Source organism: Chelmon rostratus, chromosome 10 (assembly GCF_017976325.1).
Source record: "Chelmon rostratus isolate fCheRos1 chromosome 10, fCheRos1.pri, whole genome shotgun sequence".
In the NCBI taxonomy this organism is placed as follows: domain Eukaryota; kingdom Metazoa; phylum Chordata; class Actinopteri; order Chaetodontiformes; family Chaetodontidae; genus Chelmon; species Chelmon rostratus.
This window is the reverse complement of record NC_055667.1, coordinates 11812647-12101004: the sequence shown is the minus strand read 5'-3', so window position 1 is coordinate 12101004 and position 288358 is coordinate 11812647. Positions and strand designations below refer to the sequence as shown.

General features: G+C 43.3%; 6 protein-coding genes across 11 annotated transcripts in view; 2 read left to right on the top strand and 4 right to left on the bottom strand.

Moving 5' to 3' along the window:
• Positions 1 to 71700, bottom strand: part of prdm16 (PR domain containing 16) — a 178052-nt gene extending 106352 nt beyond the window's left edge. For all 4 annotated transcript variants that reach the window (XM_041945625.1, XM_041945626.1, XM_041945627.1 and 1 more), the window contains exons 1-2: positions 71611 to 71700; positions 12104 to 12573 (exon numbers count right to left, since the gene is read on the bottom strand). In XM_041945625.1, the coding sequence (XP_041801559.1) occupies positions 12104 to 12573; positions 71611 to 71647 (507 nt within the window). In that variant the 5' untranslated portion in view covers positions 71648 to 71700. The remainder of the gene's footprint in view (positions 1 to 12103; positions 12574 to 71610) is intronic.
• A 78197-nt stretch (positions 71701 to 149897) lies between these two features.
• Positions 149898 to 152568, bottom strand: LOC121612460 (chymotrypsin-like elastase family member 2A). 2 transcript variants are annotated; one of them, XM_041945351.1, is made up of 8 exons: positions 152523 to 152568; positions 152256 to 152344; positions 152066 to 152163; positions 151402 to 151524; positions 151140 to 151276; positions 150556 to 150701; positions 150297 to 150449; positions 149898 to 149915 (listed from the first exon to the last, which is right to left on the bottom strand). In XM_041945351.1, the coding sequence occupies exons 1-8, from the start codon at positions 152557 to 152559 to the stop codon at positions 149898 to 149900; spliced, it is 801 nt and encodes a 266-aa protein (XP_041801285.1). In that variant the 5' UTR covers positions 152560 to 152568. The 2 variants fall into 2 exon arrangements, with proteins under 2 accessions (XP_041801285.1, XP_041801284.1); XM_041945350.1 differs by having other exon boundaries at positions 151402 to 151527; positions 152523 to 152559.
• A 1288-nt stretch (positions 152569 to 153856) lies between these two features.
• On the top strand, positions 153857 to 157604 carry LOC121613417 (chymotrypsin-like elastase family member 2A). 2 transcript variants are annotated; one of them, XM_041946803.1, is made up of 8 exons: positions 153857 to 153893; positions 154016 to 154104; positions 154442 to 154539; positions 154844 to 154966; positions 155084 to 155220; positions 156289 to 156434; positions 157223 to 157375; positions 157587 to 157604. In XM_041946803.1, exons 1-8 carry the CDS (start codon positions 153857 to 153859, stop codon positions 157602 to 157604), a joined length of 801 nt encoding a protein of 266 aa, XP_041802737.1. The 2 variants fall into 2 exon arrangements, with proteins under 2 accessions (XP_041802737.1, XP_041802736.1); XM_041946802.1 differs by lacking the exon at positions 157587 to 157604 and having other exon boundaries at positions 154847 to 154966; positions 157223 to 157387.
• Positions 157605 to 158086: 482 nt separating this feature from the next.
• LOC121613421 (chymotrypsin-like elastase family member 2A) lies at positions 158087 to 162103 on the top strand. The gene is made up of 7 exons (XM_041946808.1): positions 158087 to 158116; positions 158889 to 159020; positions 159269 to 159366; positions 160087 to 160209; positions 160410 to 160546; positions 161611 to 161756; positions 161936 to 162103. The coding sequence occupies exons 1-7, from the start codon at positions 158087 to 158089 to the stop codon at positions 162101 to 162103; spliced, it is 834 nt and encodes a 277-aa protein (XP_041802742.1).
• Positions 162104 to 162573: 470 nt separating this feature from the next.
• tmem51a (transmembrane protein 51a) lies at positions 162574 to 167909 on the bottom strand. Its single transcript, XM_041946165.1, has 3 exons — positions 167761 to 167909; positions 165763 to 166224; positions 162574 to 165249 (listed from the first exon to the last, which is right to left on the bottom strand). The coding sequence occupies exons 2-3, from the start codon at positions 166173 to 166175 to the stop codon at positions 164844 to 164846; spliced, it is 819 nt and encodes a 272-aa protein (XP_041802099.1). The 5' UTR covers positions 166176 to 166224; positions 167761 to 167909; the 3' UTR covers positions 162574 to 164843.
• An 11053-nt stretch (positions 167910 to 178962) lies between these two features.
• kazna (kazrin, periplakin interacting protein a) lies at positions 178963 to 281133 on the bottom strand. Its single transcript, XM_041946121.1, has 8 exons — positions 280559 to 281133; positions 222663 to 222770; positions 194559 to 194750; positions 185965 to 186101; positions 185205 to 185375; positions 183608 to 183797; positions 181953 to 182089; positions 178963 to 181601 (listed from the first exon to the last, which is right to left on the bottom strand). The coding sequence occupies exons 1-8, from the start codon at positions 280728 to 280730 to the stop codon at positions 181431 to 181433; spliced, it is 1278 nt and encodes a 425-aa protein (XP_041802055.1). The 5' UTR covers positions 280731 to 281133; the 3' UTR covers positions 178963 to 181430.
• Between the last annotated feature and the right edge of the window lie 7225 nt (positions 281134 to 288358).

Genomic DNA, 288358 nt, shown 5'->3' with positions numbered 1-288358 from the left:
TGTTCTTTCAAACTAGAGGACATCTCTAGGTTTCCTGTGAGGAGTCAACAATGTGTGCCGGTGCCCACCCACATCTTTAGGCAGGGCAACACAGGGACTGCCGAGAGAACAGGAGGAACAATTTGCTCATTCTCAACCAAGACATGGGGGCTTTGGGTGAAGGGAAAAAAAGACACCCAATATCCAAAATCCTTCTCTCAGGGCCATCATGTGAAGAATTCCCCCTCTTCTCCTCCTCCTCTGCCCTCCCTCCCCCCACCTCCCTCCTTTCCTCTTCTCTTCTTTTCTTTTTTAATCAAGCCGTCTGGGGTTGTCAGGTCTTTTGAGATGAGGACTCCCAGCCATGTGAAAAGTTAATCCCTTGTGGGCCTTCTTCTCCGTGGCGCTCATCTCCCTGGGAACACTGGTGGTGGCTTGCAGGCAGGTGGTGGTGGGCGGGGGGGAGGTGGAAAGGAGGAGGGATGGATGGAGGGATGAACACAGGGCCACCCTGACCAACGGATCGAGTGGTGCAGATTCTCTCCAATCAATCACTAACTCTGAAGCCCACACCTGAACTTACGGCCTTGTTATGTGGCCCCCCACACCACACACACACACACACACACACACACACACACACAGCACCACCCCAACTCTGCAGCTAACAACACTCCTTTCCTCCCCTCTTCTCCACCATCCTGCCTCCCTCCACCCACGCTACCCCAATCCCCAACTCCAAGACCTTTTGATGAGGTTCCCTGCCTGACCGACAGACGGCTGGAATAGAGAGCCCGGAGGATTTGCGGCGTGGAGAGCCAGTCGAGTGGCTTCTGAAGGATGACAGTGGTTCACAATGGAGAGGGTACTCCTGTTGCATTGTGCCCCGAACCTCCCCGGCGCAGCATCGACCCCCAACCCATCCAATCCCCCAGCCACTTGGCTTCAACCGTTCCTCTCTAGCCGTTTCACTGTGTGTCAAAGCAACAATCCCGACAGACTCCTCTTGGGCCTTCTGCCAAGGAATGAAGGACATGATAGATAACAATGGAGGTAAGACGAGGGGTTCAACGGTGCTTTTGTCAGGTTTCTCTCAATGAGCCGTTTCAGGGACATCAACAGCAATTACGAGGAGTTAAGACACAAGGTGCCTTTACTTTTACAGCAAAGAAATCATATTTCTGGCTGAATGTTGAAGGCAACGTGGCTCACAAAAGCCTTCTTCAGCCATCTGAAGGAGACAGAAAAATGCACACTTGAATGCTTTGCTTGCAGTGCACTTTTTCCTCCTCGGCCTCCTTCTCAGAGCGAAGTGCCATTGGAAATATAGACAGGCTCAGTCAGCCATCTTAATCCCTCTCCCCTGTCCATCTCACGCTCACTCAATCCACCCTGACCCCACACACTCTCACTCTTTCACACACATGCACACACACTCATCCGCCTTCTCCCTCCCACTTGATGTGCCCCAAGCCCCCCCCCCCCCACCCCCCACCCCAAGAAAAGCGCTTGAGGCAGAGAGAATCTCTGTTGGAGGGGTGTACAGAGCGAGATTTGGGAGTTTGTAAAGGTCAGCACGGACTTTGTTCAATCTGAGGGTTTATCTCAGCAACAGCAGGGCAGGACAATGGGGCCGCTCGCCGCGCAACAGAAACCCAAGCTGTGGCAGCTAAATTACTTCACTGATAAGGCCGAATTAGAAGCACCGGGACCCTGGAGGCCAGGAAAAGAGGAGGAGGGAGCAAAATGAAAAAAGGAGAGTAGAAATAGAGAGAGAGGGCACATAGGATTGAGAAAGGAGGTTGAAAAATCAATGAATCAAAAAAGAAAAGATTTGAGTCTGTGATCTTGGTATAATTAAAGCACATGCCCCGTATTTTGTTGTGGAAGCACATCACAATGCACATGACAGTACACCGGCATGAGAAAAGAGATCAGAGTCTGCAAAAAATTGTAATGGAGCATGAATATGTTTGTATATAAGCATACAGCTAAACACAAGGTTTTGAGAGGGATCCGTCACAAGAACGCCAGAAAGGGGGCTGTTCTCTGTGTGTGTACCTGTGAGCATCTGTGCATGTGTGTGAGAACAGATGTGAAGTAGGAATGGAAAGCTGCGTAAAGGGAAAGCGATGGCGGCTCCTGTCACACATCCTCCACTGCACAGGAGAGGAGGAAGAAGAAGGGTCGGGAAGAAAGAGCCGACTTGCACTGCTTGAGTGGTTTGGTAGGCACCGTGCTTCAAGTGTGTGTGCGCTGTGTGTTTGCTGGTGTGCTCTTACACTGTACACTTTCTGCAGTTGTACTAAAATATCTGCCTTTCTCTCTCCCCCCTCCCTGAATAAACACGTCTGGCACACAACATTAAAAGCACTTAAAACTTGTTCGGGAAGTGGCATTGTGAGCTCTTGGCCAGCAGAGGGGAGCAGGCTTTGTCCCCAGAAACACTCAGGTCCAATAAAATAACAGCAGACAAAGTGACATATGAAGGCTTTTATTATAAACCAGTGTTTGATCTCAATTACTAAATAATGAGGAACGGCACATAAACGTACAGAAGCGGCAGGAAAAAACAGGACAGCTGTGATGATAACAACATGACAATAAGATTTTCACGTAATGCCAAACAACCATCGTATCACCCAGCTGATACAACTGCAACACAAACATAATCTAGGTAAGAGTGCACATACAGTCACACTCTCACACAATGTGACAGTGCTTTTGTTCTCCTGTTTGGCATAACTTTTGCATCACATGGCTCAAGCCTAAGAGTTTCAGAGAACTAGAATAGGTCTTTTTTTCTTTTACACCTTCCTGTGGTACCGGGTGGCATGCTGGGTACCGCTGTGTACCAGCTGCACCAGCATCAGCTCACCTCCTCTCCAGAAAAAGTGAGCAGAATCATATGACATTTACAGAGGACACAATGACTGAGAGGCCTGCAGTGCGCTGCCCTGACCATTAAGCAGATTTGCAGAAATCCAGGCTGCCTCACCTTCTCTTTCTCTCTGGAAACACAAACTAACAGGCAGGTTCTTGTTCTCCACAGTGAGAAAGCAGCACAGCAAATTGGATATTGTTATACAGCTATATGTCATGTATTAGCTCACAGCCCCTCTAAGGGTTCAGCTATGACGCAGAAGTATTCGAATAAACAGCCATTTTACTGGATTGTTTATTCATCTCCACTGCTGCAGGTCATCAGAGTCTCTTTTGCACATACTTGTCAATGGAAGTCTTGGTGGCAGATGCTTTGGCAAAGTAAAACAAGCTGTCGCTGTCAACTCTCGTCACATGTCACTTGCTTAATATGTTACAGAATTCTTGAAATACAATTAAAGAATTATTTAACATGGTGTCTGAGGTCTCATTATCTTTTAAAGATTTTCATGCGGTCATTTTTAGACTCCCTTACCACGATACATAACTATCCCTGTCAACATATCTTCATCAAGCAGTTAAAATGCATATTCTTATAGTAAGTGATGATGACAGTATTAGGAAACATCTAAATCAACTACATACCACTCCACTTATGCTTTACAAACAGCGATTAAACATCAAATATCCCTGTCACAGTGAGCAGCATGTAGAACAACGCAAACCAAATTGAATGAGGCAATGATATCTCACTTCTGAAATGTCTGGGAAACATCTGTTTAAACTGTTATTTGTCATCTTGACACAAGCACTTGTGCTAAATTAAGATATTACACCAAACTCCTGGTGAGATTCAGTTTTAGTTGAGGAAATCTGACAGATTTAGGATCATGTGGAGGGTGAACCGGTGCCCAAGATGATTAAAATACAGAGTGTGTATGTGCGTCTGTGTGCATGTAAATACACACGCAAGCACATGCGCACACACACTCTCTCTCACTCACACACACACAGACACACACAAACGTACCTCTACAAATCTTTCTTAACTCTGTCAAAACCTCCTTGTTGTCTCATGCAGACAAGACTCCCAATGACAGTGGTGGAGCAAATGAGCGAAAACCACTCAAGCGATTCCGGAGACTTTCCAAAGTAAAGACGTCCCGGTGTGTTTGACACTTCAACAATTCAACACTGTTTTTAGATCTAATGTCGTCATCGCGCTTCGCTTCTCACTCTACCCTGTTATTCTAAATGACCGAGTGGAGGAAAGAATAACACGGGAGAATGTCTTTTTCCTGCCTGCCCGTGTCTCTTTATGTTTGTGTGGACATGTGCGCGTGTGGTAATGTACATTTTATATGCCTGTACATGTCCGTGTTGAACCACATGGCAAAGATAAACTCGGAAAAAACAGAGAACAGGAGAGGTTATCTGAACTTTTATACTTATTATGCTGACAACAGGTTAATGACAGTCCTCGCTCTCTTTCTACGAGCATAAGCTCATGCGGGCGCTTTATACTCTCTGCATGTACCACGACTGTTTGACTCTGACAAAGACGCACGCTGTGCTGAAGCGTTAGTCCTTATACCTAATAAAAAGCGATTAAAAAGCACAGGCTTGTGCTCCAGCTTCCTCCACGGCTCACTGCTCATGGATTGAGTTCTACAATGCAGTACAAGAACTGCAAGGAGTTAACGAAAATAAGCATTTCTACAGCCAAGGCTTTTGGGCCATGTTGTGTATCTGATTATGGAAAATGGCAATCACAACAGCCACGGGGACCTGATTAATAGGTCACCACCTCCTGCTTGAGTCACAGAAATGTTAAGCAGCACAAGGGATTTAGATTTAAAGTGAGGGAGAAAGGGAAAATTGAGTGAAAATGGAAGAAAGGGTGAGTGATCTGTGACACAAAGGTCTTGCATTGGCACCCATACGATTCTAGACCCACACCAAAATATGACAGAAAAGTCAGAGCTGACATGAGATGAGCCTCATTTGTAAATATCAGCCTAGCAGCGAGAGCTGGGAAGGCGGAAAAGCACATGTCTACATAATAGCATAAATCTGATCACCAACATAAGCAGCGTTTGACAAATGTCATCATTTTCCACTGTGGCAAAGAGCAGCGTCATTGTCTGCTCCTGCCCTGAGGCCATAACCGATGAGACTATTCATCAGGACAATGATGACCGATGGGCTTTCACTCGCTACACAGCGAAAGGGACGGGATTCGACAGGAGTTACCTGCGCTTCATCACAGAGGACTGATGGGCCAATGTGAGGGTTTTTAAATCAATGTTTAAAGCACTTCTGCTAAGAGAAACCTCATGCAATAAAGGACAGCATTGTGGTGGAGATGCGTGAGGAGACTGTGAGGGGGGTTATTGAGGAAAACAAGAGGTTCCATTGAGAATGCTTGGCTGGAGTGGCTGAGGTCTGAAACCAATGACCAAGTAATAACAGCCCAAATCCCAGGGACAATATTTGTCGAGTTCCACTCTCTTCAAAGATGGATGACTTTGCCCCATGTACTTCCTTGGGAGCCTGGACACCTTTCATCTGAGCCCTGCAGATTAATTTATTAACTAATTAACAGATGTTGGTAACGAGTTATGAAGGAATGATAAGGTATCAGGCTTCTAATCAAACCTGACATTTAATTTGCTGCCCTGCTTCCTCGTTATCAATTACTGTGCACATTGAAGATAATTGACAATGGTTTGCACCGAGACACAGGAGGCTTGTCTTTAACAGCTTTCTTTATAAAAAAAAAAAAAAAAGAGCGCTGCTGTGGTGTTTCTAGGGGCAACGACGACCATATGTTTAATATTAGATGGAATCTGTTCCACTGGAGTGCTCCGAAAGCTGGGAAAATTGGATTAAATTGGCTAATGGCATGTTTAAAACCTACATAAAATGAACGTGAATGGAAGATATTACAGCACCCAGGCCCGGGACTTGTGGTGTTACGCTCTCTCTCTGGTGTTTTCCCTCCGTGTGTAAACTTGGGGTTTCTGTCAAAGTCAAATAATGATGACAGAAAACCGCACACTGTTGGTCAATACTGTTATTAGAAACCACAGGTTTGATATCCTTTTCATTACAATGTGGGACTAAACACAAATGTGCCAAAGCAACTCCTTACATTAACACATAACTTCATATAACCAATCATGAAAAATGTGCAGTTAGTTGTCAATATAGTGCAAATATTCATCATTTTCACCATCGAAAGATTCTAAAAGATTTTTTTCATCCCAGTGCTGATGTCGGTTAACACAGAATCAAAATAGCGAATATTTTGTGCAAAATGTTCAAGGGAGCAATCACCCAAATCACAAAAACATGTTTTTGTTCGAATCCCTGGTAGCTTATAGTCATTCAGTTTTATGAATCTAGGATTGGAAAAATTTGCTTTTTTCCAAACCTTTTAATGCTTTTGCACCAAAAAAGGAATCCTATCTCTGTTGTGTGGGTGTGGCAGCAGAAGTCTCAGAGTTGGATATCTCAAAAATCCATAACTGGAGCAAAGTGGATAAAACGTGCTTTTTTGGTGTTCGATTTAGGTAAAATGACCCTTTACTATATACGTTTATCCTCTACTTTCAAATAAAACTAGATCTGAGGAGGTAAAACTAAGATGGCCAGCTGTTTTCCCTGTTGGGGCTTTAAGGAGAAGTACTCTCAGCTCAAGGCCAGGCTCATCAGAGCATGGTCCTGATTTGATTACTAAAAGACATGATAATGAGCCCATTTATGTGAAGAGCTTCACTCCTGCTATACAATAGTCTACATGGTAGAGGTTCAGGTTAACAAGAGGTAATATTAGGGCTTAGTGTCTAAAAATGGATGACTAATAGATGCCTACATTATGGTTAGTGACTGCTTACTTTCTCTGACCTTAACCAAGTCATAATTGAAGCAGCAGGACATGACTGTCACAATGAGAACACCGGAAAGCACATTAATGAAATCAAGCAGGAAACTAATCTATCTCCCGTTATCTCGCTCCCTCTCTTTCCCACTCTGTCTCATACTATAAATTCAATTGGTGTGACTACTGTCTCCTGGCAGTCCCAGGGAGTTTCTGCCCTATCAGTTCAGTGCCAGTCACCTGAAGGACCAAACATCAAGATAAGGAACACCTTTCTGTGGAAGGCAAACAGATCAGACAAGTTCCAAGCTGCACCTTGAATGCCCTGTAGGAATATCTTGCAGCATAAGAACTTGGCCATCCGCCCTCCTCAGGCACAACACAAAAGGCGAGCAAACACTTCAGGAGGCGAGAGGTGGGTCAGGACAGATAAGTGTCAGGGTGCGCCAGGACTTCTTCTGCCTAAAGTTTGGAGACAAGGACGAGGGCTTAGCTCAACGATTAGGTCGAGAACAAAAGGATCATCGCGTCAGCATGAAAAGCAAGCGGTTACGCTGGAGATTAAGTGCCTGACACAGGGTGAGGGAGATGCATGGTGCCATGGCCGGATGGTAACTGTCACGTAGAACCTTGGCGACACAAGAGTACCCGCCAGATGTCTTAGCCAATCACTAAGTCAATAACAGGGTAAACAGAAGAGCTAGCATAGTTTTTGCCTCTTTCCACACATCACTGGATGAATGATACTGATATGGAAAATCACCCCACAAAAGGTAAACAGAAAAAGAATGAGGGACAGAGAAAAAGAAGTTTGCCTGGCAACAAAGTCATCCCAAGGTCCACTGCTGCAAAGAGACAAATATGGCTGCAGGGCTGACACGGAGTCTGTGATCCATGTTTTTGTGTGTGAAAGCATTTGTGTTGACCTTGTCCAAAGGGTCTACATAACTGCACATCCCTAAAATCAAAATGCACAATACGTCCTTCTTACATCCCTGGTATCGTGCCTCAGACCCTGAAGGTATCGTGCTGTGTACCATTTACATTCTATAAATTGACAACAGCAGAGCACCAAGATTGGTAATTACAAGTTTAGCAGCCAGTGAATCATCCAAAACTGACAAGCAAGTGACTCCATCTTCTCACAGTTGGTGAGATTGTGCCGCAACACCTGATGTGCGTTGACCTTCAAACAAGAACCCCGTGAGATAGCAAACATTCAAGCTGGAGAAACAAAAGATAGTGAGAACAGACAAAGCTAATAGGTGCTAGAGGAGTTTCAAAAGCAATGATTCAGCAAGGACACGCCCAATGAGCACAGGGTAAGCAGAGCAAACACCATTAATATCGCTTTGAGAGGGTTTGGCCATATCGCTTTGGTTTGCTTCACTAATGTTCCAAATGCAGACATGACTGAGAGATTTGATGTGCTCTTGTTTTTCCTCTAAAGATAAAAGTCAAAGTCGTTACTGTTGGAAGGATTTAACGTCGCTCACGGATCCCAGCTGCAAACTTGCAGTTTGTTCCTCTTAACAAGCTTCCTCCACAAATGTGTTGCACTCTCTCCTGCCATCTGAACACCCAAGGGAGTTAGATCAGTGAGTCCATTCAATGCCAGTCAGTGAAGAGCACAATACCCCCAGCCATTGTATGGTGACATGACTCTATCAATAGGCAAGTCGGGTCAATCTACCGGCCAGATAATAGCAGCAGTCACTCTGACAGTAGATCCCCACAGTGGACTCTCTGAGGGCCTCGCCTCTCTCTGCTTGCTCAGGCCTTCCTATCCTGAGGGGTTGGCAGCCCTATGCAAACACACACAACCAGAAAGGCACACACACATATGGTAGACCTGGGGCCCTGGCGCTCTATCATGTTGTGCTAAAGGGGGAGCATAATGGTTTTTAAATGGATGACTCGGTGCTGGCCCAGAGAGGGAGTCTGAGACAGAAGAGAATGGCCATGGCCTGCAGCGAAGCAGCTCTTAGATTGAGCTGTCCGTCTCGCTGAAATGAGTCTGAGTTAACACCTCTTCCAGTCCCCGGTGCCCCAGGACAGACAATAGTAGGCTTCCTCTCTGCCTTCCTCTTTCTTCTCTCTCTCACTCCTACTCCTTCGCTCTCTCTTTCTATTACTCCCTCTGTTTCTCTCCACCAATCTACACTTCCACTCAGATATCCAGAAAGCACTACAGCCTGCGCCATGTGATTGTTAGAGCTGTTTGGGCTTCGCTGGTAGACCGCGGTGCTCGCAAAGCCAGCATAATGAGTTATTGCCAGTCTTAGTAAAAAATCCACAAAAATGCAGCCAACGTAGTTAAGCTGTTTTGGCCTCGAGTGTACTACTGCAGATGGCATATATCATTGTTGATGAGTAAAAATCTTGTAACTGTAATTTTGGGGGATTTCATGTTTCCAAGGATTATAGGGATACATGTACAACATAGTCTGCAACCTTTGATTTTAAGATAATTTAATCAACGTAAAATGAAGTGGTCATCAGGAAGAAAACAAGGCTGTTTAACTCTTGGGAGTGTTTGGCAAATTGCAGCATATAGTAAGACTGCATACTGCAATTTATTATGAAGTGGAAGCACAGTTAAACTAATCACTCTGATAGCTAAATTCACCACTTAATCCAATTTCGTCTTCCTACCAAGAAGGGTCTGCGTGAGGCCCCGGCTAAATATGACCACATTTACACCCCGGAGATCTCAGATGACTTCACTTATTACCTCTCATAACATGTCCCCCTGTCTTGGCAGAGAACTGGTGTAACACATACACATTCACAGAATTTCCATGCAGAGTATCAGACTCCTCCAGTGTTTGTGATGCTGTGAGAAATGTGTTTTTTGCATCGTCTTTTCCTACTCTATGCATCACCATTAATCCTTGTTTCTCTCTGGTTTCTTTTAAGATCTTTCTTCACTCAGCCGTACCGCAGTTGCTCCCTCGTCTGTCTATTTGTCTAAGACCAGAGGCAGTAGATGAGTAGAGGGGTAGATGGTGAAAATGGGGGAGAAAGGGGGTGTATGGGACTCCTGGGGGAGTCTGTTGATGACTATCAACAGGCTGACTGTTATGACTATCTGTGATAAGAGTCTGTGAGAGGAGAGTCCCCGAAGGTTTCCAGCCCCAGACCAGACAGGATATCTTAAAAAAAAAAAAACAGAGCCAATCAGAGTGAGTCCTCCAATGACCACTCAGGAGGAGGAGGAAGACGAGACAGATCAATCGTTCCATTTTGACAGGCTGGGAGGTAAAGACTGAAGATTATACCTTGAGGGGATATAAAACTGACCTCAGGCTAGCTGCAACATGCAAATGAATGAAAAAAACGCATTGCTCACTGCATTTGTCACAAAGAAAATTTCTAAAATGTCACCAAAAGACCTAAAATGTGCCAAAGGCAGTGGCAGAATGTGGACTGTGTTCATGTATGTACTGGACTTTACTGGGTGGTTTAATAACTTCATCTCCACTTCAAACTCCCTCTGAGAGTGGCGAAAATCTAATCTCTACATTTCTAAACTCTTAAAAGCGCAACAATACCCTAAGTCTCCCTTTTAACGGAGGTGTGTGTGTGTGTGTGTGTGTGTGTGTGTGTGTGTACATACGTCAGGACATTTCTATGAGCGCATGTGTGAATGTATCTCTTTCGAGCTGAAGGTGGCCTTTTTCCTACAAGCCAGAGAGCTAAAGCTTAGCTGATGAATATGCATTAGTCGGGTGTCTGGGGAGAAAAAAGGAAGGAGGAGGAAAACTGAGAGAAAACATGAGAGCTACGGGGAGAGTGTAGCTTTTGGAGAGGTGCCCTATGCACCCCGAATGGCTAGCCATAATATGAACTTTAAAAAGGAAAATGTTCAGACTGGCACACTGCCACATAGCGTGTGCCTGTGTGCTCTAATCGCCTTCTCCTGCAACTGTTAAGAAGAAAACAGGGTGAAAAAAGAAATGAAGGCTTTAGTGGAAACCGCCAGGAGTTCATCAGACTGAACTTATTACAAGACCCTCAGAGATTCCTTTAAAATCTTGTCAATGAGAGATTCATGGACATTACTTTTATGAGCCAAGTTTTTCAGAGAGATGTTTACAATTTCTCTCTCAAGGGAAACTGTGAAATGACCAGATGCTTTGAGAATATAACTACTAATAACGATCGTTAATTCTAAACTTTCTAAACTACAACCCCGATTCCAAAAAACTGGAACGTTGTGTAAAACATAAACAGAATGTGATAACTTGCTAATCTTTTTTGACACATACTTAATTGAAAACAGGACAAAGACAATATATTTAATGTTTTACATCATCAACTTCATTGATTTTTGGAAATATATGTTGGAACAGCTGGGACAGGAGCTATAAAAGACTGGGAAAGTTGTGCAATGCTCCAAAAGCACCTGTTTAAAACAACAAATATGATATATGATAAATGTTATCTCATCAATTTATGTTGCCTAACATGGTAACATTCATTATACAATATCTGTGTAAAATGTTGGGATTTCTTATGCTCTTCTAAATGCATGTAGTAAAAACAGCAAAAAAAACATGTAAAAGTTCTCTCAAAATTATTGCATGGCCTGTTGGCCCACATTAAAAATCTGATAAACCTCTAACTGTGCACTGGTGATGTCTAATCCAAGTACATCCTGCCCTTTCCCACATGATGTTCCAATGATTAACCTCTACAGTCAAAGTCTCTATTCCTTATTACATACAAATGTAATATTAGACTATGTGAATGACCAGCCCCCTAAAAATGAAGAGTCAAGGAGTCAGTGAAATGAAAAGCAGGCCAGTATATTTCATCTCTGATTAGGCACATGAGAACGAGAGAGAGAGAGACACAGAGAGAGAGACAGAGATCAGGAGTTTTCCTTTTTTTCCTAATGAGCTTACTGAAGCAACTTCAATATCCTCTAATGTCATGTTGAAATGAAAATTAATAGTTCAATATGCCGCCACCGCATTGGGCCATGCTTCTTCCATTTCCATATCGGGTGGCGTGACCAAATGAGTGTGCTCGCTCGGACCGACGCCCAGAAAAGCTGATACCTCTACTAATCAGCCAGATTTTTCCATCTGACATCGCTGTGCTGCTGAAATTCTGGATGAGTGTGAGTTTTGTATGCATGTGTGTGTATGTTTCTGTGTGTATGTGCAGAATCAAAGATGGGGTCCAGTGACACGGGGGATGCAAATGGAGCGAGCATCTTTGCTGATGGCACCTCCATTCTGTTACCCGTTATGTAAGTAGTCAAACGTGATAGACGGCTGGAGTGAAATCAAGGGGAAAAAGCACTAAACAACCCAAAACAAAGCACAAAGAAGTAGGGCTGGTTCCTACCTCCCATCCAAAGGAGCTGTCTTTGCCTGTGGCCCCATGATGCAGCGTGCTGTGCAGACCGAACCTCTCGCCAGCACCGATGCGGGTCTTGGCCCAAACCCCCAGGCCGGCACCGGGCACAGAGGACTCCCGCAGCTCCAGGTCGCTGGGAATGGGAATGTCGTCTGGAATGTAGACAGGTGCCTCGTAGGGTGAGCCCTCCTTGGGTGTGGTGAAGTCCTGGTCATTGCTGCTGCTGTTGCTGTTGTTGTGAAGGTGGTGGTGGTGGTGGGTGGCGTAGATGTGGGGGTGCAGCAGGTGGTGGTGGTTGTTGTTTGGATGGGAAGGGGTGGGTGAGGGCAGGGGGGACATGTTGATGATGCCGTCGTCTGCGTCATCTTCTGGGCTGTCGGCACCACCTCCGCTGCCGGCCGCTAAACCGTGGAGGTCGGCCTCTGTGTCGTACATGCTGTCCACTGGCTCGCTGTCATCTGGTACACAAAACACATAAAGACTGTTGTTAATATGCAAGCAGAGGAGGCAGATATAGATACATAACACTGTTTAGCCAGAGCCCTCTGCTTCAAGGCACTGGCTCAAACGAATGAGCAGCCTGCGTTTCTTTTCATCCAGGGCTAAATAATATGGCCTAAATCATATCCCCATCCTCAGTAAGCACTGCACATCCAGTGACTTCTTAACCCTAAATTCCCCCCTAAAACTTCAATCAACTTCAAACTTCAACCCAACTTCAATCTCCAAACCTCTAAACTGCTAGAAAACCACACTGTGCAATGAGGGTCCTCAGAAAAGAATACCTATCCATGTGATGGCCTTCAGCTACAAGATGCTGAGCTTACAGATTTGTGACTCATGTGAGAAGAGCCAGAGAGACGAAGAGAAGAAGCTTTAGGTTAGCCAAGTTCTTGATGGGAAAAGTTCTCAATTCCATCGCCGTCGCTGTTTCCTGCCAGGACTCATCTTACAAATAATGGCTGTGTCTATCATTGACCTGGTTAGCCTCGTCACCTATCATTATTGTCACGTCCGGAGACTGACAATATGATTGTGCCTGTGCTCCACGATCCCACCACTCCAATATGAGTGAAAATGATGATGAGCACCGAGATTGTGTGTGTGTGTGTGGATGCACACAGCATTTGGCTTCACCCATTTTTTCTAAGTGTGTTATTAGGGATTTGGTGAGTGAAGGTTTGTAAATGTGCATGCGCAAATGCATCGTGGTGAGCTGCTCCACCAGCGCTGAGACATTTTTTTTCTACAAAAGTATGTCTTTTTTCAATTAAAAAAAGAAGCCAAAGTTCTCAAGCATTGAATACAAGCAGCCGTACAATAAACAAAAAAAAACAAACATACAAATGGTAAAATTAGGATTTAAATCAGGAACAATCTGATCAAAGAATAAGAAACCGGACCAGACATTTGATGCAAGTATGATGACGCACTTGACAGTTTTCAATAGGCAGTGCAACCAAAACACTTCAGTCAGTGCCAAAAAAAGCACAGAGGTTAAACGCCCAGCCCTTGTCTGTATGTATTTGTTTGTGTGTGTGTGTGTCTGCCTCAGCAAAATATGTGTGCCTCCTTCTTTTCCTCTCTGAACAGATCCTGGTGTCTTTCGTCAAAGCACCACTGCAGTTTTACTATCTAAACACAGGGACTGGCAATCAGCAGGCTAACTAGGCCCAAAATTACAGCAGGAGTGGTTCCAATCAAGCTCTCTCCCTCTGTTAGCCTCCGTCCAGGCTGCTGCCAAGCCTGCCACCACTTCCCAGGTTTTAGCCGGAGCTGCAACATGACATTTTGTAAAAAGTGCTTGTGAGTACATGGAAGTTTATTAGGTCACGATGAAAGTTTGTGGGTTGAATTTTAATAAAACTCGATGTAAGAGATATGCATCATTAATACGTTTAACTAAAACAACAACTAATACGTTTTCTTTCTGTTTAAAGGGTGTATTGATTTCCGAACTAATCTTTCTGTTTACACTTGATGAGGTGAGGAGGGAAACGCTGAGGCTTGTAAATTGTAGAAAGATTGACTGAGCTAATCAAGAAACCAAAGCAGAAAAAGTCATCGCTGAAGTTCCACAAGAGCACATTCATCGCGCAGGGCATAATTTTTTTGTTCTCTGATAAATATTTGGGTTCCTGCGCGGTGACAGATGTGGACCGTGAAGCTTGTGAAATTAACTGACATGTAAGTTTTAAATGGGAAATCTGAAACGATGAACGCATGCGACAAGGGCTTTTCAGCGCCTGGCAAACCTGCAGCCTGTCCACGCAGATCCGGGAAACTTATCATATAAAGCTGCAGCAGTAAAATCCAGCCTTTTATGACTGATTCTGCGTCATCCAGTGATTTTGACTGGAAAGCAACCCATTTTTTTTAATGATCACTGTTTCATAGGGGCTCAGACCAGGCGCGCAATTAAGCAGCGGAACATGTGAGCCAGCAGTAGCTTCCACTTTTCACAGATCAATTAAAGTTTTATAACTCAGCCCTATCTGCTGCTCCCTCTGCACAATCAAAAGTGTTTTCAGGCTGTTAAACACTTTTTTTTTTACTCACCCTCCCTCTTCACTCCCCCACTCTCACTGGCACTTGACCCATTGAGAGCAATTTTGACAAGCAGAAAGACAGCCTCGGAAAATCTATTAAATACTATTTGGCTTTAAGAGCCTCCGTGCACAAAAAAATGCACAGATCGCTACATCAAATAATTAAGCAACAAGGGGAAGGAGGGAAAAAACCCTCTTAATTTTAATGAACAAAACATCTTTTGTGAGACACATGAAGCAGTAACGTGAGGCAGAAATGGCAGACGCAGTGTTCAACTCTCAGTCGTAACTTAGTTAATTCATAAAAACGTTGCCTGGAGAGAAAACTGGGAAAATTTTACATTGCTCGCTGCTAGAGACAAGTTCGTTCTCTCTCTCTCTCTCCCTCTCCCTCTCCCTCCTGCCCTCTCTAAGACAAGTTGACCATGTTCGACCAGAGCCGAAAAAAGTCACAGATGAGAAAAGTAAGCAGGAAAATAATGAAAGGGGCCAGGAAGAGGACCAAGAGGAGGAGGCGAAGAGTCTAAAAACTGACGACTGGGCTGCTTTTAAACAGCTGTATGTTAGCTCTGGGTCTCAAAAGACCCAGAAAGAGATGTGAGGTTCGTCTCCCTGAGGGCTTCTTAAAAAACACCCGGGCCAGATAGTGCCTTCCTCTCCCTGGCTCCTTATGTTGTTCTTTCTCTCTCTGTTCCTCTCGCCATCTCTTTCTCTTTTACGGGGAGCTATTTATCCTGATTACATCAGGGGTCAATCATTAATTCGCACCTTGGGGGTCCCGGTGCTGGCTGTGGCTACAATGGGCTGCTTGTTCAGCAGCTGTTATTCCAGTGGAAAACTACGCTGCTCTGCCTGAGAGCCGGGCCCAGGCCACATGAAGGCATCCCATTTATTTGATAAATTGTAAATGCGTGCCATAAACGGAGCTCTTTGCTTTGTAGCATGGCTTGCAATAACAAAGATTTTAGGGCACGTACGAACACAGATGCAGGCTATCACACAAACACACATCTGTTTGCAACTGCAGGAGCTGTTACTGTACTCTAAACACATGTGCAAGGGATCAGATGGTGTTGTAGGTAAAGATGATATCTCGTAATTACTGCATGTCACAGTGGAATTACAAGCTATGACACAGATATGACATTTATAGACACTAACCTCTAAAATACACATTTAACAATGTCAAATATTTCAAAAGACAAGCACACAACACGAACAAGCCATTAAAGAAAAATCTGACTGTGCTCCCTTTTAGGAGTCAAGATCGAAAAACTAAAAATACTACAAAAATATGAAAAGCTGATAACATTGTAATCAGCGTTGCCATGGCAAAATAACTTGACACGGTGCTGAAAATCAGCGGTTTAATCGAAGGGCCTTACAACAGGCAAATTGTTCTGTGGTTGTGTTTAATCAGCGCACTCTAGACTTAAATGCAGAAAGATAGAGATCTGGAGTCATTTTCTGCCGTCTGCCTGGACGCACACAAACACATGTGCCTTGTGGCATATAGACTGAGCTGTATTATTGACATAGTCTGGGTAGAGAGAAACAACACTGCAGGAATTCTGGAAGGGGAACCTTTAAATACTGCATCAAATAAGACCCCACTAATTTCTTGAATAACCAGGCATCTCTTCATTGAGAAAAAATCACGACTCTTTGATTGAAATTGTAGTTGAAGATGCAGTTTTACTTGTATACAGGGATGCACATCTTGTAAAGTACTGCAGACCACAAGCTAATATGGATGCCAACAATAGCTCGAGCATTCAGAGCCAGGTGCATGCTTTGCTAGAGAGCAAGCAGCACAGTGGAGCCACGGCTGTGGCTATGATAACAATAAAAGAGAGCTGGAAAGAAGACGTGTGTGCCAACGATGGCCATCATAAAGCACACACGTCCCATTTCCCTCACTGCCTTCCCTCTCCAACGCACACAGAGACTGTATCTTTGTCTGGCCGTAAATTGATCTGGTTCAATTCAAAAGGAAAGCCAGCCACTGATGAAAAGACAGTATCCAGGGAAAAGGCAAAACTATGCAAAATCTGCACCGGCTCCAAATATGGGGGGAAAAGATCGCCTGGTGGAGGAAAAAAAATTGAAGGCGGAGGGAGAATGTGTGGACCATGACAGATATGAAAAATGGGTAGCTGGTTGAGCAATAAATGACCAAACATTCTGATGTGGGAGCTCCATGCGTACATGTGCACGTGTGTGCGTAAGTGTGTGAGGGGCGGCATTCAAAGCCCCACGCTTAATCTGCTGTTTGTGCCATTATATTGTGTCAATATGGTCCCACTTAGCCACCTTACTGGGCCACAGAGTGATACTGGTACCTGTCCCTCTGTAGTGAGCAGGCCTTTGATGGTTCTGTCTCCACACAAACACCGTGTGCTTTAAAGCAGGAGGGGCGGAGGAGAGAGGCAGCTGTAAAAATCAAACGAGTGCAAATCAAAGGTGGAGTGAGTGAGAGGTGAAAAACTGTACAATGGTGTATTTTTCCACGGTGGCACCATATATTCATAATGACGTCTAAATGGAAGCATGTGACGAGGCAGCCAAAGGAGGGCGTTCAGGGGAGAAGGTGTGCGCTTGGAAGCAAAGAGTGAGCGGTGGGGGCACGGTCAGCTACAACACCAGCAAGCCTCTCCGAAACGAGGACGGCACACTGTTTCCCCTTGTAAAAGCAACGGGGAACATTTCCAAGCAACGCTTTAAACTGCGACATGGCTTCTTTAGAGCGGGTAAAGGAGGAGCACAGCGGTGGAAAAAAACAAAAGCAACGCAAAAAAGAAGGAAGTGCGAATGGAAACGAAGGACACAGGGTTGCACATGTACCGCCGTGTTACATGTGTTATTGTGTTCTTGTTATTGTGTTAACTAGTTATTGCTAGATTTAAGTTGATGCTGTCGTGAGTCACAGTGTGTGCTGCTCATGCCCACAAAATATGTGGGGAAATGATGTTTGCTACCGTGACCAAAACTGGAAAGAAAATGTTTATGCACATGCACAGTGAACAAACATGAAATCCACATATACTGCACTATGCACACCTTGTTGCTTGCCAACATTCAGGGCAGATCTTTAGTCTGTGTGTGTGTGTGTGTGTGTGTGTGTGTGTGTGTGTGTGTGTGTGTGTGTGTGTGTGTCTATATGGGTGCTCTTCCCTCACTATCTTTGACTGGAATGGTTATCTGTCTATAAAACCTGCTAGGGGGAGCTGTCTCTAGCCTTTCTCTGTGCTTTAGTTTGTTCCTCCCGTACTTCCTTCCTCTTGCAGTGGTGAGCAGTAAAAAGGATGATCATAGCACTTGTAAACAATTCAGCATTTCCACATAAAAACAACAGACAACTGGACTGACTCTGGTCACTGCAACAATGAATAAGGAGCAGACCGGAGCCTTTGTGTGTTTTTATACATGTGTGTGCACACTTTTGTGTTTGCGTATTGCGCTGATACAACACTGCTGATGTATTGACGGGGTTATTTGTGCGGAGCGGCCTACAGGCATTCTGTCCTCCAATAGTGCGTGTGCTAAGATCAAGCCTCCAGGCAAATAGAAGACAGCAGGCAACCTCCTACAGCTGAGAGCAGGTGTGTGTGTGTGTGTGTGTGTGTGTGTGGTGGCCCTGTGGTCCCGAGGGGCTCCGGGGCCCAGGCTGCTGCAGACATTTATTAACAGGGCAGATTAATAGCGCCAGGAGAAAACATGTTCACAAACATGATAAATATTAATAATAATCAATATCGAGTTACATTTGCCAAATTGAGTTGCAAACATCACCCAGGGGAGAAGAGAGGGAGAGAGAGGGAGAGAGAGAGGAGGGAGAGGAGCAGAAGCTGAGAGGATGGAAAGAGGAGCTGGATAAAACAGGAGGAACAGAAGGGGAAAAGAATGGATTGGCTGGTGAGAAGGAGGAAACACATGAAACTAAGAGAAGAGAGTGAAAGAGAAAGAGATATAATTTATCTACATGAAAGAGACAATAAAGACAAGAAGCTCAGTTTCACATCTACTGTCTCATCTTTACAGTCAATAAACTATTTAAATGAGGGTCAGATTCAGCTTTACCTGTCCAAGAAAAACAAAGCATATCTAAAGAAGATCACTTAGCAGAGTTTCTTCGTAAATCAAGGCTCTGCTACTTAAGATGCCACAGCAGCTAGTGAGAGTAATGTTTTTCTAGATAAGCACAAGTATTCCATGTTTTATATATTTTGCTTCCTGCAAGGCATCATCAACCCTTTTCATTCACAACATTCAAAAACAAGGTGGTGCAACAAAGTTTGAATGTCCTCTGCCACAGTCAAATCTTCTCTACCATGTAAAACAATTCAGAAATCATATTTATAGATTATGTCCTATATCACAGGGGCAGCTTTTTGAACATCAGACTCGTGAGCACATCTGTCAGGATGAGGAACAGCGAGTGTGTCAATATCCAGAGAAGCGATAGAGATCAATAAAATCGTTTGAACGTAATTTAATTTTAAGACATTTTTTCAAAAATGAAAGGAAATCCAGTACATTTACACTACTACAAAAGTGAAATGATGCAGTTGTCCCAGATAACAGGAAAGAAGTCAGCGTGAACAGAGAACACCACCTCCTCAGTATCTCTTTCTTTTTCTCTCTTCAATTGATTGTGCATGTGTGTGTGCGTGTGTGTGTGTGTGTGTGTGTGTGTGTGTGGTGTGTGTCCCGACACCCACTTCTGGTGCAGCTTCATTTAGCAAACCACTCGGGAGGCCAGGCAGCTGGCTCAGGGAGCGCCAAGGCAGACAGCGTGCAGAACAAACCCATCCATTCTTATTAACCAGGGAGGAGAGAAGGTTAGCTTGCGTGTCTACTTGCGAGCACGTTTGTGTGCATACACATCTTTTGTTTTAGTTTTAGTCTTTGTTCTGAAGTGTGAAGCAGCGCTCACGCTTTTTGTTTGATCCAATGAAATCAATTTTTGATCAACTTCCTGTCACATGCGTCTGAGTTTTGTACTGCATGGCTTCACTTTTGCCCATCTTAAAAACAATAAAAAGTCAATGCATATCTAATGTGTGCAATATCTAATATGAGGCAATGTGAAGCAGAGAGAATGTTTTTTTTTTTAAATTCCAGCAACAATTTTACTGATCACTGCAGAAGTCCAACTAAAAATAATCCAACTAAGAACCACTTTTACGAGCCACAGTCCAATGAAAATCTGAAGAGCTTATGCATTGATGCCCGACAAATGTCTGTACCTAAAAACTTTCCAAAAGTCAGTTTTACTCTCACTGGCACTCACCTGTCCTTTCAAATGTAATGCAACCTATCTCAAAATAACAGAAAGCGTTTGAGATTTTTAAAGCAACGTTTTCAGAAAGTCACAAGACTCATTTTAAGAAATGCTGTGAGATTCTGGAGGACGTGATTGATTTCAATAAACAGAAGTCATGCCTCACCTGAGCGGCATGTGTCTGCATGTGTGCCTACACATGTGAGTGTGTGTGCAGTATGAAGCTTTTTCTGGTTACTATACAGTAGCTGTATGTCTAAGGTTGTACGAGGGGGTGGTGGTGGTGTGGATTGTTGGGGGAGGGAGGGTGATGATATTCACCTCTGCCACTGGAAGCAGCCTACACCCATACATCAGTCTATTACTCTCCAGCCCCGCTCCGCTCTGCTCCTCTCTTCTTCTCGCCCGCTCCCTCCAGTCATTAGCCAGTGAATTAACGACAATCCAGCGTGCTATTAATCACCCTGACAAAAGTGTTAGCATTGCCTGGCTAGGCCGGCACGAGAATGCGGAGGAGGAGGTGGGGGGTGGCAGTGGGGGAAGAGGAGGGTGAGAGAGCGTGAGTGAGGTGGCTATAAGGGTCACAGGAGCCCAGAGAGTCTGTGTGGTAGGAGAGGAGGAGAGAGAAAGGATGGAGAGGCAGCGAAGGAGAAGATGAGGTGTGAGACCAGCATAGGGATGAGATACGGAGGAGAAAGACAGGGGATTTCCGTGCGCGCAAATGGGTTTGACTTGGGATTTCTGTTACGGCCAGTTAAATATAGTCCCAGAAAGCAAACTGTACTCAAGGTGAGAGGCTATCAGCGAACAAAAATAATAAACCAGTTGACCAGCAGTGGTCTTGCGGAGCTCAGAGCTGCTGCAATTACGAGTTCCACATTTAAAATAATACAACTACCTATTTTGAGCATACCACTCAGCATACAATTACTTTTATTTTTAGCTCAAATTGAATGAAATTACCTCCAGTCAAGTAAAAAAACTCCAACAAAAACGTCTGAACCTTGTGTAAACATGTATTTAAATCTAATATGTTTGCAAATGTACTTCTTGTATGGCCATTGTTTGTGGTTTTGTGTTTTACATGATTTTTGCCCTTTCATATGGATTCCGTGAGGACACGCAAAACATCGTCTACATATACGCTCATCTTCTGGCATACTCAGAGCAAAAGGATAATCTTAGACAATCTACCCAAATACTGTGCGCTTGTATACTAGATACATATTTATTAGATTAATGAATTTATAATTCCAGTGTTTTTTCATGGGCCGAACATAACCAGTACTGTGCAGAGTGGAGGAACAAAAGTCAGCCACAGAAAAAAAAAAAAAAAAAAAGTGTAGTACTGCAAAAGAAAAGCATCCACTCCATCCATTCTCCACAATAGGCTCAGAGACAAAAAGGCATGTTTGCTGTTACTCAAGACTGCTGAGAGCATGACTTTGCCTTCCATAAGCCCATCTCTGACTCCCCCCACTTCTCTCTCTGTCTCTCCCTCTCTCAGAGTCAGACCACCTGCTGGGAGGCCTGAGCTGTGGACGTCAGGTGGGTCGCGGCCGTCACACAGTCCCATGTCATCAGGCTGTCACAGTGAATGGAGCTGACATGGGAGATATGCTAATCCACTTAGCTTCAAACTCAGCCAGGAGGCCGCTACGCAGCCCTGTCTCAGCCCGAAACGAGCAGAACCCACACACACATCTGAAGCAGACACATTAAGTTACCTAACACTGAACTTTCCAGAATATGTATATTAGATTAGACCAGATGAAGCTTAAATGATCCCTGTGGGGATATTAAGCTGGTTCTCAATAGGATATATATTGTATGAGAAGAATAGGCTATACGTGGGGTGGACACATTAACACACACCTGTAAATATAAGGCAAGTCGATACAATATGCCCTTCAGTTTTTATGTCTTTTTGTTTAATGTTCATCTTTTGTTAAGATTGTGTCAAAGCAAAGTTGATTCTCCTCAATGCTAGATTTAAAAAAATAACTCTGTAATTATGACATAAATAAAATTGACAATGAAAAATTCCAACAAGTTTTTTGATAATCAAGCATTTCACAGACAACATTTCATCTGGAAAGGTTCGGTGTCAGCTCTTCCCCATTCTCATATTAACATAGAGCAGACTAGGAATAAATATAAAGTGTGAAATTTGATTAGAAGACTGAAGTTCATTTTAAAGAATCAATGCAAAATTATTTTCTAATTGTTAATGAAAATAAATGTTCCTGCAATGAACAACTATTTTAATTACCCTTTAGGTAGTGCATCAGCAGCACAAGCTACACAGGTGCTATTATGTTCACCCCATGTAAATGTGCAAAAAGTGCAAAAGAAGCAGATTTAAACATTAACAAGACGAGTACAATGGCAGAAAGTGGAGAATTACAACAATACAGTATATTCAATCTTGCACGTACACTCACACACTCAAACAAAGTGATCAAAGTCAGCCAGCGAGCAGCTAGGTGTCAGAGTTCAAAACTATTGCGCCACTCAGCCAGATGATATCTCAAACCGATCCATCGTATTTCCCGACCATGACTTCCCCTATTAGGAGCCGTGGCGGAGCTATTGCTAATCTGTTCACTATCCCACAGAAACAGGAAGGAAGAGAGGGAAACAGATGGGAAGGCAGGAGAATGGCAAGCAAGGGACACAATGCTTACTGCTCCCTTCCTCCTCCTCCTCCTCATCCCCTCTCCCTCCGTCTCCCTCCTCTACTCTGCTTGCTCTCTAGCCGTCCACGGAGCGCGAGAGAGCGGAGGCTCACAATCAGTCTGACAATACTGTATACAAGTGGTGGCGAACAATGGAGGCCAACCACAAAGAATTCTGGGAACAGGGGCACAGCCTTCTTCTCCATCGGGTGGCTCCTGCATGCCGGACCCATCGATACACATCGGCCTGCTGAGACTGACCGGTGCCAGAGAGAGAGAGAGAGAGGCAGAGACAGAGAAAGAGAGAGAGAGAGAGAGAGAAAGACAGAGAGAGAGAGAGAGAGAGAGAGAGCGAGAGACAGAGAGAGAGAGAGGACAGAGAGACAGAGCGAGAGACAGACAGAGAGACAAAGAGACATAGAGCGAGAGACAGAGACAGAGAGAGACAGACAAAGAGAGAGAGCCAGAGGGAGAGAGAGTGAGAAACAGAGAGGGAGAGAGAGGGGTGAGAGAAAATATATCTACTATATACTATATGTCTGAGAATTACATCATAAGATTTCTGTGTATATGTGTGCGTGTGTGTGTGTGTGTGTGTGTGTGTGTGTGTGTGTGTGTGTGTGTGAAAATGGCAATAATCAAACTTTCTCCTGTTTCTTACAATCAAATACATGCACACACACAAGCACACCCACACCCACATACAGGCTCAGTGTCAAATCTTCCTATAATTAGGCCACTTAATTAACAACCAAAGAACCACAGAGTGAGCTGGGAATAAATATGAAGTGTGTGTGTGTGTGTGCGTGTGGTTGAGTGGGTGGTTGGCTGGACTGGCTGCAAAGCCTGCAACAATAAGTGCAAAATTATTTCTCTCTCAGTGGGTAAAAAATGCTGAAACAAGAGATGGAGAGAGGAAAAGAAAGACAGACCATTTGTTCAGGGGAACAAATGAGAGAGAGATAGAGAGAGAGAGAGAGAGAGAGAGAGAGAGGGAGAGACGCAATTTTGTCCCTCTCCTCTGTAAGTGTGCAGGGTGTGGGGTGAATGCAGTCCATTTGGAAATAATTGGCTGGTAATTAGGCGGGGGTCGACAGGTCGATTTGGGAACAAATGGCTGTCTTTAGCTCAGGTGGCCCTCCACACGAGATAATGGGACCTTTCCCTCCAACTCCCCCCTTTCTACTCTCTACTTCCCTCGCCTCGCCTCTCCTCTCCTCCTCTTTGACTTCCATATCTTTACGTGGAAAAAACATCATGCTGCCAGTGTCTAAACACCTAACACTAATGTGAAGACAACCTTTTTTTTCAATTAGCTACACCAGCAGCAAGTGAGATGATGCACAAAATGTTTCTAAAAGTGCAAAACAGCAGTTCTAAACTCAACTGTGTACTGATTGTATTTCTTTGTCTTCTACTGTAAACTTATGACAAATAAGTAATCCAGCCACCATGATCACTGCAAGATCACGTTTTCCTAAACAAAGCCTTCTGCTTCCTGTCACAAACAGGATGCTGCTTCTTACAACTTTACAGTGCTGAAAAAGCAGAGGTGATGAATGTGTCAGAAATGGTTTTCCACTTGGGAGACGCTCTGAAGGATTCAGCTCTGTTTGCACTTCCTCCTGTTTTGTGTCCTAACACAATACAGAAAATGGAAATCATACTAGAATACAATTTATGATCTAAGTTGCAGCTATCAATGTTTAAAAGCTCCATATTTGACCTTTAGAGTAAGCTGCAGGCCATTCCCTGTATCTCTTGGCAACAAAACGGCAGCGTGCACACTGTACTGCCTAATTGTGAAGTGGAAATGCCCCAGTTTATGGGCCCCTGAGTTTAACTTAACCTTTATTTAAATCACAGGGAACATGTTGAGGGTGGAGAGCTCTCATTAACAATGGTGCGGTGTTGTAACAGCATAATAAGAGAGCCAAGAAGGAATAAATGAAGGCAGCTGCCGTTCACACAAAACCAAACTGAGAATTAAATAATTGAAATGCTTCAATGTTATCACACTCAGTCAAGTTTAAACTGAGTCATACAGGGCAGCACAGGAAATACTGCATGTTTGGGGTTACTTAAGGACCAAAGTTTATTAATGCAGACATTCAAATATACACTGATATGAAAGGAAACAGAAATAGAATAGATCCAGCACACCAAACTGTGTGTGTGTGTGTGTGTCTGTGTGTGTGTGTGTGTGTGTGTGTGTGTGTGTGTGTGTGTGTTGGCCAATGTAAGCTTCCCCCCCAAACTACAGGCTCTCGCTTTCTGTCTCTCTCTCTCCCTCTCCCGTCCTCCCATTCAGCAGCGCCGGGGTCTTGTTTGGCTTCCTGCTGTTTGTGTCCAGACAAGGCCTTGATTTGAATACTGATTCCCCATTGATAGGCCCGCACTTCCGATCTAATTAACTTGTTTTGTCTTTGGCTAAATGGAAACGTCCGAGGGAGGGTGAGAGAGAGAGAAAAGAGGAGCGACACCGAACAATGTCACTGATCTTTGCAGGAGACGCGCCGTAAATAACAACAAGTAAATACAAACAGGATGGAGGTTAAGGAAGGACATGTCGAGAACGAATGAGCTCATTGTGTGCACATTAAAAGGATCATGATTGCTTAAAGGATACACGTTTATCATACAGCACCACTGAAAGTAAGCAGGGAGGTTCTGCAGGTCAGGTGCACAATCACTGACCTGAGTGCGAGCAATAAAAACAAAATATTTAATACAAATATCTTCAAATATGCCAAGCAAATAGTAAACTTCAATGTAATAATTATATTTAAAAAAACTCAAGGTGTTAAGGCTGAGCTGCAACTGTGTGGCCATTTTTGGCACATTTCCCCTTACAGTTGGGAAAGAGATTAAGGAGGATTTTCTTTTATAACCAATTTATTTAACCCAGATGTTTGCTGACTTAATAGCCAAAATACCAGCACACATCCAATCACCATCTCCTTCAACTGATGTCCAGTTGAATGCATGTGATGCATGTAATTCCACTCAGCACCAGAGTTGTATTCATTTGGTTTCGTTTATATCTAACTGCTGACTTTACGGTATCATTTACTGTCTGTATCACATAGTAGCGACAGTGCTACATCATGAGCCGCAGATGAGAAGGAGCAAAACAAGTGTGCATGTGGTTTCCCTGCTTCGTGTCGTCCTGCGGTCCCCAGCGTGCGTCTGCTTGTATGCGGCCCTTGCAGCTGTTTAGCTATGGAGGGAAACTTCGGCGGACGGGGCACCAGAGGACAATACCCGACACAGACGACACACATACAGCGAGGAGGAGAGGAGAAGCAGACAGAGACGCCACCGAGAGAAAGATGACAACAGCTAGAGAGGCTACTGACAAGAAAAAGGCAGGAAGGCGGAGGGGTGGAGGGGCAGATAATGACATACGACCCAAAAATAAACTGCATAAACAAAAGAAAGAGAGGCCGAGATGGGCTGACGGAAGAAGAGAGGGGGAAACGGAGGAAGGATCAAAGGGGATGTCCGCCGCTGATACATCACCTCAGATAATGTGTGGCTCAATTAGTGCGCTGTGACGATTTCCATTAGGGCTCATCAAATATTTATACTGCCTTCTGAGCATGTCACAATGCTGCCCTGGCCCTTCATATCAATGTGACAAATGCCTAATGAAAGAGCAGGCGTATAGACAGTGAGAGGAGGTGGAGAGACAGACCGAAAGAAAGGGAGGGAAAGAAAGAAAGTGGGGAGGTGGAGAGGTGTTAGATGTGGAGTTTGCGCTGTCTCCCATTTCCACATTTGGTTTGCAAATGCTCAGCCCTCTGTCATCAATTACAAGGCTGGTCTGGTGGCAATGAGTGGCGATGTGCGTGTTGTCAGTGGTTGCGTGTGTGTGAGATGAAACAAGGACGAGGCAGCGCTGATGCTACCTCACCCAGAGCCATTAATCAAACTGGGCCGGCTGCAGAACCAGTTCAAATTGGGCTCATCAGTCTGGGCATTAAGCAGGAATCAGGTACAAGGACGGCAGGGAGACAGGGAGAGAAGGAGAAAGAAGAGGGGGGTGAACGAAATGCATATCTACACTATTTTACTTCTATACCATTCCCCCCAACAGAATTATGTTCCTCAACGATAACGATGATCTCTTTCGTTTTAGGTTTTTTTGACTCATGACTGAAAGTTGCCTCAGATGTGGTGTAACTGACTGAGGATAAAATTCATGACTCAACACATACAAGGTAACAGTGTGATTAGCCTTAGGACCGGATTGTGGTAGAGGTCCTGCTGTTGTGTTCAAAAGGGGGAAAGTGGGATAACAATTTTATCTCATTACTTTTAATGAATGTTGAACCTCTGAATTAGTCATGTTTAAAATCATCTGAGAAAATGGCTTTACTCTGTGGTATTATTCTACCCCACTCTGCTGTGCAACCAAATGTAGGCAATTTATCTTAACATCTATTCAGGTTGCTGTATTTTAAAATATTACAAGAGCCTTAATTTAGTTTTCACCCTGAGTGTTTTTTTCTTTATGTCATTTTAAAGTTGGCTTTCAATCATTTTCTGTGAGCCGCGTTGCCTAAATTTTCTGTTTTCCGTTTGAGTGAAATAAGACACATTGCTGGTCAGTGACACAATCAGCTGAAGGTTAGGGGTAACAAGATGGGCGGGCCTGCAGAGGTGAGAGGTCAAGTCCTGGCCTGACAGACAGATGGAGGAGAGTGGTCAGGACTTGAAGGATGAGAAAGGAATGAAGGATGGACCTGGTTTGGTGCGGTGACAGTGGGATATGGATGACCCTCCTCACCAGTGTGACAGAGAAAGGGTCCCACGCTAACAAGGGATATATACCGTTTTTTTAATTCAGTGGTGCTTTCGAGGGCTGTGAAAAGAGGGATCTGTTTTAACTCAACAGACAGCATAGAAAAACCCACAGGAAAGAGACCAACAGTGCAACAGGATGTACTGATGGTATAAATACACTGTATACTAAGTGACACCATGCAGCACATTAAACATTTAGCCAAAACACAGGCACAATTATAGATGTGCGTGGTAATATGTCAAACAGTCCCATGTGCTTTAATAAACACAAAGACAGTGATAAAATAGTTCAGTATTCAAGTTTTGCTGCAAAATACAAACAGAATATGTACAAAAAAAATGCAAATTATTGTCATAAGTATCCTGAAACAACAAAAGGAAGTGCAAGAATTTCTTGATAAGCTATATACACTCCATTACAGCAAAAATCTAGATAAAAACTTGTAACACTGCAAATACGAAAACTAATATTTAAGGTTTCCTAATGATGACAATCTGCTGGACCTGCAACAAACCTGCTCTGAAAGGCTCTAAACACGATTTCGTCTGTATGAGGCCACTGGGCACGTAAAGCCTGGAGAGCACTGAGATAGACCTCTCCTTCTAACCTACATAACTCAGGATAACAGAAAACATCAGGATAAGATGCTACGGCGGGCTAATCTCCGGCACAAGCGATAACATTCAGTGGGCGAAACCATGACAGATGGGTATTGATCTCCTAGTTGTTGAAGGGGAGTCAAATAGATAACTAGACCACTTTATTGGTATTGATTGAAGAGTCAAAGGGGGGAAAAGCTTCCCTCAAAAAAAAAACAAAACCCTGTTGAATCATCACGTAATAAATGTGGATTAGGTTCGGTGGAGGGAAAAATCAAAGATTAATGTTGTATATACATGCTAACTGTAAATGTTAACAGAGACAACTGCTAGCACACACACACATGGTCACACACTGGGACAGAAACAAATATCTAGTGCTATCCAAAGCGGCCCGCGCTTTAACATAAGATGGTCGCTCCTCTCAACAAACAAAGCCATGAGACAAAAACGACACCGACGCGAGACGGGCTCAAATTCAAACCGCACATGCAGTGAGCTGAATCTCACACAGCGTCCTGCCTCAGACATCCCCAACACTCACACGTGTAGTCATAACTCACCAAAAGCCGACATATTATCTCATTCGTCTTCACGCTGCAGCCAAGTCGAACTATTAGTTCCCTGCCACCCCATAAACTCTAGTTACCAATTAACCGTGTGTGTGTGTGTGTGTGTGTGTGTGTGTGTGTGGCAGAGATACTAGGAGAGCACAGGGGGTGTCTGGCAGGCCTATCTGCGGCGCTGCGATGCGCTAACGTGAAAGAATGCCAGTGTCAATGTGACAGAGATAGGGGAAGTGCAGGGGGCCAGTGGGTTGGGCGAAGGTCGATGTCGAGGTCAAGTCCCAAAGTGGTGGACACTCCAGCAGCCGCCACGCATTTGGAAGGTGCAGAGAAACCTCACATTGTGATTTGTTTTGAAAAGCGTTTATCATTATTTAATGCTGCGGTGCTAATGCGTCTTCAGAGACTCTCAGCTGAGTGGCTTTGGCCGTGTGACAGCAGCACTTCCAGGTGAAATCCACCTTCTGTCGACACATTTTCTGAAGCCTTTTCAGCACTGTCTCCTGGATATTTTCTACTTCCCCTAATCCTTCCTTCCTCCTGCATTTTTCATTTTCGTCGTCCATCTTAACCTGGCGAAGTATCTGCTCCCTCCACCACAACGGCTGCACCCACCCGCTCATGGTGGTTTCTTCTGGTGACTCAGGAGACAGGGCTGTTTCGGGCAAGTCCAGATCAAGTCTCCGGTCACTGGAGGAACATCCAGGTCAAAACAAGTTATTTGAGTCGAGACTTAACTTTGTCAGAGTAGCTGTTAAGTCAACTCTCTGTCTTTCAAGACAGCCAAGTGACGTCTCGAGTCACAAGACTGAATAATAATTGTCCAGTGCAATTTCCCAGAGCCAAAGGTGCCACCATTGAATAGTTTATTTTGTTTGACCTACAACCCCAAACCAAAGATTTTATGAATCAAGTTACAATTATAAAAAAAAAGCAGAAGATCCTCACATTTAAGAAGCTGGAATCATAATTTTGCCCCATAAATGACATTTAACCAGTTTAAATTTATCTGAAACTTGAATGTTTTCGCTTTTAAACTCAAATCAAGTCTCACAGCACTCAAGTTCAAGTTACATGTGCTCATTTTTGTGACTTCAGTCCGACTTGACTCCAAGTCTCATGTGTCAGGTACAAGCTCTGGCAGGACATGCCCAGGAGGGGAGGCGGAGGGGGCGGGGGTGAGAGGGGTGAGTGGGTGCTTGGATGGGTAACGCCATGGGACACTGGAGCTGGAACAGACCAGCATTCCTTATGGAGGGATGATACTGGCCAGGACGGAGTGATGTGGGGTGGGGGTTGGAGGAATGGGTGGCAGAGGGTGGGCACAGAGCGGGGGGCAGGGGGGTCATTAGCACTAAATCTGTTCCATATGACACACACTCACATGGCCTCTGTCTGGACTCTCTTTTTCTGTCTGTCTGACTGTCTCCCCACCTCTCTCTCTCTCTCTCTGGGCTGTGTGATGAGGGAAGGAGGAGGTGGGGGGGTGAGGGAGGGACAGAGATGGATATTTCTCAGCCACAACAGGAGCTCTGTGATGACAGGGGCCAGGCCATGTCACACACCAGGGACTCTGGTGGCCCTCCTTATCACGCAGAGAGGGCTTCATTAAACATCCCTCTTCTTTCCCTCTTCTTTCCCTCCCTATCTCTCTTTGTCTCTGTCGCTGGACAAAAACAACAGACCACTGCTGAGGACAAACACGCTCACTGTGTGTCCAAAATACATGCAGTGTGGCCACACTGATAAGCATGTATGTGTCTACGCAGAGAGAGAGTGAGAGGAAAATTAATGCAAATTTGACAAACAATGAATAATCAGTCTCGTGGTCTTGGTATCTCAGTGTTATAGGTTCAGTAATTCAGATGGGAGGGTGATGTTTTCCTGTTTCAGAGCTGAACCTCCGCTGCATACCTTTCACCTCCATTGGAGATAGTTACAGTTGGCCTCGTGGGTGGCCGCTCACTTTGTTCCTTTTTTTGCCCCGAATTCACAAGCTATTGGCTATTTCATAAAAATGTAGCTCGAAATTTGGAGACATTTTTGCTGCTCAGGGCTACAAACAACCCATCATAATCAACAGTTGTTTAAATCACTCAATATACGTCATTCTGTTCAGAAAATCCATGTTTGTTTATCATCTGTTCTGCAGGTTTCATTTTTTGACACGAATAGCATCCTGTTCAGCATCTGTCCCGAAGGCCTTGAAAGACAGACTAGTGCATGATCGCCAGACTTATAAACACCACACTCTGACTATGTTAGTGCAGTTCTATTCTCAAAGTGCATTATTGGGGCTAACAGATATTAATTGCATAGCTTGTGTTTGGTGATAGACTTCACCTCTTCAAGCCTGTAAATACTGTAAATTGAATATAAACATGCATCACTCTTAAAACTGATGATTATTGTCAGCGATGTCACATAACGCAAACAGCTTAATTCATTCATACTTTGACTTTTCCCATCTCACACACACACACCGGCCTGGATCAGGTTTGTCCCCTCATCCTGCACCGCACAGGCCTGATGACAAACACAAGCACACACACACAGATAAAGTCGTGTTTCCATCCCTTTTGGAGACATTACATAGACTTATACTGATTTCCTGAAGACTTAACCTAAACATAACATAAACCTAAACTTAAGCCAAGTCTTCACACTAAAATTTAATGATTTACATTATGGGGACTTGCTTTTTGTCCCCATAAGGAAGGTGAGTCGGCACAATGTGACTGTGTAAACAGATTTATGTCCCTACAACGTGAGCAACACACACACATACAGACACACACACACAGATGCACGCACACGCGCGCACACACACACACACACACACACACTAATCACGCAGTGCTCCATGCCGCTGCCTGTGAAACAAAAGCATGCCTTGTCTGACCAGGTCCAGCGCTTGTACAAGAGGCTTAAGGACATTTTTCTCATTTTTGAACAGCTAATATCTTGCAAAAGTTGTCTAATCTCTTTGCGTTTAAGTTGAGATTTGTGCACCCCCACCCCGCAACACCCCCACCTTCTCCACATGCCTAACACCTACCCCTGCTAGGCCTTGGCGCATGGTGCTTAACCAGGCTGTTTTAATTAGGTTAGATATGTGTGTGTGTGTGTGTGTGTGTGTGTGTGTGTGTGTTTTGTGTCAGCGTCAGGGCCCCGTAGACTTACAAGCTGACATAATGAAACACAGCAGGTGATGAAAAGATCAGGACTGCTTTGAAATCAACCAACTCAATTTGTATAGAGAATGAATATGAATGAGTTCAGGACAAAAAACAATTTCCAATATGTTTTCTTGTATAGATCTTCTATATGAGAAGGACATCTACACTCTGCAAAACTTTAGGTTTCGCACTGAATGTTTCCAAAATAATCTTATACTTTATGCACTTCTTATTCAGCCAATTTTGTATTTACTTGATATTGTAATTCTACTACTGCTACATTTGTCTCATCTCTACAGCATCTGACTTGATTTCTATCCACATCTCACAAACATACAAATGCATGCATGCAAAATATTATAGCACAGACACACAGTGTTCAAATAAACTGACATACAGAAACAATAAACCTTTTAAATCACACTTTTAACTAAAGGTGAAGAAGAGAGAGACAGTTGCACTGAATTCAGTTTAGTCTCCCTCCCTGCCTACAGCATGAAAGGGAGCATAGACACCAAAGCCAGACAATGCGCTGGGAGCTGCAGTGCAACTACAAACCAATTCTCTCAGTGAAAGGAATAAAGGCTACCAGGGTTACAGGAAGTACAACTAAGTTGGACGGTGACAAAGAGACGCAGAAAGGAAAAAGCAAAGAGGGAGAGAGAAGGAGAAGAAGGGCTGCTTTTGAGAACTGAGAGACGGACGGGCTGTTTTCCGACAGTTTGCCATGCCAGCTCCAAGTGTGCTGACGGCTGTGATTTCTAACAGGCTTTAAAGAGGGTCATTTTCTGGGCTCTGCTTCTTTTTGTCTGTCTACCTCACAATCTATCCTCCTCTATTTGTCATTCTTAATGCCATTCTGTCTGCTACGCTATCTCGCTGTCTGTATGTGCACAAGATTGCATGAGCATGTGTCTACGTATATCTGTGCCAGCGCTGAGGCAAAGCCAGATAGAAAGGGCACGGATAGGGAAAAGGTATTCTTATAAATGTTCCATAAGTGTTTTTTTTTTCTTCCCCCCCTGGTGTGTATGTGCACACGTGTGCGTGTGTGTGTGTGTATGCATGTTGCCAGAGTGAGACATGTTCTGCCATTGGGGCACTGCGCTCTACAAAGGCAGCTGATTAGAAACAGTAGGTGAGCTTTGCTAAAAATTCCCAGTGAATATGCAAAAGAGGACAGGCGAAAGAAAGAGATGGAGATGAAAATAGTGAGGAGAGAAAATAAAGGAATCGCCAGGGAAAAAAATGGCAGGCACACGCGAAGATGTCAGCCAGATGAAAACGAGACAAGCTCAGCTCTGTTTCTCTTCCTCCCGACTCCTCTCAGTGAGTTCCACTGCAGCTTTTGAACTGAGACCTTATATGGCATCTTTTTACAAGACAACATACACACACAAACACACGCATGCACACATAGACGTGGGTCAGCTTACACTGCGTGCGTGCAAGGACCAGGTTTCGGCCTGACATTTAGCCATGGTTATCCTGACCCTTACAACAACATCCAAGCAACATACTACATGGTGAAAGACGGCTGCTTATGTTCTCTTTCCATCACCTTTTCACACACCTGAAAAGGAACACACTGTTTCTCAAGAGGAAGTTTGCTCACTAAGCATTGTGTTTTAACTTTTTATACTTCACCACTTAAACATGCAGTGTGCTCAAGTATTACAGTCCATCCATAATTGCATTAAATCAAATGCATATGGGAGAAGGCTGCGATTACTACTTGTTGTCTTGCCTTTGCCAAAAATGACATATTCTCCTGTAATATTCCCGAGAAGCGAGAGGGGTTGTGAGGCTGATCTAGAGTCCTTTCCAGGCCCTGCTGAGAGTCTGATCCAAAAGAAGTCAAACTGATTCCAGAACAGCACTTACACTCTCAAGAGCTTAACTTCCATCCCTATTACTAGCATCAAGCACTGTAGCTGGCAGCCATTCCTCTCCTTAGACAGCTGATGAAACACTGAAAGTGAAATCAGGCAAACTAGGCTCTCAGTCAAAATAGTGCTTTATGTTCAGGAAATCACGCTAATCACTGACCTCTTCGTTACTTCGACCTGTCTCCTCTCTCTTTACCCTCTAACAGAAATTAGCTTTTCTCTGAGCATGAGCCGTACAGTCAACGTCCTCTCTTCATAATAAAAATACCAATTTTTCCCTCAGCTTGGGAAGTTGGCAGACTGCTCCAGTAGACATTCTCTTCCTGTTGCTTCATGTTTTTGGATGGGGGCAGCATGTACCCTTGACTCGCTGCCTCAGAGATTCTAAATAAAAAATGTTCGGGCTATTTTGAGGCCAGATATGCTTTCAATCCTCTTTAGCTGGGTCAGACAGGTCTAGGGTCAACGATAAAAGAAGGAGAGCTGGAGATAAATAAGGAGGGAAGCTGGGTAAGGAAAGAGGGATTCTTGAAATGAACACACGTCCTCTCTCATAAAGCCTTTTTTTGTACTTCAGCATTCAGTGCGTGTGCATATGCTCGCATGCATCTGCATGTGTCAGCGGGGCGTTTGCATTCAGGGTTACAGGGGCTCTCGCCATCAGCTGCTCTGATTAGAGCCGTAATTAAAAGCGGTGTTAATTGGTGTTGAGGCCAACACTGGCCACCCAGTTCATTAAGGTCCTCCAGACAATTCTCCTTGTGCATTCCTCTGAATGGCGAGAGAACTCACATTATTAATCTCCTATACCCGGGGGACAAGTCGAGTGTGAAGGAGAGAGACAGAGAGAAACAGAGCCAAACAAAGGAGGGAATGAGAGAGCTCGTTTCATATCGATCAAGCTGATCCCTACTCGGTCAGTGTTTAAAGGCGAAGGGTTCACACTGACAGGTTAACGCAAGCTGAAGAAAGATCGCAGGAGAGGAGAGAAGTTCATTCACCGAATGTATCAAAAGTAAAAAGAAAATCTGAACATAACAGACTTAAATATTTTGGTTAATATTGATTATATATTCATATATATACATATATCTAATATATGAATTCTCGATCTCTCTCTCTCTCTCAAACACTCATATCCTTCTCCTTTCTGACCTTCCGCGTACAAAAGAGCAATATGCTACATCCAAATAGCTTAAGCCCATTGGCACAGTGTCAGCAGGCCTTTTTAACTGTAGGTGTGCTGCCTAATTGGTTTCAAATGTAAGATCACCAGTGTATTCAGCTACAGGAGGTATAGGAGCAGTCGGTCTATTCTATTGACAAACTGACCGAGCACCTTCTAATGTCCATACTAACCTCCATCTGATTTTGCTAATTGCACTCAAGTGCCAAGTTACCGGCAGTCTCATTATCACCCATTTCCCCAAATTACTAATCAAGATCCAAGAAACAATTACTTGTCACAGGTTCGCTGCAGCGACATTTTTTCTGGTGGGTCTTGCCCACACCTTTCTCATTCTGGTGTGTGTGTGTGTCATAGGTTGGGTGGGGTCTCTCTCTATACAGATGTCTATCTCACTGCCCTGCCTTCCAGGAGCAAGCTCAAGAAAAGCATTCATGCTTCAAGGAATGCCACTCTCTGCCAAACAGACCAACAATGTTTAGCAAATGTACCAGCGGAAGTCTGTGATACCTGAAAGGGCTTTAACTCTTCAATGCCAATATTCGCCGGGGCCAACATTAAGACCTTGTTTTCATTCATTTCCTGCCCTCCTAAACTCGTGGAGGAACAATGTGTTTTTTCATACCTGTCTCGCGAATGTGATACATCTGCACAGCGACATCACTGTAAGAGACCGAAGGGGAGAATCTTAGCACCCTTCCGTGACAAAAATGTTGCTTTTACTGATTAGTTAACCGGGTGCATGTAAAGGTGAACTGCACATGAAATAACTCCCTTGTACACCGCTCCCTTTGTCAGTAAATAGTCTAGACTGTGCCCCCTTTTCCCTTATGGAGCTCCCCAGCTAAGATGTTGACACAATGAATCCCTCGCAATAACACTTTTGTTTTTGCACCCTCTCTGGTTGTGCTTACATTCAGCGAGCTCACAGACAAGGAAGCTGTTCAGTGTCCAATGGCCAAAGGTTCTGCATGTGCATGCGGTGGAGGTGGGAGGAGAAGGGGGAGGAGACGCAGGAGGAGGGCCCTGGTAATTTCCCACAATTTTTTTTTCTTAACATCACGGAGGGGTGGAACGGCAGGTAGAGAGGAGAGAAAGAGCGAACAGCACAGGAGGTCGCAGAGAGGAGGAGCTTCAGACTTTTTCAGGTGCCCTACACTTAGACGTGGTGGAGGCAACTCGGGTTTCACCCACTCGTCCCAAGGTCAGACGCTGCTTTTCATGCAACCTGGCCTGGAACAAACACCTGGCACGCTCTACAGACAGGCCACTAGCCATGCCCAGCGTTCGTTAGTCATTACTGGCTGGGCAGCATGGCCCCGCCATTCTCATGTAAATATCCACACCAGTCGGCATTTTGCATGGAAGACTGTGATTAATGATCTAAATCAAAGAAAATAGTGCTCCAGCACATGCAATGTAAACGCATTGAAAATGACACAACAAGTGCAGTTCTAAGGTAAAGACAAACAAGTGGACTGCATTGTTGTGTGTAATGCATCCATGACATGTTTTGAGGAGTATGCAGCTGCAGCTACAGCCACAGCTCCATCATGTTTGAATCAAAAGTAAGCCGGAGCCCTTCCTCATACACTGAGCAAACACCAGCCAGCATTCCTCTGTGTCTGCCATTTTAGTTCCAGTCAAACCCCACGTCGACGCGAAGGGCATTAAAGCATTAGTGGCTAATGTTTTTAAAAGTGTACGGTATCTTGGAGGGATTCAGGAGGTGGGCGCCGTGTGCGTGTGTGTAATGGTGGATGAGATGGGCTCGCACATGGCAACCATTACACACACAGCCCCTCTAATCGCTGCCGACCTGCCTCCTCGCCTGCAGCCATCCCACCTCTGACTGGTGTGTGTGTGTGTGTGTGTGTGTGTGTGTGTGTGTGTGTGTCAGGGGGCATCCCAGGTTCAGGAGGGCAGAATGTTCACATAGATGCATATTTTGCCACATTAACACACACACACATAAACACACACATATGAGCTTTGAACATTTTAGACAAAACTTTCCTCATATAAATAAATATGTAATAAGATAGATAAATAAACATAACACTCCTCCTTTGCAGCTTTCTCCAGTCAATGAAGCACTGCCTGTGTGCAGCGGACTGTGTTTGCTTGTGTTGATGAAAAGTGGCGGAGCAACTTTGGCAGACGGAGAAGGGAGGAATGAAGATATGGAGAGACAGTCGAGGGGAAGAAATAAAAAAGAGCAATGTGGGAGAGTTTGAAAGACTGCAGCAACTCAACGGTTGTAACATAAAACAAAACTAAATCTGATGAATGAATGGCTTTATTGAATCAATGGATGCATAGGACTTGGTATTTTTCTATACTGGGGCTGACATGACACATAAACTACTGCATCAAAATAAAACCTTTTTTCAGGGCTTTACTTTGATGAATATAAACACTTTTTCTTACACAACTTTTATTTTATTCAATAAAAACAGCAAAAGTTGCCTAAACGCAAGCAGCTGTAGAAAACCTTAAATGAATAAACTACACTCTAAATGTGTTTGAATTCTGATTTTCATCAAAAATTGTCTGACAACACAAAACGAAGAGAACAAATCTGAGCAAGTACTCAATGCCAGCTTTCAAAACTCAATGCCATAAGCATGTAATCTGTACTGAAGCTCTACTGAGGTTCTACATAGCCTTATGGATGGATGGATGGATGGATGGAGGATTGGTTTTCTGACTGACGAAGCACTAAAGCTGCTGTATACTCGAACTCAGCGTGTGTGAGACTGAAACCAAAACAGATATGAAGCCAGACAGAAAGAAGCCAGAACAATGTGTCTTCATGTGTATATGCATGGGTGTGCACATGTCTGGAGTTCTGTGCATAGGGAAATATCTAAATATTATGGAAGATTTTGTTGTATGTTTATGTCTTGGATCTCTGTATGTGTGTGTGTGTGTGTATGTGTGTGCGCACATGTGTGTACCGGATATCGGTGGGAAGAGCAGTGTGCCCCAGAAATTCATAAAAATGCATCACATGTTGAACTTACACCTACTCGTCTCCATGAAGACATGCGCATGCGCATGCGCATGCGCATACACACACACACACACACACACACACACACGCACAACAAACATACATACATTGCCTCAGGTGAGCGTGTGTGTGATCTGGAGGGGGATAACTTTGTGGAGAGACCACACAGGAGACAGCTTTCAACTGAGTAAACACCACATCAAACACACACACACACACACACACACACACACACACACACACACACACACTAACGCATCCTCTCTCCTCTCTCTTTCTCGCACTCACTCACACACACACACACACACACACACACACACACACACGCACACACACACGCACACACACACACACGCACACACACACACGCACACAGCACTGGATACAGTTTGCCTGCCTCCCTCCTGCGTAATTGAGAAAAGCTGCCGTCCATTAAAACTTGCTGACATCACTTAGACAGCTAAATATGCAGGGAGCTAACGAGCTAGTGGGGCCTTTGATTGAGCTTCCAAACAGGTTCAAACCTTATCGCCAGCTACCCGCAGGACAGGACACAGGCCTGCCACACACTCGCAATTGAGCATCTCAAACAAACAATCCCAGACACCAGCAGTGGAGGTAAATATCTGCGGAGAGGAGAGCGCCATTAACAATCCTCGATACATGCAACCTTGTCAGTCATGCCGTGCCCACTCCAAACAGCAGGCGGCATCGCAAATTCAACTTTTGCGTGATTGTTTAATGTGTTTTTTTGGGTGTGTTTCAAGAGTGCGGCCAGTCAACATGTAAGAGGCCTCGCTGCAGCTCTCTGTTCCTCCCCCACATCCCTCCACCTCTCCCTCGCTGCATCACCTCAGAGAAAGATATAAGGTTGGCTGGAGCTTGAACAAGCCTAATTAAGTCTGGTTAACTTAGCTCTGAGACTTCTATTACACGCATGCACACACACACACACACACGAGAAACACACACACTCATGCACACACTCTTACTGTGGCTCTCTCCTCTCTCTATTAACACCTGCTTCTTTTCCAATTAGCCCTCCAAATAGAGACAAATGGGCCAGAGGGGTCTGATTAATTCACTTCTGTCAAGGACTCTGCTGCACAATGCCGTCAGGGCGCTCAGGCAGGCGTGGACTCGTGCATGTGCAGACACCCTCACACACAAATGCAGAATGAGAACACTGAGTGCACGGCACCAAAAAAACACAGTATTGATAATGCCCAAAAAGATTTGAAATTTGTAACACAAAAGACCAAACAGTCTCCGACTATACCGATGCATTTGACTTTTGAACAAAATATTTCCCCCTATTTGTCATCCAGAAGTGAATAAAGAGAGACGGGATGTGTTGCTGAAAAAATACAGACAGGGACTTCTCCTTCTTTTAATCCTCTTGTACGGATCGACGGTTTATCTCCACCACTCCTCTTCCGGGGACAAATTCCTCTCGTCTTTGCTCTGGCGAGTTTGTGAGTGTATATGTGCATCTGCTTACGCGTGTGCGTCCATGCATGTGTATGTAAGCTGCGTGGATCCCATCATTAGTCTTGCTCTCCTGTCCTCCCCTGTTTGTTTAAGCGGAGCTCTGTGTTTGCTTGGAGCTGCGTGTCCTCCAAAGAGACTGCTACAGCGCAACCACTTCAAAACCTAACCTGTTCCCTTTACACACACCTACACATAAACACAAGCAGGTAGCACGTAGACAGGCCACGGCTTGTTAATCTGTGACTCTGACTTTACAAGGCACCCATTTCATTGATAAACACCCACGGTTTTTGTCTGAGGATGTCTTTGTACGTTTTTAGGCAAGTATGTCAGGTTTAAATATATTTGCTGCAGCTTCAACGTGACCTGACGCTGTAATCAAATGCAAATACTGTCGATGTCCTAAAACGTAAAATCGTGTCAAAACACAAAATGTTAATTCCTCAAGCTCAACTTTTACACTTTAAGAGCTGAGCGGGAAGCGAAAATGTTATTTATTAAATGTTGAATTCAGTTTAGGTGTGAAGACATTTTGATCAAACTAGATAGATCGATAAAAAACGGATCTTGTGGGCTCAAAACAGCACTGGAAGGTTTGATAAATAGTCGCACAGGAGGATATGACAATCTCACCTTTGAACTATGAATGATGAAGACCGATCTTTTTATGAAGATTACTGCTGTTTACTCAGTGGGTGGAGGCTTGCATTTCTCTCAGAGAGACAGAGTGATGCAATGCCTTCCACTTTTCAAAAAGACAGGTGCCTATTTGTAAGTTTCCCCTGCCAACAATATGCTTACACCTAGCTAAAAACAGAAAGCCTAAGACCTGCTCTTAGCATTAGGGTTTTAGGTCCGGAGTAAAAAACGGCTCCAATCCTGAAGGAAGAGTATCCCTAATTGAAAAAAAAAAAAAAAAAAAGTTTGGGTTTGTCCTTTTGCCACAACTTCATTAGTTTTCTGACAGATGACAATTCAGTCAGTCCTTGTTGTCAGCGGTCTTGAAATGGTATTAGCAGCCAAGTCTGCTGACCACCAGCTTATCCAAGCACACAGCAACTCAAACACAATGCTAACATTGCTCCAAATCTCCGCACAATGGTACGGCCACACATTAGTTCCACACCAAATAAATAGCTGCTGCTTCGGTTCATAAACTCTGGGTTCAGAGGTTGCGCTATGTCAAGTACGGCGCTGAATGAGACGCCATGGGATAAAAGGAGGACAGAGAAAGGGATTTAGACGAGGAGGTGGGTGGGGGTGCTTATAGAATACCCGGCATCTCCCTTTCTCCGGTCCACCCGTTGAGTCTCAAATGCCACTCTACCGTTGGGCCTATTGTGCGTCCGTCTCAAAGAGCTTGTCTTCAATTAGCCTGATAAGAGGAGAGAGGATGAGGGTGGGGCAGATTTTGGGGGGGTTACCTGGGCAGCCAATAATCGCTTTGATGCCATTGGGCCCTCGGTTGCTTTTGTCTTTTTTGCCCCCTGCGTCGATGCTAAATTTGAGTGTGTGCTTTATCTCGTGGGCCAGGGCAAATGGCAGTTCTGGAGGCAGCCACCTTTACTTTTGTTGTTTTAATGACTTCTGTTCATGTAAGAGAGAAAACAGTCACACAGATTCCTGAATGCTGCACAGAATGTTTGTGATGATGTTGATCAATGTGCATTGTCTGTGTGAGACTAAATACATAATTAAATATATCAATTACATATATATATATATATATATATATATATATATATATATATATATATATATATATATATATATATATACGATAAAAGAAGGTGCAGGGAACCGAGAACAGCGTGTGGGTGAAGTCAATCTCATGTCTGTGTATGCATCACACCTCTTTCAGAGCTGAGTCGTAATTCCTCCTCTATATTCCGCATCTTTCATCAAGGCTCCCAGAAAACCTTGGAGAAGCAGGGGTCTCTTTCTCTATCCCCGCTTTCTCTCCTTTTACAATCTGTTTTCTGAATGAAAGTTAATTTTGAGCATGTATCATGCCAGGGCGACCAGCCATTCATTTTTGCACCTTTGTAGGTAGGCAGGTAGGCAGGATACAATCAGAGGAAAGAGAGGTAGGGGATGTAAAAAAAAAAAAAAAAAAGAGAGGGAAGCAAAGAGGGAAGATAGAGGAGGAAAAAGTGTATGAGTGAAAGTTATTACCAGCGGTGTCTGCTGATTGCATTCGGCAGGGGATAGGAAATGGGCAGCCAATGAACCATCTAAACTCTCTGCTCTGAGATCCTACTGATGCAGGAGGGGGTGGGTGGAGTTAGAAGAAAGAAGAAGACAGAGGGAAGGCATCAGAAAAACAGGTTTTATGAGAGCTTATAAGGCACCGTCATCCATTGCCAAATATCAGATAAATCCCTCAGCTGCTTCACTCTGTAATGAGACAAACATTAGCCTCTTTGGGTCTTCTGCATGAGGATGCATTCTTGTTTAAACCTTACTAAGATCCTTGTAACATGCCTTATAGTGGTTTACACAGGTTGAACTTTTCTTCTGTGACTGTCATTAAGGGCTCTACAAATGAAACGAATGAACTTCACATGTTCGGTCTCTTGTCACGGTCACTACATATTATGTGGTTGTCAGTCCTTCATAATATCATCCACCTTGCTCCCCCGCTGATTTTCACTGCCTCTGGTCTTCACCTGTTGATGGAATAAGCTGCTGTGACAATCCACCAACGCTGTCTGCCAGTATCTTGTCAATGTGTTATCACCATGAGGCCCACTTTGGCAAGGCCACAGGCTGTCACAGCTGTAAACTCTCACACAGACACACACACACACACACACACACACACACACACACACACACACCGCAACAGACTCACAAGCACTCCTGTATGCAAGCAAAGCCCGAGGTCCAAAACATCACCTTGCTCCAAAGATGCAACTCTCATGATCCAGAGTCTCAACATCAAAGTAGAGAAAACAGTGCATTAACGTGTTTTCATTATATTCAAGTGTAACTAAAAAAGAAAGTGTACGTTCATTTTTGGCACATACTATTATATCAAATGCACCTGATCTGTTACTCACACCCCACAATCAGTCCAACTGTGCTGCAATCCACCTTCTCTGCTAGTAAACAGCTAAAACACAAAGAAAGTGTACTGTACTACACACTAAGAGCGGAAAGCAATTAGCTTAGCTGTTTGCTAATACAGGTACGGAATGTGCTAAGCCAGGGAGTGCGGGGGCAGCATGGAGTGTGTGTGTGCATGTGTGTGTGTGTGTGTGTGTGTGTGTGCATGTGTGTGTTCGATGGTAGAGAAGGGATCTGCAAGCATTGTGTGCGTCCTGCCTAATCAATGTCATATGGAAGGGATTGAAGTGACCACTGCCACGCAATGGGTCAGACCACACCACATCTGTCACCAACTAGTTCCCCTGTGTGTCTGTGTGTGTGTGTGTGTGTGTGTGTGTGTGTGTGTGTGTGTGTGTGTGTGTCTATTGATAGGCATGAGTATAATTCATGCAATCCTCCAGTTGTGTGACCATTGCTGTAATGTGCATGATGACCCTGTGTGTGTGTGTGTGTGTGTGTGTGTATTGCATGTGTGTGTGCATGCTTGGCAGGGTTACCCAACTGCCCCCCGTTTTTAAAATACTGGCAAAAAGTTATTTTCAGTTCAACGCCTGAAATGACTTGATGACAGACACCAGGAAGATCCTCTATTTGATACATGCACGCAACTGGTCTTGTCAGTCATGTGATGACTTCAGCAGATGGATAAAAAAAACACCTTAGTTTGTCTGCGTACACCTGCAATTGTCCGCTTTTCTGTCTACAGACATAGAGAGGGAGTGCGGTATCTACCGAGCTGAAAGGAAACAAATCAAGTCCGTTAGCATGGCAGAGCTAGCAGCCCATCTGTAAGTGCTTATCGTGATGGATCCAGCCCTCTAACCACACATCTAGCTGCTGGAGAGGGACAGAGATAGAGGGACAGAGAGAAGACTGAGGTCATGAGAAATGAGACAGATGACAGAGGAAAGCCCAGCCCAAGGGGAAGAGGCTGGGCAGAGCCGAGGCCTGCACATTTTCAGAACCCCCTTTCTAAATAAAGAACCCATTATACAGTAGGACTCTGTATCAATCATAAGTGAAAATGTGGAATCATATAACAGACTGCAGAGTGGATGGATGATTGCTTAGTCAGATGTGAGTTTCTAGATCAGGATTTACAAAGCAATGTTTTCAACTTATTCTATATTTCAACAGTTTTGTTTTGCATTGTATTGTTTTTGCACCTTAACACACAGCTCGTCACATCTCGTCAAAGGTAACGTGTCTAAGGGTAGAGAGTGTTTGGAGTGATTTTTCTTGTTCATATCTTTTTAGAGGCTGGAAGAGGTAAAAACAACAACAACGACGCCATGAACCAGGAACAAGCGGCAGAGTAACTGTTGTGCAGACGTGTCCCCACAATGGCGGCTGTCACCTCTGACCCTGCACACCCAAACATTGTTCGGGGGACCATTTGCCCCCGCAACACACCAACCAACAGCCCAAGTCTCCCCATCCCTTTGGCCAACCCCATTTCCCCTACTGAAAACAAGTCATCACCCCCTCCTACACCCACCACCACCCCCTGCATCCGGCCCAGCACCAGCCACCGAGCGGCCCATTCTTTATTGTGCCTTCTTCCTGCTGTACTTTTCTCCTGACCCCCTGTTGTTGTATTTCCTCTGCCACCCCCCCACCACCACCACCACCACCTCTTCCTCTTCTTCACCCACCCCCTCCTTCCACCGATCCCTGTTTCGTGCTAATTAATTTAATCCTGTAAGCAGGTGTAAGCCCCGTCATTAAGTGGAGCCAAGTCACAGTAAATGGGGGGCGAAGGGAAGGAGGGGTGCATTGTGAAAGCGAGGACAGAGTGGGCATAAACAACAAACGGGGAAATTGGTGGCAAAGCGGAAAAATCCTGTTTTTTCATACAAGGGGCAACAGGAGGAGGGTACAGAGAGGCGAGGGAGTCCAGAGGAAGGGAAAGTCTTGTTTTCACTTCTTCTAAGGAGAGAGGTGGTAATGTGAAGCGGCATTCAGTGAATGTTATATCGATATCTCTCTCTCTCACCATCCATTTCTCTTGCTTTCTCCCCCCTCGCTTTTTGTGTCTCTTCCCGGAGATAGCTCCAATGGGGGTAGAGTGAAAGAGAAAGGGAGAAAGGGGTGAAAAATGGGGACGCGAGGCTTGTTTTTCTCCTCGGGCCAAACAGAGCAGGACTGTGGGCCGGAGTCTGCACAAGTTCTTTTTATTTGCCAACCATCCTTTCTCTGTGTCCGTCTATCCCTTTTCGTGGGACCAGGGGGGTCTGAATTGAATCTGTTGGGAGGGGGTGTGGGGCATCCAAGTGTTGTGAAGCAGTGGGTCTTAGCAACTGGTGATGCCCCCTGGACTGGAGTTACAGAGATGCTGCTGTAGCAATAGGGGGCAAAGCAAAGGGAAGAAAGGGAAGGAGGGGGGCGAGTTTGTTAGGTGGCATCCAGACCGCATGCCAGGAGTTCCCAAGTGGTTTCTTCCGCTGGGGCTCCTCTGTCTGTCCTCCAATGGGGCAGCAGTTTACCATGCTGCTCGCAGCCCCGGAGAAAGCAGACTGAGCGGGCTGCTATTCTTCTCTGCTGGCCTCAATCCCCCGGCAGCAGTCAATCAATCCCGCTCACCCGTCCCCTCTCCTTCTGTCAGCCTCTATCGGCACCTCAATCTGCCTCCCAGCGCACATCCTCTGGCAAAATAGAGGTCGCAATTCAGGCGCTCACTTTCTCTCACTCTCTCTTTCCCCCCCCTAATTCCTTTTTAACTCAGTGAGCGGGTGTCAGGGATACAACTTGGTGCATTCCTGCCTGGCTTGTAGCGCAACAAGCTATTGAGCAGGAGATAAGCCTCTCTTTTAGGAGGGGTTGAGGAGAATTGAATTCAGGCCCTGAGTGACGGGAGGAGGAAGATTTATCCCCGTCGGTGGACAATGCCGCCTTTTCGGGGACTTTAATCTCCCCGGGACAATGGGGCTGGTTTTTCTCCTACCACCAACTCCTCCACCACCGCCACCTCCATCCCCCTGTGCTTTTCCCACGATAGTCGCTGATTAGCACCACGGGCCGAATGGACATAAGCCATTATCTCTATCTTGTTGGGCTTTTTTTTTCAAGGGGACTCATCTACGTTTTTGTCAAGAGATGAACAAGGCAGCTTGGAGGAAAGTGATAAAAAGACAGTGAGAGGGTAGAGGATTTGTAAGGCAATGAACAGAAATGAGGAGACAGACAGACAGGGAAGAGAAAGTGAAAGGAGGCCGAGAGTGGTGAAAAAGGTGGCTTGAGTGCCAAGTTCATTGAGTGTGCCCAGGACAGAGGGTGATTCCACTCAGCTGGGTAGACACTCACACAAACACACACACACACACACACACGCACAGTCATTACTGTGAGGCATGCAACCCAGAGGAAAGGAGGAAGGGTTAGAGGAGGCTTGGGGTGGGGTAGGGTTCGGATAAGGTAGCCTGAACCAGATAACTAGGGTAATCTAACCCATAAACCCTTTAATAAATCCTACTTGCATGAAGGTTATAATTCACTGTATGTTACTGTTTAAGAGAGGTGTCGACTGAACTTTATGGTTGTTCTCTTGTGATTTTACTCACCAGATTGATTTTAGAGACACAGCCGTATGACACAAGGTGTGTGTTTTGACCCGTACTGCTTCCTCGACTGCAGTCTTGGAATACAATGGCTGATTATAAGAGGGGAGGCTTTTTTAAACCAGTCTGACCACCTGTGGACTTGTGTCATCACATCCACAAAAGACATAATATCCTTTGGGTATGAGTCAGTTAGTAAGGTCTGGATCAGGACTGCCCGAAGTGGGCCAATGTTGGCCTGCCAAAACTTTTAATTTGGCTCAGCAAATGTTTCTATGGAAAAAACAAAGTTAGATTGTAATATAAATTGCTGGTGATGTCGTTGTGTGAGGTAAAAAAGGCTCATTAAATGCCCCAATTATTAATTATTTTTCATAATCAGTCAATTAAGGGAAGTAGTACCATTTTTGCATCTTAACACAACAAAATACAACACGTGGCTTTTTTTGTGAAATAGTGAAAAATCCCACTGCAATTTCCGAGAGCCATCCATAGGTGAAACACCAACAGTTAAAAACCCAAAGATATTCCATTTACAATGATCAAGCAGACGCCGCAAAGCCATACGTTTGATGATCAGTTATCAAAAATGTTCTTGATTACTCAATTTATCAGTAAATTGACTGACCTGAAATTCATCACATTAACCAATGACAAGCTTTTCAAGTAATGTCTGGCGATTCTTCAGATGAACACCTTGTGTACGGCAACACGGTCTAAGTTTATAAATTCATCACACATGCAGAAGTTGTTTCAGAGTCAGTCAGGCAGTGTGTGCGGGTCACAAGTGTAATGTAATGCAGTGAGATGTTATAATATCACAGACTGCACTGCAGACTGAGTCGCGCCGGTGCCAAGAGAGTGAGACTCTCTTGGCACCGGCGCGACTCAGTCTGTCGAGCGTTTACTCCACTGTGAAAAGTTACGGCCTCGCTCCCTTTCTCCTGTACTCGCATTCACAGCTGTGCACAAACACTCATGCGCACACACATGCACACTTCCTCCACATTACATTAAATCCCTGAATTATGGGTTACTAATTTCTAGTCAATGTACTGTGCGCCCTTTTTTCTGCTAAGCTGGATGTCTCGAGCGGAGTGTGTTTCCACATCCAAAACCACACCATGGGACGCTCCTAACCCAGCGGGACGATCTGAAAAAATAAATACTGCCATAATTACAGAAGAGAGAGACATGGGCCATGTCTGACATGACAAACCCCAGATGGATATCTCGGGCTGACCCTGTGTGTGTGTGTGTGTGTGTGTGTGTGTGTGGTGGGTATGTTTGTGTATATGTTTGTGTATATGTTTGTACCCCCTTTTGTGTGAGTTGGTGTGTGTGCTTGAGTGGAAACATGACCTGGGTTCCACGTCTACAGGGGCCCCCGCTCTGCCGTGTGTGTTTGGTGGGGGACCACGACGGAGAGAATGCGAGTGAATGAAACAATGCGTAGAGAAAGGAGACAGAAGGACAGAATGAGGGGAAAGAAAGCAGAAGCGGGACAGGCTGACCGAAATATGGAGGGACAGACGCGGAGGACAGCGGGAGAAGAGACAGAAAGCGCAGACAGAAATCTCTGGATGTGATTTGGGGAAGCTTAGAGTAAATATTTATTTCCCATCGCTGGGCCTGTCAGTGGTAGCGTGATGGATTCACCGCCTGATGTCTTCCAACACACACCGCTGCTATTCAAAGACGCCTGTCCCCCCTCGTGTTTATGGTGGCATGACTTGCACTGCGGCAGACTGCTACACAATACAAACGAAAAATGAGATACTTATGCTGTGGGCGCACGAATACACAGTCACAGCCCCACACATTCACACACACATCCAGGCACACACAAACAGACAAACACACGTGTCTCGTAAATGCATTCCTTTGTTAAAGAGAAGATTACCAGCTCAGCTTAACCCCGCTTGTTTTGCATTGTTTCCCTTTCTGTGTGAATGTGTGTGTGTGTGTGTGTGTGTGTAATACCTGTCTTTGTGGCAACGCAATATGCTGAATCCAAGATATCGCTCTCCAACTGTTTCGCCCACACACACAGACACACACAGAGGCCCACATACATATAATTTGTGCTTGTGTGATGTCTCTATCTTCGCTGAACGCATGCACGTTTTAAAACGAAACAGAGAGTAGTCGTCTTTGACATGCTCTATCTGACTGGTTTTCAGCCGCCACATCCAGCCCTTCCATTTCTGTCACTGCTCAAAGTGCTTTCGCAGTGTTGCTCACTCTGTAAGAGTTGTGAAATCCTGTCCGGGAAGCCTGCGCGGACCTCACTCCCAGGAGGCCATTTTCCCAGCGAAAGCCAGATCTTTGGCTCATCTCTCGTTCAACACGTCGCAATTGGACGGGCCAGCCCGCTGTCCCTCTGCACACCCCCTTCTGGTCATCTTTCTCCCCTCAAGCCCTTCGCTTTTTTTTTTTTCCCTCCCATCTTCCGAAATAGTCTTCCTAACGAGTGTTGGCCCATCCCTGTTCCCAGCTATAAAAACAGGCCCCGGTGGCCGAAGATGCTTAGAGAATGTGGTTATTATTGCACATACACACACACATGCGCAGGGGCCCCTCTCCAGTAGTTTGGTAAATGATGCCCCAAACTTAGCTCGAAGCAGGAATGAGTCCAAGGTTTCTTCTCATCATCATCATCATCATCATTCCTCGGCAGGCCCATGACTCAGCCCGAGTCACATTATTTGTTCCAGAGAAAACATCATTTTTTTCTGTCGAGCCTCTCCCTCCCTCTGTTTTCTCTCTTGCTAACTTGCGCTGTTATTCTTTCCTTTCATATCTTCCCGTGTCTTTATCTCTTTTGCTCCCACTGTAAATTACCTCTCGTGTCCGTCTTTCTCCCTCTGTCTGTCTCTCGCTCTTCTTGCTCACTACGCGCTCTCTGCCCACTTTTTTCCACAGGCAGACTGTTCTTTAAGAAGCAGGCCGGAGTAATTCAAACAACATGGCTCTAATTTGCTATGACATGTTTCATTTCTGACCTCACTTCAGATAACCATCTTGCTCTCTCCTTTTCTTTCTGCAAGTCTCTTTCTCTCTCTCCCTCACATTCAGGGACATGCTTTGGATGAGCCTGGCCTATTTGTGGAAGACTCTTTTAACCATGCGCTCATGCTAACGGTTTTGCGGGTACTCAAAAAGACCAAAATGTTTGCTTTTGCTTTGTAGGTCATTTAAACAAATGTATTCCTCAAGAGCCAGAATTGCTGAAGGCTCCATGAGCCGTCAGTCAATTTCTTATCTGGATTCAAGAGGTTTTTAGTGACCCATGTTTTATAGAGGGCCACTTTTTTGACACATGCAGCGTGAGCGACTACTATGCAGAGGGAAAGATGCACTACAGGACATGATGCTTTGCCGCGTCGGACTCGACAATGAAATTTGACATTATTGGCAAATATAGGATAGGGAGGCGGTTGAGGGGGGATGACAGGAAATGACTGAACAGTTCAATTTGGGTGCTGGGGTAAGTCGAAATGAAAAAACTTGACAGGCGCAGCACACTCTGCTGCCAACCCCGAAAGCCACAAATATGAGCGTGTTCCCTGAGAAGTCGGCCATGTGAAAACAAAAGTGCCTGGCAGTGGGCAGCGGAGAGAGGTTGAGGGAGGAGAGGAGAGGGAGAGAACTGTGGAAGTTTAATTTGGGTGAGAGGTCAGCACGGAGCCAAAGCCTGAGGACGCTCACCGAAGATGACATGTCTTTTTTTCCTTCCCTTTGCCAACACACACGCGCGCGCACACACACACACACATACAAAACATGTTGATGCTTTCTGTCGCTCCCTCCTACACATACATACACCACCTCAGGGCCTTCGTCACAATTCTGCGTCTGATTCAAAGGAGGAGGAGCCAGAAAAGGGCAGGCAAGTTCGTACGCACTGCGGAGAGGTCAAAAAAGCTGCTTCTCACACACACACCACCATCACAACCACAGGGAGGAAGAACATCTGTCTTAAAACACCAATATGAACACAAATGTTATGACAAAAATTGTTAATTGAGTAATGTTGTCCTCTTTTCAGCTGCAACTGTCTGCCAGAAAAAAAAGTCTGGTGATTTGTGAGATGTGAATGGCCGGTTCAACAATATGCTGTAAAAATTATTACGCTCCGGCCTGTGAATGTTGCTTTTTTGGAGCTCTCCAAACTGCCCAACTTTTACGACCGAGCTGTGGAAGGGAACAATTCATGAATTTACAGCCATCACAACACACATCATAAATATGCCAATAGTTGTGTGTGTGAAGCAGCCTTTGTAGATGAGGCTGTTGACGGTTGCCACACAAAGACCCCATCCAGGACACTGATGTGGATCATGTCCATCTCCAACACAAGCCGCATTATTCAGGTATGGAAATGACACACAGTAGGCATCACTTTGTCAAAATGTGGCATCAGGGTGGCCTTGTGGTTGTGGAAAGTATCCCATATTAACTTAAAAGTCACCTTTGACGACTGCAAGAAGCAAAGCCCATTGACATCCTGCTGAGTTCAGCTTGCATCTGCTTATTTTTTGTCGGCAGCTCACAGTCGGTCACTCTGAATGGAAGTGTCAGCTAAATAGATCAAATTTATGTGAAACAACATCTGAGCAAGCTGCACATGGTAACTCATTTGTCATTTCACACAGATTTTTCCTGACAATGTCTAGCAAGAGCTCAGGCCAGGGATTTTTCCTCAGCATGTAATCTACCCAACAGCAATACGCATCCAACCTCCTTCTGACTAGTTTAAAAACTGTGTGATTCCCATCTGGTTGGTGAGCAAAAGGACAGATGCTTAGTATCTATCACAGACCCCGTATTCCCCGAGGAAATCCAAGAGCACTGCAAATGGCTAGTAACCCTAAAAACAAGCCCCCGCCTCCATCAAACCACAGTGGGCCAATGCAAAGAGCTGAACTGCACCAGCTAATGCCTTTGGCTGCTTCAACAGCTGCGCTGCCCTGCTTCGTCCCTTGTGTGCACTAACAGGTGATGTGTGCATAAATGCAAGTTGTGTGTTTTTTTTGTGTGTGTGCATGCACTTACTGCATGTGCGTGTATTGCTGCAGCCATTTGCATAGCGCAGGCCATAAGAAAGACTTCATTCACAGCTTCTGTGAAGTTAGCCAGAGGCTCACCTCAAGATGTTCACACTCCAGACCTGCCAATCGTAAACAGACTCAACTCTGTCTCTCTGCATTTAACCTCTACATCACTCGCTCTCCCTTCGGTGTTTTTGATCAGATGCCTCAGAGTTAGCTCAAAGAACCAGCAGTTTTCAGTTATTTTTGAAATTCCAGCTGAATAAAATGCAAGTATGTGTGTTTTCATCAACTAGATTTAAGTAAAAGAGGATGTGAGATGGCCAAAAAAGTTTTGACGCTGTGTAAAATGTAAATAAAACAGAATACAATCATGCAAACAAACTCCTCCTTTATACAATCATGTGTTCACAAAGTGAACCTCGCTCCATCCTCGCTTGTGAAGTACTGAGCCTTTCCAGGATGCTCCTTTCATACCCAATCATGATACTATCACCTGTTACCAATCAACCTTTTTTACCTGTGGAATGTTCCAAACAGGTGTTTTTGGAGCGTTCCACATCTTTCTCAGTCTTTAGTTGCTCCAGGGCCAAACTTGTTTGAAATTTGTTGCTGCCATCAAATTCAGAATAAGCATATTTACAAAAAACAATGCCGTTGATGAGGTAAAACACTATATATTTTGTCTCTGCACTGCTTTTAATTGAGTATATGTCAAAAAGGATTAACAAATGATCACATTTGGTTTTATTCATGTTTTACACAGCGTCCCAACTTTTTTGGAATCTGGTTCATATTTAATGAACTTGTCTTCTGTTACCCTGTGGCATTTTTAGCAGCTGCTGGGGTGACAGAGAGGGTGGTGGCATGCAACAAGGACTGCTGCCTGGATTTGAACTAGGGATGCTGCGGTTAATTACGTCCCAAAGAGACCTGCTTTTTTCACTGCGTATTTTGTATTTCATTTCTATTTTGGCTTTCTGGTGGAAGCACGTACTCAGTGCTATGTTTGGAAAATGGGTTTCTGTCAGCCTTTATCACATTTTCTGTGTCTCGATATGGCAACTTTTCCACCTCAGCCAAGTTTTAAAACTGTTTTGCAACATTTTTGGCTTCCTTTTAACCAGCATTTCTGCTCATAAAAACAGGTAGTTGGAAATGTACCTCGTGTCAGAAGGTGAATAGCATGTTATCTTTTTATCAATATGACATGTTGCCTGAACACCACTTGAAACTAACAGGCTACCGTTGTTTTTTCTGAAGATCATTTCAGAGAAGTTTTTTACACTTCATGACGTTTTCTGAAACCTAGCATTGAACCAATGACCCCTCAATGGCCAGCACTTCCTCTGATGGCAGAAAACCTGCAGAGACAATTTGATTAGCCGCCACTCTTTCTTCCAATACAGCCTCAGGTAATGAGGTATGTCTGGAAGAAGGTAAGGCAAGATAAAGCGGGGGTATTGGCGCTGGGGGGGTGGGTTGGCTGAGGAGAGCGTATGGAGGGGCAAGGGACCCTTCAAACTTCAAAGGCTTTAGATTGGACACGAAACACACATCTCGAAGAGGGGGAAGAGGAGGGACCACACAAATCTAATTTTCCTAAAAAGGGGAAATGCAGACAATGAGGAGTTGGAGGTAAACTACTTGTGACCCCGTTTTTACCTGGTTACCCCCACCTCTCATCCCTCCCACACTCCCTCCCTCCTTTCCAGATCTGATTAAGCCGCAGTGGAAGGGAGCCTCCACTCGTTAAGGAACCCTGTCATGACAAATAGAAACACAAAGCATGACCTGCCTTCAATTGGAAACGGATCCACAGTGGAGGGGCAAATAGGGAGGGAGCCAGAGGAAGAGAAAGAGGGAGAGAGATGGAGATAATTGAATCAAGGCTGTGGGGGAAGACAGATAAATCTTATTATTGATACTTCAGTTGAGCAGAGAGAGAGAGAGAGAGAGAGATCAGTCTCACTTCATTAAAAGACAGCTAATATATCTGGATCATTTAGCTGCCTGCTGAGGTTTAAAAAGCGTGTGTACTGTATGTGCATATGGGGCATGCCTGAATCTCTGCCTTTGTACTGCTGCATGCGCAAGCTTGTGGTTTCATTTCAGTTGAGCCCATGTTTTTTTTTTGCAGTGTCCAGATTGTAGACTGACACTGTCTTTAGGTCAACTCACAAAGTCACACAAAAATCCATCACAGCTTGCTTCTTCTCACGTCTCCCATGATGCATCTAAAAGATTTCCAATCACAGAAGATGGAAAATAAAGGTGGAAAGCACACTCTGATTTGTCTGTTCCCCAAACAAGCTATTCTGTCCAGAACAAATACAGAACAAATGTGTCATTTTTCCAGCTTTCCAAATGGCTAATTTGTTGAGGCCCCATGTTGTTTTTCTAATGTTCCTCTTCACAGAAATGCCAGCTAAAACAATTGTTGTCTTGGTAACCATGTTCAGATAGGTGGCTGAGCAGTTACTTTCCCCCCACTCACTGGCAGCTCCTGCACCTGAGTCTCAGGAAATAAACTCTGAATGTACAGTCTATGTATTTGTGTACAGTGTATTTCTAGGTGTGTGTGTGTGCATGGTAAGAGTGTCTTAATGTAGGACCCAGTGTTCAACTTTACAGCAATGGTGAGAAAACAACTTACAAATCTGTAAATTATCCCAAAGACAGTTTGTGCTCTGCAGTGGTCACCTCGGCCACATTGATAAGCTCATTCCCACACACACACGCACGCACACGCACGCACGCACGCACGCACGCACGCACACACACACACACACCCCACCAGAGGTCTGACCATATCACTCCTTGGAGAGAAGTTGGGAAAACAATTGCACTCTTCTCTCTTAGAAAGCCACACAGGAGTTGTAATGAGTTCTGGAGGCTGGTGTGAATGAATGTGGTCAATAATGGATGAGCAGGACAGCAAGGACTACTAGCTATGCGGAAACTCAAGAGGCAGGTGAGGATGAGGAAACTGTCTCGCTCTTGTCTGCTGTCTCTTTCTACCCGAGTCTTTATCTCTCACATGCACCACGCAGCTGGCGTACACATAAGTGAACAAACAGAGGACATATGCATCCAGACATGCACGCAGAGACACACAAACCCACATATAGAAAGAGAGCCAGCTGCCATTTGAAACGCTCTGAGGTGTAAATAAACACCTAAGAGCTTTCCAGCCAAACAAAACCAATTTTCAAAGCTCTACAAACAGCACTGCACCAATCGTGACACTGGCCTTTCTTTTCTTTAGAGGAACCGCTCAATTAATATGTCACCACAAGTCAAGACCACGAGACCCTGCTAAAATAAGCGAGCCACTTCAGCCCTCGCCTCTGGAGAGAGACGAGAGAGGGACATAAATTGCCCTCTTTAGAGTAAAAGAGTCATCCAAAAAACCAATAAGCTCTGAGCAGCCACCTGCGGCACGGAAAATAAATAAGTTGTCTTTTTTTTTCTGTCGTTCCCCCTCTGCTTATTCCCTCATCGCCTCATGAGCAACCTGTGAAAACAATTGTATTTATCCACTTTCATCAGGTATTCCCTCCGTCTCTGCAGCCACCTACATCAGACTTCCAGGTGCAGGTTCTGCTCTCAATGCCAGCCATTTAACCAAATCTGACATCCATCATATGCATGAACTACATTTACACACACACCCTCATGACTTTTTAGTCACACTCACGACTCTTTTTTAAGTTCTGAATTCCATTTAAAATATATTTCTGATCGTGGCAGCTGTCATCAGTCTAATTTAGTCATTTTATCACCTCAGGTTTTTTGTTTGAGACTTAATGAGCACCAACATGCTGGTTAGGTCAGGACTGCAGCAGCAAAACGGCTTAAAACCTCTTATTAAAATTCATCTGTACATACCTGTATACATGTAGGTGCACCTCAGAAAAACACTTACAGCCAGTTTATTAATAATAATTTCTTATGAGTTAACCGCATTTCAGTACAATAAACTTCGTCCCTTATTTCACACGGAAACAATAAATGTATCAGTTGACTTACTTGCAAATTTATTCAACATTTTATCTAAAGTAAATGACATCATTGGTCTAAAACTGCCACTTTTGTTCCGACATGGTCTATGTTGGTTTGGCCGGCAAAGTTCCTCGCACACGCTGTGACAGTAGGTGATGAAAGAGGAGAGGAGCAGCTCTGAGGAGCACCCTGCCGCCGTCACTGTCACAGACACCATGTTGGCTCGCTGCTACGCATCCCTGCATTGTCCCCCGCTTCACCTGACACTGCCCCTTCCACCTGTTTTCTGTCTGTCTGTCTGTCTGTCTGTGTGTGTGACCTGATGTTGAACACAATGCAGGTATGAAGAGCGGAGCAAGTGATCAAAGCGTCAAACAGAACCGCTGATACTGAAAACCGACAGTGCCCCCTGCTCAGAAACACTATCTGAAGAGATACGTAATTTAGATACCCTCATAGTACTGGGAAGATTTGATGCTACTTTAATGGATTTAAGACTACTACTTTTTTTTTTTTTAGAACTACTAATAAGTACTGTTGTTACTTTTGAAGACAATGTTATAAATACACATTTTAAGTAGAAATTTTACAATATTTCACTGATTTTGCCAGCTTAAGGCTATAAAGGACCTAATTATCTTCCGTGTCTTACAAAAGGATGTCAGGCTGGTCTCAGGCTTCTCATGAATCAATCAGATGCAATTTGGATGCTGAGCCACCTGAGCCTCAACAGCATGGAAATACACTGCAACATGTGCGCCGTCATAACTCTGCACTGCAAATTTCAGTTTTCAAACCTGTTTAAATAGAATTGTTTTTGGAAATTGCCCATTTTTTTTGTGAAATGTTCACCTCTGCTCTACTACAAAGAGAAAGGGTGCTTTGAGAGGAAATTAAAAGGGTTTTGATTCCGTATGTCAGAATAAAAGAAAAGGGAGCGAGAAGTTGAGAACATAGATGGCGCAGTCCATTTATCGCCTCTCGTCTGTGTGATATTGGTTTCAAAGGTACAGTTGTAAGTGAAAGACACAGGTTAGAGCATGAGGACCCCTGTCCCAACTATGTTGTGTGTGTGTGTCTTGGCAGACCCAGATGGCAAGCGGGCAATGGGGAAGGTGGGCCAAGCGGACAGGAAGCAGTAAAGGAGAGTTCTGGTTACGAGGATCAGACGGCAGGACGAACCGCGCTCAAAGCTACCGCCGCTACAGTACTCAAGGTGTGGGTTACACTCCTGGACACAAGGGACACACACACACACATTCTTGTATATATGCTCCCAAAAGGATACTGCGCTGGTGTGTGTGTGTATGCGTGTGCATGTGTGTCTGTTAGTATCCTAATTAACACGCAACAGCAAATGTGCACACACGAGTATATGCACGTGCATTCGGTCACACACACTCTCACACGCCCCACCCTACCCCCTCTTTAACCAAGCAGATCCACTTAAAAGGGCTCGTATCAATTGTCAACGGCCATGTTTAGTTGTTTAGGCCCCTTCTCTCCGCTGATGAGGACCAGACCGTGGAAAATGCAGCCACCCATTAGCCACATGTTGCTTCTAATACTGACCCAATAAAATGCCATTCCCCCCTGCCACGGAGAGTTCATCTGGCCCACCACACAGAGAGGTGAGGAAATGGGGGAAAAGGACGAGAAACAAAAAAATTAAAAAAGCAAGGGAGGGACGGACGGGGAAGAAGATGTAACGGTGTCAAAGGAAGCGGGAAGCGCGCGGCCTGCTGCTAATTTCCCGCCCTGAGTGCAGTAATCTGAGGGGAAGATTAAGGTGAAGGAGTTATTCTTGACTATTTTATTAAGAGGTGCTTTAGGCGCTGGAAGAAGGGGCTTTAGCGCTCCTCCAGCAGTGTGCCATACAATACAAGACAAACATTTGCTGTTATTGCACCAAAGTACTCTCAGATGTGCTGGGTCGGGGCCGTGCCTTTTGCCGCGCAGCAGCTTGGCATCAAAGTTCCCCGCAGTTCTCTGAAAACAAAAAATCTGCCCTTCTTTTCCGTGGGTCCTGCCCTGAGCCTGCGTCCGACAGATACATAGCGAGGTGTCAAAGGAAAGGAACGGCAAAAGCCCGCACCTCGTTTTAATTCAATTGGGAGAGAGCAGAGAGCAGCAGCAGAGAGACGCAAGAATCTGTTCCTTATATTAGAATAAATGCTATCAAAGGAAAAGCATAAATCTGAATAATGGGAGTAATACTTGTAACATTATCTTAATAATACACATTTTTTAAAGGTAGCTTGATCTTATTGTCTCACAGTTAAAGATTATTCTGTAGAAATGTATAAAATGTCTTGCATAATGTAAAAGAAAAATAAAAACAAGCCATTTCTGGCTGTAGGTTACACTTCAAAAGCCAGTCTCAGAACGGTTCTTTCTTAATGTCAGACAAAATAAAAAAGAAATTTGAGTATCTATATATAGATACAAAAAAAAAGCCAGATGGAGCCAAAGCCGGTGACAGGCCAGCAGCCACCTCACCCACCTGCCTCTTTTGTTAGCTGTCATTGCTTCACCGTGCCATTCTTAAACACTTACTGCTCTTCAGTGCTGTTGAAAAACAACATGTCTCTGTCAGTGCGTGTGTGTGTGTGTGTGTGTGTGCATGCGGTCATCCATGTGAGCTTTTTACTGCATTCAGGAAAACAGAAGAGAGACACATCTGCAAAGCCAACGTGGCGCTACAACAAATAACAGTCACACCAAGCTGCATGGCTTCAGCTCCCCCCACTTTGGACCAACATGCCAGGTCCTGCAGCGCAAACATTTGTTTGGAATAACATCCTCCCAATTAAAACTGCTTAATTGACATGTCTCGAAAACCTCAGGAACTCTGAGTCGAACGGTCAGCGCGGACAGACGAAAACCACAGAAGTGGCCGTTTCAACCACTCATAAAACACAATTCAGAAACCGGATCTTCCTCTTTCCTTTTCTGTACTCGAAAGAGAGGATGTGGCTAGACTTGATGAGGAGAGAGGTGGAGAGTGAGGGAGACATGAGCCTCGGGAAGCCTCTCCTTAAACCAAACTATAGAAATTCTAAATGTGCCACCTCAGGCTTTGGAGACAACTGATTAAACTTAAAAAAAGCATGAACAGTCTCATTTAGGTGGCAGCAAAGAGGTACTTTCATAAAGGCACCATTCTGTTCATCAACAATACAGTGAGGAATCCATCACAGTATGAAAAATACTATCAGACACAATCAGATACATGTTGAGCATCTGAAGATTAATGCTACGACTTATTTCAGTGGAACAAATTCATGCACATTCTCTGTTCAAAGGCATCCTGAGAAGAAAAAAAAAACATGGAAAGCATCCAATATCACACTGATATCTAACAGTGTAAAAGTATCCGAGTGTGGAATTTCACTCATGGCCCAACATAGATTTAACATCCAGTTGATGGCCATTATGGTTGAGACCGACGAGGAGGACGCAGCCCAGTTCATGACATCATCCAAGTCCTATAGGTGATGATGTGTGAACTGTACAGGGAAGGGCAGCTGCGGCTGGGAAAAGGCAGCAACAGCGAGGATGTCCGGACTGGATGGCAGGCCATGTTCAAGACGACATGTCAACTGTCACTGTCCGATCATTTACGCTTCCTAACACTAGCAATAACAGCCACAATAGCTGTGTGTCTGACACAGTGACCATCATAAGCTTGCTGGAACATTGTTTATCTAATTCAAAATCCTGGCGACATTAATGTTGTCTGTATACTAAACCAAGCTAGTCCCAGTCTTATGAACCAAAGCCAAGCTCTGCAACACTAGTGCAACTGGTCTGGGTGTGTGCTGCTCCCAGTACCACCACGCTTCTGCCTGCATGTGCTGTGTTGAGTTAATAGAGGACATGCAAAAACTGCTATGCTGAACAGGGTTTTGAGCAGTAAGTGTGTGTTTGCTGTTAGTGCAAACACTAAAAATAAAAACAGTACAGCAAAATTACTTCTTCTGTCCACCATGTATGGCGTCTTTTTAAAAAAGATCTCCGAAACATTAAGCTGTGTGTTGTTTTGTTGGTGTAACTTCCTCTCATCGCTGCTTTTTGCCCGTATTTGCGCAGCACTCTTCTCTTTGGACTCTGCCAGGTGAACTCATGTTATGCTGAAAACCTATCCGTTTCCTGTGCGGAGAACATACAATTAATACAGGCCGAGCACTTTGCCTTTGGGACACAGAGCATCACAGAGACGCGAGCTTGTAATAGAGCTATTTGTTTTCCTCAGAAAGCTGTCCAAATGCCCTCGCTGGGATCGCTAGACTGCACAAAGGTGAGCTATGAATTGGTCAAATCCACTGGGGCAGGCTATTGATTAGGCCTACGGCTAGTAGAACGCAAATATGCAACTAAATTAGATATTTATGTTTGTGTGCGTGTGCGTGTGTGTGTGTGTGTGTGCGCGCGTGCATTACTGTTGGGGTAAAATCAACTTAATCTGCAACTGCTCCAGTATTATAAAACACAGACCTCTACATGCAATATCAATTTCAAACCCCTTCTTTTGAGCAAAGCCCAACACAAACTGACTCTGCATCTTTATGAAAGCATCACTCCAGCAAAAGCGTGATTTAATAGCATTTGCATTTTGGGATTTTATTAGTTATTCTTTGATCAACAACAACGGAAAAAGTATAAATGAGCCATGAGCCAAACAACAATAACTCTGCAAGATGCACCAACCACATAAATTATTAACATTTTTAATATTTGATCCTGTTTAACAACATTTTAAACATTTTAGTTACAAGTCAAACTACTATATCCAGTCTCCTTAGGGGGTAATTGGGGTTAGTGACGGGTTGGGGGCTCCTTAGGCGAACTTGCAGAATCTGACAAAATACATAATGGACTAGAGTTAAAAGCATACATAACAACTTTCTACTGCCTCCATCATCTCACATCCGCTGCCCTCCCTCTTCAACATCTCCCTTTTCAACAAGAGCAGTTTGTCAGGGTCAGAAAGCAATTTAAAACCTCTAGTAATGAGAGTCAGTGAGAGAGAGAAGTGAGAGAGGGAGAAGTTAAAGGGAGGGAGCGAAAGAGAGATGAGGTAGTGGGGTGGAGAGAAGAAGAGGATGAGGAAGGAGGGAGGGGTAGGCTGGGGTGTCAGCCATCAAAGCAGGCCAGGAGAAAAGAAGGCCAGGTGCTGGTTGTGGGAATGTGCCGTCCATGGTTCCAGGGACCAGGGAGCTGGTGGGGGCTGTGAGGGCGGGGGAGCAGGGTGGTAATTAGCCAAGCCTGGAGGAGAGAGAGGGCCCTCCAGGGCCCGCGGGGATAGCCCCTCCGAGAGGATACCATTTGCACTTCTACAGGAGCCGCCAGCCCCAGGCCACAAAGAAGGGGAAAAGGGGAACTATGGCATCCTTTATCAGGCCGGACAAAGACGCCGCATCTTTTCAAAGGAGACCGGAGAGAGAGAGAAACTCCAGTGTTCCAGAGAAGGAGGGGAAAAAGAGAAAAAGAGAAGAGAAGAAAGAATCCGAGGACTGGTCAGGAGAGAGGACAGAGAGAGAGAGATGCCAGTGTGTGGGTTGCAAAGCGAGACAGGAGGTTACGGTCATACTGTGACCCAGTCAGTCCTCTGAGACATCAGAAATTCACTAGTGTCCCACACACACACACACACACACACACACACACACACACACACACACACACACACACACACACACACACGTAGATAACACATAGAGCTGAGTTACACAACCCTATTCCCAGTGCATAGCAACTAAAAACAATACCATGTTGTTTTTTCACATTTCTATCATTTTTCATCTCAGTTCCCATCAGTTTTGGAGGCATGAAAATGTGATATGTCTCTTTATCCAAAAGAACAGTTTTGCCATAAAAGAGGTTTGCTTTACACTTCATCTCATGGGAGTTAAGTAGAGGCAGTGGATAAGGAGCCAAAATGGCCACCCTCTACCTTTGACATTATCAGGGAATCTTAAGAGTTTTGCCCTCCTGCAGAGGGAAGGAAAGTGGAGGTCACTGACATTACTTTTACCTATTACCTTTGGAGTACGGCTGCACCGGGGGGTGAATGGTGGCCTTTGAGGCTGTGAGGCTTTGTGCTCCCCGTTGGAGAGCAGCCTGACAGCCTTAGCTGAGTGGGGGCCAAAGGTCAGACAGGTCATGTGATAAGGCATTTCAGACCTGCATATAGGGCCTCAAACTGAAGAGGCCTGAAAAACTTCAAGACCCCCGCTCCCTGCCTTCTCAGTGTTTCTCCTCTTCTTTTCTCTTTCCCCTCTCTGTCCCCTCTCTCTCTCTCTCTCTCCCTCTCTTTCTGGACACAAAATGCCATTTGTTGTCCGTCAGTCAGTAGCGCAGGGCCCGGGCCGGGCCCGGCGCTGAAAGCTCCATTCACACACCCTCTCACCCAGGGATGTTTTTGCAATTCAATATTTTCACACGCAGGCAGCTTCATCGTTACTTTGGAACCGTACACTTGGCAGGATGAGGCTGGGGGCCTCTGGGACAGAGGGGCTGAGAGGTGGAGGGGTGGAGTGGAGGGGGTCAGCACAGAGGAATCCTAGTGTCAGAAGGGGACGGGCCTGCGCTGGCTAATGGGCCATCTTGAAATATTTTAGCCAAGACCCCTCCAACACCAACACACACACACACACACACACACACACACAAACAAGTGCACACACTCATGAATGGTTACACATACACATTCTGCTCTACTCATCACCTCACAACCAATTTGACTCCAGGTTAATGAGGAGGGCTCTTACTTCCTTCATCAAAATTTCTGGGCTAATACAGTCACACTATGTCTCCAGGATGAGACTCTCTTCCCCTTCACTCACTCACACCACACAGCATCTCTGCAGCCCGCATCTCAAATCCACAGCCCATAGTTAGCAACAACCAAATTAGAATGACTGAACATGTGTTTGAGCAAAGTGCATACCTGTCAAAAGGCCCCTTTAAAAGTATTCTCTAAACACAACATGAAGTTCAGCAACATCAGCACTAGCAGATAAGTGAGAAATCCATTTTGAGAATGTGTATTTGTTTTCCAACAGGTACTGCACACAGACGACCAGAGCAAACAAGAAATCAGAGGTCAGGCAACGGCAAACATCCCAGAACAAAAGTCCCGACCTCATGGAAATGTGCCTCATTTTCACCAAACCATTTCAGGAGGTTCGTTCAATTCCACAACCGTAGCAGCGAGGATTTGCTGAGCATACAGAGTGGCTGAGAGGCAGCTTTTAATATATTTATCCTGTGCACCACACTCTACTTAATGAAATTAAACCACACCAATAGTGGCCCTTTGTCTCTGGGGAGTTCAGTAATCAACATGCCACCAGTTTTCATTTTGTATGAAAATAAATGGCAGCTGGTGATATGGGCCTAATTGTGTTGCACCAGGGAGGAGCTGGGTGAGAAAAGAAAGTTGCAGCGGTGATGTAGTGGAGCCCATTTTCATGTACAGCAGCGCTCAAGAGAGGTGGTCAAATAAGCAGAGGCATTCATCTTGGGAGCGGTACCCCGCTTCCACCCTCTCCCCCTCTCCCTCCTTCTCTTTCTATCCATCATACTCACAAAGAAAGTTAGCCAAGTATTAAACAAATAGAGAGCTGGTGAGCCCTATGCACTAGCGCCTGGCAGGGTCACTGGATAATAGCTCAATTACGGTGAATCTCCTTGTACCCTCCACCCCCACCCCCAGTACAATTCCCACAGCCGCCCCACCCAGCACGGCAAATTTGTCAAACTCACCAAAACGATGGGTCTGACAGTGTAATCGCTAACCGTCCCCACCGACATGAAAGAGGTCTTTATCTGGCCAAATCAAAGAACCTGATCTCTGAGAGAAAAGGGGGGGGGCGACTAGACAAGAGAACTGTCCCGCTCAGCCCCTGTGAGACGTGGAGATGTCTCTAATCCGCTTTAATGAGACATTACGTGCCCATCTTCGCGGCAATGTCGAGACACAGTGAGAGAGATGGTGGGGGTGGCTGGGGTGGGGAGGGAGGGAGGAGTGGGAGAGATAGAAGTGAAGACGGAGCCAAGGCTTTGAACTGGCGGCCTGATGAAAGGGGGAGCAGGCGGAGGGAGTTTAGAGCCACACTGCTGCTACACACCGCTGTCTGTTTCAGACACAGGCAGACAAACAGCCCAGGGGACAGAGCAGTTTGTCTGCTTATCATATCTGGACAGGATGAGCCATCATCAGCAGCGCCGGGCTGGGACTGGGACTGGAGGGTGTGTGTGTGTGTGTGTGTGTGTGTGTGTGTGTGTGTGTGCGTCTAGAGACCACGACAGAACAAGAATAAAACTTTTTGATGAAAACAAATAGCTTGCTCAATGCTTTTCACTGACAATTTCAAGATTATTGTGACTTTTTGTAAAAAGGTGGTTACTCATAGCACTCATGATACCTGAGTTGGCCTTGTGTCATCTGGCCATTAAACTGTTTAATAAGAGGTCCACCAGCTAGATGTTAGATCACTGCATTAGCTCATTTTAACACTGGACAGCATTCATAGGGAAATATTCCAAAATTGATATATACAACTGTATCATGACATAGCAAGTGTCTGCAAACTTCAAAGCACCAAACTCTCCACGTGTCAACCAAAAACTCACTTTGTACATTTATAATTCCAACTTTATTGTCCAAATTTAGACAAACAAAACGTGTAAAAAGGTAACATCATAAGATCAATCATATGAGCACAGTGCTTTTTAGAAGAAAAATACTGAAAATAACAATGTTAAATCATTGCCCCACTCTTGTTAATTCAAGCTGAAACTGTGTCTTCATGCCAAGACACACAGTGTTCCTGCACATAGAACAGAGAACATGGCGTTAAAAGAGAGAGGGGACAACATAAAGGAGACGGGAAGTTCGGGATTGGATAAAAGGAAAAGAGCAGGGTAAGGACAAACGAAGAAATAAAAGGAAAGAGGGAGAACGAGCGGGAGAGTGCGCGGGCTAATACCAAACAAATCGGGATTAGACCCAGATAAGACTAGTCACAATGCTGAGCAATCCCTGGGATATCACAATGCAAGGGGGAATCATGAGGGCTGCTAATTAGGGACTCGACACATTTGCCCCTTGTTTTGCAAACAACACACACTGTTTAACAGCGGGTGGTGCGCAATCACACCAGACACACAGAGAGATAATCATTTAGCGTTAATCAGCACACAAGAAGTAAGGATGAGGTATTTCCTATGGGATGACTCCTGCACTCGTGCTGTATTCTTAGCCCTGAGAAGCTGGATGGACTCTTCTAGACACGGCCCGGCAGTGGTGGGACGTAACTCGATAAGCAGCCACAGGTCAAGACAAAATGCATTTAACTGCAGCGTAATAGCTTTTCATTTTTTGAACCCCCTTTTCGCCAAGACATACCACTGTTCGAATGCTGCTCGGCTATTTTTAACAAGCCCCTGCCCCCATCTGCAGGCTGGAAACGAGGGGTATGAGGAGAGACGAAAAACAGGGGGGCCGCCAAAAAAGAAAACATCAGGGATATATCTTAAACTCTCCTGGGCATGCCACAGTCTCCACTGCCAAATGATTGGGAGATTGCTGTGTTTTTACAAACATGGCAGATGAGGTCATGGTGCAAAGAGGCATATTTGCCAACTGGATAATGTGAGGTCAATGTATCAATGGAATGAATGGGATTTAGAGCCATGTGCAAGAGCTTAATGCAATGGTATTTGTATGTCAACTCAAAATTTGACTTAGCCAGCATGAGACCAGGCAGGAAGCATTGGGCTGAAACGTGTGTGTGTGTGTGTGTGTGTGTGTGTGTCTATGTGTGTGTGCATGCATGCACGAGTGTGTGTGCCTTCGTGTGTCCAGGTGTAAGACGTGCCCACCCATCACTGTGCCAGACTTGGCCAAGGTCAAAGCTCAGCACAGTGACAGGACCTCCAACAACTGCACAAAATGGTGCGCACACCGATTCTCCATCCAAACACACACACACAGACACACAGACACACACACACAGACACACAGACACACGCACACACACACACACACACACACACACACACACACACACACACACACACACACACACACACACACACACACTTAGCCAGCCAACAGTACCAGCTCCTGCTGTTTGGATGACATTTTCCACTCAACCTTTCTAGTTTGTGATTGATTGGGGTTAAATCCTAACATTGCCCAAAAATCTGTCACCACTAAGGTGTGTGTGTGTGTGTGTGTGTGTGTGTGTGTGTGTGTGTGTGTGTGTGTGTGTGTGTGTCCAGGATCCATCTGCATTAGTGTGCATGGATGGTTTCTAAGAGCAAAGGAAAGCCAGTCAAATGTTTTCAGTCCTTCCGTGTTGACATTAAAGAGTCGCTGTGACTTCAACATTCAGCTTAACTGCACTTGAGTTGAACTTTCTGCTTGCTCCAAAAACCAAAATCAAAGCTTTGTCTTCATTTCTATCTATTCCACACAGAGTGAGACACTGTCACTGTACTCAATTTGAGAGTATTGACCATTTATTAAATCAAACAAAAACAACACTACATGTGGATTAACCAATGATATAAACCTTAAATTTGTAACCATCCAAGTTTCTTCTTCTCATCATTACATGTTCATTTTAAGTGATAAAATAAGAATATGACAATGCAACAAAGGGTGATGTGAGTCTTTTTGGGAGCACACAGGACAAAAAGATGGATACGACAGGCAAATATTATATCATATCAGAAAGAGTACATATTGAGGATACCTCAACAGCTAAATGATTCATTTGACCTTATAATTACAATAGTGTTAAGGAGTTTTCGGTCTTTTCTAAATTATTTGCACATTTTATGGAACCTGTACTTGACCAGAGTGAAGACATCTCTTTTCTAAGGGACACTTGGCCAAAACAGCAGCAGCAGCAGCAGCAGCACATTTACAGCAGCAACTGACTGAATAACAATAAAAGCTTTTCCCTGGAGATAAAAGACCTGTGTCCAGGGAGGAAGAGAAGGAGTCACTGATAGTGAAAGAAAACATTTAAAAAGTTGGCCGTGAAACAGCCATAAAACAGACTATTTAAACAAATTATTGCAATATTCCATTTTAACTCTAACTCACATGAATAAACCTCCCCTCTTTAAGCTTTAGAGCGCAGGTAATTCATAGAGTAACCAGTTCTTTACGTTGTAATTCTGTCTCCAGTTTATGCCCTGCACAGGTGGAAGAGATCATGAAAGTTTTCTTTATTGGCTGACTGTTTCAAAGATTTAGGACTAGTAAGCACAACTGAGACTTCAGACTACACTGTCTTGCACATTTCAGGGGAATATGAATAGTTTACTGGAAAGAACATTCTTCAAGAGTCTGCTTTCACAGCAAATTTGAAGATATGGTTACAAAAAGCAATGCATCTTTATTTGTATCATATTATGTGAATCAAATGTGGACCATATGTTACTGAAACAGACAGTGGCTTGACATTGAACCAACTGTAACCGTGACCAAAACCTTGCCCTAACCTTAACCAAAGTCACTTCCTCTACAACTAATTAATATGTTACAAATAGGAAGATTTATGGCTATGTTATGATTAAAAGAACTTTTTGAGAGTTACGACAGAAAAAGTTACTCCTTGGGATATCGTATAGTGTGCTCAGAGAATGCAGTTGTATTTCATGTACAGTGCAAAGGTATTTCACTGAACACACATGGACAAAGATGAGGAACCAAGCCTGGAAATAAATATGGAAAGACGAATATGAGCTTCCCAACACACACTAAGCTGTATCCTACATGCCCGCACTACGACGAGGAACTCACATCCAACAAACTTCCATAATCAAGTACTTATGCTGCCTATGTGGCCATGCCAAATGTGGACTGATGCAATTAGTTAGGCTACACAATTTTTCAATCCCTCAAAAATTGACACAAATGGTCCTAAAATCAGTCCAAATGCTCTGAAAAAACCCTCCCCAATAGCCTAAAACAGAGAGTAAACAACGTGTTTCTGTAACAAAAAACCTGGTTTTACAAAATCAATGCGAAGCATGTCGTCTTCAATATTTCTGTAAACTGAGGAAAAAAAGACTGATGCACAGAACCAAAGCACACAGTCTGACATCACTTGAAAGGCTTCAGGTTTTCTGGGTGCAAAGATTCACGAGACTGTGATTCTCATAGCGGTCACTGCAGTCATTTTAGACAAAGATGTAAAAGTGCAGAACTGGCGTTGCCTGATTCAGAGCGCTGCTAAGATCATTCACATCATCACACATGAATGCAAATGGGCTCTGTGGAACCACAAGAGTCTCAGGTTTCCCACTGTGTTTTATCTATGAAAGGTCTACGGCAATAAAAGAAAGATCTCACAGGTATTTTCATTTTGCATTATGTCCTGCACGGCTCACTTTCAAAATGAAATAAAATAAATGCACGACTTTGTCTAAATGCACAGGCTAATCATTAGCCTGCACCAATAAGCAGCAGTATTAAATAGAAAGAGTCAAAAATACACTGCACCATGAGGAAGTCTTCTAAACCTATCAAAGCAAGAGTCACCAAGATTTCTATCGATGCTGACTTCACTGGCTCAACGATCTTCACTTCAAAATAAAAACAACTAGAACAAAGAGATTTACAGTTTCACAAAAATACAGCAACAAAACAGTCAATGAACTGCAGTCGCCACATTGCACCAACATTACATCTCCTTTTCATTTGATGATCCTATCATTTTTATGTTCAGGCTCTAATCTGTGAACATGGCGGAGTGCTATCTGACAAACATTACAGCTGCACAGCAGTAATACATGGGAGCCTGCACGGCACCCTGAACGTTTAGCCAGAAGTTCAACATAGCTACCATTGTTGGTTTTAAAGTGTTATGGGTTGGGTTTTATTACTTCTGTCAAAACATCAGAAGCTGTTGAGCCAGGCCAAGTTCATGACTGGGAGCCCATCTAATAAGGGGCATTTAACACAAAGATCAATAGGATATCTGGCAATTACATAGGCCAGAAAGAGGGAGAGAGACAGAGAGTGTGTACATGAGAGGAAAACTGTCAAAACTTGCGTGTGAGTTTGTTCAGCGTGGTGGGCGAGGAGAGGGAGGTGGTGAGGGTCGTTTTGTGCAAAATCAGCAAAAAAACAAAAAGGAAAAAAATAATCAGGTGGTAAAAAAAATCTTTGATTTTACTGACTTGATAACGCAAACGGCCCCCAGGAACTAAAACAGATTTAGAAAATCAATAACGTGTGTAAGTTGCGGTGAGAATCGGTGTGGATTCAACACCTTCCTGTTTCTCCGGCTGTGCGAAAAGCTGCTACATGTTTCTCTTTTAATTATATTTCTTCAGCTTTCTGTGGAGACGATGTGTGCGCGGCTGTGCGCCTGCAGCAGAGCAAGAGAGCAGCGTCTGTTCAGTGCGTGTGTGTGTGTTTCTGTGTGTGCGGGTGTGTGTGTCTATTGGTCTCACCTGCACACTGAAAAATATGGATGGGAAAAAAAATCTACACTCACTCAACTGAAAGTCCTAATTGATCCAAACCCAATTTTAAAGCAGCGCATGAAGCCAGCAGAACACCGCCATTAAACAGCCGCAAGGTGCGAAAGTTTCCAGACACAAACAGACCTGAGCGGCGGACACACACACACACACACACACACACACACACACACACACACACACACACACACACACACACATTGACTTTGGCGCATCTCAAACTTCATGTAAGCAAAAATCTAATTGACTGTCCCTTTGCTGCTGTCTGCTGGAGCGCCTGAATTACTTTGTAGTTTTTAAGACAACAAGAGGCAAAGCCTCATGTCAAAGCCGTTATCCCCGATCACATGAGATGTGCTGTCCGCCGCAGGATTAACTCACTTATTGAGAATAAAAAAAATCAATGAAAATATGCAACATTTTAAATTCATAATAATCAATAAACGACTGTACAGCAGCGAGAGCACTGGTCAAAGTATAATTAGTTAGAATCAAAAACAATACGTGTAGCATTTGATTTCAAATCAAACTCTGCATAGGAAATCCAATAATAACCTAAATATTAACAGGGCAAGAAAAGTGGTATTTAAAAAAAAAAAAAAAAAAACTACGCAAAAAAAAGCCCACCTGTGAGGGCGATATCACGTTATTATCCAAACACTCACTTAATCCTGACCCCAAAGCATTATGTAAACAAACCAGAGCGACTGCACACTAATCAATGCGAGCCTCTATTAAAGCTCCCATATTCATATTCTCCATGTGAGACCGCGGGCTTTCTGCACGGTCGTGGCCTTTAGCGCGGCTGGTCTGTGTGTGTGCAATCTGCCGAGGGGAGAAAACACACACGGCGGTTAAAAATAAATGATAAAGCAGCTGGTGAGTGTTGCTGTGGGCCTTCTGCATGCAGCTTACAGGAGAGGAGGCTATTTCACCTAAGCGCCAGGAAAGAGAACAGGAGGGTGGCACGCACTCCCACGCGTCGCATTCAAAAGTTGTGGGCCTGCATGTTTTGAATGTTGAGAACAAGGTATTCTGTGCCTGCTCTGCTTTTCTCCGTCGCAGCGCTGCAACACAACAGATCTGAGGCCTCTGGGCTGCAGGGGCTTCCAGTGGTCCGATGTGAGAGTGCTACAAAGCCAGGTATTTGTGTTCATTAGCACCCGGATCAACAGACTATCAAGGCTGTTTAGAGATCAAGACCGAGTGCAATTACTGGGCCAGAGGCAGGATCCTCGACATGTTTAAGTATTTTCACAAAGTAGCCCAATTAGCCTTATGCTTTTCGTCCCTTTTCTTTTCTTCCCCCCACATCTTATTTTTTTCTGTCTTTGTTTTAAACTTATACGGGAATTCGATCCCCTGTGCACCAATCATGGAGAACATGCAAAAAAAATAAAAATAAAAATAAAAACGACTGAAAAAAAACTGCGGGTTATTCTTTTTATTCTTATTGTTATTAATCTGAATACAGTTGTGCTGGAACAGTTAGGCCTCCTCAGCGTTTAATACAAATCCTCACAGATGCAACATTGCAACAAAAAAAAGTACAGGCTCATTTAAAATACATACGTTTCAGGTTTGTTTTAAAAGCTGTGCACACATATTTATCGCACTTCAGGTCTGAGACGTGAAGAGCATTTTTGGAAAAGTCTGAATTGTGTCTAATATAAAGATTTAAGGTTCACGTTGAATTAAGGCCAGGGGCTTTGGCAAAGTTACAAAGCTTGTAAAGGCCTGTAAGCATGCAATCAAGCATGCCCACCATAAAAACAACAACTATATTTTTTAATTGTTCTTTTTTAAAATAAGCTTGTACTAAAAATATATATAAATATATATGTACATATCTATACGTGTCCTGTGTTTATCTCTGCGTTTTCACAAAACTACAAGTGGAAACTCACTATGGAACAAATACAACAAACACATTGAGACATAACAAATAGCAACAGGCGGACATAAATCTCTAACTTGTGAAGCAACCGTCTTTCAAATGAATTGTGCATTAAAAAAACACATTGACCCGCAAAATTGGCCGCAGAAAACAAAGCGCATTCATGCAGGAATTAAAAAAAAAAAGACGGTGCAAATAAACGCTGTTCATAAAAATCAACCCGACAACAATAAACAAAATTCAAGCAATAAACATGGTCCATTTCCAACAAGAAAGTGCTCATGTTCACAAAATTGAATACATGAAATTTCCGTGTGACGCGAGCAGCAGTCCCCTAAGTAGTAGTAGCATGGGCGCCTTCTTGCACAAGACGCATTATTGATTGGCATTCCCTGGAGGAGGAACCAGTCTGCAGCAGTCCGAGGGCCCTGGGACAGAAGAAAGCTGCCAGGGAGCGATATCTTCTCCGGTTCATGCAGGATCGACTAAAAAAATCCGCCTCAAAAATACTGCTCTTTTTGCCGAAATTCACATCTTGGCGTGTCCGCTTGCAGGCGAGTGAAACGAGTGCGCTCAGCCAGACGCGAGCTGTGCAGCAGCTCGCAGCGCACAGCAGTGCCACAGCGCCCACTATTTCAAAAGCCGGGAATATTATTTCACAAGACTTGCTACGGCTCTATAAAAAAGTTACTATCCATTTCGACAACTTTTCTTGGTAACTTTCGGGAAACGAGTCCGCGCCTCCGCCGAACCTCCGACAACCCGAAAAGAGCAAATTACAAAAGCGAGCTCAGATTTTTCTGGACGGTTATGTTTCTCTCTGCCTTCCTGGGAGCGAAATCAGCTAAAGCACCAGCGGGCTTCTCATCACACATGAAACTTTCTGACACCGGGAAGCAACGCGGCCAGGACGGCAGCGTGCAGGGGAACGGCACTGAGCAGCCGGAGCGGGACACATTTTCAGTAAGATAAGTTAACTCTGGACAAAGAGTCGCCCCCTCCTCTCCTAAGGCTATGACAAATGACAAGGACGCGTTGGACATGTAGAGACGCAGGAGTTTGGAGCCGGCGGCTGAAAGCGATAAGAAGGAGAAAAACAGAACACCTACTTTTGGCCAGTTTTCTCGCCCTCGCCTTGGATCTCATCTTGTCGGCTTGTAGATTCCTCTCGTCGTCCTCCGTGAGCCCAGAAGCAGCAACAACACTATCTTCATCTCACCAGCATTGTCAGTTTGGACACCTTCGCACATGCGCACAGGCCATTCAATCTGACACCCTCGCCGGGGCCAAAAAACTTTCCAATGTATTCATCATCATCACTTTTTTGTCCTATCGTCTCCCCTTTAGATCACTTATCTCTTCCCCTCCTCCTCTTCCTCCTCCTCCTCCTGCTCTCCCCTCACCATCTCACCTTCCCTCCCTCCCCCCTTACCATCCCCTTACCCTCGTCCCCCTCCTCACCCCGACACCCCCCTCCACCACCACCACCTACCCCATTCAGCTCCTGCCAGCACCTTCTTGGAGTTTTATCCCTTTAACAGCGACAACTTGGTTTTCTCCAACCAGCGGTGGACACAGTGAGGTATGGCGAGGTCAAGGTCGTATTATAATAATAGAAATGCACCTCAATTATAATTATTAATAAAATTAGTATTAGATACTTTTATTTGGTATTTGTTCTCAGAATAGTAAGATTTCTGCCATAAAATTTTCCGAAAATAATTTTCTTTCCAAATGTACAGACTGACAGAAACTTTGTATTGAAGCTGACGTTGTGCCAAAAAGCGCTCGAGTTGCAGAGGTTATTTTTAACTTCATTAATGCACATGCGGGCTTAAATAGATGCAAGACTCGATCGGAGTTGCACTTTGCAGGCTATGATTTGTTTGTGTGTGTTCGTGTGTGTGTGTGTGTCTGTGAGTGTGTGTGTATGTGTGTAAACCGTGTTGCCCTCAGGACAAGGCGGCCAGCAGCTGTTTGACGCATGCATGGAGCCTCCACCAGCAGAGTCCGTACCGGGGAGAAATCCAGGCTTTTTTTCCCTTTTCTTTCTTTCTTTCTTTTTTTTCCCCAGCGTTTGTAACAATCGTATTTGCAGCAGTTATTTCTTGGAGAAGTGTTTGTGTTCGCTGCTAGAGCCACTGCGCGGCGTAAAGTTAAGCGCAGATCACCTGGGCGAAGGTGGACGGACGCAGGCTTTGTGAGTCATGACTTCTGCCTTGCACCTGTTTGTTTGTTTGCTGCAGGCAGGAGGAGACCCGCTTTACGTTAGTCCGTGCATCCAGCCGTCCGATGTAGCCCGAAGGACTGCAAGGTAATTTTTTTTTTTTAGAGTTTCATTTTACGAGAAATGTATTTAATCAAACACGAATACATAAACAAATTCTGCAGCGTTATTTTTTACTAATTTGTATGTTTATATTGAAGACTCAATTTAGGCCGTTTACTGTATTCATATGAGGCAAAAAGGTAATACAATTGATCTTATTTCAACTATTTTGCATGATTTCAAATTTGTAATATATTAAATAATATTTACCAAAATTATTCTAATTATTATTGTTAAATTAAATCATATTGTATTGATAAATTAACGCTGTATATTTTTGTGATTGAGCAAAATACTTGCTTTAAAAAAAGAAACAAAAGGAGGCTTGATAGAAGCTGTGGATGTTCAAATTTATTTGTATTTTATGATTTATAAAAGCAATAAAGTCCAGTTTGACTGATGGTGGTAGGCTGGTCGTCATATTCATGTGGTGCCTGGGCCTTTAGCCGACATGTCATATGGGAATGGTTTCCGTCTAGTTTGGCTGAATAAAGGCGGCTCTATGTTGGAGCCTATTAAAGATCGGTGGTGATGGAGCGGCTGCAGTCTGCTGGGAGAGCGGCAGGGATCAATTCCCTGCACACTAATCACACCGCACTTTTATGGGACGCTTTCAAATCCATGCATGAAGACATATTATTAATATTATGATGATTATTGTTATTATTTTTATTTCTAGCCATATTTCTAGCGTTGTGCTGAACATTACACTGGCAGAAAACCACTGCAAATAAGTCGCGGTCTGCCTGACATTTCTTTGGTTTTCTTGCTTCGTGCTTGAACCGCAGCTTGTTGCTCATTATGATGCACATGAAACAACAATTGATTTGAATAAGGGCTCGAGTTCATCAAACACGTCTCCAGCCTATATTGGACAGAAATTGCCCGTGGGATGTTTTCCCATGAGTTGAGGCAAAATGAATCATTAATCAATACTAATCAGCAGTAATTAGCATATATTAGGCCTGTTTGTATATTAGGGGGTTTGTCTTGGCGTCATGAGGAGGTTAATTTTATTGGCTTTGCAGAATGCAAGGAGGCGCGTGAGGTATGGTTTCATACCTACACGAGGGTAAGTGTCAGGAGGTGACCACCGTATTACAGACCTGTAACATTTTCTTTGTGACCCATGTGGAGGGAAAAAAACCCTCAAAGCATTTGAATTCAAAAACAGAACCAACAGTTTAATTTTAAAGACACAGGCTCGCGGCCTGACAGGCAGCGCAGAGGGAAGAATGGCAAAAAGAGAGAGACAGGTCGATAAACTAATAATAAATGATGTGAATGCGGGCGGTGTACAAAGGTTTTGTTCATTAAGGGAAGCGAGAGCGTGGCGACAAACTATCAATAATCTATTGCCTTAATCGATCGGCGCTATCGATAACCGCGTCCTTCATACAGCTTCAGTCAGAGGAAATCTGAAAAAATAAGACATTCAGCAGAACTTTCCCCGGTTTGTGGAAATTATTTCAATCAGCCACCCGAGACAGCTGAGGCCAGGCCTCTGAATATCTCTCGCACATCAGTTTAGACAAATGATTTCACATGGCGCAACACCTATTTTACAGGAGCAATTAACCGTGATTACGCTCGCAAAGAAAAGTGTTGCTCCGATACTGCTCCGTCGGGGAATACTTTTCTGCGTCATTTAAACGTCGACCTTTCACGGCCTTGTGGAAAGGCAGAACGGCTGCACAGGAAAAGCTCGCGTTTTGTAGGGCTTGCTCTCCCCAAATGCGGCTTTTTTTTCCTCTTTTGTCCTGCGGCTGGAGGCAGCGCAGGAAAGCAGCACCGCTGGCTCCGGCCCCGGAAGAGAGGTGCGCTGCTGCACACGTGTTCAATCATCTGCACAGGACCCCTTTCTGTTTTATTAACCCGTTTAATTAGACTGAGGAGAGGCGCATTCATCAGCTGAAAGTGACAACAAACAAGCCAAAAATCCAGTTAAATAAAACGCGCAGAATTGGGCCTTTAGTTATGCTTTTATGATTATTTCATTATTTTGGCATTATTCTTTATCCTGGTAACGGCTTTCCTGCCCCGATGAAAGATCTGCGGCAGATAATCTGCATATATACACTTCTGTACGCCGCATTGTTTGTCTGTCAAGATACCGTCTCCATGGCTCCTGTATCACATAAGGCCCCTTACGCACGCACTCCTACTCCTGCAGTCCTACTTCTGTACGTGCAGGCTAATTGTCTGGCGCGGTGTTCAGTGTATAAAGGACAATTTGCGCCAAAATTGGTTCAGTTACCTTAGCCTCATTTTGATGAAGCGATGACGTCTTCATAACACCTGAACTGACAGTAGAGCATATGGGCCGAGCCTAACATCGAAAAACATGTCACACCGGCATCGTATACGTTTTCATTTTCCATGCAATGAGGCTTCACACTTTATTTACAACCAAAAGAAGACAGAGAATCAGTCGCAACAGCGTGCGCAGAGTTTGAAAATCGTTCTTCAGAAAATAATTAAATTGCAGGCGAGAGGATGAGATAACTGTTAACAGTGATCTGATTTACAGCAGTTTCTATATTAGGCTATAACACAGGTACCAGAACTGTGGGCTACTTATTCAAAAATGTAATGATAATGGTATAAAAACATAAATGGCAGAACCTTACACAAACAGGCTAAACATAATCTTTCTTACTGCCAGCATTATCGTGATCGTTCGGCGCGCGCTCTGATGACGACGATAAGTGTGTGTGTGTGTGTGTGTGTGTAGAGGTGGGGGACACTACAGAAGTTTATAACACAGTGGACTGGTGTGGTCAGACTGCGATGACTGTGAGACACACACACACACACACACACACACACACACACACACACACACACACAAACACACACACACACACACACACACACACACACACACACAGGCCGCTGAAACCCAATCTTTATCCACGGTGGAAAGGCTCCGGGTCTGTGGATTAGACGTTACGCGCAGATAACATCAGCGCACATTAGATATGTGAAATGGAGCACCTCGCGGTCCGGCCTGTGGATGAGGTGGGCCGAGGGGACATCAAAAGCCGCGGCGGGCCCTTTTGTGAGCGCTGTGAGCATTGTAAATTTGCTAACTGTAATTCTGCCACAGTCGATGTAATGGGAGAGTAAACATGGTAACTAGCTGCGGCAGGGCGCTGCCCTGCGCGGAGGCACGCGCTCGCGCACGCAGGTGCGCCGTATGACGTGCCGCCTGCACGAGGGGGGACGACGACCCACACTCGGCTTCGTCGTCTCAGACAAGAGTGAAACGATGAACACAAAAACATTCACCTCCACCAGCACTGATTTTTTCAGGGGTCGATAAATCCCAAATTCCAAGATTCCAGCAGTTAATCAATTAGAAAAGGGAGGTGGGCACTCCAAACTAAAGGAGGGGCACTGCGCAGCTCCCTCCTCCCCTCTAATGAAGTCCCCAGAAGCGGTCATAGTGAAGTTGCCTTTGTAATTATTAGCCATTAATTGGGTTCAGGACCTTGGGCGTCTATGGGAAATGGGAAATGTGACCGCTAATCTAGGACGTTTCTTTGGGGCCTTTTGCAGTTTGTTAACATGCTGTCAGAGACAGACGGCGCTGCGGCTGCGCCTCAGATACTGATAGCAGGAATATGACGAGGTTAGAGGGCAGCGGCTGTACAGAGAGGCTGCACAGAGAGGCTGCAGACACGCTGCAGGAGGCCTGCACCGCTGCACAGCTTCCAGCCGGCAGCACATCTGGAGAGCCTAAATACAACATGTTTCTAATGTGTGTGTGTGTGTGTGTGTGCCCACGCGCACGCGCGGGCGCGTGTGTTCAGACAGATTGCCGATTTTGAAATTTGTCGATGAAATTTGCAAAACACAGACGACGGCAAATCTGGATCTTCTGCTTCAAATATTTTGGCAACACATTCAGCCGCAACTTTGGTAAATCTTCCACATTAATCTTCATCATTTACCACCTCGAACCCACTGCAACATATAAATCGCTAAAATTCTCCTATTTGGTTGCTTAATTATGTGTCGGGTCGGCGGGGCCTGAAACACGCATCCAGCTGTCAGTCGCGTTAAAACACCGCTGACTCACTGCCTGCTATCGATCCGGCCAAAAAGCAAAAACACAAACCAAGGAACGCATTGGATCATTTTTGTTTTTCCTTTGAGTCTGAAAAAAGCAGCAATTATTTCATGCCTGCGTCTGATTTATTTTCAGTGACAACTGTTGGCTAATTCGGCATAAAATGAGAAATCATGTTTAACGGCAGCAGAGAAAATTACAGAGTGTCCGTTAGCACATTTTCTTGTGCCAAATGCCAACAAATATATATATATCCAAACATCATCATCATCATCATCATATGGCTGAATTCAAAGAAAACGAAATTATTATTCAACAAACAATATTCGCTGCAAAAAAGAAAGAAAATGAAACCACAACTGACGATCAGTAAAATGTAAAGAAGGAATGTGACCAGAATGAGGTGATCCACCGAAAAACGGCACAGCATCCCGTCCCATCATCATCCCCATCATCATCATCACTGTTGTTGTTTTTAATTAATCGCTCGTTAATGTCGCCATCCATTTCCCCGCAGATCAGAGGAGCGAGGAGCCGACAACCCCGCCAAACAAATGCACATTAAAATATCGCCGGGAGGCTTGAGTGAAAATTACCCCGATGTAGAAATGACCCTAATATGATGTGATCAATCAAGCTGTCTGCTGGGACACTCGGAATCACGATGTTAATCTTTTAGTTTGGAGCGGCGGGGGGAAAATAGCCTGTCATATTTTACAACTCAGCCAAGGAGCACACAGTCTCTACAGGTTCAGTGACATACACAGAGAAAGCCTACTGCGACAGTGGAGGCTATACAGCAGCACTCACTGGACAGGATGCATTTACAAGCAGTATTTACAGGAAGGTCCAAACATTTTGGCTCACAGGCCTGAAGGCCTTTGGTTGGGCCTGTGCTTGTTCCAGCCTTTTTTTTTTTTTTTTTTTTTAATATTTCACCTCGCTGACATTAAGGTGTTTGTACTTCAAATCAAAATTAATGAGAAAAAAATGCAGCATTTGGGTAGGCTACTTATTTTAATATTGTAAGATCAACAGTAAAATAAAATCATATAAAATCCATCCTACAATTTAGATGAAATATTGTGAAGCTAAAAGGGGAAACACACTAGTTTCATTCACACTGCAAACATGATTGTTTTTCACAAGATTCCTGATGGACCATAATCCACTTTGAATTCATTAAAATAAAGAAATGAATAAATAAAACCATAAATATTTCAAGGAAGCATATTTCAGTCTCTGCTCCGGTTTTGTTCTTTATTCAGCTTCCACAAAGTGTTAGTCTTGAATTAAAATACATTTTACTCACAAAGAAACTGTGGTGAAATTTGAAGTAGAATAAGACAGAATTAGGTTTCACAGGTCTTGTGTTAGATTCTAGGTGAAATACATGAATTGAACAATGGGGAAGAAACAGGTCAGCTGATGTGATAGGCTATTGGATAAGTGCATGACTCACAGTAATAAAGGCTGCTGTCGACAGCAGTTTCCCTTGCTTCGCTTGCTGAGAGCTGTTATGCAGAATGAGTCCAGTAGGTACCAAACGCGGCTGCAGAAGTATTAGCACTAAGAACATACACACAACTTGGCAGGCGACAAGAGGCTCATGCGGGCAGCATGAAGTGCTGAGGCCGGTGCATGTTATCAGTAACAACTGTGGACAGATAGAACAGGCCGAGCCCACAAGTGTCCATTTCACACCAGCCTGGCATGGCAGCGGGTTAGGACTCCAGAGAGCCGTCTGCCACCCCTCAGCAGCCCTTTGAAGCACACCAGCTTCTGGGATTTCTGGTTCTCATCTTTGAAACAAACCCTCTTGAAGGTTTCCAACCTGAGATCTGTGTTCTCACCTCCAGCAAAGATCTGATCCGGGATTTTGTTCTCATCACACCGGCTTCAGTGACCCCTTTTCCCTGCTACTGGGCTTTGATAACACGGTGAGGCTTAGGGAAATGCGTAGTTACGAGGTGCGACGGACAAACGGCGGTTGCTGTGCTACTATATCAATATACATTCATGTACAATAGATGTAACAGCAGGGCCAGGTGTGTTCATTATGATGAGATTGGAGGCTGAACTATATGACAGCATTAATGACTGATTAAAAACCACTACAGTACATTGTCCATTTAAAATCTGTACAACTTATTGGAAATCACAGGTAAAAAAAAATAAATAAATAAATACACAAACCCAACAAGCACAAGCACACTTTAATCCCAATGGCTAAAAAATGATTCACAGCTTTTCCAATGACCATGAATTTCCTTTTCAGGAATATGGAGGATATCTAGTCAGGTTTCCAAACAGCTCCAGATCCCACGGTCTCCATACGACCACTGAACCAGCCCTGATGTATTATAATACTGTATGTGGGGAGTGATGTCACTGCAGCAGGCTATAGTGGGGCCCCACAATACAACACACGTACCCATAGTGGTAAAAATGCTTAGCAGGAGGGATGGGAGAGGCTCAGTACTGGAGAGTTTTCTCCACCCAGACTCGAAGCAAAATCTATGCAGAAACGTGTGCAGTGTGGTCACGCTGGACATGTGGTGTAATTGCGTACTTTCATCTCTGCTTGAACAGAATAAATATTCAGAAGTGTGCGTCTCTCAGACATATTTAGGAAAAGAAGCTCTTTACTGTAGCGGAGTTATCATCTCTTACCCAAATCCACAAGCCTTGTTGACATTCTCAGGCTAAATGGATCTGCTTTTCAGTAATATGGTTCCACTGCCAAAATACGCAGACCCTCAGTCCAAGGGGCACTGTAAGGGATTTCAGAAAATCACAAAAATTACTACAACTCAACCTGATACACATCCAGACTGACGCACACCCTCACACCTATCCTGTGCTGTGCCACTGAGAGCTGTGGTGTACTGCGCTCAGAGCCAAACATTTTCAAGTTAGCCTCCTTTCCCCCACAGGAGCGGGTGACTTCCCAGCGCGGGGGGAAAAAAATAACTTAGGCCGAGCTGCACACTTACACTATAAGCCTGACATCATAGGAAACAAACCATAAAACACCAAACACTCTACAACCCAACAAAGACCAATAAAGGTTTCAACGACTGAAGCACAAACAGTGCAAGTCGCAAACAAACCTGGCACCTCCTGCACCGTTTCCATTTCCATAGAGATTATTTTCTCATTCTCTCTGCAGACTCCTGTAGCCTGGCAGTGACCAGCTACATTATTTATTTGTTTGTGTTGTTGCACGGCATATATGTGTGGTGGTGTGTCGGTGGCAACAAAGCATATGTGTGTTGCTGGACTGACAGGATGATTAATAGGAGCTCCGGGGGTGGGATGATGGTGATGGTGAGTGGAGGTGGAGGTGGGGGCTGGGTGGGACTTCGGCTACACATCAAAAACAACAGCACTTCCCAGGGTTTGCCGCCACTTCCTCTGTAGGACCACCCCACTCCCCGAAATCACCTCCACCCCGGCGCATAACCCTGGGGTGGTTGGATGAAATAAACAGAGAGGAGTTAATGAAGAATTTCTCTGCAACACACATGCACAGAAACAGGCTGGATGAAGTGCACGATTAGTCTGCTTACTGCAAGAAACTCACACAGAGGAATTCAAAGCTGCGTGTTGTTTGTTGAAGGGGCACAGCAAGTGCTGAAATGGCAGATAGCTTCACGCGCAACCTGGATAAATATTGACTCTGGACTCGTTTCACCTATGAGGGCGCAAGCAGGAGTCATACAAAGTTGGCCAAAAAGGGTGACGGAGGGACAGGTGATGTAGTGCTAATGAAAGGAGGAGGCTGCGGATGGAAGTGGCTGTTGAACTTGAGCAAAAGCCGGGAATTTATTGGCAAGAGCGAGAGCTAAGAGAAGTCAAAATCAGGTGAGGCAGAAGCAGAGAGACATTTTCTCTTTTCTTTTGCAGATGATGGAATGAAACCATGATCCAGTCAGCAAACCTAACACTTGACATCATTATTAGTGACCACTCAAGACTGCAGAGGCCCAGACCGGAGTGACGGTGCAGCTTAACACCGAGCTGCTCTCTTCCACAGCGGAAGCTTTGAAAGACTGCCCTCCTGTGTCAGACACACAAACACATGTTGCACAATAGACCCGTGCTCAGCCTCTCTCTGTCTCTCCACTCACTGAAAGTTGACCTGCTTTAAGAGACATAGCTGCGCATATTTGTGTTGGGAGACGGCAGCCAGTCAGAGCACAGGATACACCATCACTGAGGTTACTGGATCAGGATGTATGCTGAATATAAACAGGGTATGAAAGGAGAACTTTGGCTCAATCAGTGCATAATACATCTATTTATACAATGCCTGCATGTGAGTCAAGGAAGAAATTCCTTGTATTTGCTATATGCACCTAAAAGCACCTACATCATAAGAACCCTGCTTCATGCTTCATATTTGTGTGTGTTCCTTGCTCCACATAATCATGAGAGAGAAACAAACACTGGATTTTAACAGGTTGTCATCCGCCACTCCTGCTCTTTTCCAAAGGGAGCCGGCTGCCAAATCCCTGAGCATGCTTAACAATTCCATTACTGCCGTGAAGAACACCCACACTACTCTTTTGAAGCCAGGGCCTTTTAGAGGAGAAGAGTTTATTGACTTCAAATTGTTACCACTTGGGCCTTCTCCTCTCATTTCTGGAGAAAAAGAAACAACGAAAAAAAAAACCAATAAACCTGCATGTCAAAGTGCAGCCCGTGGAGCTCCGAGGTCAATTTTAAGTGATGTTTGTTCAGATGAGGTTGGGAAGAAGGACAGTTGCTCAGCGGGATGCCGGCGTGCAAATGTTAGCCTGCGCGCTAATGCTGATTGCTCATCATTGGAAGGATTTTATTCGGCAGTGTGGTTTCTGTTAACATCCAATGGCTTGTTTTACAACGGAGCTCATCTGTGGACCAAATGTGTCACACAGTAAGATGGGAAAGATTCGGTCTTTCTGGTTGTGCTAATAAAGTGTGACAGACGATTTGATTCGCGATCCGCCCTGTCCTCGCTTGCCATTTTCATAAGCCCATATATGTCACACGGTGACATTTGCTATGTGGTAAAACTGGACAACTTGCCACTCTATTTTGGGGATTTGCCCCCCCCCCCACACTGTCACGTCACACATATGCTGAAAATAATGTTTTCTTGTGACCCATGCAGCGTAACCTTTGAAGTTGTCAGTTGGAACAAGGCTACTGTGAGACACTTATAGCCTGTCAGCTGCTGGGACTTCAGTGAGTGGAAGACTGGGCTTACAGACACCTGTAGGCCTGGGGTCATGGTGGCACCTCTCAACTTTCCCAGTCCTGCGGGATGGTGTGTGTGTGTGTGTGTGTGTGTGTGTGTGTGTGTGTGTGTGTGTGTGTGTGCTCCTGTAATTCTAAACTATAACTACAGGGAATTACATGTACATGTAAGTAAACAAAACTCAAGACTAAATTTCCAGAATCCCTCCACAATAACATGGCTTTATTTTGAAATTTAATGGTCACTGTTACCATCTGGAACCTATTGCCATATGAGGTTCTACTTATCTAAAGGTTATTGCAATGTAAAACTGAGTTTTATCATTCTATCATGTGCTCTACCGTGTTCACACCATCAGTCACCACATGACTGTGTTGTGATTTCAGTGACTGATTTACAACAAGTGGTTGTTAGCGTTGTCCTCGTGTGTGATGTCATCTAACAGTTCAGCAACAGTCAACCTTTCAGTGCCAGCGAGGAGGAAATGAAGTGGCCACGGTTAACACCAGCTGACGTCTTTGTGGTACTTAAAAATAAATGGATTTCTGGTTTCTAGTTGCCTGCAACAACAATTCCTGATTGTCCTGAATCTGGCTGTTGTTTTAATGTTGTGTAGTGATTTTACAATCAAACCAAAAGCCCAATAACAATGGATTTTTTCATCTTTGCATCTTGGAAAACAAACTGCTGTGTCAACTGCTGCCACACAGAAAAAATACAATAATAAAGAATGATTTTGTTATGCAGATTGCCACTGGGAGCCAGACTTTGCCAGTGTTCGTGGGATGGAAGAGGAAGGGAAAAGTTTGTTTGCAGGATGCTTTAAGTCCATTTTGGAAAGAAGGATTAAGTGATTAACTGAGGTTTATCATTCAATATCTCCGGAATACAGATGATTTAGAGTCTAAGTTTTGCCTCACTTTGGAAGCTCAAATGGAAAATACTGAATCAAATACAAAGAAATCAAAGCAGATTGAAAAGAAAATGCATTTACTATGTGTTGCACACGACTATGTCCCACTCTGCCATGTGTGTACATGATGTCCAACTCACACACACATTTTAAGAGACGGGTGTCGATGCGGCAGCACCAGTCATCACTCACAAAGCAAAATATGGTGGTGCTTGTAGCCAGGCAGACTGATCTGTTTCCTCACAGTCACAATCGGCTGCTGTCTGCTCCCGGCAGCTCGGCCCTGCTCTGCGCTGCCTGGCTGCCTGCCGGCACTGGGAAACTCAGGGCCTTCATCTGCACTATACAAACTGCAAAGGCGCAATCAGAGCAAAAGAGGAAAATCACACTTGTCTTTGTTCCATTATGTGCTGAGCATTAGATCAAGACAGGAGCGATGGCGTGAAGGAAGGAGTGGAGGCATGCAATGTAGGAAAAATGTGCATATGTGTGTACGTATGGCGTGGGGGGTGTGTGCTGGGGGGGATCCTCTGCCACTTGGTGAGCTTATCCAGAGGATCTGTTCTGCTTCAAGAGAAGGGGAGAGAGGTCTGATAGGAACAGAGTGTGCCACACACTTGCACTGAGACACACTCACACACACAAGCCAGGACTTTGTCAGCCTTACCTACCGCTGAGTGTACGAGCAACCCGGTCCAAATCAGCGCTCCAATAACAAACTCTACCCGCTCTTCTGATTGGTCATGACAAATGCTCTCTTCTCACTGAACTCAGGTAATGTCTGCCACAAGAGGTTTGACGGCCTGTCACCTACATTTCCTGTGAGTCTGTGACTGTGTGTGCATTAAGAATATGCTTTTTTTCCATGTCGATACACATGCACATGTGGATATGCATGAGGTATAAGTAAAGACTGTTTGAAGCATCTAGGCTGAGCTAAAGGGAGTGAGAAAAAACACCCAAAAAAAAAAAAAAGGATAAAAAGTCAAAAGAATAAAAAATTCAGAAAATAAGGTCAGTCTATTTATTCATGCTGTTTTGCCTTGGCTTTAATTAAAAGGTACTTTGTCTTTTATCTGAGAGTGGGCAGGGGGGTGTGGTGCACTTGCCCTTTATTCTGTCCACCACCTTTTTCGGTAAGGAAAGCCAGTGGGTGCCAAACGGCAAAGCCTGCCGGATCATTATTTGAGTGCCAAAACGGCGGGAGAGGAAAAGGCAGCAGAAAGCCGGTCATTAAAATTCCTACCACCTTGTTGACTGCATCTCCCCAACCAGCTTTCATTTCCCTCTCAGGACTTGGATGCGAGGAGATGGTGAAGGAGTACAGCTTGGCTAAAGACAAGAGAGACAAACTTTAAATTGGATGTGGAAGGGATGGCCTGGAAAACAGCTCTAGACAGAGATGTATCTAAGAGTACAACAATGCTGACCTCAGATCTGTAGGAGTTTGTGAGTCAGAGGATGGAGAAAGCAACTCAGGGACACTAGATCAGCTCATGTCAACGCCACATTTGATGTTTAATACCAAAATGAAACAAAAACGTGTCAGATGACCTCGTCCACACAAAGCTTTGACAGTAGGAGGAGAAAAAAGAAGCAGCCAGGAAAGAAGCAAGTTTCTTATCTCAATTGCACCCCTGAGCCACAGATACAGGATAGGTGACTGCCAGGCGAAGGCAGAGCACCTCAGACAGAGATGTCAGCTCTCTTTACCGTTTCCTCTTTCTCTTTGCTGAAGCATGGAGGAGGACCACACAGAGAGCCGAGGGCAGATAGTCGGCGCATATTAACGGACTGGCTGGCACAGAGGGGGATTTGTGCAGTGAAGCTTGGGGGCTCTCGGGCGTCTGGTGGTGGCCCTTGGTATTGTTGACAGTGTCCAGGCCACTAGCCACAGAGGAGAAAGGAAAGAATTAATACATAATAATAATAATATGAGTATTTATTGTATGTGATGTCTCCATGGATCACTTAAGACTAGTAGGATTTACACATGGGCAACCGTGTACAAGAGGATAGATAGCTTCATTACCCGAGTAGCTCAAGTCAAAGATTTCTTAAAGTTAATTAGTTGTTATTAATTAGTAGTTAATGAGCATTAATTCAACTGTATTAACTATATTACAATGTGTAGTTAGGATCAAATCCAACTGAAATATACCAAAGCTGTTTAACTGTTTAACTACTTTTAACCTGCACATTACCAGATAAATGCTTACTGGGTACTCACTTTGTAACAACAGCAGCATTTCACTGTACTTTTTACAAACGAATCCTATTCTGTTGTCTCAAGGTGAATTTACGAACAGACGTGGCCAGGTCCATTCATTCACACATACGTGTATGTGCGTGTGTGTGTGTGCGCGCCTGCAGACCCCCCCCCCCCCCCGGTCTAAATTACCTGCTGACGGACAGGCCAACGGCTGTCAGCGAGGATGTGCTAATGGGCAAGCCGTGATGCACTCCTACTCCCCTGTTGCCACCAATCCTATCCCATCCTATCCATTCCTCCCTCTTCCTCCTCCTCCTCCACCACTCTTGCCTCAGCCTTCCTCTGTGCCCCGTGATGCGCTGCGGTAGGTCAGGTAGGTAGAGACATTGAGCAAAAAGAGAGAAAGAGAGAGAAAAGGAGAGGCACATGGGGTGAAAGGGGAGACTTTTATTATCACCATTGTTTCAAGCTCACTGATTCCCCCCCGCCATCGTTGACTGCTCAAATGTCCTGTCTTTTCAACACACCTGAGCTCTCCCCTCACTCTCCTCACCCCTCCATCCCCACCGCCACCCTCCTCTTTCTCTCTTGAATCTCAGTTCTGCAAATCCCTCCTTACCCCCACACAGCTCCTCCGCTCCCCATTTGCTCCTCTCCTGTTTCTACCTTCCCTCTCAATGGACTCACACTGCATTTGGAGGACTGAGGGGGAGAAAAAGCGGGGGAGAGAGGTAGAAAGAGGGACAGAGAGAGAAGGGAGGGAAAGCAGCAGGCCTCTGGCTGTAAGGGAGAGTGCACCTGGATGGGCAGGCTTCCTGGACACGCTGTGAGGGGCTATTGTCCTGCATGTCAGCAGCCCCTCTCTTTTAATGGGGCCCGTATATCATCGTTCTGATTATGGCAGATGACTGGGACTTGGGGGAGGAGGGGTTGAGATGGTAGATCTGGGAGAGACGTGTGTGTGTGTGTGTGTGTGTGTGTGTGAAAGAGCGAAAGAAAGAGAGTGTCTTGGGGAGGGAGGTGGGATGAAGGCTAGGTTTGGGGACAGAGGCTTAAAAACGCAGGGACCCCCAAATCCCCCATCGACTGAAATCCTAGCACTTAACCCCAGCTATGGCATTGTGTGCTGCCGTGGGGATTTTTTCCTCCTTTTTTTGTGGCCGTCATTCTTTTTAATGGACTCTCTTGCTCCATCTACCCCTCCCACTCCGTATTCACTCGGCGGATTCTTTAGCTGAGAAAGTTTTTTTTTTTTGGTTTATGACTTGTTTTCTTTTCAGAGGCAGGAGGAAGGGAGGTGACGGCCGGTCACCTGTCCGCTCCGACCCGTACAACCTCTCAGACCAGAAAACCTTAATAGATTTCACAAAGGAAAGAACCATGGAGACTGCTGCAATGAACCATCTTTTCAACGTACTCACATATATTTCTTGCAACCATGTAAATGTCAGACAGTGACGTGAAGCAGGAGTTCTACACATTGACCTTATAAAGTACAAGTTATTAACCTCATGAAAAATCTTACTGTGTTAATGAAAATCACCCTGATACATGACATGCTTAGTCCAGTAATTCTCTCCAATATTGAACTATTAGATTCAGAATTGACCCTGACATCCATGTATGTACCTACAGGGATTTACCTCCCTGGTGGACTCAGGGGAGATCGCCCTTCCTGGTGCCCCCATGTACACTCTCAGTGCCGTTCCTGTGGAGAAAACGTGACGTGGTGCCACATAGGCTGCCCTACAATGCCAGAAAAGGGTTTGGGAGTGTTTCACCATAAATGCATCTTTCTGCATGCTGGTGCCCTATTTATGCCCCTCAGACAACCTGAGTCCACCACTGACTTGCATACATGTATATTAAGAAACATCTGTTAACAGCCAGTCACTCTGGACTAGGAGCTGCTAGCTGTCCTACCTCCTTTCTGTAACGGCGGTGAGATTTCGATTTCAGATAACTTAAGTTTAATATATATCAAGTTCTATAAAAAATTTAGTTTACACAGACAGGCTTTTCATCAATTTTCATTAAATTAATTTTGTTGCTGTTTAAATAAAATGTCAAAAAAAATCACTGGTACAGGGCCTCTGTAATGAAGTGAAGCATTTCCTCTCACTCATATTTCAGTAAATTACAACTAGTCCATAAACAATTAGCCATGCAGCTATACTCATTAAGTCTATAAACAGCTTAATCTGTTTCAACATGTTTTTTGAATTTATATGTAGTAGAGTTTGCACAACTGAGCCATTTAAATAACATGTACACTCTGCTCCCACTGCAACAGCATCTGACTGTTAAGTGTTTCAGTGCTTCACTTGTGGAAGATCTGATCCAACTCAACAGCAGATCAAAGAGTGAAGTGTTCGTGTTTTGGGTGACCGAGGAGAGAGCGAGTCATTCATTTCACGGGGACAAATGGCAGCTAATTGAGTAGGTGTTGTAAGAGCTTGTCTGGATACCTTTCAAATGAGTAAAGGGTCATTTCCCCCATAATCAGCTACCTATGTTGGATTTTGTACCGTGTGTATGGCTGAGCGTGTCTGTGAGAGTGTGTGATGTATAGGTTTGGAAGCACAATGTGTGTTTGAAACAGAGGAGCGCTAACGCTAAGTTAAGCCAGCAACACTCCAGACACTAACAGCAAAACTCTAGAAAATCAGTGTACAAAGGTTGAACTTCTTGAAACAGGTATAATATTTACTGATCACAGATTAAAAAAAAAAAAAAAAAAAAAACTAAAAAGTTTGTTCACATTTGTTGGAACATTACAACTACTAGTTTGTGACTATATATGCTTGCCCGTGCATGTGTGCTCATTTCCCAGAGCTGATTAGGTGACAGCAGCCATACATCACACTGTGACCTGTGGTGCTGAATCTGGAACAAATATTTACACAATTAGACTAAAGCAACAGCCCCAGTGCTTCCATCCATTCCAAAAAAAAATCTTTTTAATTCTTGCATCACAGGATTAAACTATTAGAATGCCACATTCATTATAGCTTTACATTTGTTGAGAGCCTGAAATATTAACTTGAAAGTTCTGTACAAGCTGTGTGCTCCTTTGAAGTTGCTGACAGGATGACATTACAGAGGGTATGTTTCGTTAAAGAAGAGTTTGAAGTTCATTACTCATCTGCACAGATGGAGCTTTATTCAATTTCTGTACATGTCTTTAAATACAAATACTGTGGCTGACTGAAAAAAAAACTGATGAACACCTATAGTAGATCATACATTCCTTTTTATTTTTCCAACAAAAAACATGAGGTGGGAGATTTACAGAGTGTGAGTGCATGTCAGAGCACTTCCTATTTGGACGGAGGCAGCCATGTAGAGGGCAGAAAGAAACCTATAATCCTTCTATGCCGCTTGAATAGAGTCATTCTGAAAACAGTGAGGCAGTGTCCACTCGCTGCTCGGTGCGTCAGATGAGAAGCAGTTAATGTGTCAGTAATTGGACAAGCAGTATATTTAGGGAAAAGCCCTTTATAAAAATATCCACCCACCGACTCAGAGAGAGTGTGTGTGTGGTGCACAGGCAGCGCTCTTTACAGCTTGCAACATAAACAAACAAACAAACAGAAATGAAGAGGTGGAGAACGGTGAGGGAAAAGTAGGTGGAAATAGCGGCTGTATTCTTCTGGTGTGTCTGGCTGGCAGCTCTCTGGGGATTGGCGGGATTAAGTGAGAGCTGCGGATGACATCACGGGTAAGGACGGCCGCTTAACTCGTAAAGTGCCCCTCGGTTTGTGCATCTACGGGCCGGGTGCCAGAGCCAGGGTGTGGGCGAGGAGGGGGTGAGGGGGATCATTAGTGAGGTTTTATTGGAGCACTGGGGAGGAACCGCTGGTACATGGGTGCAGACTCACAGGAAAACAGGATTCAGACGGGCTCTGTACTGCAGCTATTTGATTGCTCCCAGATACTCACTGCAGTGTGTGTGCGTGTGTGTGTGTGTGAGACAGACAGAGAGAGAGACAGAGAGAGAGACAGAGAGAGAGACAGAGAGAGACAGAGAGAGAGAGGACTGTGTGTTTGATATGAGATTGATATGCATGTTGTGGAAGCCGGTGTGTGTGGGTGAGATTTCACTTCCACTTGTGTTTGAGGCACATAAGCAAGTCTGTGTGTGTTTGCAAGGATTTGTTGGCACGTGTATATAATTGTCCTTTTATATATGCTCGTGCACGTTTACGCATGTCTCTCCCCTTATGATGGAAACCAGAGGTATCCTATAGCCGTGGGGGCCCGATCTGCGAGTGGGCTGTCCAATGACGTTTGCTCCGAGTTTCTCATAAAATGCACGAGGCAAAAGCCAGAATTCCTTTTGGTTTTCAGAGCGACACGCCTCCCCTCCCCATTTGCTACTCCTCCTCCCATGCCTTTTATGCTTTCTCCTTACGAACGTATAAAAGACGACAGCAAGGATATCCAGTGCTGGCTGATACAAATCCCACTCAGTCACCTCCAGATGGGATGGCTGCCTTTTACATTGAGAGCTCAGCAGTAGCCCGTCCTGACTCATTGTTTCACTCCATATAAAATGAAATCAACCACATCTTCTGGGGGTGGCTAAATACTAGCTACCTTTTCCAGTTACGCGGGAGCAGATCCCTTTCGAGTGGTCTGCATCTTCTGCTGAGATCTGTTGCACTGACACAGCTCATAATGAGTCATGTGGTGTTGAGTACATGAAGCAGGTCTAGCAGACAGTGGTTTGACACACTCATTGAGATTTGCTCTGTCTGTGTGTCTCGTCACTGACAGCCTGGAGGAAATACTACAGGAACTGCGTCCTCTCCATCATGCCACGGCTCGGAAATGAGCCATTCATTCTGACCGCTGCTGTCGAGCCGCCTGACCTCTCAGGCCTGGAAGGCCCACTGTGGTCTCATAAAAAATGCCAGTCATGAAACAGCTGAGGGGGTAAGTCACTCTTGAGCTATTAGCCGGTGATACTGGATGAGATTTCAGTAGGTGTCAGGGTGTAAGATTGGACAAGGCTAGGAGGTAGACTTGTGCCTCAGAAATGATAGAGCATGCTGAGCATGGTGAAAGCGTCAGATCACGCAGAGGTGAGGTGAAGTTATTAACTTAATCATTACAGTGTCCCCACAAGCCTTTTATTTACAATATTAGTGGCACAGCCCACTCAACATGAATAGGCTGGTCACATCTGTCCAAAAACAACAGAGTTGGCTTTAAATTAAACTGCAACAGCATCATTAGTTCACTTTCTCAAAGTTTGCATTCAAACAAACGGCTACCCACACACAGTCTCAAAGCACTAAATGCACTTGTTATCAATTACCTATTAGCTGTTTTAATGGTGCAAGCAGGGGCGCACAAAGTAAATACTGGGGTTTACGACTTCCCGTACTCCTGAACAGCATATGCTTGATTGTGGTTGCTAATGTTAAACTAATTAGGGGGGTCTGAGCTGAAGTACTATGATACTCGATCATTTGTTTTCATTCATTTGTGACTGACTGTGAGCAGAGTGGGGATATCCATGCTTACTAATGGCCTAAAAAAAACACATAATAATACATTTTGCATTTATCTGTTACAGCTAAACACAAAAGAGATTTTCAGCATTGTGGATACATTTTTTGCAAAGAATTTCAAAGAAGATGTTGAAGAAACATACCCAATGCAAAAGATTAGACAGTAATTTCCCTGTGGAGACAAAGAAATAACATTGCATTTATAAAGCCAATAGTTGCAAACTGTTTTATTTCAAGTAGTTTTACTACTGAATGAATGATTTTACACTATTTTGGGAAAAAATACATACAAAAATTTGTCTCAGAAGATACAGGGAAATTGATTTCAAAATGCAAAAAAATTTACAAGGAATTTAACAAATTAAGTTCCTTGAATGTTAAACACTCAATTGATAAACAATGGGTCCTCATACAGAGGACTGTATGAATTGCTTTAATTAAAAATCCATTTTGTACACACACACAATATCCCTATTAGGGACTTTCACTGTATCACATATGTTTAGTCATAAAAGGCCTGCCCAGAATAATGTTTCCATATTCAGACAGCGTATTCTAACACAAACGAGTGTTCTTACTTGGGTCTCACATTATCAAAACACATGAACACATTCTTTTCAAACATGGCAATGCTCTTAGGTCAGGTCAAAAAAACTGGCGTTATCTTGAAAAGTTGTGGAGTGTCAATTGTTCAACTGGACTGGAGTGTCTCAAAGAGAGCGTATGCTGATGGAAGAGACGGGGCAACAGCAGTGAAGTCAAAACAGAGACGGTCAACAAACAAAATTACCTTCACACATCTCTTTATTTTAGTTTGGTCCTTTGACTCCTCATTGAAAATTACATACTCCCCTTGGATCCCACGGGAACATTTGGACTTTACTGCGGACATTTAACTGGGGGCAAGAGTGTATCTGTGTGTGTGTGTGTGTGTGTCTATACAGTGTACAGTATTAGCCTGGAGGAGTGACAGAGAAACAGTGCTGGCATTTTTTCATAGACTAGTTTCCTCCAACAAGGAAAGAAGATAAGGAAAAAAAGACTAAGCACCATTTCCAAAGCACTCCACTCAGCAGAAAAACTGCCTCGGTACTATATCTGCTGACCCCTATCAAACGCTCACACACACACACTTTCAATTCATTCCTGACCCCCCACCATCTTCTTAATCCCATAAATGTTTTTACAACTTGGTTTGTCACTGAGAGTGCTGGACACTGAGGTATTTACATTGGGCTAACCATGCTAGCTGGCGGCACTGAACACCGCATGGTCGTCTATCACAATGAGAGCACTCATAAACATACTAATTAGGCTGTGCTTTGTTGTTATTTAGCCCACAGATCGTTAAATTAGTTTAAACCAACACATTAACCTCTGATTAGGTTGGCCCTGCTGATATTGTATCATCACTGCACCACATTTATCATAGCACTTAACATTTATCACAGGGTCAGCCACCTGTAGCAGCAATGAACGGCTCATTAATCAGACTAATATCCCAAATTGCAATTGAGATGCATTATGGTGGCACAGCAGCTCTAAATGTTAGGTTTGTAATTTTTTAAACCTTCACATGAGGCTAATAACATTAAAAAACATGAATGTTGGTATGTATGTGTGAGCATGTTGCATGAATCCAGTTGTGAGTGACCTTCACAAATTTGTATTTTTATATTTTACGATATTTAAATAAGGAAAGGGCAAAGAAAGGCTTATTCATCAAATTTAGCCAAATGTGAACATGATTATGACACACAGGCTAAATGAATAGTGGACGGATCCTTCAGGTCTAAAAAGTGAAGCCAACGTGGAAGTACTTTAAACCTGCATTCTTTCTGATGGTCAGCAGGGGCCTCAACTGGCTGCAAAAAGAAGTCCAAATGTATGCAATCTTATGAGAAAATGACCCTACTTCTCACTTTATTGATGACCTCAATAAACATTTTTCCTAATGAGATTATGGTCTCAATCGCTAGTTTTAAGTCTTCTTCAACACAGCATGTTTATTTTGTGAATTATGTATTTAGAATAAAAATAGATGACAAAACAGGATATGCTTTAGGGCAGGCATGTCCAAACTATTCCATAAAGGGCCGTGTGGCTGCAGGTTTTCGTTCCAACCAAGGAGGAGCACACCAGGCCAGCCAATCAACATCAAGGGATCACTGAGTTATCAGCTGAAGACTGAGCTCAGCTAATTAAGCTGGTGTGCTCCTCCTTGGTTGGAACGAAAACCTGCAGCCACACGGCCCTTTATGGAATAGTTTGGACATGCCTGCTTTAGGGTGTAGCTACCTTGTCACTGACAAGTCACTACCAGGGCGTGTACTCGGCTTTTCAGTCAGATCCAATCAGAATATAGGCACAGCTACGCATGTCCTCCTCAGCTCCACTGTCTTGTCCAAATATGGTCACCTCCAAAAAAACAAGATGGCAATGGCTATAATGCCAAACTAGAAGCTTCAACACAGTGGTCCACAAGCTAATGAGTGAAGTTACGGTGGATTTACATATGGTGCTAAAACAAAAGCACAATGTTTTGGTGGGCTAACACCTGTTACTTCAGTAGCTCTTAAAATTTGCACTCACGTCGCTTTACACATCTTCTGGTTTTCAGTTACCTCTTGCTGCCTTTAGGAGCCACCAAAGTGCAATGTTGGCATTTATATCTTTAACTGTATTCACAATGCACAGGTGATGTGTTTCACAGAGCAAAAGAGAGAGCAACAGGAACTGGGACAAACTGTGCATCTGCAATATGAATATTTCTGCATCTGCATTGCACTTAACACTAGGTTTATTTCTGTGTTGCACTTATTGGGTGAGAGCATAAATTCAGGTCTACGTGATACAAGACCAGCAGACAGGCATACTGTAGCAGGAACTCAAGCAGCAGGAAAGAGGAAGAGGGAAGACAAGTGGGACGTGAAGGTAGATACGAGACTATATTAAATTAATGGACTTTAAGACTGGACCTAAAGAAAAGACAACGTCTATGAGATGGACAACAAGCTGGCGCTGCTGGAAGACTGCAGCTGCCTCCAGCTGAGGCATGACAAGCAGTCCTGAATCCGGTAATCTGACAGCACAGGTTTAAAGGGAGCTACTAAATCTGTAATGTATTACAGGTAAGATTATTTATCTCTATCAATGCTGGAAGTGCAGATTCTTACTCAACATGTTCCAGGTAAGAAGCCAATGAAAGCAAAAATGTGTCTATTTTATCTCAGAAGACACTGAATGCATTAATATGTAACACTACAAACAGTACATATACTTACCTAGAAAATAATGCATTTTAATGTAAGCCTAATCCTGAAACAAAAGGAAATACAGTATCTGCCTGAGCTGGGAATTATTCTAAAGGGAAAATTGTCAGGCCGGGACTCAGAACAGGACTCAGATGCAGAGAGTTTGAACACACAGATCTTTATTGAAATATTCCACTCGAGATCCACTTCAATGAGTGTCAAATGAATGGGCTATAAAATTACTCTAGGCCTAAGGCTATAACTATGGCTATCAAGAAAATAACAGAAAACGCTCACTATGAGGATAAACTAGAAAACACTAAGTAATGAAAATCACTAGAAACAGAAAACGCTCCAAAAGGGAGGAAAACACAATAGACTATGGCTACAAGGAAAACGAGACTGAATAAAGAAAACTATGAATTCACAAGATCTATCCTAAATATGAAACAACAGAAGTATCTATGCTAAAAAGAACACAACAGAAAATCGCTCAATCTAGAGGAAATAAATTCGGCTGAAGACAAATCTATGAAAATAAATCAACTATGATATCAAATCTACACACAAAAAACACTCACAAGGAGGAAACAAGAGCTCACTGAATCAAGGACTGTGGCTGTGGCAAGGACGAACGGGGAAGACAGGCTCGGGTGAATCGCCGACGGACAAAGACACACTGGCACAAGACAAGGGAGACGCAGACTATTTAACACATGGAGGGTAATCAGGAACAGGTGGAAACAATGGGTAATCAGGGAGGACGCACAGGACACACGAGGGAGGGCAGGTGCTCTGAAACGAGAGGAGAGTTAGACCTTCAAAATAAAACAGGAAAAGACAAAACCCCAATGACAAGACAGACCTCACCGCGGTGTGACAAAAATATGCTGTCTGGGACATTGCCCTTAAATGAAAGGCTGTGTGGACAGAGAAATCTGGATCTAATATAGCTCACAAAGACTTTTAAAAGTTTAATTTTAACCACATAAACAGTAAAATGTGAGACTGAGTGAGAGATAAAATACTTTTCGGTGTTACCATGACTATTCTTCTGCATTTAGGAGACTTTAATCAGGAAATCAAGCCTTTTTTTAGGAAAATAATCTATTATCTCCTCAATTTACACACAACTTGTGCAGGCAATATGAAATGTAGAACTCAACTCACTGGCTTATAACATTTTATCGATATGGGGAGAGCAGCCTGCTGTTAGACATTAAGCTACAGGAAACTCAAAATATTTAATTAGCAAATATTTGGAAGTAAGCTGTGTTGGCTGCATTGGTGTCATCTTCTGGAAACATCATCAACAAGCTCACAGGTTGCAAACATTTTCATTATCTGTTGTTCGTATTGCCAAAGGTTGATTGTGAACAACTGTCTTGTCCACCTCACATAAAATAAAGTTCACCATTTGGATTTTTAAGCTAAAAAAACCTTGAGTTTTCTGTAAGAACCAGTGATGTTTACATGCAGCTTGGATTCAAGCACAGCACTAAATGATTTTGTGCAGAATGTGGTTCTGCTGTCAGCACTGGGTGAGTTCTTCCACAGCAACTGCCATGTACAGATATTCCATATTGTTTAAATGTTAAATGAGTTAGACAACTACAACCTAACGCACATTTACAATTATAGCGCTGCTTTGGGTGGACATATGACTGTAAACAGGCTGCTGGAATCGTTTAATTGTCTCAGTCAGGCTTCTGTATCCCTCTTTCACTCCCTGCCTCAATACACATCACAAAATACACAATACACACACACAAACTGCAAATTTAAACTTAACTACAGTATTCATTCATGGTTTGTGTGTTAATTTGGTGCTCATAAGTTAAACCACTGTTCCTTCAGAGTTAAATACCCACTCTGTGAATCCTCACCATTTGTGAATGAACTTAAGCTACTTGTCAATAAACATGGTGAAGCCCTCACTATGCTATTTTAAGTATTAGTTTTAATTACATTTCAGATTGCTGAGGTGATCTGTTGAACATTTCTGGCTTGGAGAAAAAGTACTGTATATAGCACATTTGCATTATTTTGGTGGCTTGACATCATTTGCATATAGAAGGAATGCCCCTGCTAACCTAGCATCTGGGCTTCAATCAGAAAAGCTGGGCTACAAGACCAGGCTAAGATTTATTTTTAAATTCAAAAGCTTTGCACAACACATTTTGTTATTCCATGTACTGTCTTTTTCCGTAATGTGTTATTTTTTTCTACATTCATTGCTGTATCTCACAAAGTCTTAGTCAGGGTGCACACAGTGATATTATGAGATGAATATTTTGATCTCACTGTTATTCTTCACACATACGATCGTAAATACAATGATCAATAAAACACATCTTACTACATTTAGCAAAGACCATCTGTATAAACTTTGAAATGTACAAAACAAGTGTTTACTATGAGCCAGTATCAGTTGATGGTGGTCAGAGTTCTGTCGATTGCATGATCAGTGGCAGATATACGGTACTTTGTGAAGCAGCACATTGTCTGTCTGCTTTGTGTTGAGCTTCCCCCTCTCAGCGATGTGAAGCACTTTGGCTACACAACTGTGAAATCACTGTTTTTACTTGCTCTCTCTTATATGGCTCAGTGTTGAAGTACACAAGCCACAGTTGTGCATTTTACGCTGTTTGTTACAAAAAAATCTAACACGTGTATTCACATGCTATTTCAGAAGCACAGACATTTCAGAGATGCTTAACAGGAGCCTCTTTAATGCAGGTAGTTCCCACACTCACATTACCCCTTTACACCTATGCTTACGCTTTGTCTTCGGGTTTAATATCTGATGTCAGCGCTTGTGAATGCAGTGCTGTCTGCTTCTGCTATGCAGCGCTGCAGCACACAATACTGACAACACAAACATACAGAGCATGCTGTATACATTTTGTCTCATTCTCCACCCTGACGCAGACCGCAAACATGGCTACTCTGACTGGGCTCCCCGATGAATCGAATTGACCCCATCTTGACTCAGGGATTATCATCCCCGATATCTACGTATAAGGAAGGCATCACAACTGGACACTGCATTTTACTTTGCATACGCGTGCCTGATGAATTACACTAAAATCTGCAACCTTGCTGCCCAGTGCTGAATTTGTGAGTCAAGAGGTGTCAGAGCAGACAGTGCAGGAAACCACAAAACAGTTGCTGGTGTTAATGTGGAGGTTCTAGCCCAAACTAAGCCTGGTTGCTGTCCATTTCTGTGTCTTGTAAAGTCTAGGAGGGCTTTAGTCAGGGTCAATGTCTGTTTAGAGGAGTTCCAGGATCTGAAGAATCAGAACATAAATTCAAGATGTTCTGACTCAATGATTATGTTCACATACCGCACAATTCTGTTTAAAATCACATTTCAATCATGTTCTCATGATTTTAGTGACATTATCAAGTTCACATCTTTCCTCCTCTAAACAATGAAATGCAACAATCTAAAAACAGATTATTCTAAATCCAGAGGATGGTTTGGTGATTACAGTAACGACTTGAAAAAGCACATAATGACAGACGCAGTGGAACAACAAGCAGCAGGAAAAAAGCTTGAGGCTAAAAATCTTTTTGGGGGAATATTATTGCTGACATCACACTGCTAATACTTTATGGACATCTTCATTATCCATCACTGGCGTTCACCTCGAGAGACTAGCGGGAAATAATCCAGGTGGGTGAAAGACCTTCAATTTCATCTTTGACAGCAGATTACGGTTTCATCAAATTTAAGTGGGTGCGCAAGCAGGTGTGCATGCTTTGTGTGTAAATGCATGCACAGGTATGTATACTGTAGCTAAGTGTAAATGGTTGTGTTTGTGTGTGTGTGTGTGTGTGTGTGTGTATAAGGAGGAAAACTCTGGGACTGAGTAGATCTTTGCGTGAGTGTCTATAATTGGCGGCAGAGGGAGAATCTGTGAGCTGACATCTGCAGTTGATTTTTGGTGATAATAAATCAGGTTTCTTTCTCCGCTGGTGTGTTTCCACACAGCTCTCGCTCTCTGTCGTCTGTGTTTCTCTGCGTATTACACACGCTCTCTCTCTTCCTCTTCTCCTTCTCATTTCCTCAAGCCCGTGGAAACCCAAAGACTAGCTGTACAGAGTTCCTGCAAAACTTTGGACTCAGCTGCACTTTTTGGGTGGCCACACAAGCTGAGTTGTGAAAGCTCCTTCCTGGCCAAAGCTGTAGCGGGAGAAAAAGGAAAGGGGTGTAAAAAGGAGAGACCTGCTTTGTGATTATCAGCGAGTGGAGGTGGATGGAGACAACGAGGTGTGAACAGGCCGCAGCTGAGGGGAGCACAGTCTGGCAAGACCTAAAACTGCCTGTGTGGAGCCCAATTTTTGCTGACTGCACCTATCGCTGCCATACATGGCTGAGTTAATAGTAAAGCTTTGCCACTGAGCCATTTCTCTCCACACCAATTTCCTGTCTAGCCACAGCCTCGACACCAGATTTAGGGCTCAATGACTGCTGTTTTGATTATCCTTCTTCTTGTTACATTAAACATGATCTGAAGTCAGACAGAGTGAAAAAATAAGGGAAAATCCTTTTGGAGAGCAGCTGGAGATGACCTGGGTTATGTAGGTTACTTTCAGTACATATTCCACTGTTGATTGCAGAATTCATGCTCCAAGACATAATCCGTAATGCAAAAGATTACAGGAGGTAAATATTGTAAACATTTTTGATTACTGTGTTTTTCATTTAACAAAGTGACTAAATAAAACAATTCAAGATGTTTACTTAAAATGTTTGTCATATTCAACTGCATTTTGCAGATGCAGATGTGGGACAACTGAAAAAGGGAACACATCATGTTTGTTTTAAAAAAGCCTGCCTCATCCTGAATGTTGTGACCGCCATGGTTGATGTGGAACATGTGTGCCATTCAAAGCATTATGTCCAAAAAAATGTGTGTAACTTTTAGATTTTGTTTTTGTTTTGTAGTTTAGTGAGCACCTTCTTAAAAATATTCCAGCATATACTCCAGTAGATAGAATACTGGCATATAATTGCAAGATCACACAGGATGTGATGTTTTACATGGTGGAGCCCTGGTGGATGCTATCAATATAAATTTACAATATAGATAAACAAGAGGTCAACCCAGTTATTCTGCAGTATGAAATCCTAACACTGAAACTCCTTGGACAGGTAGGTTTAACTCTAACTTAAACAAGCAGCCCATTTTTTGCCAATTATGCAACCTCCAATTGCTTGTGGACATAGGTAATATCAAACGTGACAGTAGAAACTCTCTGCAGATGTAAATTCTGACCAGGGTGCCAAACAGACCTTTAATGTACAGGCCAGAGTTTTTAGCTAAGCTTCTATTCGCACGTAGGCTGTGTAGACTGATGCCTTAAAGCTAAAGCCAAGGGTTGTCTGTGTGATACACTCAGAAGAGTGATAAAACAGCTATTATAACAGACTAAAATGGTGTGTGTGTTTGCGTGTGACATGGTGTAAGATCCACTGATGATCAACCAAACACATCACGCATACCTCAATGCTGACGGTGGACCAAAATCTGCGTCTGTGTGCATGCACACATACAGGACTGAGGGACTGCAGTATGAATATGGATGTGTCTGTATGTGTTTATATGGAAGTGCCAAAACTAGACAGACAGGGCTTGAGGTGCTTTCTCAAGCCAGAGGGAAAATACAGAGCTGACACGATTGGAAAAAAGGGCCTTGATCGCTCACAACAACAACACAGCATTCCTTCAGCATGCTATGACTACGAAGTTTCCTGAATCATTTCCATTACAGCAGTTTTACACATGCAACTTCCTTCCTCAGGGTATCCAAAGTTAGACAGGTGAAATGATCAGGCTTTAAACCTGGCTGACCTCAAACTAGCAAGACAAAAAGTCAATGGTTAGATCAACACATGGCTGACAGAATGCAACTTCCTACCTCATCTGTCAAAACCTCAAACAGGAAGGGAAGAGCATTTCTTAATAGAAATATGTACTGCTGAAAAAAAGAATAATCAGCCAGTAGACCAGTAATAAAATCTGCTGCGAGATAATGTGTCTGCATTGGGAGTCAATTGTTACTACTTTAGTTATTTGATTAAGATTTTGAACAGAAAGTAAAATTAGAGGTTCATTACCTAATTGATCTGCAATCAGACTCAGATTGATCTTCAGGATGATCACTCATTAACTGAACACTAATTAACATAAAGGAGGCAAAGTCCCCACTCAGTGTCTTTAGTATGTTTAGAATTCATTTCCTCTGAGAGTCTATCTGTAGAGGGTGTTGTTGTATTTGTGCATCCAATCATCTTTGCTTCACAGCCAAAAAGCAGCATCCTTCCCTCAGGCAACTGTAAACATTGGGCCTTGGCCTGTCAACGCTGTTGTGTGTTTAGACATCTGTTTCAACCACAGCTCCACACTGATCGTCAGTATCATGTGGCTGTAGTCTGGAGTTACATCCGCACTGCAAAATACATGTTGTCTATTACCACATTTGGATCTAATTCGAAGGAGTGTTTAGCGGTTGCGGTGGTGAAAGACCTATCGTCTCTTGTTGTTATGAAATTTGTAAGAGAGGGTTAGCATCAGAGCATGCATGTGGTGCACTGTTACAGAATTAGTCATCTGTGCTCTGAATGATAAAAGGATGTAAGATGAACTGACGAGAATACATGTAATGTTTCGTCAAATATTTCACACTGAGGTTGTGAATTGTTCTGTCTCATGGAAAAGTTTCAGCAGTTTGTTTTGGGGTTAATGTCTTCTAGAAGCAGGCACGGTTTAGGCAGGCTGAAAGAAGTAGGGCCATGACTGATGTTATACCGAGAGTTTCACCTGTGGCAAAGAGATTTTAGGGTTCAGACACGCCATGAGAAAGACACCAAAGGCAAGACATTTTGAAGACAAAAAGAGGCTGAGAAAGCATTTGTCTCACACATCACCACCGTTTATACACCTTTTAAACTGAAAGTCCACACCCAAGCTGGCTAGCCTTAGACTTAAGCTTTATCAAGAACCTAGGTTAGCGTAGCAGCGTAACATTCTGTGACACAGCAGTGTCATTTTGCATTGAACAACATCATTTAAGTCTTTTAGCAAACAGAGCAATGACACAATCTCAGTATGTAAATCTATATGACCAGAGACAGAAAATGTCTTTTCCCTCCATTCCTGGAGATAGTACTCATTAACATACATACAGTATATCAAACTCACTAGCTGGACCACAAATTCGTCCCCCTACCATAGCTTTTTGGATCTCACATAAGAAGAGAAATATATGACCTGGTCCAGTGTACCATTAAAGTATATGGAGCATTACCCATACTGCACATAGGGGCCATGCCGCAGTTTTATTGCAGGTTTACAGCTCGCTGGTGGAATAACAGCAGCTTGTTTCCTTAGGTGGAAGATGGGAAAAGAGAAAGCAGTGGAGCATGTGTGTGTGTGCCTATTAGGACCAGGTGTACTGTAGGAGGCCAGGTAGCTCAAAGCAGCAGTCTGAAAGTCGGTCAGCCCATCATTAGTCAAGATGATGACACAAAAAAGTCACACTCTGTACACACAGTGTCAAGCCATGAATCCAAAACAGTATATTGATACATAATGCTATAGTTGGTGACAACAGAAGTCAAACATTGGGCTTCCTACCTTAATGGTAAACTCAAACCTCAGCCAATCCACACATGACAGCCTATATCCCACCAACTACAGCCTCCGCAAACTATTTGAATGTGAATGTACGCCTACACTTACAATCACTGACCTAATATCCACTAACAACCATGTCATCATTTGCTGGGAGCTGGAAGCAACAGCCACCTAAGACCTCAGAACCTCAAAAGCGTTGAACCTCTTGGTGAGCTACCAACTGTGGCACTAACAGGAGACACATAAATGAAGCCATGGTGCCAGTTATGCAACAAAACATGACTTTTGCACTAAACCATCATGGTAGTAGTAGTAATGGCAATACTATTAACAATAATGATAATAAGTTTAAGTTTACATTTACTGGAACATGTGATAACTGGTGCAAGATTTTCGCTACAAAATAACAAAAGACTTCAGCAACAGCATCACAACACTGCAAATTCAACTCCACAAGAAAGTGGTTTGACTGAAAAATAACCTTGAACCACTTTTCTATTTTGAGGTAATTGGTAATATGGGCATATGCATTCTCTGTGTGTGGAAAAAATGCTCCTTTAACACCAGAATAATTACTAATTACTCAGGTTTACTGTGTAGATGCTGTAATCACCAAAAGTGGGAAGGGAAGTTTTTATTGGATGCACTCTGGCAAAAAAAAGCAGCTGTTCAGAATAGTGCGACAACTGAACGTTAAGCAGACTTAGTGTTTTCATCCTGTTACTGTTAATGAGCATTTCTGTGGATTCTAAAGGATACGATGCTGTGTGCAACTGTAATATTACCAGTTACCACAATAATGGAAAATGTCAGACAGACAGATTCTAAGTTGACTCAGACATGTGAAAATGAACCTGTGTGAAGCTCTGTGTCTTGTTCAAGAGTGAATTTCACTGCTCATACAGTAAGTAACCACGTTAATCTCTCTAATGGCAATAGATCTCAAATAACCTGAGCGACTTGGAAAACAATATCTGCTAAAAGCCTTTTTATACCTATACAATGCAGGACTTATGGCTTAATCACACGATTGAGGTTGTTAATCTATACAGAACTAAATCAATACTGGACGGTAGTGTGGTGGGATCAATTCCCTGAGGGGGAGGTTTGCCATTGAACACGACACCAAGGGACGAGCGTGCCTAATCCATGTTTGAACTTTAAGTGTGCGTGGGCCTCTCTCTTCTTTACATGACCACTCCATTCCGACAGACCCCTCCAAAGCTGACATGGTTACTCAGTGATCATACACAAGAGTCCAGTGCCCATGTGCGACCAGCCTCTATTCTATATCCACTCATTTACCCGAACGTCTACCAGCTCCCTGAGAAAAGCAAATTTCCCTGTGCTCCCATAGTTCCAGGTGTTTTGGTCATTAGGGCCTCTGGCTATTAGAAGTGCTGCGGTGCTTGCTTAACGGTTATAAGGCCAACCGTCGTGCTCGGATCACACCTCCACAGCTGTAAAGAGCGGCGGGGAGGGGTGGCAGCCGGGGAGGCATGCGCAAGGGGGGACTGGGCCAAAACGCCCGCTTTGTTCTCTGGGGGCTCCGGTTACCCCAAGCTCTCCCCACAGCCCGCGTGACATTCAATACTGCAACTGTAAATTTTACATTAAGCGTGTGAAATCACAGATGCACATGTCACAGCAGTGTCATAAAGTGAATTTACTTAGCTCGACTTCAGCACGCACCTCAACTCTTTAAGTCTCCATAGGGGGGCGGTTGGGGGTGGGGATGGAGGACAAAATTACAGCAATTAATTCTTAAAAATGGCTCCAAAAAGTGCACTATATGTTGACATGTTCAGGGTACACACCTGGTCCTATTCACCTTATTAACAATAGCCCGCCATCATTATATTTTCTTTGGTACTGAACATTAAAGAATAATTGATATTCAGTCTTGGCTTACAGCTTGTTAAAGGTTTAATGGTCTGTGAATGTGAATAATAACTATGGGTGAAAACTAAGAGAGTGAGAATGACCTTTACAGTACACACAAATAGCACAGTAGAAGTGCAATGTGTACACTCACAAACAAACACACATGGAGTACACTTGGAGCAGGATATGAGACTGGACTATGCAATAGACTGTAAAGTTTATGTGCCACGGTAAAAATGTAGGACAATCACATCCATGAGTTACAACACTTTATTTCAGTCTAACAGCATTTTAAACATTCACAGACTAGGGAGCTGCAAATCTGTGTGCTTACTGGTGACAGAGCCCGAGTCCACCTGTTCTCTCTCAGATCATCCCTCCACTAAAAATACGAAGAGAGGAATCCAGACAAGTCTCAGTCGTAAACAGCAACCAAGGGAGACCCATACATAATGCGCCTCCATGCTTGTGTTAAGCAACCGTGACTGTGCAAGGGCAAGAATTATGCTTTGATTATGTCACCCATCACAGAATTTGGTCATTCACCACTCTTTGATATGTGGACACTTCTTGTACACTTTTTAAAATTCCAGTAATACAGTATTAAGTCAGAAGCAGCCAACATATGGTCCACTATAATGTGTGTGACTGTACATAGAAACTTGAGGGGAAAAAAAATATATGAGGGTCAATCCCATGTAACTTGCCCACTTCCTATGCATAAAATGCTGAATATGACTAATTCATGCATTCCCTTAACCCCTGCAGTTCATTTGGCAATGGCTCAATAAATTCTGCAGAGCACCCCATGCCGCCTACCCTGTAAGAGTATTCCCCTGCTCAAAGGGCGAGGGGGAGCCAACATTAAGACTGGTGGCTTGTAAAGTGAGCTGGGAAGTTTAATTGATCTAAAAGAATTTAATGTGGCGTAGTGAATCGCGGCAGACAGCATGGATTTATATCACAACCCTGCAGAAACGAACATAATATTGCCAGGGTTTTACAGCAGAAGGGGGATTTTTTTTAATTGTGGCCACAAAAATGATTGACTTTGTGTTGCGTAAAGCTGCAGTTCAATAACAGCCCTGAATGCCCATTTTAATTCCCACACTTGCATAAAAAGCTGTGGAAAGTGTAAGACAAAGTACTTTACCTTAGACCCAAACATAAGTTTATTAGAAAAAGAGGTTTAATTAATTAAAGCCATCCCACTTGAGGAAGACTATTTTTTGGCACTGACCCATTTCCCACATCACAAAGCAATATTCACGCCTGAGCTGTATCATTTTAAACTAAGCTCTTGCTCTCTCAAGTGTTAAGTCCATCCTGCACGGACCTCTGTGAAAGCACAGAGAACTCTGCAATGTGTTAGAGATTTTGAATGTAAAACCAAGATTACCACACAGCCACAGGGAAGGGGATTCAGCACAATCCCCACAGGATGTGTAGCGGCCAAGTCAAACAAGAGCTCACATATTTACTAATATGTTCTGGATACCATGGCCACACAGACACAGAGATGCACACAACAAATAACAGATGGATATTAAATGTAATTTCTCTAATTCTGATGTGACGTATACAAAATGCAGTGTAATGCATGGTGTTTTGTAGATATAAAGTGCTTTTTGGAGTAATGAATGCATACACAGTATGTGTGCAGAATACAGTGGACCAGCAGTCAACTACTTCATTGACTACTTTTATTACTACTTTGCCAACCTGTCCATGAGCACATGTTTTGTTGCAAAGACACTTAGTGACCGATGATCTTAAGTCTTAGCTAATAAATGAATAGAAAAAAAAACAACAACCACCAAAAAATCATGAACAACCAACACAAGCACGGCCTGTACTGCTGCCCTAAGCTCTCTATGCGTGATTTCAGGATGTTTTAGACACATAAGAACAAAAGCATGGATCCTACTGCATTGTGTTTTCTCTGACTTGAACAGCGACAAAGTATCACACTGAAGCACTCTGATTTTCTGAAAGATTTCACCTGGCTTGATATACAAGTGGGACTGGCTTTTTCTTATTCTTTTGCACAGTGTGTTTTAATTAAAAAGCATTAAAATCCTCAATAAATATATGTAAAAGACAGAATATAACACATTTCTGGCACAACTTGATAGGTGTATTTTTTAGGGAGTGAACAAATTTAAGCCAGTTTTTTGCATTGTTTTGCATGTTTGTTCTAGACTTGACTAATGCTGTAAGGTGAAACTTTGCCTTCTGAGGTTGTGAGTCTACATGCTACAGAAAAACACAATCTAACATCAAAAAGTTTGCTATACAAGTTTGAATAATTTCGATGGCTTATGTGTGTGTTTTTTTTCTCCCTTTTTCTTGCATGTGCTCTTGACAGTTACCTTTTGAAAGCACAGAAATGTTTTTGGTACCAATCCGCATCAAATATTGACTGAGGCGATCATTAGGCCAAACTACCAAATAGTTGGCGAAGTCGTTTTAACACAGGCTTGTGCAGGCTGAGCCGGGTTTAAAATCAAAAATGAATTAGACTGAGAAATGGCTGACGTGTAAAATTTTAGCATATAACCAAGCATAATCTGAAGCTCGACTACTACTCTTGTTGACTTAGCTGAGCCATCCTATCTGGGAAAAACCAGATAGACCACAGCTCAGCAAAACGTATTTACATTACGGTAGGGAGCACCGGATGAGGAAGATTGAGTCAGGGAAAATGTATGATGTATCATAAAAAATGTGATTCTTCTCCAAGGAAAAAAAATGTTCCACTGTGACTTCCCGTTGGAATGGTTTTCAGACAGACACAAGCTCATGGGAGGAAACCAAGCACTCGTTAAACCTACCAGACCTGGCTCAGACCACACCTAGACCTGGCCATCCATCAGACTGACTGGACAGAATTTACAGTGTGACCTGATCGGTCATCATTTATTACTTTTACTGGTCCTAAGTGGAGGCAATCACCGGCTGGTGTTTGTGTAAGAGGAGACCTCCACCTGCGGGGGTCTCCCATTAACACAAACCTAACTTGGGGGGAGATATGTCATCTGTTGGCGTTCCTTTGGACCGGACCTTACAGAATTCTATGGGGGATTTTTTTTTTTTTTTCGTGTAAATGAGCTGCTGTGTATCTTTAATCAAAAAAGATGACTGACTAATCTAGGAGAATAATACTGCCCTTAAACAACTCCTCAGAACCATGACTTTTCCCATGCAGGAACTGCTTTTCAACCAGTCATCTGGAACACAATCAAAGACAAAGATGTGCAACTGAATTACCATATCTTTGCATTTTAACAGCAAACAGAGAACAATGGGCAAGAACTGCAAAACAGAAATCGACCATGTGTGGAAGACACTAGCTCTCAACCAGATCATGCTGCAGTCTTATCTTCTTGATCAGTGAGAGATCTAAGGGAGAGGTTGAACCACAAGCTGGATGATGATATAACCACTGGAGCTAGTAACACAGCTCCCCTGAGGCTACAGTCACCTCAGGGGGTATAGGTAGCGTGTGGCTTTGAAGTGCCGCTGATATTGGCTTCTGTTCAAGCTCACGACACGTCCTTTGGACGGTCCATTGAACTTGATCAGTCACTCAGCAACTAAATGTACAACCAAAGAGAGGGACAAAGAGGGGCGGATAAAGAAACCTACAGGGAAGCAACTGTAAAATAATAATACATGGGTGAGACATACCATGACAAAGTTCCCAGAAGGTCATGACCTTCTGGATACTTCCTCACAGTTCATCTTGAACGCAGCTCATGTTTGGGTCGCTAACACTTCAAATAGGAGAAGGGAGCGAGAGACCCAGTGCCAGGGCATCTGATGAAAATATGTTTGGCCCCGCAACACATCCCTCTTCTGAATGCTCATCAATTAGCCAAATGTGATCAAATGCCACAGGTGAAGCGCTGCAGCATGTGCACCCCGACACCCTCGACTTCACAACATGGGGCTAATTCCACATAATGGGCCTCAAGGGGATGTGTGAGGGGCTGTGGAAGGTTAACAATTGGGGGAGAGAAACAGAGTAATAGAAAAAGAGAATAATGGACAGAGAGAGTCCACCTGAGGCTCACCTTCACTTCCTTCTAATTGCTACCACATGCTGATGAGAGGCACATGGGAAGTCCCTCCAAAAAATACACATTCTTTTGCATTCACTTCACTTCCCAGATTCTGAAAGGTTTAGGATTTCCTAAAAACATTTTACATCATCCAATTACTTAGTGTAAGTGCGCAAAATCCTCGTAGCTAACATCTAATTTCAATCGCTAATATTAACCCAAACAACTAATGAATGACAGAGTTCAGATCTGGGAATTGTAATGTTGAATTGCTCCTGCTAATTATTGTATGGGGAGTAAATTCATTTGACTATGTGGTGTCCCGGGCAGGTTTAAACCACTAAAAGGCAGAAAAGTATCTCTTCCTGGCTCAGGCATAAAAAAAGCAACCTTAAATGTCCCAGAGAAGGTGTGGGAACCCAAGCCACAACCTGGGATTACATAGCTGACAAATAAATAGCATGCCCTACCTCAACTCTCATCTAATTACAGGTATGGTTTACCAGCTACGGCTTATTAGTGTTTCCTTAGCAAACTATAAAAGCTAATGACACCATTTTGTAGTTGCCTTGGTTTTCTTGCACCTCCCTTTCTTTCCATGTTCTTGGACAGCGCAGCTTATTTTTAGCCCTGACTGGTGAGAGTTAAACACTCACAGCCAAAGCTAACGTCTGCTTTCTCCCTGGGTCAGCATTTAACATCCTGCAGAGTTTCGCTGTGAGTTGTAAGAAACTGCAGCTGCTTTGACTGAAACCAAGACGGACCATATTTGCAATAAAATAATACCTGCACGTCGGCTGCGGCAGTGCCTCTTACATTTTAGAAAAATAATCAACTGTATGTTTTGATAGTGAAATGGCGATGAATTTAAAGCGGATGATAAATTAGTCTTCAGTGAATTCACCACAGAAACCGCCACAAATTTACCAGTTTCTTCCACCCAATCCTCCTCTAACACCACAATGACACAGTAGTCCTCTGTAGTGAGTACTTCTAATAGACTTGCTCCCCCTAGTGCTAGGGGCTTTAACTTCAGTCAGAGCTGTTCTAAATCTGCACTGCTGTTTCTGCACTTTGCTTTTTTGTCACAAGCCTGACTCTTTCAAGCATCCGTGCTTGTCACAGATGACCCAGGTTAATAGATTTAAGGCAAAGCTCCCTTCTTGTTTTTTTTTGGTCATACAGCAGGCCTACTTCCTACATTTGAACTTTAGACCATTAAGCCATGGATGTACAATGATAAATATATTTAAATAATGTGACGCTTTGGCTAAACATAAAGCCAAGGCCACCATGTGAGTGATCAGAGACCACAGGTTTGTACTCAGTTTCACTGCCATAGGTCATACTGAACGTGTGTGTGAGTATCAGGGTGTCTGGACACTAAAACAGGCTTGAGTGACTTTAGTGTTGTCCTCAGGGCAGCCAGAGTGCTCTGACCTTCCTGAACACGCTTCACAGACAGTGCTACCGAATACTTTGCGGGCATGTTTATTAACGTTCGGTTCTGCTTGGGTAGGAATGGACACAACAAGATAGTAAATGAGACTAAAGGTCATCATAAGTTGAATGGAGTTACACCTGAAATATAAATGATTGTAAGGAATGTTCTTTCAAGTGGTTATTAAAAGTAAGAATGCATTTTAGTGTCATTTGTGTATACACCTGTGCCTGAAACACATGAATTTCTCATGCAATGTTCACAGATGAGCAAGCCTACCTGTGTGACTGAAAAGCGGGTTTCAAAAATACATTAAGATTAGTGAAACATCATCACAAAAAAGTACAAGCAAGCAAAACTGTCACAGTCCTTTTGTCTAGAAAACCATGTGCATGTAGTCTCGCATCCATTATCAAACATTCACCGCCATCCATTAAAAACATCTTGTTTGCTTGTTTGTTTACTTGTCTATGCAGAAGCCCGAGGGTTGTCACCACCTCGTATACATTCCACCCATTCAGCTATGTTTCTATATTCACAATGATGTAAAACATGCACATCTAATATATTATTTAGTCATATTCCCAGTAATAAAACACATTTTTGACTCTCTCTGGTGTGATCCCGACATTGTATTTCCATTATTTTCTCTTTAAACATTAACCATGGCTTTGTTGGGGATGCATTCCATCTTCCTCTTCTGCTTAAAGATTCAAATGGCTTGCTGGTCAGGACAGGCAGGGCATAATGTTTAAACGGAGCTGACGGAGGAAGCACAGGAAGGAATGTTTTGCCTAAAATCTGCTGAAAATCCACTTTTTCCAGGTCTCTCCCTCTCCCCCATTACAGCACAGAGCTATGACTGCAGTTTAAGGCTCACTAGGTGCTGAGTGGGGACTCCTTCCCCACTCAGGCTGATAGCAACCTCGCCTAACACACACACACACACACTAACACACACACATGCAGTATGTATTTTATGTTCACTTTAATGTATTATTAAATAAAATTAAGTAGTTTTTATTTAATTGGGGTTAAAGTAATAATATACAACACTGTATTTAAAAATGGGGGGCATCGCCTCTTTGCAAAAGTCTGGATATTACATAGTGCTGAAAAGCTAGTATTGGTAGATCTATATATTTGCCCTGACCACTTTAAGCTATATGCTGTACTTGATCTAATACTGAGAGACAAATAGAATTTCTGCGCTGTAACTACTTCAGTGAAGTCTGAGTGTTTCCTAAAGTACATTTTGTACATTTCATAGTGAGAAATGTTAAAAAGTCACAACCTGATGGAGATCGCTGCAACTGGGGCACAGAATAACAATGATTTACTCAGCCCGACCATGGCATACATGCCCATTAGTCAATCAGTTCTTTCAACTCTTAAAATTTTAATTGCACAGCATTGTCTTACTTTGCAGTTTAATCCCTTAATGAATCCAAAACTCATTAAACGATTAAACATCCCTTAATTTAGTCTGGCTAAATATTTTGAAACAGTTTGATTGAGAGTCATTTCAAACGATGTTTTGTTTAAATTAATACACTTAATCCACAATAGCCATTGCTATATATTTATTTATTTTAACTAATGAGGCATTCCAGGCTTTAAAATGAGGGACTAACTGGAGTATTTTTGAGGGAGAATGAAACATACAGTACAATTCAGCTCACTGAATTAAAAAAATGTATAACCATAAATAAATGTTTTGGTTTTGACACTGTACGGGCAAAGATATTGAAAAGTGATTTGAAGATATTTCTATCTTATATCACCATAAAGCGTAACCAAATTCAGAATTTTATTGCCAGAAATATCCCATGCACTGTTAAACAATGTTATTTCTTGAATCACTTAACCAACAGACCATACAAGTGTCAAGACCACCCTGCAGGTGGAAGAAAAGAGACTCGTTATCCCAAAAGTTCCCATTCAGTTTCAGTGATTATAGAAGCCATGGGTCCCCTCCAGAAGCAATGGATGTCTCTTCTTGCTGCTAGTCGGCTGATTGGCGAGCTGTTCGAAGCAGGCATGCCGTCCTAGCTGAATCTGAATCAGATCCTGATTAGATCAAATTGCAGAGAGAAACCTGTGTACCCCTGTGTGCCCACCTTCATATCGCCTCAGTGCCAGCAGTTAAATTGGATTTTTGGAGGTAGGAAGGCCCCATTTTTGATTATGTATTGACATCTATGGGATACTCAAATCCATGGGGTTTTGTATCTACCTGTCATGAACAGAGGAACTCAGGCTTTAGGTGTCTTGCCACCAATTTAATTCCAGCTGGCAGTAGAGAATAGCACAGAGGAATAGGATACAGCCACACAAACTAGAAACTAAAAATATTGCACAGTTACTTCTTAGTCTTTCTCTAGCCTCTGGCCTTTGCTCAATGATAGAGCAGTGGCTGCAGATTCTCTATTATGATGATCATCATCATCGTCGAAGGAACATACAAGCTTATTTTACAGGCACAGGGCCTCCCCCAGCACCCTGACAGCCTGGTTAACATTACTAATGAGCGACATGTGTCTCTGTCTCATCATTTATCTGTCAGGCACAGGATGGTAGCACTGGCTTTGACACAGCTCATGCAAAAGACTAGGGGGGCAAAAGTGAATTTGTCCGCTCTATATAATTGTTTTATGATTTGTGCAGCTCATTATTAGCAAAGGAGACAGGAGGGTAATGAATGACACAAATAGATGTCCTCTACGGCTGACAGCTGTGCCACGATGGAGCGTCACCTTGGTACAGAGAAAGAGAGCGGACGTGTGCACACGTGTGTGTGTGTGTCTGTGTCTTGTCCTCGCAAGCATGGTAAAAATACTGCATGTGCAGTTTACTGTGCACATATGTGCACATATGCATGCTGTACAAAATGTGTGTGCATGTAAAGGCAAAAGAAAGTGAGCCATGGGGAGAAACTGAAAAAAGAGACAGGAGTAGAGGAAAAAAGATGATGATCATTAGCTTTTGATGGATCTAATGACCGGGTGGATTTATGTAAAGCGGAGCTGGATAATGGGAAAGAGGCGAGAGGAAGGAGAAAATCATTTAGAAGAAGAGAGGAGGAGGGGGAGTATATCAATGGCATGCTGAGGGGCTAACGACAACAAGCTGAGAGGCATCATGACCAAAGATATAGATCAATAAGTCCTCCATTATGTTATGAAGAACAGGGAGATGAGAAGGGGGGGTGGTAATGGAGGAATAATTTGCTTGATAAGTACACAGGGGAGAAGAGCATTTATGTGTAGAGGGTTAGTGACAGGGTCAAATAAACAAGTGGCAACATCTCTCCCCAGAGGACCAGCAGTGATGATGAGGAGAGGAGGCGCAGCAGAGTCTAACGGGGTGAATGGCGGGACGCGCTCCAGCAGCATCCCTCTCTTGGCAGGTAAAAATAAAAGTCAACAGGAAAGGGCTGGCACATGGGTGCTGCCGTGATAGCTGCCATCCGTTACGGGTAAATTGAACTGTCAACCCCTCGGTGTCATTTCCATGGCTGGATGAGAGGGAGAAGCAGAGGCAGAGAGAATTATGGGGGTATTCACTAGGTGATCACAGTGTGCAGCGGGAATGTTCCGGCAAATTAACTCCCGGCGGAAAGGGGGAACGATGTTAGGGCTGTCAGGGAGATAGAAGGATGGGAGGATAAACAGGCAGAGGGGAGGAGAGAAAATGTGCGGCAGTATGTTTTGAAAAGGTATCTGCCCCATTTTTCTTTTGCTCAGTTATGGTTTTAAAACATATTTTTGTCAGTGGGTGCATTTGGTTCATGTTAGCACCTTGCATGCAGCTAAAACATGGCCTTTGTTTATATTCTGCCAGTAGGATTGCCAAAGCTGGTCTTGCTGTGTTTACAAAAAGGGGTGTAGCTCCAAAGCTGATTGCCTGTGATTTGACATACACTATGTGCACACATTAAAACATTTAATCAGTTTCACTTAAAGTTGCCCATACGCTCTCATTTTGACATGCATGTGTGCACATCTATTATGAATTAGACTACATGTGCACATACGCTTAGTGATCCGGGTGTTGAAAATCCAGGTGTGAAAAACAATTAAAGGGTTTTTTTGATATTCTTAAACCTGGGCCCTATTTGTACAGATTGAACAATATGTAAATAGGTGCAAAAAGTTGTTGAATTGGTCCAGTAGATCTCAGCCAGCAGCTGTGAAATGGGTTGCAATGCCTGCAACATGATCCTTGGGGGCAAATGCCTCCGTCAAAGCATATCCACTAAAAGTGCTTGTTTACTCCACTGATGGGCTTAGATTGTTATTCTAAGTGTCTGACAAATTACGGAAAGGATCCCTACAGAGATAGACCTTTTCATTAAAGAGTATGATTCTTTTTGTTAACCGGAAACAGCTGTTATATCGCTCTGTTCAAAGCCACCAGATTCCTTTGACAAAAACAGTAACTTTACCTCACAGAACATGGGCCAAGGGTTAGTTCAGATCCAGGCTAAAACACCAAAGTCACACAATAACACAAAATAACCTACTGAGGCAGTGGAAGACCAGCAACTTCCTTGTTCTGCAAGGTTAAAATTGCTGTTTTTGTCAAAGGAATTGGTGGCTTGGAAGAGAGCGATGTAACAGCTTTAGTTCCCCATTGGAAAGGGCTGTCTGTCAAGGTCTTTCTCTGTAGGGATCCTACAGTATGTTAGTCATTTAGACCCCAGTATACGTATATTACATTTTAATGCATAAAGCAGACAATAAAAAACATGGACTCACTTCTGCCTTTTCATTTTTTCACTGTTAATCTGCATGAGTGTGCATATGCACCACTGTTATGTTGTGCACTCAGTACAGCACACAGCTCCTCTGATGTTTTGCCCCCACCTCTCTTATCCTCTTAGTTAAATATTTATAAAGATTCCTATTATTGTATTAACTATTTATTGATTTGTCATTTAAAAGATTTATACTGGGCCTCTAGAACTGCAGGGGGAAAGTGTCTTTCCTTATAACTGGTAGACATCCATTGCCATTGTTTGTCTTTTAATGTTTAACCTGTGCCTGTTTGCCTCTTGGCATTCAAAGGAAACAATACGCTCAGAGAGACAGACACACAGAGAGAAAGACAGAGGCAGGGAAAATGAACAGGAAGGACAATCTGGCTCAATAATGGTCCTGGTTAGATGTCGCTGAGCTATGCTCCGTCTCCCTCTGGAGCTGGTCACGCGCTGGCAGTCCAGACAGAGCCTCGACAATGAAAACGTATTGCCTTGCTCCATCTCTTATTGATTTACATCTTAGCACTCTTTGGATGTAAAGTGCTCTTCTATGGGGCTTCAGCTCTCACCTCTGCTGTCAGTGGACCAAAATATAGACTGATCTCATCTAAAAATCACAGAAAAAGAATGAGGATATTAAATGCTTAATAAATGTCAGTTGTCAAGGTGAATTAGAATCTCTAAGATGAAGGTTCAACTCATAACTGCAGCTGTAACACAAGCAGTTTATGGCATTGTGTCATCATTTGACTGAAGGCTACTCTAACTTTAGATTTAATAAATGACAAGGTTTGAATCTGTTACTGTCAAATTACTTTTAACGCAGTTTGGGAGGCGTGAGGAGAGACAAATCCATGTTGTACCTGTGGCAGTACATGAGGAACAAAAAAACACTATTTTATATTTAGCACGAATGCAGCAAGTGAGTAATATGTTCTCTCATTAGGGAGGAGTGGGAGAACCTCCTAAAGCAGACAAGGGGCAGATTCATCATGATTCAAGGGCTCAATCAAAAGACAAGGGATGGAGGGAGAGCATAAAAGAAGAAGTCTGTGGTGGTCAGCAGGAGGAAGGATGCTTGGGCCTTGGAGTGGTGGGCTTGGGTAGGAGGGACGGGGCAGAAAGAAAGAAAGGTGTTGGGAGTGAAAAGCAGAGCGTGCTTTTATGCAGTGCCCGGTGAGTGACAAGGAAACCATTAACGGAGTAGCGCTGGCCAAAGGGATTAAGTCCACACATGCATGGCTATTATTCAAGCTAATTAAAGGCTCTTTTTTCTGAGAGGCCAGGTTTACCTCTATAACAAAGCCGGCAGAGAAAGAAGCAGGAAACAGCTCAGGCGATTTTGCTTAGCTGGCAAATCTTTAGCATACGTTGATCCAGGGGGGGACAATGAGTTGAACAATTCGGAGAACCTTGTCTGTACTATGCTAGAAATCTAATAAGTGACGAGCAGTTTAAAAGGCCTACTCCAAAGGACTGATCTTTCATTCAACCCATTCTCATACAATAACTCCAGAACACTGGATGTTTTTTTTTTTAATTTACTCCACCAAAGGGTACAGTAGGTAAAATGTACTCCTCCCTCACTCTGCTGCTGGGTTTAAACTACATAGAAAATAAGAAATGGATTTCTTGCAACAAGGCATAGTTATTTTGATGACCAAAGGTCTGCTGCATGTGAATATAATTAACTACATGTATCAGAAGAAATAGCTGTGATAACAGTATACTACTGTAAATGGTTGATAGTGTTTGACAATAATGACATAATTAAAGTTACAGCCTATGGGGTATAATTAACTGTAAGGCAATCCTTTAATTTTTAACGTTCTATATATTACAGGGAGCAGATTGTACCCTCAAACGATAAAAATTCCAGGTAGTCCATATACATAGATATTTTTACTTGAGCCAGACCAAAAAATCATCCAGGGCAATATATCATGCCAGTAATAATACATTTCAGATGTCTGCTGGTACTTAACAACAAACTATATCATAGAAATGCTTAACATGGCAGGACATAGTTTGTCCATCACACAGCAGTGACATTTTAAAGAATCCTTTCAAATAAGTTTAGTTATGTTAATGTATGCGTTTGTGTGTATGTGTAAGCGACAATTGTGGAGCCCTTGCGGCACATGCCAGACCATCCTCAGTCTCAAGCCTTGCCTTTGGGAATAAGAGCAAGAGCTAGTTTGCAGATCTGAGACTGATGGAGACCAATTCATATTCAGCAAAAGCAATGACATATCACTATCAGCTTCAAAAATCCAGCGAAGTTCAGACTCCAGTTCTCACTACAAGATGCTACAGTAGATTACATTACACTTGGTTGAGAGGCCGGGCCTTTTCTCACACACCTGTCTCGTATGAAACCCTATAATCAGACCTAACCCTTTACTTAAGTCATGATGACTCTTTTTCTGGACGGAAGATGGGGAAGATGTTGGCTTGTTGCTGGCATCAGCATTAGGAGCTGGAGGCAGCATGCTACAGATGCAGCTAATCGAGTTCTTACAGAGCACAATAATGAGCAACTGTCCTTTGTGTGGTTGAGGAGTAATAGTTTCAGGCTTATGTTTTAGGCTTGATTGGATAGTGTGATCCAGGAAATAGTTGCCTTTTACAATGTAAACTGATAGGAAAGTAGAGGATGTGGAAGATATACACTATCAATGTACAGTGTCCAGGTGAAACACAGAGTGAGTGATAAATGTAGAGTGAGCACAGGAGAAAAATTTGATTCACAGCACTTATATTACCACTTTACATCAAGGTTAAATTAGGTTTTAGTGCCATATAAAGTAGAGTAATCGTGTTACTAACTAAAGAAGCATTATTAAAGAGGCATTATATCAAAATTACAAGTTTACTACTTGTAATGAGAACTACTCTGTTAAAGCAGTTAAATAATGTTTTTGTAGATCTGGAGGAGCTCTGAGAAAATAGGAGTCATTGATCAGGGTTATCTTAGAGTGAGTTTTTTTTGATGGGATGTCCTTGGTTTTTGGAGCTTGACTCATACTAGGACATAATGTCAGGATACCTCTGCTTTAACTTAAGATGTTTTTAAATCAAGTTTATTTTTTATGTTATTTTAGTTGTTTTCCTTGATCATTTTTGTGTTATTGTCAGTCAAATAACACACTGGGTTTTGAAGGTAATCTTTCTGACATTTAACACTAGTAGCCACAAGCCCTGAATCAATCAGGTCAAAAAAATAAAAGAATAGTGCAACCAATGAATGGCCTGTGAAGACACAGCCTGCCATCACCAACAGTGGCAGTACAACAGTGGGATCAGCAGAGGTTCTGTCCCTGGTGGCTGTAAATGGCTGCCAAGTATCTTTGCTGGGGGATTTCACCTTAACAGCTCCTTGGAGACTGCTGAGGACCTGCTGGCCTCTCAACAAGCCAGAGCTTTACTAGTGCAGACAGCCCCGGGGACAGAGGGAGGGATGTGGGAGAAAGGGAGGGGAGCGAGTGGGGGACATCACTTTACTGGTTTTACACCCACGCACACGCCACAGCGGATCAGTCAGCTGGGATTGCACCTGACACTTGACATGCAGCCAACAAAGCAGACAAGCATGGAGGGATGAGAGCGAGGGAGAGGAGAAGGAGAACAGCAAAGAAAGAGGGAGTGGATGTTAGAGCTCCGTGAATGACAGACAACAAGCTGATGGGAAGAGGCGGGTGTAATGGGGTGTGAAGTGGAGGACCTCGGGAGACAGGGAGAGAGACCATCTGCCTGTCAGCACAGCACACACTCTGCTCTCTCTCTCCATCTTTTACTGTCTCGTTCAGTCTATCGTTCACATACACACAGACATGCAAACACACAACTTAGGTCAAGAGACATAAATTAATGAGACAATCCCTGTTCATCTCCATAACTAGACACTTGTTGCAACACCTGAACCGCAGTTGAGAGCATAATGCAAGATAGTTATATAAGTAGTGAAATTAGAAAAAAAAATCCTGCTAGAATTTGGATCTGACAAGTTTTATAGGAATTTTAAGATGATAAATTGTTACTCTACTGTATCCATGAAAGGAATGATAAATTTGCTGGAGACATCTGCAAGTGGTTTCCAGCATTACACAATGTGAACAGCTGGTCAGTCTTTTCTCACATACTCATGGCCTACATGACTTTCTTAGGTATTCATTTAACTCATTTCTCAGGGATATTAATTGATCGCCTTGACAAATATATTGCTGCATTGCAGAACATGAGGCACTGTAGGGCACATGCCCTTAGTTGCAACCTATGACTTAAGGGAAGGAAGACTGGTTTTATTTGTACTCTTCAAATAGTACTGATGGATTTTGCAGCAATATCTGTTAAGAGGTTTTACTTTAGTGGTGAAGCGTAGGCTTCATAGGAGTCAATTCTTCAACTCCAATGAGTTTGACAGAGTCAACCCTAACATAGTGAAATAATTCAACACTTAGTATCTGTCATATAATTTTTATTTTTTGTTTTGACTGTGTATATGCTGTATATAGCTAACTAATCCTTGTAAACAAAGGTTAAATGATGCCATGCTGACACAAAAACACATTTTTCCATTATGCAGTAAAACTCAGACACATAACTTTCAAACATTTTGAGCCTACTCTATAATTGGGAGTCTGTCTTTAAAGTATAAAACGTGTTTAATCAATATAAATAATCCACAAGAAAATAAACATGTGCACAAAAACAGGTTCACTTAGAGCTGTACTGGAAAAACTGCCTACTGCATGGCCACTGTGGCCAGCAGTTCAACCTCTTTTTTATAATTCTCTGCTATGATACTGTTTCAGAAATACTGAAATAATGACATGGATTTAACAATACGAAAGGCATACAAATGTTTACAACTTGACCAGAGTTTACTTAATGATTCTTTTCAATGAGCCGTCAGATTAGCAGGTGAGTACTGGTTTGACGAAAGGTGCGATGTCATGTGTTCAGATCAGACTAAAATAACATTAATAAAATTATAATATAGACAATCTCAATGACAATACTATAGATAGATTGCGAACAAATATGAAGAATATGAATCTGAGAGGACATCTGACAACTTCCAGGTGCAGCCAAACAGATCAGACCAAGTGACTGATTTTATGTCCTGATGGCTAATCCCAACATTAACCCTCACCAACATTTGATAAACTTGTATGTGACCTAAACTGTAGCAGTACCGTGATAAATATGAGTTCTGGCACAATGTCTGTGTTTTGGAAGATTTTCCCTCTGTAGAAAGTAATACATGTGCACAAGCAAACTGATTGAAGAACACGTCACAGTGATTTGAGCTGCCGTCGTTGACCAAGACCAGGAGTTGCAGGCAGGCAGAATGAGGGCCTCTTGCTACACTGATACAGCATCAAGTCATTCATTCATTCGTAATCACACACACACACACACACAGATACAATACATAAACATATAGCCAGCCCTAGACACACATACTAAAGCTTCAGTATTATTCATCCAATGTAAAGGGAATTCCACAGAAACACTGTAGTCATATTCAGAGTTAAAGATGTTACAATGATGAATAGTTCCAGGTCGTTCAAGTAAGAAATTGATATTGTATGATATTCATATATCATCTTGATTCGACTAAATACCATGATTGTGTTCGCATGATGCTGCATAGTGGTATAATGTGTGATTAAAATATAGAGAAAGTGGCAAGAGGTACAGCCCCAAATAGTGAGAGACCTTCATGAAAATCAACTGTGCAACAACCACTGTCTGATCTAAAATCAATAACTGGAGCCTCGTCATCAAGGCCGCCCTAATGACCAATAAATAAATATTAAATCAGTCTTCATGGTGATGCTACTTCTTGTATTGGTGTATAGAGTTGTTGTTTATAACCGGGACAGACACCCTCATACACAATAGAGGAGAGAGATGCAATAGTTCCCTCGTCTGCTCTGTTTAACCATCCATCCATCCATGGCTTCTTCTGAGGGGTCTGTTTTTGTTGCCTAATTACCTCTCTCTACCTTCTGTTTGGTCCCTTCATCTGTCTATCTGCTGACTCTCTCTCTCTCTAGCCGTGATAAAACACAGTTACACGGGAGGGGAACCAAACTGCTTCTTAATTTTCCCTGACAGCCTCCTTTAAACACACGGGCCCAAATCCACACTCTAATTGAAAGCACATTCCTATTCCAAACAAATTAAGCACAATTAAGGCCCCTGAGTTATGAGTATCTATCACTGTGCGATGTTTTTGTAAAAATCACTGCGCTCTAGATCAAAGTCTTTCGACCCCTCAGCTTAATTGCCTCATTAAGAGCTCCCTTCTTTGTGCTACGGGCTTCATAAATACAGGGTCTGCTCGTTTCATTTGGGAATTACACTAAAAGACGCCCCTTAAACTAATCGCTTCCACGTTTTCAATAAAAGTTCATCTGTTTTTAGGTAGAGAACAGAATGAGATTTTCCTGCATTTATAGAGCATAATTTGCAAGGGCCTTTTAGCTCAGAGTGTGATATATCATTTCATTGTGTCTGTGACAAGGCACAAACCTGTAACCATGTTTAGCTACTTTATAACACGTGTTAAAAAGGCTTCCATAACATTTCAAAAGTATGGTAAAACTAAAAAAAAAAGGCAGACGCTCATAACCCGGGATACATTAGCTTTAGGGTCTTAGGTGTGGCATTTGACACATCATAGCAGGTGACAGGAAGAAGGTGTCACCACCAGGAACCAGCAAATCACATGACAGGAAAATGATTGTGTGCAGCTGAAACGGCTCCCCCCTCCCATAACCTCCCCCCTCCTTCTCATCATCACAAAATGCCATCCGAGCATGGCTGGCTTTTAATTTAATCTTATAAATGAGGTGCGCACTCCTAGACAACATGCTGTTCCAATTTGAAATGGCTGCTTTATTGGGGGACAGCGACACAGGGGAGAGAGAGGGGAAAAGCGAGAGCGAGTGGGAGAGATAGAGTGGGAGAGGAGGGGGTTTGTGAAGAAAAAAAGAAAGCCAGGGGAAAGACGGTGGTATGGAACATTTGTTAGTAATCCAATTCCACATACCATATGGCTTCATTACCATTATGCGGGAGAGAAGACTTCAGTCAGTCTGAAAATAAAGACCTACTTAGCCCCATCCAAACTGACCCCAAATGAGACATGTTTGTCTCCGTGTGACAGTGTTAGTGTTATTGCCCTGCTCTTGCATTCTTTGTGGTCGGTTTAGATTGAGCCTGCAGCTGTGCATGGTTTCAGTGCGTGCGTGTTCATGCACGCACGTGGCCGCCTGTGTCTGGGTGTGTGTAAGATAGGGATCGGGCGGTTTCCCAGTGACTGATTATTACGGAAGACAGTCCTCCGTCATTACTACAGAGAGACAGAGAGAGAGAGAGAGAGAGAGAGAGAGAGAGAGAGAGAGAGAGAGAGAGAGAGAGAGAGAGAGAGAGAAGAGAAGACCCATAAGCCAGCTCCATTCACATGTGAAGATGACTGATAATGCAGGAGCAGCAGGACCCCTCGCTGGGTTCATTGGCCCCTAAGTGCTCCTTTGCTGAATGTGTCCCTTATCTTGCCCTGACAGCAGTAATAGAATATGCATAGCTCTATTAGCATACAAGGTAATGGCACCCTTGAGGGAGGGCACTGACATAAAACTTTAAGTAGAAATCAAAACATTGGTGAAGGCAGAAGCAGAATAAAAGGGGTTATTGTCACCCAGTGCAAACACGGCCCGAGGCCTTGACTGTGGCTGCGTGCAAGGTATGCTCCCTTTACGCTTCCATGCACATCTGTCTACACACATGCTCTCTCACATGCGGATACACAGAAAATTTAATAAGCTGGGTATACCCATACATACAAATACATGTCATTTTATCATACACAAAGAACACATTACATGTTATGAACACATTTGGTACGTAGGCATGCACGAACACTGAATCATCCTCCTCAGGGCATCTAAGCAAATTAAATGAAATGGGGTGCAAAAAATGGCACTGTACCATCTCACCTCAAAGTCTTCAAATAAAGGAGAATAACGGTGAATTTATGGCAAGAGAAAAACATTTGCCATTTTCATGAACATTTTCACACAGTGTAACAGACCTGAGAAACCTCAGAATCTTACCTGAAGTGCCAAAATGAGCTGTAATGAAAAGGCATTTAGAAGAAATAAAACAGTCCTCGAAGAGGTCTGTAGAGAAATTTGGCTGGCATGAGCAGCTGACAAGAAGAAAGGTGGGGAGGTGATGGGTAAGGTAAGGTGATGAGATGGGTTGCACACACATTATCTGACTGCAGTTTCCACCAAACCCCTGGCTGCAGCTATGAAAGTTCAAATCAAAGCAGGTCAGACAAACAACACAAGGCCGTCTGCAGAACGAACATTCAGCATAAGAAAGCAATTTACTACTCCTCACACGTCACCCAAAAAATGATACAGAGAGGCCGGGTCCAGTGAGAAGTCTAATTTAGTCTGGTGGGACAGACCCGGAGAGTGTTAGCTTTTCCACATATTAACTTTTATTAAAGATATTAACCTTGAGGAAGAGGCCAAGGAAGCCGTGTCAGTGGAGGTTAAGAATTAACGCCACCAGGGCAAGCAGTTAAAGAAGTATAATACTGCTCACGTAAAGCACAACCTCTTCCTTTTCTCTTTTCTTTGTTCAGCTTTGGTAAATGTGCAAAACAAAATCAACACTAATAAGGCAATAATATCCGTAATTGCATCCTCAATTGCAATTATGGTGATTATGCAGTCCTCTTTGATATGCAGTGCTGCTCCACTGTCGATACGAGCCATATGTGAACATGGGACAATTATGCTAATGACTCTACATCCAAGTGTGTAATTCTAAAGTGAAATAAAGTTCACCACCTTGAGTAGGAAAGCCCAGTGAAGAATGCCCCCTATGTTGAAACTTGGACCATTAAGAAATAAAAATTAGGGTCTGGTCAGTCATCAGTGTAGGTCTTTGAAGGAGGAAATTCGAGAATGACTGACCAGTTATTGACTGCTTTATGTTAATTACCATAAATACATTGGCTCAATATCAACTATAGAGCAATGTTGACGCATTCCAAAATACTTAATATTGTAAGACTGGCACATAATTAGACTTGGCCCAACTTTTATGGGCTATTTTGGCCCGTGCTAATGGCTCTGTGCTCGGACTCAAACAGACCAATAAAGCATAGTCTAGCATTGTAGACCGGGCATTATTAAAAAGAGGCAGACACTATTAGGAGCCATCAAATCCATCTCAAACTGGGCTGCACAAGTTCTTTGCTGTGAGACTGTTAAAACAAAAAGACAGCCTTTTCTAATCTGTGGTTTATTTAATATGTTTATTGCATGGGTGGCCAGTTTAATGAGCAGTCTCTGGGCTGCATCTCTTCAGGAATATAACAGAGATCCGTTCCAACAAGAATTCACAAAGCAAATACAGCACAACAACTGCGTAATGTCAAAAATATTTTGTCTCCATGGCAACCCCACAGCATTCATATATGCAGTGGATGTTCATTGAAAGTGGCTTTTTCATTGTTAAGGGTTTCAGCATTCAGTTCAGGCTGTGGGGTCCCGCTGGTAGGTTGCTCCCGCTGGTTGGTCGGTTTAGTTAAAGATGGATGGGAGTAGAGCAAATACCATTCTGACTTTCCCTCTGGTCTATACAGATGGTTTGGCAGGGTGACAAGACAAACTGGGCCTGGCATCAAACCCCAACCTCTATTTCATGGTGGCTTAGCACTTTCTCTCTCACTAGATTACACTTGCTGTGTTACGAGGGTCCAGCCCTCCTCACTGATTTACGAATCCATTGACCAATCCATTCTGCCAGATATTACTGTGGAGAGCTTGTGACGGGCGCAAATAAGAACTGATCATAGATGCCACAGTCCAAGTCAATCCACAACTTTCTTCATTCCGTGCAATCGCAATTCATTTTGAAGGTGTGGCGTTAATGTCAAGAATGATCTGTTGATTAGAACCATAACTGCTACATCAGTGTGAGCCCAACTCAGAGAGCGTAGGGCTGCGTAATGTGATATGCATTGTGCGAATGACTGTTTAAGACTGAGCTTCTCTCTATATGGCCTTTCCTCCAGGCTCAAGGCAGAAAGCCACTAACACATAGAGTGCACAGTACACACTAGACACACAGAAACGGGACCAGAGCCTAGGATTTCCTGGATTTCTCTGCGGGCCTCTTTCCCCACCATATATATACATGCATGAGCAGCCACACAAACCACATGCACACACACACACACGTGGACAGATTCAGTCAGCAGAGGGACAGGCAGAGGAATGAGGTGACTCATACTGGTCTATTAGCTGTAGTGGGAGAAATATGATGGTGCATCAGTTTGGCTTCACGTTGACCACAACCCAACAGTGGAGGCTATGAGGATTTAAAAATGATCACTAGCATTTTAAGAACCATACCTGAGGGCATGGGCGAGTCAACCTCCCAATGTGTGTCTACTGAGGTGGACACACAACTTTTATGAAAAATATTTCATTGCTGTCAGTATTCTACAGGAGGACAGATAATTTCCTCTTTAAGACAATCATAAGCGAGTCCTTAAAATTCCAGAAGGATTAGGCCTGGTGGCCATTTTGGCTACAGCTGAATGACCTAATCACTGGTCAGTGGTCAATGGATGTGTCATTGTATCATCACCATGTGTTTTTTAGCCATGGCAGTAGGGCTGCAACTAACGACTATTTTCATTGTCAATTAGTCTGTTGATTATTTTCTCGATTAATCTGTCAGTTTTTTTGGTCTATAAGATTTCAGAAAATGGTAAAAACTTTGTGTTTCCCAAATCCCAAATGTCTTGTTTTGTTTACAACCCCACTTAAGAAACTAGAAACTGAGAATTTAGATTTTAATTCTTAAAAAAAAATTCTCACACCAATTAATCGATTGTCAAAATAGTAGGTAAGTAATTTAACAGTTGACAACTAATCGATTAATCGTTGCAGCTCTATTTCTTTCCAGATCATGTTTCTTTTCAGGAGGCAGCAGCTACATGTTTAGTTAGACAGAAAAAAAAATTGTGTTGTAAAAGGCACCTAAAAAGAGAGTTTTGTCAAAGAAACAAGAAAGAGGAATAAAATCAATTTAGCTTGGTAAAACATTCTCCAGCACATACTGTACATCTTTCACAATCAGAGGGCTGATAATTTATTTAAACTAAGAGCTGATTTAAACTCTCAGAGCGCCCACAGTGCACCTAATCTTGTGTAATGTCTGTTTTGACGAGCTGAGGTTTTTATTAGTGTATAATAACAACATTTCATATCATGTATTTCATAAACTGGCATAACAGAAATAGGCTCTTTATTCAAACAAAAGTAGAGACTAACCCACTCTTTACTGCTACTGGATGAGTGAAGGTCATACCTCTTCTTATCGTTGTGCAGACACCACTGAGACGCAAAGAGATCAAAATATTATTTAATTTTCTGTCAAATGCTCTGGTCCTTTGTTGGCAAAAAAAATAAATCTGTGTTAAAATGCTTATTAGATGATTTTTTTCTGTATGTACTATATTTTCAAAAAGGTTGTACTGTATATTTTCAGCTTCTACAACAATGTATGAGTGCATGAGTTTATTTTAAAATCTGTATCACTGATTGCTTAAAGAAAATTCACAAGGAAAACTGAGAGAAGGCTGGCCATACTTTAAGATGGCAATCACATCAATAGAAGTGCCAGGCTGTGCAACAGTTACATCATCAGTGAAGCAAATATAATGCCTCCACTTGATACCATGATAAAACAAGCAAGGTACCAACCCTTGATGCCCCTTTACTTTGTCTGCCCCTCTCACTTTCTCTCTACCTCTTTGTTTATATATTCATCAAAACCACCAGGTGTCCAAAGGGGATTCTACCCAAGCACAGCTATGGCTCACTTAACCATGAGATTGAGTAGAGTATGCATACACACAGAAGGTACTATTTTGATTACTTATTACTTAACCTGTAATGTATTCTGCCCCTTTTCTGTCTGCATGTCCTGCTTCCCCCCCATTCCTCTCCTCCATCCTCCTCTAAATAAATGGAAAAATATTCACTGCCCTGGGCTACTGCTGAACTTCTCACTCTCTGCATCCAATTTGAAGCGGAGCTGCTGTGATGTCACCGGAGCGTCCAAACAGAGAGGAAAGAGGAAAGGGGAGGAGGCCAGGAGGGAGGGAATAAGAGAGAAGAGCTGGCAACCTTCAGACCTCCAAGGTCACACTTCTTAACCCCACTGCTAAAAATCCAATAACACTTTATGAATGTTTTAGTTAGAAGTCGTTAATGCAGCTGAGCATCTGTTTCGAAAAGAATACAAATGAGGTGCTGTCTTGCTCTGCACTTTCCCAGTTTCAAACACAACACACACACAACACACACACAACACACACACAACACACACACAACACACACACACACACACACACACACACACACACGGCCTCTGGGCACAACATCCTGATGTTCAGGGAAAACGTGGCCCCTAGGACCTGGACTTCACAGTGCTAAGCCAGAACCATCTCTTTGGATTTGACTGGCCGCATATTTAAAATCACTGGTCAGGTTAAACATCTGGCCCTTCAAATTCAAAGCTATGCAGCAACTCTGTTACAAACCAACTTGCAGGCTCGGATTACCTCTTACTGAAGTTGCAGCTCAAGAACAAAGGGCTCTTGCTATGTTCCGACTGTTTAACAACAAATGTTAAAATGACACAGGTTCAGAGTTTGCCATTGTGTATATGTATACCGTTATTTGTACCAAGTGTGAGCCAGGTAGCAGAGAGTGAAAGAAACTTGGCCTCAATGTCAAGGTCGGATGAAATATTCTGTGGTGAAATCATCCCAGAGGTTTCAGTGGCACAGGCTTCCAGCAGAGGTCTGAGTGCTGCAGACCTCAGAGTGGATTAAGTGGTAGACCTATATTTCCAGATAGAACAGTCTCTCAAGCATTACTCAATACCAAACACTCCCCGACACACTCTGCAAGCTACATGCTCAATCCAATTGGTAGAAATAAATTCAATACAACACTATAAGAAATCCCGCGTTAAAGGAGGGAGTGCGTGTTTGTGTGTCTTTGTGTGTAATGTGCACATGAGCGTCTCTGCGGCACAAAAGTGAGTAAGAAGGTTCAACGGTTTAAATAAGCCAACAGGGTTGTGTACCCTCCTATTTACCCATGTGGGAGCTTGTGGTCACAGGAGAAAAGGCCACGGGGAAGAAGGGAATAGAGGTGTCGCAGTGGCCATGATGATGATGGAGTGTCTACAAATATGACTCCAAACAGGGTCATTTTGATTTGGCGGCAATACGCAACGGCTGGCCCGTTAACTCCTGACCTTTTGAGTGTGACCTGTGGGGGAGGGGTCTATCCACCAGGAGAGGACAGAAAGAAGGGAGAAAGAGAGAGGGGCTGTGCAGTGTCAGGCCCATTATGACCCGCTAAAAACTCGGGCCGCTCTCCGGCGAGGAGCCATCCATCATTCGGGCCTCTCTAATCAGCATGTTTGTCACTGTAACTAAACAGTGGGCTGAGCCACATCGCCACGCTATTGGCCCTGACAGGGAGAAATAAATCTGCTGCCGGCCAATGGGCTGCAGGCAGCCGAGCGTGACAGGAAAGGTGACAGACTCTTGAGGTCTCAACTAGTGCGAGATTAAGGGGAACTAGCCCAGACTCTGGGGCGGAGGAAACATTTGAACAGTTTTACTGGTCTTTAGGCAGCAGTCGGGGTTGGGGGCTGCAGTGGCGTGGGTGTTGAAAGTGAGAATGCCTTTGTCCCCCTCTCGCACAAGACAGGTCCATTTGTTCAGTTAGGAGGAACTCTGGTTCCCTTTGTAAAAGGGAACAGATAGGTGTTCTGTTTGCTTTCCCCATGACATCCCAGGAGTGAAAATCCTTTCTGCTGTGGTCACACCGGATTAATCCTGGCACATTCTACAGAAGAAAATGTTTCTCTGAAAAATAAGGTGCATTGAGTGTAGTGGGTGTGATATTATGTTACCACAAATTCATAATCACCACACCTTTACCTCCAGAATTGTTTAATTTAATTTAAACTACTGTAAATCTTGGGAAAATGTGTCCAAAAATGTCCAATAAATACTGAGGGGGAAGGATCCCTCAGATTACCATCTCTCTTGCTACACTGAAAAAAGGCCTTCTGGTAAAATTACTTCAGGAAAAAAAAACATCATTATGCTTATTCTATCTTTGCAATGGCAATTCAGTCCGTTGAGCTTGCTTACTGTTGTTTTGTTTGGTTTTGTCTGGCCCCTTGCTTACATCTCAGCGGGCGGGCTGTACACAGAAGCTGAAAGAGCTGCAGTTATTCGACCACTTGGAGCAGGGATGTTTTTTCCACTCTCAGCAGCTAACAGCCCAAAAAGGGGGAAAACAAAATTTCCCTGACGATGCAATGCCGTTTACAACCAGCAGCTACAAACAAAAAAATTCTGGGAAATCTCAGGAAATCACAACTGGCACTGTTATTTTGAAGGTTTGATCGCTTACATCATAACATTGAAAATCTTGCTTTCTCCTCCTCAGAAAACTTGGCTGGTGGTTGTGCTGTACTGTACTCTATGGATCCTGGATTCCTCCCAAAAACATATTTTACTTCCAGCCTTCTGCTTACAGGCTAAGAACACAATTGCACATCAGTCCTTTCACTGGCTGTCACAGCCTTGTAGTTTGCAGTGTTTCTACTCCGAAAACCCTACATGGAGAAGGCTAAAAATTTAAGTTTCTAAAGGCTTGGCAATAGGGTACTATAGCTGCTTGTGTGATGTGAATGCAGAGTATAGTGAATATAATTTAAAAGGTTGGAGTAAAAAACAAACAAAACAACAAAACTCAAAGAACTGAGCCCAAGTCCAAGGTCTTATTAACGTCAGACAAAAAAAACTGTACATGTAGAGAATAGAACACAGACAGTGTCTGCTGCTGCTACTAAAGATACAGTATGATTTATGTGTGGAGGATTTATGCAAGGAGAAAAAAAGGGACAAATGATTGATTTACTGATCGCCACAGACCTAAATATTTAAGCCTCAAATTCCTTCAAATCTGTGAAATGACAGAACTGACAAAATATTGTAGTGGAAAGCCAGAAAATCCCTATGAAAAGATTTTAGATAATCTTGGTGAATGTTGGAATTTTTTTCCCCAGTACATTTATGAGGAACAAAGCCTAGGGAAAAATATGTTCTCCTACAGATTTACTTTTTACAAGCTTTATAAGACATACTGTACCTTGCCCTCTTATCAGGTATACAGTGACTGATTCTCAGGCAGAAAAATGTCTTCAAGCTCCAATGCATAATCTTCTTGTGTAAACAGACAATCATTTAATAAGAGGTGTGTTCCTTTTTTTTTTTTTTTAACAGCACTGGTGGTAACCCTGGATCACATTTCACACTCCGTGGGTTACAGTGGTGTTGGTGGCGGGTTGCAGAAAGGAGGAGAACATGCATATACTCATTTCTGCAAAGTAAAATGACACTATATCAAATCAAGCATTTCCATATGTGGACTTTTGCTGCTGTTGTGGGGCTGGCAGCATAGGGGCAGGGAAACAGACCAAAAGATGGGCCGTACTCAGGCTCAGGGAGAGACAAGGGCATTCTGTGATCTCTGGAGCCTCCTACTGAGAAAAAACAGGAACTGTCCCTCATCCCTACTGGGCCGTTCATAAACAAGTGTGTACCAGATAGAAGGCTACAAACTGTCCCTGGCCCCTTAGTCTACAGACTTAACACTTAAAATATTGACTGATACTGAAACACTACTGATGTATCATAAAGCACCATCAGCTACATGAAACTGCAGTTTTACAATTACTGGCCCAAATCCCCAGCCCTGTAGTGCAGCTGTAGCCATTGTTAATCAGGCAGTTAAACTAACCTTCGCAGACACAAAAATGAAGGGGGACATGGGTGCATGGGTATGAGAGACAGACTTACTTTGAAAAGTTAATAACTTCTGCTTTACCATTAGACGTGGGAATTCACGCCATAAATCTCAAGGGCACTCTAGACTTGTCTGGAGGCCAGCTAAGATAATTGGGCAGTGTTCTGCAGTGTTGGCCTTTCTACTATAAGAGGATGTGTTTGGTGGGAGCCACATGTTGTCAACTGCTGCAGATTTGCAGCAAAGGTCAGCATGACCCTCTTTACTCTCATCACAAATTGTCTGGATGGGGTAGAAAAAAAAACATCCAGGAGAACATCTGTGTAACCCCAAACTTTCCAAGATGGCAGATTTTTTTATTTTCGTGGTAATAGAGACATTACCGCTTCCTTCTCCCATCTAAAAGAAATTAAATTAGCCACTTTGCCGCAGTGTGGGTCAGTGGCTCAGGCAGTGGCCTTTTACTGGAAGCTCCCCTTTGCCAAACTTGTCTTTACAGACATAAATTAGGCCAGGAGTGCTTGGCTAAAACATGTCAGGGGCTAAACGAAGATTGAGTGATGAGGTCGAACAGGGGAGACTGAGGACCAGGAGGACTGGCGGAATGGAGAAACTCTTGTCCTTCACCCCTCCCTCGCTGATCCCCCTCCCCACACTAAATAAAGGAGGAGGGGACCTCCAGTTCCCCAGTGCACGAGTTGGCACAAGTTAGAGCTCAGGAAGTCCAGGAGACGCCTCTGCCTGCCCTGAGAGTGAAACCTAAAACCAGTGACATAGCCAATACATGTCATATTCTTTCACTCAAGAATGGTTTATTTTTCAAGGAATTTCAACCTAAAACCTGTTCTTCATAATTATCCTGATTTGTTTGAAAAACCAAGGTGGATAGGTCTGGCCAAATTGCCAACAAGAGACCACTGTTATGTTTGGTTGTTCAAAAAAAATGTATGATTTTCAGCAAGACATCATTTTTCACATTTCCAAAACAATGACAAAATGTCTTATTCTGCTTAGTGGAAGCAGTGCATATCTTCCCAGCAGTTGTGTTTACAGAGTCAAAAAATTCAGCAAATCTGTTCAAAATGACAGAATATTGGGGCATCATCATGCATTTTGTGAAGGCAGCCAGAGTCACATACATTCAAGTCTGAGTGCCTACGGGTGTTTGGAGCTACTCCAGGTGCTGTTCTCCATCTAAATAATCCAAGTCATTGAAAAAGGCCAGGGAAAGCCCGATCCAACTGCTCCCTGCTTTTGGCAGAATCTCACTACAGGTCTCAAGGAGACGTTTTTATGTAAAGGAACAACAAGAATTACTGGACATCCTCCCAGAGCTGTGTTGAAACAGATTGCAGGAAACATATTTAAACTTGTGCAACTGAAGGGTTTAAATTGTCTATAAAATCTGTTTTTTCTCGATTTCAACAACAAACACAAGCATCTTTTTCTGCCAATGAACTGCTAATGCTTTGTCATCCAACAAATAATTACTGACTTCCTGTGGTGTACATGGAATGTGTAAGTACAGTAATTCCAAAGCTTAATTTTCCTCACCATCTGAAATATTATGGATGGAAGAGCAGTATTTATGCCACAGCACGCATGCTTTTTCTGTTTCAAATTTTATCAGCAATAAATCTACTACACATTGGATTGTGCAATTACAATTAATATCTATACAGCAAGGCAGGAAATACAAGTATACTATTACGGCTTTCACATAATCCCATCCATTTTGATGTTATTCAGTGTCATGTGCAGGAGACTCAGTGGCTCAGGTTCAGGGTAACGTACTGTGTCTGTATCTTTTTTTTAATCCAATACTGTGTTTCACCATTTCAACCACCACTTTTATCAATATCTAAACAACATATTTGGAAATAAAAACAATGTGTGAATATTAATAATATCACCCAACCTGACTTTTGTGAGCATGTGTTATGTGTTATCACACTTGACTTGTTTACAATTTGCTTATGTAGCATGGCTCTTCATTAAGGTGTGATTAGCCATGTGGTCCCATGCCTCAATGTCATTAATTTGGTGATTAAAATGTTATCATAACCAATTGCAATCATGCACAAAGATATTAAAATATGCTTATTTATTTATGTTTTGGGTTTTTTTTTTTTCCACAACATTGAGGATGCAGCTCAACATTGAGGATACAGGATAGTTCAAACAGCCACACCAAGAAAATGGCTTTCATCTGGCCTGCACCTTAGACCCCAGGGTTGATAGGGCACCACAAGCTCAATATGATTAAAATCGAAGAATCAAAATTCACAAAAGAGTGTAAAAACAATAATACGATAATTATAAAAATGATGATAATTCTAGCCTATCGCTGTATAGTCTGCAGAAAAATTATGCCTGTGCCTTTAAAAGTTCTCGTTCCACTATTAACACCAAGTTGGTGAGGCTTGGCGTAGAATGGGTGGGGGCTAGAGGGGCTCCGCTCTTCTGTTTAAAAAACCCTGAGGTATTAGGGTGGACTAATCTTTAAAAGGTTAATTTATTCATAGAGATTTTGACAGAGATGTATGGCCGAACCAACATCTCAGGCACCTCTTCCCAGAGGGAGATGACTTGTGCAAAGAACAGAGAGGGAGAAAAGGGGAGGAGGAGGAGGAGGAGGTGGGGGAGTTAGGCAGAAAGATGGAGTGCAGAGGAGAGACAGAGTGGGAAGTCAACATGCTATAAACACAAATACATAATTACCTCATAGGGGCTGACAATGACTCTGGCCTTTAACCCAGTACACTTAGAGCTCTCCAGTCTGTCCTTTCAGCTCAGGAAGAGAAATGTAACCTCAGTGTAATCTCTACTCTGCTCTTAATGTTCAAATAATAAAAACAGACCACAAATGTTTGGATGGTGTGAAATTTTGGTTCTTTGTTTTGTTTTTTTTTCCATTTTCTGTTGTTGTAGTTTAATATTTACAGAACAAATTGATTTAGGTGTGGCTAAAAATTTTACAATGATGATTGACAATGATTCAACTCCTCCTCATCACTGTGTGTTGAGGGTCTGGGGGTGGACTGTGTCTTGTTTTCAAAGCAAGACACAGGCTTTCAGATTGAATGCATTCTTTTCTGCATGCACTGAACGAAACAACACCAAAGAGCATTCAAACCCCTGATCTTAACCACACTGTCACATAACAATAACCAAACATGAACAGATATGAAAGCTTGAAAATGGTCAATCACCTATCAATCTTGATATTAAATTTCAGTGACAGTTCCTCTGTGGGTCCAACTGCAGCCAGTGATCCAGCCACAAAGAGACTAAAATACAGTGGGATTTTCTCCCGGAGGTCACATATGCCGGGGCAAACCTATTATGCAAACTACAACTGACTCAAAGAATTTTTTGGTCTGGCAATACTTGTATGTTAAAAACAGCACCAATCTGGATCTCTTGCATCTCTCTTTTACACTACCAACTGTAGAAGCAATCCCGCCATCCTTTGAATGAAAAATACTGTAAACTGATCAGATGTGGCCACTGTTATGCTACAGTGAAACTGTGAATGGCCAGGACTATGAGTGAAAGCCAGCAGCGCTCGGCCATGCGACAAAACAATGAAACAAATGACCTGCTCTACCGAAATGAAACAACAATGAATTTAAGGTGATTAGCTGTTGTGCTTTTGTAAACTATTTAGCTAGTAGAGATAGAGTGTGGCAATCTGGAGTTTTGGGTGAAAACTAACTGTACAAATTTACCATTGCAACAACAAGTGCAGTGGAAAAATGATATGACGTGGTTATGAAAAACACAAGAATGAGCCTCTTGAAATGGGGCGACAGGGTTGGACACACACGTGCACAAACACATCTATTTGAGTTCTATTACATAAGCTTCTCTGTTTTTGCATATTCTCTGCACATGCACACACAATAAGCACCATGGACAGGGCCGATCAACACTTGAAATACATTTTGTATTTGCTGGTAGTCAAAGTCACGCACTCGGCCGTGTTTGAGTAATGAGTGGCAGAATGTCTGGTTAATTTATAGCTTCTTTTTATCCTTGCTTTGTGTTAAGATATAGATGTGTAATGAGTAATTAGCTTTAATAAGTAACATGTTAAAGACTACTGTGTCTTCTATGCCAGGTATATAGATAAGTGTGTGTGTTTCTAGACAAGGTAGACTTGGAAAACTGATTCTGGTTTTATTTGTGTATTATACTATGAAAATGATACAGAAGGAATTTCAAATATGGCTAACTAACTCTTCAACTGGGAAATTAGTGATTTATATTAGGGTTCTTAGGCTAATTTATATGATCAAATTTAAGAGGGCAGTTGTAATCTCTTAACAAAAACAACCAGCTCTATATTTAATAGCTAAAAAATCCAGCTGTAAGAAACATCTTTTAACACAGCAAAATTACTATTGGTGGTTAAATATCCAAGCCTCTTAGTGTAGAAACACTTGGTCAAGCGCAGTGACAGTTTATGACCTTTGGAATATTATATACAAATGCCCATAGGAGTCAGCTTTTAAAGAAGACAGGAGCAGATTGCAGGAATGAAACTGCATGCATATAAATTCTTCAGTTTGAGTTCAATGATGCTGAAAGCATAACACAGAGATTTCAGACTGTCAGTCTTTTATGGCGAGGGGTTTTCTTTAAAACATTTAGAGACTGTGAAAATAAACAGCAAATTCTAAACAATCAGGGCTTTTGCAAGGCTGTGCCAACAGAAATCTAAACACAGGAGTGGCTGATGTGGCATTTCATACAAAAGGCCAGCGCTCTGGATCAGCAAGACTGGGAACTGAAGTGATGCCTTGTTAGACTCCATTTACAACATCTGCCGGAGTTTCAGACTCATCAGCTAAATTGAGAGTGGCCATATTCTATGATTTCACATGAATTTCTTCTTATAAATGTCAGTATGTTTGTAACAACATTTTGCAACATTAGCTACGTCTCTAAGAAAAGTTTCAGCAGGGGTAGCCAGTTGAATAAAGCCTAAAGAAAACCAGTCTCCCTCATCAGATATCTCAGAGGAACACCTCATCAGAAAAACACCTGGTGTATTTCTGCAAGTCACTCACCACTCATTGAGACATAACTTAATTTGTACAGTGAGGGGTTTTTCCTGCAGCCACGCATCATAGCACATGGTCACATTTTTTGCTTTCCTATTTTCTACTTGTATTATCTGGTGCCACAAGCTGCTGAATTGTTCCAACTGCATTAAATATTTAATGTTTCAGACAGTTATCGTGACTAATTTCTTTCACATTTTCCATGTATGACCTTTTTAATTTGACCATCTCAGTTTGGTAATGTATTGTGAAACTACGTAAATACAGAAAACAGCATGTGTTCTGTTTGTAAGACAGTCAGCAGGGGAACTGGGCAAACCACAGACAGACAAGGCATGAAACGTTTGTACAGTCAATACAGATGTATGACAGCTACTGTATGATGTTAAAAGGGCGAGCTCCAGGTCATCAGGCAGACACATTATGGCTGCAGAACACGCTGGGGTTAAAACCTCTGTGTATGCAGATGGCAGCATGCCCAATGGTTGTCACATATACGAGTGTCACGACTGAAAAGTTCCAGTTCTTGAGATGAGTTACATCTGTGCTGTTCGAAGTATTCAGTGTGAATGTGCCATCTCTGATTACGGCTGATGACACCAGCCAACATATCCATGACTCCTTCTGAGGACATATAAAGAACTCTGAAAGCTGTTATGATTTAGCCTGCCAGTTCCTTATGCTTTACACTAGTCTCATCTAATTAATTCAAATTATACTATTTTGTTAGCAGCCACTTCTGTTTTACAAAAAAGTACATTTTGTAAAGTGAAACAAAAATGCAAATGAAAATAAATGAAAATACTGAAGTTACAAGTTGATATATGCACACAAAAAGCCTATTTCTCTCAAATGTTGAGCACAAAATCATCAAAATCCATGTTCTCCCTGGCCAAAATAATCCATCCACCTGACAGGTGTGGCATAGTCATCAATTTAACCTTTATTTTATTTAAAGGAAGACACTGAGGTAAAAACCGCCTTTACAATACAGCCACCGGAAAAAAAAAACATGGACAAAAGATCACGATAGTCACCAAGAAACACAAATAGCTTAATTAAAAATGGTGATGAAAATGAAAAATAATAAAAAGCCAAATCATTAAATAAATAAATCCTTCGTAATAAATGTTTAAAAAAATGTAAAAAAGGATAAAAATGAGGTAAGATCAGATTGTTCTGCATGTGGGTGTAGGTTGCAGGTGCACAATAAGAAAAACTGGATTTTCCAAGTTCAACAAAAGCAGCGGGCACCTGCAATGTAATCTATTTATTTCAGTGTGTTTGTTAAGAGCCCACTTTAAAGGACAGCAAAGAAGTAAAGTAAGGGAGAAAAAAAATTATATTATAAATAAATAAAACCCAGTGTCTATCAAGCCTTACATAGGGATAGCTAACCTGAGTATACAGCTCACAATGATGAGTATTGTACTTATCACCAGTAATAAACCTTAGTGATAAAGTGTGTGATAAAAAGCATCAAAGGGCTTCAGAATCACAGCTGAAGCATGCATATATAAAATGTCCCCATTATCCAAGACTGATATGATAGCTGCCTTAATAAGCACCTTTCTACAATACAGAGGAAAACATGTTTGATCCCAATTAATAAACATTTTTTTCTTAATATGCTCACCAGTTTTGTCACATGCTATTTAAAAGTTACCTTCTCAACTACCAAAATTTCACTTGTTGTCACCAACAATATTTCTACCATTCTTACTAGAGATAATGAGATTATTATCATAATCAATATTTTTTATCTCTTTATCTCTCTTATCTCATGACTTAAGTGTTATCTGCAATAAAAATTCCCAGCTATTGCATGGCCTGCACACTCACCAGACATTGAGCATGTTTGGGATGCACTTGACCCTTATGACACGGACACACTGTACTGTGACACACAGACACACATGATCCGGACAGCCAGACACACAACCCTAACTTCTCTTTCACCTTTCCTCCCTCCTTCGCCCAGACATTTTGGGCCATGCTGGTCTCTCACCCTCCCTGTCTCCCCAGTACCATTGCTCTGGGCGCATCTAATTGAAAGCGATCTTGAGGCTGAGAGAGTTCCGTTTCTTCTCTAATCCCTCCACTGGGGGAGGCTCACATGGTCTCAATTACCCCCACCCCCCCAAGAACACTGGGTCCCCTCTCTCTGCTCCCTCTCTATCCGTCTCACCGGCCTGCTCCTCTGCCAATGCACCGGCCCGGGCCCTTTTTCAGCAGTTTATGTTATTAAGCACACACTGCCGAGTTCCTGTCCTTCACAGGGGCCTGGAGATGTTATCTCCCCTGCCGCCGTATACAGTTACCTCCAAAATATTCCATAAATTAGATTGGGATTGGCAATTCAGAATATAGAGGTGGAGGCTGAGGTGGTCAGGGATTGGCTGGGAATGGGAGGGTGTGGGGGCGGCCATGGTGGTGAGGATCAGGGAAGCGCGGTTTAATAGCACAGGAGGATCTCCTTGTGTTTACACTGGACGGAGAACCACTGGGAGGTATGTCACTGGCAAAGTGAAGGTGAACAGAGGAGAAGTGGAGGGTGTTTAAGGGCTTTGGGATAAGGAGGAGAGGAGACCCAAATCCAGTTCCTATTTGGATAGAGATTCTTTAGAAGGTGGAGTTGAATATGTAGTCTGTAAAGAGTTAGAAGAGTTAGACTGGGCATTCATTTGGCTGGGGGGGTTGGCTTGGGGGGTGGGGGGGGGGGGTGATATGCATGCATCCCTCTCCTGTAATTAAACAAGGCTGTATTTGGACAAGTGACTTTTCCAGCCCTGAACAGCTCTGTCAATCCCCAGAGCATGGAGAAACGTCCCGAGCCAGGACATCCGTGGTCAATTAGATTAGGAGGAACCTGTGAGGTCTCCAAACAATGGGCTCTCAGAGGATCTGCAATAACACAAACATGGCCCCTGACACACAGCTCCAGCACTTCAAAAGAAACCATTATGGGTCTGAAGCAGTTAAGGACACATATTAACAATCACAAATAATTGCACTGGCCTCCTTAACTGCAAAAGGTCAAGGCCATTTGGACTCTAGAAATTAGTTGTAGTCCTGAATTCCTGGTTATTGATTGGTTATAACTCGGGCTAAACAATTAACTGAACAACTATCAAAACTGCAACACAGCATTGTGAAATAACAAATCCCAGGAGCTGCAAGTTTTTGATAAAGGTAAAAGGTCAAAACACAGCATTATAAATAAAGAACTGTGGTGCTACAGAGGTGCCTCGGCCTGCAATTCATGTTCTCCAGACAAAAAGAAACATGCTTTTTTACAGACCTCAGCAAAATTCACCTCATCACTTTTCTGTAAAAATAAAATGTAAAAACTACCACTCTTACTAAAAGCGTGACTCATATTGCACTCACAATATCTGCTATTATATACTAATTTGCACATTGCTATAGTTATTACCATTAAACTGCATTCACAGCTGCCTTTTAATTACTATATAACCTCATGGCCATCATAGAGACGAAATACTGAACCCAAAGCAATCCTAAAAAAACGACACAGACAAACATCATGTAGTAACTTCTACTGATTACAGCCAAGAAGCTCCCTAATCTGATCTGAGAAGTAGTGTAGGTTTGAGAGAGAGAGAGACAGAAACACACAGAGAGAGAGAGGGAGACAGAGGGAGACAGAGAGACAGAGAAAGAAAGAAGGAGCGAGAGCAACCACAAGAGACATTGTCTGGTCCTTGTTCAGGTATTAAGTGGGCAGGCATGCAGCTAAGCTTTAAGTAACAAAGCTATAAGCAAGCATTAGAAAGGAAGAGGGAAATGGGGACACTGGGTCTGGGTCAAGGGTTCACCCTTAACCTTGGGGGCTGACTGATCTAAATTCTGTTACCGGCTTGACTCCATGCATGGCTAATGTGGCACACTGTCCCTTTAATTAGGGCTGCTCTCCTACGGAGGCAGCAGTTCTTTAAAGCATTTCAAGATAGAGCACCTAATGATCTTAGTAGGGTGGGGAATAGAGTGAAAATGAACTGCGACCAACTATCTAATTACCACAGTACACATTTGCTAAGAGCTCTATGAGGGAATTGTAAAACTTTATTGGACTGGAAGAAGAATGGAAACACATCCCTGAACAACAGAAGTGAATCAGCAGTTCCAGCCCATATATCAGTTTTATGAAGGAAAACACCACAACTGACAACTTTTCCAATAATTTAGACAGCCACCATTGAGCGAACTCAGTAGATATGGTAACAGTTATCCACTTAAAGATGTAAAGAGGCTATGGTAAAGTGTTTTGGACAGATTTTTCCTTTTTTCTCCCATTTGCTTGAATCTACTATCAACAACTATTCTGTAGTTAAAATAGAAATGTTCAAAAGTGATACAACACCAAATCTAAATTCTCTAACTGCCACTTAGGATTTATATCTCCAATCCACAATTTGTATACAATTGTATACTACATTCTTGCATGAAAAGAGCTATATAATATTAATTTGATTTAGAATTAACCCCAGCGGCTTGAAGTGGTTGAAATATCAAAATTACTTCAGGAGACTTGATATGGCATGCTTTAAATTGAATAATTCTGTTGCATTGTACAATTCGGTATTGACCCCACCTCTTCACTGTACAGTGTTTCTGTCCATAAACTCTGATGAACTTTTGTCAATATTTTCTCTCACAGGTGGCATAATGGTGCCTTTGATGCAGTTATTCCATGGCTGATCGGCAGTTATGTTTGGCGTGTTCTGTAAGTGTCTGTGAGCTATTGGCAAGGAGACACAGCTTAACATCTACATGTGCAATATTATGTTGGTATCAAAGCAAGGTGTACATTTCTTTAAACATGTGTTAAAGAAATATTTAGAGATTATTCAGCAGCAAATGACATTGACGACGTACTTAAAATGTGTCAAACCAAATGTGTTCATCATACCACAGTATTTTTGTCAGGGACAATCTGTTCTTGATTTGAGTTTCCTGATACATATAAAATGCACCATGTTGAACGAGAGTGTTGCATTGGAGTCAAAAAGGAGCCCCTGAGCCCCTGATGATAGGGCACCAACTCCTGATGTGGAGCTGCAGAGGCTGCCTGTGTTTGTCTGTCCTCCACTCTGGAACATGTGGTTTTAGTTACAGAGTGTTTTACTGCTCAACAATGTTTCTGCCTTGGAGCTCGGCACACTGCATAAAGACTACTTTGTCCCCTGATGCCCACACGGGGAGAGTCTGCCTCATTGTACATACACACGCACACAGGGTGATGATGACATCAGCAAGGCCACTGAGCCCATGTCGATAAAGGTACTATTTTCCCCCTAGACAGTAATACTTAAATAGTGCATTGCCCCACTGTCCCCTCCTTAAACAGCTCAACTAAAAGTAAAAACTAATATTTTCAATACTGGCCATTTCCACTGTGCTGATATTAAAGTCTGCCAACCCGCATGTCTGGAACCCACTGCAGCACCAGTGCATGCTAAAATAGCACATGGCACCAAATCCCAGGCTTATGATAGACAGATCTTTGGATAAAAGTAAAAACACACATGCCACCATGCCATGTGCGCAGTGTTGAAGCTAATAAAGATCAGAAACACTGAGTAGTGTATTTAATAAAAAAATAACTACGAACCAAGAACTCAGAAAAATTGGACACGTGCAAATGAAAGCAAATAAAACTTCAACACTGAACCGTAAATTACTGAATTGTAACAATGGGATCTCATCAGCCAATAATCCTGTTTGGAAAAGTGTACAAAGTCAAGGGGTTGACAAGTGAACACATTTAATGTCACTAACGCGACATCACACCTGCAGCTCTTTCCATTCACAGTGGTCTTTACAACAAGAAAATGTGATTGTGATCTCATGGCCCTATTTGAAGAAGGTGATTAGCACACCCAGGAGTGCAAAGTGGAAGGCTATGGGCGAGTTGGAGGATGTCTGGCATGAAGTCATTGCGGTTGTCACTTGGCACACTTAAATCATGTTCTTCAGAGCTGAAGTGGTGCTAAACACTGGTCATATGCATTGACAGAGCTGGTGCAGCGGGGCCACTTAACAGCTTCTACCCTGTGCTATGTTTAAACTCCATTTCCCAGCGGCAAACCCACCCTGGACAGCAAGCCCTGACTAATACTGGGGTGGCATAGAGTAACACGTAATAAATTAAATATATATATATATTTTTTTTACAATGCTGAACTGAGACATCAGTGCTCACTTTATTTAGAAACTGTTATTAAACAGATTTATTCAAACATACAAGGAATTTTGAAATTGTAGTTGTAAAGAGTGCAGCTGACGCAAGATGAAACGGAAATCAGATACATTACATATACAGTTGGTTCAACTGTGCTTAAACTTGAAAGGCCCGCGCATAGGCCAAATGTCTACCCTCACAGTACATCACAGCATCCATCTCACACCCAAAACATTTGGCCAACACCCTCAGGCCAACAACATGTGTAGCATTCGGTAGCCTTCTAACCCTGGACATGGTAACAGATGGGCGAGGGTCAAAGCCGAGTCAGAGAGATCCATCCAGGAATTCTACAGAGTGCCAAAAACATCTCATCGCAGCACAGAAGAGGCTGAAAGGTTACATTTGTTCAACATTACTACTTTTTGGATTCAGTGCACTGACTGGAAACCTCACACCTGCTGGTGTCCGAGGCTCAGCCAGCCATTGCTGTGACACAGGCTGTTTCATGTCAAAGAAAACCTGCTCAACAACAATGCAGATTTTTGCATTTTGGTAAAACATAACTATTTTCTGACAAATCCAATTTCATGCATGCGCTGGCAACGTCACACGCTCACAAACACTGAATCTGACTAAATCACACATGAATGCCACGAAACAGGATCTGTGTACATTTAGATGTTTTGGTGGCCCTATATGTTATCCAACAATACAGATATAAAAGTATACCACAGTGACAAATGCAACAGTATGTCACAAGTCAAATTGGTGCAAATTAAGGATTCCTTTCTGTGTTTTTAAATCTAGCTGTAGTAAACGTGTGGTTACAAATTACACCACAGCTGATTACAACGAGTTACAACTCCAGTGGTAACAAAAAAAAGCATTTTACATTATACTACCCGAAATGAATCCCCAGTTTAAGAGAGCCAGTTTAGATATGAAACAAATATTCGCCACCATCCACCTGCTTCATACAAAAGCTAATGACCCACTGTAATAATTATTATTCTGTGTGTTCTTGACTGATGTTGGAGTTTTTAAAATGTTACATAGTCCTTATTACCACAAGGCCTAAGGGATTTCTTCATGAATGAAATAATTGTTGGGCAATGCATTTTTAAAAGGTGTTAATATAAACATGGGTATTATCATTTTAACTAACACGTGACAACTTACATGATTAATCACTGTTTTTGTGTGTGACTGTGGTCTAATTTCTTCCTAGTCTAACCCACAGATCGAATATATGAAGCAGCTCTGACTACAAAGGTAAAACAGTCTTTTCACTGTTATAGGGCTCCAAAACAGTAATCTGTCGCCATCTTGTGGCACAAGAAAACAACTTTCAGGTACACAATAGAAATGGACCTTGGGCCCCTGCCATTTTTCAGCAAAATGACTCACTTCAGGTGCCAGCCAAGGTGTCGCTATTCATTTTCATCCTTTTTTGGAAAGAGACACACAAATATTTACTGAGGAGTAATGCAATTTATCCACTGTTAAATGTCAACAACAAGCGAATCAAAGCTTTACCTGTCTTTCAAAACTCCACTGGCATCTGCCCTGCAAGGAGAAGGCATCCTTCATGAAATTCCACTCAGTGTAACCAACTGATGACCTTTAGTCTGAAGCTCATATTATCACAGTTTTATGATGAATAATATGCTTTCTGAGGTTGGTGATCACAGAAGGCATATAATTGTTATCAAAACAACAAAAATATGGCCAAAGCTTAAGTTTCAGGAGGTCAGTTGTCATATTGGATTGCATCATGTCTTTCATGCTTAACTTGTTTGTCTATGTTTGGCCTATGTTCTCATGATTTCATAAATAGTTTTCCTTGGCAAAATTTGACAATTTTTAAATTTGACCATACTATATACATACTATAAAAAAATAACACTGCAAAGTCTTGATCTCCAGACCGTAAATAGTTAAAAACTTATAATGGCTAACTGACGATCAACCGAATATGATCCATCTTTCTGGCAGTGTTTATAACTGCAAATAAATTATTTCAAGTCCTTTTACATTAAGCATTTAGACCATTTTCTCTACCACTTTAAAAACCAGTCACTTGTTTTTACAACAGTTCAGGAGGCTCATGTTTTTTTCTTACTGTTGATCTTGCACAAAAGCATTAAGCTACTTGATAAATTACAGAATCTAGTCTATTAAAGTACAGCAGGGGTGGGGGACATCTGTATTCAGATGTCAGAGCAGGCTTTTGCTCTTGCAGAGTATTCTTACTTTGCACAGTGCATGTACAGTGTTACCTCTTTCCAGCTGCACTTGCCACAGTTTTAATTTTGTTTCAAATGATTTCACATTTGAAAGCAGAGAGCTGAGAAGTTGGCTGGAGTTTGAGGCTCAGCTCTGAGAGGTACTTGGTCATGTCCACCATGAAGGCCAAATCACACACACACTTGCTATCACTGAGTTTCTGCGTCAGGTTTTCCTTCATCTCTATGAATTATTCCAGACAAACAGACACTCTGGAACAATTTTACTTTTTCCGGTGCTTGCAGCTCTGCAGCTGCAAAAACGCTCTCCTTCACAAATTCTCCTTCTGAATGAGGTCTTAGCTTCTTACCTATTAGCTCACTCACCATAAACTTGTCTGCATAACACTGTCAGAATGAAGTCTTCTGAAAGCTGCTTGTTAGGCCTTCAAACTCCAGGGGCCAAAGAGAATTAACTTTATCCAAGTGCATTCATCCTTGCAACTCATCCAGTTTAGCATGTTTCAAGCTGTAATGATGCTCACGTTTTGCCTTTTTCATCACTGCGACCGCATCCCCAGAAACTGACTTTGGTATACTGGCTTGTCTTACTCTTACTTAAACAAAATTAAGGATAATTTGCACATTTTTCTTGGAAAGCACATCTACTTACGTTTTGCAGACAAGTGCCATGATGCACTGACATCATATCAACGGCCCTGTATGTGTTGTGTCAGGGACCACTTGGAAGTACATGCTAGTCAGCTACTTTATATAATTTTCTTCATCGATGAAAAAAGTAATTGCTTTTTTTGTATTCATGAATTCCCTCGCAGGCCACAGGCCGAGGTTCCCCACCCCTGAAGTAGAGGTTGTGATCCAGTATTAACAACCAAGGTGAAAGCTTCTGATCTCAAGTAAAAATACAGTGGAAGTCATCTGAATATGTCAGAGGAATGGTAGAGCTGAAATGAAAGATAAGGTTGCTTGTTTAACTTTGCTGCCATGACTTGTTTTCCTGTGTTGCTAATGATAATTAACATGCAAATGAGCCCTGGGAGCAAAATAGGGGCACAGTGGTTCTCTGTTAATAATTACTGTGGAACATCGTGGTTATAAATGAGATCTTTCCAGGTACAAGACAGGATAGTAATTGGGGTTGTGACTAAAGAACCTGTAACACAGAAAAATAGTATTGGAAAGTGGGTGCAATAATAGTTTATGTTCATTTCATGTGTGTCTGTTCCCAGGGTAAGGAGGTCCATAGTGGGCAGGGAATATGATGCTAATCACAAATATTTTTTGGTCTGGAGTAGTACCCCTTTACAAAACACCCCCTGCGTTTTAAAAAGTCTTGCTCTCCTTTACTCTTTAGTCACTAGTATTCATTGTCTGCCCTCCTATTCCAAATACAATAAATTGCTATAAGATCCAGCTCAGGACAGTACTGTAGACCTACTTGTTTGTATACATCAATGACGAAGACATGCAAATTAAATACACCTAGTGGTGCATTTTACTCTGCACGTCCTGTTCACTACAATAGTGTAAGCAACATTGAATGTGCTACATTTGTACATAGAATGTATATCGTATTCTAGCTGTTTGTTTGTTTTTTAAAGGTGTTTCAAAGTTGCTTATCTATGCACCTCTTCCAACCTGCTGTGATACATGCATTTCCCTTTAAGGAAACAATACAGTGTCTTATCTTTATGCAATACGAACATGTAGATACAAGTTAGATATGGGAAATTATACTGGAAACAAACAGAAAAGAAGCTTGTTGCACTTAACACTTGCAAACTTCCAAGATTAATATTAAAGCAATAACGAAAGAAATAAAATAATATAATCCTTTATCAATCCCCCAGAGGAGAAGTAGAAGTGTTTGAGCAACACAAATTTAATCACCTAGACAAATGGATTTCAAGAGGTTTATCCAAAATTTATGAGGATAATGGTGGCATTCATCTTTTTAAAAAGTGTAGTACCAACATATTTTGTAAATGCTAAAACTGCATCAGAATATAAGCTTAAAACCCAGTTTTAAGGTGGAATAGAAAGCCCCTGAGGAAAAGATTTGCTGAAAGCAAGGCCTGGGATTCTGTACTATACTTATGACTACTTATGAAACTTGTTATCTTATGAATGTTTGAAAACAAATTCTTAATTCTGCTCTGATCAACAAATAATGTTTTCATACTTTGATAAGAAGTCACAGACTGTACAGAACTGGTTCAAAACCAATCACATTACCATGGACTTGTTACAGCAGTTCAGTTTTTTGAAGAAAAGCAAAGTACACTGCTCTAATTTTTATTTCTTACAAGCTGACTGCAAAGCTCACTCCAATGAGTCAGTTGTCTGTTGAGTGGAAGATAACCTCATCACATCATTTAAAATGTAGAGTATGGTCTGTACCTGCTCTACATGGAAAGTATCCTGAGACAACTTATTTTGTGATTTGGCGTTATATAAATAAATCTGAACTGAATTGAATTCAATTGCTCTGAATACACAAACTACCACAACGAGAAAATGAAAAAAACAACATTCACCAGTCACACACACTCAGTCAAAAGGTAATTCAGCTGTACAGCAGGACAATATGAAAGGAGATGCATGGACCCGTAGTGCTCATTTGAAACATATTTAAATGCCTCAAACCCCCAAATGCCACAAGTGATACCTTCTTTCTGAACACCTACACACAACCCTCTATTCCTTTTGTCCACGAGCTGCACCTGCATATAGTCTGAAGCTGCTCCTTATCATAATTTAGGTATGGGTACAGCAACAAACTTTCAGATTCTATCAATTGCAATGTTTATTTTACTTACCAAATAAAAGCAGTTTTGGGACCACAACTTGTCTGAAGGCGACAGTGGGAGCACACTGGCTCTGAAATACAGACGTAAGTGGACCAAGTCAAAATCAGACCGGGAAAGACGTTGATGATAACGTTATTCAAACTGTACTTCTAATGGCTTTAGCTCTATCTCTAGACATCTAACCTTACTACAACTGGATTCTCCGTTTGTCTTGTACATACTGCAGAATTGACAATAAAGCTGACTTTGACTTTGACTAAATTTGACAGAAATGTTGCATTTACAGACATCTATTCCACATATAACCGCTGTTTTAACGGTGTGTCAATTCGTAATTCGACTATAAGGATGCCGTTAAGCAAGTTAAATACTAAACGTCTTTATCGTGTTTCGAGCTGAGATGTCACTTCAGTGGCGAATGTTTACTTCCGCCTACTTTTCAAGATTAGTTTAGAGCCACTTCGCATATTAGACAATTAGACATTGAAAAAATAAAAGCACTATCATTTTGAAAACTAAGCTCAATTTAATGACAGGTAGCGTTAAACAGCCAGCTGAATTCGCACCCTTCTCAAGCTAGCTTACCTTTCGTTCCACTTGCCTTGGCCTAAAATGTATTTTTTTTCACAGAGGGTTGTATATCAGGAGTTTCAGAAAAGCTGAGATGGCGCCAGGGTTTTCCATCCATACTGTAAGCTGAACTAGTATCAACTTAACTATTAAACTTGGAGCAACTTCCAATTTTAAACACAAGACCGGGTATTTGTTAGCATTCCAAGTTCCATCAGTTCCCAGAGTGACGAGGTAATTCAAAATAAGCACTTAATAGTAACGTTTGGTGATAATGAAGTTGCACAACGGACGAACACTAAAGAAACAAACCTACGGCGGGGCAGAGAAACTTCTCAATGATAGTTCTGAAGATGTCGCCTCGACGACAGGTGAGCGCGAACGACAAAAATACAAATTACTCTGATGGACCGCAGCGGAACTACATACAACCATGGTTTAATCCAAGATGGCGACCAACTTCTTCCTCGCTATTCGTCGGACAGAAGAGTTACCCGTGAAACAGCGACAGGTTATGCTGCATTTTTTGTATAGTGGACAAAGTCGGGATTGCAAGTACTTAAGTTCCACAATCATGCTGCACCAAACATGCGCAAAGAGCAAGAGAAGCGAAAATCAAGAAGAAGACAGCTTCTTGAGAGCAGCACACATTCAGTGCTCAGTCTTCGTGTAAACACTATTTGAGTGATACAGAGTAGTGGTAGTATCTGCTGTATTTCTTTTAATACATACATGAACTGCTGTAACTAACCTCATCCACTGAGATTTTAAACTATTTTTTATTAGCTTCAGGCAACTCGAGTACTTTTAAATAAAGCTTTTGAATACAGCTAATATATAACGTTTTTAGGCCACGATAAAAGCAAAATTATATTATGACTTTCCAAATACGGGTTTGAAATACACAATGAATTTACTGACACATAAGTGTATATATAAAATGAAAAATAACAAAACACCCAAAAAGTCTTCTAGTTTTGAAGGCTATAACATTGTTCAAGTAGCATATTGACTTTTCTATGAAATGCAGATTATTTCTTGCCTTGGATCCTATTTGATACTTATATGTTGCATCTTACTCATGTAAACTAATTTCCAGCAAAGATGTCACAATTTCATGCTGGATATAAAACTCAAGATGGCAACATTGCAAGAGAATGTGCAACAAGCTCATCTAACAGGTGAGTTGTTCAGCCGGCAGCGGCTGATATCTACTTTTGTCAACATGATGAGTTTCCTGAGCCTCGTTTATGGCAGTGGCTGTTTATGTGTATAGTACAAGAACAGCTGCTCTAATCAAATAAAAGTTCCACCACATTTGAGGTCAACTGTTCACCACCTGCAGCTTTATGTAAGTCAGAGAAATCGATCCCTTTTTGTCGTTAATGGATATAAGATTGAAAATGCCATTCATATTCCAACAAAATCTTATTTGGCAAGTTTGGAATTCGGATTTTGTTAAAATTGGAACTAAGTGAGGGGATATTGCTCTTGTTGTGAGAACTCTTTGATATGACATCCTCGCGCTCTACAGGGACATCTACTGGCGATATGTTGTCAAAGCAATCCCGTTCATAGTAAATGCAAGAGTCTGAGATTGTAACGCAGTAATGCTTTGTTTGTGTTCATGTTTTTTGTGGCAACCTACACAAACATACATGCTACTATGTCAATATACAAACAAAAATACAAAAAGGGAAAAATCACTTCACAGTATGCAGTACGTTATAGAGCTGGTATATCTACAGACAATATAAGACATCAACTAACATGACTTGCTTGATGTGTTTAGTATGCCCTGTTTAATTTACAGTGACTTCGCTTTGTTAATTAACTCCAACACTTAGGGAGGCTTCATGGTCCCTGCTGTGACTGTGAGACTATCAGCAGGCTGCAGGCAGAGCCTTCGGTGCAACTGCCTGACTGTTTAAAGGACTGCTTTCAACCCTTTTTTTATAGTTAGTTGTTTCCCCTATCAATATTAGTGACTGATGAAGATTAACTTTTTCAGCTTCTGAACGGGGGCATGCCAGGAAAAGTTTGAGAGCCACTGAATTACAGCACAAATGCCTTTCCAGAAACAATTTCCCAGTTACTTTGGATAATCCACAGTGCCACTGTGAACAGTTTTCATAGGAACTACATCACATATTCCCTCAGACAACTGCTGACACTGAGGTTTCTAAATTAGCTGAAATATCCAGGTCATTGCGTGATTGTACCTGTGAGGAGATTGAAATTTTCACTTGCATTTTTCAGTGACAAGCACAACAAATGAATTTCAGCTCACCTTCATTGTACAGAGGTGAAGGCAAGAACCAGGAAAGACATCTATGGTAAGCAAGGTGGGTGCTCAGTTGGCATTTAATCAGTGGCCACATTCTTCTTACGCACCACAACCTTTTCTTTGTTTGTTTGGTGGATTCCACTTTGGCATTGTGCAGTGTTATCTGTCCTTTTTCCTGCATTACTGTGGTTCACAGGAAGAGAAAGTGTTCTAAAGCCATTCAGACCACATTGCTGGAGTTTTCTACATGCATGGAGGAGCGATATCATATTTATGTTTCTGCACATGCAAGTGGTTGTTTTCAGATTCTAAAAGTTCATGGCTTGTTTTCTCTTCAAGGTGCTGCAGTTGAATGCAACCTGGTGCCATGAAAACAAATGGATGCACTCATCTGCAACACGGGAAGATAACAAACAACTGAAGGAGGAACTAAGGAGATCAAACTTGATTCTAATGAGGGTAAAGACTCAGTTTTAAACAAGAGTGCTGTCACTTGAGTTGGGAAGACCACCTGCTTTTTACCAGTTCTCATGAAGGTCAAACATGGATTCACTAACAGATACAGTGTGGAGACTTTTGGACCATCTTTCTTCTATCATTTTCCACAGTAAGACCTTTTGAAAAACAACATTTGAAGGAGATGATCATGACTATGGTTGCAAATCATCCAACTTCGGGTGTTCAATTCATACAGAAACAGTACAAACTCAGATTTTGAATAAATGTAAAGCAAGTAAGAGTTCAGTGTAGGCTTTAGGTGGGGTATAGAGGGGTATTTTGTGGCAGTTGTTTATCCAACACATAAATACCATTTGATGCCTGATTAAGAAAAGACAGAAGACCCCGTACTTTTCAGCACATTCTTTATTTGATGTTAAAGTGCAACAGCAATGACACAAATCGATCCACAGCTTAGTTCGTGGCCATCACCTGGAGAAACAGAAAAGCACAGTGAGAGTATTTTAAAATGCACCACTAGTGGGCACCGGAGCATCTGCACGGATCACATTTCCACTCGACTCCTCCGAGCAGCTGAGGAGTTGAATTGGAAATTGAAATGGAGAAGACGATTGCTGTGGTGTTTCATAATTTGCACGATTTCATTTAATAATTTCTGGAAAGTTATTGAATTGAATTGGCGGAATTTTTTTTTCCTCTGTTGAATAAAACTATTTCTCAGATTTTTGTGTACTAGTAGGAGCCACATAATTTGTGAAGCAAGTCAACACTGAGTGGCTCTTTTACTAGAGAAAGAAAAAGTCATGAGAACTTTTGGCCAAGTGCTCTACTGTCCAGTGCTTAATCACTTACGTTGTTGATCCAGGAGATGTAGGCGCTGACCCTGGTGAAGACGGAGGGCTTCTTGGGGTAGTTGCAGCCCAAGCCTGAGCCAAAGCTCACCACACCATGGACGTCCCAGGAGCCATCAGGGTTCTGGCAGTTCAGGGGACCGCCGGAGTCTCCCTGAAGGGGAATGGAGACAAATGTGAGAGTAAGGCTGGGACTGACTTTTAGAGGAACGTTTATTGAAAAGTACACAAGTTTCAAAAACAAAATCAATCACACTCACGTTGCAGCTAGCCAGCTGTCCGTCTCCTCCGGCACAGACCATGCTTTCAGTGACCTGGCTACCCCACCAGTCGTACCTGCTGCAGGTGGCGTGGTCGACCACGGGAAGGAGGGCCTGCTGCAGGTTGTCGGCAATAGGGCCTCCAGCTTTAGAAGACAACAGTTCATTTAGATTCAGGGCTGCAGTCAAGACCACCTTATTCAAGTCTATTTCCAGACTGGGTCCAGTTTCCATTAAAAAGTTATAAAAACATTTAGAGGTTTCTTAAAAATGTAAAAGTTTTGTAAGGATCAACAGAGATAATACACATGGCCTGTCTGTGTTTAGGAGATTTTATAAAATTGTTCTATTGACTCAGCCCATTGAACTTCTACTTCTTCAGTGGCAAAATATAGGTGATAGACAAAACACGGCGTGGTTAAAAGACATCTTGAGCTGGACTCGACCACCTCTAATCAATCTATCTTAAAACTGAGTGGAGGACGTGGAAAAAAGTTGTGTTCACACTCACAACTTTGGCATAAAAATTGCTATAACATTGATTTACAAATTTAATATTGGTTTCTTTTTTTGGTAGAACTTACTCCAGAGGCGGCCCCAGCCGGTCACGTAGCAGGGAGCATGGTTCGGCAGGATGTCGCCAGAGTTGGGGAGACAGGCAGCCATGATGGTGTTGGAGAATGTGACAGGAGTCGAGAGCTTGATCAGGGCAATGTCGTTACTGGAGCACAAATGCAAATACCACATTTAGAAACAGAATGTTTATAGCACAGGTTAACTTGGAGCAGTAAAATCAGCATAAGACTATATATCATCTACAAGATGAAGGGAATTGACTGAGCCCACCGGATTCTGTAAGAGTCCCAGTTCTCATGGACGATGATTTTGGCGGGGCTGATGGCGATGGAACCAGCCTCATTGTTGGTATCCAGGCTGTGTTTTCCCAGGTAGACTCTGTAGGTGCGACTGCTGCTTGACCACAAATAACACAGAAACACGCGTCAGAGCTGCTTTGATCTGCGATCGATCCGAAAACACTTTATTAAAACACCTAACTTAATTATAACCAGTTCCAGCACAATACCTCAGCTACCACTGTGGTACTAGACCACTACTGCTGCCAAGACACAGTATTCATTGAACTGTGAAAGTGTTTGAAAAAGCAGTTTAAACAAAAGTCAGATTACAAATTATTAATATGCTGATATCTACAAAATAGCTTTTTCTTTAATTATTTCATTGAATAAAAGTAAGAACACTAATAATCAGTGGCACAGTTGATCAAGGCCTTCTTCAGTTTAAAGACAAAACCATATTGTCATGCCAACTCTGAGCATTTTACTTATCAGACTAAGTCGGTAAAATAAGTAAGTAAGCAAGTAAAATTGCTCAAGTTAGAAATCCAAACTTATTTTCCCCCTGCATACCGCCTCTATCGCAGGCTTGATAAGTGCCTTTTGTGCCTTGTATGCTGCCACAATTTCACATTTCTTTAACTTTTTAGCCACACCTGATGCAGTGAGCAGCGGTGAGGACCCACTGGTTGGAGATCAGGGTACCTCCGCAGGTGTGGTAGAAACTGTTGCCACTCTGGTACTGCAGAGACACCTGAGGAGGACAACCGACAACAGTGCATGGATGTTTTACGAGTTTAGCAAGTGGACAGGAGAATTTAAAGGAAGTATATTAAAGGGGCATACCTGCCAGGGCCAGCTGTTCTCACGGACGTCATGTCCACCAACCACCCTGGTGAGGATGGGGTTGTAGGTGGGCATGCCACACCCGTAGGCTAAGAAACAACAGGACAGTATATGGTGATTTATGAAGGTGTCGTAACATCAGAAGTAATATAAAATTTGATTGTTTAATTATTAAAAATGTTGCAACGCATTTTTTTAGTATAAAAATGGGACAGTTGTATGTTGTAACAAATTTAACAGTCCGGTCAGAATAGTATCAGAACTCACCGCCAGCGACAAACAAAGCCAAGATCAGGAGCTTCATTGTGACTATCATCAGCAGAGATTCAGGCAGACCTGTTCCTCCTTATATACGGTTTAGCTGTAACAGAACTGTTTAAAGACATGAAATGTGTTGCTTAACATTTCAGAGCAGCCAGGTGGGAAAAATACATCAACCTTGGAGATAAGTGACCACAAATATCCCCAAATACACCGTATCTCCCCAAAACCAACCTCTGTGTGAACCCCACAGGTGTCTCAGTGACCTGTGCCGGTCATGTCTTTCAACTTCATGCAAGTTGCCAGGATTTTAGCACAGTAGTCAGTTTTCTGCTCTGGGCAACAGAAATTTGCATATGGATATAAACGATCTGTGCAAAGACTGAAAATCTGCAAAACATTTAATAATGGGTGCACTTTTTTATGTTCTACAAACATTTGTGCAGAACCTAGAATATATACGACAAAGCAATCCATTTTATGAATTAATCCCACATCACTGTTTTAAAGTGATTACATGGGTTTACACACATAAAACAATGCAAATAATAGAACATGGTTATTTTGCAGACGTAATTATTATAGTATAATTAATATAATTGTATTTATGTTTAAATGCTGTTTTGGCAAGGTGGAAAATTCATGTACAAAAATCATGTAACAAAATCTCATGTGTAATGAAGTTGCATATTACCTAAACATCAAGAAACATTTGTTGCATCAGCTTTGGAGCATAAACAAGTTCTGCAGTTGCATTGCAGCGGTATTCCTCAGTGGTACTTGCTTATATTTAATCACTTGCATTTCTGTAAAATCACACATTTAGTGAACTATTGCAATATTTTTACTGTGATGCAAAAGTTAGAGGAGAGGAAACGTTTCATCCTATCTAAGAGCTGATGTTGCAATCAAACCGTACGAACAGACTTTGTTCAATGCTTTACTGCATTTAAGGACAGCACAGTCCCAGGAAACATTCGATGCTTTCACAAGCAGTGGAAACTGCAGACACATTTCTTGAATGAAATCAGAGGGAGGGCTATGTCTGATATGGAGCAAGGCTCTGTGTGTCAACTCCAGCTTTTCATGATAAAAGCTAAAAATGCTTCAGTCTATTGACCTGTTCAATAAACAAGTTCAAAATTATACTTCACACATGACTCCAGGACTCTTCGGCCTTGGCCTAGAATTGCTGTTCATTTGTGGCTGTTTTGATGTCCACTTAGCTCCACCTCAGAGGGGAAAATTTCCCAGATTTTGATCCAATTTTTGTAAGTTGCATAACATCAGGAAAGGTATAAATGTTTTACCTTGATACAGTTTACCCAGACACAGACACGATGAAGCTTCTGGTTTTGGCTCTGTTTATTGCTGGTGGTAAGGATCTTTCACACGCAACACCTTTACACTTCACATAAAGTATTTTATTTCTTTACAAAGTGCAGAGTTGTGTGCATCCGTTTACAATTTTAAAAGTCTGTCTCTGTCTGTCCCCTCAGCCTACGGGTGTGGCTTGCCCACCTTCCGCCCTGTGGTGACCAGGGTGGTTGGAGGAGAAGATGCCAGGCCCAACAGCTGGCCCTGGCAGGTAAAGCATGAGTTTCACTCAGAAAACAAGACATCAACTGTCTGAAAAAGACTTATTTCAGACTGGAATTATAGGCTTATAGTAGTGCAGTAAAGAAGTGGCTAATGTCAGGGTGCATTTAAATTGGAAAGAGACACTTAAGCAGGAGGCATACTCCCATCAGGACATGCACACTGCAAACAGCCCAAAAACAACATCATACATGACAAGGACACCAAAAAGAACAGGGAGCACCGGTGGAAACGCCGCATGGAAGCAGCAAGTCTTGGAGGGCAGACACAGAAAAGAAAAAAACAAAATTTAGAGAAGGTTGACTGTGTTCATGTGTATGCTTTAGATTTCCCTGCAGTACAACAACCAGGGCGAGTGGAGACACACCTGTGGAGGTACTCTGATCTCTAATCAGTGGGTCCTCACTGCTGCTCACTGCATCAGGTATGAAACAGGAGCCCAGAAGCAATTTATAATGTGTTATCACTGCAGCACTGACACAAATTTGTATATTAGCGAGCCATGAGTTACAGTTAATTGTATCTGAAAATGATTCAGCAGATTGTAAGATGATGGGTGAATTATTTCAACCCACAAGCACATTTCTCTATTTTTATTCACATTTAGGACTCCACGGTAGATCAAAATGCTTGTTAGAAGGATGATATATCCATTCAAAATCTTCAAAACATGGTTGATAATCGGCTAGTGATTGTTTCTTCATATTCTTCTCTCCGTCTTCGTGCAGTAGTGGCAGGGAGTACAGAGTGGTCATGGGAAAGCACAACCTGGTCGAGACAGAGGAGAGTGCTGTGTTCATGGGCACCGCTAACATCATCGTGCACGAGCAGTGGAACGCCTTCTTCATCCGGTAAAACACAACATGTCTGTGAGCTGCAAGAACAAGCTGAGATCACTTCCGTGAGCTTTGCAGGCAACAACAGCTGCAGGTCTGATGGATCTGCACGCGTGTGTGTTTCCTTTGCAGTAATGACATCGCCCTGATCAAGATGGCGTCCCCCGTCACCTTCGGCAACAGCATCAGTGCTGCTTGTGTCCCTGCTGCTGACTCCATCCTCGCTAACAACTACCCTTGTTACGTCACTGGGTGGGGTCGCCTCTACAGTGAGTGCACAGTTACCTCCCTCTCTCTGACATAAAATCAGCTCTCTGTCTGTATTCATGTAATTGTGACAGTTGCAGCTAAGAAAACATTCTTACTGACAGTTTCTCAGTGCTTGGGTTAGTATACAGTACTATCTTAGTATTTGAGCTGTACAGCTATTGAGGTATCTATACTGTACTACAAAGGTACATGTGAAGAAAGGAGAAAAGACAGTGACTCAGTGTGCAGCTGAAGTTAAAGGCTGAGTGTAGCGATGTGGATATGTCGCTTCATGTCAGAAGGATCTTTTTTCCTTTAACAACCAGTTTGTTGTTACTTGTTTACTTGTCTGTTCAAAAAAGACAATACTTACAGTATCTGACAAAAACACTGAGGATAGATTATCTAATTACAAGTGGAGCAATTAAAAGATTTTTTGTTCTTTGAAGTCGCCTCTAGCAAAGTTATACTGACTGATTTTTTTTACTGCACAGTGGTTTGTTATTCTGAAATAAAAAGCCATAGCAGTTTAACTTGTGATGTCACTTTTCCTTTACATTACCCTTACGTAATGTCTACTCCCTGTTTAGATCTCTGTATATATTAATTGCTACCTATTTATACCTGCACACATCCATCCATACTATACATATACAGTATACATACATATCCATACATACAGCATAAAAAGTGGGGTTGGTGCGGAGGTGGGTTTTAAATGGCCTGCAGAGGAAACAGTGAGGGTAAGCAGGCTGTGACAGTTTAAATAGAGCGCTCTGTTTGAGATGTGCCAATAGGGTGCCAAGCAGAGAATCAGCTGAGCTGTCAGCTGATGTGGGCTGGTTTGAGATCAGCTCAGCCAATGAAGCAAGATTTTGTGAATTGAGCTTGACCTCCGTGGCCTTCCTGAACTTGCCCTATGCTTCATTTTGATTGGCAACGACTGCTTCACTGTAATTGTTGTGCATGTGACAATAAAGAACTTGAAACTAAGCACTGTTTCCCTCAAACGTCTGATGGAAGTCTGATAGTGTTTCTCATCAGTCTTCTGCCTGAGCTGAGCATGTATTCGTCTCTCCTCCACACAGCTGGAGGTCCCATTGCTGACATCCTGCAGCAGGCTCTCCTGCCCGTGGTGGACCACGCCACCTGCACCAAGTCTGACTGGTGGGGCAGTCAGGTGAAGGACACCATGGTCTGTGCAGGTGGAGATGGAGTCGTGTCTGGTTGCAACGTGAGTCTAAAATAATGAATGACACAAAATGACACATCATAATGTAGCATCAATGCAGCACCATCACCCCTTTCTTAACTTTTAATTCTGCTGTGGAGAAAATGGCATGTGTATATTTTCCATTTCAATATTCATTTTTGAGCCCTTTCTTTGAACACCAACACAATATATCACATACAATATGAACAAAGTAAAGCAATGAGTCAATCATCAGAAAGACACATTTTGATAACTAATGAATTGTTTAAGTCATTTTCTTAAGTCAAAACTGCTGAAAATTCACTTTTTCCACTTCTGAAAAGAGAATATTGGCTGGATTTCTTAGTCTTCTATAATATTTGACTAAATAGCTTTTGGTTTTAGATGACTGGTCAGACAAACATTATTTCGACTGTGTGAAATTGTGATTGTCATTTAACTTTTTTCACGTTTCCTTACAAATTATAGACCACATGAAAAGTCAATTAATAGAGTCGAATCATCTACATATTGATTGATAATGAGAATAACGGTTTCACTTACAAACAGTAAGTGCTCTATTCTAATAGATTTTAGTCTTTTAACTGAGATTCTTCTTCTGATGCTGTTCAGTAAAGAAATCAGAAAACTGCATCCCCAAAATACAATTTTGTGGATAACATTCAGTATTTCAGAGGCTCGTCTATCAGGTATCATAATTACGTTAGATGCAAACACTAAGAACACTCACCGAGTGTCTTTAAAGGGCAACAAGTGATCACTACATGTGGAATTTGCACGCTGATCATGTTTTCTGTCACATGAATCAGGGAGACTCTGGCGGCCCCTTGAACTGCCAGAACTCTGCTGGTGCCTGGGAGGTTCACGGCATCGTCAGCTTTGGCTCCGGGCTCAGCTGCAATTTCCCCAAGAAGCCCACTGTGTTCACCAGAGTCAGCGCCTACATCGACTGGATCAACTCTGTAAGCTCCTGAAGCTCAAGCTCAATCACTTGATGAAAATTTTAGCTGTTAGAACTTGTATTTGTGTTATTTCTTTCAAGTTTCAAGCATTAGCATAGAATCTTGAATCTTAGAAGAATTTGGATCAATTAAAACAAACGATCCCATGTGTTACTGCTGAAAACACGTTGCTGAAATGAATCTAACCTGTCTCTGTCGTCTCTCTCCACAGAAAATGGTGTCCTATTGAGGCGACAGGCTTCCAGCATCTAAGCTACTATATGAACACATACAATAAATAAAATGTGGAGCAATAAATAATGGTCAAGGGTTGTTATTTTATGTTTTGTACAATGTCTGTCTTAATCACCGGGTTAGCAGTTTCCCAAAAATATTAAAATCAATAAAGCAGAACTGAATCTTAAGTCTGAGGGGTTAGTCTGAATATTCAGTTTATTTTATTTTAACAAATATTTGATCTTTTAAGGTTTATCAGTGATCCTTGAATGAGAGAAAAACACCAAATGTTCCCTAAAGGGAGCAGTGATGGGAAAATCCGACCACTAAGCACATGCTCTGTCCTCAGTCTCCAAACACTTGTTTGTCTTTCTTCACGTCAGCCAGGTTTCCCAGGACCAGGTTTATGCGCTGGTTAGAGGTTTCTAACATACAGTATAAATACAAGCCTCTTCTTTAGACCAGGTTTGGGCTTCGCCTACACACTCTACAGTCATGAGGAGCCTGGTGGTTTTCACTTTTTTGGTAGCTAGCGGTAAGTAGCCTGTTACAGTTATTACCTAGTTGCTGGACTACAATCATTTGAGGTGACTGCGGTCATTTTGCATTATTGTTAGAATCGTTTCCATTCATCTGTATAAAAAACAGTTGGATGAAATGGAAATGTCATATATTGATCACTAATGCCACGTCATTCTCCACAGCTTGAGGTTTGACTTGCCTTCTTTAAATGATTTCTTCTGCTGTGCTCCACCTGCGTGGAGAATCAGCGCCACCAACCGTTTATCTCCAGACATTCAACTTAATATTTCAATAATGGTAGCGGATGGAAACACACATTACTTTGCATTTTCTCTACCAATTTTCTATAAATTTGGTTAAAATTGGATGGATACCTTGCTAATGTTTGAAATGTGGCAAGAAATATGAAGTGAATTATTATGAATTAGTTTCCATGAGCTGGTTGAGGCACATAAACTGTCGACCTGAGCACAAGATTCCAGTGTCAGAAAAACACAGGAAAAAAAGAGCTTGTCTGTCTAGACCTTACTGCTTACAGCTTTAAGTCAACAGAAAAAGACAAATCGTTAATCACAATTATCACAACTTAAAGCCCAAGTGGTATGACACTTCCACTCTTCTCTTCTCCGGATGAACAGTCTTATATTTGCCTTGCAAGGACTATTAATAATGACTATTAAACTATAACTGTTAAAGCTTCACTGAACATAAATGTTCATTCTTGTCTATAATTAATCAACAACCGCAAAATAAGCACCTACTTTTTTACATCTAGTCTGGTGCAACAATCTCAACATGCATTGCTTACTTTGTCCCAGCCTCTGGATGTGGCCTTCCCTCTTTCCCTCCTGTGCTGAGCAGGGTGGTGGCAGGAGAGGATGTCAGGCCTCACAGCTGGCCCTGGCAGGTATGCTCTGCTCTAAATGTGCGAAACCACATTCACTCTGACAACCACAGAACAGCATCAGCACGACACTTTCATTTCCCCACAGACATATATTTTTACACATTTACTCTCTGAGTCGTCTGACAACTTCTGCTTGGGATTTCTCCTCCAGAGCAGACGTAGATGAGAGATGAAATGGATTTGCTGAGTGCTGGTGTGACATTTTAATGTGTAGTAATACACGCTGCCCTCTGCTCGGCTCTGCTCAGGTCTCGCTGCAGTCAGACAGCAGTGGGCGCTGGAGGCACGTCTGTGGAGGCACCCTCATCTCTTCTGACTGGGTCCTCACTGCTGCACACTGCATCAAGTATGCTTAGCTCAACCGCTGGGAGAAGAATGTCAATGTGATCAAATTTACAATGCAGCATGTTGTTTTAACAGGAACAGTTAAGTAGTTAGTTAGCAGTTAGTTATTGGTTATTAGTGGCTGGATTACGAATAAGTTGTTAAATTGATGATCCACAGCAGTTATATGTAATTTCACTAGTGTTCATCATCCATTCACACTCAGAAGTGATTCAAGTTTCTGAAAGCGGTCATATTTGCTTTGCTAAACTAAAGGTATGGTGGTGGGATTCATTTCCTACTGCAGCTACCAGTGATCACTCTATGACCATCTGTTGGCAAGAAATACTCTTCTGCCCAACAGGAAATGATGCCGTTTGTTTTTTCTGTGCCTGTAAGAGCTGCTGGTTCTGAGAGTGAACAGAGAAATAGGCTAGTTCTTCCAGAATCAGCAGAAATGTTCACCATGCCTGAAGAGGAAAAGAAAAGAGAGGCATGGAGAGAAGCTGGTTTCAAAAGATTATGTGGTTAGAAAGAAACATTGCTTACAAAGAGTAGGAGATCTCAAACAGCCAGTTAAAAATTGTCTGGTCAGCCAAACAACCATGCATTATCTCTACAGGACTGCTAAGCATTTGCATTCCACCATCAGCTTAATCATAGTGCTGTACACACAGGCAGGAAAGTCAATATGACTGTCCAATCCCCCTACGGAAACACCGTGTCATCTGCCATCCCACAGCGACCGCTACAACTACAGCGTGGAGCTGGGTAAACACAGCCTGAAGATGAGCGAGGAGGGCTCGAAAGCTCTGAGGGCGGCTACGATCATCACTCATGAGGACTACAACGTCCTGCTCAGCCGGTAACAGCAACAGTTCAATATGCCCAATGAGTCCAGGTGAAGAGCAGCAGGTCACCATGTGTAAGCAGAGCATCGGTCACCCATTAACTGGCATCTTTCTGAAATGAGGAAGTCGATGTAGGAAAGACATTAACACAGCATATACCCTGTTTTTATTTATCACAGTTTCTAAATGTGGATGGATTATTTCCTTTTTGCAGTAACGACATTGCCCTGATCAAGCTGTCTTCCCCCATCTCCTTCTCTGACACAATCATGCCCGCCTGTCTCCCAGACCGGGCCGTCGTCATGGCCCACGGCGCCCCCTGCTACGTCACCGGCTGGGGTCGACTCTCCAGTGAGTGAACACGCCTCTGCAGTATGACTCACTGAGAATCTGCACTACATATTTCCACAGTGTTTGTGCACCTGTTGGTCAATTTAGGTCAAATATCGAGGTCAGAGCGGAGAGTATTTCACAGCTGTTAATTGGTCAAAAAATGTGACCATGTTAACCATGAATGTTAACCATCAGCCTGCTAAATAAGCAGAGCTCAGACTGAACCACACCTTAGGCAGGGATTCATTTCCTACAGCAGCTACCAGTGACCTATCTATGACCATCTGTTGACATAAATGGTATGTAAAAAGAGTTTTTTGTCATGGTTCTACAAAGCAATTTGAATGAAACTTCCCCTCAAACACAATAGCAGAAGTGATTTCACAACATGATAAATAATGAAGTGAGTCCATAACTGGTTACCCATGTATACATTAGAGCTACTATTGTTTAACTCACATCCTATTAACACAATAGCTTTGGTTTCAAGGAACGTGCTGCTGCTGTCACAGTTCACTCAATTAGGCTTGATCTGTCCTATCAATAAAAAAGAAACACAAACCGGTTTAATATTAGGTTTAACCGACTTGATTTTGCTCTTCTTACTGCCTTTGGCACAGCAAGTCTGATAGAAGGCACGGTTTGCAACACTTTGAACATACAGACACATGTGACTGTCCTGCGAGCTTCCTGTATTTTACAGGGATTTAAGACACACACTCTTGCGCCACTGGACTGTGTTTAAGCTCAGACGTTGCGACAGAGGGGAAACACAACAGCTATCTGTGAGGTTGTGGGATGTACAATTATAAATGGTTGGATATAACATTTCAATCAGGTTGAAAAACAGTGAGCATAATCAATGTCACTTTCTTGCAGCTCAGTGGCTCAAGAGACATCCCATGCAGAGCACTAGTAACATTAGTTTTGGTACTGTATGTCATCCTCTAACTCTATACTCTGGACGCCATCTGTAACAGCAAAAATGATCTCCATCCAGCACCCTGCCTGTTCCCCAAGTGAACCTTCTTCAAAGCAAAATCTTGTTTCTTACCCGAGTTAAGCGTGTTTCTTCCCGACAGCCAGCGGTCCTCCGGCTGACATCCTGCAGCAGGCACTCCTGCCAGTGGTTGGCCACGATACCTGCTCACAACCCGACTGGTGGAGCGTCCTGGCTACAGACAAGATGGTGTGTGCTGGAGGTGACGGCATCACTGCTGGGTGCAAAGTGAGTTCATACAAGGAAGGGTCCTCTTAAGACGCTACTGTGATTTAATGGTTAATTGCAGCATCTGCAACATTTACATCCAGCATGGTGTAAAGGACGCTGGGAAGATTCAAGGAAAGGATACCCCCTGAATGTCTGCACATATGCCACTGGCTAACAGTGTGCTCACTTACCCACAGGGAGACTCTGGTGGGCCCCTGAATTGCCAGAACCCTGATGGCTCCTGGGACGTCCATGGCGTGGTGAGCTTCGCTTCTGGTCAGGGCTGCAACGTCCTCCAGAAGCCTACCGTCTTTACACAAGTCAGCTCCTACATCGACTGGATGAACGCAGTGAGGAATATTTGAGTGATTAACTTGCCAGCATAAACAATGCAGCCGGAAGCAAACAAAAGCCTCGGCTTTCAAAAACAGGAAGCGCTTTATAATGTTGTGTTTTCTCTCGTTTGCTCTGCAGGTTATGACCAACTACTGAAGAGGCTGTTCAAGTGCTTTGGTCAGCAGTTTCAAGTTATTTTTTTTTAATGCAAAGTAAAAAGTAAATGCTGTTTATCAGTGCAAACAAGTGGAGTACAGGGCCATTGTAGGTTAATGAAAAGTCCATATCCTGAACACTTTAAAACAAGAAGCCCTTTTTATTAACAAGGCCATGCTGGTAGCTTCTAGATGTTTCACTCACCGTTAGCTTTCAGTACTGTAGCTGCAAATTAATGAAGAGTTGGTGGTCAGTAACAAAGTTAGAAAATGTGTTAACATGGAATTATACTCACAATTATTCAGTAATGGCAGCAAAATACACTTCTTAAACATTGGGTTTATTAACAAATACTTCCTTTTATTTCTCATAAAACATTCATGAGATACATTTGTTTTCACTCTTCAGAAAAGTAGAAATAGAGTTAGAGCCATGATAGAAAAGCACATTTTCACAGTACATATAAAAGACATAAAGATCTGAGTAATTAAAAAAGCCATAATAAACGAAACAGCATGATGCAGGAACTCGCCTCAGTTAAACAAAAACTGACTGTCAAATCAAAACATTCAGCGTTTCATCAATGTAAAACATTTTGACTACGTAGTGATAAAATCCATCATGTGAGTTATCTGGCCCTTTACAAATGAGGTACAATGACTTTGTCTGCAGCACAAAAAATAAAGAATTAATACACTGTGTGGCAAGTTTCAACTTCAAAAACCAGTCAGAGAAATGCAGACATACTGCCTGAAGTGACTCCCTGTTGCTTTTGCTTAGTAATGACCAGCTGACAACCTTTGAGTTGGATCCACTACACTGAGTTTTACTAAAAGTGCACAGTGTAGAAATGGGTTATGAAGTCAAGTGCCTTTTGTCCCGCAAAACAAAAACAAAAGGAAAAAAACATAGTTGTGCAACTCCACAAACTGTGTAATGTCTGATTGAATGAATCAATAAATCTTTCCATTTAGTTCCAGCTGTTCGTATTTAAAGTCTGACCTGAAGAAGAAAGGAGAGTTTGTGGACAGGCAGGTAGTGTTAAATAATGTCTGGTGATGAAACTATTTCCCTGGAAAGAGCTTAGAGCTGTCGGGGCTGCAACTCAAGCTGTGGTTGCAGGAATGGTGATGAGCAAGCGAGTCAGCGATAGTCGCTGTTATTACGGCGCAGCTGCACAGTCAAAGAGTCTTTATGTCTGTCATCTCGAGTCAGAACAAAAACAAGCCCGGAGAGAGGCGCAGGCCACAAAACTGCCTTCACAGCTCGGCAGTGTTCACCATGGCTACAGGGCAAAGGCTTTCAGCCATTCACAGGCTCCTTCCATCATGCTTTCACAGAGAGCCAAACAACACTGCACTGGAAGAGCGACGCAGGGGCTCAGGTTCAGTCCCATGGTGCTGTTTGGAACGTCTGAGGCAGAACAGCCGCGTTGTTCTGAACACAAAGGCACGTAACTGTACTTTAGTGACAACAACTGCAGGGCAAACTCAGGGCTGCAGTCAGTTAGCATTACCACTCCTTAAAGAGGAACCCTCGTCTTCATGAAAAACAGTTTCTTCCCAGAGAGCCATTTCTCTTAAAAAGTAACCGAATGTTGACATAAATATGAATTTCAGCCATTAAATCCATCGCAACTTTTTTCCCCACAACAGCTCCTTCCCGTCCTCTCCCTAGACGGCTCATGAGACACGTCAACTAGCACGAAGCATCAAAGAGCCAAAGTACACAACTTCATAGAGGGGAGCATTTAGCATTTAGCAAGCTAAAGACCCAGCTATGTCTCAATCCAACTAAAAGGCAAGAGAAGTTTGGATTTATATTTGCCAGTTAGCCGGACACTCTTAGAATATTCAAGCCCGGAACCATGTTTCAGCTTTTCAAGGAGGCACATAAAGAGTTTTATCCACACGTTAGTGAAACGGAAGCTACCATGGAAATGTGGGGGTGGCATATTGTCTCCAATGTGCTGCAGAGCTCTAAAGGACCAGGAGGGTGAGTTTCTGCGTAGCATACCAGACCAGGTCAACCCAGCTGAGTACATACAACACTCTCCACGGCTGGCAAGTTGCTGGCTGGTAGTAGTAATCCACAGCCTCCCAGTGTGAAACAGCCTGATGAGTGCCCTGCACATATCTTTTTGAGTGTGCACACAAATCTTCACTATGACCTCTCAATGATGTCATATGATCTCGTGCATCTTCAACTAACGTGCACGGTCAGTGCACGGGGGAGGTAAAGATAACGCAGAAACGTTTTGCTGCATTTGGTGTGTGCTTTTAACCCAAAGTGCCACAGTGTTAGTGCCACAGTAAAATAGGATCCAGCAACTACGTCCATCACTACTTGTCAGAGATCCAGTGAGATCCAAAAATAATAACAATAATAAAATAAAAAGGTTTCTCTGTTCAGTGCTCTTGAGTGACGTGGTATGAATGATGAATCTGATCAAATACTTATAACAAAGTGCCACTGAGGATGCTCTGCAGGAAGAGCCACCTTTGAGTCTTGGCTTTACAAGGCAGATCCAGATTCACAAAAGGTAATAAGAGACACCTCAGAGACACTTCCAGGAATTTCAGTAGATTGTTTTAAAACACGATCATCTTGATCTTAAATTGGAGGCACTTTATCCTCATACTGTGGCGGCGGGGTAAGTGGTTCTATACTCATTCCACCTGCCGGCTGAGAGTTATCAACGTTTTTCATGTGCAGCTTCTCCGATTTAATCCTGCGGATCTTGATAGGGAGGAGTTTGCGGCTATTTTTCCCTGGTCTACGATTTGACGTGGAAGCAGCAGCAGTGGGGGCACTGGAAGCAGGAGCAGGCTGCGATGCAGTGGTCGTGACCTCTGACCCCTCAAATTCATACTGTACACCATCAACTTGGACCAGGTCATCGTAGGAAGGTAGCTGGGAGGTGCTTGGGTGGAGGTTGCTCTGACGGACAGGGTACTGGCCACTGCCTACAGCCTCTTCATAGGTGGGTACAGCGTAACGCTGGGCTTGTTCCTCAGCACTGCAGACATTTATAGAAACATTCAGATATGAATGACATGCATGAACCATTACGTGCACACAGCCAGGTCCTGCACTGGAGCTAATACATAGGGAATAACATATAATCAATATATTATTATTAACAAATGCTTCATGTAAAATGTACAGTGTCTTGAATGTTTACCACAAATCATTTTCTATGATTACTGGAAAGTTGGTGGGAAACAGAAACCTGAGAACCTGCACCTCAACAGCACAGTCTTGACTAGCAATCATCGCCAAAATCAAAAAGAAAAAAAAAACCTGGAAAACTTTTGAGGAGATGAAATAATGTTCAGAAAACAAACAAAATCCACCAGCAAATCTTTCTCACATGCACAAGACTGGTTATTTTCAGGGTCAAATCAAATCTGCTCACAGACAGAACAACAAAAAGCAGCCACCTTGTAAAACAAATGTATTTGTTCCTATGGTTTCCAAAGCTTATTTATTCCTACGTGTTGTTTAACTAGAAAGCCATGACTGGACTCACGTTTCTCTTTCCTCTTGCGCACTAGATGCCACTTCTCCACGGTTCTGGGCCTCCTGGAGCCTCAGCTGCTCCCGCTGCTTGTTCCTCATTCCCAGACACAAGGACAGCAGCAGCATGGCCACGCCAGAGCCCACCAACACGAACGCCACGGAAGACGCTTTATTCTTCCTGACAAAAGTATCCCCGTTTTCTCCTGAACTGCTGCTGCTGTTAGCGGCCGCATCCGCGGGTACCACGCTCCACACGATCATCACAATGCCGAGGGCGACGAGCCCAACCCCCAGAGCACACAGGGCATACTGGGAACCAGAGTTCCCGCTGTTTTCGCTGCCACTGCTGTTGTTGTTATTGTTGTTGTTGCCAGCGCCTCCTCTGCTGGGGGCGCTCAGTGGTCTGTCCACGCTGGAGTGCATCTTGTCAGTCCCTAAACGTCAGTCACACCAGCTCCAACGAGGTCAAAAACTGCAGAGAGGAAAGCACGTGAGGTCGGACACGAACTGAGGAACCAACAAACAGAACAAAAATCAAACATTCACAGCCAGAAAAACGTAAATGTTCAACACAGTCGTTCCTGGCCTTTCTGTGGAAGCAAGAGACGAACAGACACCACAATCCCCACCTTACACTTTCAGCTGGTCTTTCAAGTGTTCTCCGTTCAGAGATAAACGTTATCTATGACGGAATTACCCAAACTGCTGCCGCTCGGAGGCTTGTCCTTTATGAGAGTCCAAGCCCAGCCCGTAATGATAGGAGCGACTTCTCTGAATGGGTGTGCTGCATGGTAAAAATTTACAGCAGACCTTGCCTCTCAAAGTCACTCGTTACCCAATGTCAACACATTACGAGGGTAGATAAGGACAGCTTTGGCCTCTGTCAAACACCTCAAGAAATACCATGTCCTGGCTGTACAGTATACAAGCTTGCTATATTACCTTCTTCCTTTCGTTTTGCATCTTTTAAATCTGCTGTTTGGATCATCACTTAAGCAGTTAAACAGCTGGTTCTGCATTCATTTCGCTGATGTAGTCACGCGATTCTCTGCCATACAATGAGCCTAACCAATGAGCAGACTTTCACATCTCCTGCGTGCTTAAAACGTGCCGTTGATCACAAGGCCATCCTGCAGTCTAACTTTTTTTTTTTTTATCTTTGCTTGATCACAGACTGGAGGAGGGCTGCTGGGAACTATAAATAACCTCCAACAAAAGTCCAGGAATCTGTCTATATATAACAACCGTGATGGTTCAAGAATGTCTTCATGAAGTGCTCATACCACTTTTTTTTTCCCAAAGCACACACCGACAAACGTGCATACGTGCCTGGGCCTGCTGGGAGTGAGGGGGACAGTTTGAAGCAGATGAACCCAGCTCAAGTTTAGGAACAGGCCTGCCCTCTCACTAAGGAATGCATGGCATGAGGCTGATTTGGGCTCATCATGACAGCTGGACACACACACACACACACACACACACACACATACACACTCACACACAAGCATGCAATCCAGAGGTGCAGAGGTTCAATATTGTGAAGATGTCTCGTGTTACAGAAGTGTGTGTGGTTAGTGATGCAGTGCAGGTCATCTGTCGCCACAGGGCAGCTTTTTACTGTAAAGTAAGACATTAACATCGGCGCTCGTGAAAAACCTTGACTGCTCCTCAGAGCTGTGTGCAGCACGCTGAGTGCGCGCGGTCATGCGGCGGATATCGCTGCTCCTCTGCAGCCAGCTGTTTGCGCTCTCGCCTCGCTTGGCTCAAACGCTTCACACCCAGCAGATGATGAGCTCTGGGCGCTGACGTGTTTGGGTGGACCCCGTCTGAACAGAGTTTTCCGCCGACCCACGACATCGCGGCGTCCGTTTTGCTCCAACTCCGGCCGGGCTCGATGCGGCGCGGCAGAACTTTCCAGCGCCGACACCGCTACAAGCCGGCCATTGTGTAACTTTTAGTAACGTTTCGGCGACACGCGCATGATACCTCAGCGGACGGAGACACTCACCTCCGCATCGCGTCGCCTTCTTCCTCTCGGAGGTGGGAGGTGCGGAGTTTGTGATCAAACGCCGCCGACGCCAGCAGGAGTTTCTGCGGCGTAATTTGGCGACAAATCGCGATGAAGGGCCGGGAACTTTCCTCTGAGACGGATGGGCCCGGGCTGAGGCGCGGGGAGAAGCGGGAGGGAGGGAGGGAGGGGGCTCAGGACTCCACTTCCAGTTTCATTAACCCTTTCACTCCCGTCCGCATCGTCAAACAGAGGGAAAGTGTGTGAGGGAATACTTGTGGTGCTTTACCTCCTCGTTTGGTTATATTCCGCCTTTCTTCTGTCTGCAGAACCTGTAGGCGGAGACATAAACTAGTGCCAGTGTTTAAACACGCGGGGTGATTAATAAAGTTTAACTACACCGCCCTGCTCCCTTTATTTGTGCTGCTGTGTGAAAATGTGGAAAATTTGATATAATGTGATACTTCATTATGATCCAGACATTCAGTGGCGGACCCAGGCTGTCTGAGGGCCAGGGGCATAAAAAAGGGCACCCTAGAGGGCGCTGCATCACCTTTTCTTGCACAGTGACTCTCTCTAGAGTGCATTTCCGTCATGTTTTATCCTCCATCCACCTTCTTCTGCAGCACTTTTTCAGACATGGGTCACCCAGCAAGCACAACACTGTAACCCTGAAACCGAAGCGGCTAAATGGAATTCAGCCATCGTTAATTTTATCGTTTTAAGTTTAAATAAGCCAAAATGTGCTCTGTGGAAAGGGCTCAAAGGTTTTTCTCTGTTTTTTTCCGTCTGAATGCAGTTAACACTCAAAACGCTGGTAGATCTGGTGTATTGTGTGCATTTGGCGTCTAATCACTAGAAGACAAGATGCCCTGTGGTTTCGGTGTTGACACACAAGCTGGAGCAAGGCGGCACTGGCTGTATGAAGGGGAAATAACAGAGGTCACATACCTCAGTTCTGAATGAAACTCTGTGTGGAGCAGTTTTGTCACGCTCTAAACTATGGAAGGAACTGATCTGTGAAAATGTCTTCATAGTGTGGCAGCTATACACTCACACTGATTAATCCTTCTATTTGTGGCCAGGCTTCATTCTGAGGGACTCACTTACATTAAAATACTAAATAGGAATCTAACTGCAGTCCACTGGTGATCGGGGTCTCTTCAGTGTCTTCGTTGTCTTCACTGCGCTTAGACAGTTTGCAGCTTCTGAGTTAAATCTCACTACAAGACAGTGACAAAGTTTTTGATGTCCATGAAATGATACATGTGACCCTCAGTCTCACACCATGAATCACGGCAGTTATCAACGGCAGCACACACTGACAAGTCAACAGGTTTTATGTGACTCCTACGTGATCAGATTTTTTACTTCCTCTTTGTAAAATTACCAGCTACTCACCGTCTCTCAGCCCGATGCAGCTGCGAGGACTCACCACACAGTCCAGATATCTGGGTTTGAGCTTGTCTCCATGTCATTTACATGTTGAATGACACCCAGGACAGTGCAACTGGTCTCCATTTGGGTCCATGTCTTCGTCCCAGGGTCCTCCGCCGTATGGGCCCGCTAAAACGAGGACTGGGCTATTTTACAATAATGACAAAACCAGTCGCAACCTGGCCACTCACTGCATTGTTTCTCTTGAGTGAGGCCACCCTGTTGTTCTGGGCTCTGGGGAGGTTGTCTTCCTCCTAAGCTTTTGTCTGTTTCCTCTGTTTTACCACACACACACACACACACACACACACAAACACAGTGAAAGATAGACAGAGAACCACAGTGAACAGGCCTTGATTACATCTGGAAGTCTGGCTTGATCACTGTCAGCCTGTAATCAAATTAAGTGATATGTCCGCAGCTCCAGAGGACAAATGCTGCAGTAAAACATAGGAAACTTGATTAACATGGCCTCATAACTTGGTATGATATGCACCAGTTTTCTTTTCAGTTGCTAACACGCATTGTTCAGCACTGAAAAACGCTTCATACAGTCTGCATTACCAACATGCATCTTGGCCAAACAGTTAACCTGACCTCCAAAACTCGCTCAGACCACCGAAATCCTTCATACACGTCTCAAAATAACACCAACAACAGGGATCATTACATGAATGACCTGTTATCTTTGGAGTCTGAATGATTTTACATCAATCAGTCTTAAATTGTAGAATAATACTTATTGACTGGACTGAAGTACACGTAAGTAGAATAAGTCAGGAATGCAGCAGTTTACTTCAGTATCCTTTATTTGATCCATGCTTGCAAATAGCAACACAGAGTTGAATCTTTTATAGATGGATAAGGATTGATTGCTGATTGATTGAAAAAGAAAACCTGTAAATTCTCCAGTCACTGTTCTGTGCAGTGTGCTTTTCCCTGAAACGTGACTCAGATAAAAGAGCCACTGTCTTGATTTTGTTGTCACAATCCAACGTGCTAACTCATTCACATCCACTGACGTGTAATTATTGATCTTGGTTTTATGGCTGTTACATGAGCATGTAATTGCATTTCTCCACTGAATGACTTCCTAATAAGAAGTTTAGTTCATTTCTCAGGTGGAACTTCCCCTGACACACCTTCCCTCGTCACCCCACTGATATCCCAGAGTGCAAAGTGGCATCACATAATGAACTGCCTGCTCTATTTTTCCCAGCCATGGGCGGACCGCCAGACAGGATTACCAGAAAGGGTTTAAGTGAGGTAGCATTGCCAGCTGGAGGGTAGCTGTTTCATTTGGTGCTGTGTCATCCTTATCTTGCCACAGTGATCGAGCCTCTGTGAGTAAGAGGAGGAAGTTGCACCATGCTGTATTACGCAGAGGTTGAAACAGGCGCTTGAGTTGACATGCCCGACACAGAGCAAAGAACAGCGGAACTCGACTGACTCACCAAAATACTGTTGAGAAATCGCTCAAGTGTACAGAGTCAGCACTGGCACACAAAAGTAATCTGTGTTAGTGCGTTAGAGTGGAGGCAGGGAACCCACACATTTCCTCCAAATGAGTTCAGCGAGGTCGATTGTTTCTCCAATATTTACTCTTCAGTTTGTCTAATGGTTAATTTCGGCAATCTAATTCCCACCGATTGTTGTCATCCTTTATTCATAAATTTGCAGCCTCTGCATCATTTCCTCACACGGTCAAAGCTCCTCTCATTCAGAAATTTCATACGCTGCCACAAGTCTCACCAATCAGCTTCCTTCTCACTTTTTGCAAACTAATTAGCTGTTGAATTTTGATCTGTAAAGCAGCAATGATCATGTGGCGGGCGGGGGTCTTTGTTCTTTTAAGTTTGTGGGTTTTTTTACCACAAGGGGGCAGAAAAAGCCTAAAACAACCTGACGCATGCTGTTAACCTTGTCTTTTGGTGCTGGTCAGGTAGCCTGCAGTAGGTTTACTGAAAACAAGCTCGCTGAGAGCTGTAGCACTGAGCACTGTGGCACATGTGTGTCAGTAAAATCAAAACAATGAACTAAAAGAGGCTAAAAAGCTGCATCGAGCTGCAGAGTTGGCAAATAATTCTCTGTAAGTTTGTGGGCAATTCATTTATTCATCGCTGCTGCAAAGAAAATATTGAGAAGTGAAGCTTTGCATATTAGTGTGATTCTAATTGTGCTCTCTCTCTTCATTCTTCCAGCTCATCCTCCTTTTCGTCATCTTTTTTTCAGGTTGTCTTGGTACAGTCAGTTCAGGACCTGCAGCGTCTTCACTGCCACCAGCGTCTCAACGAGGAGACAGCAGGATTCAGCCTTTTCTGTTTGCTTTGCTTTAATGGGGATTGTAATCTAATCCCAAAACCTTCCTCTTATCTCAGAACATAATGAAGATGTGCATTCTTCCAAAATTGATTTTTACTGAACTTTCAGATGGAGATGGGTGCAACAGGACCACCAAAAATGAGATGCCATCTTTATTTCATTAAAAGGAACTCTTTCATTTTTACATATATGCAACACTTTGAGCCCTGAGGCTTTCATGGACATACAGCTCTGCAGTCATCTTTTGCTGGCTTTGTTCAAATATGTTTCCATGTATACTCACAGTATAAAATATCAGAAGAGGGTGCTACATTTTGTTTAGACACAACTGTGTAAATGTGCAAGATGAAAAATGACTATCAAACATAAACTCTAGATTTTAAGATTCAGTTCATCTTTTTTTTTTGTCATTTGTCCTCAGCTACATCAACAAGGCATCACAAACAGCAGAACTGAATGGAACAAGAACGACCTACACTGATATGAAACTTTTTTTTCATTTTACCCTGTATTTTACAAACAGTCTTCTTTTTTTTAATCTCATTTCGCTCAGAGGAACAGACTGTGTGTCAATAGCAACTAGTCCACAAAAACAGAAGAACCATTTACACACAAAAAATAGAAAAATAATCATTTAGCTTGAATCCTTCATCTCTTGATTCTGGCATTGGAGAAGGGAAATTACTGCCCTCAAAAACATCAAAATAGCACCTGCCCACAGTGAGTCTTATAAAGTTATTCTTAAACTGGAACAGAAACCTGTCCCGTTTAAAAAGTGCAATCTGTCCTGTAAAGGCTCATCTTTAGAAAGAAAGAAAAAAACAACCATCCCATGTTCACGTGTACATGGAAGACAAATGTCCATGATGTAGATTTAGCTGTGATGAAGCTGATGTTTGACGACCTCACACGTTGGTGACCTCGATGCTGGCGTAGCCGCGGATCGGGCTTCCCTCGGTTCTGGGTGGAGTCTGGTCTCGAGCCTCCCGGGGCAGGGAGCCGTAGCTGCTGTGGCAGCTCAAGTCCCGCCCACTGCGTGCTTTGGGACTGAACCCTGCTGGAGGCTGGAACAGAAACACAAATACACTCAAACGAGGCTTTTCCCCCCACACTCGCTGTCAGGCAGGAAATATCATTTAATCATCTTTTTCCATTTGTCAGCCTCCTTGTGTTTTTTTCTCTTGTATGTTGCTTTCAGCCTGCTGCCACACAGGATGTCTTTGTACACCTGCTGTGTCAAATCCATAATGTGTTAAACGGAAAGCAGTGAGTTTCATGTCTTCTGAGTATTTGCACAGGAAAAGTGGCCGAGCCTGTTTTTTAATCATCTACCAGAACTGAAGTGGAGAGAAACAATGAGTGTTTCTCTCCTCTCTCTCAGCAGAGGAACTTTTTCCCCACCTTTACAGCCCTCCTTCTCAGCGAGCCTTCGTCATCAGTGTGTCGGCCGGTAGAGCTGGGCGGTCTGCCAAGGGAGTTCTGGCGAAGGAGGGTTGGTGGCGTTCCCAGGCCTAGACGCTCGCAGTCCTGTTTGGCATCTGACCTGCAGGGATCATGAAAGGGGCAGAGAGTCCAGGATAGCCATACAGCATTTAAAAGACACCAGAACACACCTTTGTACAACGTGGAACCACATTTGTGTTTGTGTTGGTGCCTCCGTGTGGATGTCTCCTCTCACCTGGCTGAGCCAATCAGGGTTTTCATCTCCTCAACAAGGTGTCGGCGAACCATGTGCTTGTTGCTGGGGATCCCCAATGCTGTTGCCATGGCGTCGGTGTTAAAGGTGGGGTCAAGCACCATGACAGCACCGTGAACTCCGCTGTTCAGAAGATTTTCAGCGAACTCCTGGACAGGTGGACGGACAGAAGGCCAAAGAGTGACTTCTGAAATCCTCTGATGTAACACAGTGGCCATTACAGTTTAAAAGAAAAGGCACCGATATCTACACTCTCAAAAATCATGTCAAATTTGCTGCCAGACGAAGAACGAAGTGATTTATTTGTTGACGTGAACATAAATTCACGCTCGCTGAGAATATTAACAGGATGTCAGTCCAGACGGCCTTATCTCTGCACACCCTCAATATGGTCACGCCTCATAATGGAAACATGTGTTCCTATGCCAAGACAGTAGACAGTGACTGACTGAGTGTATTCATATTGCACCATAGAGGCTGTAATCTGGAAGGCTGTGTAATCAACTAGCAGTTTGTAGTACAATAGCAAAGGCCTTCTGTCACTCTGTGGAGATTACCCACAATGCCATGTGATAGTGTTATATAAAGCTCAACACATTAGTATCTTTTGATCATCACTATTCTATCAAATATTTGCATTTGACCATATGGCAACAGTTTGTCAGCTGCAGTTTTTGTTTCAGGATGTGAGTTTAAATAAGATAATATACAGTACTGTTTGTATAGTGAGTGTTTTAAATGTGTTCAGTCTCAAAGGTGCATTCTCCTTCCCTGTGCTCCCACCTTCAGGTCAATGTCTCTGATCCATTTGATGACCCGATGAGAGGTCCACACCAATGGATCCACGTTCTGGTGCTCACACTGTATCCGGCGAGCCTGCAGTGCCTGGAAGCCATTGTAATAAGTGCCTTTTATCAAACTGAGGGTCTGCTTTCATCTGCTGTTAGAGCAAAGCCAAGTATATTCACTGCTGCCCTCTGTTTGTGGATTCCTACTCACCTCCTTGTCGAAATTTAGTAGGTGCAGCAGTTCGATGCCCAGAAGCAAGCTGACCTGGTGGAACTTCTTGGTGATGTTGAGGTGGCGCTCGAGGTCACGTCGTGTCAGGGAGTTCAGCAGGCGCCCGTCCACCAAGTGGTTGTGAAAGGCCTGGGAGTACTGAGGCAAGCCCATGTCGCTTAACCAGGCCTTGGCCACCCAGTGGTGGTCCATGTCTGCAGCCTTGGACAACCTGCAGGCAAATAGAGCAACTACTTCTTCAACTGCCACTTCACCTCAATCACATATTCTCACTAGTATCTATTCATGAAGATCTACCAGCGGTGTGGCTTTATGGATGCTAATATCTGTTATTGGATTAGCTTGCCATGAATTTTGTACATATATTTATGGTCCTCAGAGGATTAATTCTAGTGCCTTTGGTGATCCTCTGACCTTTGTTTGAACACCACCATGAGGTGTTTTTCTGTGGTTTTGAATGAAATGTCTTGACAACTGTTGGATGTATGCTATCAAATGTGATTCAGTTGGATGACAATAATCCAACATTTCAACAGCCCAGCAGCACAATATGATCATGAAAGTCATTTTTAAATAAAAAATGGTTCAAGCTTATCAAACAAGAGTTCAGCTGGTTTTGTTGTCTTCTGTGACAGTTTAGTGGATTTCTATGAGTTTTGGATGGTTTGTATATTTCAGCCTGGGGCCTTTATGACAATTATAATAGTCAAATATTACACAATTAATCAAGATAACTGCTAGTTGCAGCACTAAAAAACGGAAAACTGTATCTGTGCTACATAGAGCAGTGACCAGAACTCACTGTCAACAGTTTCCAAAGGGAATTTTCTTGGTATGAAGAAGGTCCAGACAATCCTGTTTACTGTGAGGTCTGCTGATTATCCAGAATCACAGGAAAACTGACTTTTTCCAAGATATTTCCAAATCTGGGCACATGAAACCCAAACTACAGAGACTTTATGGGTAAATACCACAAGGGACAAGTGAGAAAATCAGATTTTTCTTGCGGTTTGGGTGAACTGACCTTTGAACTTATTCAATATTGTTGTTCATAGAGGCAGGAACACAGCAGCTTATTGCTGGGTTGGAAGAGCTTTCAATTTAACTGACTGCTGGTCCCTAATCTGCTAGAGTATTATCTCCATTTAAAGTCAATATCATGACTTCAGGGAGTTATAAGGAAAGATGATCCATAACATTTTGTAAATGTTGTTACTATAAATCACCAGCAGATGGCCCTCTTGCACTACTACATCATGTCCGGTATAAACAAGGATGCTCTGTTTCCCTTCCTCACCCTCTACCGTTCTCAGCATCTCTGTAATCCTCAATGGCCAGGCGGAGTTTCCGGCGATGCATTAAGCTGGTCACACCTAAACCCAGCTCCAGGTCTTCATCTGTGAGGCCCAGTAAAACCTGCAAAATGTCAAAGCAGCTTGGTACAGTTCACTGCAGCTGGAGGGTCCTATGAACACACAGGCAGGTGGCGTCAAGATAGTGTACTGAACAATGACAGGTGCATCGTGTCAGTGACTTGCCTACCTTTCCACTCTTGACATTTTCAGAGCAGGTGCGGATGTACATGGGCATCGCCATGACAACCTCCAGCCAGGCCTGCACAGTGCCGGCCCTCCACTGGGACATGGGCGTCGTCCTGGCCAGCTCCACCTGCTGGAGGCGGTCCAGCTGATCCTCCGACCCGTCTGACAGGCTAAGGCTGAGGCGGGTGGGGCTGGAGAGGCTGTCCGAGTCTGAGTGGGTGGGTGAGGAGGGGGTGGGGGTGGGGGGGACATGTGGGTGATGTAGTTGAGGGTGTGAGTGAAAGCAGAGGTGGCAGTGTAATAGAGTAATTCCACTATACAGCAGCAAATCAAAATGAGTGGAGCATAAAATGAGCCCAGTGGGTGACTGAAAGATTGTGAGTAATTTCTTTTCAAAACAAACACGCTTTTAACAACATCCTCAGCTTTGGCTGCATGACAACGAGCCAAGTGTTTGCCAGTGGTGCTGGAAACAAAGCAGCAGCGAACCAAGTTCCTCACTCAGAAGTCCATTAAACGGACAGCTGCTGACTCATCTGTCAGAATTAGCCTCCAGCCACGGCTGGATGAACACAATAAGCCGTATTTGTTGATGATCCCATGAAATCTGCCTCAGGTCGTCATGATTTACTGCAGGTAAGTGTCCTTTAAATGCACCTTAAATGATTCCCTGCAGTCTTGTGTTGCTTACCTGTTATGTCGCTATGTTGCACCAAATATTTTGCAAATATTGTTTTCTCAAGATTTCAATGTCTGGAGGAATCAGGCCAGAAAATACTGGTCACAGTAACTGGGAGCCATTTCTGTCTTTACCAGCAGGTGGCAACCTTGCACCAGTTTTGGGCTGAGCAGTAGCTCAAGCATCAAGTATTGCTTTTAATATTGAACACATCATAATTGTTCAGCCTGCTCACAGAATGTGCATGTGTGAATTATCTACTTGAGGTGTAGCAACACTTATTTTTCTCTCTTTGACACCAACGGCGACAGCTCAAAGCGGAGGAGGAGGAAAACCTTTACATCGGCACTAGTACTGGCCTGCTGTCGGTGCAGACATCAGAATATAGCGGTACTCCATGGCTCACGTGAACTGCCTGTACATGGGCTTTAGTCATCAAAGCTAAAACTGGAAGCTAATGAGCCTTGAACAAAAAGCTTCCACCTGAGAGTTCAGTCATAAAGGAAAGCCACAGAATCTTTGTCCAATGTGTTGGACTCTATATCCATTTTGTTACTCTTTCAATGGGTGAAATACGCTCTCTATCTGACTCATTCAGTTTGAAACAGAGCAAAAGTAAACCAACAGGTTCTCTGTGTGTCCTTGTAGTTCTGTCTCTTTATTCCCAGTGCAAGGGAAACCCTGCTTTCCGGCAGGCTCTACTGTGCCGCTGTGTGCCTTCTCAGAAAGAGATTCATGAATGAATGATTGTAGGGAGCAAATAAACACTTATTAAACTCAACTTCAGCAATTCATCTCAAGCTGTATACATTTATGTGCCCTTCTAAGAGCAACACATAAACTGAAGGTGCACTTCCAAGTGCCCCGCTGAGAGCAATTCATATTAAGCTGAATAAATCTGCTCTTTGGAGAGCGGTGCGCTCCTGCCCGGATACAAGGTCTGTTTTTCATTCTTGACAGAGTCCGCACAAAAACATGTCACATTAAGAACTGCAGAATGGACTTTCCGACATCCAGTTTAAGGCCAAACTGTGGAGACCGGACTCTTTTGTGATCTGAGTTAGGTCCTCCGGTGGGTATGACCCTTTTATGCCTTTTTAAAGCCCACTGAAAGCAGAGTGGGTCAGAAAAGCATCCACCAGCTATGTGGTCCTATTACTGTAAAGAGTAGTGTGTCCTTTGTAAACCCTGCGAAGGAGCGTTAATCTGTTTGTATGTAGAGATAAGCAGTATGTACCCTTCACACAAAACACAGGAGCCTGTTTTCTTTAAGCAATGAGAGGTTAAACGTGCTCCTGAGCAGCCGGTGGAATGGAAGTCATCGCTACAGTATAGCAGCGGTCCTGATGGAGCAGGTAGTGTTGTGTACCAAGAATCACGATACGTTTGGCAGAAATTGCACATTTTTCCCCTTTGCAATGAAAATGTTTTACGGTAGAATGGCTCAAGAGTCCAGATGGACATGGTTCACAATTTCCCATAAATTATTCAACCCAAAGTGGCTGGACACTGCAGCAGCTAGTGTCTGTCTAGCTAGAGAGTAAGGTGCCCTAAAGGAGCAGATCCATACGGTGGGAAATCTGCTTATTCCCGTTGTTGGAGAGAGATGAGAAGATTGACACCGCTCTCATGTGTGCATGATACATACAAATTTCCAGCCAGTCTGTTTCTAGCATTTGCGCTAAGCTAATCATCTCCTGGCTGTAGCTTGGTACAGCTTCCTTGGTACAAGGAAGTCAAAAGAATAGTTTTATGTGTTGACTAAATATTAGTGTGCCATAGAAAGTTCCAGGACTTCAGTTCAATGTTGTTAGATCTGATATTAAGGAACAAGAAAAAAAACCAAACTTGCTTTTGCCCCTGAAAAGCATTTCCATTTGCATGTATGTATATATAGACATGCGATAACTCAACTGTTCTGGTTTTCATTCAACTTGAAGAAGTGCGTAATTCCAAGGTTGTTTTGCGTTAGAAGGCATCTGCAAACACAGCTTGCAACCCAGCACAGCTCATTTTTAAAGCACTTGTGTACCTTGGCCTCACTCGAGTCTGATTGATTGCTTCTTGGGTCACCTCACTGTGTTGAGAGTCCGGTTGAGGTCAGACAGGAGGGGTCAGTGTTAGAGGTCAGGGGTCAAATCAAAGCAGAACATCATTGACACCATGTGCTGACACATATGAGTTCTGTTCCAACAGTCTGACATGGCGTCCTTTCCCCTCGCCTCTAGATTTTCTGATTGTGGGTTTCGCTATCGCAGGAGGCAGAGGAATAAGGAGGTGAAATTGAGAAAGAGAGGAAAGGAGGCCATTTGGAAGCTTTTGGGATGCAGTCCTCTCACAGATGGCCTTGCCGGGCTGAGGGAGGCTAACGCATGTGTTAAAAATGGCAGCCCCCCCAGCAGAAAGGGACCAATCAGGATTAGAGCCATACCACAACAAATGAACACACACACACACACAAACATTAACACAGGGAAAGAGAGGACAGCCACATGGAAACTCGGTGTTATTTATTTTATTTTAAAATAATCTTGCTTTTCTCATTTAGTTCTTTTGAGCGTAATTTTTGTTGCCATGCCTTAAAAGTTCGCTACTATCCACTTCTAAACATCTCAGGACCTCACAGCAGAAGTCCTCCGCCGAGGCCTACAGCTTCGACTTTAAATAAAACTCTTTTATAATAATATTAATTTTATTTCTGTAATGTTATCTCATTTACAAAAAGGAAAATATTTGTGGAGAATTAAAAAACAAAAAACAAGGAGACCGTGGCTCAAAACATAAAAATCATACAGTTGATATGTTTTATTCCCCATCAGCAGAGGAGCATAACGGCTGGTTAAAAGAAAAAAAAAAAAAAGCCTACATTTTCATACATTTCATTAAACGTTTAATGAAATAAACCGGTTGAGCTGTTGTTCTTATACATACAATTTAATACATGATGACTTATCTCTGAATTACCTTAATGATTCACCTGGAAATTCAAAATCGGCGAGCCCAAATGTAGGCTGAGCTAAGGGTTAAATGATAATCCTCTCACCGCCTGCATGGCTCTTTTGACAAGCCCTGCGGTTAAACACAGCTCCAATGTAATCTGCGGCTCCGCAGTGTTTCAGACGAGAGCGACAAATACCCAGTGTTAGTTAAATATCAGGGGGAGAAAAGATTTCCTGCGGGTGGCAGTGCAGACTCCGGCTCAATCCAGCGAAAGGATGAAAATAATCCAACGTCTGTAGTCATTCTTTTGCTTGAAGAAATGCTATTAACCTTTGGCACAAAGTTAATTGCTTTTTTCAGCAGTGGCCTGAACTCTGCGTCGGAATTCTTCGGCGAGTTCACGGGGTCACGGGGGAAGGTATGCATTTGCTTCGGTTTGATTAGCCCGCTTAAATCTGATTTTCAACCTCCAGCGTTGGCACTCGTTATTGTTATAACAGTTCATTTAACGTCTACTCCGTGCTCGGGCCTCTAAATTGAAGCTCTGATTTTATGGTAAAATGACCATCAGCCTGATATCTACTACGTTAGTATAATTGATGTTTAAGCTATCTCTTATTTTGGGATAATGGCTTTCTTTTTTAGCTGAACTTTTCCCAGAATAACTCTAGTCCCAGCAGCCTTTTAAAGTATTAATAAAACGATAGCTACAAGCTACTGTAAGATCCTACAGGAGTAAAATGGCACAAAGCCTCATGAATAAGTGGAATAATTATTTAATCATTAAAGTGAAGCGCTTGGTTTTCTTTGTGTCTGTTGTCTTTGCTGACCTTTAATATTTCAAATGTAATTTTGCATAAAAAGCCTTGCAGGTGCGGATTAAAATGCTCTATGTTTAGTTTGGACGCTAAGCTCTCGAACATTAATCATAATGTTTTCTGAGTAGCAAATAGAATAATTTCATTTGAAATGAAGGAAATCATGAATAAACATCATGAAATCAGTAACTGACCTCTCTCTTTTTTTCTTTTTTCTTTTTTAAACAGACAGATAATCACCTCCTCGACAACATTCCCAGAGAAAGACATTTCTGTTTAGTAGGGTTTTGTTCAACATGCATTTGGGGACTGGGTCTATGTGCATGCACGTCACACATGTACCTATGGCATGTACCTTCTATCTGAACAGATAGAAAACACATTTCTCACATTTCCTGTTCGGCCTCATGTCGCCGTGGAACAAACTGTTCTGCGTAGAAAGTTCATTCCTCGCTCAGCAGCGTCTTTGAAGTCACATTTGAGCGAACATCAAGGGGTGCACAGTTTTCTTGGCGGCTTGAGGGATGTGTTGTACAACCGAATTAGAGGTGGATTTGAGGAGTCTGCATGTTGCCTACAGGAAACTGTTCTCGTCATGGCAGCGTGGGAGGAGGGGGATGGACCAAGCAGGACAATAAACAGGGAGGAGTTGAAGTTAAAAGGTAGTGAGAGGAAGGGGAGTACATGTCAAAAATAACAAAAGGCATTCAGGACAAGGAGACATTTACACGCACAAAGTGCACATCAACTGTTGTTATTTACAAGTACAGCAGTCCTTCAAGTTTCCAGTTGAGTGAAAACAAAAAGTCAAAATGTAAAGAACAATTAAAAGATCCAATAACACAGCTGTTTTTGGAGGGCAGATACAATAGAACATATCCACATGGTCGCTGTGTCACACTGTCCACTCTATTTACAGGACTGTACATACATACAGGTGCAATTTGCTCGTTAAGGTTTACACTTCAGCGAAGCAAGACACGCCTCCTGACGGCTTCTGACATGGCCTCTGACCATGGTTGACGCTTGCATGCACGCACTCTCACACCCCCACACGCAAGTATGCACGCATGTGAGACCGCACGGGCACACACGCTATCTGTACACGCTGACATCAAACACACACCCATCCTCCCACACACGCGCTTCAACACAATGCTGTCTTCTGATAATTGCCACAAGGGCTCTCCAGGTGGTTCGCTCGGACATGTGTGCTTTTACCAGTCTGCATCTTCCTCTATGTAATAATCAGGCGTTGAAGTACCATCAAACAAACCGGGGTCGAGGGATTTGCGCTGCTTTCCCCGGGCGAAGACACGTGACAGAGAGCCCAGCCCCATCTTCTCTTTCTTCTTCTTACGCTTCGCCTCCTCCAGATCTTCTAGGGACTGGAGGAAGAAAGAGAAAGGGAGAGCAGAGGGAAGAAGAAGAAGATGAAGAGATGGGCGAAGGAACAGAGAGACGGATGCACAGCGGGCGATAAAGACCAGTGCAGACAAAGATCACAACACAGAAGGGAAGTGACACTTGACATGCTGCCAGACATGCACTTATTCAACAAGCACAACTAGGTTTCACATAAATTCAAGTCACAGCTGCTGAGTGAGTGCACGACAGGCTGCGTGGGGCAAACATGAATTCAGCCAGGACGGAGGCGGAGGGAAAACAGCAGCGGCCAGGGAGCAGGTACAACAAGGCAGGTGATTACGTGGCAGGGTGCGGTGGCGGGCAGCTCTTACATTGCAGAGGGAGTGAGTCCGATGGCGCGGCGAGTTGATGTCGCTTGGTGTGGACGACCGGTCCCCCTCCACTGCCGAGGCGTCGGAGATGATGGAGGGCTGACGCGAGTGGCACGGGCTCACCCGCACGGCAGCCACTAAAACGGGACAAGAGGGAAAAAAGAAAAGGCTTGTTTTCTTTGGGGTGTGTGTGTGTCTGTGTGTGTGTGTGTGTGTGTGTGTGTGTCCGGGCACCCAAAGCAGTGAACAGGGACAATCTGATTCCTCTCAACAATGACACAACAGCCTTAAATAAAAATGTATTTCAAAAGCCTGAAATTATTTGCAATCATCTGCAGTTGCTAAGCAACAGTGAAAACAGCTTCACAGAGGTTGGGCGAGCGAGTTTGTGTGTGTGTGCGTGTGTGTGTTTACCGGTGAGACCGATAAATACAGTACAACCAATTGCATAGCAATTTGGAGGTTCGTGACTGTTCACACGCTCCTCTTGTTTTTTTTTGTCTTTGTGTGCTTCTTTCTCCCGATGTCCCCAATTAGTCAGCAGCCCATCTGAACCCGCGGCTGCCCTTCAAAACAAGCTCTAGGAGGACTGAGATGGACTCCTACTCTGGTAGAAATAAGGCTAATTTGTGTAGAACTTTCTTCTTAGGCTGGGAGGGGCCAGTAATTCAGCTTCTGTTCTTACGTTTACATGTTTAGTCTGATGGTTAGACACGATGTCTTCTGGTTTTTGAAGTTTTGGATGAATCTCTCAGGCTTGGTGCACACACTAAGATGACACTTAATTATTCATGTGCAGACTCTGAAGGAGGGTTATGGGCCTATAATGTTACCTCAAGATAATAGTTATTTCATAATAATTGTTTTAATAACAACAACATTATCAAAAGTAATGCTTTTGGATGCTCTTTGACTTCTGTATGTTGCTAATCTGATTTTCCACATCCTGACCCCTGCAGATACATTTTTTAAAATTTCACTTGAATGTCGAAAACATCCCCATTTCACATCAGGATGAGTGACGATTGGCGAGCTGCATCGCTGCAATGCAACAAAGGGGAGAAAAAAGGACTCTGTTCCATTTTCCAGCCACGAGGAGTCAAAGCGGCTGAGCTTTGGGAAAGCTGTGTATTAATTGTGCTCTGAATTTCAAATGGGAGTCAATGGCAGCTCGTGTTCTAGCTCGCAGTCTGCAAGGCATTTCACCTGCAAGCGCGAGAACATGTTGCCCCCCCCCACCCATACACACACACAAAAAGAAAAACAAATTACAAAAGCAGATAAAAAATGCTGACTCCCTCAGAATCTGGGTCACATTACTGCAACATCACAAACAAAATGTATCCATTTACTTGTCATTTAGCATGAAAATGCATTTAACCAGACAGACAAAGTGCTCAACGCCCAACCCTGTGCGGCAAAGACAAGGAGGAGCCGTAAAGCCAGAAATATGTTCACTGTAACGGCTACATAAAGCAAATGAAATGTCACGACCGGAGCATCACCAGTGGCCAACAATGTGGTCGTACTGAGCAGATGGCGGGAGTGAATGTGTGTGAAGCAGGTTCACATGAGCATGCAGAGGGTCAACGGTGGCAAAAGCACCCGGTGTGAGTCAGCTCATGTACGGGATGGGGGTGTTCATGTTGGCCTACCTTGTCTGTCCGCGGGATGCCCCGTGTGGACGTGGAGGGTCTGCTGACTCTGCCTGATGGCAGCAGTCAGGGGAAGGTCAGCCTGCATCACCCACTCCTGGTTGTTGCCGTTGACAACCGTTTCCGTGGGCATGGCCAGGGAGTGGCGCTTGGGCACGTCCTTGGTCAGGGTGGCTAGTGACTGTTTGGCCTTAAGAAGGTGGACAGGCAGATGCAGTCAGTCAGAAAGCTAACAACATGCGGCAATCCTGGAGAGCTGCCTTTCACTTACATGCAGTTTCTGGGTTGTTTTCGAGAGCTGGTGTTAATTTCGTTTTTATTTGTGCATATATCACATGTGTGTGTACAAGTGCATGTTGAGCTGTGTACCAAGAATCCTGCGACAAGTCTCTGAGTGCATGCGGACATGTGAGTTCTCTCCCCTGGGCTCCTCGTGGTTGTCGTCTCATGAAAAATGCAGCTGTATTCATGTTCGTCTTTTGTTGTGTGAAATCTCTTGGTGCCGCTCCTGAGAGCGCCCAGGGGGGAGGTAAAAAAAAAAAGAAGGACGGAAAATCTGCAGGAGGTGTTTGCTGTTTGCTTCCTTTCTTGGGTGGAAGTTAGGGGCTGTCGGGGTGTAGAACTGGAGAAACTGGAGATAACGAAGCTTTTCCATAAGTTTAATGAGAACGTTTGCTCTGTAGAGCCTCATCAAGAAGCCCCACATTTTAGCGGGAACAAAAATGAGCCGCTGGAGCAGCGGGAAATGTTTGTGCTTTTTTTTCTTTCTTTGTGTGAATGTTTTTGATTAGCCTTGACATGTCGGTGTTTTACAAATGCTTGGAATCTTGTTATTGTGCAAATCTTATCATCATGCCAAGCGACGGCAGGCTGCAAATCAACACAATCAGCCTCACTGCAATCATCTCTACCAACCAGCGGTCAAACGATTATCAATCATAGTCTTTGACATGCAAAACAGAATACGACCACACACCTTCGGAGTAATTATTAGTTGTCAGAATATTGATGTATTTTTCCCCAAGCATATCTTGGCTCAATTAGACCGAAAACACATTCAGATCAATCACAGCGGGAATCCGTGGGTTCACTGATGTTAGGATCACTGGGATCAGTCGGGGTCGGCTGAGGGGTTAGTCAACAACGTGCAGCTGAGGAGGGGCTTTTCAAAACGACAACAACGTCACAGGTAGGAGAATATTCCAGGGAGCGGGAGGGTCAAGAGAGGTCAGTAATTAAAGCTGGGGGCCCATCTTACCGCCATGACCCTGGGAGAGTAGTCCCTGTCCGCAACCCGCTCAAACACCCGGAACTCCATTCTCTGATTGACAGAGTTACTCATCTGGGGGGTTGGAGACATGAGGGATGGCTATGTTGTACAATCAAAGGCTTTCTGTGTTTGATCATATGCAGTATACACACAGCAGTGCACAGTGACAGACAGCTGGATGAAACTTGAATGTACTGCTATTGTTTGTCCAAAACATCTCCTTTTCCCTGCGATGCAGATGTGTTTGACTGTTCAGTGTTCAGTGTACGTTTAGCATCCTCACTTCTTTCTCATATTCTGGCTTTTTTTAATGCGTGACTGTCTCACCATGGCCAGCTCAGCCTCCAGCTCCTTGATGCGGTTCTCCTTGAGGTCGAGCTGGGAGCGCAGCATCCCCGTGTGCTCCGTGGCTTCCTTGGTCTGCCGCCGCAGGTCCCACTTCTCCCTCTCCAGCAGGTCCTTCTCTTTGGCCAGCGCCTTCACCGCATCCTCGCTCTCCTAGGAGACACAGAGATCCTGATGGATTGGTTCACGTATCAAGCACACGTTTGAAAAATGAGCCGAGTGAGGCAAACCTGCTAAGCAACAGCACTGAAGCCAATTTCAAATCAGTCGGGGTGATCATTTTTTCCCAGAAGGAGAAAAGAGTCTGATTTGTTCATGACTGAGATGATGTTAAAGCTGGAACAGTGGCTTTTCCTGGCCGACGGGTACCACAGCCGCGTTAAACCTGCCGTATGGGCAACATCACAGATGATCCCTGAAGATCTCATCGTAATGCCAAGAGTTCACACTCATTAAATCCATGTGTGAAACAATTTGGTTATTTGTCTTTACACTTGAGTAGATCAGTGCTGTGCATGTACGCTGCACACATCCATAAAATAGCCCTATCCACACCACGCACACACATGTTGCTTTAAAGACTAATCACTCATTGTTTGGTTGCGTTGTTGCCTGGACACACGCTACGTGCATCCGACCAACACAGCAACAACAGGGCAGATTCTTCTTCCTTTTCGCGGATCTCTCCGTGCGCGCACTTTTGTGTGTGTGCCTGTTCATGCTCACGACACGGGCGCCGTACTTTTCTGTGCTGCTCATAGTTGCGTATGAAGTCGCGGAGCTGCTCCTCCCGGCTCTCCAGTGTGGCATAAAGCTGCTGCATCTGGTTCACCAGGTCTGCTTTCTCAGCCTTCAGACGCTTGCGGTCCGACTTCATGGCTGCAAAGAAAGACGAGAGAGCGAGAGAAAGGATGTTAGTGAGCATCAGCCCTCAGCCCCTTTGGTTGTGTGGTGAAGCTTGTATGTTTCAGCATTAACCGCAGAAATACGCTTTGAGGTGTTTTATATACAGTATGTCTTCTTCTTAAGTCAATATGTGTTTTAGCAGTTTCCTAATGAAGAAATTATTAAGCTATAGAAGTTATTAAGCACCGTCAGGTAAGAAGCGTTGAAGTAAAAGCATTAAATGCCTCTGCTCTTGCTGGTATAATGTGGTGTGACTGCGTGTCGATAACAGGGTGAATCACACATGAACCCTCCTGTCAGTCTCATCTCTGCTGCTGGATTCGTTAGAGGCCGGGTCTCTCTTTTCATCTATCTCTCTGCCACACACTCTCTCTAATCCCCTGGCACCTCGCCCACGCATCATGATAAAGAATGTGGCTCAGTGTGGTTATTCACAGAAGCTCTAATTTTCTCAAAGACAACATATCCTTCTTTCTCTCCTCTGCGTCTGCCTCTTCTCCTGCTTCCTCTTGATTTTCATGCAAGGCTGTTTTCCAGACATCTGCTTGCTTAAAGCCGAGCACCCCTCCAGCTATCCTCCCCGACTGACACTATACACTTTATTTACATTTTCTGTATTCTTGCTGTGTCTGTCCACCTTTGTCTCCTTCATTCTGGCATCCTTCCTCACAGCACAGATTTCAGAACATCACACGGTTCTCTGTTTTCCTCTTGATGCTTGTTATCACGTGCTCACCTTTCTTTTTCCTCGCTCTTTTTTTCCCCCCCTCCGAGCCAGCTGTGTGTCATTAATTAACTTATATCACAGCCTAGTTAATTGCTTGACATTCACAAGTTGCGTCTGGGGAGCATGCTCAGGCAAGTGGAATGGAAGTGCACTTTTACAAGGACAGATTCACCCTCTCGTTTCCTCGACTAGATTTTTCTCCTGTCACCCTTTCATATGACTCTCTTTCACCCGTTCTTCGGCGATGGAGCCCCCGAGCGAAAGGGATACTCATGCCAAAGTAGCTGGCGAACGGATAGACAAGAAATATCCCTCGCTGGCCAAGAGGAACAGGAAACCTCCCAGCACCTGCCTCAGGAAGCGTAATCAAAGCCGTCTTTGAGACGAGCCAAAAATGCTGCCGCTGCCTCACATCCTGCACCTGTGACCGTTTGGCAACATTAACCCTCCTGGTGTCGGGTACAAGAAAGCACTCACTGTGACTCTGTAAAAGGATCTATTCACACTCACAAATCATGTTAGCACTGTTGCTTCCCATTTATAACCTATGTGTGAAGACTTTTAATGAACAAAGATGGTCCTGGGGCTCATTGCTGGTTACCTTCCACTAAACAATGCAGAGGAGAAGAGGAAGCACCAGCATGTCTCCTCCTGCTAACAGCCATATACCTGACTGATGCACCCGGCGGCTCGGTTCAAGCCTCCAAGAGTTATTACCAGATAAAACAAGAGGGAACCACCTGGGAACCATACAGAGCTGGAGCTAATGTGTGTTGAGCTGGAGAAGGAGGAAAACATTGAGAGGAAGCTACTGGGGAGGCTTCAATTTAATAGCCTTTTCATGGAGGAATGATACCCATGCAAGCACCTATCTTCTTTCTCACCACACGCTGCATTAATGTATTTTGTGTAGTTTGAGTATTAATCTTCTCTTTAAATCTAGCTTTCTTTTACGGATAAAATGTGCATCGGTGGTCGTGCATGCACTGACACCAAAAGCTGCACAGAAGAGGAGATCAGGACTCGTGCATACAATCAATCATCATCAAAAGCCCACGCCACTGTTCCCACTGGCCAATGCCAAAAACACCTGCCAGTATCACGCTCTCCCGACACATTCTCTGAATGTGCATAAGTGTTTTTTATAGCTCAGCATGCAAAAGCTCTTTTGCCACCAAAGCTATTGTGCTCTAAAGTAGTTTACTGTGAGAATCTACCACTGTAGTGGGCTAAAAGGCTTCATCTTCTCGGCTCTTCCATGATGATTTGCCGTGCTGGAGGCCTTAGATTGGCTGCAATGAGCGGGCAGCTCATTAGTTACCGAACAGGAATGCTGGACTCCTCGGGGGATTCCTGCTGGCTGAACGCACTCCTATATCAAGAGCAACTTAAAGGAATAAAAGGAAATATTCACTTTCTTTTTGAGAGTAAGATGAGAGGAATGATACCACTCTCATGTCTGAACAATAACAGGACGAGGACTGGAAACACTGGAGTGTCCGCTGATGGGAAGTTACTGTGGTCGGCCAAGAAATAATCCTGAACATAATCCAGATTCTGTTAGCAGTCAGGTAAGGTTTTCCCCTGCTGCAAACAAACACGATATAGTGCAATATAGACAAATAATTAACGAGTGCATGTATGGTGGTCAGGATGGCAAAGGATAGGCAACAAGGGAATATGGCAAGCTGTTGACAAGTTGTTTTTTATTCGTCGTCCTGTGTCCTCTCAGTAGCTGCAGCTGGGTTGGGGTATGTACAGTTTGTGCAGCAGAAGCGTGGACGATGCTGCAGGAGGAGACATTTCTTGAATGTGGACCACTCACTGCTTCTCTCTGTTTAAATAACAGCCCTCATTATCTGGTGTGCTCCATCCATCACATACCAACAAAACAAGATCCAGATAAATTACATGGATTTCTACATGCGGAAATAAATGAGGAGAGTATGGCAACAATGGAGGGGTCTTAATGTCTGTAGCATGTGCAATTTTCATGTTCAGTTTACCTGCCACAACAGACATCAGCATCATAAAGGGAGACCCACTTACCAACACCCCCTCAGAAAATGATGTTCTTCACATTAATGAATGAAAGCACTCCACACTGACACTACTCCATATAACTTGGGTCCTAAAGAGAAGGGACAGGCTTTTAGTCGGCTCTTAACATAATTATTTGGGGAGAGAACAAAAGAGACATCAGCTCATTGGAGGGAGTCCAGTGTTCACGGTTTGGGATTTTAAATGTGCCAGCTGAATAATGAAGTAGCAGCCTCAGAGCTGCACAGTGTGCTCACCTCCTCGCTTCCTCAGGGAGAACAAACTCATGGGTTTTATGAGATTGATATCATGGTGCTGCTGCACCAGACCTCTTTGAAGTCATGGTGATATTCCAGCACAATAATTAAAAGTTAATTAATCTTTCATCATGAATCTACAAATCTAAGCAACGACATTTGACCCGTTTTATAGGTTTACGCACAACCTATGAGCTAGCCATTAAAAATAGATCAAACATCGCTCACTAATAGGTGATCCGGAGGGTTTGTGTGTGTGTGTGCGCACGTGTGCATGTGTTTTTGCGCAAATGAGTGTGTGTACAAGCTATTTAAACAGCAGCACTGACACATCGGGGAATCAGCAGGGAGAATCGTGCTTTGATCCCATAACAGCGCCTCATTACTCACCTCTCTGTCTGCCCTGGATCCAAAACAAATCAGCCGCCGCTGTAAAAGGCTGAATCTGAGCTGTGACACACTGCAGCAACAGGTGAGCGCAAGGAGCAAGTCAGCTGCGCCGTGTTCTGATACCACAGCGCTGACTGAGGTACACCTGGTTACCACCAGGGGCCACTGTGATCCAAACACACGCTCTCAATCCTGAACGCCCAAAGTGAATAGCAAATTTAATAGCACAACCGTCCTCATTACCTGTTCTGATGAAGCTGCTGCCAGCGTCTAGGAAGTAAATCACAAAAGATTTGCACAGCAGTCCACAATGACTTTGCTTGATTTCAAAATTCAATTAGAGTCTAAAATAAAAAGCCTTATTTTTTTTAAATTGAAAGACATCATTACAACAGTTGCAAATATTATCAGGTTAAATAGCCTGATGAGTTTTGGTGGCACTGAGTGCGTGTGTGTGTGTGTGTGTGTGTGTGTGTGTGTGTGTTGTGGTGATCATGCACCTGGTGGAGGAAGAGGCCTTGTAGTGAAGGACAGAGCTGCTCTCTGAGTACAGTGTAGCGTGAAATGACACTAAACAGAGCAGGCAGACTGTGCTTTGATGATACATAGCTGTCTGCTGCTTTCTTTTGAGCTGTGGATTGACTGGGAGTCCCTCAGTGATAGTAATTAGCCAAAGCAGAAATGGCTAATTATAAAAAGCAGAGAAGGCCAGCTTTACTTTGAAAATTCATTAAACACAACTTTGTTGAGCAAGTGCAGAAAAAGAGCTGGGTAAACCAATAAACACCTTTTGCAAACACTTCATCTGCATTAGCCAAACCGCTTTATTTTCTCAGAGTTGCTTCACTTTGGGCTTTGGAGATTGTGAGGACAGTTTCAGTTCATTGCCGTTTGTGTACTTTATGGTGGGGGGGTGAAATGAAGCAAACAGCAGCTCTTGGGCTGGATCGAGCGCCCACGGGCATCATAACAAAACCTGCAATTGCGCGAGGTTGGCAATTACCCACGATTACAATTATAGTGCTCACAGGCTAATGTCTGGCACACAGCGGGAGTGAACTCAGGCCTTAACATCGAAGCGGTGCGGGCATCAGACCAAACAAAGGCAGAGGGGCAGGCACGGGAAGAGACAGCGAGGGAGAAAAGTGGCGTTCATCTTCGTGTCCCCCATTCTCTATTCATAGGCACCAGAAAATCTGCATGCAATTTAGCCACAAACCGTCTGAACCGAAGGTAGGAGTGGCAACACGGTTTCTGTGAACCATCTCCCAAAGAAAACAGGTATTATCCCAAGTGACAGAGAGCAAAGGAGGGGATGATGCATTTGGTTCACGCTACTTCATCAATCCAGGCTTTCGCGTTTTCATCCAGAGCACAACAATGGGAAAATAAATAAATATAAACAGAAAGAAACTCAAAGCTACTCTGCTTCACAATAATTGTTGGTAGCACTTCAATAAAAATCCCCCAGGGTGCTTCAGTTCTCCAAACATTGCTCTCATTCTTCGAGAAAAAACACCTTGCCAGAGCATCTGGCGGGATGTTCGCAATATGCCAGCGTTGTGAAAACTGTGGGAAATCAAATAGAGCCGACATCTTGCCTCCAATCAATTGGCAGCATACGGAAATTGCTGTAGTTAATGAGGTATTCTCAAAAACAGTTGGCCTCTGTACTTTTTCTTTTCAGAAGCCACTTTAAAACCCTAAAAACTATGACCAACTCCAACAACTAATGAGTCTTTTCTCACTTTAAAACACAAAAAGTGATCAGGCGAAGAATGCTGAGGAGCTTTAGAAATAAGCAGGTATCTGTGTCTGGAGGAGTGAGACAGTATAAACAAGACCTGGATTTGAGCTGGGCCAGCGACCACAGCCGAGGTGGTCCTGTGAACAGACGTCGACCTCCAAATTCACCGACAATCCAACCCTGCATTCAACCTAAGGCTAACCAATACAATAATGCTATGAAAAGGCTGTGTAATTTATGAAAACACAGTAAATTTTGTCTTTTAGGTTGTTAAAAATGTCTTGAAATCTAATTTCATGAAGGAAGAAATGTTCTCTTCCTCGTAAGTCAACATATGTGTGAATGAGCTCAGAATGCTTCAGATGAAGTGCTTGTCGGACTGTTGAACACCATCTGACTCAATCAAAACCGCTTTTCTGTATATACCTGTATAATGGAAAAAAAAAGAATTGCTAGTATTTGCTGATATTTTCCTGCTTCCTCACTTTCGCCCTGAGTGTCTTTGTTGCCTCACTACCTTTTTATTCTCTCCTCACTGTCCCTCCTGGCTGTGAGAGTCATTAACATATCAATTTACGCAAAATAAACCTGTCTTTTCTTGACTTCCAGAGTTTCCCTCCGCATTCTGTCTTCATCAATTTAAACCCACACGCCACAATTATCAACAGCGCTGTCAGCACCATGGCCAAGTATCTGCAGCACAGAACATGAATGCATTTGGTGGAAGCAGCTGGAAAAGCAACACAAACATGAAAATGAGGCAAAATGGGATGACAGATGTGTTTCCACTTTCTGCTTGGAAACAGCTGTAAATATTGCTGGGGACAAAGCCAGAATTCGCTGGCAGCTTCCCACAACATGCAAACGCTACAGCTAATGCCGCTGCTGGCCTTTCATCGCTGTCTTATAAAATAGTACCCTTGGAGTCTGAGCAAGCCACAGTGTCAGTGTATGAAGATGGAGTGTGACAACCGTGGACTAACAAAAGAGCTGCGAACCAGCTACTGCTGTACAGGCCAGGCCATGTGGAAAATAACAATAAAAACTATAAATAATTCAGAAATCACGCTGCCTTCACCTCTGACGGTGAATTCATTTTCTCTCCAGGGTCACTCTCTGGCCACGGGCCGTGCTCGAACCTCAACTTCTGCTCACTTGCTTACATGAAATAGCTTTGAGAGCAAAAACAATTACAAAACAGCAACGGGAACGTCGTCTCACTCGAGTTCACAGTTGCTTCAATTTGCCTCTCTGAATCCTCTCCAACAGAACCAAACACCAATAATATGACAACCAATTTCCTGTCGTCCTCCCACATACCCCATCTTAATTGCAGACCAGATCCACCCTGCTTAACGTTTCTGGACCTTGTAAGCCAACCAAAATCCCTCTTTATAAAGCTTTCATTAGCTGCTGATAGCTGTCAGTGCCTGCTGGGCTCGGTAGGCTTTGGCCTTCATTAACAGGACTGAGTCATACAAATGAGTGTACGAGCCTGCGTGCAGTCTGTTCAGACAGCCGAACATCCAGCTGAAGAAGAGGGAAGCAGCATCTGTGTGACGTGCGCTCCATTGTGCTCTGTCCGTTTTGTTTTTGTTCAATTCTTCCAAAAAGCGTAGGCTGTAAGTGTCAAGTGAAATGTCGCAGCAACAGAATTCCCTGACAGCGCGTCACGCGTCTGTCTGACGCCGAACGGTGGTTTTTGTGCTCTACATCGTTTCACGGGTGATAATTCTTTGAAAAGAACGATTCGCTGCCACGCTGATGACATCTCTGCTTGATGCCCTGCAATCCACAGCGCGCTGCCTCGCAGAACTTGCTCATTACTTTACCCTGTGCAAAGACTCCATGAAGGCAATGTTTAAGCGTACTCCCAGTCTGCATTCACTCATACATAAAACAGACACAGAGCTCCAAACACTACTGGCTGGTTAGAAACAGAGAGGAATCTGTACAATAGAAACTTTAGACGCTCTCAAGTGGTGATTATTGAGGGCTAAGGCACTTTCCAACGTGCTCTCTTTTGCTAATGAAATTTCTGTGGTAACCTGTAGTCAGAAGCTTAGTGTATTAAGAATGATATTTAACCCATATTTAAACATTAAAACAGATCTTTCACAGCAGCTTACTCCTTTTTCACTAAGCTATTGCATCATACTTGGCCTATCGGCGGCAAATAAATCATCCGTGTAAACACAAAAAGAATACGGGAAGGAGCTGCTACAGTGCGTGGCGCTGCAGGTACATCGAGTTAAGTGGGCGATGCACAGCGGGAACGGAGTGGCGTGGTTTTCCTTCAGCGTGGAGCAGCTTTTTTTTTTTTTCAGTCAAAAGCATCAGCGTCCTCTCTCAATCCAGAGATACCGCTCCATCTCTCCAGCAGAACACATGCTAATGGGCTCTAATGACGCATTAACCACACTGATACAGAAACCCACGTTTGCTACGTTTGTTGTGTTTTGTTGTCTTGTAGCAAACTATTACGTGATTTACGGCTGAATAATTGGTGTGTGCATACTCAGCTGACTTGTGTGTGTTTGTTAATAACCTCTTTTTCACAAGCTGACGTTATAAGAACTGTTGTTGTACTCTGCTTTCAGGGCGCCGTTTTGACATCTCACCAGGGACGACAGATGAAAACGAATTTTCCCGGCTCATTTACAGATTTTTGTGCAGATCAACAAGAACTGTCTCTGACAAGTAAAATAATACAAACATTTACTGCTTTGGATAACTTGACTCGACTTGATTTTACTTAAAAAAGCAGTGAAAGTTTCTTTTCCAGCTGAATGAAAGCAAATGGCTTCCGGATGTAGCACGTAAACAAACAAACAGCATGCAGAAATTAACAGGAATATTAAGGAGAAAGGTGACATGAGAAACTTGGCTTATCGTTCACTGTGGTCACCATCAACTCTTCCTTTTTTCGAAAGATGTTTGGGACGATTTTGCCTTGTTTGACCGTTGAATGTAAAGACAGACATCAAATGTGGAGAGAGAGATATGAAAAAGAAAGAATGAAGTGCAGCAAAGGTCCCTGAATCAAACCGATTCAGATTCAGATCAGTAGACCATCAACACCATAGAACTGTTTATTGCTTCAAATATATCAATGAAATAAATTCTAATTGAAACTTTTGAAAATAATCCACTAATACTCACCCCGCCTTTCTATCTCTTGCAGAATCATCGTCCACATTTCTGAATAATAATTGTGCTCGTGTTTTTAAAGACACACACAGCCTCTTGTGTGCTGGCGAGGTCTTTACCTTGCAGAGCCTCCTTGGCTCGGTCCAGCTCCTGCTCCTTCTGGGCCAGCTGCACGCGGAGCTCGGTGGCAGAGAGCACGTCGGCCGAGCAGCCTCCCTGGGTCTCCTCCAGGTCCTTACTCAACATGTCCTTCATCTGCCTCAGCAGGTGCACCTCCTCCTGGAGCTGGGCCACCTCCTCACGCAGCAGGACTACAACACACGGGATGAAAAGAGAGCTTTAGCAAGCTGACACCAAAACATGGCCCACTATATTCTTACTTATATCCTTAACAGTGAGCCTGTGTTAAACCAAAGTAAAAATGTTAATTCTGGTAGCTAGAGAAGGGTCATATGCATATTGGGGTTCACTCTCAAAGAGGTGCGTTAGCTTTGAAAAGCTACACGACTGCAGAAATGGTTAGGTCTGAAATGCAAAATCGATTTAATATCACCATAGGAGGTTATGGTTCCATTTGTAATTGAGATAACTGCAGAGCCCAATTACTGCTGGTAATAAGCATCACAGGGGTAGGTGGGGTCCAGAAGATGAGCAGAGACAAGACATTGATATTATAATGAAATCTGTCTTTGTAGCTGCCTGTTGAACCTGCTCTTTGTTGGCAGGAATTATGAGAAAAGGAGGGAAGCGTATCCATCTAATATTCAGTGACTGGTGTTTTAAAGAGCTCCTCCCTGCCGGTGTCACAAAGAAGCAAAGATGCAAACAAGAAAATAGAAACAGCAGCAGAAGAGAAGTAGAGTTTTCCTCACAATTTGACTTCCTGAAACATTTCAAAGTGCTTTCAAAGAGTCCCCTGCACAGAGGACTTCACTCGCTTTTAAAACAAGCCACAACAGACAAATGTCACACTTCAATTTCTCACATCAAGCCTCAAAAGAGAAATGTTTAATCTAAAAATACGTCTTTTTAGGCACACTGAATGCGCTTGTCTAGGTGGAGCATATGGAGAGTAATTTATACAGTATAAGGATGAGTAGAGTCATTCTGCTCAATTTCATGCATCCTCAGGGCGGGGGGGTGGAGGGTGGAGGGTGAGGGAAAACGCTCAGCCCCATCTCGCATGGCTCCACTATCAAGTGCCTCGCATAAATCACACTTCATACTCTCACACCCCAGCTCCAATATTACTGTCTGAAGAAGTCAAATCAATCAGAGATGAATGGGAGAACTGCGAGAAGGAGACTGAATATGACAAACTGCAGTGAGAGGAACGGACAAACTCGAGACAGAGCAGAACACAGGCAGCACTTTGTGAGAAATAGGTAGGATGATTATTTTGAATGTGATAGTAAAGATCTACACGCGGGGCTAGAAGCGGATTTCCAGCAATGTTTGCCAGTTCAGCAAAAACGGCGAATGCTGTGCAGTGTGCAGACCGTCAGTGGAAATAATCCTCTCATACACATAAGTTTGACTGTATTGCCATTTAATACTGCGTGGTGTCTTTCACCATAATTACACCACAGCATCAGCGAGATTAAGAAATCTGTAAACGATCATTTAGAAAGCTTTAGAAACTCACCAAACAATGTCTGAGAATGTCCACTCACAGTGAGCCTCTTGTTGTAAAGTTTTGTTACGTCAGAGTGGACAGTAGGCGAACAACCTCTTTGTGTAGCGCCGCTACTTCTTTGTGCATCTGACAAAGCTTAAGCTTTGAGTGCAGACTGAAGTGTTAAACCTGTGACCTGATCAAGAATTTCATCTACATTGCTGCTGAAAACGTTCCTGCCATCGTCACAGTGCCACTCTGCTTTGTCGATTTTACGAAAGCATCAGTGACAACAGAAACTGGTTGCCGGTGGTGGGTAGAACTTTGAACAGTAATGCAGAAAAAATGATCTTGTTTGGAAAATAATGAATCGTTTGTGCAAGACTTTGAGCAGAAAGAAGAATGGGCACTCAGCTGTGATTTGTAGTTGCTCTTTAAGAGCTATTCGGCTATTCAGTCAGCAGGATGATCGTACATCCCTGGACTTGAAAGTAAGTGAAACAGAAAACATCTAAATACAAAATACCTTACATTATAATGCTCCCCATGGCAACAACACCACAAAGAAGAGCCTTTAGTATTACCATGGCTTTGAACCAGCACCTGAAGTGAATAACAAGCTTCACAAAGGCAGCATCTATCGCAGGGATTTTGCTCTGACTACGCTATATTGTACATGTGTCCATGTTTTCCTGTCTATCCCCTGAATGTGTCACCGGCGACACGTTCATTGTTGTCGTGTGTTGCTGACAGATACGTGAATGACATGTCATCATCTTTAATCCCCTGCTTCTGCGATGACACTAACAGTTCACTCCTCACTCCTCCTCAGCAGACCTGGTGTTATGCTCCCATCTTCGCCTCCCGCAGCCACAGTTGTGATTGATATGTTACTCCAGGAAACGAGTGGGTTCAACACTGCGACAGACTGCTTCTGCAAGCCGCAGTGGAGGACATGCGGTATATGCGGCGTCTCTGTGGTGCATTTGAGCACCGCGTGGACACTTTCAGCTCTCACCTTTCCTCCCCTGAAACTGAAACGAACCTTTACGACCGGGTCGCTGCTCGTACAAGGTGCACCTGCTTCCCAGGGCTTTTGAGGCCTTTAATTTGCGTTCGCTGGCTAAATGTAAGTGGCTGAAGATAAGGGCTGCCCGCTAAATAACGAAAATGAAATGTAAAAGAGGTTATTAGGAGAAGGGTCGAGAGAAAAACGTCGGCGAGTAGAGTGTCATTACACAGAGGTATACTTAATGGACCCGATAATAGAACCACATTTTACGGAGCAACTCAAGCAGCAATGGCCTTATTGGCAAACCAAAGAGCTGGCCCGCTCTGGAAACAACCGACCGCAAGACACAGTTCATTGGTGTTTAAAAATCCTATAATAGTCACAGACACGATTACTTATTCATTAGGTTTGCGTGTATTGATTGTGCAAAATACGGAGTCATAAATAAGGGACAAGGACACTGAAAATACGGGTTTTATCTTTAATAGCCAAGCCATAAATACTGGCCAACAATTGTAGTGTATATGACACCCACTCCCTTATAGAAATAAACTGTGTCTTTGGTAACTGGGGCCTCATGTGTTTAAAGTTTGCAGATAGAATCTCTGAACGTAAGATATAGATTTCACCGAAGCAGCAAAGACATTGAAAACTGCTGTAAATAAATACCATCAAGGTAACAGATAGGGAACATGGTAAAGTGGCCGCCTGGTGGTGTTTACCATTCACCGTCCAGACTAAATGCAGAAAAATGCCATGTAGGTATTCTGCAGCATAGAGTTCAACAAACGTCCAGATAATATAAGACTCTCGGAACAAGAAACTTTTCTGTTCTCTACTGCCTTTGACTGAAACTTTCATCATTATCCACCTCCATCCTGAACTATCTATCTATACATTCATCTTTAATGAATTTCTTTTTTATCCTTTAAATTTGTGTTTTAATGTTTTATGGTGTTAATTTTTAAAGCCTGATGTAAAGTACTTTGAATTACCTTTGCGAATGAAATGTGGCATATTCATAAACTTGCTTTGCCTTCGTGAATTCCACGAATGTCGTGGAAAATGTACTTTTACATTTCATTACATTGGTTCGCAGACTTCTATCCAAAGCGACTGCATTCAACCTCCAGAGGAGAGCATGACAGAGCTACAGCAGACGTCCCCAAACTGCATGTTCAGTCCTGCAGCACTGAGACTTTCTGAGACGCTACACCAGGGTATCAATGTGTACTTAACATAATGACATACATGGTGACCCAGGAAGTGTTACAGCACCACAGAAACTATCATGAAAAGGTTATATTTGACAATATTTGAAGATGTTCGACTGGCTGTGTGAAGTTAGGCTGAATATACAATGTACATATACGTTAAGGAAAAGAGACCCGTGCTCAGTCAAATCCCTGCCTTCACACTGTACTGCGGAGAACATGCTGCAGACAAACATACAAATTCTCAAAGAGTCATGGGGACACAGATGCTTCAAGATAAAAATAAACCTACAAGAAATATGGAGAAAATGTAGATTGTACATCCTCATTCTGTTGTCTCCTGATTTAAATCCACTCTGTGACTCGGCTGCGGGTCATAACACTGCAGTCTACATTGAAAATTGTTTGCAGCGATGAATTTTTACCAGCAAGAGGACCCTCAAAACCATGATAGGAAATGTGAGATTAACTGTCAAAGTATGCCACAGTAGTTATTAGAGTGTGTGAGGTAGGAACAGATATGTTATTGTCTCCTCCAGCTTTCTGCAGGCGGGCACAGTGCTGGAGCACTCTAGATAAGGACTGGGGGTTTGGGGGGGGGTTAGTGAAGACAGCCCCCTATTTTTCAAAGTCTGCATCGTCTCTAGGTTGGCAAGAAGCATGCGCCGTAGCTCTGCATTACAAATGACAGTCAGAGTGGGAGCTTCCTGATAAGTGCAATCTCTCCTGCTCTCCCCTCCAGGATGTGCAGCTCATTCCCATGGAGGGTCCTCTCCTCCCTGCAACGTTTGCCAACTTTTGTGTCACGGAGAGCGTGCGGCTCATAATCAAGCACGCTTATTTATATGCAAATTAACAGAATCATTTTGTTGCGTGTTTCAGGTGTTACATTGTGCCTTCCATTTGCTCAATGTTTGTTCCTATTTTAATATTTGGCAAATAAACAAACATATTCTGGCTGAGCTCAGAATCAGAATCCATTGGCTACGATTGACGATGATTAAGCCACTGGGGGCCATGGGCAGTAGCCACTAGACATCCAATCCAGATATTGGATGGCATCGGCATACATTAAGTGCCTCTCATTTTTGTCCATAAAATGACTCAAAATGCACATGAATAAAAACTGTGAAAATGTGTTGTAATTGATGGTGAGGTCTGGAAGAATTCACTGCAAAAGCCCTGTGAAAAGCATAAAATATGACAGATACAGGAAGTAATTGCAAAATAAATGGCTAGTATTCATATTAAATGTGGACCTTGGGGATTTTTTAAAGTGAATTGTAAAAAAGAATGTCACTTGAGAGGAAAGAATATGAATATGTTTCCAAGTTTGCGCTCATGAGACCATTTCACCACAGCAACCGCAGTTAAATGGTACACATCTCAACCAAGGCTGCTGTTTTTAGCTCCGCTCCTGCTCGACTGTCAACAAAAACCTTCTGGCCTTAATTACTTCTCTACCCAAACAGGGAAAAAGAGATGACAAATATAAAGAACGAGATGTTTTCGTGAGTGTGTGGGACTGTGAGCACACAGGCGGTTTGACAACACAGGGCTGCGTTTCAGTTTGCAGTGGCGAGTCTGTTGCCATCCCAACCTCTGTACTGCGGGGATGAGAGGATGTATCAGGGTCAGATGTTTGCTGCCTCTCTGCTGTTAGCTCAGCCTTCGACACCACCTGCTCTCCACGGGATGACAGGGGCAGCAGAGTTTTTGCTCCTAAATGACAGCCACCGCACAAGTCTGCCGTACAGCATAATCACAATTATAACTAGAAAGATACATCCAGTATTACAGTTTGGCTTATATTTCTATTGGCATTTTTGTAGTTTTAGTCATTATTTCCAGTGATTATCACTAAAACAAACTCATTCAAGGCAAGAAACACAAGTAGTCAAACGATCAGAGAGTTTATCAGGATTATCTAAACCATTTTAACACTTATTCTAACCAATATGTCTGTAATAACTCCCTGTTTCACAGGAAAACTGTGAGCACACAGCTATGGAACAGCAGGTGAAGGCTGAAGTCTGCTACCTGTGATCAATGTTTAAACCTGCAATAATAGTTGCGAACATATCACCACCTTCTAATTGGATGTGGCTAACTTGTCGGCAAGCAGTTATATATTTACACATTTACTGAGCGACATCAACTTTCATTTGGAGTCATGTCTCTGAGCACTTGACGAACGTGAGAAGAGCTGCAACATTTAGTCAATTGATCAATTAGTTGATCGAAAGAAAATTAATGGCGGACTAGTTTTTATTTTTCAAGCAAAAATGTCAACTTGCTGGTTTCAGATTCTTGAATGTAAGAATTTGCTGCTATTTTTTTGTCATTTCTGATAGTTAATGAAGAGCCTTTGGGTTTTTGACTGCTGGCTGGATAAAATAAGCAATCATTCTATAAACTAAACCATTAATCGATGCATTGTGAAAATAATCTGCAGATTGATTGATAATGAAAATCATCTTTAGTTGCTGCCCTAAATGTAACTCCATTAGTCACTCTCTTTTAGCTCTGGTTTTGGTCTCTACCAACTCCTGAGGGAGATATCTTTCTCTTTAGCTGCTAAGTTTGTCACTATGTTCACCAGGTAGTCTACAGTTGGTGTTTGGAGCTTTTACCATAGAAAACAGCTGCCTGATGTGACTGACGACGACGCTATGAGAGCAAGTGAGCTAAAACAGTTAAAGGAAACTCCATAAATCTGAAAGGAGCTGCAGGTTCAGGTGATGATTCTCTGTGGGTCCTCTTTCACACAGTTTTCACATTGTGCTTTGATCCATTGTTATTCTACAAATAGCTCGGAACAGGAGCGACAGCCAAACCATGAAAAATAAGACCCAAGCTGTGATAAACCAGAATCACCAAAACTCACCAGATTCACACGCTGACATACAGTAACCTGATCTGGCGTCAGTGGAAGTGAAAAGTAGTCACCTGTCTTGAGCTAATTTTAACTCTGCAGACAAATGTAAAGCTAACATGTAGCACTTTCTTCAATGAATGGTCTTCACAGTAGATACACAAGGTCTTATTGCAGCGTTCACTAAACATTAACAGAGCAAGCAATTGTCTAAGGCTGGATTTTAAGATGCATTAGCAGCACTGCTAGTAAAAGCATTAGCTCTGTGTTTGCATTTTCTGTTTCTGACAGCCAGAAATACACAAAACTGTGGACAGGGAGTTTCTTTAAATAGTAGAGGCTTAATGCGTTTCTCTGACTGAAGCCTTATGCAACTGTGAAGCACCACAGGGATTAAACTGAGGCTAATGACGACTGATCTTTGTCTCAGACTCGATCAGCAAAGAAATATGTGCATTCATTGACCCTCCCTCCATTTCTGCCTCCATTCCATTTGAATTCCCTGAACGGGCTCGCCTCCAGTTATTATGATTCATCGAAACAGTAAATAAAATCTCCATCCTCGGCCGCTGCTTAAATGACTGCTTAAATGTGTGCATTTGCATAATAGCGTCCATGCATCAGCTGACATGCAGTTGGTACCAGTGAATTATGAATCTGATCAGTGTCGTTTCCTATTTATATGATTTAAGCAAAATGGCTGAAACTATCCTCCTAAATAATCCTGCAGCCTTTGTGTAACAGCTTCGGTATGGTGGAGACCCGCCATAAAATTGTTCCAAAATATCAGCTCCTCTGTCTCTGGGGGCACAAAATCTGTCATATTTTCTCCTGGATTCAATGATGCGAAAAAGAGATTAAATGTTTGAGGAGAGAATAGACATTTTTTTAAATTGCAAAGGCTTCTTCGGACTGTGTGTGAACACTTTTTAGACCTTTTAAGATTTCACCATTTCTCTTAAAATCTGCTGGGTTTCTGGACCAGGAGCTCTCAGGTCACATCATGCTTCTCTGGGACGTCCTTTTGATGATTATCTGTCAATACGAGGGCATCTCTCCGTCTCTGTGTCACTCTGCAGTGTCTCCCGCAAACTCTCTTGTCCTGTCCTGTTCCTCCCTTCTCTAGTTCCTCCCCTCTCTGCCGCTTCTACAAAAACAGCAGGACTCAGAAACCAAAGTCGCAAAAGGTCTAGCAATCTGTCAGAGAGTCCAGTGGCCACGAGGCAGCTGAAATTGGACTTGGCTGGAACGGGATTGGAGGTCGAAAATTGATAGGGAATGACAGTAAGTGTCTAGAGGGGGGAAATTTTTTAGATTGGTTCTCCCTCTTCAGAGTGAGTGGGAGGGAAAGACGGGGTGGGGTTCAACTTTTGCCTGTTATCGGAGACAAAAATCAATTAACGGGCCTATTGTTCCCACAGAATTCTCAGTTAGCCAGCTGGCAGAGTGGGGACATACTGCACAGGCCAGCAGTATAGAGCTGAAGATGGCTGCTGCGGTGACAGGCAGTCCTACTCCACCATACATACTATATAATGGGTGCACATATTGTGTGCAGTCTGCTTAACCATGCATAAATAATGGAGCAGGCACACTAGCTTCAGAAAATCGTGGAAAAAATGATTTGGACACATAATTTGTGTGCACTGCTTCGAGTACTGCAATACAAGATCTCATCGGACAAAATCAACATGAGGCGGCACCAGTGCATAATCGTTCCAAGCAAACATCCTTGTGAAGAATGTCATATTTAATGATGGGACAACACTGTAAAGAAGTGCAGCCTTCACCATCGTTTCTGCGGGTCTCTGTACAGTAAAACCTCATCCGCAGTCTGAATGCAGAGCGCACTGTACTACAGGACAAAGGAACAGCCCAAAGCAGGAATGTGTGAAATCAAAAAGGGACTGAAAGAGCAGTCAGGGTCAAGAATGTGAGCAGCAAGTGCTTTCATGATGGGAGGCAACAGCCCACATCCTCTTATTTGTTTTGGACTTGGCAACTCAGCCGTGGCCCTGCTTGAATAATTACATTCAAACAGATTCTCTCTAAAAAACCCATTCACAGATGCCACGCTGGGTTAAAAGCTTAACCCTTCACACTTCTCATCTGAATACACTTCAAATAAATGACAGACTTGAGAATACTCAGCAGATTTTCTCAGGCCATTCCTCTGTAACCAAATAATGTGCATAAACAGACTATGACAAAAACTTCCTTGTAAGCTCCAGTGATGAGTGCAGCAGTGAAGCTCGTCGAACATCTCCTAGATAAAGCCACCCATATATCCTTGCTCAAGATAACAACAATTACTGACAATGCATCTGTAAAGGAATATTCTGTTCTCACTCCCTACATGCAGATGCTTATCTATGACGCATCTGAAGCCGGGGTCCTTGGGCTCAGTCTGTATTTTGACTCTACACTTCCTGTTGCCTCGACAATCTTTGCAACAGAGCGAAGAGCAAGCGAGCCGGCACTTTACCGGCTCTGCTCTGATAAAATCCGCGGGAATCTGCAGTCTTATTCCTGCATGCAGGAGAGCCCTCAGGCTAACGCACCCCCTCCGACATGGCTCCGTTTGCCTGTAGTGATTATATCCAAGGAAGCAAATAAATTTCATGGATTTTTTCCACAATCCACAGGGTTACAGAATTGACAGAGATGTTGAAAATTCCATGCACTCAATGGTGTCATGGATGACTTTCTAGACATACAGTGTATTTCAAGTGCATGCACTTTCAATTTTTCTCTTATTTAAACGCAACATAAAATACTCATAATGGGGGGAAATTTTTATCCATGTGAAACATTCTCCTGCACACACACACACACACACAGATGGGTATGTGCACACTCCCACACTTTACTGAATGCATGATGGGATACTGATTAATGTTTGCCCTTTGCAGGCACATATACAAACAACAGCCATTATCTGACCTTTCCTTCCCAAGGGAATCTGTGTCCTCAGGACAAAAAAGCAGTTAAGCAAATGATGTTGTGCTTAAAACTTGGCTGCTTTGCCCTTCTTGAACCACCATACGGATGAATTAAGGACATTTACAAGAATAATGCATACTTTCCATCATAACTTACCATTTTGCAAATGATGCTGTTGTCTTTTAAATATTCCACTGCGTTTTTTGAGTTGCACTTATTTCCATTCATCGTGGCTCTAGTCTGAAAATCTTTCCAAAAGACTTTTGTAATCCATCACGGCGAACATCAAGACTGCTTTCATTTTTGTCAAAATTGCTTAAGGTAATGCAGTGAGGTAATGCAGTGCTGACATTTTCAAATCGATCTGCACTTGAACTGCATTACAGTTCCACATTGCTGTCACACTGGCAAAGATAAGTGCAGACTTAATGCTTAATGCTGTGATGAATTGCACAAATCAAGCAACATATAAAATACTTTTGAAGATGGTCAGCCTAAACAGATACACACTGCAGACAAGGAACTAAAACATGTAAGACACGCTGATATGGTCAGCCACCCCGTGATTTGAGCTATTTAATATTACCCTAGTGTTAAACATAGAGAGGGAGTGATCATCAAGGGTACAAATGAGGTGCTAAAAATCTGCCAGAAGGACGGCAAAGGTGAAATGCATCACTTTCACATGCAGATCCTCATGAAAGTGAACGGACATGTGCACACTCTCACATCAGATCCTGCACACGCTATTCAGGGCAGGTTGGAAAAAAAACATATTTCACAGAGCCTTTCATCTCCAATGAAATGCTGGAGTCATTAATAAAAGTCAGTCTGTCTCGCAAACTCTAACACACACACACACACACACACACACACACACAGACTCATCTTTATGGACCATTGATAGCAAATTCATCAGTGGCTCATGACGGTAGCAACGCCTAAGCTCTGACTGATGAAGGCAGCCTGCAGTGTCTGTTCTGTCTGGGAGTGCTTTGCTCTGGATTAGCCAGTCAATTCTCATGAGCAGAACAATCTCCCTGCGTCGCCTGAGGAGATGACAGGGTCACGCCTGATGAAAACGGGAAAAAAAGGAAAAAAAACACACCTTGCCTTGGGGCACTCCATCATAGAAATCAGGCTCTAATACTCCATATTAACGGAGACAGTGATGAAGAGAGATTGGTATTCAGGAGAACACATACAGGCTTGAATTGCTATTTATTGATGAGCCCACCGGCGTGGTCCCCATGGTCTTTAGCCTCGTATAAACTCTGATGATTGCTCTGAAGTTGGGGGATCATAAAAAGGAGACTGTAAAGATGGTGATGGCCACAACTCTAAAATTTAAAATCAACTATTCATATTTGAAACAAAACTAGCGAAGGTTATTTTCTTGATCATTTTAAACCTGAAGATGTGTCACCTCACATGACCTGACGCTTCCACCACACACAAGTAAAACCTGAACTGCACAGAATATGAGGCCGTCACCGTTAATTCACATCAAAGGGTTTTTAAATGGCGATGTCACTCACTGCATGACTCCCTCGCTTCTCGTCAGCCAGTGTCGATCAAGCGGTCCATGCTTTAACATCACAGAATCTGACATCCACATGCTGGCAAGCCTATTTCATGCTTCAGGTCCTTGGAGTAATGGGGGCTGAACTTGTGCGAGAGCGGGGTTAGAACAGAGCTCGACAGTGAGCAAAAAAACTGATCAAAGAGAAAGATAGCCAGTAATCTCAGCCGCATTCCACCACGATCTGCGTCCATTGGATTAAAACCCTCTCGTGAGTCTGTGGATGGTATCAGTCACACTTGCAAGAACTTGCATTGCTGCTCTCAGAAAGACACAAACGTTCAAGCAGAGCTCGCTTACATATGTAGCTAGCACGTGTAACTAAAAAGAAAAAAAAAAACCCTGGATGCATAGATTTGCATTTTTACTTCAAAGAGTCTCATTTTCCTTTGGTGGACTGCACAGGAGAGATTTACAACACTCTTCAATTTGGGTGGAGTTAGATAAGCAGCCCCCTCTCTCAGTTTCATCGTCTCCACTTGTGCCAAATTGACAGTAATCCATCAAAACAATGTGTTTGTTTTAAGTCTGTCTCCCATCTATGACGTGAAAAACCACAAACAGTGAGATTACTGTCGCTCTCAGGCTGCAGATGGACAGATACACTCAGCAGCTTTTTCCAATTCCGTCGTCACAGAGATTAGCAGCAGTATTTCCATGGAACCGGGAGAGGTGCTGCTCGGGTCATGAGGGGCGGGCGGTTGGATGGAAGGCAAGATGGCTGATAGATACAAGAATGGATGGATGGAGCCATTAAAGTACAACTAGAGGAGTCAGAGACTGCAAATGAGCCACAATGGCAACCCTTGCACAGAGGTGATAATGAAGGCGCAGGCTGGCAACTATCCTTCTTCGTGATCTTCTTATTAGCTCCGTGCTATTTATCATCTTCAGTATTTTGTGTAAGTAGGCATTCATGTGGCAAATAATGCTGTGAGAATACACACAGAGCCAATTCTAGAATACTGTAATTGAAGAAATATGCAGTATTTGCTTATTTTGCAGGTTAACTACTTCCATGTACCTTCCTGCCTGAGCTGGTGCACTAATGAATTGGTGCTGCCTCCACAAAGAAGCTACTGTTTGTGGTTTTATTCTGGACAGCTAATACCAAACATGATGAGAATGTTAATTGGCTGCATCAGGCCAGGCTATAATTGCTGCCATAGTTACGCTTGATGAGCTGTGCAGAACATGTCACTCATTTGGCTATGATATGAAATAGCATCTACTGGAAATTAAACCACAGGCTATCAACATTTAGCTTGTTTTATAACATCTATTTTCACCGGCTTTTCCATCCGGTTCCATTTTATTGCTGTTAACATTGTGCTATTATGTTTACCTCATTTTCCCCGGGTGTTGCTGTTGAGCATATTGCAAAGAAATAAACAGTTATTTTCAGAGACTGGTCTTGTTGTGCGTGAGTGGGAGTCAAGTAGATAACAATGCAACAACTTCTGATGCAACAGGAACTACAAACGAATTGTGTTTTTGGAGAGAGATTTCTGTGAAAACTTATTCAAATTCAGCTGGCCCATCTGATTAGGTGGGTGAACAGATTACCTGAGACAGGTAGCCAAGAGGTGTTTGGATGTGTGTCCGTGCTCGCGCGACAGAGCAGGTGTGTATGCATGGCTGTGGTTGTGTGCGTGCATGTAGTTGAGAAGTGACCTTTAGTGCCGAAGGCTAATGGTGCTGTTATTTATAGTCTAGGCCAAATGGAAGGGCAGACGCAGTGTCACCTCAGATATTTCACCAAACAGTGGATGAGTCTACACACACACACACACAAACACACACACACACTCAGCGTACCTGGTTGAGGTTGCTCCTACCACTGTGACAAAACCCTGCCCTCCTTCGAGTCGACCAACATCAACAAACATGCAGCTGTTGCCAAAAACAAATACGAACACCCAGAAAAGCCCAGACGAGATGACAGTAATGATTTGACAGACAAATTATAGTGCGGAGGTGCAAAAACAAATATGGTTGCCTCCTGAGATATTCAATAAGGTCTCAGAACTGAAAAACATAGCTAATGGTTGTGGAGTTACATTTGTTCCTGGTTTTCAAAATGAGCATGGCGTCTGCCGGCAGCTTCAGTAAATAAAGCTGCAAGCCTGAGACGTCTGTCACTGCGATGCGAGTGCCGCTCGCCGACCCGTGGACCGTGATCGACTGGCATAATAGAAAAATAAATACACAAATACATTACATCTGATTAATGTTATTTTTGCAAGCACCCCTGTCTCTCCGTCTCTCTCTCTCTTGATCCAGCTGTTGTGTTTTTTTAAGCCTGGCAGGTTCTGTGTTAAAGTGACCAATGAGATAGGAGTATTGTACGTTAACCGTCGCAAGCAGCAATGCAGCCTGCGAAGTAGCTAGCCTGCATGACAGAGGCTCCACGACAAAAGGCAAAAAGGTACAATTTCCATGCAGAATGGGGAGCGGACTTGATTTTTACCTCGTGAAAGACGAGTGTGTATGTGCCACCAAACACAAGCACTGTCGAAAAAGAGAAAATGTGGAGCAGCACGAAAACACCAACCATCAGAAACTCAAAGACAGCTAAGCCCCAAAGAGCACAATCCCTGCCAGGTAAATTGATGAGCAGAGATCTTCGCAACAATCGCTTGTCATAAAATCTGCTGCTTCAAATAAGGCTGCTACTGAAACATTAATTCTTTTGGCTAAACACAACAAGTCTTTTAAAGATATCGATTCATTCGAGGAAGCAATGCAAAGGAGTGAATGCAACAGTGACAAGGAGGGTCGAGTCACTGTCAGAGGATGCGGATCGACAGGCGTTAAAGGATGCAGATCGATGAATCCCCAGATCTACTGGGCACAGATCAGCTCGTTGCATTTGTCAGAATGGCTTTCCAGGATTCTACAACAAGGGAGGACTTCCTCACATTTTTTCACTTAAAGGAGAGAACAGAGAGAACTGAGTTTAAAAAGCATGTCAGAAAAATGACATCCTCTTTCACAAACTGGTGGCAATTACTACTGTTGGGGCCCCGGCAATGCGTGCTGCTTTCATAGAACTGTGCCGTAGTCATCCTGAATTCCCGCCTTTGTGAATTATCACTGGCACAGGCTTTGGCTGGGAAGGTCGTGGACTCCTCTTGTGTAATGACACTGGTGGTCAAACTGATAAACTCGATTCAAGCAAAAGTGCTTCAGCTGTTGTTCAGCCGCTGTTTCAAAGCGTTATTAGATGAGCTTGATGCCGCTTGTGGAGACCTGCTTCTCCATGCTGATGAAGGGCTGCAGCGATTTGTTGATTTGCCGCCCGAGATAAAGACTTTTCTGTCGACGAGGAACGAAGAGCACAGGAAATATCAGGTGACGTGGCTACCTGTGGTTTCTGACAGACCTAACGGCACAACTGAACGCCTCGAACAATGAGCTCCAGGGCAAAGACCGACACCTGCCCCACATGATAAGCTCAGTGAATGCACTGATGGCCAAGCTTAGTGTTTGAACACATCTACAGATCAGTAGGCTGACACACTTTCCCAAACTGGAGAAAATGTTACAGGCCTGCCTCCAGTACTGCACCTGTAGCAGTCAGTTTCCAGCAACTATTTGCTTTGCAGAGCGGAGCTGACATGGAGATGGTTGATTGGTGAAATGACATAAAGCTGAAAGGCAGATGAAGGGACGGTGACCTCTGGGGTCTTGTCAGCAGTAAGTACTAAGAGCTACTGCCTAGTAAGGATCCACTTACATCTAAGAGATGGCGTTTTCACAGAGGAAAATAATGAAAAATCACTACAGGAGCCCCTTTACTGACAGACACCTCGCACACTGTCTCAGACTGGCTTTCTTAAATTATGAGCTAAACTACAAAGCACTCACAGACAGCATTCAGTCAGCCATCACACTGACTTGAGTGAGCAGCATTGCTGTTTGCCTTCCGTTGGCTTTGAGAAAAGCGATGCTGCATACGATGGCACAGAACTGAGAATTTTGTTAGCACTGTGAAGTGCTAAGGTAAATGCACTAAGCTGCATGACGCTTCAGTGGATAAACACAACAGTCAACAAAGGTCTTCTTATGATCTTTTCTTTGTTGTCTATTATGAACAAAATGATTTTCTCATACAGATGGAAAATAAGCCAACTTAGAACTGAAGGAATGAATTGGAAAATGCTTAAAGCAAGACAGCTATGGCCTGTTTTATATACTAACTACGCTGTTTTCTTGGTTGCATCAATTTGAAAGTTGGATCAAAGCATTTCATGCAGCCCAAATACGATTAGCCTGAATACAAGTCCTCAAGCTGGAAGCGCAATCTTGTCTTCAGCGGGTAAAAGGGTCAGGGATCCTGGGCATAAAGAAGGCTGGTGACCACCTACTTACAGAGAGACAGCTATGTTATCCATCCATGTATATTTGATGAGCAGCGGAGGAACGGACAGTGCCTAGAAACAGCAGCCACCAATGGGATGAATTTGATTTGTGATAGTGGCAGTGAGTGAGCAGTCAAATGAACCTGTCATTTTTCTTTAAAAGAGTAAATGTGATTAGACACCGAGGTGTTCAAATAGAGAAAGATAGATGGATGGAACATAATAAGGGCTCCAATCAGTCCATCCTCATTGAAATACAAAATTACTTCATGCTCTAAGAAAATCTGACTTGGCTTGTGATTATTAAAGACGCTTTACCACTGCCCCTGAGTCGAGTCTGACAGGCAGCTGATTGTCTTTAACTTGTTCCAAATTGTCTTCTGTGTCTGCACAAAACAGAGAAGAAACGAGCTAGCACCCGCGGGAGCCGCTTGCTGCATTCACCTGCAGCTCCGTCAGTGAACGACGGCAATTACACGCCGAGCAGCACACACGTTACCATGCCTAGAATGACATATATCCACAGATGGACGTATTGGGATGCGTTTCAATGCAGGTATACACCCGCAGTCCTGGCCTGGTCCTGAGTGAGCGGCAGGTCAGTCAGTGACAGCAGCTTCTGCTTTACGGCCTGCTTCACAGAAGGTGTTAATCCACAGGGTTAAGCCTGCTCCAACATCATGTCACTCATCTGAAAACTCTGCTCTCTCTCTGAGTGACAGCCGCGAGACATAAAGGAGCAAAGGAATCTGTAATGATTGGGGGTGTTGTTGCTTGACAGGCAGAGCGGAGGATTTTTGAAGTTTGATCTGAATTTAACACAGAAGAAAACCAAAAACCTCATCATTTCTCCATTATTCTGCTCGTATATTAAACAGCATACATACCCTTACAAAAAAGAATGGCCACACGTCTCATGTTGTCCAGCGTGCAAAGACAGACCATAAATTACCTAAGTGGCAGTCACAGAGGGTGTCACAGTAATATGAGACGGAAAGGTGAGTAACTGAGCACCATTACAAATACATAACCACACCTGGAATAGTAAGGGTTAGGCAAAGACAGCCATCCATAGCCCCCAGGTGTTTGTTTTTCTTTGAAAGCACTAATTGTGTCACAACCACACCTCCTGCTTAAGCTCGAAGGATGTGCATAACATCATACAAATCAGTTAGACCAGTTTCATGTCACATTTCTGGATAGCTCACTGAATTTCTACAAAACCTAACCGGCAGAGAACACAGAGTTTATCTGTCTTGCTATGTGAACTTTTACCTTTGCGTTTGGGCTATTTTTAGGCCTAGGTTGAAGGGCAGGTGAGCGACCAGTATATAGATAAAAATGTAGGTATTTGGAGGCTAAAACAGCAGATAAGAAAACCGCTGTTGCACCATTTCCCAACTGTTGTAATTTAATGCTTTTGAGTTAAAATAGCGTGAAACCAGACTGGCTGATGCAGCAAGAATTCCTGTGTGAATGTAAAATGTGCATTCAGGTTAAAAAGTGCAGCCATCAACCCCCAGACCACAGTGTTTACAATAGAAACAGAACACAATGCCTTCTTTACACGACCGTAAGAGCACTGTTGTTTGGGGACAAACTTCAGCTACAAATCCCTAAAGGATGCCAAAGGTTGGATCCCCATATCAACAGCCATATGTCTGCACATGCAAGAGAGCACAAATCTCTACCAGCTCACTCTTTGCAAGCCGGTAGGAAAAAAAAGTCTCTAACTAATATTAAAGACAACTGATGGCAGAATAATCAATTAATGGTGGAGTCCCCGCCCCCATGTTCAGACAATAACAACTTCCCTGAGGTCAGTGCAGGTTAAAGTCTCCCAACGGCTCAGCACCAAAACAGGTGACTGAGCGGGTTACTCACTATCAGACATGACACCTGCCAGCACGTGAACATGTCGCTCCTCGAGCTAAAAAGCAGACGTGCACTTTCTCCCCTCCTGGGATCTTTAGTCCAAAACAAGCCACTGTCTCCTTTTCACTGCAAAACCTTCCAAAGTGACTCGCATCACACTGCTGTCTAATAGGGCGCAGAGTGGCACCCGCACTTGTCATTTCCACTCACTCACCAGACTTTCCTTGCTCCACGTCTGACTTCATCCCCTCCTCTGAGGGGAGTTTTCCAGAGGATTCCAGGATATGTCAGGTGCGTGCCGGAGACTTTCAGGACAGATACAAAGGCAAAATCCAAAAATCCAAAAATCCTCCTCTCTCAAGCGGTCCTCACTCAAACTACGACCATCTTTGATTTTTTTAACCCCCGCTAAAATCAGGCTCAGCTGACACGAGGAAATACATCCAGGGGCTGTCGCGGCGTCTCTCCCTCTCTGAGTGTACCTGTTCAAAGCGGCTCTCACAGGTTCAATGATACAGTACATTCGGCCCCTCCCCCTCAGCTTTTACTTTACTTGGGAAGGAGAAGGAGGAGGAGCTCAGCGGGGCTATCAGCAGGATTTTCCCACATTACTCAAACACACACACATACACACATGCACCGAAGAGGGGAGGAGCCCGGTGTAGGTGTGGGCTTACAGGCAGGTGAGCGCTGATGTGTGTGCAGTCTGAAAACCGGCAGGCAGCGCAGCAACAGGTCTGCCAGCTGCTGACTTGCCTGAGGGTCCCAGCAACCTAATACTTTTAAAATAACACCTTTGGTGTCATGAAGACCATTAAAATGACCATTGCAGTGGGAAACACTTGGAAGGGAAAAACACTGAGATGTCTGCTCATGTTTTTGCATTTATGATCAGTTTCCTTTCAAGGCCAGCGGTCCACATTTTTGAGTAAGTTGAACAAACTGCAAAGGGGTCATACAGAGCAAAGTAGGCCAAAGCATCACAATAATCGGTGTATTTAGCACTACAATAATGGGATACACGGTGCTGTCATCATCAAGTAGATTAGAATACAGCTCCCTTTTATATTGTAACTAAATGGATATGTTTACAATGCAATGTTCTACATTTGAGATTAATTGCTTCTTTTAGATTTCTCTGGTTGGCATGGAAAGTAGGTAAACAGATGTTCACCGTCACAGGCAGAGGGGCACACTATTTGTTCACACAATCTCTGCATGCTTGTTTTATTCAACCATCCTTGTAGTAGCATGTAGTTCGAGCAGTCAGACTGAAGAAGCTCTGATTTTAAAGAAAGGTGATAAGCCCATGCATTAATGAAGCGTTATTCTTCTGCCTGCGAGGACAGAAGATAAAACTTCTTAAAACAAGCAGAATGATGAGTCAGACCATAAATGGAGGCCCTACAACTAAAGTGCACATAGAGATTTAGTCATAAAAGAAGCGAAGCCGCAGACTGATTGAATGCTGTCTTCAAGTTATTTCCTTTTCATCCTTGTAAAAATGTATAATAAAGCAGCGTTCTCTGCAGAGCCTTTGTGTGCCAACCTGATTATTATCAGTGACTGCTATTATAAATAATTCATATTTGATCACGTGATTAAGTCACATTCAAATGGAACAATTTTTTTAATTTTTTTTTTTAGTTCCCACCTCACACCTCCATATGTGAGCTCTTCTAGATTTACATTCAATATGTGGGCTACGCAGCCGGTGTGCTGCTGCAAAAACAAAACGAGTCCACACTTTGCCTTCACTGGTCTCCTGGTGGCCTGTGCTGAGTCCAGATTCTCTCAAGCTCCATTTATCAACAAGGCCACTTCAGACTCAGCCTTGTACAAATATACTTTCAGGACCTGCTTCTGTAACAGTGTGGCAAAACAATGCAGGTGGTGAAACATGAATTTAATTAAACTCTAAAATTTGTGTCAGTGTATCTATTAATTAATCAACAGTAATTAACTGCTGAACTAGGCTTAATTACAAGGCTCATCTGAGCCTCCAGGACTCCCCAGTGACCAGAAAAGCATGTTGTAGGTTCAAGAATGACAAATCACAGAACTGTGGACACGTACTGCATATTGTTCAGTATATAATTCACACTGATGGAGTTCTTATTGTTTTATAGCTGAAGTTGGTATAACAAGGTCATGTTTACATTTCAGTACAATGTACCAACATCACAGAAGTGTATGGGATGTCTGTTGTTTCAAAGTCAATCAACAGCTATACCAACAAGCCCAACATTTGATAATCATTAATGTATCGTCCCTCTCTCTGAGACAATACAGCACCTCAGGAAAACAGTTCCTCATCTATTGTGTCCATGCATAATGGACATAGTGAGGAAATTGAATACTGCCTTCTCAAAGGGGTGTTTGTGGCCCTCGGAGGCCTGCAGCTCAGCTGCCTCCTCCTCTATACTCATCTGATACCCAGCAGATTAAAAGCTGAAGGTACAGGCACAATCTTCTGCGAGCTACATTTTTGTGGGGCCAGATGACAGCGTGAGGCTTTGTGTTGTGAACATGTGCGTGCGTGTCAGTATATGATGATTTCACTTCATGATAGCCCCCCAAGGACGCTCAGCAAATAACAGCGAGAGAGCTGCTGAGCTGCTTTGTACGACAGAATTGGAATCCAGTCATTGATTTTTGCTGGACTTTATTTTCCTCTTACAGTCAGAGGGCCATTTCATGAAATGGTAACAAACTCCCTTTAATGCCAGTGGAGAGGAAGGCTGCAATACTTACACTGGCGATAAAGAACATCATGTGCCTCTGCCTACTACACATAAATGGCTTAAGATTACAAATCCAAAGATGAGAGATGATTCAGCAACTTTCCCCATCCCGGAGAAAAAAGCTCAGATGGAGAATCTGAGAAAAAAACATAATCATGTCATTTATCCTGTGAAGCTTTGGGTTGTAAAATCATCTAAAGAATTGTGCTGTTAAAATTGTGGGCTGGAGTGTATCAGAAATGATTGCAGGGCAGTTCTCTAAATGCCGAATGACCTGGAAGAAGGTAATTTTACGACATAGGGGGGCTTTGCCATCTGAAATGAGGTCATGCTAACAGGATACCACCGTAATTATCATTCTGGGCTACCGAGCTTCCAGCTGTGCAAAAGAGAACAAGCTTGGATATTTAACTAAAACAGCAACTTCCAAGCAATGTACATGGACTCCATTAACAAAACAATCTCTGCGATCTTAGCAGATTAGACTACAACATATTAATTACACTGTTGTTGTTACAGACCTGTTGGGACATGCTAGCTAGAGTGTAAGGTAACTAGGAAGTGGTCCAGCTGCAGCTCAGGCCCAGACACTTATGAAGATAAAGTGCTAATCAGCAGGCCTGTTGGGTTTCCTAATTAAAAGAATGTACTTGGCACGCGCTTGCTATTTACACTGCATTAAGACAGCATCAAATCACACTAAAGGGGCTGGCGCACAACAGGAAATGAGCTTTCTGTGACACGTGTGGCATTACATTGAAAAAAGAACAAACAAAAACAACTAAGCACTTATGTGTAAAAAGCAGTTAATGTGAAATTGCTGTATGATGCAGCATCACACACAAACTGAGAATCAATGAAAGCAGCCACGCCTCTCTCTCTCGCTTCCCCTCTCAGTCTGCAGAGAGTTTAGAGAATACCTGAAGGACAGCAGCACCACCTCACACTGCCAAGAAGACGTCAATCTGTCCTTGTTTATATGGGATGAAGAGATGAAAGTAAGACAAAGACGACGAGAGAAGGACTAGAAATTAATTCAACTTGTGTGCCCATGGGCCTGGATGCAGGTGGTCAACCTTTTATCACTGCAGCTCTTCTCTTCTCTCTTGTGAACAAGGCGGTGTCCATTTTTTTCAATGCCAGTCTTCAGCATTGCCTAGCTGCCCTCTGTCACAACACACAACGCACGCGTTAACGGACGCCCGCTCCTCATAAATTCACACTTTGCATTTCTCTGTTCATGTGGGTTTTCCCTAACACTGCAGCTTATACTGCAAAACCTTGAACCAACCCCGTACAAAAGATCAGTCAGCCAGTCGGTGTGAACTAGCTGAGCAAAAATAGTCAGTGAACTGTGAAGATGACACAGTAGAAATGAAGAATGGTCTGAACAGAGTTTTATTATTAAATAGACTATAAAAATTATTGAGTTAAATGTCACTTTCTGAGTTTGACTCATTATAAAACTGTGAAGGTTAAACCATCTCTGGATCACACACAACAGGAGACTGCTGTAATGTTCTCTGTTGCAGGAATTTTCAAGCGCGTTGCACTTCAGTGAGGTCGAAGCATGTGTTTCTTCAACTATTCTGCTCGACATGATTCAGAGCTGATTTACATTTGGACGCACGGACGTAACGTCAATTTGGATGTTCATAATGTGTGTGTTGTGGAATCAGGCCCTTTAAAAAAAAGGGGGGGGGGGGTGCATTACTAATAAAAAGATAAAGATGAAAAATGTGAGATACATCTCCATCGACTACAATATAAACGCTGCGGTTCACACTAGTATTAATTAAAGAGCAATAGAAAATGGAGAGGGCCAGTCTACATCGTGAATACTTTTACTTTTGAGCACATGAAGCTGGTAATGCTTCTGTTTGGAGCGTTGTCGTTCTGAACGCGCCGTCAGACGAGTAATAAAACCACAGAGACTGCTGACGACTGTGTTTTTGAAGTTATGACATGTCAGTGCACACTTTACCTAAGAGGCTAAACATCAGGGGTTTAATGAGGAATGTTAAAGTCCAAGGCTTGCTATGACCTTTAAGAGGATGTCATGTGCTCTCCCACAGCCGTCTTCACACCACCCCCTCTCAGCCTTTGCACTGTTTTACCTCAGGCAAAGTGCACATATATGTGGAGGGTGGGTCAACGTTGAAATGTCAGCTTGAAGTCTTTTGTTTGAAATGACACCTGAGGGTGAGCAACCTTATATTGTTGATGTGGCTCTAAACAGTTGCAGCTCTTTATCTCCTCTAACTTGCTCACTTACTCGTCTGGAGTTGTCAGTCTACTCACTGCTATGCTACACGACTGGAGTGCTACTGTGCATCCTATATTCATACCTTTCAACGTACTCAACTGGACCAGCTCCTCAGACCTTTGTCTCCATCAGCTCTGTTATCTGCATCTCTATTCTCCCACCTCCCAACCTTCATGTTCATTAACCTGTGAGAAGGAACCTCTAGCCACAAGGTGCCACTCAGCTCTCGTCCGGATCAGCCAGCTCCAACAACCACCGACCCTTCTCCATCACTACCTCCGCTGCCAATTCACCACAGCCAGACGCCAGCTAAGACGGGCCGCCCGTTGGACTTTTGAAGAGGGCATTTGGACATTTGAAGGACAGGCAGAGGGTATTCCAACCTTCGATGGGTTGTACCAGTTGGCTGTTTGCCTTGTGTCGAGGCTCCCAAGGTGGAATTCAGAAATAGAAAATACACCTCTAGTAGCACCTCTGCACAGTGCTGCAGCAGGGTGTAAGTCCAAAATGTAATGAGGTGTAGGTGTTAAGTGAAAAATCTGGGATGGTGTCTTAGGCTGCAAAACAAACACAACCCAAACACCATATATACAGTGCCAGACAGTATACACAGAGAAGGGTTTCATCCAGACGTTGTGTTCTGGAAAAGTATGATACTGCAAAACATGTAGCAGTTCATGGAGGCTGGATGACCACAGATGAGGATTGTAATGAAGACAAACTGCTAAATTGAGATCAACTTTAGGCTCAGCCTCTTATTCACCACATCGGTGTGGTACAACACCCACGCATTTCAATCTCATGCTCCATCTATGCACCGTAGCCTTAGATTTGGAAGTGCTGACTCCAGACCGACCCGGTGCGTAGCAAAGGTCACGGGCCGGTGAAGCCAGCACAACTACTTCATTTACAACAAGCAGAAATGCAAACCCTGCTAGAGCCCAACAGCCACAGCTCTCACTCTGGGTATACAAGGACAGGATTTGTCAGATTAATGGTCCGAGTACAACCACAGACACCCGATGGGACGTACTTAAAAAGCCTTGTCCAAATCTTCAAAACACATGTACTGGATGAGCAAGCTCCTTCCAGTGTCCCTGCGAGACTAAAAGCTGGTCCACACTTCACCACCAGGACGGAGCTGGTATGGAACCAGGATATGAGCTTCTTTAACCACCGGTGTCCAACAGGAAGTTCTTGGGGTCAGGTTTGTCTGGTTTGGAAATGTTTAAATACATAAACTAAGAAGACAGTGTAGTTTAAACAGTGCATACTTTTGTACTCTTTGAGCAACACTGAATATACAAAAGAATGGAGATACTTGAAGCCTATTTTAAATAATATTGTACTATTCATGTACTATTAATACATGACATGCAAAACATGCATTGAAGCATATCTTAAGGTTAATACACTAAACACAGCCTAAGGGGTGTCAATTTAAATACATACATACATACACTAATTTTTTACTTAAGCATTATTTTGTTTGTGTGTGTGTGGGGGGGGGGATGTCATTTGTGTGCTTCACAAGACATTTGGTGTGACTTGGTGATACTTCTACCAGCAGATTAAAGGCTTGCTGTACTATCAGATGAAGGTCACTGAAGGCATGTTTGCTGTTTCTGGTCCACTGGCTCAAGGAAAAGTGATGCGCTTACAACAAAAAATTCAGACAGTCTGAGACCTGCAAGTTTGGATGCACTGATACTACGCAGCGGGCACAGCGCTTAGCAACCGTCGCTGCAATAAAATGAATGAAAACACTTGCTGTGCTCAGACATATTTTTAGACCCGCAGTTCTAGTATGAAAGCCGCAAGAGCATATAAATGATTGATTGATTAATTCAATGACACAGCTCCAGATCCAAATTTAGACCATAATGCTTTAAATGTAACCTGGAAGGCCACTTTATGTACTGTATATCCGCCTTAGTGGCGTATCCAGCCTCAGAGAGAAGAAGAAAACAACTCATTGAGTGCTCAGATTAAGTCTTGAAATTTAACTTTTCAACCCGATGACCTTCGAGCTCCACTTGTCAGCAGCCCTCTCTCATGAATCCATTAGAAAGACTGCAGATAATCAGACCCTTTGTCAGTTTCAGCCTCTCGGTGACCTTTAGCGAAAAGGCCAGAGGAAACACATGCAAACCGAAAACACCCTTTTTTCTTTTTTTTTTTTCATATAATCACGTGTCTGTGGATCCACAACGTGAAACTCTCTCTGCATGTCTGTGATCATTACGTCCCCTGCGATCTCAAAACCGCATTACCTTTTCTCCATCTTCTTTGGCCGTATAAGTCTGCCTGTGTTCTGCCAATACTCTGCAGGATTTTGATCACAACGTAAGACTGATTGCTTCCAAATACGATTGTAAAGACGAGCATACAAACAATATCCAGTTATTGCATTCCGGTGTAATTAAATGAGTCACATTCCTAACGGGTCTAACTACCACCACTGTGTCTGAGTAGCTCTTTTCTAATGTGTGTAAATTAAAGTGGAGAGGCCTGGATATTGTTGCTGGAGGCAATTTAAGTGCCACTCTCCCAATGGCTATAAGAGGGCTTGGGTGGGGGCAGGTGTTTTGGAAAGTGTCAGCACATGAGAAAAATGAAAGTGCTCAGCAGCGACCACTCCACACATGCACCCACACCCACACACACACTCTCACAGTCTCCCCTTCTTTATTGTTCTTTTGTTCGCTTCTGTCTCTCTCCACTCCCCCCTCTGCCGTATGATTTTCTCTTGTTAATCAGAATACATTTGCGAGCGACACTGTGTCCTCATGCATTCTTTCACCTTGTCCTCCTCCTCCTCACGGCGCTCGCCACAGTTTTTTCCACTTATTTTCCCTCTCCTCTCTGTCTTTGTCTCTCCCTCCCTCCAAAGCCCATCTTTTCCTGGACGCCCTGTCTGACCTCTCTGCACTGCCCTTCCTATTTAAACAAGCCCATGAGCCAAGCTTCACCCTGCTAGTGACATCACTGTTAATGTGCAGAAGCAGCACCTGTCTCCATAATGATACAGTGTCTGCTGCTTACGTTTGTTTCCCCTCTCCTTCCCTGTCTCCCCGTCTCTCTCTTCCTGCAGACCTGAGATGAATTTGCTGATAACACAGCTCCTGAGTTCCCTGTTCTCATTCTGATGAAACTTGTGGTGATATACGTGGCCTCGGCCGCTGCAGGGGCTGCTGGTGTGTGCGTACGTGTTCTTCCTGAGTCTGCACATTTACGGCACCCAGGAAATGACCACAGACTTAGTGCACCAGCTAGTTTCTGCTGAGGGAGAGCGTGCACATGTGCTCGTACAACCATGCTGACTTAAATGTGTGTGAATTAGAACAGCATTTGCTCTCCTGACTTGCAAATGACGGCCAACAAAATGTAATTAAATCTTTTAAACATGGCGTTCTCTCTGGAGGAGGACCCGCCCCCTCTGTACATATCAAAGAGCTCTTTTTAAGACAACGAAAGCACAATGATTCATCTTTTCAGGTGATTATACACTGATGAAAACATGTGTTTGAATATTATATTCCATTTCTGCCAATACGATGCCCCTAAATCCCACACACTGGTCCTTTATGTGGACGAACCTGATTTGCAGCAAAATGTATTTAAAATATCAAAAGTAAAATTAATCAGTATGTAAAAAAGTCCCATTCAGAGTGTTTTATTTATCATATACTGATTCAGTGACATGTACTCTTACAACTCTGATTGCCAAAAAGTTGGGACCCTGTGGAAAACATAAATACAAACTGAACTAATCATGTGCAAATTTGCAAACTATGTTTACTGACAACAGTCAGTGTGTAAATAATCATAAAATTGAAACACTCAAGTCCAAGTACTTAAGTGCTGTACTTGAGTAAATGTACTTATTTATATTCCAATACCAAAGAGCATCACCACATATGGTGATAGCTTTGTGCTAACACACCACAGTAATCAAAAGACAAGCAACACTGTTCCCTTTCTTTCAAACAGTGACTTGTGAACCCTCTCAGTATCATCCCGACATCGACCGACGCTAATAGGAGAGAAGAGACAACTGGCAGCAAAACAGACCCCTAAGCAGGACATCTAATGAGGAAAGAGCCCCTGGGGGCTCTCTGGATAACAGTAGCGATCCATACTGGAGCTGGCAGCTACACCGGATCCACAATCCATGAGATGCGTTTGTACCGGTGCCATGATTAGCTACTTTGATTCTCTCTGCAAGACCCCAACTTCTTGAAAGAAGCTAGGGCTAGAACATGAAAACAGACTATAGACAAACTACTGTACCCGTGTTTGTCTGGAGAGCCGATGACACCAACATGAGACCCATCCGACCACCCACTAAGATAAGACTCTGGGAACAAATAAAGGCTTTGAAGTGTATAGGCTGCTTTTTGGGACGGTTCATGGTGACTGAGCGCGAACAGCAGAATTGTAAAAACAGGCGAGCATGGAGCATGATTGTATTCAGTGTAGATGGAGCCATATTGTGCCATCATTTTACAGGAGGACCAGAGGGTATGAATGCATTAAACGTAAAAGCAATAACAATTCAGACTGTCCTCACAAGAACCATAAGAATGTCTCCACCAGCTGAAAGCCATGAAATATGTACAGAGGCAACTTGTGACTCAGCTCACTGAGCTGAAGCCGAAACATTCTGATGAATTTGCATCAGTTTAGAATTCACAAAGGGTAAACAACTGGAGACTTGGAGCTACTTACGGAAAGTTTTAATAGCTGTGGTAAAGTCAACTGAAAACCACAATAAAATGTGGGCGTTCTAACACATTTGCAGTTAATAAAGATAAAGACTGAACCTTAAATGACCCCATCATTTAACAGCATTGTATTGTGGTTAATTCTAACATAATGTACCTTCAACAAGAATTTAACAAAATGTCAACACATCTTAGTAAAATGCAAAGTAATTGCTTATAAATGCAATCAATATATTAGATTTAACAGCATTTAGTAACTTTTCAACATGTTTCACCAATTACATAAAACTCACACTTCACAACACCATGCTGAGTTCTTACAAATGCAGTTTATGGATTTAAATATGTGCTTGGGGCATTTTCAGCCAGCACTATTATTTACTCACTGTATTATCACTGCGCATACTGCAGCGAGAGTTATAATTTCTGCCCTGCTGCTCTGTCCGAGCATGCAACAAGAGGCCACACTGCACGAATACAAACTGCACACATACATAAACAAGCAGTGGTCAGTTATTGTTCTGCTCCTGGTTCAACAGCAAGGTGCACACAGAGGAAATGAAAAAGCTGCCTTTGTTGTAGTGAGATTTCAAAATGCTGTTTGTGATGTTTTTCAAACACAGGACTGGTTGGGTTCATTAGCAGCCGTTAGATGGAATAATGTTCAATGGATGCCCATTGCTCCAATGACTGGTGCATGTAAGAGAGGGGAGAGGATGGGATGGCTGCAGAGGAGCTACTATTAGCTACTCCTGTTCTCATCATGAAATCCTGGTTTACCCTTGCTAAAGGCACTTTATCTCAAACTCAAGCTCTTGTGGATTTTCTCAGGGCAAAATGTATTTGCAGGTCCAAATGTCTCTGTGTATGTTCTGTATATGTGCATTCTTGGATGCATATGTATGCCCTGCCAGGCCAAATCATCCTCCCATTGTGACACTGCAGGGAAAAAACAACTACTTTGAAGTCAAACAGCTCTGGTTTAACAGAACCGATCAGGTCTTACCTTTGTCCAGGGAAGCATCTGGAGAGTTGAAGTCCATTAGACTGCTGATTTCAGTCTTGTAGCAGAGGTCAGTGGCCGGCGGCTTCTGCCTCGGCTGGGAAGAGGGGTCTGTGAGAAAAGACAAACAGGGTTAACTTACCAGGCAAGAAACAAAGGGACTCAGAAAGATAAGAGAGATAGGCAGATAGTGGAATTAATCCGTGCCCTTGGAAATGAGCTCGTGTAGCAAGATCATGTAAAAAATAAAAAATAATAACCGTCCTGGAATTTTCATATATATCTATTTCTGATTTCTATGAGCTGAACTTTTGCCTCTGTGCCTGGATGATGTTTGTTGAAGCATGTAGCACAGCCTTAGAACTAGAGCAGTAAAATGCATTTGCCACATTTATAATGATTGTGGAGACAGCAAAACAAGAAAGAGAGAAAAAGCCTGTGAACACCCAAACTGCACGAATGAATGATACATTAAAGTCCTCATCAGCGTGAGTTTTCCTCTCTGCACAGAACGCATGAAGACATTTGGGAAACAAAATGATTAATGCGGCACACCGCACCATCCCTCTCAATATGCACGTAATGAACTTTTACTCCTCACTCCTTACACTGTACCAACTCCACAGTAGCTTGCCATTCATCAACATGGCTACTGTCTCTGGGGGGAGCGCGAGCACGCCGCCGCAGCGAGAGCATACAAGCTTAAACACATGCAGGCGCACAAACAAAGTTGCTACTTTGAGAGACTGCTGCATATATAAATATTAGCATTTTTATGACCGGAGTGTGATTTGATTTCTGGTGAGGTTCAGTGGTTTCTAATATAGTTTTGGCCGGCCTCACCAGTGGCACACAGTGAATGCATATTGAATGCATCGCTCCGGGTCAGCTCGCATGAAAGTGTTTGCTAAAATGACTTTAGTCACTTCAACATCCACGTCTGCCGTCCTCCCAGTTCAGCACGCAGATGTGTGGAGAGTTTGATTCCACAGTAAAACTCGCAAAAGGTCACCTCAAGTGTTGCTGTTGCTTTTTTGAAGAAACGTAGTCTTTGGTTGGTGAAAAATGAAACATTTCTATGGGATTTAAGATTCTGCTTCGCTCACACACACACACACACACACACAGTGAAATTCACATTTCAGCGAACTGCATCTCTTCCACATCACTCTTCAACCTCTGCTCCTTTCCGGCCTCCTCATCCTCCTCCTCTTCCTGCTCCTTCTGCCATCAGTCCACCACCCACCTACTAAGTTGCTGTCCCTGGTTGAATTATTTAGACTAATTGAGCACAGATGTGTCTGGGTGAAGAGCTCGAGGTCTGGGTGTGTGTGTGTGTGCTGTCATTACAGCGAGATTAGTCATCACACTGGACTGTACAGGGCTACAAATAACGACCTAGCTGCCTATCCCCACCTAAAGTGATTGGTAATAGTGCATGAGGGCTGTTTTTTAAAACCACCCAACGCCTTGCAAATGTATAATTTTTCAAACCTGCCCACGGTGCAGCCTTTGGCACCAAGAGCTGTCACTTCTTTGAATAATGTAAAAATTCACAGCGCATACTTATCTGCCAGCTTCAAGCCGCTGCTGCCCAGTAGCCTCATGAAAATGTTTTATCTTCCCTGCATCGTGCCCTTGACAGGCTCTCGCCAACATTTAGAAACTTACCAAGGGAGAGAGGGGAAGAGTCTGGTGGAGTAAATGCAAAGGGACAAGCAAACTATAATGGTTGCCTCGTGGGGCTGGAGAGGAAGAGCTGATACGGAGGAGAGCTCGAGTGTGACTTGACATTTTATTTACTGTATATGCAATAAAGTAAGGTTGAAGCTAAAATATTAGGTGAAAAACTTTCAAATGACAGCAGACAACTTGAGTTATTATTAAACTCTGCATTGTCCTGACTCACTAAATTCTGGCTTTCACTCTTAAGTCTTTAAGTCTCGAAGCTTCCTTGCAGAATGCCACGCTGTTGCATCAGAATTCGAAATGAAAGTGACCTATTAAACCTAAAATAAACGAAAATTGCACACATATTTCAACATTTTCGCATCATCCTCATCAATGTGATGTTACATCTGATAGGATAACTCATCTGTAAGCAATCATTGCTCAATATGAAGATGATGGCTGGTTGAAAAAAAACAATTTCGCATTCTTTACTGCGAAGGAGATTTCCCACTAATGATCATACCAAACGGAAAAAACAATCCAAATGACAACTTGGATACATATGGCCCATTTACTGAGTCACAGTTATATAGAGATGGATGTTCATTCTATGCTGCAGCTGTACTTTGTATTATCGGCTGTTCAATTCACTGACATCTTGCAGCTTTGAGATACAAGAAGCAACAAACCATTATCACTTGCTTGGCTGCAAACATTTTTTAATGATTTCTATTCCCGGGTAGACAAATTGGATGTTCGAGGTAAGGAGAGGGAATGGTCAGGCTGCTGTTCTTATATTTGCTTCAGCTTTCAGACCTTAGTAGTGATGTGTGCAGTGGTGTGCATTTGCGTGTATGTGCAAGGGCACAGCAATGAAAATGGCTACATTGAGTTATCAAGCAGGTTACTGTATTCTCAAATGTTTTCTGGGTCACTGTCCATGCCTCCGAATCAATGTCCTTTTCAACACACTGAATATTTGGGTCTGATAAGGTCCAAGTGCCTCATATTGATCTTTTAGTCTTTATCTTAGATGCTCTACAGTGAGAGTGACAAGCAGAGTAGATAGAAAGGCAGCAGCTGGGAGAAAAAGACTGGATGAGATACATAAGAGGAGTAGAAACAATCAAAAACATAATCTCTCTTGTTGCTCTGGCTCCCTGAATACCTGCTCCGCTGCACCTTGAATGAGAGTGAAGCTTTCTGCAAACCTTTACTTACGCATGTCGAATAAATCATGTTTGGGGTGATCTATTAAGGATTTGAGATAAGAGCATCATTTCCTCTCGCTGCTTCTATCTCCTCTCATTTCCTCACACGCCAGAAGGAATATTATCTGACAAAGACACAAGCTCACCTATCATGTCACCACGAGGGTGACTGTCTGCCACAGCCTTCTTTTTCCGTGGCATAAAACGAGAGAATAAGCGTCTGCAGAGGTAAAACAGCGCATACATTATAGATTGGAATCAAAAGAAGGGAAGTTTGGATAGTTTGGATTGGTGCATCTTTTCACACATTTAAGTGGAGTTGCTGATCAGACTGACTTAATCAGAGTAAATAACGTCAAATTAAAGCGATCCGACACCCCTCTTTTAAGCCACAAGGAAAACAGACAGCTTGTGGGGTATAATCGGCTCTGTCTTGACTGCTTCCTCACATTAACGCTGCATTTGTTACTGATTTCTGTGTAAGGGTTTATGCGCACACAATTGCAGTGAAAGGCTCGGGTTGTAAAAATCTCGCCAGATCTATAGCTTTGACGAGAAAGCAATGAACTGCACTGCAGCAGAGACTTTTTTTTTTATTGTCCCCCTTTTTTAAAACGCTGATGAGAATGTATGGCTCGGCTCCATTTTCCTCACCATCAAACTGCCTCAATATACTTTATCAATAACAGGCGGTCTAACCAGCCGAGCACAGAACTGAGGGAAAAGGTAATTCCACTGTGATGAAATAAATAATCATTTGGCCCAGAGACTAAAACAACTGTTGTACACCATGTGGCTTTGTAATGATGTAATTATCCAAATCACTGTGTCCTTGCCAAACAGGATCTACTCGCTTTGAAAGAACTGTCAGACTTAAAACAGCTCCCTCCCGGAGTGTTAACCACTTACGGAGAGATTCACTTACATTCAACTTTCATAAAGAGACAATCTGACTCTCGAGCCTACTTGACGCTGCGAGGGAGAGTCTGAAGCTCTGCTGCAGCCTTGTCCGTCTCACCTGGTATCAGTTCTTTCAAAAACAAATCTAAGGGATCTAGATCATGTTTATGTTCTGCAAATTAGTGATAAAATGTGATAAAAGACTCACTCAATTGACAAAACAGTTTGTGTGGTGCAGTTTTCTTTTATATTGCTGAACTGTGAGTATTATGATTGAATATTATCACTGTACTATCATACAATTGCCTCTCTTTGGGTTTTGAGGTGTTGGCTGGACAAAGACAAGCAATGCAAAGATGTCACACTGCACTGTGAGCAATAGTCTCAACGTTTTTCAGACAATTCATCAGTTAATTAAAAATAATAAACAGATTAATTGATACTGAAGTCACACTCCTACTTTAAACCCTTTTATTTACTCCAGCCTGTTATGCTTTGATGATGCAGGGTTGTTGAGTGCTTTTCTGCCTGGACAGAGAAAACCGATGTGTGTTTTCTCCGTCCATGAAAACGGTTCTAATCTCCTTTGAACGACAGAGACAACAGAAGTGTGTCTTCAGTGACCCCGCCTCGCTGTTCATTCCTGAGAGAGTCTGATGCTAACCTTTCCGATGCTGCAGTAAAACTTAAATGGAGGACTCAGCCTTTGTCAACAAGAGCCCCCTGTTGTTCCTCTTCTCAGCGGGGATGAAACACAAAATCCCTGTCAGAGAGGGATGCAGCTCCCAAAATAAACTATTCCCTCAAAAAAGAGACAGCCGAGCCTGCTTTGCCTCGCAGAGTGGGAAGGAAAATTTAGTTCAAACTGCTTTTTTTTTTTTTGGTTTTGTTTTTTAACAGAACTCAGACGTTTGCTTGTGGGGATCCAAATATTTAGCAGTCGATCAAGAGATAATCTGTTAAGCTGAGGGAAATATTCAGGCACTAGTTTGACGCATTAGTTTGATTGTTGTTGTCGCTGCTGTTGCTGTGAGTGCCACTGAAAATAGGTCTCATTTGATATTTCTATTTCCAAATGCATATTATCAGTAACTGTGGATTCATTTTATTTCCATTTGAGCTGTGAAGTATGACCATATTTACATATAGGCCCATGTGTTCATGTCTGCAGCATGAACTGACAGCAGCGGTGTATTTCTCTGTTATCGGCCCATGAACGCGGTCTGGCCATTATTTCAGATCTACTTATGGCTCTCAGCTGTTAACACAAACACCCCTCTTCTCTTTTTCTCTCTGCGAGGCTCTGACAGATCCAAGAACTCAGGGCAACTTTTCTCTCAATGGAACACATTAACCAGGCATAATGATAGCAGACTTTATCTCATGGAAGACCTTGGCACCTTTACATAGCAGGAAGAGGGCTCCCATGCTCTATTAATAAGCAGATTGATTGAATAAAACCTCCGATTTACATCCAGTTACTGCACTCAAAGAAGGTATTCTACATTCACACAGTGTTCAAGTTCACAGGTTTGTGGAGATTATTGTCGACGTAATTCAAGTGGTCACAGCTGTAATGAGCTAAACTCTATACGGTTATGGAATAAAACTTCCCACATGCTCTTCTAGTTGAGTGTTCCAACAGTCCTAAAGGGAAGATGGCGAGGAATTACCAGCCTTCACGGTCAGACTGCTCTCGCCGCGTCTCACACTCCTGTCACCACCCCTCTCCCTCGAGTCCTCTCTTCTTCCTTAGCTGACTGACTCCACCGCTCCAACATCACCTCTCCCGTCTCCCCTCTTCATTTTCTGTCCTTTCTCTGTCACCATTTAATGGGGTTCCCCGAGCTCTTCTCTCGTCTGAGCCTGCCATATTTTATCTGCTGGCACAGAGCAGGGGAAGACGACGGATGGAACAAAAGAAGGCCCTAATGAGTAGTGGAGGTGATTAAGGAATGAATAGACGCTGTTGCTGGAACCTTCACAGAGCCGCCCATGTTCCACGGCTCGGTCTGCAATCGGCAGATAGGCGCTGCCTCTCTTTTCTTATGTCTGCCACCCGCCTTTAATTGCGCGGACATTCTCCGGTCCCGAGGCTGACCGACTTGTGATAAAGCTTGCGTATTCATGCATTAATCACCACCGGCCAGGACAGGCGCCCCCCGCATCACCTGCCTCAAGACCCCAATTCAAGGCGCCCTATTAATATCCCACAGACAAATGGAGCTAATGGACCAAGGGCGCGATTGTGAGGAGCTGGCGCTTAACGTTCAGCCGCCCGCGTTAACCATCTCCGATCTCGAGACAACTCGCTGTCAATTCATATTGTAATGAAAGGCTGCTGAATGGACTAGGCGGGCCGATCAAAGGAAGTGTGTAGGCTGGGGATGTTATTAGTTGGTGTAAGGAGAACTTGAGAGAAAATGAGCTGCTTCCTGAGAGACCAAGCCGAGGAGAAGCGGCCTTTTGTTAGCTCGTGAATGACATTTTTACAGTGGCCATCAGAGGAATGAACACATCACCACTGTGTGCGGAGTGAAAGAGAAATGGCCCATTTGCTGAGCTCTATGACAGACCAGAGACAGGTGCCCACAAGCACTGCAGCCTTAAGATGGCCTGAGCACGGCCACTTCAGCACCAGATTTGTCACTCTGGGAGATGGAGAGCGGCGTGATGGCTCCTGTCAGGAAACTGAATGTTGATGAAAAACTGCGTGTCGCCATGCTGCATTTTGATCTCATTTGATAGCTTTTAAATAATAGCCGAATTGCACCACCTCCAGTATGTTCTCATCTTTACTGGCGCCCTTCAACAGCCTGCTGCAGCTGTAAGGACGTTTACTTTGTGTACACAGAGATAATGAGATATTATAAGTTGATGACATGTAACTCTTTACGGTAAAAGCTGAGACAGCTGTTGTTAATTGACCTGCCAGTCTTCGTGTGTGAGGGTCAACAGTGCACTAAGATGCTGTGGAGTTGTCATGGGGATGAATCAAAGAAAGCAGCAGGCCTACTTTACGCAGTTTGTCAATTTCACAGATCAAACATTATCACAGAACAGCTTGTTGTTGGGAACTCGAAAGTCACGTTTTCGGGATGATGACGAGAAAAGCACGCTACTAAAATGTTTTAAAGGAATAATTCAACATTTTAGGAAATATGCTTTCTCGCTTTATTGCCGAGACTTAGAAGAGAAGGTTGATACAGTCTTCATATCTGTCCGTTAACACAATGAAGCATATTTCCCAAAACTATTCCCTTAAATCTACAATATTAATTTAGCCAAACCATAATACTGCATTAATGATGTTCTTACAGAGCATAGTCTTACAATATTAGCAAAATGCACCCTGGGACTTGGCATTACACCACATTACTTTAACCAACCGCGTTATAATAGAAAACAGAGAAACTGTGGATACTTAATAAACTAATTCGAAAATTTGCCTCAAGAATGAATATGAAGACATTTGAATAATTATCCCACTGCAATTATGCAAAAAACCTAGAAGGTAAAATTGAAAATAAATCCTCTGCAACACCCCTCAATTTGTTCAGAATCAATTTAATAAATAGCATCTATACCAAATGTGTTTCATGAGCAGCTTTTAACAGCAATTATGACTCAAAGGCAGCGCAAAATTATTCAAGTGTAGTATTCTCCAAAGGACACTGCTATTCTTTCATATCCCCTCGCCTTGGCAAAGCACATTTAACAACGCTTTTATGTGCATTGTTTGCAGCTTATCTTTTAGTGCTGCTAAGTGTAATACTGTATAATAAGATAATCTACTAGCATTTCATAACATTTCATCTGAAAAGCCACTTAAATACCAAAGCGTTTGGGGTGGATATTTTATATTCTACTTTTGTAACGTTAATGGGTTTCTAAACGAGTCTCCTGCATTGGGAGGCAGGTCTGACAGCAAAGGTTCAGACAAAAAGAACAACATCATTAATGTGTTATGAGCTACTGTTTGCTCAAAGCCCTGACATGATCAAGTCCAGCTGAAATAGAAGGTGTTCGTCTTGATTAAGACTTAAAAGATGTGGATGTCCACTGGGGCTGGACGTTGGCCTCCTACATCATAGGATCATCGACCTTGATGGACAAGTCTTCCTCATGCTGAAGAGGATTTAATGTCGGCATATTGGTCTTGTCTTATTTCTACTTCAAGTCTGGTCTGGTCTTTACTCACATGGGGCAGCGTGCATTAACATAAATTTATATGTTTTTTTAAATGCTGCTCAACAGCTAACGTGCATCCAAAGCTCTAAAACAGCTAAAGCCAGACAGAATAGGTGAAAACATTACTCATAATAAAGTCAAAATAAATGCACACAGATAAAGGTGCACAGGCGGGCTTATACCCATAGTGCATCACTTTACTCAGAATTTGATTGACAGTCAATCCTCTATCTTCACAGCTAACTGGCATATTTCTCCACATATCCTTCGATGGCCTCATCATGTTTTGGCTGCATGCATAAATATATCATATGAAATGGAAACGCTAGAATGAAGATTTCTGTTAGAGCTATATAATCTATTGGATGATTACAAATTCTAAGATCAAAGATCTTTGCTTACATATGATGTCCGCATGATTAAAGATTGTTGATTGTTTTCCTTCCAAGGAAATCATCCATGACGACTACCGGGATGACTCGAAATACTAAATCCTCGGTTGATAAGCATAAGCATATTATTCTACAGGGAAGACAGGCGTGCACATCTCTGCTCATTGTCAAGGCGGTCCAGACAGCGAGGTGGGGCTTTGAAGCATGGCAGCAATTCACAAAACTGAAACATGGCTGGAACATTGTGTCCAATGTCAGCGCCACATGCTCCAACTTAGCAGAACACAGGAATCGACTTTAATAGGCAGCTTCAGCACAGAGAGTGCAGAATTTCACCGCTCCTGCTGGTTAAGTTTGTTTTACAAAAGCGATTGTGAAAGTGAAGGATTTCTGCTTATTTACACCAAAGAAAGCTACTGTAGGTGTGTTTGGCAGCAAACACTTCAATAAATGAAATCAATCTGACCTCATTCCATGCTGAGGCCAAACAAAGGAATACAGGAGGAACTGCAGCTGATCGGGAGCTTTTTGTGGCTCATTTTGCGACGTCGACACACAAAGATTTGCACGTGCAATTGAATTGAAGGTCACATCATTTCTCTTATACAAGCGTCCGTCCTCGAATCCCCAGCCAGCCGTTATTAATGCCACTATGTCACAAAACGTGGTCCTACGCCAGCCTCTGCTTGCGTATGATGAAGAGCGTGGCCCGTGGAGAAGGGCAGCAGGGAATCTGCTCTGAGGCTTAGCACGCCAGCAAACGCAAGCGGACAGACAGAAGGACAGGAGCGGGAGAAAGAGATTAAACTCGAGCAGATATGTCAAGTGTGAGCGTGAGAGATGAGGGAGGAGGGGGAGAGGGAGAAAATGAGAGGACCGCAGAGAGACACAGGGACTAATGACCAAGTAGGAGGAAGGTTAAGAGGGAGACATGGCAGGAAATGAAGACAAGATATGAAGATTTATTTGCAAAAAGTGCATATCAATGGCCATTATTTCTGTATTTCAGCATATTTCAATAAGTGTTTTCAAAGATATTTACCTGCTGTCTTGGTCAACATCAGCACAACAACACAAGCCCAGCATCTGAATTTCTTTTTTATCAGACATACTCCATCATCTATCAATCATTTCCGATTGATTCCATTTTACCGCGATCGTCAGTCGAATCCAGCACTTTCTGCTGTTTCACATTCAAAGCCTTCGAGCGGCTCAAACAGCATCATCCTTCCTCTTTTTCGGATTTCTTTTTCCCTTAAACTGTGAAAAGTCTGGAGGAGGTGTTGGGTTTCACTGAGGCTTAGCACTGAATGACATCATGTCACAGCACAGCTGATTGGAATGTGTTTGTGAGAAGAGTACTTATTGAAAAAAAAGAGGAAGTCAGAGAAGAACCGGGTTGAGAACAACATGAGTGTCCTTTAATTTAAGAATTTACAGGATACAGACAGTGTGTCCATATATGCGTGAGATGCATTGATACAAGCATAGCAAAGACACATATTCTGCTACTCGATACAGAGTATCAGAATGCTGCTTAAACATATTGTCTTTGGACTGCTTCCAATTGAGTGTATGTCAAAGATAATTAGCAAATTATCACATTTTGTTTTATTTATGTTTTAAACGGCATCCCAACTTTTTGGGAATCACACACACACACACACACACACACACACACACACACGTACCTTTAAAGGACCCTTCTCATCTTACCCTAACTTTAACCATCACAACTTAATCCTGAACTTTAACCCTAGCCTAAACCTAATTCTAACCTAACCATTAAAACCAAGTCTGAACCTTCAAACAGCCTTTTGAAGGTCTATCTGAAAGTGAGGACCTGCCAAAATGTACTCACTTCCCAAAAGTCAGCTCACTCCCAAAGTCTAAAGCTCAAATTGGTTCTCAGAAAGTAGACGTACAAGTACACACACACACACTTCCCATTACGATATAAAGCACCCACTCCTCTCCAACTCATCCCAGGCAGTAACAACTCTTCTATTCCTCTCTGTTGAGAGACTATCAGCCGAGGCTCTTCTTCGTTCCACCTTCTCCCTTCACTCTCAAACTCACTAACACCTGACAAAATACCCATCTCTGTTTCCTCACTTTCTCTTTCATCCACTGACTGTCGATCATTTCTCTCACAGCCTCCTCCTCTCCAAAGAAGCCCTGCTCCTGCCTCCACATCTCAGCTGCCTGTCTCTGCTCCCTCTCAACCTCTGCACATTCAGCCTTTTCCGACTTCCTCCTCCTCTCTCATCCATTTTTATCCCCCTCACTCTCGCTTTGTCTCCATGTCTGTTCCCTCTCTTGTCTCTCTTCCCCTCACTTGCTCTCTGCATTGGTCTTTTTAAAATGTTTAAAGTGAGATAGCATAATGGGAACATTTGGAGCACACTGAACCACGGAGGCTTTTAGGAGGCCATTTCCCTTCTGTATTTTCTTCTTCCTTTGCCTCTCTAACACACAAACACACACACAAACTGTGTTTCACTCTGTTTATCTCCAACCTTTAACACTCCCTCTGTCTCAGGCAGTTTTTGGGGAATGAGAAGAGCAGCAGAGGCCAATATCGAGTGATGACCGTTAACTTCCATCCAAGCACAATAACAACACCGACCCAATATGTGAGCACTACAAGAACAGAGGAGCTGGCAAATTGATGGATTCTGTAACGTGTGTGGCTTTTGTTCATGATGCAGTTATCTGCAGAGGGACGGCGCTCTGTGGAAAATATGAACCAATGCGGAGCTTGTGGACGCTGCAGAATCCTCGGCGGTTTGTGACATTGTTGCTACTGACAACCACATCTGTGTTTCCGCATGTTCTTCTACATCAAGCAACACAGTGTCCATTAACTGGCCCTAATCTCTGCACTGTGTCTGTAGAAATACATTTTGGGCGATGTAAATGGAAGCAAAGTAGGTCAGAACTTTCAGAAATTGTTAAGTGACATCAAAAAGCAACAAATTCACAGTTCTTAAATCCAAAACTGTTCCGTTTCAAAACCTGTTCTCCATACCTAACCCTAGTTTGCACGATGCTGGCATTCTGTCTAATCGAAATGACTAAAATTCAAAGATTTAATTTATTTAGACTAGTCCAGAAAATTAATTTCAGTCAGATTTATGTACGAAGTATTAAATCTACAGTACTCGACCACAGAATCAAGAATTATTCTGCCCCACAATGAAATTCTGCTGTGGTCATTTTAGAAGGAAACTGTTTCCTCAGATGTGACGCTTACTTCTTTGCACTCTTTCTGCTTCATGTTGGTTTACATGTTCACCAGCAAGAGCGAACACAACAGCTGTGCAAATGCGTTTTAGTCCTCAGTCCCGGACTGGACTGTAGGTGACGAACACCAGGAGAGGGCAGTGAAAACTGGGGAACTCACAGGAAAACTGGGCTGGTGATGTCTTCTTCTCCCCACTGATGTGGCTGACTCCTTGGCAGGAGGATATGATGCCATATTGAAGACATTAAACCGCCTGCTGTGTAATTTCTCTCAAAGTGGGGAGTCTGCACTCGTCCAGGCAAAGCATGTAGCTCGACATTCAACTGGTATTGCCCATCTGGGAGTTTTAAACCGGGCTAACCACTGCATTTGTATGATTGATGATTCTACATTTATGCACACTTGGAAATCATGCACTTCTGTTCAGCCAAACCATTAATTTGGTTGTTAGTCAAAGGGGGTTATTGTTGTCTGAATGTAGCTCTTTTCCTGTAGTATTATTTGTGTTTAATCTTCATAATGTTTGAGCAGTGCATAAAGATATTTCGGTTATTAGTGTCATCCTCAGGCCTGGTGCAGTGCTGATCCTCAATGCTCACAGGTCAGACGTCACAGAGCAGTGTCCCTGGAGCTGGTAGGGTTTATTGTTTTTGTGAACTCATTCAGTTTGATAATAGCTATGTGCTCATGGTCCTGCACCAGAAAAAAAGGCATAAAGCTACAATCAGAAACTGAGGCATCAAACAGCCTGAACAAGAACAAGGCTTGGCTCCGAATGAGAAAAGACCAAGAGGGATTCTGGGTGAATTCATCCTTGCTGTGAGCAATGCATTTCGTCAATATGCAGAACAGCGGTGTGCGCCCATGAATTGGATCTTTCATCCCAATTAAGGCTGTTGAAGGCAACAAGGGAGTCTGTCCATTCATGGATTATCAGGCGTATGTGTGTGTCTGCGCTGATGTGCGTGTGTGGCACATGCGTTGTGTGATAGTTGAACCACAGCTTTGCCCGGAAGCGCCAGCAAATGTTCCCAATTATAAGACAACATGTGAAAACTGACAAGAAGGGGATGAAAAGGAGATAGAGAGAGCAAAGCCAGAGGGGAGTATGTAAGGAAAGACATGTGTGTGTGTGTGGACTGCATATGCTTTCATGATGGTTTTACTTTGATGAGTGTGTATTTTGAGGTGTTATTCTAAATTATTCATACTGTTCTGTTCTCCTGAGAAAGCACGCTGCACAACAGCGATGATTCTGTGCTTATGCTGCATGTTGTATTATGCAGCGATGAGTGATGGGCTTAATGAGAGGGACATGGCTGCGTCGGTTTCAACAGCTCGAAATGGGCCAAAGCTAACAAAATGTTTACACACGCTTGTCTGCTTCTGAAAAGCTGAAAATGACAGAAACCCTAAAATGTAATTAACATGTGCTCGTCTCTTATCTGTACCAGAGCTCTCGGAGGAGAGAGCGGTTGTCTAAGAAAAGTCTCGGCTGCCCCATGTGCCTGAGTGCTACGACAAGTTTAGAACCACTTTCAAGTCTTAGAACTGAGTGGGAAAGCTCGATGGGAGTGTAGCAATGTAAAGATTATCACAGATGTTTGTCAGTGCTCCACTCACTCTGCACGGACAAAATCAATTAGAGAAAGTGTGTCACACTGCATAAACACAGCAGCAAGGCGGAACCACAGCAATGGCCTGCTTAAAAGGATTAACTGGACTTGGCTCTTTTGTTGGTTTTAATTCAAAAAATAAATAAAGATAGTTTTACTCTTTTTCTTCAATAAGATCTGAGTTAATTTTTGCCTCAAGCTTCTTTTCTACAAACAATGGCAAACATGCAGCAACTTCTAAGTGTTTACACAATCAAATTCCAGTATTATAACGCTCCGCATTGCACAGCACCGACAAGAAAGAAAGTTATCTCGGGTACATAGATGGACTGTGTGCCAAGATGCACATGAAATTGGTTTGAGAACGAAGGAGGCACACTCTTCCTCCAGAGGGAGCAAAGCTGTGCAGATACAACAAATCAAACAGGTTACCAAAGTACCATGAAGCCCACGGAGCATGACGGTGCCCGGCGCTACACTACTTATTCAGTATCTCAGACTGCAAAACAAATTGCCAGTAAAGCATCACTTACCCCGACTTCAAGGCCAAGCTACTGTCAGACATAAACTTTGGTGGGCTCTGAGGCATGTTACACATCGGGCAAAATCTTTCCACGACTCAGCACTTCAGTCATCGACCGGGGAAAATCCTGCATCATGAATACCAAATGATGATAGCGGTATTCCCTCGGAGTTCTGGAGGACATGAGATATGGAAAGTGGAACAGATTTGCGGTCTCTCGGTAGCCATGCTGTAAATTTCTCATAGCGTACTGCATGTGTAAAAAAAACTGCAAAGTGGTTTAGATTGTTATCGTAATTGTTGTGGTCTGTTAAAGGCAAACTGAACGGTAAACCACAACAAACGAGGCACTCAAGGTGACCGGATGAATAAGCTGAACACTGATTTTTACATGTACGGTTCATGAATACAGTATACCCTTGTTTTTCGCGGGGGTTACGTTCCAAAAAGAACCCGTGATAGGCAAAATCCGTGAAGTAGAAACCTTTATTTTTTTTTTTACAATTATTATACAATTAAATACTCTATTATACATTGAAAAGAAAGAACAAACCATTTTACAGGCTCAAGCATTTGTTTCACAAATAAAAGTACTTTAGAAACGTTTTTTTAAGAAATAACTTCTGTACTGCACTGTCAAATAATAATTTTAATCATCGATGTGAACAGAAGGATTCAAATTGCGGAGATTAGCCCCGCCCCCCGCGACCCGAGCAACTGGATTAAACGGGAGAAAATTAAAAATGATTATGAAAAAAATACAAAGTACAGTAGGACAAATAGTGACTCAGGTGTATTTCACTGCTCTTCAGACTGAGCTGCTGCATCCTGACTAATGCACCTACTAAACACCTAATGCAAATTTGGCAAGCTGTTTTGCGTACGTGTACATATTAAACTGCAACGTTATTGACGCACAGGTAGAGAAGAAGCGGAGTGACTTTTTAGCCAATCAGAATGCAGAACACAATGTACGATGCAAATCTGTGAAGTAGCGAAACCGTGAAAAGTAAACCGCGTTATAGCGAGGGATCACTGTAATACCCTAGAATCACATCTCACTATACGTGAGGTCTATAAATACTGTATAACCAAAGAAAAACTGGCTCATGTTGACAACGTTTCCTTTGTTTGCTACAATATTTATTGGTGTGGAAATGAACTTTTGAACTACTACTGTCACACTACTGTATGCTATATCTTATTCAGTATTTCTGACAGGTGCATAGGAGGAGCCCAGGTTGTGCTGAAAAATGCACGTCACATGGCCCAACACGTCCCTGTGACCTTGCTCAGACGCAAGATTCCATGAAGTGAGATGAAATTCCTGGAAATACGGAAAAAACTGCCGCCCGGCCCGCATGGTGGCAGCTCAGACGAGAGCGGGTCGAGGGGTTCAGATCCCAGACCGGTTTGGGAAATGTGGGTGGGGAGAGTGAACAAGTTCCTCCTCCATCAACAGATACAGCGGAGGTTTGTGCTCGACAAACCACTTAACCCCCCGCTGCTCCGCTGGAGTGGTTTCAGCAGCCAGCAGCAGATAGCTGAGGAAGCACTGGAGGAAGCAACTCCCAAATGCTCATAGAGGTGGGTCAGCGTGTGAGTGGGAAGCAGGGAAAGAACAAGAGTGCTTCTCAACTTTATTTGGACGAGAAAAGCTTAATACGAAAGGCATTTTATGTCAGCTGGAGTTGCAGGGGGAGGATACATGAGGATAGTCTTTCCACTGAAACCTTTTATTTCCATCAACAAGCCCCAAAGACTCAGAAGGTTAATATGTCCCATAGGCCTGTGCACATTATTTATGTGCACCGACTTGACGTAAAACATTAAAGAAAGATGAATATTATGAATGATTCGGGTCATGGTTATAAAACTGTCATGTTGGATTTAAACAATGACTAACTGGGCTGCCTCATTCTGCTTTTTATCTTCTGACTCACTTTCTCACACAATCAAAGAAATAACAGTTCCAACGGCCTGCTTAAAAGTTTGGCCATAACCACACAGCATCTCCAGATGCTCGTGTGACGGCTGTTGGGCTCCATAAAGCCTGAAAAACCCTCTTCATCACTCCACCAAAGCACTCAGCAGCGGCGGCAGCAGCGTTGAGGCGGCAACCGTTCAGGTGTGCCTTAGAGCTTTATTGATTGGCTAATGTGGAAGGAGGGTACCGGGGAGGACTTAGCAGGGGGCAGTGGGCAACAGTCAGCATCAATCAGCTTCCTAGCTTCAGCAGCGTTCTCGTGCATGATGGATCAATCCGCACACACTGTGCTCACCTTACCATGGCTGCCTACGTGCTGTTTTCATGGATCTGCATCCTGTATTTATATGTGGAAGCACAATAACAAGAACTGTTCTGTTCCTTACTAACTGCAGAGTTTTTACTCAGACAAAGAGTATGAAAAAGTCATGTCTGACTATTCATTATTCCAGACATCATTTTCAGTCACTAACTGCAGAACCGTCACAACAAATACTCCCTCTTCATCTCCATCAATTGCCAAATTATTAATTTGCGTATGTTTGGAAGCAACCAAGAGGCCAACAGGTTGTTGTATTAAGTTTAGTTCTCCAATCTAGACAAGGCAGTTAGGAGGGGGGAAAAAAGAAAGTCAGTAACTTTTTCAGCTTTCAGGGAACAGGCGAGGGCGTCTGGGTCACTGCAGGTCCGTGGCTAACAAGCTCCTAAGAGACATATTGGTTGGGGGGTTGGCACTGGAGCGGTCACATTCGTCAGTGTGCCAGGAGAGAACGGAGTGGAAAACTCAGTGGCTGTTAAACCTTCGCTCCTAGCAAGACGAAATGTACAACAAGACCAGGCATTAACCCTAAACTGCGGAACATCCCCTGCCCCATATAACCCTTAAACAGCACCGTGCTTATAGCTTTGTACTAGTGTTGACAGAGTAATGGCATCCAGAGGGGAAATATATACATTTATACTGTCCTGACTTATCTTTATAAGAGCCGACGAAGGCTGTAGGGCTCAGGCCTTTTTCTCGAAAACATCTCCATCACAGAGGGATGGAAATATCTGACATTTTCAACTCAAATCAAGCACGCTTCTTATCCGCAGTTTTAAAAGGCAAACAATGATTCATGCCACAATCCACAGAAGAGATCCTCTTGTTCAGAGGCCGCGCAACATGTGGGGGTGACATCATCATCACCGCTTTAAATGGCAAATGTAGGCTAACAGTCAGAACAACTTAAAGGGCTTGGCATGAACGTTTGATCAGAGTGCAAACACTTGATATTCGCTGTCACTGCAGTCGGGAGCTGTGGGATCATTAGGACGGCTCAAATCGCTTTCAGGGTGTCGTCACAGATAAGAGCGAAAATTCACACATAGAGTTGTAACAGATACCAGGGGATGATTCAGTATTATCACTTACCAACATTCATTGGAATCATGTTGTGCTGATATAGCCGTGTTGTTTTATAGCACTTTGCTGTCCAAATTAGTCATTTTAAGCAAGTTGCAATTTAAGCATTTACATATGTTTGAGAGTCTTATCTGATTTCTTGCAAAACATTGCACTGAACATCAAGGTGATAACTTAATATGATAGATTTACACCTTTTACCACATGCAGACCATCTCAACGAGAGGCTACAAAAGGTTACATTAACTTGTGCTCTCATGCGTTGACATACAAAACAAGGCCTACGTACAGCAGCAGCCACTGAACCCCATAGAAATCCCCACAACCAAATGTGATGTACCATGTGTCACCGAATACCTGCAGGTTTACGGCATGCATGGGCGTCTGTGTGCCTACAACTGTGTGACTGTTAAATTGCCGTACCTAATGTAGTCAAATTTACATCATTCATGCCATCCAGGATTCATGTGAAGGGTAGGAAATGAAAACAGGAGGCTTGCTCTGCAATCTAACCACTCTCGAAGATGCACAAAGGCAAACGAAACCAGGAGAAATGAGACGATTGAGAACGACTGAAAATACAAAACATATTCAGCACTAGATTCATATTCTCATACCTTGTGATAGTTGAATTTATAATGAAAAGCACATTCAGGGTCCTTTTGGGGGATAATTTGGCTCCCTGTCGCCCCACTAATAAAATAAATGACACAAAGCTCCATTCCTATAATAAGTGCATGTCTCTAAAGACATGCGTTACCAATGGAGAAGCCATTAACAACGAGAGATGTCATTTACCAGAGACAGAGAGCATGAAATTCATGACCACTGCCTGGAAGGGAAGAAATTAGATTGTAGGCTGAATGGCATGAAGGCATCACTTACCAGCACGCCCAGGTAAATAACGACACTCTGGCCTGCTTGGCTTGAACACGTTTGCTGCACTTGTGCAAGTGTACGTGTCACCATCAGAGACACGGAAGAAGACAGACATGACATCAGACAAAACCACCATTCACTTCCAAGAAAGTCATGTCTGGTTTCCCGCTCACAAATAACATCACAAAATGAGGCCTAATTGTTGTCAGCTGGAGGCCTGCTAAGCATTTCTTGTCACTTTTGTTGTTTTTTTTTTGTCACCACGCTTTGCCTTTTCCCATTTACAGAAAGCCTCCGAGGGGATTGCAGCAGAGCGCTCTGCCAGCATGCTTGGTGATGTAAGCTGTCACTGCAATGTGTTGCTAGGCAAGGAAGTGGAGGGAGTTTCTAAGTGCAGCGGTAACTGGGTGTTGACGTTTTCTGTCTGCCTGCCACCAACAAGAAGTGCTGTTTTGAGTAAACACTGCCAACAACAGCAGGAGATAGACGGGCAGAGCTCGGTGCTCTTTAAACCATGGCGCTGCCGGGTTTTTGACCCTGCCAAGTAGATCTACTGCTATATTTGCCCCCATGCTATTCTACAATCGTCCTTGTCAAGCTGCTGCCTTGTCCTGCCAATTATTTGTCTCATTTCCACCACAGCTGACATGCAACTGACAGAGAGGCCCACGGCTGCCTCACCAACAACCACTCGTGCCCTCTGCTTCCGAATCAAACAGTGTAATACAAGTCAAGAATGAGAGGGATAAATCCTTAATAGTCACTGAAGCTACACTCAGTGGTTGCAGCTTCTCCACAGTGAGGAATTTGTATCAGTGTCTTTGGCTTTTGGACTGTTGGTCGGACAAAACAAGCAACCAGAAGACATCTTCCTGGACTGTAGGACAACGTGATGACCGTTTTCCACTATTTCCTGACATTTTATGGCCTACATAATAAATCAATGAATAAAAATGAATATGTTTTTTAACTAATTGGCTTAAGACCTTAGTTTTGACAAGTAATCTGTGGGAATAAGAGAAGAAAACCTCCACAGAAAAAAAGATTCATCCTTTGAAAATTAAATATGCACAAACAGACACAAAGCAGAGGCTGAGGCAGCTTGTGTTTTTCCTGACAAACAAAAGAGTTCACTCTCGCTACAACCTCAACACGCTGAGTGGAACAAGTCTGGTCAAGGTTACACGACAGGCAAATCACCCTCTCGCTGCTCTCGGGCTCCGTGGCCCTCATTTCGTAACACAAGTCTGTTCCTACACTCGCTACACCTGTGTCCTAGTTGGTAGCCCTAAATACGTCCAGTGAAGAAGCCCACAGGACCTAACGCAGAGCCAGCTTGCTTCAAGGGCCTCAGGAGACCCCGCCTCAGCTCCCTGCAGTCCTCCACTCTCCTCCTCCTCTCCATCCTTCACACATTCATATGTATACATAAAACGCTCCCTCTGCTCCTCAGGTCCTCCTCTTTGTAGTTGCATTTTGGGTAGTGTAGTTGTAGAGTTTAGTTTTTGCCCTCCAGCGCAGCAAAGGAAGCCAGCAATAGTGAAAACAGCAGTGTGTGTCTTTGTAAACAAGCTTAGGGTCTGACCTGGCATCATTAATCCCTCTGCAGTTGGTTTGCAGGCCCTGAGGCTTGCCTGCCCCACAAGCTCTCTCTTTTTCAGTCGTACTCTCCGTTGCTGTGTCACTTTGCCTCTCTCCCTCTTCAGATCCCTCGCTCTCTTTCACCGCGACTCCGGCTGTCTCTGCACCTCTCCGGCTTTAGATCTCCCCCGTGAATCGCTCTCTTGTCACTCTAGGCTCTCCTTTACTTCAAGGATACTCATTCAACAAGTCAGCATTTTGTGGCAGTCGAGGGTTACTTGTCTGTTTTTTTTTTGTTGTCTTTGTTTTTTTCTCCGTCAGCGTACCTTGCCAGTGGAGAAGTTGTCATTTCCTGTTCTTTGTAACCTTCCTTGCATGTTCAGCAGGAACAAACGTTGATGGAGTTCAGATCAATTTCCACTCATGTTTCTGTTCATTTGTAGATACAAAACGATGTTTTCATATCTCTCCAACATGCTCTATGTTTTGTACTATGATTGCTTTTGTCTATTCAGTTTTCTGCGTGACATATCTCTTCATTTATCCTGACTGATAGGGGATTGTTTGGATCTACAGCAGATACACACGTCTGTCTCATCTGAAAAGTAATTTGAGGCGCATTTCTAATGTAGAGCTATTTAAATAAATGAACTGGAAATTAGGCGGCAAACAATCATATATTGTTATCTACAATAATGATAATGTTCAATAAGTACTGTTCCTTAGAGGCAAGACATTTTCACTTTCACTTCAGAGTGGTGGATTAATGACGGGTTTGATATCAGTTCTATAGGTGATTCAGAGCGGGCGAGGCCCTTTTCATCAGTTCATCTTCTTCCCACATAAAAATAATACCTTGTCAGCAGAGCTATTGTGCTTCCTTCATGCTGTAGAGTTTTCCCCGCGGGGATAATTTTACACTGTTATATTTTATCATCCCAATATCATCAGAGCATTCAACAGGTATATTGTGATTAATCTTTTGTAATTAACTTTTTTTTGTGGACCCACTAATAATATAACACCAAATGTTATATAGCTTTGCAATAACTACAATCATCATAAAGCTTATTATATTTCCAATTTTAGCTCAGACTGTGTCACAGAAGGGGTGAAGTCATAATTTGTACTGTTATCATGGTGTATTAGTATATCATATTATATGGTGTTTTTCAATGGACTATGACAACACACATAATCTAGACCCCCAAAAATGAGAACTGAGCTGGATCAAAAACTCTCACTTTTGTTAACACAGTGTCAACACAAAGTGAGATTATGCGCCTCACAGAGACAGATTCATTGCAGACTTACTGTATCTGATGGCACTGGCTTTTGTTTTACAGCAAGAATAACAGTGATAGTACGGGCCAAGAGAACACAGAGTGAGTTTGTCCAGACAAACATAAATGACCCACAACACACACACACCGGCTGCTGTCAGTGGACACTTTGCATCACAAGGTGCATCACAGCTACGCACTCATGTAGTTATCATAATGTCAACATGTTGTTGCAGGGGTGTATTACACATTTAAATAGCTTCCATTTACAGCAATCGTTTCTTCTTTTTTTGTCCCTCCATCTGACTTGCATCTCGAGTTCTCCTCATGTGTCTCCTCCTTCTGCAGTTTCAATTGATCGTTCTCTGTCCCCTCTGTCCACGTGTCTCTTATTACCGCTATGTCCTCACTCTTTAATCGAGAATAGGCCGCTCTCGTCCCGCCTGTGCACGTTCTGTCGGACAGGTTAGCATGCAAATTAGAGAATGATGGCTTCTCCTCTCATCCTCTCAACTATTTCCCCTGAAGCCGCACAAAAACTGCAATTAGCTCAAATTAAATGATGGAAGCCAAATGGAAAATCTCAGCAGACTACTTCCACAGTTACACTGCCAAGGGATGACACTGTGCATAACAACACCTCAATCACTGATCTACACTGACACAATTCTGCAGTCACGAGTGATTCCCCTTCCAACTCTGACAATAACACAGACCTTTCATCAGGTGTGATATAGGTGGCCTGATATTAAATTCATAGGTGAGGACTTTGGGAGACTTACAGACAAAACTGACTTAGTACCTGCTTAGCTTCGCCATCTTTCACCGTTTAGACAAATGTATGTCACATTACTCCATTTGTGAGGATGTAAGGGCTTACAATGAAAGCCTGAGTGAGCCTGTCGAAAGTCAATTTGATGGCTTGTGTGTAGATTCTAATTACGCTGGTGCCAGCTGACACCTTTTCAGAAAAAGACGGAGAGAGAGAGGGCGTCTGCAGACAGATGATTTGATATATGAAGCTCCATACACTGTATAGGGGCAAATCATCAAGAGCCAACATCACAAACCAGATGACTAATTTTGTCTCCATCCTAAATTGGGGCAGAGCATTTACAATAAGGACTAATAAAAAAAAATCATACTGTTTAGCAAATAAAACTGTAAGACTTTGACAACAGCCAGTCAGACTACAGTTTTTTGCTGTCACTACTTCACATGTATTTGTAGGATTTGGGATGGAAAAGCTGTTCAAAGAGATACTACTGTACTGAGTACTGGCAAGAATAAAGGAGCACAAAGACATTTTGTTATGTAACAAGAGCTAGGACATAAAGTTGAAAGGTGTTCACATAGACACAAACACTGCCAGTCGACAGCCATGCTAGCGGCTCTGTGAGGGTGTAGTTTGGTACTGCAGTGCTTTGAGATAAATACTTACTTCTGCATGCTAATACGTGCACAGATACAAAGCAAAAATACTGATGTTTGCTGGGATCATCAAAGTCATTAGGATTCATCCTCAGGAGAGCATGAATGTCTGTACAAGAAATTGCTCTAATCATAGATGTTGAAATATTTCACTGGATAAACGCAAATTTGACGTGCTGTTTGGCACTAATAAAGAAGTCTGGGTATCACCACAGTCGTGGGGCTTAATTGTCTGGGCACGCAGAGTATCTGCATCAAATTCAATGATGGTCTATCCAGTAGCTAAGAGATTGAATTTGGGGTTAAGGTGGGGGACGGGCAGACTGACTGATGGATACTGCCCTAGATCTACAGGGCCAGCATGGCTATAAATCAGCACAGGTATCCATGTAGTACAGAATAATTTGAAGTGACATATACCAGTTAGGACTAAAATGCATGGAATAACTTTTGAGCTATGTGAAGAACGAATGTAGCTTCTCAGTTTAAAAGAATACATTATACAGAAAAAGTACAGGAAAAAATTACTTATGGCTGAGCAGCCGGATGGGGAAGAAGCAGCTAGTCGCCCTATATCCATATAGATGACTCTTTTTTTAACCTTAAAAGACACGTTCACACGCTGCGTTCACAATCCTAGATTTACTAATGAATTGACTTTGCCAGCCAAGCATCAGCAGATATCTGGAGTCAGCGAGTTTAGTGGCCAGCTTTGGTGTGACATGCCATTTTAGTCAGTCACTTATCAGGGTGTGACTAAAGGCTAAGGCTCTGAGGTGAAATCAAGCTGGCTTAGCCAAGCGAGTGTGCCATTTTCTGGATAAGAGGCAAAGAGGAGTGGAGGTCAAAGCCCCATGGCTGACCTGGAACAATCCTGTCATTGCCTCAGCGGCTACCACAAATTGCAGAGTTGGGGTGAGGGCAAGTTTGGGCAGGGCAGAGTCCTTTGAGTGCAGAGTGAGAGGAAGAAAGTGTCAACTGATAAGCCACGGCATGACTCCAAATCGTGCTAAATTCTGCTGCCACGTTATGGACGAGAAAGGCTCAGGATCTTGTTAGATGCACCAAAGCTCAGCTAATTTTTATGCATATCGCACGGAAGCATGTGTTTGAGACGGAGGGGAGAAGATGACAAATACAGCAGTCCACCCACGCCGGCTAACCTTTAAACAAATCACAGACTAGAGAGCTGGAACAGAGAGGACGAAAAACAAGCCGAGGAGTGAGGAGCAACCACACAAACAGGAATCTTAATTACGAGAATGCAGAAAACACAGCAGCACGAGCAGAAGAGACACAGCTGAAGCTGACATTTGGAGAGAAGGAACAAAAGAACGAAAACTACATTTCTATCGGACAGAAATCCCCAAGGGGGGAGAGAGAGGAAGATGAGATGAAGACGGAGAGAACAGAAAAAGTCACTCCAAACGATCTTTTTTAAAAAAGATGAACAAGTGACGGTTAGCCTAGACAAACACTTAGCAGAGGAGGAGAGACAATTATATTAGATTATATTCATACCGCATATAACACCATCAAGTGTTAAACTTTACCTGACAGAGGGGAAGTGTCCTCAAACGGTGGAGCTGCTTAACATTTCTGAAAAACACATTAGGCTGAGGGGGTTTCATAAAAGGAAACAAACATCAAAACACTGCAATCGAAGAGAAAGCCATAATGCCCGACTTTGCCAAAGCAGCTCAATAACAGGAAATTTCCAACATCAAATAAAAACCTCCTCCGCGCACCCAAAACCTCCTCTGTGCAGCAAGGTTAGAATGACTTACAGAGCCTGGCTGTTATACTGGTTTTTCGGTATTAATCGCATTATGAAACTTTATGTTCCAGAACAAACAGAGTTTATTTTCCTCGGTAATCCGGGAACAAAAAATTGATTTAGTAGAACCCAAAGCTCGCTGTTAACTACATATTTGATTTGCTGTATATCAGCGATTTGTTCGTCCCGGAGAGATAGCATTCTGGTAATCAAACAGTCATTTGTAACATTACTCTGCCTGTTTGTATTTCATTTCCAAATTCATTAGGCAGCAAATATGTTCAACAAATTGCTTTTGGCAATATCAACAAAAGATTGTCACTCTGAATTACACCTTCAATGCTGACTGACAGAGAAGAAACACACTTTCAGTCTTGGTGCCTTTGTATTATTTGCAGATCTCTGGTATGTCTGGTGGCACTGGCATTAGCATTGGCACCACAGCAGGCTGTTCCGGGCAGATCGCCTTCGCTTGCTGTAATTTGCTTGTTTAAAGGATGATGGTGTGAAACAAGGTCAGGTAGACCATGGCCATATACATTCATGGTAAGCCAGCCGGTTCTACACTAGCTGTCTATTAAATGGGGTTGTCATGTAATTTTGCATTCACTGCCACCACTGTGGTGGAGCGATGTAACGCATAAGTGATCGATACCAATGCAGGTAAGCCAAGCACCAAAGATACACAGGTCTGATTTGTCTGCTATGTCTGAGCAGTGGGAATTGCACATGACAGCTTCAGCAGGCTGGAGAGGTTAGCCATCAGTATCTAAATGATCACCATGGCCACACATATGTTGTGTGGTGTACTGTAAACGACAGTGAATTGTACCTGTGACAAATTCAGCCCCTTGGCTCGCTCCTTGGCAACACATAATAGAGGCCACTACTGGAGCCATTTTAGCCGATAACAATGACGGGATGGGTCGCGCTGAGTAAGAGAGCAGCAAGGCTTTATGGGATACATTATGCGTTTAAACAACATAAAAACAAACTGAACTTGCTTTCTTTTACTCAGAGAGTGTTTGGAGGGCAAAACGTGGGATTAAAGTGAAGTTATTCTTCATCAGGACAAGTATGAGTGGCTAAAAACTGTTAATAGCCCATGTACTGCACTATATGTACTGTGTACTGTATGTCACGTGGAACAGAGGTCACAAATAATTAATCATCATGACTATCATGTATGATTTCTTATGCCTCCTTATGTCTTCCAGATGATGTCTACTAGCACTCACATGAGAAATGATATGATAAAAAGACAAAGAGGATGAGAGAAAAGACGCTGCTTATCAAAACAGTTCAAACTGCTAAACTTTACATCATGGATCATCATCAAATGGCAAATGACAGCTAACGCTATTCACTTCGTGTCCATGTCACAGTTAGATGCATGGCTTTCCTCTCTCATGTGCACCTTACAGCTGTTAATACGAGCAGTCATCTATTTCAATAAGGCAGCCGGCATTGCCCGTGGTGGGGGAGATAATGTTTGTAGAGAAGACCCAGCTGCAGTCCAAATCAGAGCCATTGATTTGGCCCTCAGCTCCGCGGGACAGTTAGGCTCCCAGAGGAGACAGCACAAGGGCAACGGCAGGACATTAATAATCATTCCAATTAGAAAGAAAACGTCCAGATGCTCATCTGGTTACACAAGGGTTCTTCCCTCCTGTTAGTGCCTCCAAGTGCAACTTGGCTGACGGGCACCTGGATTTTCAGACGACGCATATTTTGAGGATGCCATTTGGGGTGGTTTCACTCTAATGGTCTATTTCATTCTTACGGCTTGTTTCAGTCCATTTGAGGATAAATAATCAGGTTGCCTGCTGCTTCCCGACCATTTTCTGACAGTGGAGCAGAGAGACAAAACTCCCTTCAAGTTGAACTCTTTCAGATGTCTTTTTTACTATAAAGCAGCTCCAAAATTTTAAAAATGCTGTCTACCATTATGTCAAGAAGTACCAGATCTTAGAGAATGTAAAATAGAGATGTTTATCACTGAGCCTGAAGAGGCTAAGGCCCCCTTCTCACTTCAGATGCATTTTTTTGAAGTAGGAATCCTCTTGTCTTGTGAGGCCTTTTCGTTATCCCGCAAATGTTGACAGCGTATTATACATTTTCCATACATCCTTCTTTGTGCCTTCTCCTCACAGCACATCAAAAGCACTTCACAGCCAAAGCAACAGCTTTCATGTGACAGAGGACCAGGAAAAATACTTGTCTCATATTGCACAGCACTGCCAAGTGCCAGAACAACAGCAAGATTTTGTACTAGCAGCATGTTCAGTTAGGGAATTTTATGCAAAAGCATCGGTGGATTCAGGCCTGTTTTCTCTTTCCATGCATTTCTCAGGTTAATATCTGCGTTGCTAGTCCAGAGGGAGGGCCTGAGATCATTGTGTACATGTCAAAGCGTAATCTTCATCTGCTCACTATCGAGCACCCTACTGGTACATCCGCTTAAGAATGCCTCCAAGCTGTTTAGCTTCAGCTCTTAGGCCTTGTTCAGACTGACAGCCAAAATCCGTTTTTTGGTATGTCCATATCTACGTTTGTATCCAGGCTGATGACAGCAAAAACCACATGAAATGCGATTTCAAAATGTGCTTTGTGCCACTCCCAACGTGACACAAGAATCAATGCACACCAGCATCCTTCGTCACTGAGTTTGTGTGGTGCGACGGAGGAGTTTGGCACGCGGCCCAGCAGCATGACCGTGTGGAGGGCAAGACGACGGATCTCCATTTCTCATGCCTTCACGTCAGAAGGCCGCATCAGCAGCGTGCGTAGTTACTGACAACTGCGCCGTTGCCACAGAAACCCATGCAATCTGATCACCTGCAAATAACAGTACGGACGGCCGGTCTTCAAGATCTGATCTGAGAAACAAATGTGACTCACCTCCAGTCTGAACAAAGGATTATCAGCCTCCACACAACAAAGCATCAGTGTGCCATGACCCATCTATAACACAGATCTTTGCCTATAGTCACCCAGTGCATGACAATTGTACTCCTGACAGACAACCTTAAGTTTCACAAGCACATTTTGATGCTATTACATATTAGTGTTGACATGGTTACCTTACCAATCAAAACAATCATTTACTTTAAGACACTCTATAGACTAAAAGATTAATCAAGTTATCAAAAAACTCAAAAACATGTTATTTGCAGCCCTATTATGATTGATATGCATATGTAAATCACATTTTGTTGTATTCTGCAGCTTGCGACTGCACGCCTGAGCCAGTTTCAGCTGCCCCCTGTTTTGTGGCACTTTGGTTAACATGATTTGGGTTCTGATAGCGATGAATGTGCGGCTGAATTTCTCCAGCCTTGTTCCAGTGTTAGCCCTGCAATCGTCTGATGTGTGCAGCCTTCTCCACGTAATCTCTGATTAAGCCATTCGTTACACCCGAGCCCTAATTTGCACAGCACTTCCCTCAAGTACAATTAGCACCTACTTTTAAAAACTGAAACATGAAGGATAGATCAAAAACAAAACACTTGTTTAGTGGAGGGAAAGATGCAGCCATAAATATCTGTGTTTATCTTTGATGTGAGGTGTTTATTCCTTTTCCCAGTGAAAACATGGGAAACTGCACTTCGGGCCAAGTTTATACTTTATAAATGTCGGCCTCTCTATTTTCACTCCAAGACTGAGGAGTGATGAAAGGCCTGTTTTCATTAGCGGCAGCTGATCCTCTCACGGCCTTTCGGGTGATGTTTGTTATCTTATAGAAGACAGGCAGCTGGAGGATCAGATAGGCCGTCTGTCAACTGATGTGCAGAATGTCCGCTTTCTGTCGGATTACAAATGGCTTGTCTGACTTCCTAACTAGTCATCAAGCGTCTGCCTGACTACCACGATAATAAAAAGGATATTTTCACCCAAAATCGATCAAAAGTGTCAACAGTTTTAAGAGCCAAATAGCACTATGAGGCCTCTTAAAAACTTTATACACAGCTCATACGACCAATACAATCTAGTGCTGGTACTTCAAGGGTAGCCTCCGAGCTAGCAACCTACATGCTGAAAATGGCAAGTCACCCTAACCCAAGCTAGCAGCTGCTACCTTATCTTTTTTGGGAGATCTAGCTATTTTAATTGCAGGGCTCATGTCCCCATCTGCAAATGTTTCTCCAAAACAAGTGCCCCTTGTCGCAGCATTGTGGGTTTGGCGCCACCCAAGACGACTGTGATTGGTTAAAAGAAATACAAACAAGGCAGAGTGTTACTCCCCCCTATAACAGAACGATGATGAGTTCAGGCACACCTTTCTCCAGCTCTGGCACAGCATTAAACCAAATGTAAAGGCAATGTGAGACTATTTTTAGGGCAATTTGAATTAACCCAGTCTGGTCCTGTTCTGATCAGACTGTAATATCAGAGAGTCGCTGTACATATTCCTCCCCTGAAAAATAGCTATGATATTACTCCTCCACTTCACTCATGCAATGTTTCAGATTGGTTTGTGTTCAAAATTGAATGTGATCTGACTTGACTCCACACTTCTATCGCTTTGAAAAAACTCCCTCAGCTCAAAACCAACATCAAGGCCAATAACAATTTACAGTTTGTTTGAAAACACCATCAAATGCAAGAAATGTTTTCTTTTCTACTCCGCTTTCCAGAGAAACTGTAAAAAAAAAAAAAAAAAAAAAGGAAGAAGAAAAAGAAAAAAAGGCCTATTCAGATATATTTGGCTTCATTACCATCTCACCACCTCTCATCCTTCATGTGTGGCAGCAATTCATGTGAAGCATCTTTTGACAGCTGGTGCATAAAATCCAAGCACTTGGCTGTATGCAAAGTGTTATGAAAAACAGCCTCTTTCCAGTATTTAACATATTTTAATGGAAGTTACCACAGGGACCCCAAAAGAGTTAAGACTGGCAGCCCCATTGCACATCCCTGGTGAATGGCATCATTAATGCTTGGCTGGCGCATTGGCAGCTGGGTATTGATGGTCCATTTCAGGATGTGACTGGGGAGTTAGGGTGAGGGGACAGGGAGGTGGGGGTGGCTGTTGCTGTGCTAGTGTAATTCAAACACACCCCTTTTATAACAGCGCTTGTCCCGGTGCCAGGGGAAGCGGGTGGCATAAACTAGTGGGTGATTACGTTAAACAAATGACTGCCTCATTAGCCAGACCCCCAGAGTGTCGCATGCATATATACAAACAGAGACACACGCAGCCACACTGTCCTATGACTTCTCTCTTCCTCACACACACACACATTCAGACATTTACACAGACATAAGCATTAGGTTGGCTTTGCACACAGAAAAGGGCAGCGCACAAAGGCAATACTCAGGAGGGTACAAGCTCCATCCAATAGACTAATTAACATCTCCCAATTACACCAGCCAGCACTCTATGGTGCTCCAGTTAGCTTTGGATGATACTACACAATACAGCAGAATGTGTCGCTATGAACATCCATGTCCAAACAACATCTCAGCCGCTCCCCTAAAGCCAGGCTAATGACTGCAATTAGCATCATTAGATAGCGAGCTCGGGCCTCAGCTGGTGTGAAGTTGGACAAGCATTGCACGGTTATTGCCACACGGCTCAATGTATGAAAATAGGGACAAATGATTTAGCTTGTTGTTTATGCAACATTCTAATGAGAGAGAGTAGATTGATATCTCGGGACCTTAATTACTTGACCTGATTTGCCCTGCGCCGTCTCCCCCACGCTGCCTCGGAAGAAAGTAGAGTCTGGCGTGATCACGGCACAGTGCTCAGAGGTACAAGGCAAAACAATGCACAAACAAGTCAGGCTCCAACCGGCAGCTGTTTTCATTATTGATCACTTGTGGCATTAATTCAATAGTTTATTCGGTAAAGATCAAAGCCCAGAGAGAATTTTTTTTTTTTGGAATGATATGAAATGGACAAAATCAGCAAAAAAAAAAAGCTGGGACCAGCAAATGTTTGACTTGACTTAAACGTCACTAAAATTTGACCGTACATGACAGGAATATTTCAACAACACCCTCATCTTTGTAAATATATGGGGTTTATGATGAGAGCACCGCTGCCAAAGATAGATGCAGTTTCTCTGTCACTATTAACAGCAGCATGTATTAACTGTATTCATTAACCCTACTTTTAATTTACCTATTTAAAGTAATGCTTAAATATGGAGCCAACATGAAGCCAGCTGCACACAGCTGGCTTCATCTCAGAATGAAAAGTACATCTCTGAGCTGCGCTGGCCTCCTGGTGAGGCTGGTCTGATTTGGTTTTTTGATCATGTAAATGTAATGGGTATTTCTGCTCTCAGGCTCAGATATTAGCCCTTAAAACTGTGGGTGGCTGCAAGCTTTCAAACATAAGCCCCTGGGAGGCCACATTAACTACTGGGAGGATACCCAGAAAAACCACAGTGAGCTCAATGACCGCTGGAGAGGAACATCGCTGATCTTATTCAGAAAAAAAAAGAGGTGATTGGAGAGGCGAGGAGGGTAGCCTCTGCCCAGTGGGACGCTGGACTCAGTGCAAGCACTCCAGCATCTGCCACCTGACTATTAGCTAAATAATGCATGGAGCTTGTGTGAGGCCTGTCACAACCAGCCTCATACTCATTACTGCAGCTGAGTGGTGTGAAAAGTCAAGTCAGCAAACGGGCTGGAGCAGGAGAGACATGGCAACGCATGCAAACATGCACAAAACCAAACATGCACACACAAACACATGTGCAAAGTGTGGCTTCCAGTGAACGCCTGCAGACATCTGCGGATTAGAGAAGGTTCTTGAGATTATGTGGAAAAGCTAAATGTGGGCAGATTAAGACCACTACCAAGAAAGAGACCAAAGTTTAGGACACGAGCAGTTCATCTGCCAACCTCCATCGCGGGGACGAGATTAAAATAAGAGACTGAGTGCGTATGTTTGTCTGTTTGAGCCTCCCAGCTAACTCAGGCAGCAGGAGGGACTGCAGGCCGAGAAGTCACAGTGACCCAGGGCTCCCTCTCCCTTCAGGAGCATTTCCCATCAGAAGCCTGTTACACCGCAAAGGCCATTTTCCTCCCAGAATAGCAAATCTGGGGAAATGTAATCTTTGAAGCCTCTGCTAAAATAGCCTGACAAAGCCATTTTCTGGCAGAGCAACAGAAGGAAAGCTCAGACACCGGAGCTAAATTTCAAATGACTCACTTTTAGGCCAAATGGGGGGGGGGGGGGGGGGGAGAGAGGGGGAGGGGGGTTCTTTACATTATTGGCTCTTGGTCTGACATAACTCTTATATTAGTTGACCTAAAATACAGTGCTTGTTCAGTACAATACATGAAAGTCTGAAAGCAGTTGGTTTGGTAAAACAGGGACACCAGGCACAGCTGTGTTAATGGCTCGTTGCCAGGCCAGTGCCATTGGTCAAATCTCTCTATTGATTACTTTGGCCATTAATGCATTCATAGTTTAATCTGCACAGTGTTGAATGAATGGTGAATGGTGAAAATGATCATTGCAAGGTATTTAACTTACACTGATATAACAGAGAAAAGCAGCAGATCCTCCCACTTGAGAAGCTGAGGCGAAAGAATGTACATGACCACAACTGTATATGCTCCAGCGCAGGACTCTATCAAAGTGCCTCTATCCCCCTGCCACTCACCCCACTGCCATCAACTCCCCCATGCTCAGGATAATTAACAATTGGGTAAGGCCTAATCATCTGGACATGGGAATTGATTTGATTTAACCTTGGTTTAACGGGGAAAACCTCCTGAGACACTGGCGGGGGGTTCGCACGTCGGACACCAACGGTAAAAGAGGTTGACAGAGAAGCAGTGGGAATTTGATAACCGCCATCAGCTGCTCCACCAATCTGGCGTGGTGACGGCGCGAGACAACAAGACCACTGCTGCCACAGGGAGAGGACAAGGGGTTGTTCGCTGTTACCACATATATGCGTGAAAACACACACATGCATACACACACAGTAGTGGACCAGATACAAAGACGCAGGCACATGTGCAAACAGGTATGGGCAGCCATCTGTCCCCACACACACACACACACCAGCTCAGGAGCAAACCATTTGCACAAGACTTTTGTACAGTCTATATGTCGTGGTACTCAGGTTGCATGATATCCAGTGACGTCACTGTAAAAAAATCTGATTTTATTTGAATTGTTTCCCTCAAACTACAGAGAAAGATGTGATGCTGTCAGGCAGCAATTCGGTCAGACCACCAACACAATAAAGGACCTTACCACTTGCAAGGTTTACATGCTGTAGAGGTACAGTGCATGGGTTATAAGGTTGAGGGCTCTTTTATTAAACAAGATGGAAGAATGTTGCTACTCTTTGACTGAAAAAAAGCAGGAATTTGATTTTAGTTGTGGTTTTTAGGAGGCAGGAGATCTGCCTTGCCATTTTATAAATAAATACATCACTAAACCCTGAACTAAACTCTAAAATCCCTCTGCAGAAATAGCTCACAACACAATACACCTGACCCTCTAAACGCAGCGAGTGAGGTGCGCTGCGCAGGTATGCAGCAAAAAAAAGTGGACGAAAACATAAAAAACACCTACTCACAAGAAAACATCTTACATCTTGCTCAGAACGCAGTTCAAAAGGTTGCCTAGACTTCCCAAGCGTCTTGCCTAACAGACTGTGTACACGCACCGTGTGCTCACACACCAGGAGGAGCAGTTGACAAAGGCCTGTTCTCAAACCCGAACGACTGTGTTTGGACGTCAAATCTTTTTCAACATGAAAGGGAACAATTGTAGAGAGCCAAACAAAACAAACCCTTTACATGTCAAAAGTTAAGTACAGAAAAGCGAACATGATGTCTCTAGACGTTAAAGTCGATATTCCCTTTGAGGCTTTTTTTTTTTTTTTTTTTTTGGAGCAAATATTCTTTTGACAAAGTTCTTTTTTTTTTTTTGCCCATGCCGTTTTTGCACAGCACGCTCAGCGACAACAAGTCCGTCCTAGAAATGTCAATGTGCCAAAATAAGACTATGGGATCACAGTTAATTTTTCGCTTGGTAATTCCTAAAGCCTGTAGTGACACTGAAAAGGTTTCAGTGTGAGTAAATTGAGTTGGGCAACAAAATGGGCCCAGAAGATGACAACCTCTGAAAGCCTTGAGAGGAAAGTGGATTTTAAGTGTCACAATTCAATTTGCAACCTAAATTGCACTGAGCCTTACCTATTAGTTTTGACTTCTCTGGGCGGATAGATGAGGGACAGGCTAATGCGTTTGACACTACGGTGGTGTTGAATAAAGTGTAACTGATACAATTAGGCCTCCCTACCTGTCATGCACTTCTTTCCATACAGATTCATTGTTTTCTCTGTCAAAAGAACAAAAAAAAAAAAAAAAAAAATCAAGATTAACACTCAAGCATTCAAGTACTCACTACCCCAGAATCTAACCCCACAAGTCAAGACCAAGCAACAACCCAGCCAATTAGGTTATGATCTGAACAAAGTAGTGGAGGATTAATGTGGCAGATCACTGTTATCTATCCTAATGACACCGGTTTCATTGGTTCATAACTGACTATCAGCGTCAGGCCATCTGGCCTCATAATGTACTGTGGCGAGGGTGCATGTCCCAACATAATACCTCTGCTCCTGTTTCATCTAAAACATGACTCACTTAACCATCGTGCCACATCTGGAGCCCTGCAGATCATGTCATTTCAAACAGGAGTTCAATTATGGCATTAAACTGTATTATTTTCTCATATAAAAAGCAAAATCTTACTCTTAATTTTTCTGATTCTAGCAGCATTTATCTTCTGCAGTGTCACTTGTTTTAGTTTAAAGTTTAAAGTCTAAGCACTGCCAGACTCTTGAGGGAAAAATGATTAAGACTGGTGCACACAGAACAGACCTGCAGTGGTCCCTGCCCTTGATTGGTCACTATAAAAAAGACATGGGATTTCCCATGCACCCCAGTCATGTCTTTGTTCTGGGGCACTGTGAACTAGTTTGCCCTTACTGTTCTCATTCACACTGCAGTTATCCTAGGGGAAAAAAAAAAAACGCGCTGGCAGCTGAGTATAGAATATGTGTGTGTCTGCTGTTAGCCATTACCTCCACTGGTCCCCATTCTCCCAGGTCCGGGGCTGATGCATATCCATCGTGGCAGCCGGTCGCCAGCAGTGTGGCGGGATGAATAGTTCGTCATCCCCGCTTCCCTCACTCCCTCTCCACTCTGCTCTCCGCCTCTTGCCAGAGCTGTTTGCTCAGCTGTTCCCCTCTCTGACCGCATTTATCCCAGATGAGCGGCGCAGCTTACCCCGTTAATCTGTGTGTGAGTGCGTCTGTGCGCCTGAGTGTGTGTGTGTGTGTGTGTATATGTGCGTCTCCATTGGCCCCCTGATGACCATCTGAAGACACGCCCTGATCAACGGGGGTGCACACACACACACACACACACACACCATCAGACAGAAGACAAGGCGGCACTCACAGGACAGACAGTGTGCTTAAAGCGGAGGTCATTTGGAGCATATCTGAGGTCCATAAAAATGTCTATGGAGACGTAACAGCACATAAAGGTCTTATGAATCCTCTAGTCAACGATGTCGACTCCACCCCTACCCCCCATTAATTCAGCAAGGCTACAATAATACTCCCTCAACAGTGGTGAAAGCAGGGGATGTGTACGTGTGTGTCCATGCTTGATGAAAGGGTTGGCGCCCACCTGAAATCAGCGCAATATTACTGCCACAATGTATTTCCCAACCCGTCCCTCTTCCTACAGCCGAAGCCGTAAAACAACTCAGGGAACGCAAGACAGTCTCAGCCTCATTCCAAACACACGTTCTTCAAATGATTGTTTGTTTACACTGTGATAGGCGGTAAATAGTGCTGACTGACAACAATGAGGGCAAGAAACAGGGAAAACAAAATGGCTTTTTGCGATATCAAGAATTGTGTTTTTTCAGATTCACCTCAATTCGCACACACAGATCTACATCTGTTGACCTCCATCTGCACGTTTCCATGCATTCACGTACAGCAGCATCCATTCGACTTTTAGAAATCGGGCTTTGTGCCCACCTGCGGATGTTTCGAGACGTTCGTCCAACCAAGTTTGAACATTTGTACAATATCTGAAGCTCGATGTGTCATTATGTCCCTCAGGGGATGAAGAGGATTGAGAGCGAAGACAGCGTCTTAATGAACACATTATAATTTAGATGATATTCTTTTTTCTTTTTTATTTCCATAAAGATCTGTTTGCAAAACAAGATAATTCATTCAGTCATGTGCAACTGTTTCACATCAAGATCTACAAGGTATACTTTTACAGAAAACTACATTTAAAACACTTTCTGTTCATCTTCTAGTCAAGCAGGAATAAGTAAATCCATTTTTGGTTGCCATCCTGCAGTTTGTCTTCAGTCGAACTTAAATGACTGTGCCATGTGTGGCTCGACATTGTGCCTGGAGCCGACTGTACAGGCGCTTTAATACAGTGAATACATTCACAACTAACTGCAAAAGACACCATTCACAGCCCCTCATGTCCATGTTGTGTGCAAGAACTTTGTGTGTCCAGTGCAAAAACAACACGTGCTTTCATTCGCTGCAAATAAACAGTGCCTTGCAATCCACAGAAGGCATGGCTGGCTGCGGCTAACACTGCAGTGGCCAGACATGAGCAGCTGTTGTTGTGGTTGAACCAATCCCCAGCTACCTATTTATCTGCCAATGTGTGTGTGTGTGCGAGAGAGAGAGAGAGAGAGATAGAAATGATATGCACCCTCTGATTTGGTTCTGATTTGAGACTTTTTCACAAAACATTTTGCACGCAATCACACATCCATCCATTCATTCATCCATTCAAATGAATCCAAAGAAAAGCCCGCCAGTCTGCCAGTGTTTGAGAAAAAAATGCAAATTATGGCACAACACTATCATACAACCATATTTGTTCAATACCTCTCTGTCAGCTGTTCTAACTCTTTCATCAGCCTCTACAACTGTCCCGAAGATGAGGTGAAATCTCCACCACCCACCTGAAAAGGACTCCCCGCAAAGTGAAACAAATAACGCCTCTCACCCATCTTAGAGGAAGCACTCTGTACGCCTTGACTGAGATTTATGAAACGGACGGCAGGAAGGAACAGTGGGCAGCCATGAGCTTAAATGCTGGCTTTGTTTTTCTAGACACGGGCTGTTTTGCGATCCATCATGTTTGCGAGGGAGAGGGCCGACCGGGCTGCCCGCTCCTCCTGTTCCCCCTGCTCTGTCAGAGCTGAGACAGGTTGCCGCTGCGAGGCGACACGTTTAATTCATCTCCACTTTCTTACACTATTTCACACATGCTACATGCAAGCAAACCGCACCGGCATAATATCGCAACTGCATTTATAGATTTTCCAGATGAGGTGAGCTGGAGCGTCCCAGCAAAGTGCAAACTGATGAAATGAAACTGAGAAAGGAAAGAGAAAAGAGAAGTCTCAGCATCCATATATCACCCTCTCTTCATTTCCAGACACATACACTGATGCACTGCATGAAACTATAGTAGAAAATGCTGTGAAGATATTGATAGTGACTTCATATGTTAATTATTTACCAGTTAGATTTTTTTCTGCATATTAAATCCCCTTGTATCCTTCCGTTGTCCTGTAACAACAACAATTACAACAATGAGCCTGCGTGGTCATGATCTGATTGTTCAACTACTGGCTCTACTTCAATCATAGAGTAGATCATCGTGTAACGAGAGATTTCACAAAGGATAAAGATCACTTTGGCCTGGGTCAAATCCTCCCAATACCACAAGAGAAAACAATCAAAATGCTGCTGCAGCAGATTCTGCACGGAGACCTGGATGAACCCGTCATTCTCCAGCTACCCTCAGATATGCCACTCCCTTCATAGCGAGTCTTTTTCTCTCACAGCGCCCCATCACCACACAGTGGTGTTTTGTCTCAACACGTCTCTCGGGTTTACTCTGGACCATTGCTGCATGTAATAGCTTTTCCCTGCAGATAGAGCGTTCATAGTCGATCTCCATCAAATCGCACTATACACTGTACCCACAATTTTGCTGGTTTGTCGTGTACTTTGACATTACATAGCTTCAGCTACCGAGTGCAACAATGGAAGTCACGCTGAACTTTGGAGTCTAGTAGCAATGAAAATAAAACACCAAAAAGGCCGTCAAATACAAATAGTGTATCTTAGTTGTCTGTGGTGAAAGAGAGAATAGAAAGACTGGCATATATGACGAACTGAGATGCATTTGCAGGCTGTTAATTGGGGGTTGACGGTGTGAGCCGAGGGGGGGGGGGACTGTTAGGTTCAACAGATAATCTTTCTGAAAAACTTTCTGAAAATCTGTTGGGATGCAAAAAAAAAAAAATAAATAAGTGTGAGTGTAGTGAAAATGATCTGGGAGGGGCAGGCTGTGTCTTGCATCCTGACAGTTTTATTTTTGCGCGTGCAAATGAAAAACGCAGCGATGCTCGGAGCAAAACTGAGTGCCACCGAGGGATGCCGGCGGGTTTATCAGAGAACAAAATGTGACCGTCTGAAGATGGCACTCTGACTCAGACGAATGCGTCTCACTCCAGTTCCGGTATCTACAGCTGCCGTTTGTTTAGTTACAATCCACTCATCAGTGCAAGTAAACACTCACATTAATCACAGTTGACGGTCATTCAGAGAGTTTACAGGGGAGGAGCTGTTCATTTTCAGCATGACACCGAGGCTTCTTGTCTGGTTCAGTATGCAGAGTGCTCAATCTTGTTGAGAAACCCTGCTGCTAATAATGCTATATTAAGATGCAATGGCCAGCTCTCCGTTTTAATAGTGACTGATGGAGGACGCAGATGCATTATTGCTCGTCGTTCATCAAGTTAACTTTGCACATTAGCAAGTTGAATGAGTTTCTAGGAGATTCTATCAGTGCTAATTATAGGATGAGCTGGGATTTGAAGAGGGGAGATGTCGAGTGGGTTAACCCTTTGTCCTGACAGCGTGGATCTGGTTTTTGTCCAACAATTCAGGCCTCACCAATAAACTCAGCCTAAATTCCAAGATCACTTGATAAAAACAAGTCGTAAAAGGTTAAAAAAGAATGACTGTGCTACAACATAGCGACCAAACAGACCTGAGCACAGAGGGTTTTTCACACTCCTCCTGTGTCTGTGCATGCTTTATGTCATCTATTTCTGTGTACTTCACCCAACTTCCTCCTCTCTGTGCATCCCTGCCTTCAGTCTCCTCACTGAATGTTTGTCACTTTCTTTCCCAGCCCCCCTCCCTCTGCCTTCCATCTCCCCCATTTCGCTTTTCCAATTTCCGGTCTCCTCGTCTCTCCTCTCCTCCCTTAGCTGCACTGCAGATTGCGGTAAACCCTGAAAATCCTCTTCATCACACAGTGCAAATACCATCTGTATTGAGTTTGCCCTCAGCCCCAATTAATGGCTAGATATGTGCCCCGCAGCATCTGGGGCGGCTTCGGACACTCTGACATGTGAGCTGCGCAATTTATACACAAACACAGCATCACAGGGCAGAATGTCAAGCACCTGCACAGTTAAAAGTCTGAAGGGCCACATATGCTGCTGAATGCTGTAGTTACACAGCCTGTGAACAATGAGTGAATGTCGATGTTGTTGTTGAGTCTCATCACACTCGTCTGAAATTGAGTATAACTGGGGCTTTGGGAGAGAGAAAAACATTAACATCACCATTTTGTTTGACCTTTGCAGAATGGAAGTGCCACGCACTAATTAATCCCAATAGCCGGCATTACCTTTGAATCTGGCACCTTACAATTATCAGTCATAGACTATGCAGCCAAATGCAGACAGTTTGGCTTCAAGACATGGGGATGCATTAAAATGAAAGTGACTTCACTGATTGGGCTTGTGGTTTCAGGTTTACCTTCTAGAGCTGATGTTTATTGCCATCTGTTCATTGCAGATGACGACAGCAACCCAGCAACTCTGACACATTTACAACTGTTTCCTTATTATGCTGTGTGCTGTTGCAAATTGGCAGCATACAAACGTAGTTTAAGACATAGTGCTGTACGGTGTTATTGTGCAGGTTTACCAGTGAAAAGTAATGGTGGTGTGTTTATTTCTAATTTGCTCCCTTGTTTAGTCTATGCTGCGGTGGCCCACTGTGCTCCAGATATGGTCTAAGTTTACACTGAGCTCGCAGCGCCAGAGAGGCCGTCTTAACAACGAAATGTGACATAACCACCCGTGTGTGCTAAGTGTGTGGGCAGGTGCCTCTGAATGTAATTAGCCAACTAGTAATGACTTGTGACTCTGCAGCAGCAACTGTGGTAGCAAGAGTGACTCAGAGCTCAAAGGCATAAATAAATGGTGTAGCAGCTTTGTTCCCTCGTCTAGAATTAAGAACATTAATAATTAAATTGAACAATAAATGGAGGTGGCCCAGGGGTTGGGGGTGCGGCAGAGAAGAGAGAACAGCAGGCAGCAGAAGGACAAAGAGGACATTTAATGGCTCAAAAACACAACAACACAGTGCTAAGAAATATAACTAATCAGGAACCTTGCAGCTACATCCAATAAAGTAACACACAAACAAGTTCACATTAAATATGCTGGGGTGAGGCTGAATGGGGGACGTATGGAGCTCTTCATCTGTGCCTTGGAAGTAAAAAGAGTTTAGGAAGTTCACCCTGGGACGAGGCAAAAAATAAAACACAAGGATGGCAAGTTAGAGCTTCGCACTTGAGAAAAAACAAAGTGAGTTGGGTGGTAAGTCACGGTGAGGGTGGTCTGGCGAGTCTAATGAAAAGGTCCTGGATGAAAAAGATGACCAAAAACAAGCTCCCACGACATCCTCAAACACTGCGGTGTGTCTTTGTGGTAGCAGATGCTGAAACGGAGCCCGAGAAGCGTTGACCTTGGCATTGTTTACTCTAGCCGGGGCCTTCAAAGCCACCAGGCGCAGGCAGCGCCAGCAACTTCACCTCAGTCTCCATGGAGACGGTGCACTTTTGACTGGGAACTTTCCAGGCTCATTACCAGATGAGGCAGTGGGTTGTACCTCGCTGCCTCGCTCTATTTGTTTCCATTCCACTCATGGATCCGCGGAAATAGAAGAGAAAGAAAGAGAGAGAGAGAGAGAGAGAGGGACAGAGCGAGCGCGAGGAGACACAGAGAAAATATTGCCTGAATGAAACTGCAAGTCACACAAGGACCGGAGGAAAGGATGGCAAATGAGAGAAAAGAGAGAAATGAGAATGTAGAGGGCGGACAAGAGGGAGAGAGAAAGGTTAACCAACAAGAAGGATGAAGAGGAGGAATAACTGAAGGCGATGTTTCTTAAATGTCGTCCATCTAGAGAGCTCCAGAGCGGCCAGCGCACTGCTAATGGTCTGTTTGGAGAGAAGGGGGAGGACGGCAGAGGGGTGGAGGAAGACGGTGGACTTGCTGAACTGAGGGAACAATTTCAGGGAGCTGTAATTATCTGTTCTGAACACTGGATGCACAGCTCATACCAAAAGGTTTATCTTTTGATAAATCATAATGACAGAAAATTAAATGTGCTACTGTGTTCTGAGAGCTCAAAGAATCCATCTTAAAGCGTCCGCTAATAACCTCGCTCACACCGTCCCCGTCTTCGGCTCCTCTCCGGCGTCCCAAACGCCCCAGAAATTGAAATGCACTCCAACTCGGCACAGAGCGACCTGCGCTGCTGAGAAGTGCGGCTCATCAGATGAAAGGCTGGAGAGTGAGAGGCCTCGAAAAACAGAAGAGAGACGATGAAGGCGAGAGGACCAACAGCCGCTCGGCCACTGACAGACCAACCGCATGAAGTGAGTCAGACTAATGGGGCAGAAAATAGAAGAATCATGAGTCTCTTATCTCTCCACTAATCACAGTCAGAACAGCAAAACTAAGAGGAGATAACAGGGAGGGGAAAGAGATGGAGTGAAAGAGACAGCAGAGAAAAGCTTGAGGGTTTCTCTAATCCTCATCCTTCCCAATCACAACCAAGACCTCTTCTTACTGTTATCAGCATTCCTTAATACTTCCCATCATTAGCAGGCTAGCTCCTTCGCCACTGCTATCGTTCTCCAGGGCGCCTCTCTATCTGCAATCCAGTCAGACAGCTCCATTTAGCGTGTCCAGCCTTACAGGGCCAACATTCCTTCCCTCCCCGTGCCCACCAGTACTCTGGACTCCAGTTTGGTTTTGATCTATTTCTGGCCCTCCGCTGCCTCTCCTCTCATCAGCTCTTCTCATCTCAGCCTCGCTCAGCGGCCACTGCAGAATCCTAATGAGCAAAGAAAGCTCACAATTCTTCCCTCAGTGCCCTCGGCGAGCATGCCGCCATGCACTCCTATCTCACATCTACATGGACACTGTCACTGAGCCTGCGCATAGGTGGAACTATCGGGCGTACCTACAGCGAGGGGACACAATTATCTATTTTGCATGACCGTGGGGCCTCTTCATCTCGCGGAGCTCTTAAGATCTGAAAACGGCCGTCGCACACTCATGCTGAGGCGTGGGCACGAGCTTTGATAGTGTGATCATGTGGCTGTGATAACCGTGTTGCCGGATTGGAGGCGAACGCTTAGAGAGTGACTTTAATCCTCAAGCAACGCTCTGATCGGGGCCAGCGAGGCGAAGCCCTCACCAGCCTGAAGAGGGTGTAAAGCTCATGTGAAGAGTGGACAAGGTCGTGCCAGAATGGGTTGTTTAATGTGGTGATCCAGCTGGTTGCATTATACTTTAGTTATCTATACTTCAACAGAGGCTGTGACTTTTCAAGCATATTTTAGAGATGATATTTCATCAATACCTCTATATTTCACAGAAATATTGCAGCACGAAGCTGCAGTTGTAAAACCATTCTCTGGTGTAATAACATGACATGAGAGGAAGGGCATGAATGCCAAACACTGCAGAACAACCACAAAGTTTATGTCTCGTCACAGCTTCAAGAGAGGAAAATTGGACATCTCGCCTGTGCTGTTTCCACTGCATGGTCGCCATTCAATTTCCTCTTTCGTAGCCCAAGGGCCATTTCTTATAACCGCTGCATATTTACCTGCCTTCCACTGAACAGCTCCATTCCTCTCAATGGACCAGCAGGAGCAAGACTCAGAGGTTATATAACAGCACTGGAAACAAATAATCACCATTCAAAAATAGCCATACATTAAATGAGATTTATTCAAACGCACTCTCATACCGAGCGAAATGACACACAACAAACTGAATTTATTCCAACCTGGAAACACTTGAAATACCACCATGTGTAAGTTCAGCATATATCAAAACACTCTATGTTAAGTTTGACACTTAACATATGAATGTTCTGCTCTGACCAGCTCTAGAAATGTGAGTTTCTGAGGGAAAACAATGAGAAACACTAGACCACAGAGGCTCCAACAAACATTTTGGTTGATAATGGCCATGCAAAAGGTTAGTGTATGATCCACAGTGCTGTTGGTACATACTCAAATTCACGAAACAAGTGCATCTTCTATTTCCCAGGAGGGTATCGTAAAAACATTTATTTCTGATGCAAAACCTACTTTTGATATTGACGCCTTTAAATAATTAAACTGTCAATAAATACGCTGATTTAAATTTGCTCTTCATACACTCTCAACTACACTGACAGGGATGCTGTGTGCGGCAGATGTACCGAACAGCAAGAACTCTAAGAGGCAGACAATCAATGAATCAATGACACACTTTGGCATCATGGTGTGGAGCATAAGCCGGGGAATGGTTCTGTGACACCCTGAGCAGCAGAGCAATATCTGAGCACTAAGCCCAATGTAAGTCAATTTTGCGGAGGGAGACAGACAACGCACAGGTTGGCACGTCACTCCTGACAAAGATCGATTGTCTACGAGGCGACAGACTTTATTCCTCCTCACAAGCCGCTTCACCCGCCACCGAGAGCCGCCTATCCATCCATCCACTCAAGTAAGATATGCAAAGGGAAAACATCGATCGCATTACAAGCTGCAGATTTATAGGACTTTATAAGGTTGAGGGCTTTGGCGATCCATCAGTGAATTTCTGGAGCATCCAAATAAAGTTTGTGTGAACGGTCTGATTACGGATTACGGAACGAAAGCCAAGATGTTGTTTGGTGATCAGAAGGATTTAAAATCTAATATAAGCAGCTTATTGCTTTGGATCCACATACACACAGACATCAGTCTTTGTTATATTCTTACAATAACAAGCTGGAATGACAGGGATCCAAACATAGATACAGGCACATACCCTCAACATGATATTCTATGCAGTCTAAAGCTAGTCTTTATTATAATAACAGGACTGGCCTTCACTGTGATTATGAATGCAGTGGTAGTTGTGATGCCCTCAAGGCATGAGGACATCTCAACAGCAGTGGGCAACTCATGAACTGACTGAACACGTTTCCTCGAGTTAATACACACACTCCACACTAAATCGCGTGTGCACGATTGTTGCACTGATCTCTATGGCTTAAGTTTCAAATCTGTTGCCCTTGTGATCACATCCAATCCTTTGAAACCAGCAGGAGGACTGAGTATCGCATCACCTGCATGCTTCCTCATGCACGGGGCAAATAAAACAAGGGCCGACTCATAGAAAGACATCGCCATGGTGCTGCTAGAGGTCAAAAACTCCACAGGGAACCTTTAAATTAGTCTTAGGACAACAAATCGTATACTTGCATTACTGTCTGACAGCTATGAACGCATCACCACCTTTCACTTTCACCTGGCAAGGTAAAGTAAAACACTTCCGGGCATCTCCACCACAACCACTTCAGTTAGCACAGCAGAAGTGAAACACAGTCTGATGTTTATTGGAACATTTCTTTGACCAATTAGAGCATTTGGCTCAAAATCAACATTGCTAGCCCTTCCACATGTACAAGAGTGCTAAGTTGCCACAGTTGCGATAGAGTTGGGACAGTAGTAGCACTATAGCCCAGTAGGTTATCATGGAATACAGTTGCTTTTTCTATATCCATTACATTATCCATGAATCTGTTCAATGGTGGCATCAAGTTCCATTCAAGGTAATAGCCTTGTAGGTTCTGACAGTGAAAAGCTGTAGCATTGTGCTTTATGGCCTGTACCAGAAATCAATTCGGTCTACACAGCCAGCCGCATAAATTAATGGCCACAGAGCATGCCAACACATTGATCATTCACTGCACAAAGCAAATAACCCAGCAAGGCTCCCTCTCTCTCTCTGTGTGTGTGTGTGTGTGTGTGTATTTGTGAGAACGCACGTACACACGCATCCACACACACAACAACGAGACTCGCCGAAGGGCCTCAAGCCATCAGGTCCATGTTAACCTCATCAAAGTTAAGTAACTGGCATTGAGTCTCGCTGCCCACAAAGTCCCAATGAGATGCTCGACATAATAACTCATCATGCTGTCATCGTTTTCTTCCCTCAATCTATCATCTGGAGCTCTACAAGATTAAGAAGTGCTGTTCCGCTCACCCCGGCACTGTTTCTAAATGGTGTTATTTTTGGTTTTAAAGTATATCAGACAGGTTTTTCATTGGCCACAGGTGGATTGTGTGCATTTCCTCACACTCTTTGATAAGCAAAAGTGTTTCCCTGGGGTTGGCTTAGTCAAAGATCCCTGCCGATATCCCCTGAAAGAAACCCCTCCTTTACAGCACACCTGTTTCATACAAGAGGTTGGTAGAGAGAAATATGCCCCCCCACACACACACACCTACAGTATGTGCAACCTACCAGCTGTCAAACCAAACACCAGGTGTGGAGTAACGGACACAGGGGGAAGTGAAAATCTTGCTCTCCCTCTCAACTTCCTTTTGAACTCTGGCTGAACTCTCCTTGTTTGGATGGGGGATACGAGACAAAGCCTCTCCGCTCCAGAGAGATGAAGTGTCATGAGTACTTCTAGACTGACAGAGCAGCTGGCAGTACCTGTGCCTTTGTCGCGTCTCCGATAAGAACCAACTTCTAAAATACAAACAGGAGCATGCCACGCCATTTTAGAGGCTTTTTCTGTGGTAAGAGGCATTTCCGAGGCTGGATTTTTAAGTAAGCAATTTACAGCTTTTTGGATGTCAACCAAGGAAATGCAGCATTAACAGGTCAGGTAAAGGATAGAAAATATCTATACTAGACAAGCAGAAAGCCAGCAAACGGCAGCAACAGTACATTTTGTGAAGTGGTGAAATAACACTATGAAAAGTACAACTTTTTAGCATGAGCTAATTTGGTTTGAGATTAAAAGGTGTTACAATGCCAGTCACACACTTGTAGCACCATCCCCCCTCTTTGAGAAGTTGAAAATGCAACTGTGTGGGGGACTGTTTACATAGTATGGGCCAGAATGTGCAGAAATCTGAGCAATGAGTGAAGCAATCATTATAACAGTGTGTTTATAATAAACCCACCACACTCCCGTAGTTTCAGTATTACGGTTCGATAATACAGCTAAAATCTTATAAGTGTATAAGGGATAAAAAATCAAACATCAGCATTTAAAGTTGGAATGACAAAGGTCTTAAATATCAAAGATTGCTAAGAACCAAATGTAAACAAATTTCTGTATTTTGCATTCTGCCTTGTAGACAATGGCTCGAAAAGAGAAGGTGTTTGGTGACTGCTGACAAAAGAGACGTTTGGTAGAAGCGACTCTTCTGTTCCTTTTCCCCTGCCTATTGATCAAGCATCTGCCTCGCTTCCTGCTGATAAAGATTCAATGGGCCTTAAACAGGCATGGTGAAGCATTGAACGCTTTCGAACGGCTGTGTGAGGACATCGCATCCTCTGTTTGGAGGCCATGTGGTCCACGGTTAAGGGTCACGCAGGCTCAATGAGAGTCAAAGGATGCCTTCAGATGCATCGACCCCACACTAACGCCCTCGCTCGTTGAGTCTTAGATGCCATCCGCACTGCCCGATCGTGGTTCGCTCCCTCTGAGCAGTTCAGATAATCAATGTCAGTTAAATTCAATTAACAAGGTGGCCAGACTGCAGATTGCTTTCAACATAACATCTAATATCTTCTCACTTACTGTGTAATATCTTCGTCACATAATAAAAGCCGCACCACAGTCAGCCGTGGAGTTAGTCATGGCAGTATCATTCCAATCAATAAAATGAAAGACGATGACAGGACTGATCCTTAAGTGGGGTGAGGCAAATACAGATCTGCTTGCCTCGCTGCAGCGTTTATCTCCTGTCAAACCAGTAAAAGTTCATTAACAAAATGAGTGTATGAGAAACGACTGGCAAGGGAAGGTGAGTCTTTGCCACTCAGGAGAAACATTTGAGTTAATCCCTCTGAGGTGAAACCAACTGTGAGAAATCTGCAATTACCATAGTTTAGTGTAAATGAGCAATTTCGCTTCAGCTTGCTAATGAAGGTCTGATGCAATGATGCAAAATAGTCAATGCACACCTGTAATTTCTCTGACAGCTAGCCACCTGTTTTTGTGCTTGCGCTGCAACGATAAGTGAACTTCTTCAAGGTTGGCCTGGCTTGGTTGGTACCAGCAAAGTACACAATTGAGAGTGATCATTTAGACAGGCGCCACACAAAATCAGATAGCAAACAGGGAGTTTACAACAGCATCTATTAGGAGTATCTGCTTGTATATTGAAGCAAATAGATTGACAGTTTTCACCGGGCTAACTCGCAGCATGACACTAACTGAATTTCATCAAATGTAGGCTGTTCAGTGTTGCAAATTACTCTGACAAGCATGTTTTGAAGTAATGTGGTTAAAGCAACACTTCCACTACCTTCAGGCAACATTGTTCCCTTGCTAAACAGCTTCTCCACAGATTGCTACGCGCTGTACGGCCTCTTGTTCCGACGGAACAAACAGTGCAGCTAACCTGACGCTGCGAGTCCGGGTCCATTTTCAAAGCAGAAATGCATCAGCAGATAAAATATGACTTTCAAGTCATTTTTCAAGCTAGGTAATGGGAGCGGAAAGGCAAAAAATTTGGTTTATGACACGTGAAAAAACTAATGAGGTGGAGGATGAAGAATATCCCCAGACAGACACTGTGTACGTGTGAAAATAGCACCATAGGCACTATTTTTTAGCCTTGTTATGGACGGGCAGGTCCTCTCTCTCTCAAACACACACGGCGACACACACACACATACAGAGACATACAGAGTCTGTTTACGTCCATTCGCTTAAATTAATGCTTCCTCTCTTCAGCATGATGCCTGGGTTGTGATGACACACACATCTGCTCTCCGCCACCCCCACCCCTCCCACCCTCTGCCCACTCCACCTACTGTGCCAATCCTCTTCATATGTCAGCCTCACACTGGCACTGCCCTTCCCATCCACTGGAGGCTTTATCCAATTTGTCAGGGTTGGCATACGCACGGCTCAAGATGCCTCCCTCTCTCCTCCGCCACACATGCTCCGTCCCTTCCCCATCACGCCGCTCCGAGACGGCCCCGTCTGTGCCAGTGGGCATTACGGTACCTGATGGCGGGGCCCACCTGCCACGGCGGCGACTTCCAGGCTTGCCCAATCTGCTGCTCCAAACCAGCAGGCACCAGCTGGCCGGACAGCCTGCATGCTGATAGATGGACAATTGTAGGCTGGATGATCACTCATATTCACAACAGGCAGGCATGACTAACTGACTAGAACAGACACGGCAACAGCATTGTGTCTGCGCATGCTGATTGTTGCTCTGATAATTAGAAGAGAAAACCATAGGTAAGATGACGAGAAATAGATGAAAAGCAATTCTGTGAATCTGTGCCTTTGTCAGTTTTTCTTTACTTTATTTTTCAATATGTTGGTCTCTTCCAAACAAAAGGACACATTGCGGTATGGGCACACTCCTGGGACCTCCAAGTAGAAAATGTATTAGCTGCGTTAGATTTGATTTATCATGCAGAAACTTTGAAATGAGCAAACACCAAACGCACTCTGTTTTTAGTCAGGACACATCTATGCTGTTACTCCTTTTCATCAGATTCTAAACAATCCTCATTTGTTACTTCAGCTTAGGGAAGCTAATGCAGCTTGGATAGCTTGCCGGTTACCAAACCTTGCAACCATGTAATGTGTGTGCACCCATTGACCTCTGGCTCTCTGTCACTAGCAACGCTCACAGCTGCACATGTTGTTTAAGCACAAGGGCTGAGTGTGATCACAGCCAAGGAAAGAGTTACGACTACAAAACAGTGCAAAGCACGACCAGACAACTATTACCCAAAATGTCTACGGTGACCTCTAACTGATCAGTATCTAAATCAAATTACAGAAAAAGCATCAGCAGGGGAAGGAAAGTGTTATTGGCATACCTCAATAGAGGACTTATCTAGACTCAACACCATCAACAAGATTTAAGGGCATCATTCCAAACAGCATGTCAAGTACAAAATGTGGGAGGTGGAGGGGAGTGTTAAATACTCAAGTAGCTACGTTAGTGTCTGCTGTGCATGAGTACCTCTACACTCCCACCAATCCTTGTCTGTAAACAATGAACGTCATTGGTTTAGGCCGAGAACACAACATCCTGTGCCCTTTTCCGAGAGTGAAGTAGCAATTTCACGGCAATGTCTTCCAAAAACTTTGAAACACCTCCGCAGCTCCCTTGACTTGTCTTTGTGAGCTGGTGGAAGCCGTTTGACACAGCAGAGTAGAGGCTTTACAGAAGCACTGATCCGAGATCCCGCTCTATTTGTCAGCTCCTAAACGGTTGCAGCGGGATGTGTGCGAGGAGAAATCCGACCCAGGACCAGTACATATGTCTGAAAATGCTCACAGGCAAGCCAACGCCTCTGCAGAGCTACGCAGTAATTCTATTCGGCTACACCTTCGCCCAAAATACCCTTTCATCTTGGGTTGCACGCTCCATGTACCCCCCAGCTAGGATCCAAAATTAACACCCTGTAGTAGAAGTTGACCTGAAGATGAACATTGCTCTGCATTACTGTCATTAATGAAACAGTTAGCTCTCGCCAGTTAAATTATTTCAATATATGGTATAATTTATCAATTTAGTAACGTTTCTTTGGATGTCCCACACGTCTAAACATTTATATGAAGCCTAAAAAACAGAAAGTTTACTGTGAGACCTGCACAGAAATGAAGCATCAGGATGACGGCAAAGATTCACACCGTCTCAACACAGTGCTGCAGCACTTTGTAACGGTCAAACACATAATACTGCACACCGTCGGCCTCACAGAAATGGAACAGAGGACAGAAATAGGCAAAACTCACATCCTTCCAATCTACCACCGCCAGAAATGTGAGACGAACAGAGGAAATGTCATTTCATCATTGCCGCTGCCACAGTCGATCGTCTGACTGCACCTCATTGTGAATAATTGCTGACAAAATCTTAGGAAGCCCTGCAGACCCCTCCTCCCCAGTCCCCTCCCTCTTTCCCCAAGTCCCCGTCACATCACATCATTCAAAAATCACTGGGGGGCCTCCACGCCTGACGAGCACACACTTTTCTCATCTCGTATCTCGCTCTATTAGGAGCCGTTCTCTGGGGTAACTGAGCGGACCAATCAGCGTCCACTGTGCGGATTTCTACACCAACGTCCCATCAGATGTAACTGTCGTATACACTCGCATAGATTCAGCCGCTCTGATTTCCTCTTTTATGTACTTTATGATCACTGACAAAGATATAGTTATATATGATCCTCACCACGTTGTCCTGAGGAAGTTTGTTCTAAAATGTATGAGCAGGGCCCTGTGGCAAATATGTAAAATGAAGGCTATCCAGAGACTAATGGGGATGCAGCATAAAAACAATGATGCCCACCACCCACCATCACCCGCTAATGAAGCTTTCCATCAAATTAATGAGAGTTTTAATCATTGTTCACAGTAGTCTATCTGCGTGGTGCACTATCCATTACACTGGCCTGTCACCTTCATGGGGCTGCAGCATATTCCACATCCTCTCTCAAATGTCTGTTGGTGGGACAAGTGACATTTACATTGTACAGAAGCACTTTTATCCCCCTTTCTCACCCTTTGCTTCCACAGTTCCGCATGACACAGCTCAGTGTTTGCACTTCATGGCATCTGAATATGTGGAATGTCACCGATTACCGAGCGCACTCACTCGTGCCATCTGCCGCTGTGCGTGCGAGTGCTGTTAGCATCAGTTTTCAGGAAAGGCAGGCTGAAGGACAGAGGGCAACATTCATTTACATAGCCGAGAGCCACTCAAACTCATTAATGCGTACTGTGACCAGCCCAAAACACCAAATATACACCGCAGACCTGACCTACGCAAATGCAACGAAGGGCATCAAATTGTCTATTCAGGTAGAGAAACGTAATAAGTGTGTGTGTGATAGTGGGGGTGCGAGTTAATTAGAATTTAGAGTTATAATGTCAAACAAAGCCGCTGCTAGTGTGTCAGGGCCTGCTGGCAGATGATGACTGTCTGGAAAACACTTTCCTCCTCTGCTCGATAACTTATGACAAGGCCACAGAGCGGAGTGTGTGTGTGTCTGTGTGTGTGGCAGCTCTGTGAATACACACCCAGAATATGGTGAACACACACATAAGAGACAGCACACCATATATTTTAACTGTATACTAGATTGTAATTAATCTAATTCAGTGCTCTCACTCAGATGATGACTACATGTATATGTAAATGAATGACCTTTAAGCATATGGTTACAGACCAACATCACTCATCATTAACATGCTTTATAGGCAAGTAATTACTAACTTCAACCTTATGTTCGGGTTTCAGCCTTATTAATTATACTGACATGGGTCGTTCCATTTGAAATACACCCTTCAGTGGGTGGTGATTCATTCTAAACTTGGGATTCATTAGTAAAGTTACTGCAGTCGACGCCAGGAGAGGAGCTAAATGAAGGTTGCCAAAGGCAATTGTGGCATTTCCAATTTTTGTTGCACTTTTGAGCACTGCTTTCAGGAGCAACCATCTGTTGGGTAACTTTGTCAAATAAACGTCCGTAAAACGTGCCATAAACATGAAACCTGAGGAGGACTATCATTTTTCCTCACACAAGTCATTAAGTTTCTCATTGCCATAGAAGGAGAGGGATTCAAAGCCATCTCCATCGACAAGAAACACTAATGAGATTTGGTGCCATTTCCACAGCTTGAGGTAATTCATTGCCGGCTTTTATGGCTGCATTATCCGGTTATATCTTTCCTGCCTTTTTGTTTCTTTGTTTTCAGATGCCCAGGGGCACTCTGCACCAAATGCCCGTCTGAGTGACAGCAGCTTTACACCTATCCCTCTTCATCAAATCAATGATAGGGAGTGTGAAGGGCTACAAATCTAATGGCATGTCAGGTTTGTCTGCGCAGACAAAAGACAGGAGGAAATGCAATTCATGGAAAAACCTGTAATCTATGTGAGGACACTTGAGTGACTCTGCAGGGATTTTGACAGGACCGCAACTTAACAAGAAAAGAAGTCAATGGTAGAGATGATCTTTTTGCCGTAGGGGCTTGTTGCAGCAAAGGCAGAGATCGAATGTTCTGTGCTTTGGCCTCTGGAAATGTGTTGGTTTCCAACACTTTGTTCACAAAGTGTTTTTTATATATCAACTATTGTGATGTTGTCATATACCATTAATACATAGTTACATTTATAGCATACATTTCTTCCAAATGTTATAAAAGACTGAAATAAGATGTAATAATCAGAATGTATTCACCACAACAGATTTCCAGGGCTATTGATATGTATTTATAAACATGAGTGCAGTATAACGTAACAAACCCAGCACTCAAATCATTAAAAAGAAAGCAGTGACATTTGAAGCAACTCTGGCAAAATTCATGCCAAAGACCTCTTTTTGCATACATTACCCTAATTGAAGAGGGTAGAACATTATGTGAAAGCCTGCTGGCATTTTCAAACAGCTGAGATATAAAAGTGTCTTTCCAAATTATGCAAATCCTGTCTTTATTCAATATATTTAAGGTAGGAATAAACTGTAAGTCTTTGTTTGTAAAGAGAGATCTGGAAATTAAATGTAGACACAGTTTGGCAGATAGATAGCGTGGAACACATCCTCCACATGTGGTTAGAAACCAGCTGTTGAACAAAATGGACCACTGCGCGTTCAATGTACTGCACGGTAGCCAGGACTAAGTACTGTATGGAGGTGAATGTCGACAAATTACATTTATTCTCGCAATGCTGTAGTTTTACCTTTCCTTGAGCGTTGTTTTTCTTTTTTTTTGGCACTTTGCTTCATTTCAGTTTGCATATGTTACAGAGTAAAACCAAAAATCATATCAAAGCATCATGACAAGCGGAACAAAAGAAATGAGGCACATCAGCAGGCCTGGCGGGGAGGAAGCTGCTGGAGTGTCTGCGGCTGCAGGATGGCGGAGCTCCAGGGAGCTGCATGTACACAGAGATGGCACTCGGCACTCAGCTGACACCCCGGAAAACATGCGGAGTCTTCTGCGTTCACTTAGGAACTTCTACCTTCAGCGAGGCCTTTCTGCCGCTGCTGACAATAATCCCTCTCCCTTTCAGCTCCACATGTCTGAAACATTTGAGGAGTGCAGTGGGACGGAAAGGCTGACTGGACTGGTTATATTTAGCTTCGAGTACGTGGGAGCAAAGAAGTTGAATGTAGAGCAGATTGTGGAAGACTTCGGCAGCGGCAGGCTGCCGCTCAGACAGGTGAGTGCAACATCAAACTCAGCCTCCAGAGGAGAGTATAAAAACTGTGCAGCTCTCTCTTTGCTTTAATGCGTCTGTGGGGCAGGCTGCAAAGTGCCTATAGAAAAGGAATACATCACTGGTTTGGACATAGGGGCTCTGTGGTCTTATGTACAATAACATGTTTATTTTGTATTATTTTAATACCTCCATCATATAACATCATCATCATATACATCATCATTTTTTTCTTTGTACAGTCATGCTGTGTATACTTTTCATTGTTTTGACAAGAATTAGGTCACACGTGTCAGTGTTTGCATGCTGCACACTGGAATAATAAATGTCCAAACTCTTCTGGATGTTAATGAAGCGTTCACTGTGCAAGTATTGTCTCTCTCATATACTGACAATTGAATGCTAACACTGTACACTGAATAATGGGAGCCCTACGGAGCAGAGAGGATCTGCACTCACGCAGAGAAATTGTAATCACAGGGCGAAGTCATTTCACTGAAATGCCATTTTACCACGGTAAGAATGTGGTCTGGTAGTTCAAAGTTGTGAAAGCAGAGGGACACTGGACGTTTCTAGCGGTTTGTGGACTGTCTGGCACTCGCAGGCACAGGGAGAAGGCAGAAATTTGTTGCCCCTCGCCCGCTGTGAGAATACTGTCACACAGCTTCTGCAGAAACGCTTCGACTGTTGCTTTCGCTTTCCAAATCTTGCATTGATGAATGGCCGGCTATCACGATACTGCATCGATCTGAGGACCGCCGGTGGGGTCAGTCTGAGAGAGGTGTGAGCTGTCCCCCTTTGAGGCGCTAGAGAAATAGAGGTTAAACCCAATTTAAAAAAAACACCCAATACCACACGCTGCGCAGATGCTCATCTGGAATACTGGCACCTTTTTCATTCCAATGAAAGCCCTGGCTAATAGCATTAAGAATCACGAGCAGTCTTGTGATGTCTCCGTTGCTCTTCTCTTCACCTCTAAAGGAGCAACTACTTTTTAAGCAAACAGCCTCCCGATATTCTTAATTCTGTTTAATACCTAATGTCAACGACCAAGGTTGTTTTTCGTGAACAGAATTACAGAACACCACCCAACTGGAGTCTCAGTGGCATTTTAACATGCAGGGCTTGTCTGCTCATTAATGATGTATAGAGACAGCAAATCCTCCATGCTCAATGATATAATAGGCCTGACTCACTCTCGATAGCCTGCCTTGAAGATTAATATATTTTTGCATTTTTAATTATCACGAGGATAAAATCTGTGCTTAACTCAAATGATTACCCTGACTTTTTAGTGAGCTTCAGAAGGAAAAAAAATGCCCTTCTGTTGATGCAGTAATGGAGTCAATAATCTTGTGAATGCTTGACCAAACACGCTTGGCTCAAATACTCTCACCCTCAACTACAAGAATGAGTGAGTCATTAAATGCAACAGGACTGACCTTCCCTCATAACCTCTGAATGCTGAATAAATAAACATTACCATCCCTCATGAGAGGTGGTTAGAATATAAGCAGTAGCAAAAAAAAAACAGCTGTTTTTATCCATTGCATTTATTATTGTACAGTATTAGCAGATTTTCACACTCAGACCCAAAGTAAGCTCTGCAGAAGTCCGCTGAGTATGAGATAAGATAACAGGCTAGCTGTGCTGGTTGGCTAACATTGCAAGTTACCAAACTTATTAGCTACTGCTATAGTCCTGCGCTGTGAATCTGTTATGTTCCCATGCAGTGGCACAGGCATCAAACCAAAGGTGTAGAGCGAATGTTAGCCACCAGCACAGCCAGGCTGCCTTCATTAGCCTGTGAACGTAACAGCATGATAAACTCATCTGTAATTGAAAAGAATGAGAACATGAACATTTCATTTGTATAGATATATTTTTTTTACATGGTTACATGCCTTTTAATGTATATTGAGCAGCGCTTAAAAGCAGTAATTAAACTGCTGATAACATCTTAGGTCATGTGATGACAAATGAGTCATCTCCATGGCAACAGAGCAAATTTCTTTCCCTGGGATGCAGCTGAAAGCTCTGAAAAACGGCTCTAAGTAGACCCTGTCGAACTGCTGCTAACTGTCTTAAAGATAAGTCAAAGTCTGTCTCTCCCAATCTCACACAGCCTTCAAGTGTAAAATAATGTAAACATGTAAAATCCATAATTACAATATTTGCAGATCTTATTCATTTGACAAATGTCTTAACCAATTCTGGTTACTGTCACACACAGTGACGTGTTTAGCCATAATTCTGCTCTACAGCAGCATGTGGTTCTTCATATGCCCAGGACCCCTACAGCATGTGCCCTGGGGATGTCACCATCTCTAACACTCCTGTCGATTTGCAGCGCTTTCACTGGGAGACTGTGTAGAATACAAAAATAAAACCAACCAGTTTGATGTGCACAACAGCACAGAAGTTTATGTAGTTACTTTGCAATAGTTCTGTGTCGGTTGCTCCAGATTGACTCAAGGCAACCACAGTGGATCACGTATTATCATTATTTGACTATGCATGTCACACACAAACTGGAGGCTGCAGACACAGGAGTTTTTCTATCTGTATGCACCTCTATTAAATGGACTGTAAGAAGTATTTCATTCTAAATCTGACGCAATTACTCCAGAATAAAAGGTTTCTTGTCGCCTGTAAGTATAACTGAAAACCTACAAAAACTAAAATGAAATACACATTAAAACTACCTCTAGTTAAAGGTAACCACAAAGAAAAACACACCAGATATGCAGCAGAATGAATGGGCTTCTCACTCGCCTTACCAATTCCCTCCAAAGTGGAGCCGGACGTGACATTCTCTCCCATACACAAGGATGAGACAAGAATGAATTGGGGCCACAGGCACAAGTTTTGAGTCAGTTTTATGGCTGCTCAGCATTTCTCTATATAAGCAGCCCCTCAGCGCCACAACAAAGCTAAATGTAGTCCATTTAAGTCCAGGGGGAAGCTCATGAACTACCACATGAGGATACTAGCGAGCTCAGAGGATAGACAAGGTGCAAGATGGTGTTGAGAGAGGTAAGTGGAGGCTGGATCTTGTGTGCATGTGTGTGTTTTAGAAACAATTGCGAGAATATACCTCTCCACAGACCGCCACATGAAGACAATGCATGAAGTGCTGTCATTTATTCATAATTCTTGCACTTGCTGGGATTAATGTAACATGCAAATGTGAATCCCCAGGCAGCAGAAATGCAATTAAGGTGAGCTAGCCTGCTAGCAAGGTTAGGGGCGCTGGTAGTGAAGTGCCAGGTAGCACCACCAACAAAGCTTCCCTCAGGACTCCCACTCTGCCGGCTGTGCAATGAACCAGCGACCCTTAGCAGACACCTCCCTTCCCAACACAGCCACTGGTGATAAATTACCTAATCCTCCCCATCCCCAGCCATTTCTATTATACACCCTGGGCTTGTAAAGAACAGCTAGGAGGAGAGAAAGGGGGTTGAGAAAAGACAGCAGGAGGTGGGTGTGAAATGAAAAAAAAAAAAAGAGTTATTGACAGAGACTCAATGGGAATGACAGTGGGAAGATATACAGGCCAAAACAAAGGCGGGAATCAGCAGCCACAATCTTCAGTATCAAAGGGACATGTGTGTCATTCTTGATGTTGAAAAAAGGGGCACTCAGAAGCACTTAGCACTGCATTTCTAGACAATTATGTCTGACAAAATCCATTTCAAGAGAGATGTGCAGATAGGTGTCAGTTTCTCAAAGTGCATCACTTCACTCATGCTGCGAACGATTTAAGAATGAACCAGCCATAAAGTCTTTTTTCCGACGTTAATGTGGCATTTGCTTGTTTTGTGAATCTTCTCTGCAGATGAGCGTGATTCCACCGCTGAACGTGCACATCTCGGGCATCATTTCAGCTGAGCGGAGAAGCGGCTACGAGGGACAATGACATCAGTGCTCAAACCCTCCCGGAGGAATGCCTGTCGTCACTCACGCTGGCACACACACACTGCTATGGAAACAGCAGGAGTGTGAGTGTGCATCAGGGTTAAAGGGATACCGCAAGGCATGCACGTGCGCGCACACACACACATGCACACACACAAGCAGAGAGGAATAACTGAAAAACAAAGCGACAGCAGCAGTCCGTTGAAAAACAATGCTGACACATGACCAAACTGTTCCTGACCAGCTGTGTCAGGCAGCCTGCACATTCTCCTCTTTAAAAACACACTCCAGGGGTCGACTGAGGACTAAATAACTCGCTGTCATTGTAAAGGGGAAGTTAGCCAACAGGTTTTCCTCATGAATGTGAGAGAGGAAAGCCAGCAGACCTTTTACCGAGATCTCGGAAGTGTATGAGAGATGTGCTGGTTTCAAAGCCGACTTGTGCCAAAGCCAATATGGAAGGTATCCGAGCAGACAGCTCACTGTACCAGCTGACTGCTATGGAAACAGCGAGAGTGTGAGAGTATGTGTGTGCCAGAAGTTGAAAGGACATGACAGCCCATGTGCACACATGCTAATGAAGCCGCCCTCTTCTTATGCATGTACACCAGCGCAAAAACACACATCTGTTACCCACCCATGTGTCAAAGTGAGTGTAAGAAAAGTTGGAAAAGGGCAAACAGAGCAGCTGCAGCACACACACACACACACACACACACACACACACAGACACACGCAGAGGACAGCATTCTACAGACTGGGCAGCTATTCAAACAGCTCTCGGTAACAGTAACCCACGGCAACCCTAAAACCAGCCCCCTTTCCCTTCCTCCTCAAGAGACACAGATCCACTGCCCAGTTAAGGGAGAACCAAATGAACTAGAGTGGCCGACAGTGAAAAGAGGCTGTAACTTTACCCACTCTGCCCTTACTAAAGAGCAGTGCTACCCCCTCTTAAAGGTTCAGGAGGTTAATTATTCAACATGAGTGGGGATTTGTGGGGGGACTGAGAGTGGACACAAGCCAGGAGAAACCCCTCACCTCTTTTGTTCAACTTATCCACTCACTGACTTTCAAATCTGCGCTTATTCTCAGAGGCTTTTTCAACTCGCTCCTGGACCACCATCCATTACATGCAGCGACACACGTGCACAGACGCACACACAGAGCGCTCGCCCTTCTCCACAAGTCCACAGCTCTTCAGCACACAGTTAGCGTCACTCCACTCTCAGAGCGGCTCTCCTACCGTTGTGGTTGTGCTGCAGGGTCTCCAGCACGCTGGCAGAGTCGGTTGCCCCCAGCTCGGCCAGTCTGCGGCTGGTCGCGCTCAGCTCTGACCGCAGGTTAGTCACCTCCTGGCTGGCGGACTGAATGGCCCCATCGATGCGTTGGGCCAACTGCTTGTTGTCATCCATCATTTTCAGGATTTTTGCCTGAGGAGGAGAGGGGAATCCAGACAAGGTGTCATGCTGACAAGTTGACCATTTCCTGTGAAGGAAGGTGTCCCAAAATAAATCCCTCCTCTTTCCCTTTTCTGTCTGCTCTTGCTCCTTTTTAGTGTGAAAGCCAAGTTAAATCCTCAAAGCAGTTTGTCCTTTCCCTTAAAGAGAGGCATCCGGCTCAGGGGAAATGTGTATCTGCTGGGAGGAGTGTACGCTCTGGAGATGGTGTGTGTGTGTGTGTCTCTGTGTGTCTGTGTGTGTCAATGTGCAAGCATGCATGTGTGTGTGTCTGAGAGTTCCGTAACAGCACAAGTGTGTGTGTGTGTGTGTGTGCGCGTGTGTGTGTGTTAGAGAGCCAGCACTGCCCCTGTGAAATGTGCTCCCTGCAGCTGACTGTTGAAAGGACACAGAGCATTGAGAGATGACAAGCACCTTTTTAAATGGACTGTACCATTTGCAGGGAAAGTCGTGGGGGAGGAACTGAGCCAGACCATGTGAGCACATGGAAGTCAGAGGTCCACAGCACAGCTGTCTTCTGGAGATACTGCTGCGAGGTTCTGGGACTGAGTGTCTGACTGAATCGTCACGCAAGGAATGTCACTGAGCGAGCGTAAGAAAGGACTTCAGCAAAATACTGCAGCTTGTCCTTTTTCTCTCTCTCTCTGTACTGCACGCACCTCCCTCCATGGACTCCAGTACAAAGGGAGGGAAATCACTAGTTTGACAAAGAAGCAGTTGTGGAGAGAAAACAATCATAGTTATGCGGACAAAGCTTTCATCTCTGCATCACGGCACAGTATTCCTCCTAGAAAACTAATGTTTGAGGAAATTTCAACAGAACAGCCTGGCTCACTTGTATGGCTAAAGCTAAGGAAGGTGTATATTCAAGCGCTCACTGGAAACAGGCAGTGATGCATTTCCATTCAAACTGAACATTTTGAGGCCCATAAAGCACAATAATGTGAAAGCGGTTAGTCGGTTAATGGATCACCAGAAAATCATTTAGCAAAAATCAAACCAAAATCAAAACATCTGCCTGTTCCAGCCTCTCTAATATGAGGATTTGCTGCTGTCATGGATTTTATGTCATTGGAAATATCTTTCGGTTTTGGAAAAATAAAACACGCAATTTAAAGACGCTGTTTTCTAACTTTGCTTTGACTGAACGATTAATCGTAAAAAATATTTAAAAACTGAATAGATAATGAAATACAGTCATTATCTGCAGCGGAGAGAAAACGATCAAACCCAACAGGACGCTCATTATCATTCTAAGAGTGTCCACTTTAGTTTAGACTGTTTTTCTCTTTTAACCTTGAACTTAAGCAGGGGAATTTGAGAACGCAGGCATTTGCTTTTTCATATTTAGTCCGAACCGGATCTTTTCCAGTCAGGCTGGTGAATTAAAGCATTTTTCAAAACGGACAGATGACTGCTGCACTTCAGAGGGACCTGCACTATGTGTGGTCAACACTGTAACACAAATGCATCTTTCAGTATATCTTATATATAAAATCCCTCTAAAGTTCTGCTCTGCTTTCCTCCCTCTTCTCCTCTCTTGCAGCCACGGTGAGTGCCACCTGTTTACAGATAAGGCTAATCACTCACAGCGAATGAAACATTAAAGCTTCTTTTTCCCCTTTTTAGCCCTACAAAGAGGCGTTGTTCAAAGTATCTGCATTCAGGGTGTGGAAACGGTTTGCTTTCATTGTAGCTGAGGCATTGCAGGCCAATGACATGACTTTCAAATGTCAAATATCTCCTAGAAATCAAATAAGAGACCGATGGATACTTGAAGCTTATTGGATAAAAAAGCTTTGCAATGAATCCAAAGTGAAAATTAACATGTTTGTCAATAGGGATCAGATACACACAGGACTTAAAACTGCAATTGTTTGTTTTAGTGACCATACATCTATATTTGGATTCATTTCAGACACTGTATATGATATTTATCATCTTTGTATTTTGTACACTGGTATGAAATATTGAACTATAAGACATATTGAAAGGCCTGCCTTAAATGCATCTACACACTATCTTCTGCCAAACTTATACATGAGAAATATGTGTTATTTATGCTTGTATTTATTTCTGTATTTGTGTTTTTTCTGTGCTGTTGTAGGGCACTTTGCTCATGTCACCAGGGAGACAATAATGTCAATCAAATCTGAACCATGTGAACGACTGAGCCAGGATGCCCCTTTCATATGCAATCATGATGCAACCCTTTCTCACTCCTCGTCACATCTCGTCACATACGAACGCCTGGTCAGGACTCCTTGGCATCACTTTTTAATGCACTGGATACCCATATAGCATCATTTTTCAAGGGGCAGGCTAGTTGGATACACATCAACAGACACAGGACAAACTATAAAGAGCGGAAACAGTGCACATTTGGAGGAAGGTGGGGTGGTTTGATGGGTCAAGCACAGGACTTTTACCCAGCAGACCATAGTTCGTATCCCATGTGAAACCAAAGGTGAAGGTTGATTTCTTTTCTAAGTAAAGTAATGTTATGTGTGTAACTTAATGAACATAAGTAATGTAAGGAACTACCATACTTATTTGACCCCAAGCCATAATCTTTTCCTTAATTTAACTTATTGATGCCTAATCCCAACCAAACTGCAACCTTTTCATGTTAACCATGTGCTCATTATTGTTCTGAGTGAGCTTTATTTTGAAAGTGTAACTGGACATTGCTAACTGGAAGTTGTATATTTATTATTGCTAACAGAGCCTTGCACGTTGAAAAATGATGCTAAAGGAGAACCCAGTGCTGTAAAAAGTAGCGCCAAGGGGTCCGGACCAAGCATCTAGGGAATGAGAATGTTTGTATGATACTATCACCTGGTACCAAGGAACCTGTTTCCCTGTGGAATGTTCCAAACAGGTGTTTTTGGGGTATTTCACAACTTTTGCTATCTTTTGTTTAGCCAGAGTTGAATTTGCCAGGTTGCCAGAAACACAGCTTCTGATTAATTCAACTGCTGCTCGGTGATGAGTAATACTGAAACTAAAAATAATGTTTACAGCTTGTTGTTCTGCCCCACGACATTACATGAACTGAAACCAAGCATTCAGTTTCCAACAAGAAGAGTTTTAAACCCTTTCCCTCCACAAACCACAGGGTTAGCTACAAATCATTATCCGTGCATGGTAGATGTTTAGAGCCTGGTTAATGGATGCTTATGCAGGGCAGGGAGCTTGAACCCGGGACATCTAGTTGGTGAGCAGTATAACTGCAATAGAAACAACACTCATACATAACTGAATGCCAGAGAATAAAAAGTTTTTAAAGAACTTTCACAGAAAAAGAAAAAAAATCTCAGCATCAGCGTCTCAGCATCCAATCTCACAGCCCGGGAAAGACGTTTTGACAGTATAGGCTCTAATTGTTGGTTGTAAAAAATAAGCACTTGTAATTAACTACTCTGTATCGTTGTCTCTGGGCCTCAGGGCGGAGGAAAACGGTCCCAGTTCCCACCCAACTCAATCGGGCATTTCTCAGCTAAAATCTGACATTTGGCTGTCAAAGCGTGCCCACTCACTCAGCAGTACAGCTGCCGCTGCTATTGTTTCCCGAGGTTATGTGAACTTAGACCCCAATCCATCCTGCGTGTGGCAAGCATGGATCAACCACCACACTGCACGAGCTGGGGTAGTGAGCAAGCACTGCGTACTCCAAGAAAATGTTGCTGTAGCGTCCGGCACTCTGTGTGCATGTGTGCGGGCCAAATATTGAGGTCTCAAATAAAAGCTAAGTGCAAGCAAGGGGTTGGGGAACAACACGCACACTCCACCCGTTCATCCATCTGCCCAGACACAAGTCACCCCTCCCGCTCGGTAAATGAACATCATGTTGTTATTTATAGACGACCCTGCTGCCGCATATGATACATTAGTCACAGGGGAGGGCAGGCAGAGACACACACCTACTGTACACTCATTCACACACACATACACCGGGGGGCTAATAATCCCAAAGTCATTTGATGTTCATTAATGAAATTCATCTCTTGTCAGGTGTCATAAAAGTCTATTGGACCCTTGTGGGTAATTAAGCTGCTGTGGTGTCGAAGTTTGTAAGAGGATTTGTTTTCAGCTATTTACATATCTTATATCACACTGTTTGCGTTTCCTCAGGAGTACACATTTGTCATTAAACCTGCATATACTGTATGTTAGTACACACATTTGCCCAGGGCTGGAGGTTCAGTATGGGGTGGCTGCTATGCAGGTGCGCTGAAGTGACACCAACTGGGCAGGGGAGTGAAATATAGATTAGACACAGTAGTAATACATCTGAATGTTTATATAATATCTATAAGAGCCTCAAATGAGTTTTTCTTCAAAATCAACACGATTCAGCCACAAAAATGATGACATTTCACTGTTTTTCCCCACATTTAGCCTGAAACATGTCATTGTCCTTGATTCTACTTGTCATGATTAGCTTTACTTAGAAAGTCATAATGAACAGCAAACAACAGCCTTATGGAAATGTTCGGTTCCAGTTGCAGGTTACATCCTAACTTCTAAGCCCCCAGCATCCATGAGTGGTAACTGGTACGCTGCGAGTTTAGCTCCAAAAGATGTGAACATTAGTTGTCAATGTGATTCATGTCTGTGTGTACGTCACATAAATGACCCGTCGCTCAAGTCTCTCCCTTGCGGTTTCCGATGTGTCTGCTGGTCAGTGGAGTGAATCAGGACCCATGGGTTGACTGAGGATCAGTAATTAGTGGGTGTGCTGGGGGGTTGGATTAGCATATGAATAGAGACAGTGGGGAGTGGGATCATTCTTCATTGTGCTGCTGCTGAGTATCCGTCCACACAGCAGACCGGTGCAGGCAAGTGACTGAATTCAGCTAAAGTCGTGTGAAAAAGTTGCAGCACTGAGGTCTGTGTACGGCAATTTTTAAGCCTTGCTGATTAAATTTTTTACTTACTGCGGCGGAATTTTGTTGCTAAGCAATAACAGTCAAAACTCACTGGGACGGTATTTGTAGCCTGGCAACAACAGAAACAGAATTCAGCTCCGGTGCTTGTAAAAAAAAAAAAAAAAAAACCTGTATACACCTTTCCCTGTTCCAACTTCTGTCAGTGTTTACTTAACTCGTGTTTTTAAGTCAGGGTTAAATTTGTGTGTTCTAATCCAAAAGCATTTTTTTTTACAGTGGTTCCTCTGGACTTGCATTAGCACGGCAAAAGCAACAATCCTTAATTTGTCACTCTTTTAAACCTTCTCTAGATCAATGTCTCAACAGTTGAAGGCAGGCGTAAAATTGAGCAAACTACAGCGTTAACATTTATGTGTGTGGAAGTGTTATTTGATTTTTTTTTCTCATAAAATTGCTAAAAGATTCAGACAGACAGCCATGGACTGAGATAAGTCATTTCATTTTTTCCCCCTTAGATAAGCTTCATTAATTAATCACCGCGTGTGCTTTGCATGCAGAAGAGAGAAATCAGTCAGTCTTTGTCAGTCTGATAGTATATAATACATTTTATATGCATCACTCATTTGCTGCAACTCAGATGTGGCAATAATCAGAAACAGAGTTTGTTTACCTCTAGAAAGGAGCATGTATTGTATTTATAGTAGCTCTGCCTCAGGGTAACTGCTGTGAAGATACTCTAAATACAATGTAAAGATACCTACACCACAATCTGTATTTAGCAATTCAGACTATGCCTCTGCAATGCAGAACTTATAGGCTGCACCAAAATCACCTGCTCATTGATAGCATCTGGAAAGGCCAGCCAGTGAGGTGGAAAAGATGCTGTAACGCGGGGCCGTGCTGATGTGAATTCTTGGGTTGCTTGATTTGGATTTTTTCGAGCAAAAGGAAATGGTTTACTGTCCCTGGAGGAGTAAGGAAATGGAGTTTTTGTATCTGAACGGTATCTTGATCCCTTATCAAGATCATCTTATCTTGTGGGAGAATGGGGCTCAGCAAAGAAGTCTTTCTCTGCAGAGTCAGAACACACAGCACACCCAAACAACAAACACACACAGTGGTGGTGATGGTGGTGGTGGCGGTGGAGGGGGGGCAGAGGGAGGTACTGAGGAAAAGAAAGAGAAAGAAAGACACTGAGAGTAGAGAGATGTTCCCCAATAAGATCACAACATTTAACTCGTGTGTGTCATTTATGGCCACTGTTGTGCAGAAACTCTTACATCTTGTCACTTGTGGGTAGAAGCTGCAGACAGCACCCAAAGGAATGAAACTAAACATGCCCTCAGGCTCCTCCTACAAATAGAGAACTGACACAGGGGCAACAGATCCTGCGTGACAGGATCACAATGATCACAAGCTATTGTGTTTTTTCCTCATATGAGTCACTTCTATATCCAAACAACCCAGTTTTTGTTATTCAGGATCACATCCAAGCATGTCACTGTCGAGACATTTTTATTTGTTCTAGCTGGGTTGTGACCTTACGGTTGTGACTTCTGCATTTTTTAGATTCGACAAAATAGTCTTAACTGGATTTGAGGTCAATCTCACAGTTAAAGCTGCGTGAACAAGTGATGATTGTTTAATGTTCCTCACAATGAAGCAACAAGATAGCTCTTGCAGACCCCATGCATTACTGTAACTTGGCAACTGCCCGTGGGTTCCTCCTCTATCCAGCTGATTCCCAGCCTAATCAATGGCGGTCTCAACACAGACAGGAAAAACTGTTCAGAAAGTGTAAAATGTTTGAAACACAGTTAGTCATTTGTAAGGCTATGCTGTACACTAAGATCAATAACAGGTCATGGATCAACTTAAGTGAAAGTACACAAGACTTGAGTTAGTCTAGGAATAAAGGTCAATGTTGACAATGAGGTGGAATCCATAGGCTTTACTAACACAACAAAGAAACACTCAGATGACTCAAGAGCAAAGTGATGCCCAGCTGCTTTGTGCCAAACTTTCTTAAAAGCAGTTTCCCAGAAGAGCTTCAATTATGCATAAAGCATCATTTCTGCAAAGAGGCAGCAGACGAGTTACCAGTTGACACAAGAGTCATGAGCTCATTCCACTAGGGTGGGTCAAACCAAGACAAAGAACAGACACAAGTCTTATGAAAACACAGAATCATTTTCACTGCACTAATCTGTTTATTCTCAGCCCTCCTCTTACTTCACTGTTTAAACTATGTGAAAATGGATAATGCTGAGCAGCTGGAGGATAGAAGGGAGACAGCTCCGTGCAGTGGTGGCCGTCTATCTAACCCCGGGGGATTACATAGGCAGTTGTGTAACTAAAAGGTCACCGGTTTCACGCCTAGTGTTGGTCCAAACCAGCTGAATTCCCAAAGCGATGGTGAAGAAAACATACTTCAGCTCCTTACCTCTGAAACAAAGTGAGGAACTAGCTGGTCAGCAGAGCGGGATGCTGACCAGCTAAGAGACGAGGAGACGAACGTTGCTAATGTGACTCTGTGTCTGCTGGATGTGTAAATAACCGGTTGTTTGCCTACACGTTCATCAGAACATCTGCAAGACATGTCTATGTTGTGTTGTCAGCCTCTTCTGCTGCCCCCATGTGGCCAATCATATTTCACTCCTCATCAGTTCCAGAGTTGGGGTGCAACTTGTGCTG

What these genes read in the sequence shown, in the direction of transcription:
- kazna (XM_041946121.1), bottom strand. Translation starts at nt 280,730, where the DNA reads ATGATGGATGACAACAAGCAGTTGGCCCAACGCATCGATGGGGCCATT. An exon ending in TGGAGGCTGAGCTGGCCATG is followed by an intron (nt 183,798 to 185,204) that starts GTGAGACAGTCA and finishes CACCTTCTTAAG; the next exon opens with GCCAAACAGTCACTAGCCAC. An exon ending in GGACTCACTCCCTCTGCAAT is followed by an intron (nt 181,602 to 181,952) that starts GTAAGAGCTGCC and finishes TTCTTCCTCCAG; the next exon opens with TCCCTAGAAGATCTGGAGGA.
- LOC121612460 (XM_041945350.1), bottom strand. Translation starts at nt 152,559, where the DNA reads ATGAAGCTCCTGATCTTGGCTTTGTTTGTCGCTGGCG. An exon ending in TGGGACTCTTACAGAATCCG is followed by an intron (nt 151,277 to 151,401) that starts GTGGGCTCAGTC and finishes TTTGTGCTCCAG; the next exon opens with TAACGACATTGCCCTGATCA. An exon ending in CGGCTGGGGCCGCCTCTGGA is followed by an intron (nt 150,702 to 151,139) that starts GTAAGTTCTACC and finishes TGTCTTCTAAAG; the next exon opens with CTGGAGGCCCTATTGCCGAC.
- tmem51a (XM_041946165.1), bottom strand. Translation starts at nt 166,175, where the DNA reads ATGCACTCCAGCGTGGACAGACCACTGAGCGCCCCCAGCAGAGGAGGC. An exon ending in GCGCAAGAGGAAAGAGAAAC is followed by an intron (nt 165,250 to 165,762) that starts GTGAGTCCAGTC and finishes AAATGTCTGCAG; the next exon opens with TGCTGAGGAACAAGCCCAGC.
- LOC121613417 (XM_041946803.1), top strand. Translation starts at nt 153,857, where the DNA reads ATGAAGCTTCTGGTTTTGGCTCTGTTTATTGCTGGTG. An exon ending in CCAACAGCTGGCCCTGGCAG is followed by an intron (nt 154,105 to 154,441) that starts GTAAAGCATGAG and finishes TGTATGCTTTAG; the next exon opens with ATTTCCCTGCAGTACAACAA. An exon ending in TGGGTGGGGTCGCCTCTACA is followed by an intron (nt 155,221 to 156,288) that starts GTGAGTGCACAG and finishes TCCTCCACACAG; the next exon opens with CTGGAGGTCCCATTGCTGAC.
- LOC121613421 (XM_041946808.1), top strand. Translation starts at nt 158,087, where the DNA reads ATGAGGAGCCTGGTGGTTTTCACTTTTTTG. An exon ending in CTCACAGCTGGCCCTGGCAG is followed by an intron (nt 159,021 to 159,268) that starts GTATGCTCTGCT and finishes GGCTCTGCTCAG; the next exon opens with GTCTCGCTGCAGTCAGACAG. An exon ending in ACTGCTGCACACTGCATCAA is followed by an intron (nt 159,367 to 160,086) that starts GTATGCTTAGCT and finishes GCCATCCCACAG; the next exon opens with CGACCGCTACAACTACAGCG.